This window comes from Rhinoraja longicauda, chromosome 1 (assembly GCF_053455715.1).
Source record: "Rhinoraja longicauda isolate Sanriku21f chromosome 1, sRhiLon1.1, whole genome shotgun sequence".
NCBI classification, from domain to species: domain Eukaryota; kingdom Metazoa; phylum Chordata; class Chondrichthyes; order Rajiformes; family Arhynchobatidae; genus Rhinoraja; species Rhinoraja longicauda.
This window is the reverse complement of record NC_135953.1, coordinates 50,620,114-50,908,471: the sequence shown is the minus strand read 5'-3', so window position 1 is coordinate 50,908,471 and position 288,358 is coordinate 50,620,114. Positions and strand designations below refer to the sequence as shown.

Here is a 288,358-nt window from a genome sequence, read left to right as displayed (position 1 = left end):
ATCTTGCAAGCCCTGCAATATTTTCTCTTTGAGTACTTATCCAATCCCCTTTTACTAGTTACCACAGAATCAGCTTCCACTACCCTTTCAGGATTATCAGATCGCCACTGTGTGTAAAAAATATATTTGACAATTATATTGAATCTCCACTCTGATGATTGAACTGCCATGTAAAGCAGGTGTTATTCAAAGCAAATTCTGGAGGAACTCAATGGGTCAGGCAGCAACTGTGGAGGAAAGAGGAATAGACAATCGACATTTCAGGCGGAGACACTGCATCAGGACTGAGAGTGCGGAGGGGAGAGAGCCAGGAAAATGAGATGAGGCGAGGGAACGAGGCAGGAGTGGGCAAACTAGAGGTGGATCCAGGAGAATCGATAAGCAGATGGAGCCAGCTGGGGGAGAGATGGATGCAAATGCCGACAGAGGCTAGGAGGTGATATGTGGAGACAACAAAGGTTTGCAGATTTGGGAATCTGATAAGAAAGTTGATGTGAGCAATATCAGACAGGAGAAGAACGGTGAGCAGATGCGAACAATAAGGAGGGGCCCTTTCCTCACCTACTTTAGTCAAAGGATGGTGAACCTGTGGAATTCTTTGCCATAGAAGGCTGCGGAGGCCAAGTCAGTGGATATTTTTAAGGCAGAGATGATAGATTCTTGATTAATACAGATGTCAGAGGTTATGGGGAGAAGGCAGGAGAATGGGGTTAGGAGGGAGAGATAGATCAGCTATGATCCAATGGCGGAGTAGACTTGATGGGCCGAATGGCCTAATTCTTACTATCGCTTATGACCTACCTATGCAGGTTATCTCCCCTCTATACTCTCGGTCCTGATGCAGGGTCTCAACCTGAACATCAACTAGCCCTTGGCCTCCACAGATGCTGCTGAACCTGCAATGCTCTTCCAGCAGCTGTTTTGTCACTCCAGATTCCAGCATATGCCGTCTCTTGCGCCTCTTGGTGTTATTAAAAGCCACAAATCATTTGATAGGTAAGGTTTGATAGGCACTTTCCTCATTTAATCTTCCCAGATCCAGCAGAAACAAATCCATGCACCGCATATGAAATCGCTCATGCATGATAACATTCCTGTAAATTTAATCTGAGTCCTTCACCCGCTATCTACAATGTGGCATCCAGAACTGGTCACTGAACTCCAGATGAGGCCAAGACAGCGGAGCAGGAATCCTTCATCCACCATTATCCTCAGTGTCTGGCTCTCTTGTCAGTCAGCTGGCTGAAGCTGTCCTCTGCTGATCCAGTGGAGGTGGGCAGTCGATCTTCCCCAAGCTCTCTCGCACAGCACTCCTCATTCCAATAAATGGGAGAAATTAGATGCCAAGAATAACCTATCCAGTTGCTTCTTTAATATGGTTAATTTGTTTCTATAGGTTTTAGAGTGGCAATGTGTTTTTAATGCTATAAGTGTGATTTTTAAAGCATTTTAATGCCCCTCTGTGTGTGCCAATTATAACATAACAATAACAACTACAGCATGGAAACAGGCCTGTCCGGCCCTACCAGTCCACGCCGACCATTCTCCCTGACCTAGTCTCATCTACCTGCACTCAGACCATAACCCTCCAATCCCCTCCTATCCATATACCTATCCAATTTACTCTTAAATAATAAAATCGAGCCAGCCTCCACCACTTCCACCGGAAGCCCATTCCATACAGCCACAACCCTCTGAGTAAAGAAGTTCCCCCTCATGTTACCCCTAAACCTTTGTCCCTCAATTCTGAAGCTATGTCCCCTTGTTGGAATCTTCCCCACTCTCAAAGGGAAAAGCCTACCCACGTCAACTCTGTCCGTCCCTCTCAAAATTTTAAAAACCTCTATCAAGTCCCCCCTCAACCTTCTACGCTCCAAAGAATAAAGACCCAACCTGTTCAACCTCTCTCTGTAGCCTAAGTGCTGAAACCCAGGCAACATTCTAGTAAATCTCCTCTGTACCCTCTCCATTTTGTCGACATCCTTCCTATAATTTGGCGACCAGAACTGCACACCATACTCCAGATTTGGCCTCACCAATGCCCTGTACAATTTCAACATTACATCCCAACTTCTATACTCGATGCTCTGATTTATAAAGGCAAGCATACCAAACGCCTTCTTCACCACCCTATCCACATGAGATTCCACTTTCAGGGAACAATGCACAGTTATTCCCAGATCCCTCTGTTCCACTGCATTCCTCAATTCCCTACCATTTACCCTGTACGTCCTATTTTGATTTGTCCTACCAAAATGCAGCACCTCACACTTATCAGCATTAAACTCCATCTGTCATCTTTCAGCCCACCCTTCCAAAAGGCCCAAGTCTCTCTGTAGACTTTGAAAATCTACCTCACTATCAACTACTCCACCTATCTTAGTATCATCTGCATATTTACTAATCCAATTTGCCACACCATCATCCAGATCATTAATGTAAATGACAAACAACAGTGGACCCAACACAGATCCTTGGGGCACTCCACTAGACACTGGCCTCCAACCTGACATACAATTGTCAACCATTACCCTCTGGTATCTCCCATTCAGCCATTGTTGAATCCATCTTGCAACCTCACTATTAATACCCAACGATTTAACCTTCTTAATCAACCTTCCATGTGGAACCTTGTCAAATGCCTTACTGAAGTCCATATAGACAACATCCACAGCCTTGCCCTTATCAATTTCCCTGGTAACCTCTTCAAAAAATTCAAGAAGATTAGTCAAACATGACCTTCCAGGCACAAATCCATGTTGACTTTTTCTAATCAGGCCTTGATTATCCAAATAATTATATATATTGTCCCTAAGTATCTTTTCCATTAATTTTCCCACCACAGACGTCAAACTAATAGGTCTATAATTGCTAGGTTTACTTTTAGAACCTTTTTTAAACAAAGGCACAACATGCGCAATGCGCCAATCTTCCGGCACCATCCCTGTTTCTAATGACGTTTGAAATATTTCCGTCATAGCCCCTGCTATTTCTGCACTAACTTCCCTCAATGTCCTAGGGAATATCCTATCATGACCTGGAGACTTATCCACTTTTATATTCTTCAAAAGTGTCCGTACCTCCTCTTCTTTAATCCTCCTAATTTCCATCACTACTCTACTTGTTTCGCTTACCTCACATAATTCAATATCCTTCTCCTCGGTAAATACCGAAGAAAAGAAATTGTTTAATATCTCCCCCATTTCTTCCGGCTCAGCACATAGCTGTCCACTCTGACTCTCTAATGGACCAATTTTATCCCACTATCCTTTATCTCACTATCCTTTTGCTATTGACATATCTGTAGAACCCCTTGGGGTTTACTTTTACATTACTTGCCAAAGCAGCCTCATATCTTTTTTTCGCTTTTCTAATTTCCTTTTTAAGATTCCTTTTACATTCTTTATATTCCTCAAGAACCTCATTTACTCCCTGCCGCTTATATTTATTGTATATCTCCCTCTTTTTCCGAACCAAGTGTCCAATTTCCCTGGAAAACCACGGCTCTTTCAAATTATTATTCTTTCCTTTCCACCGAACAGGGACATAAAGACTCTGTACTCTCAAAATTTCACCTTTAAATATCCTCCATTTCTCTATTATATCCTTTTCATAAAACAACAATTTCCATTTCACTCCTTTTAAATCCTTTCTCATCTCCTCAAAATTAGCCTTTCTCCAATCCAAAATCTCAACCCTTGGTCCAGATTTGACCTTCTCCATAATGATATTGAAACTAATGGCATTATGATCACTAGACCCAAAGTGCTCCTCAACACATACCTCCGTCACCTGACCCATCTCATTTCCTAACAGGAGGTCCAACACTGCCCCTTCTCTGGTAGGCACCTCTACGTATTGCTGCAAAAAACTATCCTGCACACATTTTACAAACTCCAAACCATCCAGCCCTTTAACAGAATGTGATTCCCAGTCTATATACGGAAAATTGAAATCACCCACAATCACCACTCTGTGCTTACTACTAATATCTGCTATCTCCTTACATATTTGCTCTTCCAATTCTCGTTCCCTATTTGGCGGTCTATAATACACCCCTATAAGTGTTGCTAAACCTTTCTCATTTCTGAGTTCCACCCAAACAGCCTCCTTAATCGAGCCTTCTAGTCTGTCCTGCCAAAGCACTGCTGTGATATCCTCCCTGACAAGCAATGCAACACCCCCACCTCTTGCCCCTCCGATTCTATCACATCTGAAACAATGAAATCCTGGAATATTTAATTGCCAATCGCAACCCTCCTGCAACCATGTTTCACTGATCGCCACAACATCATACTTCCAGATGTCAATCCAGGCTCTAAGCTCATCCACCTTTCTTACAATGCTCCTAGCATTAAAATATACACATTTAAGGGACCCATCATTTCTTATTCTCAGTTTATTTCTTTTCCCTTCTTTCTCTCCTACATATTGGGTCTGAGTGTTTCCCTTTTCTGCCTCCTGCCTCACACACTGCCTATTAGCTATCTGTGTATTGCTGAACGTTTGTGAACGTCAGACTTTCAGAAGCATTCCACTGCCTCCCATCGCACTGACAGCTTTGAAGGCCTCTGAGCCTGGAGACAGGGACCCTTGGCATTACAAGTTGATTGTGTGAGTGCAGGCGGCCATCACTGTTGAGACAGCCAGGTGAAGCTCTCAGCCATGCTAGGGTGTGGGAGTCAGGCTGCCCGAAGAAGACTATTCAAGGGGCCACTCTGCAACAAACAGCACATCCTGGCAATCAGCCAGCAATTAATTCTAGGGCAGTGGAAGATCAGTTCCACTAATTTCTAAATGTTTTGCATAATTTTTTATTGGACTTTATCGAACTTTAATGTTATATCTTGCACTAAATGTTGTATCCTTGATCCACTGTGGATGGCTTGATTGTAATCATATTTTGTTTTCTCTTTGACTGGATAGCATGCAAACAAAAACATTTCACTGTGTACCTTGGTACACATGACAGTAATAATCTAAACTAAATGTCCTTGTATACTCATGATCACATCATTAATACCTAGTATTCCTTAAGTTTGTTTAACCCTTGCCTCGATTTGGCCACAATGTCAAGGATCCATGCACATAGATCACTTGGTTTCTGTTCCTGCACCCCCTTTAAAATTGTATTATTTAATTTGTTTTCTGTGTCAGCTATTGGTCAGTAGTAGCACTCCCTCTCCTCCTCTCTATGGACTTCAACTTGCATCCCAGAAACTAGACTAGAAATCAAAAAATAAGTGGTGCCTTCCATTGAATGGAATGTTAAACTGAGTTATTAGACGGACATAAAGGATCCATTTCAGTCGGGGAATTATTCCTGTTGTCCGAGCCGATAATTATTCACAATTAATAATACCACAATAAAATACCGTTATTATCATAGGAAAAAAACTGCAGGTGCTGGTTAAAATTCCAGCATTTTATGTCTACCGTTATTATCATGTTGTTGTATGCGATTGCTTCTGCACAAATATGCTGCCATATTTCCCACATGACATCAATAACTACACCCAAAAATAATTAACTGGATATTGAAGACGTAACATTTCAAAAATGGATTTGCAAGGTCCAATGAAAATATAAATCTTTATTTTTACCTCTCTTCATTCTTCTTACCACTATATTTCATTGGAGTCATTGAGTCTTACAACTTAGAATCAGGTTTTTTGGCCCAACTTTCCCACACCGTCCAACATGTCCCATCTATACTAGTCCCACCTACCTGCTTTTCGCCCATATCCCTCCAAACTTGTCCTATCCATGTACCTGTCTATATGTTTCTTAAACGTTGCGATAGCACCTGCCTCAACTACCCCCTCTGGCAGCGTGTTCCATACATCCACCACCCTTTGCATGAAAAAGTTACCCCTCAGATTCTTATTAAATTTTTCCCCCCCTCTCACCTTAAACCATTGTCCTCTGGTTTTCAATTCACCTACTCTGGGCAAAAGGCATGTGAAATTTCCGCATTTCCGCGGATTTCTGCTTTTTTTAAATCCATTTTCCGCGCTTTTTGCATGATTTCCGCGTTTTTCACTTTGCCAAATAAACAGAGAAATCGGATCAAGAAAAAGAAAGAAAATGAAACGAAATGGTGTATAGACTTGTAATGAACACTAGGGTTCCATTAGAGGTCGCTAGGGGTTCCGCGAGAAATCCCCCGCGCCCTGGAGGTCTCCCCGAAAATGTGGCACCTAGGCTGGGCAAGGCAGCCAATCTCGTCCTCATCGGGACTTCCATGGCCGATCGGTGGGTTGAATTTGCAACCTCTGCCGGGGCTCTGGAACTCCAGCCCAGTTGGAGCCAGCACATCTATTCTCAATAGCCGACTTCCTTGGCCGACTGGATAAACCAGCAAAGCTCTGGAACCGAGAAAGCCAGAAGATCAGTGGTGGAACTGTAATGAGTAAATATTAAATTTAAGTGCAAGATTACATAACTAAATTAATTAAAATAATTAAAATGTTATTAGTATACAGTGACATATTTACATTAATTTGTAATGTTCGTTTTTACTTTGAAATGCACTAAAAGAGACTTGAAACTGGTGATTTTGTGTGTAAATTTTCAAACAAAATTCCAAATTTTTGACCGCCGCTGTACGCCTCGCGCAAGTTCTCGACTCTTTTACTCTTTTTTTTACCTCACTGTCATGCCTGGGGCAAGAGACTCTGTGCATCTACCCGTTCTATTCCTCTCACGATTTTGTATACCTCTATACCTACTGCTGAAATTGTTTTTTTAATGTATGTGTTGCTGTACTCTGCAACCTATCCTTCCCATTGATTCCAACATTGCTACCTGCAAACATTGAACAGGCCCTTTTCATCCCCAGCCTTGCAGAACATCACCATTGTCCTAATACTAGCCCACTGCATTCTACTCTCCAATTTCAACAACAGTTACTCATCGCTATACTCTGCTTTCTATCCCTCAGCAACTGTTGTGACCAGGTGGCTAATATCCCTTTAGATACGGAGCCTTCAATTTTGCTAACAGGTCTATTTTGGAATATTTTTTGAGACATTTTAAAAGACCCTGTGCACGTCATCAACCACACAATGCTCATTAATTCTGCTTTTGAAAAAGTTAATTTTTTTAACAAAGGTGCCTACATTCCCTTCCATGGTCCTTTGTTGAAATTTAATTTCTAATTAACAATCTGAATTGCTATAATCAGCAGCAATATAAAAGCTTGATAAAGCAATCTGTGGTTCTGGCTGAGCAAAAGGTGCTGGATAAGATATCTTGTTTCAGCATTGCCACAATTATCTACTGATTTTTCTACATAGATGTTGAGGCAAGATTATTCTGCTTTAAAATGTTCTGTTACTTAAAATCACCTAAACATGAAATATTACATGGTGAAAAACATCTACAGCTATAACTGAAAATGTTATTTTCTCTTTTTCTCAAATAGGTGGGTTTCATTGACTTCATTGTCCATCCTCTATGGGAGACATGGGCTGATCTAGTCCATCCTGATGCACAAGACATGTTAGATACGCTAGAAGACAACAGAGAATGGTATCAGAGCACAATTCCACAGAGTCCTTCACCGGCCCCTGACGATGGTGTTGAGGGACGATCAGGACAAGTGGACAAGTTCCAGTTTGAGTTAACACTAGAGGAAGATGGTGAATCAGAAACTGAAAAGGACAGTGTTGGTAGCCAGGGTGAAGATGACAACAGCTGTAGTGACTCCAAGACTCTTTGCACCCAAGACTCGGAGTCAACAGAAATCCCACTGGATGAGCAAGTAGATGAGGAGGAGGACCCAACCGATGGCTCTCAGAAAGAGAAGGCAGAGGAGGAAGAAGAAGAGAAGGCTGTAGATACATAATAACATTGACGGAGAAGGTATCTTGGAAGGATCTTCCAAGCACACGTGTAGCTACAGCTGATGCCAATTCCTCATTCTCATCGACCAGTACTTTGTATCTTTGTATCTCACAAAGCCAGGAATCATCTAGATGACTCTGTACTCAGGAATAACATGTCAGAATTTCAGCTCCACGTCATTATCACAGCATGGGAAATCTATTTAAAAACTGATCATTACTACTATCAGATTTATGAATCTGAAATAGGAATGGATTGCTTTTGTGGGGAGAATAATATTAAACCAAATATGGGTTTTGTTTTCACAAAGCTGTCGTAGCTGTTTGAGCTTTATCCATGTGCAGATGAAGAAGTATGGACATCCATTCATGAGATAATGCTGCGGAAACTGGTTTCATCAAATCTTTTCAGCAATGAAGTTTGAAATGCACAGTATTGTATGAGACTGCAGTTAGAGAAGATCTGTCACCAATGGGAAGTTTGATCATTTATGAAATCATGAGACGTTTTATAATTTCAAGTCTTCCTTGAAACCTGACTGTAAAAACTGTACTGCTATAAGCGGTACTGACCTCTTTTTGTATCATATGTAATACAGAGAACTTTTTTAGATTTTACTTTTGTTAATACAGATTTATGGAGGTATTATATTTAAAATAATTTTCATCTGTTATTATTAGATATACACGTAACTCGCAAGTTCTCTGTTCCGTTCCGAATGCTGAGTACAAGCAGTTCTTTACCATCTTACACATTATGATTTTATGGATCTAATAGAGTTCAGTTATACTCTGGGAATGAAAAATGCCACAAGTCCCCAGTTGCTGCATTTTCCTTTGCTAATAATTGCATTAAAAGGCATTGCATTCAAATTAAACCCTTGAATTATACACTGCCCAGACAGCTACTGGAAACTCCTTGAAAGTAGACAAACAACCTTGAGAGGATGTTTCCAATGTTGGGCTTAAAATGCACTGAATTTCACAACATTCAAATTTTCTTGCCAAAATATACTCAAGCTGTAGACAGCTTGTGAAAGGAATACAATGTTACATTGCATTATTACTAAGATTCCAATGAAATATTTCCAAATTATGTAAAGCCGTGTAGACTACTGTATCACAGCATGTTGTCTACAAAATAGTACACTTTACCTTGCAAGTTACTGTTCAATGAAAAAAATTATCTTCCCCTCCCACCCTACCCCACCAATATGTCCTTGCCTGTCCCCAACCATCTGCATCAGGATCTCTTGGGGAGAATTTATAGATGGAACAAACTGTAAAACTTGAATAGGTCTGGCTGTTAAAGAGCACCTATTGAATGAGCTTATTTTACTCCATTATTTAATTTTGTTGCCATACCATTTTTCCTCACCAGATGACCTTACTTGTAATCCAGTCTTGTTTGTCTCTGTTTACAACCATGTATTTATTGAACTGTACATACTGTAATGTTCATTGTAAATTATTGATTCTTATTATAACACAATTCATAATGGAGTGGTGTTAATACATTGGAATCTCCTTGTGAAAAAATGAATATACTTATATCTGTAAATTTTCTTCTATTTATATTATGCCATCTATAGCTTGGCTAAGGAGAACCTTGAGGAAATCAACACTTGATGTAAACAGTTGCTGACCTTTGGCCCCAGGGTTGTGCCTTAACTTTCTCCAATATATTGTAACTGTCTGCTGCATTTCAAAGCTTACTAGTCAAGTGACAATTCGATGAAAGGGGAGATTCTTTCCTATTAAAAACAGAGCCTCCTTTGACACGTAAACTGTAGATTTCAGCAGCCCTGGCCCAAAGGAATTGGACATATTTTTCTTTTTGAATTAAATCATAATAAAAGGGATTACAGGCAATTGTTCTCTTCACAGACTCCTGAACAATTTATTTTGTTTTGAATATGTCTTTAGAGTAGCAGCTTGTCTGGAGGTTGTAAAAGAAGAATCTTTCAATGTTTTTCCTAATCTCTTACAGTCTATGGTATAGCACTGTATGTATATCATGCTGAGAAACTTCATAAAATGTTTTTATATGCAACGTTAAAAATAAAAGCATGAGTTGATTCTACTTAAAGCAATACTGATTACTCATTAATATAGAAAGTAGATTGAAGATGTAATTTTTTTTTTCTGGGTCGTGTCTCCGTTCCCGCTGCGGCCTACCATCGGCCAAACACCTGGAGCTGGCGGCCTCCACCTGGGACCACCTGGGCTCTGGTTCGCAGAGTCCGCGGACCAGACTTACCATCTGCGGAGCTGGCTGTCTTCGGAGGCTATGGTGGCGCTGCGAGAACGGCTGCGACTCGCCTCCGGAGGCTTCGGCCGCGGGCCGCGTGGATATCGGAAGCTCGCTGGCCCCTGAGTGGGGGCCGACATCGGGAGCTCCGGCAGCGGCAGCGTCTTCACCCGCCCCAAATAGCGGGGCTTGGGTCGGCCCACTGCGGACCTTTCACCGTCCAGCGCGGCCTGGACTAGACCGCGGGATTTTCTCCGCCCGGCGGGGGCTTCAATGTCAGGAGCCCCGACCGCCCCGACGTGGCAACTTCAACAGCCTGACCGTGGGAGAAGATGGCAGGGGAAGAGAAAAGACATTCTGGCCTTCCATCACAGTGAGGAGGAGACTCACTGTGATGGATGTTTTTCTTTTTTTGTTGTTTTGTGTTGGTTTGTGATTGTGTGTGTTATTGCTTATTTTTATTGCTCTTATTGTTGGACTGTGGGTAACGGAATTTTGTCCAAAAGACGTTTTTTGGATGACAATAAAGGTTATTCTGATTCTGATTCTGAAGATGTAAAATTCTTCTTCTGGGGTTAAGATAGATATTAGATATCTTCTGTCAATGATTAAAAAAAAACATATAGAAGTACATAGGGTGGTGAATCTGTAGAATTCATTGCCTCAGAAGGCTATGGAGGCCAAGAATGAATATTTGTAAGGCAGAGATAGATGGATTCTTGATTGTCGGGGGTTGTGGGGAGAAGGCAGGAGAATGGGGTTGAGAGAGGAAGATAGGTGGCCTTGCTCTCATCACACTTTCTGTTACTTCTTCAAAATACTTCATCAGATTCGTAAGACATGATCTCCCATGTACAAAACCATGCTGACTGTCCTGAATCAACCCCTGTCTATCCAAATGCATATGTATCTTATCCATCAGAATACTCCCCAGTAACATACCTGCCAGAGATGTTAAGCTCACTGTCTTTAGTCCCCAGGCTTTCCCTTGCAGCCCTTCTTAAATTGAGACACAACATTAGCCACCCTCCAGTCTTCCGACACCTCACCCGTGTCTAATGATGATTCATTTATCTCAGCTGGGACGCCTGTAATTTCTTCTCTGGCTTCCCGCAGTGTCCTCGGATATGTCTGATCAATCTGATCACGCCCGGGAGATTTATTTACCTTCATACGTCTAAGGATGTTCAGCACATCCTCGACTAATATGGACTGTTTTCAAGACATTTCCAGTAAATGACCCAAGTTCACTAGTTCATGTCTATCACCACGGTAAAAACAAAGGGGGAATCCTCATTAGGACCTTGCCTATCTCCTGCGGCTCCATACCCTCTTTCCCTTAATATATATTACATCTCCCACTAGCTAATCCTCACTTATACTTTGGGAACTGTATCAAAGCTAAAAGAACTGTTCCAAAACCTTGCTTTGTTCCAAATCCGTGCTTAATACTCACACAACTAAACCAGGTCTCTAAAGATCCTCCATTGCCATCCCCTCATTCTACCCCAATGTCAGAAGTCCAGGATTTTGATGGCATAGATTTATAAAATTGGGTCTAGGTAAAGGAATGTGCCCTCTTCATATCAAATTCTCATGATTTTGGTATCCATCTCTCAAAGTCAGCTTGTGGCAAATGTGGATTGCCATTTCTGCCACACAAAGATAAAATGCATTTAAAGAGCTACAATACTGTTTCACTAAAAAAGGAGCAACTAATGTCAATAAATGTCAATAATTGCTACATTCATTGCACTTGAACTGCAATGAAAATATTTGAATTGATATTTTTCCAAAATATATATTTAATAAATTACAAATCTCTATGCTGTTTGCGTAACTCTACAGAACAGAAACAGTTCATTGCAACTGTTGTTGGCATTGCACAAATTCAGGGTCAAAGTCAGAAAATATAATGGTATGTGCTTAGAAATTCAGCATTTTAGACGACAGCTTTGTTCTCTGATGCAGACGGGCTGTACTGTGCTGTAGCCATGTGACATTTATTGACGTCAGTGCAGAGGTGGGCTAGTTGTTGCACACACAAGCTGAATATAATGATTAGAAGCGATGCATCTTTATCCATTCCAGCTGGTTTTCACTGGAGCAGGAAAGCAGTGCAGTCTCTAATGTGATTTCTGAAGAGAATGTTAAAGGTCTGTGACACATTGAAGTAATATTAAAATACTAGACAGAGCCACAAGGCCACAAAATGTAACAAATGATACAAGAGCTGCAGTACAATGTTATCAAGCATTACCCAGGTGCAAAATGTTTACAAAGATAATAGCAAGGGAGAGGTTTAACTCCATGCATCCAATAGAGCAAAAGCTAACATCAAAATGTACTTGAAACCTTTTTAATAGGTCGCTCTTCCTGGATAACTATAGAATTTATTGGATACATAGATTTGTTGGATATTTTTAAGGCAGAGGTTGACGGATTTTTGATTGGGAAGGGTGTCAAGGGTTATGGGGAGAAGGCAGAAAATGGGGTTAGAGGGAAAGATAGATCAGCCATGATGGAATGGCAAAGTAGACTCAATGGGCTGAATGGCTTATGACTTAAGAATTTATAAATTCCCAACGAACTAGGGTGTGAATGGTTGGGATCCTATAAATATCCACTAAAGCCATTGTTTGTGGTTTATCAAGCGTAGCATCCACTCAAGCCCAAGCAATCAGATGTTTCTTTGTCACAGGACTCTGTAAAACCTATCCTTGGGTAGCCAGGAAGAACAGGACTGTGACATTGGGCTCACAAAGCTTGGACTCCTCAATAAGGATGGTGGTATAGTGGTTTATTTAGTATATTTGTTTGACTTGTATTATGGTGCTGGGTTTTGTTTTGAATTATTTTGTCCTGTACATATTGTAAATAATTGATTAAATTATTTTTGGTTAAAAAAATAAAAATAAAGCTTGGACTGTGGCCTGACTGGTCAAGACTCCTTAATGTTCATCCATAAAATCTTTCCAAGTCCTCAGCAGCCCATGTAGTCACATGTTAATAGTCACAGGTTAATTGGCTGGGTAAAATGTTTAAAAAAATTGTCCCTAGTGGGTGTAGGATAGTGTTAATGTGTGCGAGGATCACTGGGCGGCACGGACTTGGAGGGCCGAAAAGGCCTGTTTCCGGCTGTATATATATGATGATATGATGATGTTCATTTTTGCTCGGTGCCTGACTCCTTGGCTGTCAACCATGGAGGTTGTCAACCAATCAGGCTATTAATCTTTACCTGAAGGATGTTAGATAGAGCTGGCAGTCAAAGTTACTACACAGCTGTGGTATATCTAATGAAATGTTAACTGTTGAACTGAAAACAGTTCACATTAAACAGCACAACAATTTTGAATGGACACCGTTCATAAGGGCCTGAGGTACTTTTGAACGATGATGCCAAAAGTGATAAATATAGCTCTCCTTAGAATATAAATTAGCTTTAATGTAAAATATTGCACGCATTTTATTTTCTGCTGCCAGCTTGTTTCTCCGTTGTGCAAAATGGCACATAATCTTCTAATGTGAGAATTCAAATTATCCTGAACTAAAATTTAAATTCTACATTGAAATGTATCCATTTTACACCATTTCCACAATTAAGTAATTTTTGCAATATATTATTGATGTGTTCTACATAAATATTCTGTGTTATGCAGCCATGTGATAGTGTTTAATCTTAAATGTAAACAATGAAAAGCAAGAGAACATGACCTTATCCATGAAAGTGTCTTTCTGGACAGCTGCCTCTCGCTCATTATGATATGTATATTTTTTGTGAATTTTCTGTTTTTCAGTTCAACTAATTTATAGACTGCTATGCGAAAAGATAATATTTTTATGCTTATTTTGACGTTCATATTGGGACTTCTACACCATCTGTCACATCATCAGTGTAGTGGGCACTGAGATTACATCCCTTGTGAATAACTGATACTTCCAAAGTTATTTGATACTCAAAATGGCAACATGCTATACTAGATGCTTCTAATCTTGGGACATTTGCAGATACGGCAATTGGACTAAGAATGCTTTTTTTCTCTCTCTCTGAGGAACTCTTAAAATGATGCTGAGATTATAATGATTTTTGTGGTTCTCATAAGCAACCTTTGTGCTACATATGTTAACCATTGCAGGGTGCTTTCTTCAATTCGAGAATGGATCCTTCTTTGAATGTATCTATCTCATCTGTGATTATTCTGTAGCACATTTGCAGTTGGGGAAGAAAAATGGGATTATCTTTTTGGTGCCCTGTGCAGGAGCTTTATGATATATTTTCCATGAAAAAGGTCTAAAGCCAATCATTTTTACTTATTAACAGTGTGAAAGTAAATATGAAATAAAAGGCTTTGCCAATCCAAGCTCACAGCAATCCATGCGCGGAAACTAAACTCTTTGCAGATCAGGACATATCAATATTTGCAATTCAGTTGCACTGCAGTTGCACATTCAGTTGTTCGTGACTCTGGAAATTACTTCAAATGGAATGATGAAAAATATCACGGAGAGAACAGGAACAAGAAAGCAAGACATAGTATCATAACACAGTATCTATGCTTTCAGTTATCATTGGAAATTGATTTGCTTTATCGTTATAACATTTAAAGTTTAGTATAGTTTTGTTTAGAGATACAGCGTGGAAACAGGCCCTTCTGCCCACCGAGTCCACAACGAAACCCGCAAATTAATACTATCCTACACACATTAAGGGCAATTTACATTTATACCAAGCCAATCAACCTACAAACCTCTACGTCTTTGGAGTGTCGGAGAAAATCGAAGATCTCATAGAAAACCCCTGCAGGTCAAGGGGAGAACGTACAAACTCTGTGCAGACAGCACCCATATTCAGGATCGAACCCAGGTCTCTGGCGCTGCAAGCACTGTAAGGCAACAACTCTACCGCTGCGCCACCTTGCCGTTCTTCTGTTATTATTGTCCTGACTGCTGAAAACAGGATTTACTCATCATCTGGCCAATGTGGCCAATAAAATATTTTGAAACATTTTTTCATTTTCTTCATTTCCTCTATCCCTAACAATGGCATGTATTATTAATAAGAATTTCATGGCTACTTTCTGGTGCCTTAGGAATATAATTATTAATATACCAGCCTAGTCGGGGAGCCTGTGCTGACCATTCTCAACACAGTCTCTGAACCTTCAGGGGCGAGTTTGGGGAGGAACCAGCTCATTTTACTCTTGACTACTTGTAATTTAGATTACTTTTGTTTAGTTTAGTGATACAGTGCGGAAACAGGCCCTTCATTCCACCGAGTCTGCGCTGACCAACAATGCCCGTTACACCAGCACACATCACATACAAGGGACAATTTACAATTTTTACCGAAGCCAAGTAACCTACAAACTTGTACATCTTTGGAGTGTGGGAGTGAACCGGAGCACCCGGAGAAAACCCACATGGTCACGGGGAGAAAGTACAAACTCCGTACAGACAGCACCCGTAGTCAGGATCAAACCCGGGTCTCTGGCGCTATAAGGCAGCAGCTCTACCGGTGTGCCACCCTGAACACTCTGTCAATCGTGGCACCAGTGCTGAAGTCCCTATCGCACACTCAGCACAGACTGGGAATAAAAGCTGCGACCTACTGCTTAGTTATACCTTGCCTTCAGCATCTGAAAACCACCAGCAGGGAAAACATCAGCAGTTCTCTGTAAATAACATCTGTGGTCTACTACTTGTGAATGAATTCCTCTGCAGATGATTTATAAAGTTGACTGCTGGACTGGGATAATGCATAATAATGATAATGGGATAGTGTAGGAAATGGGTAACAACATCTGAAGGAATGCCCGATCAATAAAATTGCTGATTTTTCCACGCCCAACAAAATTATTTTCATGCACCCCCTTAATGAAATTATAATGTCACTTAGTTTCAGAGAAGAAATAGTTTAAATGTTTTAATTTTTTTTAGTGAAAAGATTAGTCAGTTCTATTCAAACTTGCCCTGACTGTTAAATGGTGCAAGTCTATACATCTTTCCTAATCAGTAGTGATGGTATTTCCTGAGGGAGCCATAATTCAAGAGGCAAGCAGACTATATGGGGTTCCCAGCTGGAAAGGGCGTTGTGTAAATGTAAATCTTTCCATGTGGTGTGTTTTATAATCACAGAGGTGTTGGAGCTGCACTCATCCAGGTAAGTGCCGAATATTCCATGATCTTCCTGACTTGTGCCTTGTGGATGGTAGAAAGGGCTTGGTGTCAGGAACTGAGTCACTCACCAGAGTGTTAGGTGTATGGGTGTCATGGGTTATGGGGAGAAGGCTGGAGAATGGGGTTAGGAGGGATGATTGAATGGCGTCGTAGACTTGATGGGCTGAATGGCCTAATTCTACTCCTATCACTTATGGCCTTATGACCAGAGGATAACCAGCATCTGTCCTGCACTTGCAACAGTAATAATGTTCAAACTATATCAGTGAGTGCAAAGAGTAATGGTGTTAGGAGATCTTCCATGCTCTGTCACGAGAGGAAATTACCCAGCAGACAGCAGAAAAGATTCGGCGGGATTTCAATGTGTCCTTGAAAAATGGCAATGAACCTACTTGTAGGTGGTACAGTGGAGTGGCAGAATGACCTGATGTCTCACAGCTCTAGTAATTTGGGTTAATTCTTAATGTCCATTGCTCTCTGTGTGGAGTTTTTGCATTTTCCTGGAGCCAAAGGTTCTCAGTTTCCTCCCTCATCCCAAAGACGTGCTAGTTGATAGATTAATTGGTTACTCCGAATTAGCCCCAGAGAAGGCGGATGGAAAGTTGATGCCAAGTTAGAGAGAGTAGGTTACAGTAAAGTAGCAGGAAGTTTAGGATTTAGACAATTAGACTGAGAACTGGAATTGACTCAGTGGGCTGAATAATTTCTTCCATGTTATAAGTAAATAAGACACTCCTAGGAATCCCTGGCCCTTGAAGCTCGAAGTGGAGAAAGAGTATTTGGAATGGATTGACAAATCTTGAGAACATGAGCTCGGAATCACAAAGAAGCTCTACGTAAGTAATTCTAAGGAATAGCGCACTTTATAAGTTACATCTCTCCCCATCCTCACCCCCACCCACCCATCCTATCCATCATATCAGGCACCAACTGCCTCCACTATGGAAGTGACTGCAGTTCCAACATTAGCCTCAAGTGCCTGACCCAAGTGCCTAAACAATAAATGGCAGCATTGCCTCTGATACTGAAGAATGAATGATAAAAAGTGAAGCTCAGTGGATTTTTCAATTAATATCAGCAATCAAAGAATTTGCACAAGTTAAATGTTTGCAAAATATTTTTTAATATTAATTTAGTTATTTATTAGATATTTCCTAATGTCTCTGATCACAATGAAACCAAGCCTGCTTTACTAGGAATAGTGGCTGGAGATAAACTTTGCTCAATACTTCAGAGAGAACATTTCCCTCTCAAAAGATTAATGTCACCGATTCTTTTACATTCACCCAAGAGCCTGGATTATACAACGCGAGACCCTCAACCTATTTCTGGGAATTAAATCCCGATCTTTCTGATGCCAGGATAAACTTGTTGTCATTGACCATTACCAGGGCATGTTAGTGATAGAAAAATGGATTTGTATCAGAAACATTAATATGATCCTTTGAAAAATACTCAAAAACATTTGAATGAAAGAGAGACTGAGACATGGAGAGGACTCAGAGCCAGCTAGTTTCTGTTCATTTTGCTCAGTGACCTAGATTACAGTCCAGGGGGAAATGAGCATCCTCAGCACTGCTGAGTTCTTGCACCCAGAATATCAGGTTACTGCAGGTTATCTCAGGCCTGGGTGGTGGGGCAAAACATGGGATGCCAGTAAGCATAGGCAGCTTTGACAGAGGGCAGAGCAAGAATGGGACTGGTGCCACAGTGATAATTTGTTAATACCACAATTTGCAAAATCCTGGCACCAGGGTCAGGTGGGCACCATGGGTGGTCAAAAGGAAGCCCAGTAATAAGAAAAGGTAGACACAAAATGCTGGAGTAACTCAGCGGGACAGGCAGCATCTCTGGATAGATGGAATGGGTGAAGTTTCGGGTCGAGACCCTTCTTTAGACTGAGCGTCAGGGGAGAGGGAGTTACAGAGATAAGGAAGTGTAAGAGATCAAAAGAGATGCAGATCAAGGAAAATGTAGAATAGAGCAATGTTAGCCCGAAGAAGGTGACAACAAAGCAGACAGAGATACAATGTAATCGGAAGGCATCATAGATGAAGCCCTCACTAGGGCCTCCTCGATATCCTGCAGCTCCGCTCTTGCTCCCCCTCCCCCAGTCACAACAGGGACAGAGTCCCCTTAGTCCTCACCGTTCACCCTATCAGCTGTCGCATACAGCACATAATCCTCCGACATTCTCGCCACCTCCAATGGGATCCCACCACTAACCACATCTTCTCATTTCCACCCCTTTCCACAGAGACCGTTTCTTCCGCAACTCCCTGGTTAACTCGTCCCTTCCTACCCAAGCCACCCTCTCCCCAGGTACTTTCCCCTGCAACTGCAGGAGATGCAACACCTGTCCTATACCCCTCTTCCCTAGACTCCGTCCAAAGACCCCAACAGCCTTTTCAAGTGAGGCAGAGGTTCATTTGCACCTCCTACCTCATCTACTGTATCCGCTGTTCCAGGTATAGACTCCTATATACCGGTGAGACCAAGTGCAGGCTCAGCGATCGTTTCGCTGACCACCTCAGCTTAGTCCACCTAAACCTACCTGATCTCCCGGTTGCTAAACAGTTTAACTCCCCCTCCCATTCCCACACTGACTTTTCTGTCCTGGGCCTCCTCCATTGTCAGAGTGAAACCTCATTGAAACCTAATGAAAGACCTATATAAAATGGAGGATGTTTCCAGTCGTGGGAGAGTCTAGGACCAGAGGTCACAGGTTCAGAATAAAAAGATGTACCTTTAGAATGGTGATGAGGAGGAATTTCTATAGTCATAGTGTAGTGAATGTTGGATTTATTGGCACGGTTGGCGGTACTGGCCAGATCATTGGGTATTTTTGAAGCAGCGATCGATTACGTACATGATTAGTGAGGGTGTCAAAGGTTATGGGGAGAAGGCAGGAGGATGGGGTTGAGAAGGAAAAATAGATCAGCCATGATTGAATGGCGAGGCTGACTCAATGGGATGAATGGCCTAATTCGTTTCTTATGTGTTATGAACTTATGAAAAGATAGAGCAACTTCAAGTGACCAAAACATTTCCTCCTACTTTTATATACGTTTCTGTTCCTGCAGATTTTAAGGTTTATAAATACTCACATTTGTCTAGTGTATATTTCATATCTCATGTCAAAAAAAATACAGTTAATGATTTTTTCCACACTTTATGCTCCATACACCAATGTTCTCCAATCTCAGCCGCAGCATGAACTGACTTCCAATCAATATTTCATGCCTGCTGTTACTTTTTATAGCTAAATGTAACACCTCATGCTTACTGTCGCTGAATTCCATCTGTCATTTCTCAGCTCGGCTTGCTATTTATGATTGTTTCGAAGCAGCTTTACTCGATCTTGCGATGGTCTAAACAATGCCTTTGATTTTGACATTACCTGCAAATTCCGACATGATTGTGATCAGATTACTGTTCTGTCACCAGCATGATTAGGGGCACCCTATCGGATTATGCATGCCGATTCTTTACAAAACCCAATCATGAGAGATGGATACAGCACAGGAATCAGCATACTGTATCCTGAATAAGAACTAAAAAGCTGAGGATACTCAGCAGGCCACAAAGCACATGGGGAGTTAACCTTTCTGGTTGATTACCCCACACCAGAATGGGAAAAATGAGAAAACCAATGAATCTAGAGGAGTGCAAGTAAAATAGAATGAATGGGGAAAGTAAAACATGCAGGAGCTATGAGAAACAGAACACAGTAGCTGCTGGAAATCTAAAATAAAATAGCAGGTTATATAGAATATAGAGTGGTACAGTATTTAGAATTTAGTATTTAGTGGTACAGTATTTAGAATTACAGTATTTAGTATCGCTGGAATTTAGAAGATTGAGGGGGGATCTTATAGAAACTTACAAAGTTCTTAAGGGGTTGGACAGGCTAGATGCAGGAAGATTGTTCCCGATGTTGGGGAAGTCCAGAACAAGGGGTCACAGTTTAAGGATAAGGGGGAAGTCTTTTAGGACCGAGATGAGAAAGTTTTTTTTCACACAGAGAGTGGTGAATTTGTGGAATTCTCTGCCACAGAGGGTAGTTGAGGCCAGTTCATTGGCTATATTTAAGAGGGAGTTAGATGTGGCCCTTGTGGCTAAAGAGATCAGGGGGTTGGAGAGAAGGCAGGTACGGGATACTGAGTTGGATGATCAGCCATGATCATATTGAATGGCGGTGCAGGTTCGAAGGGTCGAATGGCCTACTCCTGCACCTATTTTCTATGTTTCTATGTTTCTAGTACAGGAACATAATGTCTGTCTGAACATGATGCCACGTAACATTAATGTCTGTTTGCACGTGACCTATATCCTTCCATTCTCTGCATATCCATGTACAGTGCATTCAGAAAGTATTCAGACCCCTTCTCTTTTTCCACATTTTGCTACATTACAGCCGTATTTTAAAATGGATTAAATTCATTTTTTTAATCGTCAATCTACACACAATACCCCATAATAAAGTGAAAATAGGTGTTTAGAAATTTTTGTAAAGTAATTAAAAAGAAATAACTGAAATATCACATTTACATAAGTATTCAGACCCTTTACTCAGTACTTTGTTGAGGCACCTTTGGCAGCGATTACAGCCTCAAGTCTTCTTGGGTATGACGCTACAAGCTTGGCACACCTGTATTTGGGTAATTTCTCCCATTCTTCTCTGCAGATCCTCTCATGCTCTGTCAGGTTGGATGGGGAGTGCCAATGCACGGCTATTTTCAGGTCCCTCCAGAGATGTTCGATCGGGTTCAAGTCCGGGCTCTGGCTGGGCCACTCAAGGACATTCACAGACTTGTCATGAAGCCACTCATGCGTTGTCTTGGCTGTGTGTTTAGGGTCATTGTCCTGTTGGAAGGTGAACCTCTGCCCCAGTCTGAGGTCCAGAACACTCTGAAGCAGGTTTTCATCAAGGATCTCTCTGTACTTTGCTCCGTTCATCTTTCCCTGGATCCTGACTAGTTTCCCAGTTCCTGCCGCTGAAAAACATCCCCATGATGCTGCCACCACCATGCTTCACCGTAGGTGTGGTATTGGCCAGGTGATGAGCAGTGCCGCTTGGTATTCAGGCCAAAGAGTTCAATCTTGGTTTCATCAGACCAGAGAATCTTGTTTCTCATGGTCTGAGAGTCCTTTAGGTGCCTTTTGGTAAACTCCAAGCGGGCTGTCGTGTGCCTTTTACCGAGGAGTGGCTTCCGTCTGACCACTCGACCATAAAGGTCTGATTGGTGGAGTGCTGCAGATATAGTTGTCCTTCTGAGAGGTTCTCCCATCTTCACAGAGGAACTCTGGAACTCTGTCAGAGTGACCATCGGGTTCTTGGTCACCTCCCTGACCAAGGGCCTTCTCCCCCGATTGCTCAGCTTGGCCGGGCAGCCAGCTCTATGAAGAGTTCTGGTGGTTCCAAAGTTCTTCCATTTAAGAATGACGGAGGCCACTGTGCTCTTCAGGACCTGCAATGCTGCAGAAATTGTTTTATTCCCTTCCCCAGATCTGTGTCTCGGAGGTCTACAGACAATATCTTCATGGCTTGGTTTTTGCTCTGACATGCACTGTCAACTGTGGGACCTTGCATAGATAGGTGTGTGCCTTTCCAAATCATGTCCAATCAATTTAATTTACCACTGGTGGACTTCAATCAAGTTGTAGAAACATCTCAAGGATAATCAATGGAAACAGGATGAACATAAGCTCAATTTTGAGTGTCATAGCATAGGGTCTGAATACTTATGTAAATGTGATATTTCAGTTATTTCTTTTTAATTACTTTGCAAAAATTTCTAAACACCTATTTTCGCTTTTTTATTATGGGGTATTGTGTATAGATTGATGATTTAAAAAAAAAAGAATTTAATCCATTTTAAAATAAGGCTGTAAAGTAGCAAAATGTGGAAAAAGTAAGGGGTCTGAATATTTTCTGAATGCGCTGTACCTATCCAAAGGGCTCTTAAACACCAATATCATACTATCCTTCATCATCACCCCTGGCAACACACTCCAGCCACTCACCATTCTCTGAGTAAAATAACTCACCCCAAGCATCATCTTTAAACTTTCCCCCTCTCATCTTAAAGTTATGTTTTTTTGATTTTGACATTTCCACCATTGGAAAAGAATGTTTACCCTAAGCCCCTCGTAATTTTATATACTTCTAACAGGTCTTCCCTCAACCTCCGAAGTTCCATAAAAAACAATCCAAGTTTTTCCAACCTCGCCTTTAAGATAATACTCTCTGATCCAGGCAACATTCCGGTAAACGCCATCTGCAGCCTCTCCGAAGCCTTCACATCCTTCCTGTAATAGGATGATCAGAACAACACACAATACTCTAAATGTGGCACAATACTCTAAATGTGAGCTGCATTATGGCCTCCTGACTCTTACACAGCCAATGAAGGCAAGCATGCCATATGCCTTCTTTACCACTATTTTTATTTATGTTGTCATTTTCAGGGATGGATGGACATAGACCTCTCTATGTTGTTAAGGATCTTGCCGTTAACCGCATACTTTACACTTATGTTCAACCTCCCAAAGTGCAATATGTCACACTGGCTCAGCTTAACCTCCATCCGCCACTTTGTCGCCCATTTCTGTACCTGGACTATATCCACATAGTGGAGTGGGAAGATAAACACAAAATGCTGGAGTAACTCAGTGGGACAGGCAGCATTTCTGGATAGGTGATGTTTCGAGTAGAGACCCTTCTTCAGTGGAGTGGGAAACACTGCTAATATTACAATGGATGACCATACATCAGAAAGAGGTAATTTGGACACTTTAGACATCAGAGATACAATGAGGAAACAGGCCTTTCGGCCCACTAAGACCAGCGATCACAAACACTATCCTACACACTAGGGACAATTTTACAACTCACCAAAGCTAATTAACCTACAAATCTGTACATATTTGGAGTATGAGAGGAAACTGGAGCATCCGGAAAAAAAACACACGGTCACAGGGAAGAACGTACAATCTCCATACAGACAACGCCCGTAGTCAGGATCGAACCTGGGTCTCCGGCGCTATAAGGCAGCAGGTTCACCGCTGTGCCACCGTGCCACGCTAAACAGAAAACATAGGCCACAAGCAGAAAAGTTGCTTTCTTGAAAATGTTGAGTCAATATTCAGTCTTAAAAGCTGCAAATGGTTCCTAAGAAGGATAATGTGCTGTTCGTCAGATTGACAGCGTAGAAAGGCCAAAAGACAGAGAGGTCAGATGGGAGTGGAATTAAGAATTCAAGTTACAGACAACTGGAAGCTGTCACTAAAAATTAGGTGACTAAGAATGAGACCACAAAAACATAGAAAATAGGTGCAGGAGGAGGCCATTCGGTCCTTTGAGCCAGAACAACCGTTCAATATGATTATGGCTGATCATCCAAAATCAGGAATCTCCCTCACCTCTCTCTCTTTCCCTCGCCGCTGCTCTCTCTCCCTCGCCTCTCTCTCTCCCTCACTGCTCTCTCTCCCTCGCCACTCTCTCCCTCACCGCTCTCTCTCCCTCGCCTCTCTCTCTCCCTCTCCGCTCTCTCTCCCTCGCCTCTCTCCCTCCCTCGCCTCTCTCCCTCCCTCGCCTCTCTCTCTCTCCCTCACCTCTCTCTCTCCCTCGCCTCTCTCCCTCTCCCTCGCCTCTCTCTCTCTCCCTCACTGCTCTCTCTCCCTCACCGCTCTCTCTCCCTCGCCGCTGCTCTCTCTCCCTTGCCACTCTCTCTCTCCCTCGCTGCTCTCTCTCTCACCTCTCCCTCGTCGCTCTCTCTCCCTCGCTGCTCTCTCTCTCACCTCTCGCTCGTCGCTCTCTCTCCCTCGCTGCTCGCCTCTCTCTCTCTCTCTCCCTCGCCTCTCTCTCTCCCTCACTGCTCTCTCTCTCCCTCGCCTCTCTCTCTCTCCCTTGCCTCTCTCTCCCCCTCGCCGCTCTCTCTCTCCCTCGCCGCTCTCCCTCTCTCTCTTGCCTCTCACTCACATAGGTGAGGGGAGAGGACGGGAGGGGAAGAAAGACATAAGGAGAAGGATGGGGAGCTGGGCCTTCAGGTGAGATGATGGACAGACCATCTTTCACCATGCCAGGTAGCTGATGTTTGGCTGTTCACCACCCAGCCAGCCCAATGTGGGCAAAACATAAACACTGTAGGAAGACTATAAGACAGGGGAAAGAATTAGACCATTTAGCCCATCAAGTCTATTTTGCCATTCAACCATGGCTGATCTATTTTCTCTCTCGACCACATTCTATTGTCTTCTTTCTCCCTGTAACCTAATCAAGACCTATCAATCTCTGCCTCAAAAATAACCAATGTCTTGGCCTCCACCGCTGTCTGTAGCAATGAATGCCACAGATTCACCATCCATTCCTCCTCATCTCCATTTTCAATGTATGACCTTTTATTCTGATGCTGTGACCTCTGGTCCTAGACTCTCCTATTACTGGAAAGATTATTTCCACATCCACTCTAGGGCCTAGATACCAATCATAAAAGTAATGCTTGCCAGGTAACCTCTTCATAAGAAACGAAATTCGTAAAGTGAAATACTTTATCGTTATAGCAGAGACTGAGACACATGAGAGCAGGTTGAAAAAACGAAGGCAACGAAAGCTGTGGGAGCACGCGTGCGTGCGTTTGCGCGTGCACAACTGATCCGGCCCGCATCAAGTCACATTTTGCCCATTCCGGCCCATTACCTAAAATGAGTTTGATGTGTTTATGTGACTGAGCTCATCATTAGTTCCTCTCCTAGATATCCTTGTAGTTAGGAACATCTACCATGAAGAGCCCTGATACCTCCGGATTACTCACTGGAGTTTAGAAGGATGAGAGGAGGGAATCTCATTGAAACCTACCGGATAATGAAAGGCCTAGATAGTGTGGATGTGGAGATGATATTTCCAGTAATGGGAGAGTCTAGAACCAGAGGGCACAACCTCAGAATAAAAGGACGTACCTCCAAAGTGGAGCTGAGGAATTTCTTTAGCCAGAGGATGGTGAATCTGTGAAATTCATGGCTACAGGTGACTGTGGAGCCAAGACATTGAGTATTTTAATGCAGAGATTGACAGGTTCTTGATTAGGAAGGGCAGCAAAGCAAATTGAGAGAAGGCAGGAGAATGGGGTTGAGAGGGAAGAATTGATCAAATTGAATGGTGGAGGAGATTCGATGGGCTGAATGGCATAATTCTTATGTCTTATGGTATTGTGGCTTTAGCCAGGACTTGAAATTTTCTAACCAAGACTTGCATGTTCCTTTTTCACTTGTCTTTTTGATCGATAGTTATTTGAGAGACTGCTCTCAAAATTATGATTTGTTTATTATAAAAAATAATGATTGCTGTTTTCTCTTTCTGATGGTGCCAAGAAGAGTCACTCTTTCCCAGATGAACCATCACCACCCACACAGCTCCTGGAAAACACATCCTCCGATTATCATTTCTTCCAGATCACTGTTCATCACAAACCTTCACCACTTCTTCACTGTCTCTGAGAATGTTGTCAACCACAGTCATTTCATTTGCATCACAGCTCCTTTTTCAAATCAGGTTTATGATGCTCTAACAGGACAAACACACTCATGTCCAATGTCACAACTTATTTGTGAATTGGTTCTTGGTACATTTTCCCACCTCAGTGCTATCAAACACTCCACATCCATCCACAGTCAACCATGGCACCCTTCTTCCTCAGTTCATAAGTTCTAGGAGCAGAATTAGGCCATTCGGCCCATCGAGTCTACTCCACCATTCATTCATGGCTGTTTTATTTTTCCCTCTGAACCCCATTCACCTGCTTTCACCTCCTAACCCCCTGACACCCTTCCTAATCAAGAATCTGCCAATCTCCGTCTTAAGTATATTTCTTGAATATTTCCCCATTGTGATTTGCATTTATCTGTATGAGGCTCCAGTTTTCCTTACGCAATTATAAACAGGAGATTTCTACCTATGGATTCACTTCCTGTCTCCGCAGCATTATTTATGGTGTGTCCATGAAGATGTGCTTAGCTCTACTCTCCATCATCACACTAGCAACATCAGGCAGGTGTGGGGGGGCAGATTCCATACATATTCAAGCTGCAAATTCTACCATCAATGGGAACTTGCATGATGCCAAGCAATGTGTGTTTCTGGGATACTGAGACACGTTTCAGTCACTGAAAGGAAGCATGCAGGTACCAGTCAATGAAAGGAAGCATGTAGGTACAGTCACTGAAAGGAAGCATGCAGGTACAGCAGGCAGTGAAGAAAGCCAATGGAATGTTGGCCTTCATAACAAGAGGAGTTGAGTATAGGAGCAAAGAGGTCCTTCTGCAGTTGTACAGGGCCCTAGTGAGACCGCACCTGGAGTAATGTGTGCAGTTTTGAACTCCAAATTTGAGGAAGGATATTCTTGCTATTGAGGGCGTGCAGCGTAGGTTTACTAGATTAATTCCCGGAATGGCGGGACTGTCATATGTTGAAAGATTGGAGCGACTAGGCTTGTATACACTAGAATTTAGAAGGATGAGAGGAGATCTTATCGAAACGTATAAGATTATTAAGGGGTTGGACACGTTAGAGGCAGGAAACATGTTCCCAATGTTGGGGGAGTCCAGAACAAGGGGCCACAGTTTAAGAATAAGGGGTAGGCCATTTAGAACTGAGATGAGGAAAAACTTTTTCAGTCAGAGAGTTGTGAATCTGTGGAATTTTCTGCCTCAGAAGGCAGTGGAGGCCAATTCTCTGAATGCATTCAAGAGAAAGCTAGATAGAGCTCTTAAGGATAGCGGAGTCAGGGGGTATGGGGAGAAGGCAGGAACGGGGTACTGATTGAGAATGATCAGCCATGATCACATTGAATGGCGGTGCTGGCTCGAAGGGCCGAATGGCCTCCTCCTGCACCTATTGTCTATTGTCTATATGTCAAACATTCTTTATTCATTCCCAGTCAGGCCCATCCCTCAACTGTTGTTCTGATACATTGAAGCCTGCTACTTCCTGTCATTTTCTCACTGTCACATGGTTCATATCAGATCTTTTCCTCCATTCTGAATTTCTCTGTACCCTTCATTGGGAATAAGAAACCACTATCTACCTTTTTGGTGTCCCTCGGATTATCTTTGATCGGACTTTACGAGCTTTACATTGCACTGAATGTTATTCCCTCATCATGTATCTATGCACTGTAAATGGCACAATAAATTATGTATTGTCTTTCTGCTGACTGGATAGCATACAACAAACGTTTTTCACTGTACCTCGATACATGTGACGATAAACTAAAATGAACTGAACTGAACTGTTAGTGAGCAATAGTCGTTACAAATGAAAATGAATAATGAAAGGCCTAGATAGAGTGGATGTGGTGAGGATGTTTCCAGTAGTGGAAGAGTCTAGGACCAGAGGGCATAGCCTCTGAATAAAAAGATGTACCTTTAGAAAGAAATTGAGGAGGAATTTCTTTGGCCAGGGGGTGGTAAATTTGTGGGATTCATTGCCACGTGCGGCTGTGGAGGCCAAGGCATCGGGTAGTTTTAAAACAGAGATTGATAAGTTGACATTCTCTTTTTTCACCCCTCCATATATATTCTCTTTTGGTTCATCATCTATTTTTATGATGTGATTATTCTTCATTAAATATGCTTTCGTTGAAGTTTGTAATGAGTTTGTAATGCAATTCCTCAAGGATGCTGTGACATTTCATTACACAAGCTGATTTTCTTTGTGACCAGAGAATAAAATCCACTAAAGCTTATGTCAAGAGAGATGGAACTGAGAAAAAAAGTTATACTAACAGTGTATTAAAACCTTTGTTGAACCATACTTAGGTGATTCATTACAGCCCTAGTCGGAATGAGAATGCAGAGAATAGGTTCAAGATTGATGCCACATAGTAAACAGCCAGGTACTTCTTAATTTATGAAAGCAATATTTTCAGGAAGATATCTTGGTAAGCAAAGTTTTATGAATCAATCAAGCTGGTAAAATGCATCATCAATATTCCAAAGTATTCCAATGGGCAGATGTTATTTGTTGCAAAATATAGATCCAAAAATCATGAGTAAGTATTAAAGAGCTAATGGTGCTACAGAATTTATAACGCGATCTTTTATTAATCATGGTATATGGGTGTACATATCAGGACAAGATTAGCAGACTTGTGAATTGTGAATCCAGTGAATTGTACATATAAGGAGAGGCTTGAGCAGCATGAGAGGGAAGGAATAAAGAAAGGAGGGAATTGGTTGAAGAACATTGGAAGGATATTTTTGTCAATGCCAACATGCACTGGTTGTGTTGAATAGCCTTCTCTCTACCCGATACCCTATATTTTGTGATGGTTTTCTGTCATGTTCATGTTCATGTCCCAGGATGACTTTACACAATTTTATTTCCTCTCAAACTCTTTTTCAGTTCAAATTTGCCTTAATCCTTAATGCCATGAAATCCCAATCTTTTCATTTCCCTTTCAATTATACCAATTCCTGTTTAAGTGATTTCCAATGGTCATTTACTGCTGTCTTACACATTTTTTTGTTCTGTTTAACCTTTGCATGCACTTTGCACACAAAGTGATCCTCGCGTGGAATACATTTCAAGGGCAGTAGTCGAGAATAAAAAGCTAGAACCATTTAGAAATAATTGAATGCTGAGATGAGGAACTGCCGGATGATTTGCAATGGAGAAGCAGTGGGAATGACTTTTCTTGTCTGTATCTATCTGATGATTTAATTGTTGCTGAGAACCAACAATTCTCCAATCTATGTATTAAGACTGTGTGCCTTTGATCAATGTTACCTTGTCTTCCAGGACATAGAATTCTGTTTCTCGAGTGCTTGCAATTTGCCCATGTGTAGTTAGTGCCTCGGGAACCAATTAAAGTACAGAAAAGCAGCTAATCATACCTACAGGGGACAGCTTTAAAGTGCTGGATTAAAAACAAAGTTTGTAGTTTCATGAAGATAAATGACTGAAGAATAAAGGGTTTTTCAAGTGGGAATTGTAATATTTGCAAAATGTGTGAAATAATTTTTTAAAAATTAAATTTAAAATTAAAAAATTTGAATTTAACAATATTTTGGCAAACAAGACAGATGTCCTGATATTTCAGTTGCCAATTGCATCAACGGTGTGTTGAAATGAGTCAAATCAAAAAAATAGATATCTATGTTAAATCCCTGATATGATGGGCTCAAAGATCCTTAGTTCTGGGGTTGTGAAATATCCTCAACAGATATTCATAATAAAACATTGCATTTACCAGACCAATATTTTTAACCAGTTAAGGTTTAGGATTAGGGTTAGGTTTAGGTGGATTATTGTCACGCATACATCCAGCGAGACCTGGGTGTCCTTGTACAGCAGTCACTGAAAGTTGGCGTGCAGGCACAGCAGGCAGTGAAGAAAGCTAATGGAATGTTGGCCTTCATAACAAGAGGATTTCAGTATAGGAGTAAAGAGGTTCTTCTGCAGTTGTATAGGGCCCTGGTAAGACCACATCTGGAGTATTGTGTACAGTTTTGGTCTCCTAATTTGAGGAAGGACATCCTTGTAATTGAGGCAGTGCAGCGTAGGTTCACGAGATTGATCCCTGGGACTGACATATGAGGAAAGATTGAAAAGACTAGGCTTGTATTCACTGGAGTTTAGAAGGATGAGAGGGGATCTTATAGAAACATATAAAATTATAAAAGGACTGGACAAGCTAGATGCAGGAAAAATGTTCCCAATGTTGGGGGAGTCCAGAACCAGGGGCCACAGTCTTAGAATAAAGGGGAGGTCATTTAAAACTGAGGTGAGAAAAAACCTTTTTCACCCAGAGAGTTGTGCATTTATGGCATTCTCTGCCACAGAGGGCAGTGGAAGCCAAATCACTGGATGGATTTAAGAGAGAGTTAGATAGAGCTCTAGGGGCTAGTGGAATCAAGGGATATGGGGAGAAGGCAGGCACGGGGTATTGATTGGGGACGATCAGCCATGATCACAATGAATGGCGGTGCTGGCTCGAAGGGCCGAATGGCCTCCTCCTGCACCTATTTTTAATGTTTTTATGTTTCTATGTTTCTATACCAAGGTACAGTGAAAAGCTTTGTTTAGCATGTAAACCAAGCAAATCAGATGTACAATACATAAATACAATCAAGTCAAACTCAAATACAATTTATTAAGCAAAGGGGAAAATACAGAGGGTGGAATATAGTTCTCAGCATTGTAGCACAAAGATTCTATAGACAAAGTCCAATGTCCATAATGGAGTAGAGGTGTAGAGTAGAGTAGACGTAGTACCCTACTTTCTGATAGGACAATTCAGAAGCCTAATAACAGAGGAGAAGAAACTGTTTCTGAGACTGGTGCTGCATGATTTCAAGCTTCTTCACCTTCTGCCGGACAGAACCTGAGAGAAGAAGGACCTGAGACTGCAGTGTGTGGTCTTTAATTATGTTGAAAAAGATATACAAAGTTCGGAGGGGGGTGGGAGGGGTGGAGGCTAGGGACGAGGGAGGGGGGCGGGGAAGAAGATTTGAAGAGAGTAGGGCAGAACTAAGCATGGTAGGCATGCCAGGTAGTAGGTGAACACAGGTGAGGTGGGTTTTTGACAGGCAGATGGTAGGACAAAAGGCAGAGATGAGAAAAAAAGTGAAACATAGGATTGAAGAGTTGCAAATTGTGAAGCCTGAGGAAGGATTGTAGGTGGGAAAAGCGGGGAGGGGAGAAATAGGTGCAAGTCTAGGTGTGCCACAGGGGAGGTGGGGTGGATGTGGTAGTCATAGGAAAAGGTACCATTAATTATCCATCCCTTACTGTCTTTATAATGAGTGACAGTCGGGGTCAACTGTAGATCTGTTATGGCTATGGCGGCACGGGCACATCGCGATGCCCTGTGTCTCATCAGAATCTGCGATTTTATAGTAATTTGCTTATTTGTCTCATGTCTGTTCACACGGAATAGTCTTGCACACCTATCATACAACCGACAGGAGCTTTTAAACATCGGTTCCTGCATCGGTTCCTGCAACTATGACAACTTTTTAGGCGAACTCCATTTCGCTCCTGAACTGGCCAGGTCAGCAGAGCGTACCAAGCCAGCTCGGCCGACCGGAAGCGCCCATAGACGGCGCAGCGAACGTAAACACCGCCGTGGATGCCGAGGTGGCTCAAAGGCTAGGCTAGAGCTAACTCCACACAGGCCATCAATTCCTAGCCTTTTCCTTGCCAATGTACGATCATTGGCGAACAAAATGGACGAACTCCGGCTGCGGATTACCTCCCACAGTTGGATTGAGGACTGCAACATCATGATTTTCACGGAAACATGGCTTAACAACGACGTTCCTGATAGCGCTATTGAGCTAACGGGGTGTCATATACTCTGAGCGGACAGAACAACTGACTCCGGTAAGACCAGAGGTGGGGGTCTGTGCATCTATGTAAACAAAACTTGGTGCACAGACACTACCATCATCGAGAGCCACTGCTCAGTTAACCTAGAGTTTCTCATGGTCAAATGCAGACCGTTTTATCTGCCCAGAGAGTTTACATCTACTGTTGTGACTGCAGCCTATATTCCTCAGATGCTAATACTAAGCTTGCAATGAAAGACCTGCATACTGCCATAAGTAAACAACAGACTCACAATCCTGAGGCAGCCTTCATTGCTGCGGGTGACTTTAATCACTCCAACTTGAAGACTGTTCTCCCCAAATTCCATCAACATGTCTCCTGCGCCACTAGAGTAGATAAGATACTGGACAAAGTTTAAACAAACATGGCTGAGGCCTACAAAGCTGTCCCCCTCCCCCACCTTGGTCTGTCTGATCACCTCTCACTGTTCCTGCTCCCTAAGTACTCCCCACTCATCAGACGGGTGAAACCCACAGTGGGGACAGTTAAAGTTTGGTCAGACGAAGCGGACTTCTCACTTCAGCAGCGTTTTGGAAACGCTGACTGGAGTGTGTTTGCAGCTCAGGCCACCCTTGACTCCCACACGGACATTGACTCTTATACCTCCTCCGTTCTGGATTTGATCAATTCCACCATTAACAGTGTCACCACCCTCAAATGGATTACCATATTCCCGAATCAGAAGCCATGGATGAATAGTGAGGTCAGACTACTGCTGAAAGCACGTGACACCGCTTTCAGGTCAGGTGAGGCTCGGGCCTACAGTTCTTCCAGGGATAACCTGAAGAGGGGCATCAAGAAGGCCAAGCACAGCTACAAGCTAAAGATCGAGGAGCACTTCAAGAACAACTCCGACTCCCGACGCGTGTGGCAAGGCATCCAGGCCATCATGGATTACAAACCCACCAACTCGATCCCCACATCCAGCGACGCCTCCTTCCTTGAGGAGCTTAATCACTTTTATGGCCGCTTTGACAGGGACAATCAAGAGGTGGCCATCAAGGCTGTGCTCCCTGCTGATCATCAGCACCTCACACTCACCCCCACCGATGTGTGTACGGCATTGAGCAGGATTAATGCATGGAAGGCTGCTGGCCCTGATGGTATCCCCGGGCGCGTCCTCAGGGTCTGTGCTGCGCAGCTGACAGATGTTTGGACTGACATCTTCAACTTGTCACTTGCACAAGCAGCTGTCCCTACGAGTCTTCAAACCACCTCCATCGTGCCGGTGCCAAAACACTCCACTGCAGCCTCAACGACTTCCGCCCAGTTGCACTTACTCCCATCATCACTATGTGCTTCGAGAGGCTGGTCTTGGCACACCTCAAAGGCTGCCTACCTCCCACACTGGACCCCTATCAGTTCGCCTACCGCCAGAACAGGAGTACGGAGGATGCCATCTCCACGGCACTTCACTCCGCCCTCTCCCACCTTGACAACAGAGACACCTACGTGAGAATGCTGTTTATCGATTTCAGCTCAGCATTCAACACCATCATCCCTTCCAAACTGATTGTCAAACTCAACGACCTGAGCATCAACCCCTCCCTCTGCAATTGGATATTGGACTTTCTAACCAACAGACCCCAGTCTGTTAGATTAGACAACGACACCTCCTCAACCATCACCCTGAACACCGGCGTTCCACAGGGCTGTGTGCTGAGCCCTCTCCTCTACTCCCTTTTCACCTACAACTGCACACCTGTACATGGTTCTAACACCATTATTAAGTTTGCAGATGATACAACGGTGATTGGCCTCATCAGCGACAACGATGAGTCGGCCTATAGGGAGGAGGTCCAACTACTTGCAACGTGGTGCACTGACAACAACCTGGTCCTTAACACCAAGAAGACCAAGGAGCTCATTGTGGACTACAGAAGGACTAGGGGTGGTACGCAAACCCCCATCCATATTAACGGGACGGAGGTGGAGCGTGTTTCCAGTTTCAGGTTCTTGGGTGTCAACATTTCTGATGACCTCTCTTGGACCCACAATACCTCAACACTGATCAAGAAGGCTCACCAGCGTCTCTTCTTCCTGAGGAGACTAAAGAAGGTCCATCTGTCTCCTCAGATTCTGGTGAACTTCTACCGCTGCACTATCGAGAGCATCCTTACTAACTGTATCACAGTATGGTCTGGCAACTGCTCTGACTCCGACCGGAAAGCACTGCAGAGGGTGGTGAAAACTGCCCAACGCATCACCGGTTCCTCACTCCCCTCCATTGAGTCTATCCAGAGTAGGCGATGTCTGCGAAGGGCGCGCTGCATCGTCAAGGACAGCTCTCACCCCAACCACAGATTGTTTACCCTCCTCCCATCTGGGAGGCGCTACAGGTCTCTCCGTTCCCAGACCTGCAGGTTCAGGAACAGCTTCTTTCTTGCGGTCGTTACCTTACTTAACTCTGCGCTTCGGTAATTGCTGCCATCCCCCTCCCCCCCCCCCCCCCACCCCCCCTCGGGAACTCCTCCCATCAGTGACTGATCTCGCTCACCAGAATTTCCACTACCGCTACTGAATTACTGTATATATTATATATTTTACTATTCCATCACATGCACTCTGGTTAAGATGCTAACTGCATTTCGTTGTCTCTGTACTTGTACACTGCACAATGACAATAAAGTTTGTATTGTATTGTATCTGGAGCAACAGAGATCAGAACTAGGCGAAATCTCTTCCCGAAAGGACATTTTATCATTAATTGCATGTAAAGGACAGGTGAACAGCACATGCGCTAGAGTCAAAGGATAAAGCTGGAGGAGATAGAATAAGATTCCATATTTATCCAATGTTTGGAATATGGAAGCTGTAAGGATAGTGTGGGACACATGGTGCAATAGGTGACAATGATCTGGTTAAGGTTATTTATTATTCAGTAAAGGGATGTGGATTTTGCAGGCTGAGTGTTTGATTGACCTTGCGAAGGTGGTGCTTAACTGCCATGTTGAATCACTGCGGTCCTTAAGGTGTGGGTATTCCCAAAATGTGGTTAGGGAAGGACTTCCAGGATTTTGACAGCGATGATGAAGGAATGGCAATACATCTCCAAGTCAGGATGGTGTTTAGCTTGGAAGGGCAACTTCCAAGTGGTGCTGTTCTCATGTTTTAGCTGTTTGAGGTCATGGTTTTGGAAGGTGCTGTCGAAAGAATCTTGGTGTTTTGCTGCAGTGCATCCTGAAGATAATACAGACTGGTGCTCCTGTACATCAGTGGTGGAGCAAACGATTGGTTGCAGATAGAGTAGTTATCAAGCAGGTGAAGGGCAGAGTGTGGTGTGTGGTGTATGGTGTTGAGCTTCCTGGGTGTATGCGAAGCTCATCCAGGCAAGTGGAAAGTATTTAATCACAAATTAGACGTGAGCCTTGTAGATGGTGGACAGGGTCAGGGGAGTTGGGAGATGGATGGGGTCTTGCTGTGGGATTCCTACACAGGATCCTTGTGTAGTTGTAGGTTCCTACCGACCTCCAACCTTGCAAAAGACGAGCTAAAAAAGAGCTGGAGGCAAAGTCATGTTGTAAAAATGGAAACAAGTAACCGTGAAGAATAATCGTAAAGCTCAGTTGAAAGATCAACAACATGGCAAGATTTTGCAAGGTTTTGTTCAGCTTCAAGAAAGTTGTGGACTTGTGATAATTTTTGGGGTGTCATACTGAGATTGTGACAGTGACAAATGAAGGCAACAGTGGGGCAAAAATATTGGATTTGGTGTTGATGTTGTGCATTTGGAAGAAATTGCAACTCATTTCAATCACCACATTGAACAGTCACTTTCTTAATAACAAAGAGGAAAGTCTTCAACTTGGAAGAAGAAAGGTGAGCACTTTAGACAGAGGGCATTGAGTCAAGTGCCAAGGAAGTCAGCTGGAACTGAAAATGTCAGCAAAAATATTTAAAGGTAGATTAAGTAACTGCAAAAATAAATGATGGCTTGAATGGTTAATATATAAGATGTTGGAGACAAAACTTTGAGTTTTGTTGGAAGCTTAAAATATGTGTGGTGAATGGTGGACTGGACACTCATCTCCTGTTGAGAAAGGTCAGAAGCATACACAACAAATGATGTTTCCAGGTTCTCGGCAGACCAATGTTGCTAGGCTGTTGGACAAGCAAGAAAAGCAGGAATCCAACATGGTGAACCTACAGTGAGTACTGATATACAGTATTTAGATAACGTATCTCAAGCAACTGGGTCAACCTTGATGGATGGAAACATCACAGGTGGTCCCTCCGCAATCTTCCAAGAAATATTCATTGTCATGATCACCAGAAAATAAGAAAATAATGCGAACTAAAAAACTTAATGGAAGAGCTGATAAACTTGTTTTCACAGCAATGAAATGATAATCAATTTCAGCAAAGTAAAACTTTTCTTTGACACTTGCAGTCAAAGTGAAGGATGATTGTAGACGTTACCCATGACATTTTGGGTATAACAAGTAGTTTTCTAAATTACCAAATATGTAGTGGGCCAAGTAGGCCAAAATAACGACAAGTAGGCAAGGTTAACGAAAGCGTGTTTACTGTATCTCTGGAACTCCAAAAAGGGAATGAGAGTCATGCGGTCCTTGACCTTTATACTCCCGGCCGAAGTCCGCCTCCTTGGCTCGACCCATTCCCGTGCCGAGGGGTCGTGAGTGGTATGGCCCGACCCTCGGGAGCCGCCACAGGACCCCCCCCCCAGAACCAGAGGCACGAAGCGCACCGGTGGTCGCACTAGTCGACCGAACCGTGTACGGTACCCGTCCGACGGGGGGTCTGGCGGGGGCTCAGCTGAAGGGACAACCGGGGGGGCTGGCGGGGGCACTGCTGGAGGGACAAACGGGGGCGGAGAAGGGGGTACAAATACCGGTCGAGATGAGGGGATCGGCGGGTGCGGTGTTGGAGGCACTTGTATAGGGGGGCGCCCGCGCGGCCGAGGCTGTGCAACCCGCACCGGCTGGTCAATGTCCAAGTGCGCTGGCTTGAGGCGATTAATTGACACGGCCTCCGGTCGGCCCCCCAAGGAGGACCTCGCAACGTCATCAGCCGAGCTCGTCTACGGGTCGCCGCTCACCGTGCCCGGGGAGTTCGTGCCCTCATCGCCGGGGCAGATAAGCATCGTTGATGCAATAAGATTGTTATCTTACAAAGAGGGTTTTCAGCATTACGTAGCAGAACTGTCTGAAATGTCACTGAGGTTTTCCTGTGTCATATACGATAAATGGTGTGAAATGGTAAGACATTTAGAATGAGCAAGAAGTTCAAAATTCAGCTTTCAAAATGGGCTTTGCATTTGATTTAGCATTTATCCACTGAATACACTGAATTTTGAACTTCTCACTCATTCTAAATGTCTTACACCATTTATCCTATATGACACAGGAAAACCTCAGTGACGTTTCTGACAGCTCTGCTGCGTAATGCTGAAAAACCTCTGAAAGATAACAATCTTACTGATCAGCCATGATCATATTGAGTGGCGGTGCTGGCTAAAAGGGCCGAATGGCCTCCTTCTGCACCTACTTTCTATGTTTCTATGATTCTGCACAATCCACTGCAAAGTGAGCTCAACATGACGATTAAGCAGTGGACAACTACAAAGATGAGATGGACTGGAAAGCTCACAGATCAAAAGCTTTCAAGTTAGTTGTAGTAAGTTGTGGTGAGTGAGACACTGCAGGTCCAATGTGTCATTTCTCGATTTTTGTGAAATTTTTAATCAGCTCATGGTTGGTAAAATATTCTGACTCTGTCCTGGATTTTAGAAAATCAGAAAATAATGAATATAAATCCATTTTACTTTAATTCTAATTCATGCCATAAATAAGGATAGCAAATGTTATCCCACTTTTTAAGAAGGGAGGGAGAGAGAAAACGGGTAATTATAGACCAGTTAGTCTGACATCAGTGGTGGGGAAGATGCTGGAGTCAATTATAAAAGACGAAATTGCTGAGCATTTGGATAGCAGTAACAGGATCATTTCGAGTCAGCATGGATTTACGAAGGGGAAATCATGCTTGACAAATCTACTGGAATTTTTTGAGGATGTAACTAGGAAAATTGACAGGGGAGAGTCAGTGGATGTGGTGTACCTCGACTTTCAGAAAGTCTTCGACAAGGTCCCACATAGGAGATTAGTGGGCAAAATTAGGGCACATGGTATTGGGGGTAGGGTACTGACATGGATAGAAAATTGGTTGACAGACAGAAAGAAAAGAGTGGGGATAAATGGGTCCCTTTCGGAATGGGAGGCAGTGACCAGTGGGGTACCGCAGGGTTCGGTGCTGGGACCCCAGCTATTTACGATATACATTAATGACTTAGACGAAGGGATTAAAAGTACCATTAGCAAATTTGCAGATGATACTAAGCTGGGGGGTAGTGTGAATTGTGAAGAAGATGCAATAAGATTCAAGATTCAAGATTCAAGATTCAAGATTCAAGATTCAAGATTCAAGATTCAAGATTCAAGATTCAAGATTCAAGATAGCTTTATTTGTCATCCAATATTGGACGAAATTCAGTCACCCACAGTCCAACAATAAAAACATTAAATAGGCATTAAAATTACACAACCCCAAAAACACACAAAAAAAGAATCATCCATCAAAGAAACATCCATCACAATGAGTCTCCTCCAGTCCTCTCTCTCCTCACTGTGATGGAAGGCCACAATGTCTTTCCCTTCTCCTGCTGTCCTCTCCCGCGGTCAGGTTGTTGTGGTTGCAGGCCGCGCCGGACGGTCCGCAGCGGCCGGAGCCTAAGGCGAGTCCCAGCCGCTCCCGCAGCCTGAAGACTAAGGCTGCAGGGTGACTTGGACAGGTTGTGTGAGTGGGCGGATACATGGCAGATGCAGTTTAATGTAGATAAGTGTGAGGTTATTCACTTTGGAAGTAAGAATAGAAAGGCAGATTATTATCTGAATGGTGTCAAGTTAGGAAGAGGGGATGTTCAACGAGATCTGGGTGTCCTAGTGCATCAGTCACTGAAAGGAAGCATGCAGGTACAGCAGGCAATGAAGAAAGCCAATGGAATGTTGGCCTTCATAACAAGAGGAGTTGAGTATAGGAGCAAAGAGGTCCTTCTACAGTTGTACCGGGCCCTGGTGAGACCGCACCTGGAGTACTGTGTACAGTTTTGGTCTCCAAATTTGAGGAAGGATATTCTTGCTATGGAGGGCGTGCAGCGTAGGTTCACTAGGTTAATTCCCGGAATGGCGGGACTATCGTATGTTGAAAGGCTGGAGCGATTGGGCTTGTATACACTGGAATTTAGAAAGATGAGGGGGGATCTTATTGAAACATATAAGATAATTAGGGGATTGGACACATCAGAGGCAGGAAACATGTTCCCAATGTTGGGGGAGTCCAGAACAAGGGGCCACAGTTTAAGAATAAGGGGTAGGCCATTTAGAACTGAGATGAGGAAGAACTTTTTCAGTCAGAGAGTGGTGAAGGTGTGGAATTCTCTGCCTCAGAAGGCAGTGGAGGCCAGTTCGTTGGATGCTTTCAAGAGAGAGCTGGATAGAGCTCTTAAGGATAGCGGAGTGAGGGGGTATGGGGAGAAGGCAGGAACGGGGTACTGATTGAGAGTGATCAGCCATGATCGCATTGAATGGCGGTGCTGGCTCGAAGGGCTGAATGGCCTACTCCTGCACCTATTGTCTATTGTCTATTGTTAGCACGCACAAAAGCTTTTCACTGTACCTCAGTACACATGACAATAAACTAAACTACAAGATGAGAAATGTTCTTTAGATCTCTATTTTTCTCAGGAAATTGAAAATTAAAATAAAGTGATAAATTATATTCATCGAGTGTTAGACAATTGCCACATCTTTTTTATTCATTTTTCTCTATGGATATGAATGTTAATAGACATTAGACAATAGACAATAGGTGCAGGAGTAGGTCATTCAGCCCTTCGAGCCAGCACCGCCATTCAATGCGATCATGGCTGATCATCCTCTGGACTGTCATCATACTCATCACTGGAACTTTCCACTTCCACCACTGCATGCACAGGTTTTTTCCCTTTCTTTTCTTTCTTCTGTTGCTCCTGCTTTTCCGTGCATTGTGAGGCGAAATGATCTCTCTGATGGCATTTGAAGCACTCCCTGCCATATGCCGGACATTTCTCTTTCTTTCTCTCATGTTTGTATCCACAGTATTTGCACTGTATGGTTGGCTGGTATCTTTTCCCCTCATGTCTCACTGCACAGACATCTTGTCGCTGGTCCCCTAACAGGACATCAACTCTGGCCTTGGCCAGCACCGAAGCCTGGCATGCCTTCACACACTTTTCTAAGTCGTGAGGTTTCTCGGAGGTCTTTTCCGCAGCATGTCATCCCTTATGCTGCATATTATTCTATCACGTATCAGTGAATCCTTCAACTCTCTGAAACCGCAATGAGCTGCCAAGAGCTTCAGTTCTATTAAAAACGAATCAAAAGTCTGCCCTCTCTCTTGGCTCCTCGTAAAGAATCTATACCTGTCGATGGTCTCGTTCCTCACAGGTTGACAATGCTGTTTGAAAGCATCGAGAGCCTGTGCCAGCGTAACCTCTTGTATGTTGCCCTCCGGCGTCCGTGTCTCTAGTGTTTGGTAGAGCTCTCTCCGTTGCGGTCCAACTAGGTACATGAGCAGTTTCCTCATTGTCTTGTCATCCTTCCCTTCCATGCACAAATCAACATAGAGCTCAAACTCTTCCCTCCATTGTCTCCACTCCATTGGCAGGTCCCTTGCCTCAAAATTCATTTGCCTAGGGGCTTCAACTGCTCCATTTTCCTGATAAATCCGCCCCTCTATCGATGGAAACAATGTAGGCCGAACAATCGTCTCTCGGTAGTACTTACTCACAAACGTCGTCCGCTGTCGCCGTGCACCCAATCAACTCTCAACTCTGACACCATGTTTTGTTATTGTGTTTCCTTTCTGTAATCTGCTCCATTACAGCTACACAACTAATTAACAGAGGCTCTACACTCGAGCCTTGGGTTCAGCCATTTTAATTCAGGATCCTCTTGGCTACTGCCTCATGGGTATTATATCCTAGGTACTCCCATAACATAGAAGTTTGGGCACACAGTAAACTCATAATCTTACTGTATATCCACTTTGGAAATATTGATCATGGCTTATGGGAACATAATGTATCAACCGCTCCCACTGGTGGTGCTAACCTTGTTTTTCATTTAAAATTTTACGGTACTATAAAAAGGTCCGATTCTATTAAAGAAAGCACATTTAAAAAAAAGGAAATTAGAAAATGGAATATAATCTTAGAACGCTAAAATAAAGATATGAAGTACCAACAGGAACATTCAGTCTTCGGTAATTAACAGTGTAAAAATGGTTCAGCAAATGCTCTGGCAAGAGCAATAAAATCTGAAAGATGTCAACAGCTGAGTGTTCATCCCATCACAGGGTAACATGTAGCCACACCAGTTCTATGATCATCAGTGGACTGTGACTGCAAGGCGACCGAGAGACAAGTATCTGCCGGAAGCAGTGCTTGGGCTTTAGATTTTACACTTTGCAGATACAGCGCGGAAACAGGCCCTTCAGCCCACCAAGTCCCTGCCGACCACCGATCACCCCGTACACTAACATTGTCCTGCTCACTATGCGCTAGGGACTATTTATTTTTACAATTTCACCAAAGCCAATTAACATTGGTGAGGTCAGACCAGATAAGGAAGGCATACTTCTTTATTTATGGACAATGGTGAACCAGATGGTGAATCACAATCCAGGAGTTTAGACTTTATTTTAGACTTTAGATAGAAAGTGTGAAAACAGACCCTTCGGTCCCCGAGTCCACACTGATGAGCGATCACCTCATGCACTAGCACTATCCTACACACCAGGGACAATTTACATTTTTTCCAAATCCAATTAACCTACAAACCTGTATGTCTTTGGAGTGTGGGAGGAAACTGGAGCACTCTGAGAAAACACAGTCACAGGGAGAATGTAGAAACTCCCTACTGTATAGACAGCACCCACAGTTAGGATCAAACCATAGTTAGGATCAAACCCAGGTCTCTAGTGCTGCAAGGCAGCAATTCTAGTGCTGCGCCACTGTGCCGCCCTAATCTAGGGTCTGTGCCATGAACTACCTAGGAGCTCCGTGGCATTATTTTTTATCATAGTTTCTTTAAAAAAATCAGAATTATTTAATTCCTTTAATTTAAAATCTCCGGCTAGCATATCAATAATTCAGTCCTCTGGATACTAGTCAAATATTCAGACCACTATGCTACCCTACCCTAATAAGGATTGCTCTAAGTACACTGTGCATAAACAATCTATTTGCCAACCAACAGCTTGGGATCCTTGCTCTTCCATCATCTGTTAACCCAAATCTTTTAACTGGCCTCATATACCATGAGCTTTGGCCCTGTTAGTTACCTCATTCTCTAAAGTTTCCAATTGAAGTTAACTTCTGCCTCAACATACACACTGCTTTCTTCACCCTCAGATTTGTACCGTAACAATCACAACTAGAGAACAGTCCTGAGCTACTATCTACCTCATTTTAGACCCTCAAACTATCTTTTATTGGATTTCACTGGACTTTATCGTGCACTAAACGTTATTCCCTTTACACTGTGGATGGGTCAATTGTAATCATGTATTGTTTTTCTGCTGACCAGTTAGCACGCAACAAAAGCTTTTCACTGTACCTCGGTACACGTGACAATAAACTAAACTAAATATCACCCACTACTGGCTTCCCCTGATCGAGCATCAATTTTGACTTCATGGATAGCCTTCTCCAATCTCTTCCCCATTATGTTGCATATTTCTTTTTAAAAAATCATTATCAAACTTCATATTGAAAGATGCAATGCGTCAGTTTCTACCCTTCTTTGGCACAGCAGTCGAAGTAATGTTTAAACCATCTGCTATGATGGTTTTTAATTTAAATTAATACTGACTAGCTAATTAATTTATTGCATCGTATGGGAGGCGCATTCCCAATCTCATTGTACCCCTGTACAATGACAATAAAGATATATTGTATTGTATTGTATTGTATTGTATTGTATTGTATTGTATTGTATTGTATTGTATTGTATGACAATGAAACAAATTTTGGGAACGGAGTATAATACATTTTAGTTTATATCACTCCAATGCAGCACCAAAAGACTGAGACTGTCGCCTCGATGAAATTGTAAACTGAAGACATGTTTATTCTCTCAGATGGATGTAAAAATTAACATGACGCACCTTTAAAGGAAATCCTTTACTCCACACAACTAAAAGAGATGATCTGATCTTTACGCCAGATAATTCAGCCAAACATCTGTCGATTACTTACTGGTAAATCACACGCTCAACATGTGTTCTTCAGTAGAGGACAAGAAACATCAGATGGTGGAATCTTGAGCGAAAAACAAAAAGCTGGGGTAACCCACATGTCAGGCTGCATCTAGAGAAGGAAACGGGCAGAAGACGTTTTGGGCTGGGACTCTTCTTCAGACTCGGGTTTCTGAAGAAAGGTCCCAATCTGAAATGTTGTGTATCCATTTCCATCCACAGATGTTGCCTGATGTTGAATCCCTCCAACTTTTCATTTTTTTACTTATCTATTCATGTTCATAAGTGATAGAAGCAGAATTAGGCCATTCGGCCCATCATCTACTCAGCCATTCAATTTATCTCTCCCTCCTAACCCCATTCTCCTGCCTTCTCCACATAACCCCTGACCTCTTACATGCCAGTAAGTAATAGACACTGAAGGTTCTTCAGGGTTCAACAACAAGCCTGGCAAACTGAGTTGGGAAGGACAACCGAGGAATGCATTCTGCATTTACTGTCATATCAGACTGTGGGGATACCAGATAACTGGCTCTTTCATACACTGATGACATAATTTCCTCTGTTCACAGGAATTTAACATGGACAGCCTTGATAACGTTTCTTGCCTGTATCTGATTTTGAAGTAGTGCCTGGTCCCATACTGACTTATCTCCCAACTCTAAAAAAGGACTAGGCTGAAATATTGTCACAATGTTGATATTTTAATCATCTGGGGTAGATTGGGGTGTATTGTTATTTCAAGTGTAAAAGCCTCCCACATGACAGAAAACAAACTCAATGCTAGCATTTTTTACAAGAGGGTTTGTATACATTAACAGGGATGTAATGCTGAGGCTCTATAAGGAGCTGGTCAGGCCGCATTTGGAATATTATGAGCAATTTTGTGCACCATATCTGAGGAAGGATATGCTGGCTTTGGAGAGGGTCCAGATGAGGTTTACAAGAATGATCCCAGGAATGAGTAGGTTCATCATCCCTATGATGAGCGTTTGTCGGTACTGGGCCTGTACTCGCCGGAGTTTAGAAGAAGAGGGAGGACCTCATTGAAACATACAGTCAGTACCTTTTACCCATGATGGAAAAATCAAATACTAGCAGACATAACTTTAGAGTGAGAAGGCCAAATTGAAAAGGAAAGAGGTGCACAAAGGGTGGCGTGTGCCTGCAACATGCTACTGGGTGTGGTGGCAGATACAATAGTGGCATTTAAAAGACCTTTGGATAGGCACATGGGTTGGACGGATATGTATTAGGTTCAGGCAGATAAGAGTTGGTGCTGGCATGATGTTCAGCACTGACATCGTGGGCTGAAGGGCCTGTTCTTGTGCCGTACTCTTCTATGTTCTGTGTTCTACTGGGCTCATTGTTCGTTATCCATATCAATGATATGGTTGGAAATGTACATCATATAGTTAGTAACTCTGCAGCTGACACTAACTCGGTAGTACTGTAGATAGTGAAGAAGATTGTCAAGAATTACAGCTGGATCTTTATCAACTGAGTAAGTGGGCCAAGCAATGGGAAATTAATTCAGATGAACCTAGTTCAGATAATTGCTAGGTGTTACCCCTTAGGAAGTCAAACCTGAGTCACTTTCACAGTGAACGATAGGACTCTGGGGAATGTTGTCGAAGAGAGGGACCTAAGAGTACTAGTACATAGTTCCATGAAAGGGGTGTCACAGATAAACGGGATGGCGAAGAGTGGAGCCCCAAGGGAATTCTCATTGTAGAGAGATTTTGGATTTTATTGGCTTGAATACCAGCCCTTCAATAGGCCACCCACTGAATGTCAATCTGATCTTGGTATCTGTGCTTGGTATCACTCTCAGCTGCCAGCTAGTTACCAGCAGTGTTGAGCAACTTTTCAAAGAGTTCAGGCACTTGACCAATGTTTGGATTTGCAGAATGGAGATGATATGAAAGACCAGTCTTTTCCACATACATCGGAGTTCATTAAGCAATGTGAAATTCTTCGAGAAAGAAATACATCCTATTATAAAATTCTTATTATAGGGTATGTGAATCATTAATTGAAGTATTATATATCACACAGGCGAACTAGAAGACGGGACATGAAGGGATTTTGAATAGACAATAGACAATAGACAATAGGTGCCTTCGAGCCAGCACCACCATTCAATGTAATCATGGCTGATCATTCTCAATCAATACCCCGTTCCTGCCTTCTCCCCATACCCCCTGACTCCGCTATCCTTAAGAGCTCTATCTAGCTCTCTCTTTAAAGCATTCAGAGAATTGGCTTCCATTGCCTTCTGAGGCAGAGAATTCCACAGATTTACAACTCTCTGACTGAAAAAGTTTTCCTCATCATTCTAAATGGCCTACCCCTTATTCTTAAACTGTGGCCCCTGGTTCTGGACTCCCCCAACATTGGGAACATGTTTCCTGCCTCTAACGTGTCCAACCCCTTAATAATCTTATATGTTTCAATAAGATCCCCTCTCATCCTTCTAAATTCCAGTGTATACAAGCCTAGTCGCTCCAGTCTTTCAACATATGACAGTCCCGCCATTCCGGGAATTAACCTAGTAAACCTACGCTTCACGCCCTCAATAGCAAGAATATCCTTCCTCAAATTTGGAGACCAAAACTGCACACAGTACTCCAGGTGCGGTCTCACTAGGGTCCTTTTGGTTTTTGGTTTGGTTTTTCTGAGTTTGTGTTAAGGATTGGAGATTATCACTTGAATTGTATTGATTCAATGATTTAACAGGGTCTTTGTGCAGTCAATGCTGCCCTCCTCTGCTCTGCTGAAAGATGAAGGTGTTGTTGTCGTTGTCGTCTTTCTCATCCTCCTTCTCCTTTTCCCCAGAGGATATCCAAGCTCTGCCTTCTGACACCTGGTTCCCCCTGAAACCCAACAAACGGTCAAATTTAAACAGCCTCTTACACTGCCTTGAGGACATAAAATGTTGGATGGCACAGAACTTCCTCCAATTAAACGAGAGCAAGTCTGAGGTCATCCTATTCGCCCCCCCCCCCCCCCCCCCCGACTCCATCAAATCGATAACAGGCAGTCTTGGAAGCCTATCCTGCCTAGTCAAACCGCATGTCAAAAACCTCGGCGTGATATTTGACTCTGCATTAAAGTTTGACAAGCAAGTCAACGCTGTGGTAAAAGCCAGCTTCTTCCAACTTCGTACCATAGCTAAAATCAAACCTTTCCTCCAATTCGACGACACTGAAAAAATCATTCCCGCTTTCATTTCCTCCCGCCTAGCCTACTGCAACTCCCTATACACTGGGATCAGCCAATCATCCCTGTCCCACCTGCAACTGGTCCAAAACGCCGCAGCGAGACTCCTGACAGGTACCCGTAAAAGGGACCACATCACCCCGATTCTGGCCTCTCTCCACTGGCTCCCTGCACGGTACAGAATCAACTTCAAGCTCCTCCTATTCACATATAAAGCCCTAAATGGACATTCCCCCCCCACATCAAAAATCTTCTAACCCACCTCTCTAACTCCAGGTCCCTCAGGTCGGCTGACTTGGGGCTACTCACTATCCCGCGGTCTAGGCTTAAGCTCAGGGGTGACCGCGCTTTTGCGGTTGCAGCTCCTAGACTGTGGAACAGCATCCCTCTCCCCATCAGAACTGGCCCCTCCATCGACTCCTTTAAGTCCAGGCTCAAAACCTATTTCTACTCCCTAGCGTTTGAGGCCCATTGAGGAGGCGCTGTGAACTGTTTTGTATGTGCTGATATGTTTGTGTGCTACTGTATGTTTCATTTTTTCCTTAGTACCTAAACAGATGTACAGCACTTTGGTCAACGTGGGTTGTTTTTAAATGTGCTATACAAATAAAATTGACTTGACTTGACTTGGTTCCGCCTTCCATGGCCACTTATCCTTTGGCACCAAACTGTCTCTATGGTTGGTTGTGGTTGTGCATCAGTAGCAGTGTACAATGGGGAAGTGTCCTCATCTGCTGGGCATATACTGCAGGAAACTCCCAAGTGACAGACGAATGGGACCATTAGGATACCAGCAGAATTTCCTACTACTATCCTCTTGTTACTTATTCACTCAGTTACTGTGGTCAGAGAGTGCTTTGAGCCAGGGATGTTTTCTTTATTTTCCAGGATCCATTACTTCAACCACACTGGCCAGAGAAAATGTCTGACAATTCAGTTGGGGGAGAGGGGATGAAGAAGAACCATCTACATCTTAGGAAATTCTTCTCATGGACCTGTGCAATGTGAAACCCAGCAGTCAAACACTGGAGAAGGCACCCCGTGGACTTTGGAAGCTCGCTTAGCAGCCTGCAGTTATGTTTAATGCGAGGCTTTCCGATGTCAACAGAGTGCCCCCTTAAACAACAAGGAAAGCAATGAAATAGCACACTGAGCTTCTGCTGCTATTGGTCATTTGTCATTTGTCCCAGGTCATTTGTCGTGTGGAGCTTTGAGCTTGAACTTACATTGGGAATGGTGGAGACATTTGCTTTCTAAAGTGGAACGTGCACAGAAATGTCAATTTCAATTTGCTGGTACTATCGCAATGTTTAAGAAACATTTAGACATGTACATGGATAGGATAGGTTTAGAGGGATATGGGCCAATTCCAGGCAGGTGCAACTAGTGTTGGTCGGTGTGGGCAGGTTGGGCCGAAGGGCCTGTTTCCACGTTGTCTGGCTCTATGACTAATTTTTTCATTGATGTGATTGACTGCTGGGCAATTGAATTTTTCATGGCAAGCATCTAAAAATGTCTATGCGATCCAAGTTATTGGTTCAATTATTGTAATTCCTTGTATCATCTGAAATTAACTGAATCCATGAACATGATGTGCTTTGTTATTTTGCCTGTTATGTCATACGTTATGAGCAATGTTAAATTCCCTCAAACTAATTCAGTTTGCTCAGTAAGTTGGATTAGTGTTTTCCGGTATTGCCTGGTTTTGAACAATTAGGACCTGGAGACTAAAAGTTCTCAAGATCTGTTTGTAGATCAACTCACAGGTTTTGAATTAGCACAGTGGCACAGCTGCTAGAGCTGCTGCCTCACAGCTCTGGTGACGTTAGTTCAATCCTGTCAACGGCTGTGTGCAGTTCCCATCTCCCTGTAACTGTGTCATTTTTTTAACACAAAAGACTTATCTGAGCGGTAGAATCAGGGGTTGTTGATAGAAATGTGGGGAGAATAAAGTGGGATCACTATAAGATTAATGTAAAAAAGACAAAACACTGGACAAAATCAGCAGGACAGATAGTACCTGACCCGTTGAGTTACTCTGGCACTTTGCGTCTTTTTTTGTAAATCAGCATCAGCAGATTCTTGTTTCTCTATAAGATTCATGTAAATGGGCACTTGGAGATCCAGCGTAGACTGTTTGGGCAAAAGGCCCTGTTATTGTGCGGCACGATTTCATCAGGAAAGCATGTGTAGGACGTGAAGAAGAACACACAAGGTGTCAGCATTGTTCACATTGTTATCGTTCTGCGCCCCAGGCTGCTGTGATGAGACTTTCGGTTAATGGGAAGGGGTCAGTGATGCTGAACAAAATCGAACACATTTTGCAGACCCCAGCATCGTTTTATTAATTCACTTGTCACCCTGGCGAATACTTTTAACCAAGAACATGTCAATGCGGTGTTTGTGTTTGATTATCTTGCTATTGATATATCACATCTCCGTCCCGGGGCCATTAGTGTTTCTGTGGGCCAGTGCTCGCTTGCAACTTCACCGTGATGAGGCATCTCTGTGATTTGACCTGCAGTTCCTCAGTTTCCAGGTCAATTGCACCCTCTAGTGTTAAGTCTGCTGAATATAACACTTGCAATGTTGCAAAAGAACCAGGCATCGAGGCTTCTATTAATACTAATGCAGAACCCACAGTATACAGTGAGTCTGTTTGTGTTCAATCTGCTTTGCTTGTATACGTTCAACTACTTAACCAGTAGACTAAATTTCCGATGCCACTCTGTTTCCTTGCCATGGCCACATTGTACTTTGATCTCTGGGCCATGAATTTGTCACCAAGGCAACAGGATGATCCTCTCAGTACCAGGATGCATTGCAGTAGCCTGATCCCTGAGGGAAAATTGCTGGATAACGTCAAATCTATAGAAACCCGTGGCTCCAGCTAGAAAGTCACAGCATAAGAAATGGGAGCAGGTTACAGTATCCCTTGAATCTGTTCTGTGATTCAATGTTTATTGCTGTTCTTGTACATTAAGTCCACTCACCAGGGTCGTCGATTCAACTGGGTTCCAGGCCCAGTTCCGGGCTGTGGGCCTCTATACTGCTGGCTCTAATAATGTCACATGACTGACTACTGCTCTCCCCCAGTCCCCCCCCCCCCCCCCCCCTTCCAACGGGGAACCTCGGTAATGACACCACTGGGTCCTGCTGTCCTTCCCATTGTTCCAATCATGCTATTTCTCCTACCCCCAACTCCTACACATGTCACATCCTGCCCTCTGAGCCCACAAAGCCGCTGTAGTACCTTCCCCAAGTCTCTCTCCACCCCTCTGCCCCCAGCCCTTATCCATCCCACCTGACCTCCCTCGTTCTAACGCAGATCGATCAGTCTTCAGCAGAGGCCTTACCTTTTTATCTCAACTAGTTTCGGGCCTGCCATGATGTTGAGGTCTTCTTCTGTCGCCTCCACCTCCAGGCCTTTTTCTCTGGTAAGGAGCCTCCCTCTAGCTTCACAATTCACAGCTCTTCAATCCTTCTGTCTTACATCTTCTATTTTTTCATCTCTGGCCTTTGTCGAACTAGCTATCTTGAGGAAGGACATTCTTGCTATTGAGGGAGTGCAGTGTAGGTTCACGAGGTTAATTCCGGGATGGCTGGACTGTCATATGATGAAAAAATGGAGCGACTGGCCTTGTATTCTGGAATTTAGAAGGATGGGAGGGATCTTATAGAAATATAAAAATTATTAAGGGATTGGACAGGATAAATGCAGGAAACCTGTTCCTGATGTTGGGGGAGTCCCGAACCAGGGACCACAGTTTAAGAATAAGGGGTAGGCCATTTAGAACTGAGATAGGAAAAACCTTTTCACACAGCGAGTTGTGAATTTGTGGAATTCTCTGCCTCAGAAGGTAGTGGAGGCTGATTCACTGGATGAGTTCAAAAGAGAGTTAGAGCTCTTAGGGCTAGCGGAATCAAGGGGTAATGGGGAGAAGGCAGGAACGGGGTTCTTATTGTGGATGATCAGCCATGGCCACATTGAATGGCGGTGCTGGCTCAAAGGGCCGAATGGCCTACTCCTGCACCTATTGTCAACCCCCCTCCCTTTCCCTCACCGATATTCACCTATTACTAGCCAGACTTTGTCCTAACCCTTCTCTCTTCCAAGTTTCTTACCTTCCCCTGCTCTCCCACCCCTTCAAAGAGACTGAAGAAGGGTCCTAACCTGAAAACTCACCTATCCATGTTCTCTAGAGATGTTGCCTGACCCACTGAGTTACTCCAGCACTTTGCGCCTTTTTTCTCACTCCACTCACATGCCTGATTCACAAATCTCTTGATGCTCTTATTGTCCACAAAACTGACAATCAATGGCTGAGTAGAAGTGTCAGAATATTTATATCCCTCTGAGTGCATAAATTTATCCTGGCCTTGATTGATGACTCCTCATCCTGAGACAATGTCCATGTTTCCAGACATTCAGGCTCGTGGAAACAAACTCAGCATCTTCCCTGTCAACCCCATCCATAACTTTATTTAGTTAATGTAGTTCTTCCTAATTCCAGAGTGCAACTTTGTGAATAGTCCACAGTATCTCAGGGGTATCCAACTATGATCTATTCTGAATCAGTGTCGCCTAATGTAGTGTTTCACATGATGAAAGGACTCTTCGATGTGACTTCATGATCGCAAAGAATGTGTGACTGTCACTCTTGTACCACAGTAGAATTGCCATAGAACTCGAGGAATGTTAACATTGTACCACAGTTAACCAAGGGATGTTGGGATAAACCAAGTTCTTTGACTGGCCTGCTAATTTAACTTTGGTGATGGAGAAATTATTGGAATTGAATTTTTTGCATCTCAAAGAAGTGCTGACTGGAAGATTAATTGGCCACTGCATATTGCCCCCAATGTGCAGGTGAATGACAAGTATCCAGCTGAAGCTGATGGAAATGTAGGGAAAATTAAATAGGATTAGTGTGAATTGATGCTTAATGTTTGGCATGGACTTGGTGGCTCAAAGGGCCTGATTTTATAAATCAAAATAACTGCAGACACCTGGAAATTTGGAATAAAAAACACGGTAGCGCAGCGGTAGAGTTGCTGCTTTACAGCGAATGCAGCGCCGGAGACTCAGGTTCGATCCTGACTACGGGTGCTGCACTGTAAGGAGTTTGTACGTTCTCCCCGTGACCTGCGTGGGTTTTCTCCGAGATCTTCGGTTTCCTCCCACACTCCAAAGACGTACAGGTATGTAGGTTAATTGGCTGGGTAAATGTAAAAAATTGTCCCTAGTGGGTGTAGGATAGTGTTAATGTACGGGGATCACTGGGCGGCACGGACTTGGTGGGCCGAAAAGGCCTGTTTCCGGCTGTATATATATGATATGATATGATATGATAATATGTTGGAGAAAGGATCTCAAATCTATTTAATGGCCTCATTTGTGCAACCTATCATAGAAAATCCCTTTGTTACACAACACTGTCCTCCCCCACCTTCTCTGCCACCATGAGGAGTTCCTCAAGAAGGTGGTATCTATCATCAAGGATCCACACCGTCTGGACCATGTTTTCTTCTCACTGCTACCAACGTACAGGGGGTCCAGAAGCACAGAGTCCCACACAACCAGGTTCAGGAACAACTGCTTTCTTGCAACCGTCAGGTTTTTACACAGACCTGCGCAACCCTAATCCTACCTCAACAATGGAACTCCGCATCATTTCCTGCAGTTCTATGAACTTGTTTTTCTTTAATCTATTTGTGTTTTGTACTGATGTCTTTTTTGTTGAAGTCTTCTTTCTTTTTGAAATTTTCTGTGTAATTTCTGTGTAAATTATGTATAATTTAAGTGTGTTTGAGTGTGTGTGGCTGCAGTGATGTAACAAGCAAGATTTTTAATTGTACCTGCACCTCACCACATTTGTTCATATGACAATAAACTCAACTTGACTTGACTAAACTTTTCTTTCCTTCTCACTTCTGTTGAACGGATACAGATCTGAAAAATTAATTATTTCTCTTTCTACTGATGCTGGCTGCTCTGCTGGGTTTTTCCATCATTTTCTGGTTTTAAATAGGGATGATCTGTTATGTATGATCATGCTTGTTAGGCTTGCTGCTTTATATGGCAACATTTTAAGCCTTTTCCTTTGTTCCAATACTAAACCCCCTTGGGTTTTTTTAGGCTTAATTTTATATTATTTATAACATTTGTGTATATACTGTTGCTTATTTACTGTCACATGTTTCAATGTTATTCCCCAATTTATTAGAGCCCAATTATGCCTTGTGCCTGTGTCTGCTTCAAAAGATCCATCATTGTACCGGTGCCAAAGAATGCCTCTCCAGCGTGTTTAAATGACTACCGACCGGTGACCCTCACCTCGGTTGTCATGAAATGCTTTGAGAGGCTAGTCAAGAAGCACATCTGCGCCCTCCTTCCTCGCAACATGGACCCACTACAGTTCGCATACCGTCCGAACAGGTCCACGGATGATGCGGTCTCCCAGGTTCTACACACCGCTCTCTCTCATCTGGACAGCCAGGGGGGCTATGTGAGGATGCTGTTCATTGACTTTAGTTCAGCATTCAACACAATAGTCCCCAGCAGACTGGTTGAGAAGCTGCTGGAACTGGGGCTTAGCACCCCTCTGTGTGCCTGGGTCCTGGACTTTCTCACTGCCAGGCCCCAAGTGGTCAGGATGGGGGAACACACATCTAGCTCCCTCACCCTGAACATAGGATCCCCCCAGGGCTGCGTCCTTAGCCCCCTACTGCACTCCCTGTACACACATGACTGTGGGGCCAGGTTCAGCTCAAACTCCATCATCAAGTTTGCTGATGTCACTGTGGTGGTGGGCCGGATCTCCAACAACGATGAGAAGGCCTACCGGGAGGAGGTGGCTGATCTGGCACTCTGGTGTGAGGACAATAGCCTCCTCTTGAATGTCACTAAAACAAAGGAGCTGATTGTGGACTTCAGAAGGGCTAAACATCCAAGGACGTACACGCCACTGGAGATAAATGGGTCGATTGTGGATAGGGTGAGCAGTTTTAAATACTTGGGAGTCCGCATCGCAGAGGATCTGACGTGGGCAACGCACATTGCCGCACTGGTGGGTAAGGCTAAGCAGCGCCTTTACCACCTTAGACAACTGAGGAAATTCAGAGTGTCTCTGAAGATCCTTCATTGCTTCTACTCTGGGGCTGTAGAGAGCATCCTGTCCGGCAACATTACAGTCTGGTTTGGGAACAGCTCTGCCCAGGACAGGATGGCCCTGCAGAGAGTAGTGCGTTCGGCAGAATGCACCATGGGAACTACACTCATCCCCCTGCAGGACCTATACATCAGGAGGTGCAGATCCAGAGCAAGTAAGATCATGAGGGACCCCTGCCACCCCAGTAACGGACTGTTCCAGATGCTATGATCAGGCAAATGCCTCCGCTGTCACGCTGTGAAAACGGAGAGGATGAGACGGAGCTTCTTCCCACAGGCCATCAGGACTGTCAACTTTTATAACCCCAGAGACTAAATTTTTGTCGACACTAATAGTAACTTATTAACTTTATTTATATGCTGTAACTGTAATTCTTTTTGTGCACAACCCGCAGGCATTGCCACTTTCATTTCACTGCACATCGTGTATGTGTATGTGACAAATAAATTTGACTTGACTTGACTTTCCTGGATTGCATTATTTAGATTTAAATCCCTGGTTTCAGATTGGATCACTTTTAGATACAATTGAATATCATTGAAGACAACAGGACATTTGAACTCAGGACAATTAGGCTGTTACTTTAGTACAATAACCATCAGAGTAACAGACTCCCATTACCTGCATTAAGTGCTATATGCTTCCTTTTAAACTAACGCCAATTGTTTCTTTGGTCAAAGTATGAAGTAATGTTTTATGTTAGCATTGAGCCTCCTTGCTAATGCTATTTACCTTTGTACGATCATCTCTCCTTTGTGGAATATAAAATCCAAAGATCTCATCGTCTAATGCATGTGGAATTCCTCCTCTAGAATTTGACTATATTTACAGGAAATGTAAACACTTACGTGATACTAACTGTATACGTTCAGTGCATTTTGTGTTAAATTTTCACTCGGTTCCTAGACTTTCCTTGCAACTTTTAAATGATGTGTCAATTTCATGGCCTTCCTTTGCATGGTCTCGTCTTTGAGTTTTGCTTGTTTTTCGATTGAAAAACCTTATGACATTATTGAAGATGCAATCAAATTGGACAACCACGGTATAAAATCATTATCCCTTAATTTAATTGTATAATTTTGGTTATATAATTAAATGTCTTAGTTGTTTTGCTGACCAGTGCTTTGCATTTTATTGTCAATGTTAGGCAAAGACTCCAAAGTCTCTTCCAATTTCAATTTTGGCTATCTTAATACCGTTTGATGTTATTGACAAGCTTTGGCACATAAAGCAGACATAAAAGATCAAGCCTTTTCACTGCAGCATAGGAGATATGAAGCGAACATAAAAGATCAAGCCCTTTTCACTGTGGCATGACATAGAATCCATGCCTGCAACATTTGTGGGACGTGCAAACTAAATGTAGAACTTTGATCACTTGTATAAACTGTTGATGATATTCAGGGAGAAGAATGCTGATTGTTCGTGTTTACTAGTTCAGTACAGCCACTGGCTACCTTAAGCCTGAATGTACTGAATAAAAATAAACAGAAAAACGTCAATGTATTTGTCTTTTGATATCATTCACAGTAATATCTCCCGTGCACATGGCCACAGTGCATCATGTACCCACACCAGATGTCATAATCTGGCTCTGAACCCACAAGCTCAATATGTAAGCTGCTTCCCTGACCATAGGTAACAGTGATTACAAACTTGCACATCAAAAGACATAGGGAGCAACATTAGAATATCGACGGAACTGATATTGTCTCCACAAGTTTATTTTCTTTTTCAAACATACACATTAATTTACATATTTCACAGACAAACACAAAATAGCCGGTCTACTGTACAGTCTAAATTCCAACAAGAGAGGTAAAATATATTGTGCACATACATAACTTTCAGATTTAGGTAACAAGGTAATTTTAATGTTTTATAAAGGAATACGACATTGATCAAATAGCTGTTTTCAATAGTTCTATATGGCACCACCTCACAAAGCTTTCACAGGCAGTATTTCTCTGGTCGAACAGGTGTTGCTGGGAGCAGGGGAATCAGAGAATTTTAATTATTTAACGGTAATCATGGTAACTACATTTCTAATAACACCTGCAAGCTTGAAATAATATTTTGAAGAAAGGCATTAGTAGATTTTGTAGAATATACAGAAATAAGTCAGTTGTACTTCATTTCAAGTTTATTATCTATCAGAAAGGCCTCAGTAAAAAAATTGCCGGTTTTCCTTCAGTCTGCACAATATCTGTTATCCTTTGACATGGACATAAGAGACGGCAGGTGCTGGAATCTGGAACAAAAAAACCAAACTGTTGGGAGAACTCAGTGGGTCAAGCAGCATCTGTGGAGGCAAAGCTAAGGTCCATGTCACAGGTCGAGACCAGTATTAGGGCTGATGCAGATTTTCGACCCAAAATAAGGTATTCCCATTTGTCTTCACCAATGCTGCTTGACCTGCAGAGTTCCTTCAGCAGTTTGTTGTTTGATCTGTTAACCTTAATTTTGTAAAACCACATTGAAATGCACCTTGATCACTACCTGCACCATATTGTCTTATTTCAACCTCAGGGTCAGTTCAATCATAAAGTGTAGAATGTGATAAATTGAGAGATATTCTCAAACAGAAACAATTTTGTGCAAAATCAGGTGAATAATATTCATGATTGCAGATTTTCCATTTATTTTGGATACCCAATGTCTAGTGAAAGCATCAAGTACTCACATGCCAAATGCAGTAAAAACAGGCACAAAACAATTCTCACCCTACTCTATCGTCTGATGTGGCTGAGCTCCAACCTCAGAATAATCATTGGATTTTGTCTATTATATTTTATCGAGCTTTCACTTTAAAGTTGCCAATTGGGGTCAGAATTAAAACTAGTTTAATATGGCCCAGATTTATTTCATTGGGATGCTTAAAGTCAGGAAGTAAGAATGTTATTAGTATCTCATTACTATTGGCTGGATTAAATTTGAGATCCTAGCAATGAATTTCAATATTTTTCCCATTCCTGGAAAATAAACAAATGAATTACTACTGTACAACATACTCATTCTTTACTGTTAGTCAACAACACAATTAGCTCTAAGACTTAAGGAACAATGACGAGAGTTCCAACAATGAAAACATTCTCACACAATCAAACATTCATGCAATAGTCTGGTGACAGAGTTTTACATTTACGTACAAATGAACTTCCCCAGTCATTCCAACAAAACATAGTTACTGAATATGTCACAGAAATTCAGTAACTTCAGTACAAATAGCCTTTTCAAACACTGATTTACATTATGCCCACATACAATTACATAAGTCCCACATTGTCACTGATAATTCCCAAATCACACACCATGCTTGCAGATAAGGCGACAGTGTATCATTACCAGGGCTTGAAATGGCATCTACTTCAAGACACAAGGAGATTATTCAATTTCTGATGGTATGAAATGAAACCCCAGGATAAGGGCAGTGAGTTATGAGGAAAAACTATTCAACCCTGAAAGAAAATGTGTGAGGATGATCTTGTACAAGTTTCAAGGTGAATATACACCTACAAAATGTCAAAATACACTACATCAAGGTGTACTATAACATTTGGGAAGACGTTCTAACTGATGTTAGGAATTTCCTTTTCAATAGTGTTCAATGTATGAGATGGATATTGGAGACAAATCTTTGTAATCATTTGAGAGACAATTGGGCATAATGGTGGGTGAGATTTAAAAAAATCTCTAGATTAATCATCTAAGGCTGACACACTGTTACACTGTCAAATATTATTATTAACAAAATATTTAGCCATTTTAAAAACAGCTCAATTTGAAGCAAGTTCATGGTTACTTTTCACAGTAGACATCAGGAGTGAATTTTGCAAGGTTTTTCGTTTTTATCAGTTCTAACGGTAGAATTATGAAAACAAGAAAAATTTATCCTGTAGTCTACGGAGAAAATTCTGCACAATATTTTGGAAATAAAGGTATAAAGGTAAAATTTAATGCCCAATGTTTCCTGACTAGTACTATCAAAGCTTGCAAATAACTAGAGAACTGACAGGGGAAGTTAAAATCAAAAATCATCATTAAAATGTGTTAACTTCAAGCCCTGTTGTATACAACTTTGCACAGTTATCTGCATTGAATTAGAAATGCACTATATATTCTGAAATATTGCACTTAGTGGCCTATTGTCCCTCAATACAGAGGCTACACAAAAGTATAAAACACAGATCACTCCCACCAATGCATCATTTTACATTTGCTCCATTTAGGTAAAAAAAGTCAGACATCAGAAAGATAACTCGAACTACACTTAATATTACACAATCACGATACATTGTTTATTTGCACAAAAATACTTACCTTCTTGATTTACTTTATTGATATGGTTTAAATACTGGCAAAACCTCTGAGGTTTCTGAGCAACAACAAAAATTGTCAAACTAGCATTAAAATTACATGAAAGATGATGTAAATTCTCAGTGGATAATAATTTTTCTTTAAGATTGCGGTAGGGTGTGGCATTTTAAACAGATTTACATTCATGCTTTTCTCTACATTAATACTTGACAAACGAATTGCCCTAGATTGGAAAGTGCAGCCAGCAAAGCCAAGATTACATTGCAATCTTCAGCTCCAGAGTTAGGGGGAGAATAGTTGATTGCCAATTGACTACTTTCTATTTGTGCAGTGGTGCATACTTACTCTGCCCATGCACTCACTGTTGATTTCTAGGATGCCCTGTAAGTTGTTGAACTGAAGGATTACCTGGACTCGGTTACATACCAGCCACGGTTGGTGCATCTGATACTTACACAGTCACAGCTGTTTCCAAATATCTCTGATGATCTAAGGCATTGTCTGGGATAAGTAAGATTACGCTAAATCCCCTGCATCCTATGGCCAAATCATACGCTCATAAGTGATAGAATCAGAATTAGCCCATTCAGCCCATCAAATCTACTCTGCCATTCAATCATGACTGATCTCTTTCCCTCTCAACCCCATTCTCCTGTCTTCTCCCCATAATCCCTGATGCCCATACTAATCAAGAATCTCTCAATCCCTGCCTTAAAAATATCATCACAACCTATGGCCAAAACTTGCACATATTTAATACTAACGGTTGTAGAATAATTATTCCCATTACCTCCCCAAGGGCCATAAACGACACACACAAAAGAAAAAGAAAAACTGCTGACAATTTTCACTCTATCTTACAGGATAGGTCATTGGAGATGCTCCACGATAGGTTCTGTTTAATGACAGGCCTAGGCTCTGCTTTCTAGTAACATTTGAAGAAGTCAATTTCAATCTGCAAGCTGTCCCAGTGAATCAACAGTTAAGGGCCTGTCCCACTTTAGGTGATTTTAAGGCGACTGTCAAAGTTGTAGCAGATCACCAAACTTTTCTTTTACCCGACGACAATGACCACGATAATGCCGAGTCAGGTCGAGATTTCAGCCTCCTCGGAAACATCGCAAAATTCCCACGCTGTCGATGCTTCTCCGGCGTCCTAATTTTTGCTGAAATCACTGACAAGTACTTGAGAGTTTTGAACTATAATATCTTGTATGGGTTACTTAAAAACCAAGCTTCATTGTAACAAGGCATAAACTGCATTTACTTCCAGTTTACTAATAGCTGTATTAAAAAAAAAAATGTTTTAAGTGGTTAAGTGGATTTTTGTGAAAAGTGTGTGGGCATTCTTTGAAAATGTACAGGAGATGCATATCTGGTTTCTGGGTTACATATCTGGGTTGGAAGCCCGCATTAAATGTAATGGCTGATGGCCATAAACATTGCGAAAATTCCCACCCTTACCTGACCGTCAAACTGTCGCCTCCACTACCTGTCAAATGTCCTGACGGTAAATAAATGGGTTTAAACACAAGCATTTTATGGTATTTTGAAATGACTTTACTTATTTTAATATAATGTGCTTCTAAATGCATCTAAGGGAACCTAGCAAACCTGGGGTCAGCAGGCGACAGCGCCCACAATAAGCAACAATACCTGCCGACAAACCAGCTGTCGCCGAGAAATTTCACTCCGGATGATTTCTCAGCGACGCGCTGAGATCCACCATGATTCTTGGAAGATTCTTCACGATCATGCCCGCGATACCCGGCGAACTGTCGGCGACAGCCTATTCGCCGGCAGTCGCCTTAAAATGGCCTAAAGTGGGACAGGCCCTTTAGTCTGAACAAATAGAATTGTAGCTCCCTCCCGGTATAATACAAGTGGTGTGAGGTGAAATGTTTCCACACCACCTAGCTTTCGTGAATTGGAGTATCAGATCATGGCCTCACTCCAGTGTTGAACTGGCATTATTTTTTGAACTGGAATTATTTTTTTTGACAGCACACATTCATAATTTCTTCACAACAACATTAACATTTGTCAAGTAATGTGAGATCACAGACTGCTGGTAAATACATTGAAAACACTTTTACAAATACATATTATTCATCAAGGCAAACTGTTAATTGGAATTGCTATCTTTTAAATGGCATATGAATACTTACGACTAGACAAGGGATACAAACTTTCAAGCAATCAAACCATGTTTACTCAGTAATTTAGATGCAAACATTTCCAGTGTTGAATTTTGTGCAGACTGAGGATAGGCTTTTTATCATCAATTCATCATCCAGAGAATACTTGAAAGGCCACATAAGTTTAGTAAACAGGGAGATCTTAAGTAATTTATAGATGTAGTACGCTGAGTCTAGGAAGCTTTTGTTCCTAGGAACCCACTGTTCCTGTAACAGTCACACAAACCTTGAGTCTACAGATAAAATGCAGAATCAATACAATATTTGTAAAGGCTGACTAAGTGTCAGTATTAATGGAAGAGGTCTTAGGAAAGAGTACTGAGCACAGACTAGCAAAAAATAAATATAGATTGGTTTGTTTAATATTATATAGAGGCCAAACAGTTACATTTTCATGGACTAATAACTAAGGACTAATTTTTGCGATATAGACACAATTTGATTGCCTCCACATGTTTATGGACGTCACTAACAGCCGCAGTTTTGTTGCTGTGGGGGTGGGTTCTCTGTGAGTTTTGTGTTTTGTTTTCCTGCAGCAACAGTAGGATCTGTATCCAAACTCTCCAACATCTTCTCACAGATGATGTCAACAAGCCGCTCAAATGTTTGCTTGACGTTGATGTTATCCTTGGCACTGGTTTCAAAAAATTCAAAGCCTTGCAGAAAGAAACAGAAAATATTAGTTCCTTAATGGATTGATTTTAAGCACAAACACAGAAATAACTGGTTATGCTCAGCATCTCAGCTGCTTTTTACTCTGTAATTGATGAATTCTGGTGGAACAATTTATTAGGAAGCATTCAAATGTTATCTGGAATAACTGGGGAAAAATATTTTGTAAATATGACGGACCCTGACACAAATGAGCCACATTTACAAATTATTTCCCATTGTATTAGAACTACAGGTACAACCTGTTTTCTATTCCTGGCCAGGAGTTTAGTTCCCACTGCCTGCAGCCTAGTTACCGCCCATGGATCACTCTCGATTCATGGGGGTGGCCACAGTGATTCTGGCAGTGCACGGGCTGGTGAGGTGGGAGAGAGTGCAAGATCGCAGGGCTACTGCATGTAGGTGACTGTGATGACCAGGGAGTATCTGACATGAAATAACCTCTTACATGTCACACTCTACCTGTAACGCAATTTAAGTCAGTTGAAGTCAATTGAAAAAAATCCAAGGCTTTTTTTTAAGTAACACTGGTAAGATATTTTCTACCTTTCCTCTCAAGTGCCAGTTTAAATTTAACAAGTCCCCTTTGTCAAATGAAGAATGATACTGTACCAATTTCTGAACAGTCACTCAATGCTATTTTTGCTCACTTAGCTAGTACAACTACTGCCTCAGAGCGCCAGAGACCCAGGTTTGAACCTGACCTCGGGTGCTTTCTATGTGGAGTTTGTTGCATATTCCCCCTGTGACTGCATGGGTTTCATCCAGGTTCTCAGGATGCCTCCCACATCCCAAAGATGTGTGGGTTTGTGGATTAATTGGCATCTGCAGATTGCCCTGAATGCGTTAGGAGTGGATGGGATAATATATAACTATTGAGAATGGGTGATTGATGGTCGGCATAAATTCAGTGAGCTGAAAGGCCTGTTTCCATGCTGTATATTTCAATCAAAAACCTTACACAGCTTTTTTCTGCAGTCTGCCTTTTGAATTGTGCAGCTATTTTCACAAGATAGTAGATCACAACATATTTATGAACCGCACCAGCATTTTACATCATTTTTTATTCTGAACTTGGGAATTCCTTTTGGTGAGTTAGCCCATTGTACTAAAATCTCTTCAAGTTGCCTGGTGCTACCTGAGGCAAACATTTCCAGAGGATTCAAGCAATAGTCATAGAATATGGGCACCTTGTGAAAATTGGAAAGGACACAAAGTGCTGGAATAACTCAGCGGGTCAAGCAGTATCTCTGGAGAACGTGGTCAGGTGTCGTTTTGAGTCGGGACCATTCTTCAGATAATTTGAATCTTGGAGCTTCTGAAAACTGTTCTGCCACTGCTGGTGCCTGGGTAGCTTCGCTTTATCTCCTTTCAGCTTCAAGAGCAGTGCTTACTGGGGACCCCATCAATCGCAAATTGTGTTTTCTAACTGGGACTGATGGCCACTGAGTCTCTTATGATCCACTTTCACTCTTGATTCCTCTGCATGGTATTTTACTCGAAAACACATGTTCCCTTTTTGCCAGTAGTTGTATCTTTCTAAATGCTGAAGGGAGAGAGTGAAAGAAACACAGTTTGATGTGGTAGGTGAGAGAGAGGGTGGTGTGCTTTGCAGTAATGGAAGGGTCTTCTGCTCCCCCCCTTGCACTTCCATTACCTCTGATGGCTTTTCATCTAAAAAGAAAGGAAATTCGGATTATCAGGTAGAAAACTTGAGCTATTCTGTGTAACACTTAAAAGCCACACCATAACCTTTGTTGCAACTGTGTCTTAGCTGCTGAGAAGTGGCTTCTGATCCAACCGCTTGCCCTAATACTTGTCCATCCCCAGCAGCACTGTCAGCAGGTTACTGTCAGCACCTTCAGTCCTCCTTCCTCAGGTCGGAGTAGAGGTCTTGCATTGAGGTTGAGTAGTTATGGGCAAAAAAAAAATCTGTAAAAGAAGAAAGAAGATATAATTAAAGCACTTCAAAAAATTTACCTATTGAATGAATTAAGTTTAAGATAATGACAGTGGCAGCAGGCACACATGAGGAATGGCGTCTCATACATGCAGAGTGTGGGAGAGGTGCACTAGCAGGTTGCATATAGTTATGGGAGCAAGGATCATTGGTGCAGGTTACAGCCCAAGAAGCGGGGTTAAGGTAAGGATGATGGAGTGCGGTAAACAGCAAGTGCACCAAAGGATCACAGGAAGGGAAATGCTTACCTTAGCTGCCTTCCTGAGGAATTCCAGCTACCAAGAAGGTAGTGCACATCACCAATGCCACTTTCCTCCAATAAGTGCACATCACAGATCAGAGGAGCTTCCTGCCACGACCTCAAGGAGAGTGTTCACTCCTCTCTGTGTTTCAGTTAACAGACCATCCAGGTTTAGTTCAGAAACGTGTGCTCCCACCCATCCACTCCCTCAACAAGGTCTGACTCCTGCTTTTGTGCTGTCAATGTCCCTTAAAGCAGACGGAGGTTTGGTTATCCGTGGTACCAAATCTCTGCATAGGGACCTTCTCAAATAGCTCTCCTAGCTGCCATGGTTACTTGTATCCCATCTGTGGGCACTTTTGCTCCCCAGCAGAATTGGTTTGAATTGCTGTCCTGGCTCGAATAACCTGAGGTATGTGATCTTTGCAGAGGTCATTACGAAACCTGTAATTCCTCAAAAGATTGTTAGTTAAAGATATTCATTTAATATTACTCTAGTACCTTCCGCATCTGCTCAGCATTTGCTTTAATAAGAAATATTGATCATTTGCATTAAAAATGGATGCCCAAATGAATAATTACAATTGAAGCATTTTCAATGTGTAAAGTTCTCAATTTTCAAATTCACTCTACATAATTTAAATTTTAAAACCTTTTGAAGAACGTGGTGATTGGTGCTTAGTATTCTGTTCCTGGCACATTGCTTTTTTCAACCAGGGAACAGGAGCATTGCAAATCAGAAAAGTGAAAAACTGCTGATGCTGGAAATATATATATTTTTTAAATTGAAACACTTAGTGGGTCAGGTAGCATCTGCGGAAGGGCAGCAAAGTTAACTTTTCAGGTCAATGACCTTTCCCAGAAAGGTCATAATTAAAAGTGCAGTGTTCGTAAATGATAACTCTGTTCCCTTTTACACTACATGCTGTCTGACCAGCTGAACATGTTCATATTTTCTATTTTCAATTTATTGCAGTATTAAGTGGTGTGCACCACAGGGCAACTTCAAATGGAAATTATAGGATGCTAAGTGGCTTTCTATCATAGAAACAGGATGAACTAAAACAATGCCAAATTCCTCTTGAAGGTGGACCTCAATTTCTAATGGCATTTTCCAGCTGTACAAACCAAGTAAGTCCAGAATTGTGACCATGTGACAAAGGTGGATAAATGTACAAACCAACATAAGCATTCTTCTACTACAAAGCAGGCACCAAAGCCACCTTGCTGCTTATGGTATTGTAGTGATCAGGTCCGTTAAAGAAGACCAAATATGATTTTATTGACAGAAGCCATAATATAGTACCAGACAACGTGAGAAATGAAAGATAAAATTTCACTTCCTGTGGTTTGCTAAATTACCATCCAATGTGTGGTATTTACGATTATCAAAACTTAGGACGTTTCATATTTATTTTATCATTTTACACCTTCATTTGGAAGATAGGCCTCACTAGACAGTTCTCTGAGTGGTACTTTCTTTGAGGTAGAGCTGACATACAAAATAAGTGACCATTTCGACAGGGACTCAACAATAAGTGTTTGGGGAGCCATAGAATGATAGAAATACAGCGTGGAAACAATCTTCTAAACCCACAAAGTCCATAACAACCATCAACCACTCATTGACACTAATCCCATTTTCAAAATCCCCACATTTTCTTCAACTTTATATCAAAATTCTACCCCTACACAGCAAGGAAAAATTATAATAGCCAATTATATGCAGCCAACCTGCACATCTACAGAATGGAGCAGTCAATGGGAGAATATGCAAATTCCACACAGACACTGCCCGAGGTCGGGATTGAACCTGATAGAACAATATCAATTTATGAGAGGGATAGATAGGATAGGCAGGAAAAACCTGTCTCCCAGTGTGGAAATGTCAAATAGGATAGAACAAGGGTTTAAGACCAGAGGGGCAATGTTTAAAGGAGATGTGTGGGGCAGGATTTTTATTTACACAGAGAATGGTGAGTGCCTGAAGTGCGATGTCAGGGGTGGTGGTGGAAGCAGATGCATAAAAACATAGAAACCTAGAAAATAGGTGCAGGAGGAGGCCATTCGGCCCTTCGAGCCAGCACTGCCATTAATTGTAATCATGGCTGATCATCCACAATCAGTAACCCGTGCCTGCCTTCTCCCCATATCCCTTGATTCCACTAGTCCCTAGAGCTCTATCTAACTCTCTCTTAAATCCATCCAATTTGGCCTCCACTGCCCTCTGTGGCAGAGAATTCCACAAATTCACAACTGTCTGGGTGAAAACGTTACTTCTCACCTCAGTTTTAAATGGCCTCCCCTTTATTCTAAGACAGTGGCCCCTGGTTCTGGACACCCCCAACATTGGGAACATTTTTCCTGCATCTAGCTTGTCCAGTCCTTTTATAACTTTATATATCTTTAGAAGATCCCCTCTCTTCCTTCTAAACTCCAGAGAATACAAGCCTAGTCTTTTTAATCTTTCCTCATATGACAGTCCCGCCACCCCAGGGATCAATCTCGTGAACCTACGCTGCATTGCCTCAATTACAAGGATGTCCTTCCTCAAATTAGGAGACCAAAACTGCTCACAGTACTCCAGGTGCGGTCTCACTAGGGCCCTGTACAACTGCAGAAGGACCTCTTTGCTCCTAAACTCAACTCCTCTCATAATGAAGGCCAACATTCCATTGGCTTTCATCACTGCCTGCTGTACCTGCATGCTTCCTTTCAGTGACTGGTGTACAAGGACACCCAGGTCTCGCTGCACTTCCCCCTTACCTAACCTGACACCATTGAGATAATAATCTGCCTCCTTGTTTTTGCCGCCAAAGTGGATAACCTCACATTTATCTACATTATACTGCATCTGCCATGCACCTTCTCACTCACTCACTCAACCTCAACCATGCCATAGTGGGATTTTAAATGGTTTTAGATTTGCACGCGATTATGCAGGGAATGAAGGGATAGGGTTCAAGTGCAGGCAGAAGGGATTAGTTTAACTTGGCATTGTGTTCCGCACAAACATTGTGGGCCTCTGGGGCCTATTCGTGGGCTGCATTGTTCTAGTTTCTAATATTTAGAAGAGTTTAAAAATATTTCTCATAAGGTTTATTTTCATGGCTAGTTTTATGTGAAATGTTATAAATTGAATAGATCAAATCAAGGTCTGATATAATGGCTATCCTCCAAAGGTGCCTTATTGTAAAACATATCATATTTTGCCTTACTTCACCAAGTGCTTGTTCTGCCTCTCCCAAGCAAGAGTGAAATACTACAAATGTGAAAGGCAAGTTCAGATCACCTGATATTTCAATGCCACACAAATAGATAAAGAACGCTGGGAATCAATTTTGATTAAAGATAGTCAAAACACTTAGAGGATGACTGTAACAAGAGGGTATCTCGATAAGAGGTAAGTGTATGTTATCAGCAAGATCTATTGACTCGCCAAAATTACTGCAAAACAAAACCATTCACTTTTGCTCAAGCATACCAAGTTGGTCTGCCAGTTGTTTTCCTCTCTCCATCGATACAATTCTTTCATCCTCCATGTCACATTTATTGCCAACCAGTATAACTTGTGCATTGTCCCAGGAGTATGTCTTGATTTGGGTTGACCTGAAAGAAAATTGAGAAATATTATCTGTCAATCTTTACATATAATCTTTACAAGTAACACGCATAACTCCACTTGCCTTCAATTTCTCCATGATTGTAAATGGTGGAAGTTTCATGAGTGAACTATAACCATTTGAGGGTTGTTTCATGTCATTCGGGAAATTTGACCAGTTACTTCAAGGAGTGAGCTAAACGTGCATGATTTCTGCATCAGAGTACACAAGAAAACATCACTATGCCATCATTGGATCAATACTGGGCCAAATGGTCTTCTTAGTACACTACAAAGTACTGGAGGAACTCAGTGGGTCAGGTAGCATCTGTGGAGGGAATGGACAGGTGGCGTTTAATGTCTGGACCCTTCTTTAGATTGATTGGAGTTGGAGGGAAAGAGCTGGTACAGGGAGGTGGTGACGGGAAAACTTCTGACAAGTGATAGGTGCAAAAAGGATAGAGGTGCATCCTATCACATCAGGCTTTGTCCCTCTTTTCCAGCTTCCCCCCCCCCCCCCCACTACAATTTAGGTCAGGTTAATGGGGCAAGGCAGCCACCACAGATGACGAGATAAGGCAATGGGTTGTATCCAGTGTAATCCACCCAGCGGTAATGTTTATACAAATGGTGTGATGAGAAATGAAACCCATTAGGTGGCTTGCTCGTCATTCGTAAGCGTGAAGAGGAAGAAATCAAATTTATGACAAATACAGATTGCATAGGATTGGCTCACTAGAAATCAGTCTGTGTCATAATTCTACCATACTTGGAATAATACAGCTCCTTCGACCCACAATGTCTATGCTGAACACAATGCCAAAAAAATCTTTTTTGACTGCACATAATCCATATCTCTCCATTCCCTGCGTCTTCATTTGCCTATCTAAATGCTTCTTAAACACCATTCATATGTACCTTAGGAAACGAGAGTTGTGAAAAATACATTTTGAATTTATTTATTACATATCTACTTTTGTCACATAAATTTATATGAATAGATCTTTATTCCAAACCCAGATTTTTTTGGAGTGATTTGCGAATTATGTAAGAGTGAATTTCCATGACTTGAACTGATGTTTTGCTGGGGTCGCCCATGGAAGGAACAGAGCTAAACACACGTCTTAACATTGCTGAGTAAAAGATCAGTATGATACTTGTGCATAATAAAGTACACCATAAAATTTTGTCTTTTAAGTGACAAATTTAAGACCATCAAAAATCCTCTAAATCTTTTCCAACCAAGCAAATCCACTTAAAATTTGCTACCATATTACTACACAATACATCTTTTATTTAATTTTCCATCAGATAGGGCTATGGAATATAGTTGCTAGGAGACTTCATGGAATATTTTCCTTAATAAAATATTTAGCACAACTATTGATATGCTTTATACGCTCATACTGCAAATAATATAAAATAATGACTAATAAAGAAGCACATAATCTTGAAAGATCAATTACTTTTGAAGTAATAATGTGATCTTTAAGAGGACAAAAATCAACAAATCAACTATCTATGATATACTTTGGGACTGATGTGACAAGGAATTATTTTGAGAAAATACTACTTCATTTTCATCACTTCTGAAACTTTGCATCCACAAAATTTCTGGGTAAGATAAAGCTGGAAGAAGAGCAAGAAAATGGGATTTTAATGTATTTTAAAGGCTTAAGAATCGTTTTTACACATGAGAAACACTTCATTATTGACATGAAAGTGAATGTCAATTCACTCCTCACAGTGAAACATATCACAGACCAGTATTTGTGCTCATGATGTTCTATCAGTAATCTTCAAGGCCTTATTATCGTGCTACCTTTGATCTGGTTTTCCATAATCCTTCATATTTCTTGGTCCTAAATTTCTTTAATTATTTTTGCCGCCTCTGCAAAGCAGCTTACTTAGTACTTTAAAGTTGCTACATAAATGTCAAGTAACTTTCCTCTTGGCTATGCTAGATTATCTAAATAAATATTTAAAAAGCAGCAGTGTGAAAACGATTTTTGCGCATACTATTGTGAACTTTTCTGCTCAGAATGTTCTTGATTAACCATTCACACTTTGCAAAGATGAGAAATTAAAAGCTGTGGTGAAAATTAAAAAATAGAGTTCTGTCACCCTTTGTGTTTATAACCTTTTTTAAAACTATCAGTAATTACATTGCGCTGAGTTTCTATGTGGAGATGAGGAACGCAGAGCCAGATCTATCTTATTTGTTTGCTTGGGCCACTGGACTCTGCATGGCCTCACCCCAACATCTATATTGAAATTAAAATTGCCTGTATCTTACAGACATTATTTCAGTATTATTACAATGATATGCTTCATAGGAACAGCTGAACAAATGAACATTGATATTAATGCATTTATTTCCAGTGTCTGCTTTTCATACATTTGCTTTCAATGCTTCCGTTGTGACTCACACTGCAGAATGTTAGGCAGTGAATGAAGGAAAGGGTTGAGGTTTGCATGGGTGGATTTACTCAGAGATGACAAAGGTTGCCCTGGAAACAAGAGGTATTGTAGGTTCAATCACTTCAGCTTAGGCACAAGTCCTTTTTTAAAAAAATGCTTAAACCGGCAGTGTTGATATTTTGTTAAGTGACCACATAGAGTTAATACAATGATATGACAGGCTGCTCATTTAAAACTGATGTGTGTGGAAATTTCATGCCTGAGAGTGCGATGGAGACTATTTCATTCTATATATCTATGGTGGAGATAAATATTTTAATGTTATGGGGAACGGATGCAGAAGAGTTGATCAACTATGATCATATTGAATGGAGGGGAAGGCTTGAGGGACCTGGTTGCCCACTCCTGCTCCTATTTCCTTGTGTTCTTGTACAACAGTCTGATGAGAGCAATGTGCTCCCAATTCTATTTGGTTGCAAAAATGCTTTATTAATTTGGATAATCATGGAAATAATAGCTCAGCCATTCTCAAATGTTGTTCCTGCAGCAACTGTAGATCATCAGCTGTGTGGAGTAAACATAACCTTGTTATTCGTGTAGGAAAATAACTGCAGATGCTGGTACAAATCGAAGGTATCACAAAATGCTGGAGTAACTCAGCAAGTTAGGCAGCATCCAGGAGAGAGAGAATGGGTGATGTTTCGGGTCGAGACCTTCTTCAGACTGAAGAAGGGTCTCGACCCGAAACGTCACCCATTCCCTCTCTCCTAAATGCTGTCTGACCTGCTGAGTTACTCCAGCATTTTGTGATATCCTTGCTATTCCATGACTTGGTTTCACAGCTGATTTCTGGAATAAAGTCTGTCTGATAATTCAAGCACATGGCAAATTTTGAAAATGAAGGAGACCAGCATTCCTGAACTAGAAAAATCACTGGTAGACACAAAATGCCGGAGGAAGAGTCTGAAGAAGGGTCTCGACCCGAAACGTCACCCATTCCTTCTCTCCTGAGATGCTGCCTGTCCTGCTGAATTACTCCAGCATTTTGTGTCTACCTGAGATTTTCACCAGCATCTGCAGTTTTTTTCCTATAGAAAAATCACTGATTAGTTCTTTAAGATTATGAGAATGGAGGTTATTCTAATAATCTTGGAGGATAATGGAGGATGATCTAGCAAGACATTTTAAATTAATGTATCAGCTTTGCACTGCAATGGACAATGCGTTAAAAGTAGCAGGTAGTTTATCCATTTAAAAATATAATAAACGCCTCAAAGCTTTTTGTACCTGTATAATACCAAATAAATCCATGCATACAAAAAATCTCGTGGGTTTTCTCCGGATGCTTCGTTTTTTTCCCCACACTCCAACCTGCAGGTTTGTAGGTTAATTGGTTTTGGTAAAATTGTAAATTGTTCCTAGTGTATAGGTTAGTGTTAATGTATGGGGTGATCACTGGTCGGTGAGCCGAAGGGCTTCTTTCCGCACTGTATCTCTAAAGTCAAAGGAAGTAGTAAAAGCTATTTAAAGGCCCCTATGTCAAGTTGAAATTGTGGACATAACATTACAGATGTATGTAGCTTGGTGTTGAGGGGACACAGGGAACAATTTTCATGTGGGTATAACCCTGTTAAAATTGATAAATATGCATACAAAGAAAGAAAACAATTATAAACTGTGGAGGAAATGATTTATGATTCACCACAGGTTTTGAGAACTAGTTTGATTTTATTTATGTGGATCTTTAATAAATGAGGCAAAAGTCTCATGGTACAGGATCAATGTCACTCATTTATAGGCAACAAGAAATAGATACAAAGATAGACAGAAAATGTTGGAGTAGCGCAGCGGGACAGGCAGCATCTCAGGACAGAAAGTGTAAGAAAATAACTGCAGATGCTGGTACAAATCGAAGGTATTTATTCACAAAATGCTGAAGTAACTCAGCAGGTCAGGCAGCATCTCAGGACAGAAAGGTCAGTGTGGGAATGGGAGGTGGAGTTAAAGTGTTAGAAACACATACATCTTCTTCCTGGTCAAAAGTAAATCCTTCCATCCATAATTTATTGCAAAGGAGTCCAGTATCTTTGAGTGGTACCACTGGATCTGTAAAGGTTTGTTGGGTGTTTGCAGCACACCAAATAGATTTTAATAAAGATAGAAAACAGTTGCACTTTCAAGGTGGCTGGCCATGTGATCATTCCAATCATGGCTCGTCTCGGTCTAACCACCCCCGGAAGGCAATGTTGTGCCCTTCAATTTTAAAGCAGACCCATGAGTAGTTGTATGAAAGACAGTTATCTATTGATGAACGCTATTAACATCTTTGCTGAGATTATGCTGTTTGATTTTTATTTTCGTTAAGAGCAGATCAAAGAATGGATTTCAAGACATTATCATTGAATCATGTCACATAGAAACAGACCCTTTAGCCCACAGAGTCTGCGTGGACCATCAATGACTCACAATAATCCCATTTTATTCACCCTATAATCTCACCAATGTTGCCCAGATTCTACCTCTCTCAAGAGACTATTTACAGTTACCAATTCACCTACCAACAGCAGACCTTTGAGAAAACCAGAACACCAGATAGAAAGAAAGACAAAACATGCTGTTCTTCAGCATGTTATTAGAAACCCAGCGCAGATTAATTGATGGGATTAGTATTTGGTGACATCCTTTGTAGTTTACATTATTTCTTCAACCATTGTCCTTTCAAATGTTTTCCATGCCCACAGTTAGAGAATACACCATTTCAGAAGAAACACTGCATTAAAACATGCAAAGTGCATTGACTGATATGATGTAGAAATAGCTCTGTCAAGAAACATTGAAAAAAAACTAAAACCATACCTATTGGAAAAGAGAATTTACAAAAATAGTGTGAACCTCACCAAAAACTCAGTCAAAAAGCTGGCATTTGATCATTTTTTTAAATAGCTGAAGTGCAGAAGAAATGGAAGCTTCTGCTTGGTGGGGCATACCTTTCACATTTATAGCTGATCCACATTGAGACTATACATATAATTTGTCTGCATTGTTAAGGTAACCTGGCTGAACAAAATCATCCTGGAATCAAGTGACATGAATCTGATCAGTGGCTGCTTCTTGCATGACCGAAACATGTGGACAGGCCAGAACAAGGCCCCTGACTCTCAGTCTGAAGAAGGGACTGAGCCGAAACGTCACCTATTCCTTTTCTCCAGAGATGCTGCCTGACCTGCTGAATTACTTCAGCATTTTGTGACTGCCCACAATCTAGCCCTGAGAAACTTTCAATGACCGCCAAGTGCTGGCCCAGTATCACTATTTGTAGGGCAATCAAGGTTTTCTTGTGTTCTTGAATATCCCTGACACGTAGGAGATTTTGAACAATTTAGAACAAAATAAAGCTGCTGTGCTCTGGCATTGGAATTCCCATGGAACACCTGCTCAGGAAAAATAAAACTGCTTCTGATGAACAGAATAGGTTAGGTTTAGAAGCATATGGGCCAAACGCAGATGGGTGGCACCAGTGTTGATGGGCCATGTTGGTCGGTGTGGGCAAGTGGTGCCGAAGGGCCTGTTGCTACACTGTGTGACTCCATGACTCTCGTTCACTCTGTGACTGTGAGTCAGTAGCTAGGAATAGATTTTATGAATATTGTTAAAAGGGCAAAGATGGTGATTAAGAAAAGATTATTAGGCAACTAGTTGTTCAGGCACTGAACGCCATATAAAAAAACAATATTTGAAAAAGATGAAATTAAAATGGTAATTTCAAGCTTCAAGGTTCAGATTCCTTAGGGTTAAATCATTAACGAGCTTCATTAATGGTTAATACAATTATATTTTCATAAGGAAGAATGCATGGTTATAAGCAAAATTGATTTGGATGAATTATTTACCGCAGAACTGTTCACACAGACTTTGGTTTATATGAAGTGGAACAAGTTGCTTCCTTGTACAGTGTCATTTTCAATCAATGGAACCAAATTCACGAGTGTAACGTCACTTTAAGGTTATAAATGAATCCTAAAGTGCAGATTAAACTTTGATATCATTAAAGTTACATTAACTTCTAAGAAACCTTATTTTAATCAGTTCTAATTTGGGTTTTTTCTTGTTATGGCAAATAAGGTAATTATTATGCTTTCTATTTCTTTTTAAAGATACATGCAGCTTTGAACATCTTGTATCCTGGGTGACCACCCTTCAGTGTGCTTTGTTCATGGGCAAAAACTGTCAAACTGTAAGGTTTTCGCCTTACTGGGATATTTTGCATTGGTGTGAGGACAGGTTGCCCTGTGCGCATTCAAGCAGTTGTTTATTCTAAAACGGTGTCAATTTCTATCATTTAGGCTGAAGCCAATAACTACATAGAATCAAAGCAGGAAAAAATAAATTGCAATAATATTTTCCAGTTATTAAAAATGATGAATGATACAGAACCTGTCTGAATTTAACTGCCATTGCTTTACGCACACATGGCAAACAGGTAATCTACCTTATTCATAAGTTCTAAGAAGAGAATAAGGCCATTTGGCCCACAAGCCTACTCTGCCATTCAATCATGGCTGATCTGTTTTTCCCTCTCAACCCCATTCTCCTGCTTTCACCCCATGACAACTGACAGTCTTAATAATCAAGAATCTACCAATCGCCACCATAAAAATATACATTGACTTGGCCTCCACAACTGTCTGTGGCAATGAACTCCACAAATTCACCACCCTCAAAAGAAATTCCTTCTCATCGCCTTTCTAGAGGTACGTCCTTTTATTCTGAGGCTATGGCTCTGGTTCTAGACGCCTCCACTAGTGGAAACATCCACTCCACATTTATTCTATACCGGCCTTTGACTATTCATTAAGTTTCAATGAGGTCCCCCCTCATCCTTCTAAATTCCAGCGAGTACAGGCACAGTGCCTTCAAATGCTTATCATATGTTAATCCAATCATTCCTGGGATCATTCTCATAAACCTCCTCTGGACCCTCTCCAATGCCAGCACATCTTTCCTCAGATATGACGCCCAAAACTGCTTACAATACTCCAAATGGGGTCTGACCAGCACCTTATAAAGCCTCAGCATTACAACCCTGTTTTTGAATTGTAGCCCTCTCAAAATAAATGCTAGTATTGCATTCACCTTTCTTGGTAGCGATTCAACTTGCAAATTAACTTTCTGGGAATCCTGCACCAACACTCCCAAGTACCTTTGTACCTCCGATTTCTGAGTTCTCTCCCCATTTACAAAACCACCTATGCCTACTACCAAAATACATGACTCCACACTTTGCTACACTATATTCCATCTGCCACTTCTCAGCCCACTCTCCCAAACTGTCCAAGTCCTTCTACAGAGTCCCTGCTTGTCCTTCTACCATTATGTCTCGGAAACATTTGTTTTAGGAATTTTTACTTGGGTTCTTGAAGGTCATAAAAAATGGATACTTCCGTTCTATTAAACCCTTTTTGGCCAAACAACATACACAATAATAGGAGTGATGTCTAAATGGAGGCAAGCATGTTATTAATCAATTTTACCAGTTACATTAAAAAGCTAGAGGACAAGGTTTCAATCCATTCTGCTGGGTTTTGATTTTTTAATGACATATCAGGTCACTTTGTATCATGTTGAGATTGTAAGGTCGTCATTTCCTGAGCACATATTGTATTGGCATAATTTTGGATATGATTATTTTTTTGGAGATGACCAGAGCATTGTGTGAACCAGTTCACAATGTTCTGGAAAAAATCCCAATAACTGTCTTCAGTTAGAAGTCTATATCAACTCCCCCTTTTCCTCCTTTAACCCACAGCAACTAATAGAAACTAACAGTAATTCATGTTTAAAAAATGTTATGTTCTATGCACTGATTTTTATTGGTTGCAATTTCAAAATGAATGGCTTTTGTCCAGTTGCACTTTGATAGGTTTAGATGATCTTCTCTGTGTAGAACATGCTTGTAGACAGGCCTCTGGGCACGAAACAGTGACATAATTTCCTGTGCATCATGTACTTCAATGTCATAATTCAGTAGTATTTTACATCAGAAATGGTGTGGGCTTCAAAAGCAAGAGCAGGCCTTCACAGGGCCTTGCTCAGTCACACTGAAACAATCACTTGAATCACCACCAATGTTCTCAATCCATATGTCAGTTACCTCCTTTCTTTCATTATGGGGAAAGGATGTCTGGCCCAGATTGAATCATCAGTGTCCATAAAGCACATCACCTATGGCAGATTGTATTATCAGTAATCAAAGTTGCATGGATCCTGATCCCATCATCTGCCCAGTCACTGCAGCTACACAGAAGGCCAAGACCAATCAACCCAAGCGGACCCACTACTTTAATAGGATCGCTGCTTCAAGAGTTGTACGTTTTGCGTTACCTGTGCAACTTGCAGCTGATGCATAAATAATGATATAGAAAACCACATTTTTGCATGCATATGATTCTGCAAATAACATACCTACATAACATGGAGTTTACCAACAATCCCCCCCATCCCCCACCAACACCCATAGTCCCACACATAACTGGCTTGGATCCCATACAGGTATTTTGAATCAGACAGCATCAAATATTCGATCAGGTTCAATCAATTTATAATTTAACAAATGATCTAAATGTTGACCCTGAGGAAGGCTGCCAATTGTACAACTAAAGCAACCCACAGCTAACGTATTAATAATATGCCATACGCCGTTAATGATGGCTAAAGTTTTGCCAGAGCTGATATTTCCCAAAAGCAAATATGTTTCATAGGTCAATAACATCCCAGACTGATTAATGAAGAGATATTCCATGCAGCAGGTTTTGTTCAATTTCACTAAACTCCTTTATATACAAAACAAAAGGGGAACATTTTGAATCATTGTAAAATCTAGACAGTTGGAAAGGCACACACAGATGAAAACTTACTTTCATCTATTGCTCTGCCACGCTAATACATCCATTGCCACTTAATTTGCATTCCAGCCTCCTGACGCTGGTTCTAATTGACCACATCCACCTCTGCAACGTAGAGTCCCAGGTGTTGATATGCCACAACCTGGCCAATGATTCTGTCGATCCTAATCCAGTTATTCATGCTGCTCCCATCTCTCACCACCGCCAATACCCTTCCCATCCATGTGTCTGTCAATCCTGCCCCCCACAACCACATTACAAAAGGTAGCTCCCAATTGCCTCCCTGCTTCTAAAATATTAGGCTCCAAATTCAGCTGGCAACGGTCAAGGCCCAATTCAGCTTGTGGCCAATGTCTCTCTGAACCTGACCTCACGGAAAAGCATCTGATGGCATATTTAAGGTTGCAAAATGTGCAATTTGCAGTTCCTTGTGCCCAATGACTTATCAAATGTTCATTGCAGGATCAACAACTAAATAGCTGTGTCCACCTTCAGCACCTTTGGGGGCACTCAAATCCCCATGCACTAGAACACCAGAAAATAGGAGGAGTAGACCTTTCAAGCCTGCCCCACATTTAATATGATCATAGTTGGTCTTTCTTGGCTTTAACTCTACTACCCAGTCATTTTCCTTCGAGCCTTCTATGCCTTGATCTATCATATATTTATCTGAAGAAGGGTCTCGACCCGAAACGTCACCCATTCCTTCTCTCCAGAGATGCTGCCTGTCCTGCTGAATTACTCCAGCATTTTGTGTCTACCTTCGAATTAAATCAGCATCTGCAGTTCTTTCCTACACATATATATTATCCACCTCTGTTTTAAATACTTCTAATGATTCACCATCTTCCACCGCTAGTTTAGATAAACTTTGGACTGATGTAAAGAAATAGCTGGGGAAGTGGAAACACAAATAAAAAACAGCAATATAGTATTTTTCTCTTTTTAAATAGGCAATTGAATTAACAATGTTATAGATTTGATCATTCTCTCCCACCCCATCATAAACAAAATATTAAATTAGCAACCAAAGTAATATATGGCACATTTATGAACAGGGAAAACCTGCTGACTGCAACCTTCATACAGCTGGCAAATTGTTTGATATATGCTATTATTAAACTGTCAGGGAACTATTCAATTAAATGTCAGTGAACTGAAGAAGTTGACATTTCTAAGCCTTCAAAATTAATAACCACACTTTATGAAACAATGACAGAAATTATTTTTTTACATCTTAAGAAAGGAACTTGAGAAAGCTCAAAACATCATCGATATTCAGTAAGATTAGCTCTCATTCTTCTAAACCCAATTAATATAGACCTAACCTGTTAAATCATCTCTCACAGGTTGCATTCTCCACATCTTGAATATTTTCAGTGAACTTTCCCTGAACCATCTCCAATATATCTTCCCAGAATTGTCTATTTTGAGGATGTGACAAGTAAAATGGACAAGGGAGAGCCAGTGGATGTAGTGTACCTGCACTTTCAGAAAGCCTTTGATAAGGTCCCACACAGGAGATTAGTGGACAAAATTAGAGCACATGGTATTGGGGGTAGGGTATTGACATGGATAGAAAATTGGTTGGCAGACAGGAAACAAAGAGTAGGGATTAACGGGTCCCTTTCAGAATGGCGGGCAGTGACTAGTATGCTGCCGCAAGGCTCGGTGCTGGGACCTCAGCTATTTACAACATACATAAATGATTTAGATGAAAAAATTAAAAGTAACATTAGCAAATTTGCAGATGACACAAACCTGGGTGGCAGTGTGAACTGTGAGGAGGATGCTATGATACAGGGTGACTTGGACAGGTTGGGTGAGAGGGCAGATGCATGGCAGATGCAGTATAATGTGGATAAATGTGAAGTTATCCACTTTGGTGGCAAGAACAGGAAGGCAGATTATTACCTGAATGGTGTCAGGTTAGGAAAAGGGGAAGTACAATGAGACCTGGGTGTCCTAGTACATCAATCACTGAAAGTAAGCATGCAGGTACAACAGGCAGTGAAGAATACTAATGGCATGTTGGCCTTCATAACGAGGGGTGTTAAGTATAGGAGCAAAGAGGTCCATCAGCACCTATACAGAGCCCTGGTAAGACCACACATGGCGTATTATCTGCAGTTTTGGTCTCCTAATTTGAGAAAGGACATTCTTGCTATTGAGGGAGTGCAGTGAAGGTTCATGAGGTTAATTCCCGGGATGGCGGGACTGTCATATGATGAAAGAATGGAGCGACTGGGCTTGTATTCACTGTAATTTAGAAGGATGAGAGGTGATCTTATAGAAACATAAAATTATTAAGGGATTTGACACGCTAGATGCAGGAAACATGTTCCTGATGTTGGGGGGGGGGGGGGGGGGTCCAGAACCAGGGGGCACAGTTTAAGAAAAAGGGATAGGTCATTTAGAGGAAAAACTTTTTAAGACAGAGAGTTGTGAATTTGTGGAATTCTCTGCCTTAGAAAGCAGTGGAGGTCGATTCACTGGATATATTCAAAATAAAGCTAGATAGAGCTCTTAGGGTTAGCGGAATCAAGGGGTATGGGTAGAAGGCAGGAACGGGGTACTGATTGTGGATGATCAACCATGATCACATTGAATGGCAGTGCTGGCTCGAAGGGCCGAATGGCCTACTCCTGCACCTATTGTCTATGTATCTATGTAACCTATCTTAGCCTCATCATATATTTTGAATAGTCCCATAAGATTGTGTTATTTTATTTAAGCAGCCAAAAGAGGGGCATCTCATCTGCACTACAATGGAGGAGTACAAGGAAAAGAGCAAGCTGTACATGGTAGGAGTGTAGAGAAAATAGTAACTCAGGACATTGTAGTGGTGATAGGTCCAACTGTTCAATTTTCTGCACCCTCTATTTCTGCCACTATCCTACATGATTTGGTACAGGATAGTGAAAAATGTATACCCAATTCAACAGATTCAGAAAAGTAATGGGGGGAAATAAATCAGTTAAAATAGAAAAGTAAGTGTATCTTATATTTTATATTGTGTATCTTGAAAATGCATTTTGTTTACAATATATGTCAGACAAAAGTTGGGAATAATTTATTGACTGCTTTTTTCCCCTTTTGCACCTATGAATTCTGTATTGTTTCTATTATTTCTTGATTTCTGGAAAAAAACAAAAGAGCTGTAACACTTTTACATTTATTTTATGACAGTAAAATTGGGAAATTTCAGAATCCACTATCTGGAGACAATGATCTATTCACATCAAACTGGTAAAACGGAAATGACATTAACAATGTGTCTTTATAACTGCATCCAGCCATGGCAACATTGGGAAATAAACATTTTTGTAATACGCTGGGATTAGGTTTGAACTTTCTGTCTCCAAGATTTGTTGTACGATGTAGTGCATTGCAGAGAAGATAATGAAAGGAGCTAATAATAAATTCATTTAAAACTGGATGATAATCCTTTCTGCTGACTGCATGTCATAAACAACCACAAAGGGCTATCCTTGAGGCAATGTTAAGCCAACTGGATATCTATTTAATTGCCAACAGAGCCAGAGGGATTACGAAGGGAACATATTCTTTATGGGAAGTTATTAAGATCTGAAATGTGCTTGCTTGGATGGTGAAAACAAATCCTAATGTAATTTCCCAGTAGGAATTAAGCATATACTTGTGAAGCAAAAACGGTGCAGAACTGCAATGGGAAATGGGGTGGGGAATGAATGGCACTCTTAAAGAGTAGTGCAGGATCTTAGTCTGAATGGCATTAACCTGTGCTCTACACTGAATAATTTTCTCATGCAGAAGAGGAACAATATTGCCAATGGTGGTGGTGGAGCCAGTTATGATGTAAGTCATATGATTTAAGTCACTATTAAATGGGCACATGGATATATAGAGAATGGAGGGATATGGATCATGTGGAACCAGAGGAAATTATTTAACTTGGCATCTTGTTCGGCACCAAAATTGTGTGCCTTAGGGACTGTACCTATGCAGTTGGATTGTGCAAGTTATATCTAAACTATTCAACAAATATACCTCTCCATGAAAATAGACCATAATTACTTTCATTAACATTTATATATTCTTCTCTCCACCTCCATTGAAATCGTAATCTTGACTTTTCTTTGAGTATTTGAAAATGTTCTTGGGGCATTCTCCTTCTATGGTTTGCATTTCATTTTTTTCTTGTAAATCATTTAGGCTTGGGATTGCAGAAATATCTACCATTCATGCAGAAAACTCTGAAGAATATAAAATCATGGATGGAATGAGTATGCCGAATGACTATAAGGAAAAGTTTAACTGGCAAATTGTGTTACTCTCTTCCTCCAAAGAGGGGCAGTAGTAGACTCTCAATATTATTAAGCAAATGGTAAATAGACCCTAAAAAGGAAAGGGGTGGAAGGTTACCAAGGGTAGGTGGGAATAAGGAGCTGAGTTTACAATTAGATCAGCCATAATCTTGTTGATGAATGTAGCAGGTGTAAGAGGCTAAGTGGGGTTTATCTTGCTCTTAATTCATTATTTTTGGGTGTTGTGTGTAGCCATATTTTAATGACACGTCGTAGCTTTATTTACTGTATTTACCAATTGATGACTAATTTACTACGAAATGGCCCTTTGTAAATCTACGATCGCACCTAACTGCTGTTAAAACTGTTTTTTTTCTCGTTTAATTCACCACAGAAACAGGCTCTTCAGGTAGAAAGTCAGAACCTTTTACTTAGGATTTAAATATCAAATACTAGTGGGCATAGCTTTAAGTTGAGAGGGGCAAAGTTGAAAGGAGATGTGAGGGGCAAGTTTTTGCAGTGGACAGTGGGTGCCTGGAATGCGGTGCCAGGGGTAAAGCTGGAGGTAGTATTGGCCATTTCACTTTTTGAGCCGTTACTTCAAATGGTGCTGAATGCTTGATTCACCATACTAACAAAAGTGATTTGCATTAAGCTTACACAAGGAAACAGCTTCACTATGGCCCTGCAATAAATAGGTACGGCACATGTTTATTTCCACATTTGATCTTCAAACCAGTGGAATGTTTCATGTACCTAACAAACAGGTGTCCTGCCATCAAATCCTTGATTCGAAACACGGTTTGGTTTGATAAATGCAGGGTGGATAATCTATGCTTACATTAAGAATTGAATTGTCCCTGATGTCTCAGCATTGTTTAATAGCTGCATTGCTGCAATATTTAGCTTAGCTTTCTCATAGTTTCCATTCCATTTCATTTCAAAATCATTTGTTAAAGGACAAACACAATTGACATTTACATTATATAATGATTACTTTACTACTGAAGATTTAAGCCTGCGGTGAACAAATGTAGAATGAAGAGGGTGGAGAAAGAGGAGCTGAACACATGTTTGAGAGGGCAGAGCAGAGCCAATGATTGTATTATGCAATGTTCGCAATGGGATAAACAGGTGTGATGACAAGGAATAGGTAGTCATAAAGAAAGAGAGAAGTGAAGCAATCAAAGTGTTTGGGTCAGCAGAGGTCAGAAGAGAACCGCTCAACACTTCAGTCAGGCTTAACTCTTCACCTATTTTCCATTTAACCTCATAATGATAGTTCTTTTAACATGTTTTCATACAAAAAAAAATAGCAAGGCTCAGAATATGAGGGAGAGAGAAAATATTATTTCAAAGTGAATGGAGACAAGAGAGAGAAAGCACAAGATCACACTTACCATCGACAATGTTATGGGGATCTACTGGTCATTGTTAAATAAAGAAAACTGACATCAACAATTGTCTGATCAAGCTGAAATGCAGTTCCTGACATGCAGTTGCTAAAATGAAAATCTTCACACTCACCAGTCCTGCACTGCATTGAAAGATTCTTCATTTGTGATGTCGTACATTAGGATAAAGCCCATAGCACCACGATAATAGGCTGTGGTGATGGTTCTGTAGCGTTCCTGCCCTGCTGTGTCCTACAAAAAAACAAAGCTCAATCAATGAGGCTCTGAAGCTTACTTCAAATCATTTTTTTTTTTGTGATTCAAACATAACTGCTGTAAAACCACAGGGATCTGTATGATTTAAAATGTATCCAAAATATGTTGAAATGTATTGCTGTGCTGACATAGCTTGCAAATTGGATGTTCTTTTTTTCATAAAAACCTCAGTAAAAAACATTAATGCAAATAAGCCAAAGCGAGTTATACATGGTTACTTAGTGCCGGAGTAACTCTGCGGGCCAGGCAGCATCTTTGAAGAACATGGATAGGTGACATTTTGGGTTGGGACCCTTCTTCACACTGATTGTGGTAGGTGGTGGGGGAGAAAGCTCGAAGAGATGGAGGGGCAGGACAAATCCTGGCAAGTGATATGTGGATATAGGTGAGGGAGAGTTTCGATACGCAAATGGTTGAACAAAGACCAGAGATGAAAAGACAAAAAGTGTGAGATAGAGTACGAATTGTGAAGCCAGAGGCAGGAATATAGGCGAAAGTACAGGAGGAGGTGATTTGATCACCTAGAAGAAAGTCTTGACCCAAAACATCACCTATCAATGTTCTCCAGAGATTTAGTTTAGTTTAAAGATACAGTGCGGTAGCAGGCTCTTCGGCCCACCGAGACCGCACCGACCAGAGCGATCTTCGCAAATGAACACTATCCTACACACAATTTACATTTATATCAAACCAATTAACCTATAAACCTGTCGTCTTTGGAGTATGGGAGGAAACCGAAGATCTCGGAAAAAACCCACACGGTCATGGGGAAAACGTACAAACTCCGCACAGACAGCACCTGTAGTCAGGATCGAACCCGGGTCTCCGGCGCTGCAAGCGCTGTAAAAGGCAGCAACTCTACCACTGTGCCCACCATGCCGCCTTGATGCCACCGTGTTGCCTGATGCAACATTCTTGCACTTTCTGTTCTATCGAAAACTACCAATTGATTAGAATGGGTTATTGCCCAAGTTTGTAATTTTCTGTAATAAGTTGTGATTTATGTTATTGTATTTGATATGTTGCTGCAGAAGGAGGAATTATGATTTTGTCTGAAAACAACTTGGAGCATGAGCACTCTACAATTCGAATATGTAGCATTGGTCAATCAGAAACAATGATCAAATTCAATCCTATCTGCAGTGGATTCCTTGGTGGATGGGATTCTGGCTTAGTAAGATTTAATCTGGAAATGGTTCTTTCAAACTCATTGATTCGATTTTAGTGCTTGGCACCCATCAATCATAGATTGCAAAAGAACATAAACAAATAGCTCCATATTATTAAAAAAAACTAAAATTGTTCAGTTCCATTATTTAACAAACTGCAATTTTTAAAAATATTTTCACCACACTTTGCCCAGTAGATTTTTCTAAAGGAAGATTTACCTCTATAATCTTTGCTGCACTCCGTGGCTTGGCTTAGTTTTAAGCCATTCACTGCAAAACTGAAAAGTCAGCCAAAAAGATATACTTGAGATCATAAAGCTACAATGTTCTCATTGATAACATAATGATAATATAATGATAAAGGGATAATCATGATAAAGGGCTAATGATAACGGGCTAATGTAACCCCACTTTTCAGCTAATGTAACCCCACTTTTCAAAAAGGGAGGGAGAGAGAAAACGGGGAATTACAGACCAGTTAGTCTAACATCGGTAGTGGGGAAAATGCTAGAGTCAGTTATTAAAGATGGGAAAGTGGTGAAATCATTGGACAAAGTCAGCATGGATTTATGAAAGGTAAATCATGTCTGACAAATCTTATAGAATTTTTCGAGGATGTAACTAGTAGAGTGGATAAGGGAGAACCAGTGGATGTGTTATATCTGGACTTCCAGTCTTTCTTCATATGAAAGTCGACAAGGTCCAACATTAGAGATTAGTATGCAAACTTAAAGCACACGGTATTGTGGGTTCAGTATTGATGTGGATAGAGAACTGGCTGGCAGACAGGAAGCAAAGAGTAGGAATAAACGGGTCCTTTTCAGAATGGCAGGCAGTGGCTAGTGGGGTACCGCAAGGCTCAGTGCTGGGACCCCAGCTATTTACAATATATATTAATGATTTGGACGAGGGAATTGAATGCAACATCTCCAAGTTTGCGGATGACACGAAGCTGGGGGGCAGTGTTAGCTGTGAGGAGGATGCTAGGAGGCTGCAAGGTGACTTGGATAGGTTAGGTGAGTGGGCAAATGCATGGCAGATGCAGTATAATGTGGATAAATGTGAGGTTATCCACTTTGGTGGCAAGAACAGGAAAGCAGACTATTATCTGAATGGTGGCCGATTAGGAAAAGGGGAGATGCAACGAGACCTGGGAGTCGTGGTACACCAGTCATTGAAAGTAGGCATGCAGGTGCAGCAGGCAGTGAAGAAAGCGAATGGTATGTTGGCATTCATAGCGAGGGGATTTGAGTATAGGAGCAGGGAGGTTCTGCTGCAGTTGTACAGGGCATTGGTGAGACCACACCTGGAGTATTGTGCACAGTTTTGGTCTCCTAATCTGAGAAAAGACATTCTTGCCATAGAGGGAGTACAGAGAAGGTTCACCAGATTGATTCCTGGGGTGGCAGGACTTTCATATGAAGAAAGACTGGATAGACTTGGCTTGTACTCGCTGGAATTTAGAAGATTGAGGGGGGATCTTATAGAAACTTACAACATTCTTAAGGGGTTGGACAGGCTAGATGCAGAAAGATTGTTCCCGATGTTGGGGAAGTCCAGAACAAGGGGTCACAGTTTAAGGATAAGGGGGAAGTCTTTTAGGGCCGAGATGAGAAAGTTTTTTTTCACACAGAGTAGTGAATCTGTGGAATCTGTGGAATTCTCTGCCACAGAAGGTAGTTGAGGCCAGTTCATTGGCTATATTTAAGAGGGAGTTAGATGTAGCCCTTGTGGCTAAAGGGATCAGGGGGTACGGAGAGAAGGCAGGTACAGGATACTGAGTTGGATGATCAGCCATGATCATATTGAATGGCGGTGAAGGCTCGAAGGGCCAAATGGCCTACTCCTGCATCTATTTTCTATGTTTCTATGTAATCAAATTTATTTTCATTAATCAAGTATAGTTCACTCTACTCCATTATTTGCAGGTCTTTACAATTTCACACTGACCTGATCCTCCCATAATCCTCAATTATTTTAGCTCAAAATGGTATTAATCCCTGCCATGCCACATACTTTAAAATCCAGTCAATTTATGAATTGACATTTTTCACACTGTACTTAATATCTGTATGCACTTGCTTGTATAGCCCTCAATTAAGTTCCCAACTGGATATTTGAGAAACCACAGCAGGCATATCCTTCATGTCGAATCTAGGACAAGTCATGATGAATTATTGTGCATAATAAAGTACCACATTGACAAAACTGTGTCGAGGGCCACTGGGATTAAACAATCACAATAATGAAGAATAAGTGCAACAAAATCAGACTATTTTTCCTGAATACATAAATATTCAGCAAAAAAATAGGCATTAATTTTTGCTGCACTGAGCTGTTCTTGGTTTTAAAAGATGAAACCTCGAATCATCCTAATGGATACATAAACTTGCACGACTGAAGCATCACTTGTGACTCTGACACCTTGTAAAATGTTGTACCATCAATAAAATATAACATGTTAGAGCCCAGGTCTGAGTAATGGCATAATTTCACATTCCAGCGACAATCCTCTGTGGGGCTTTAATGCAACAACTACTGCCTCTCAATATCTAAACCTGTAAATGGAATATGGGTGTTTTGAGGCACTATCAGAACATTCACATTACTCCACCAAAGAAGGCCGACATCATCTTCTTTGATTATTCTAATTTATAAAGAGCAGGAAAAATTTGTCTTTAGACACCATTGTTAAACAGATGAACATAGTAATTTCCCACACATTTACAGAAACATTGAACGAGTGCAGGACTGATCGAGGTCACACTGGAATCATGCACGGCTAACCCGATCACTCCTGTTTCTCAGCCGTTTCCCAACGCCGTTATAATTTTCGCCCTCAATTACCAATTGAATTTCTCTTTTGAAAGTATCAAATGAACTTGCTTCCACAACCATTTCAGATAATTAGTTCAAGAACACAATGGGTGGATGCCGCTAAAATATTCTTTGTGTCACCTCAGAGCCTTGTACCGATTGCCTTAAATTGGTGTCCACAAATTTGTGGATATTCCTCCAATCGGAGGATGGCTTCTCTTTTAGCACAGTTGAGATTCAAGATGTTTCTGAAAAGATTCATCAAATTATCTCTCATCTTCCCTCCTTGAAGGAAAATAATCTCAAATTTTCTATTCCATTCTCAAAGCCAAAATGGTTAATACCTGGGAGCATTCTGTGACAATTTCTCTGCACCCTCTGAAGGATCTTCGCAAAACCTGATGCAAGACCGCTGATACAGCAGTTTGTAATTCTGATAGGTTCAATATTATCTCCAGCTTTCTTACCATCTAGCTCAATTTTTAAAAACAAGAATCCTGCATTTTTAAATCACATTCTCATCTTTAAAGATCTGGGTATACACATCTCAAAAAAGACACAAATTCTGGAGTAACTCACCAGGTTTATGCTTGTGTTTTGGTAAACCAGCATCTGCAGTTTGTTGTGTCTTCATACATCCTAAGTTCCTCTTATTCACAAAATGCTGGAGTAACTCAGCAGGTCAGGCAGCATCTCGGGAGAGAAGGAATGGGTGAAGGGTCTCGACCCGATACGTCACCCATTCCTTCTCTCCCGAGATGCTGCCTGACCTGCTGAGTTACTCCAGCATTTTGTGAATAAATCGATCTGTACAAGCATCTGCAGTTATTTTGTTCCTGTATTCCTATCATAATTTGATTCCTTGATTTTATTGTCTTTTTGTGTTCAGTCAGTAAGTATAACTTTACCTTCTTCTATGTCCAATTTTATCTACCATCTTTCTGCCCATTTCACCAGTTTCTGTCTCTTGAAGTCCATCACTATTACACCACCAAAGCTAGGATTCTCTCTTAGTGGTTACATGAAAGCTCCAGTAATTAACTCAGTTTAGTACATATTTAGTCTCATGTTAACCAAATTTTCTTTAAAAGCTACAATTGCTGTAAATTGCAAAACATCTAATTACAATGCAAGCAATACCTTCAACAACACATTATCTGAAGTCTAACAAAGGTATAAATAAATAATTTTAGCAGATAACTTGCAAAATGACAGTCATGTTTTGTAACCAATTATATATTATGTACTTAGCTTTTCAGGTTCTGGCTTTTTAATTGTACATTGCATTATCAGAAAGGCCAATTATAACATAAATATGACAATTTATTAATATTAATAACAGATGATTAACAATATATATTTGAGAAAATTGGTTCCAAAAGTAAAATACCACAAATTACTGGAACTCCGAGATGAAATAATGGTATTTTCTATTCTTATTTGGACTTGTTGATATTCCTCAGCTCACTTTTAGATTAAATTCACTTTTTTGTTCCAATTCGAATCTCCACTCAAATAATTGTATGGATCAGGAGGACATTAGACCCTTGCCAAATCCTTCCACAACAATTTGTTCATTTCTTTTCCATTGCTCTTTTACCATATCTCCACTTATATGTTCCTGCATGCTAATTGAATTCCCTTTTGAATCCCTGATTGTTTCCACTGCTTCTACAATCAGGAGATTCCAGATCATCATCCTTTTGCATATGAAAGTCAGTGGTTGGTAAGTAATTTCCAGTCATATGTAATGTCACTTAGTTATCAAGAGTGAGAAAACGGCCAGATTGACCTCTTGTGATATTCTAACCTTCAGAAAAAGTACCAGGGGGAAAAATTTGTCTCTGAATGTTTTCACTAAATATAATTGAATTTCTGAAAGAGGGTACAATAAACTACAGGGACTATACTATCTCAAACTCTGCTCATTAATGGTGTTTTTCTAAGTGCTATTCTTAGATCAAACCACTTAATAAGATGGGACCAGTAACTCACTAAGTGGGCTCCGTAAATATGACCTGATACATTCCTATGCTACCTCATCATCCAAATGTCTTCCAATCCCAATTTATCTTGAAAGTATTAGTTCATTGTAAGTTAATGACAATTTTTGGTGACCGATTTAGTCTATTAACGCCACCTTCAGAATACAGTTTTGAAAATTAATTTGTAGAATGTAGTCCACTGTTAATTGCCATTGCGAAGGTGCTAGCAGGCTGCCTTCATGAACTGCTGTGGTCCTTCTGGCATTGATACCCCCACCAAACTCTTTGGTAGAGGGGTGATTCCAGGATTTTGATCCAGCTACAGAACAGTTGTAAATGCCTCGACTTCTGCCACTCACAAGCTGAGCTCAGCCAACTCGAAGGACGAGGAGCAACTTAACACCAGCATTCACGACCAGATATTATAGGACTGCATAGATCCAACTCCATTGGATTACTTAACTTTCTCTACTGAATTCCGCATTTACCAATCAACATGCATGCAATCCTGAGCTGCACCAGTTTAGCTCCACATTTTTAGATATGCTTGGTGCTGCTCCATTAAGGGCCTGTCCCACTTAGGCAATTTTAAGGCGACTGCCGGCGACTAGGCTGTTGCCGACAGTTCGCCGGGTGTCGCGGGCATGATCGTGAGGAGTCTTCCAAAAATCGTAGTGGATCTCAGCGCGTCGCTGAGAAATCATCTGGTTTGAAATTTCTCGGCGACAGCTGGCTTGTCGCCAGGTATCGATGCTTATTGTGGGCCCTGTCACATGCAGTCCCCAGGTTTGATAGGTTCTCTTAGATGCATTTAGAAGCACATAATATCAAAATAAGTAAAGTCATTTCAAAATACCATAAAATGCTTGTGTTTAACCAATTTATTTACCGTCAGGACATTAGATTGGAGGCAACAGTTTGACGGTCAGGTAAGCGTGGGAATTATCGCAATGTTTATGGCCATCAGCCATTGCATTTAAAGTGGGCTCCATACCCAGATATGCAACCCAGAAACCAGATATGCATCTCCCGTACATTTTCAAAGAATGCCCACACACTTTTCACAAAAATCCACTTAACCACTTTAAAAATTACAACAACAAAAATACAGCTATTAGTAAACTGCAAGTAAATCCAGTTTATTCCTTGTTACAGTGAAGCTTGATTTTCAAGTAACCCGGGCAAGATGTTATATTTCAAAACTCTCAAGTAATTACCGACTTGTCAGTGATTTCAGCGAAAATCAGGATGCCGGAGAAGCAATGACAGCGTGGGAATTTTTGCGATGTCTCCGAAGACGGTGTAATCTCGACCTGACTCAGCATTGTCGTGGTCATTGTCGTCGGGTAAAAGAAAATTTTGGTGATCTGCTACGACTTTGACAGTCGCCGACAGCCGCCAAAAAAATCGCCTAAGTGGGACAGGCCCTTTAGTACTGAAGGTTTTCTTTTAATAAAGATTCATAAGCCTCCATTATATAAAAATACATTAAAGCACAGAGAGCAAAGGTTTCCAAAATAATTGTTAATCTGTGGATATTGAACCTTCCCTACAGTCTGACTATGTGATGGAACGGAAGAAAGAAAAATGGAATAATACAATGCCTGGCTCTTAACCAGGAAACAGAAGGCTTTTCAACACAAGTAATTAGATACCAGGAGAGTTGCATTAAATGCTGTTACATTTAAAGAAATGGAGTAAGCTGTGCACAGCTATCATGTGCACCCTGCCCCCTTCCAGCTCCATTGCCATGTAAAATAGGAGCTTCATTGATCCAATAATACATTAAAATCCATAAATACTCTAATGTTTCATAACAACTATTTGCTTTCTTTCTTATTTATTCATGATCTATCTCAACTCCAGGTAACAAATGAAGACTGATCCTCTTAGAAGTTTTTTTGCTGACTGAATTGATAATAGACAATAGACAATAGGTGCAGGAGTAGGCCATTCGGCCCTTCGAGCCAGCACCGCCATTCAATATGATCATGGCTGAACATTCTCAATCAGTACCCCGTTCCTGCCTTCTCCCCATACCCCCTCACTCCGCTATCCTTAAGAGCTCTATCTAGCTCTCTCTTGAATGCATTCAGAGAATTGGCCTCCACTGCCTTCTGAGGCAGGGAATTCCAGATTCACAACTCTCTGATTGAAAAAGTTTTTCCTCACCTCCATTCTAAATGGCCTACCCCTTATTCTTAAACTGTGGCCCCTTGTTCTGGACTCCCCCAACATTGGGAACATGTTTCCTGCCTCTAACGTGTCCAACCCCTTAATAATCTTATACGTTTCGATAAGATACCCTCTCATCCTTCTAAATTCCAGTGTATACAAGCCTGGTCACTCCAGTCTTTCAACATGTGACAGTCCCGCCATTCCGGGAATTAACCTAGTAAACCTACGCTGCACGCCCTCAATAGCAAGAATATCCTTCCTCAAATTTGGAGACCAAAACTGCACACAGTACTCCAGGTGCGGTCTCACAAGGGCCCTGTACAACTGCAGTAGGACCTCTTTGCTCCTATACGCAACTCCTCTTGTTATGAAGGCCAACATTCCATTGGCTTTCTTCACTGCCTGCTGTACCTGCATGCTTACTTTCAGTGACTGATGCACTAGGACACCCAGATTTCGTTGTACGTCCCCTTTTCCTAACTTGACACCATTCAGATAATACTCTGCCTTCCTATTCTTACCACCAAAGTGGATAACCTCACACTTATCCACATTAAACTGCAGCTGCCATGCATCCGCCCACTTACACAACTTGTCCAAGTCACCCTGCAACCTCATAGCATCTTCCTCACAGTTCACACTACCACCCAGCTTTGTATCATCTGCAAATTTGCTAATGGTACTTTTAATCCCTTCAGCCAAGTCATTAATGTATATTGTAAATAGCTGCGGTCCCATCACCGAGCTTTGCAGTACCCCACTAGTTATTGCCTGCCATTCTGAAAGGGACCCATTTATCCCCACTCTTTGCTTTCTGTCTGTCAACCAATTTTCTATCCATGTCAGTACCCTCTAATACCATGTGCTCTAATTTTGCTCACTAATCTCCTATGTGGGACCTTGTCGAGGTACACCACATTCACCGGCTCTCCCCTGTCAATTTTCCTAGTTACATCCTCAAAGAATTCCACTCTTCACAACTGTACTCTTGGCATGCTATGGCACTAAAGTAGAGCCTTTAATGACACTGAAGCACAAATTATTTGATAATTAACATTCTGCTCCTTGGGGTATCATGCTATGCATTAATCAGTTGCTGTGTTTCCTACATTGCAACAAAGGGTACACTTCAGAAAGTTGTAAAGCAAATTGGGATGCCCTGCAATTGTGCAGAATGCTATAAAAAGACTTTGATATACTTATTTATTTATTTTTTTTATTTTTTTATTTATTAGAGGTTAAATACATCAATGTACTTCACATATATCTTGTTACAATCATTGTACCCCATAATTTTATGGCTTTAAAAGAAAAATAGTAGAAAGAAAGAGAGAAAGAGAGAGAAAAAAAAAAAAAAAAAAAAAAAAAAAAAAACTTTTATCACGCAAAAGGAATCCACCAACTCGATAGTTTTCCGTCCCCCCCCTACCAAGGCCCGAGGTACTCCTCCACCCTATCTTTGTAATAATTCTATAAATGCAGACCACGTCTGATAGAAGCGTTCTGATTTTCCTTCCAGGCGGAGTCTCATATCTTCCAGATGTAGTGTTTCAAACATAGTTGAAATCCACATATTTAATGTTGGTATAGGAGCATTTTTCCAGAATTTTAAGATTAATTTTTTTCCTATTATTAAACCGTAATCAAATACATTCTTTTGATACGCATTTAATTCCGAACTACCTTCTGTCATTCCGAAAATAATCCATTCTGGCTTTGGTGTCATTTTTATTTTAAACACTTTTGTGAAAATTTCAAAAATTTCAGTCCAAAACTTTTGAATTTTTGTACAAAAGATGAATGAGTGCGCTATAGTAGCTTCTTGACAATGGCATTTATCACAAATTGGTGAAACGTTAGGGAAAAATTTATTTAATTTAGTTTTTGAGTAGTATAATCTATGTATGATTTTAAATTGTATTAAAGTATGTCTTACGTTAATTGAGCATTTGTGCACATTTAATAAGTATTGTTTCCACCTTTCAGTGGAAATTTTTATGCTTAGTTCATTTTCCCACTCACCTCTAATACCTTCCGTTGTTGGTATTACTGCATTTAGTATAATATTATATATATGTGAAATTAAATTTGGTGATTCCGCCTTTGTATTCATTACTTCATCTAGTAAGTCTGATGGGACGTTGTGAAATTCATGCGCATGTTTTTTCAAATAATCACATATTTGGAAATATTTAAAATACTGATTGCTACCCAGATTGTATTTTAGTTGTAATTGTTTAAATGATAATAGTTTTCCCGTATCATACAAATCTCCCAAAGTTTTAATTCCTACTCTTTCCCAATGTATGAATGCTTTGTCTATAATCAAGGGTTTAAACAAAGGGTTTTTAGCAATAGGAGATAGGAGAGATAAGTTTCTTAATTTTAAATTGTGTTTTATTTGTTTCCAAATTCTGATTGTACTATGTATAATTGGGTTTTTGTTGTAGTTTGTGTTATTCACCGTCATTGGTGAAAGAAGGATTGCACCAATATTAAATGGGGAGCAATCCTCTTTTTCCATAATGATCCATTCCGGTTGATGAAGAGCGTTATCCAACAATTGAATCATGTTTCTAATATTTACCGACCAATAATAATACATAAAATTAGGGAGTGCTAATCCCCCTACTACTTTGGGTTTATTCAGGTGTGATCTTTGTATTCTATGGGTCTTATAATCCCAAATAAAATTTGTAATATCTGAGTCCAATTTTTTAAAAAACTTTTTGGGTAAATATAGTGGGATTGATTGGAACAAGTATAGAATTTGAGGTAAAAAAATCATTTTTATGGCATTTATTCGACCTATTAAAGACATCGGGAGGGTTTTCCAGAATTTAATTAAATTATGTAATTTCTTAAGTATAGGGTTATAGTTTGCTTTAAACATGTCTTGGTATCTTCTAGTAATTTCAATGCCCAAGTATTTAAATTTTCCCCCCGCTATTTTAAAAGGAAATTGTACTAGATGTATAGAATCTTTCGGTTTTATTGACATGATTTCACTTTTACTCCAGTTTATTCTGTAACCTGAAAATGAACCGAAATCCTCAATTAAATTTAAAATATTGGGTATAGTGATATGAGGCTTTGTGATGTACAAAAGTACATCATCAGCGTATAATGATATTTTATTGTCTGAATATTTTGTCTTATATCCGTGGATATTCGGATGAGTTCTAATACTTTCCGCTAATGGTTCAATTATGAGGGCAAATAACAATGGTGATAATGAACAACCTTGTCTATTACCCCTTGACAGTTGAAATTTCGTGGATAAAATATTATTAGTTAATATTCTTGCCGTTGGCTTATTATATATTAATTTAATCCATTGAATGAAATTCTCTCCCAGTTGAAATTTTTGCAATACCTTAACCATATACTTCCATTCAACCTGATCGAATGCTTTCTCTGCATCCAGCAAAATAATTGCGAGATTTGGATCATTAGTTTGGTGTGAGTGCATTATATTAAGCAATCGTCTCAAATTATTAAATGAATGTCTCTTAGGGATAAACCCCGTTTGATCTGGATGTATTAGTTTAGTGGCGTACTTATTTAATCTTCTTGCTAATATTTTTGCTAATATTTTTTGATCTGTATTTAACAACGCGATAGCTCTATAAGATCCAGGTTCTTCCTCATCTTTATCTTTCTTAAGTATTAATGTGATCGTAGATTCAGCTAATGTATCAGGTAATATTTGTTCTCTGAAAGCGTGTGTGTACATTTTCTGTAGACAAGGACTAAATATATCGTAAAAACTTTTATAGAATTCATTACTAAATCCATCGGGACCTGGTGTTTTTCCATTTTTTAATAAGAATATTGTTTCTTCTATTTCCTTATTTGAGATTTGTGCTCCCAATTCCTCTTGTTCCTGCAATTCTAATTTGGGAAGATTGCAATTATCCAGAAACTCATTGATTGCATTGGTGTCCGTTGTCGTTTTGGATGTATACAAATTCTCATAAAATTGCACAAATCTTTTATTAATTTCATTCGGTAATGTTAATACTTCCCCTTTGTCTGATTTAATCTTTGAAATCGAGTGTTCCTTTTCTCGTTTTTTTAATTGGCGTGCGAGAAGTTTGTGAGGCTTCTCCCCAAATTCAAACTGTTCCTGTCTTGTAATTTGGAGTAATCTTATAACTTTCTCTGATAGTAATTTATTTAATTTGAATTTTAGTATTAATATTTTATTGTGTTTATCCATCGACGGGTCTTTAGCATTATCTATATCCAATTGTCTAATTTGTTCCTGTAGCTGCCGTTGTTCACTCTTATTTTTTTTATTCTGAAAAGCTTGGTATGAGATTATAACACCTCTAATAAAAGCTTTGAAAGATTCCCATAATAATGTAGGTGGTGTATCTGGCGTATCATTTATTTCGAAAAAAAGATCCATTTGCTGTCTTAGATATATACTCCCTTGCGGGTCTTTTAAAATTTGGGGGTTATACCTCCAGAACGATGTATTCTTAGACATGCCTTCTATTTTTTTAAAAAAAGTTAAGGGGGAATGATCTGAAATCGTATTTGTGTGGTAGTTTGGGTTAAGAGTATACGGAATTAATTTTGTGTCTACCAGGAAATAATCTATACGTGAATAAGTCTTGTGTACCGGTGAATAAAACGAATATTCTTTGCCTGTCGGATTTGCAATCCTCCAAACATCGGTTATATTTGTATTTTTTATATATGTGTTTAAAAGTTCACTAGTTTTAGATTTCGTATTACCTCGTTGTTTTTGACTGGATTTATCTAAATAAGGATCTAAGACACAATTAAAGTCTCCCCCAATTATAACATTCTGGTAATTATATTCTGCAATTATATTCAAAATTTTATTAAAAAAATGCGGATTATCAAAGTTAGGCGCATATATATTTACCAATGTGATTGGAATTGCATGAATCTCACCGGTAACTATCAAATATCTCCCATCCTTATCTGTTAAGGTATTTTTCTGTTTAAATGGTATATCTTTGTGAATCATGATGGACGTGCCTCTGGATTTTGACGTGTATGACGAATGAAAAGTTTGACCTATCCAGGTTGCCCTCAATCTAACTTGATCTTGAACTTTAAGATGCGTTTCTTGGAGGAAGATAACATCTGACTTTAATGCTTTCAGCTGTGCTAAAATCTTACCCCTTTTAATACGTTCGTTAGCCCCCCTAATATTCCAACTGCAAAATGAGATTCCTCCCGATGTATTTTGTTTAGTGTCTTGCATTTTGACTAGGTTTAGTACCTATGTATCTAGTGGTGCATCCATACCTCAGGTCCTTTAGCAATGGGGGAACAGTCAACCTACCCAGTTCAGTGTGTGGATTCCTTTTGCGATTATCTTTGCATAAAAAAAAAAACACACATGTGATTAATTGTGATAGTAAAAAAAAAAAAGAAGAAAAAAGAAAAAAAAATAATAATAAAAGTGAAAATACAGTGACCGAGCTTGGCGGCACTGTAATAAGTGGCCCACCTGTTGATGGGAGAGAACATTGAGTCGACTTCCGTTGTCGGTGTTAATAAACAAATAGCTCCGTTCCCTCAATAAGTCATAACATGTCCCTACTAGAACCGAGCCGATTCCAAATCAACTATATAATCCCTAATTGCAGTAAATATATCCATTTCACATGTATTCCAAATATATCTAATTGTTTTATCTACAGAGTATTAAGCCTCAGTTTTTACCTCAATAATTATCAGCTATTGGTTGCAGGGGCTACCTAGGGCAGGCTTCTGGATCTGAGCCAGGAGCCCGTCATCCCCCTCACAACCCGGTTATAAATCTGCTTAAAACTTATTAAGATATTAAGTTATAATTGTTAGCTTGTAAATCAGCCTCTTACTACCGATCTGATTAATGTTCCTTACAATTTCTATGATAGTATTCTATGTTTTAAATGTTAAAAGTATTATTTCTATAACATTAGGTTATTCAGTTAAATTTTTAAACCACGGTAATTGCACTGTTCCAATTATATTATAAAGCTCTGTATTCAATGTTTATCTTTTTCCACTTCTCGTGGAACCCAGTATGTCCTTGAATTAACATTCCTCGATAAGCCGTCGAGTCTAAACACAGGGAGAGTTCCCACTTCTGTTGAACACATTTCTTGTTGAGATAGTAAAGAGAGATAGTAACCATACAATACAGCTTTTCAAGTTACTTATTCTCTTCCACGATGGTTAAGGCATATTTATATGCGCTCTCCGGATTTATAAATGATTTTTGCTGATCATTGTAAGAAATGCGCATTCTCGCGGGAAAGTAGACTCCATATCTGACACCTTTCACTCCTTGGAGCGCTTTCTTTACCTTGTAGAACAGCTTTCTTTTTTGAACCACCTCATAGGGGTAATCTCTGAATATTTTGAAGGTTGTCTGCTCATATTTCAATGGTACTCCATATATGATATTACTCATAACCTCTTCCACGCCAGAAATGTCCCGAAATTTCACAATGATGTGACGTGTGTATTCTGAGCCTGTTTGGGATTTATGTTTGAATCTTGGAATTCGATGTGTCGCTTCAATTTTCGGAAGGTTAGGAAAATTGAGAGCTTCTTTAATTAGATCTGCAGCAAACTCCCGAGGGTTATCTCCCTCGGCTTCTTCGGGTATTCCTACAAGCCTTAGATTAAAGCGTCTCGAACGAGTTTCCAATTCTAGGCACTTGTCCGAACATTTTGCCAGTTGTTTTGCCGTGAGGTCATGCTGTGTCTTCATTTTCTTCATATCCTCGGCCGTTCGTCCCATCTCTTCCTCCATCTCTTTCATTGTTTTCACATATGAGGCGACAGTCTCATACACTGCGACAAACTTCTTATTAGTGTCTTCTTCCCCCTTGTCCATTCGCTCCAATAGTTCAACTCTCACATCTTCAATTCTTTTATTTACGGTGTTGATCGAATCCTGCACAGACTCAATTACTTTCAAATTACCCGTATTCGTATTCAGCATTAGCTTATCTGTCATATCTATCATCATTTTTTCCATATGCGTTCCGTCCACCTTTTCGTCTTTCAGTTCTCTTACCGTTTGCTTTAAGTCCTCCAAGTCTTTATCTGCCTTAGCTCTTGTAGACATTTTAGAAGGCAGTTTTCCTTCAAGAGCACCTTCAAAAGTCGATTCTCCAAGCACTTCAGGCTCGTCCTCAGTGCTGCAGTAAATTTTTGAAATGCTTCTCTGAGGACTCTGAGCAGAAATCGGATTCTGCATTTAAAGGGTTAAATCCAGAGTTTAATGCTCAGCATTTATTGTTGACGCCATCAACAGAGCGTTCAAAGCCTCCGATAACCTTTTTAATCGGTCCCGATCTCTAGATCCAGTTTTAATGCGAAAAATCGCAAATTATCGGGAGCGGAGCCGTGTGTGGCGACTGTTACCAAAACATGGCCACCGGAAATCTCTGATATACTTTGATATACTTAGGTTGAAAAATATTGCTACCAGTTACTGCAGCATCGGACAAACAAATTGAACCAAATGGTTAAATATATGCTGTGTGTTTGAGATTCAAAATTGTGCTACAATGTCATCAGTTCAGCAGAAATCCACCTATCAAAGGGCAGCTACAATGCTTTGATTAAATACCTTTGAATGCAAACTCAGGAAATAATCAGCACAAGATCCATTTATTGCTGAGCTAATTTGGAAGTTTGTTTTACATAAAGCTGTATCGGCCCAATTTGTACTTCACAGTTCTCCCTGGCACTGCAGCATTTTCTTCAGATACAGTGATCAATTTGTCCAGATGGCAGGCTGCTCTGGACAAAACATTCATTTAAATCACTTTTATTGCATCCTGAAAATAATTAGAATAATATTTTTATTCCTGTACAAGAGGGATTAAGTGGTAGGTGTGAATTCATATTAAAATCCATGTCCACAGTGCCTGTGCCACCCAGCATTTTGGCATCAGGGGATATGAATTATTGGCAGGGTCCCTACCTTACTTGAAGGCAGATTATTATCTGAATGGTGTCAGATTAGGAAAAGGGGAGGTGCAACGAATCCTGGGTGTCCTTGTACATTAGTCACTGAAAGTAAGCATGTAGGTACGGCAGGCAGTGAAGAAAGCAAACGGCATGTTGGCCTTCAAAGTGAGAGGATTTGAGTATAGGAACAAAGAGGTCCTACTGCAGTTGTAAAGGGCTCTGGTGAGACCAACCCTCACACTTGTGTAGTTCTGGTCTCCTAATTTGAGAAAGGACATTCTTGCTATTGAGTGAGTGCAGCATTGGTTCACCAGGTTAATTCCCAGGATGGCAGGAATGTACAGAAAAGTGTGAGGTGTTCCATTTTGGGATGTCGAACAAGGGCAGGACCTACACAGTAAATGGTAGGCCTCTGGGTAGTGTTGTAGAGCAGAGGGATCTCGGAGTACAAGTGCATGGTTCCTTAAAGGTCGAGTCGCAGGTAGATAAGGTGGTCAAAAAGGCTTTTGGCACTTTGGCCTTCATCAGTCAGAGTATTGAGTATAGAAGTTGAGAGGTCATGATGCAGTTATATAAGACGTTGGTGAGACCGCATTTAGAATATTGTGTTCAGTTCTGCGCACCATGTTAGAGGAAAGATATTGTCAAGCTTGAAAGGGTTCAGAAAAGATTTACGAGGATGTTGTTAGGACTAGACGGTGTGAGCTATAGGGCGAGGTTGAGTAGGCTGGGTCTCTATTCCATGGAAGGCAGGAGGATGAGGGGAGATCTTACAGAGGTATACAAAATCATGAGAGGAATAGATCGGGTAGATGCACAGAGTCTTTTACCCAGAGTTTGGGAATCGAGGACCAGAGGACAGGTTCAAGGTGAAGGGGAGAAGATTTAAAGGAATCCAAGGGGTAGCTTTTTCACACAAAGGGTGGTGGGTGTATAGAACTAGCTGCCAGAGGAGGTAGTTGAGGCTGGGTCTATCCCATCATTTAAGAAACAATTAGATAGGTACATGGATAGGACAGGTTTGGAGGGATATGGATCAAGCGCAGGCAAGTGGGACTAGTGTAGCTGGGATACTGTTGGCCGGTGTGGGGAGTTGGGCCCAAGGGCATGTTTCCACACTGTATCACTCTATGACTCCATGACTCTATGACTGACATATGATGAAAGAATGGATTGACTGGGCTAATATTCCCTGGAATTTAGAAGGATGAGAAGGGATCTTATAGAAACATATAAAATTCTTAAGGGATTGGACAGGCTAGATGCAGGAAAAATGTTGCCGATGTTGGTGGAGTTCAGAACCAGGGGGGTCACAGTTTAAGAATAAGGAGTAGGCCATTTAGAAAGGATATAAGGAAAAACCTTTTCACCCAGAGAGTTGTGAATCTGTGGAATTCTCTGCCACAGAAGGCAGTGGAGGCCAATTCACTGGATAATTTCAAGAGAGTTAGATATAGCTCTTAGGGCTAATGGAATCAAGGGATATGGGGAGAAAGCAGGTACGAGGTACTGATTTTGGATGATCAGCCATGATCATATTAAATGGCGGTGCTGGTTCGAAGGGTTGAATGGCCTACTCCTGCACCTATTTTCTATGATTCTATGAATATCATCAACATAGTTAAATATCATCCCTTGAGGTTCAACCTTTGTTGATGAACTTCAAATCATGTGGCTCAGCCTAACTTGATATAAAAAATTACTAGGTATTTTTGAATGGTCTCTTTCAGAATTGCACGACCAAAGGAGAAAAATGTAGGGACCACATGCTCTATTTCCCTGTGCATAGTAATTTACATAGTGTCCCACACCCAGCAGGAACTACAGTCACTGATGGACCGCTTCTATCGGGCTTGCAAGGACTTCAGGCTGACCATCAGCCTGAAGAAGACGAAAGTCCTGGGGACAGGATATAGAGGCACCACCTGTCATCACCATCGACGACTACGAACTCGATGCCGTCCATCAGTTCACGTACCTCGGCTCCACCATCACCGACAACCTCTCCTTGGACACAGAGATTGACAAGAGGATCGGGAAGGCAGCTACAGCTCTCGCTCGCCTCACAACTCGAGTGTGGACCAACCCAAAGCTGACAGTGAAGACAAAGATAGCAGTCTACAACGCCTGTGTCAACAGCACGCTGCTGTACGGCAGTGAGACATGGACTACATATGCCAGACTGGAGAGAAGACACAACACCTTCCACCTTAGAAGCATCCGCCGTATCCTGGGTGTATCCTGGCAAGACAGTGTCCAACGCCGAGATTTTGTCTCGCACTGGCCTTCCCAGTATGTACATTCTACTCAGGCAGCGCAGGCTGCGATGGCTGGGCCATGTCCACCGCATGGAGGATGGCCGTATTCCAAAAGACATTCTCTATGGAGAGCTGACATCTGGGAGGAGAACCATCGGCCGCCTCCAGCTACAGTTACAAGGATGTCTGCAAGAGAGATATGAAGGCGCTCGACATCGATGTGGAGTCCTGGGAGAGCCTTGCAGCTAACCGTACGAGGTGGAGAGGTACCCTGAACCAACATCTCAAAACAGGGGAAGAGAAACTGATGAACGCAGCGGCAGACAAGCGGGCACGCAGAAAGGAGCGCAGCAACTTCAACATACCAGAGACCACACACAAATGTGACCTTTGCGACAGAGACTGTCACTCCCGCATTGGTCTCTTCAGCCACAAGCGACGCTGCTCTAGTCGAGGTTTGGAGCAAGCAGCCAACTAGGATGCATCACCCATGGTCAGCCATGACCGAGGGAAGGGCTATTACCTACTACCAGGAATTTCCATCAGGGGTTCTACAATGAGCCGAGAACTACACTTTTTACAATTTTAAGTAAGCTTGCACTGCAAACAGAGGGGCATTATCGTTTATTTGCAGACCTATTAAAAGTTGCATTGAGTAGGTCATGGATAATTGGGCACATTTAATTGTATATTCCCTCTTTTTTTATTGTTTCCTATATGGAAACTTGCTTTACCTCAGTTCGCTATAACAGTCTGATCAAGGGTTTGGATTCTTTTTGAACTGCACTCAGTTTGTTCCCAAATGTGCATTTTAACATTATTTTCCTGACAATATTTTTGCTCTCAATCTGTATAAAAGACAGCAACAGACAAAATGACCTTTTTAAAATTCATAATGATAGGGAGGTTCATGTCGTCTCAATATAGCTTTAAAAAATTTTGAGTTTCAATTTATTTTCCAAAAGCAATAAATAGATGAAACTAATTTACTGGGGCCATTATTTATCAAAAATATAACTGTTGAAATAGAGTATTAAAGGATGGGTTTTAAAAACTCACATTCTCTAAAGCAAACCAATTATGCAACCATTGTAATTTGCATATTGAAGATATGACATTTTATGAAGGCAGATATTTCATTATAACATTAAAATGAATCTTCTGCAGTGCACGGAAATACCGTTTTGCTGTTCAATTCATGAGGAGCGGAAGCAGAAGAAGAGGCAAACTGGCCCCTGAATCAGCTCCGCACCCAATACAATCATGGCTGATCCCGTCTCATCCGGTCTCCCACCTGATCCCGAACTCCTGAACCTCCTTAGTTCTATTGATCTTGGCCTTGAATGTCCGTGTCCACCAGGCCTACACAGCTCCTTGAGATAAAGATATTTACATAATTGCATAATATTTACAACTCTCTCCAACAAGAAAAATCTACTGATCTCAGTCCTAAATAGTTGCCCCCTCCTTATCAGGTGACTATGACTCCTACGTAGACAGAACTGCCTCTTGGCATTTACAAATGTAGGTAACATGGTGGTTAAGTTGCTAGTTCAATTCCCCAACATTTGAGCCGTTGATTCAGAAACACGAGTTTGAATCCAGCAATGGAGTTTAAGTAATTAAAAAATAAATCTGGAATATGTGTCATTGGGATCATCTTTCATTCTTCTATATGCCAGTCAGTAAAATAAATCTCTCTTCTTAGAACAATCTACAAAGTAGAATTAATCTGGTGAATCTATGCTGCACTGACTGCTCCACCAAAACGAAGAAGGGTCTCGACCCATAAAGTCACCTGTTTCTTTTCTCCAGAGATGCTGCCTTACCCGCTGAGTTACTTCAGTTTTTTGTGTCTACCACAACGAAGAACTAGATGTTCAATACACACACATTTTTTGAGTTTCTATGATTAATTTAGAGTGCTGGGAGCAACATACCAAAGCAGATGAGATGAATTAATTTTATAAATTAGCCATGAGGGAACACATGCCACTGTCTTAGGAGCAATTATCCACCTTGCAAGCATCATCAATTTCCATTGTTTCCATAGTTTGACAGTAGAAATTATATCATCTCTAACATTTCTGTCAATGCTTTATTGATGTGCAGGTTTGATTTGATTGTCACCAGTGCACTCATTCTGATTCCTTTTTGCAGCACATCTAGGCTAATGACAGCTAACAATAATAAATAGACCAATAATTTACTGGTACAGTTGTTCTAGATGAAATTGATATTTTGTTTCAAATGATTCACCCATCAACTATATTTTCATCTATATTTTCTGTATCTATATTTGCTAGTCTTGCCGTTAGTTCTCACGGCATTTGTAAACTATGTCCTTGGAAATCATTGCCTTTTGGGGACATAAACGTAACTTTCATCCGTTGAATTATTTTGCCTTACAGAATAGGGGAACATATTAAATTTCTGAGAATTAGATAGAAAGAAGTTTGAAATGGTGTGATGAATGAATAACGTAAGAACATGGAAAAATAAGTCCATTTATTGCAATATTCTAGATTTCCTCTTCATGATAGTATTTGAATTACTGGAGATTTTTCCAACTGCATGCAGCTTGTTTATCTGTATACTAAAACGCTCGTTTGTTGGTTTGTTTGTTCCTGAGCTACAGCCAAAACGGTACACGATAGCATGCCAATATTAGGCCCACCTCACTCACCATCGTCCCTTTGGTGCTAATGGGAGATGTTTCATTGAAACTGGTGTTATATTTTTAAAGCTATTCACATTTTAAAAAGTTTAAATCTATCTCCTGGGGAGGGAAGGGGAGGGAGGAGGGAGGGGGGAATAAGGGGGGTTGAGGAGGTGGAGTGGGGGACAAGGGAGAGGGAGGGGTGGGGGGGGAGAGGTGGTATAAGGTAGGTTGGGGGGAGGGGAGGGGGTGGGGAGGAGGGAAGGGGGGTGGGGGAGGGGAGAGGGGAGAGGTGGAGGGCGGGGGGAAGGGGAGGGAGGGGAGGGAGGAGGGAGGGAGGAGTGAGAGGGGAGGGGGTAGTGGGGGAGGGGGTAGTGGGGGAGGAGAGGGTGCTGCACCAATGCATGAGAGGTTTGGGTCCAATAGGTCCACTTGGTCTAGTTGCTATTAAAAATGGGCAGCTAGTAAATGAATGAAGGGACAAAGAGAGAGAAGTACTTCAGCTGTTTTGCATTTGTTCACTTGGGAGTAAAGGAAACCAAATAAATCATGTTTTGACACCAGTAAACCCCAGTAAAATTAGTTGTACTCATCATTAATTGCAATTTTACAAACAATATCAAAAATGCCAACGAAAGGCAGCAATTCATCATTTTCTCATTTTATGAGTGATGCACTTTTATGTAAAAGAATAAGAAACATTTCATTAAAATTTGAGTGTAATTTGGAGAGTTTACAGACAGAAAAAGGAATGAGAAGCGATAGACTGAAAAGTGGGAATAAGGTGACATTGAGCGTAGGTTTTATAAGCTACAACTTTTAGTGCAGAATGGATGGAAAGAAGGAATTAATTTTATTTCAAAATTATTGATAATAAAGGAGAGAAAATGTGATGCAGAAAGAGGGAATGTTTACTTGCTAGAACACATACAAACAGCCAGAAAGACCTCATGGGTGAAGAAAATGGAGAGGAAATTGAAAGAGGGTGAAGCAACCCACTTCCTTCAACAATGAATGTTAAAGATTATAGTTAAAGAAATATAAAAGTAATTAGTAAACTAAAAATACAGCACAGGGTTTCAATAGAACTGTCCTTGAGAATTTATATTTAGCGGGAGGAAAATACGTATTACCTGCTGACAGACTGCTACATTATTGCAAGCAAAACAAATTAACAACTAATTTTCAACTTGAAATAAATTAGAGGGCCATGATTGAAAAACAAGATATATAAAGCAATTATATTTCCAGTAAAAACCACAGAAGGACAAATAAACAGGCAAGAATCAATTAAAGCAGAAAATGTATGAAAAATACCTTCAACAGTTCCGCTGTGATACCACCACCAGTCATATATTCACATTCCAACCCCTTTCCGTTTACCACAGAGAGCACTCTCCATAACGCCTTGGTTTCCCCATCCCTTTCCACCCTTCTCTGCCCCCTCCCTTGGCACTTTTCCATGAAACCAAAAGAGATATAATGCCAGTCACTACACCTCCTCCCACATATCCATCCAGGGACCCCAACAGCCCTTCCAAGGATACTTGTAAACTGAAGGAACAACACCTTATGTTCCACTTGGGTAGCTTACAACAACAATATGAATATTGAATTCTCCAATTTCAAACAATACCATCGTCCCTTTCCACGGCTCCCATTCCTACTAGGTGTATACACATCTCTCCCACCACCCTGATCACTTACTCATTTCCCCTCCTTCAATTGCTCATCTCCCAGCCCCAAGTCCCTTTTATTCCCGCCTCTTTCTGTTCCCCTGTCCCCTTCCACCCATATCTCTCCCTACGATTTATTTTTCACACCTCCTTTTTTTTCCTTATCTGACACCTTTCTGTCTCCTTTTCAACTCCAGCCTTTGCCACTATTTCCACCTATCTATCAATTATACCACTCTCACCTGTATTCATTTATTAGAACCAAAGACTGCAGATGCTGATTAATATACAAAAGGACACATAGTATTGGAGTAACTCAGCAGGTCGAGCAGCATCATCCCTGGAGAAAACGGATAGGTGACCTTTCGGGTTGAGATCTGAAATATCACCTATCCATGTTCTCCAGGGATGTTGCCTGCCCATTTATTACTTGCCAGGCTTTCACCGCCCCAACCTCTCTTTTCCAGGTTTCTTCCTCCTAATTCACCACTCTGAATGAGGATCCTGACCTGAAATGTTATGAGCCTATTCCTTCCACAGATGCCACCTGATGTTAAGCTCCTCCAGCAATTTGTTTTTAGCTCAAGGTTCCACCATCTGCAGTTTCTTGTGTCTCCAGAAGATTTAGTTAACCCTCTCATTTTCTTGTACCAACAAGAATACAGATAAGATTACATTCTGGAGAGTTGAATAAGAATATTGTTTGTCTACTAAAAATGGTTGTGTTAGAACATGTGGTTTGCCTGCATGCAACAAGGAGGGATGAATTAGATTACAATTTTACAACCACAATAATATGACTGCTTACAATCAAATTCACCCGGAGTGAATTTCTTCTTGGGCTGTGGTGCAAAATGGATGATAGTGAATGCTTAGGCAGAGAATCAGGCAGATTGAAAAATGCATGTTAACAGTTCAATACTTAGCGTTTACAGACATAAAAATACAGAATAGCAAAAAATATTTGACTGAATAAAACCACTCTTTTCAAATAAACATTTCTAACATTCTGCACTAAAAAATATTATTTGGTATTGAATAAGCGGCAGATGTTTATAATTTCTTTCCAACCCAGTTGGGCTCATCTTCAAAATATTCAGCCAGAAGAAGAATTTGCATATTCAACAATGCCCATTTAATTTATACCAAAACATCCAAGGTCCTGTGGGTGCAGTAAATGTGATTTTCTATGGAGTATGCTGTAACCTAATTTTCAGCTGTGTGCTCATGTTTACTTACATAAGGAGGCTCATACTGTTGTGGACAGCAGAGCACCATTGAAAACAACCCCTTTTACAAAGTCCCAGCTAGCAAGAGTATGTTACATTAGCAAATAAATCAGTCGATTGAAGAGCAGAGCATATTTGTCATTTCCATATTAACTCTTTATGCTAATTCAAATAATTAATTAAATATATATCTTCATTGTGTTGAGAGGGTTAGATGTGTCCATTGCTTGCTTGTTTGAATAATGTCATTTCAGTTGAATTTGAAAATGGAGAATAGTGTGTGTTTGGAGTAAGGCCCTCTCACATGACCTGACACAACAGGTCTTATTAGCATTGAAAAAGCCTATTGGACAGCTAAGGTTGAATCTGGAAATAATTTGGAAGGAGGATGGAAAAAAAGGACCTCAACGAAAGCAGAAGATTGGAGAAGACAAATAAACCATCCACAGAAAGGGATTCTAAATATTTTATTTATCAAGTCCAGGATCCGTAACACTTTTTAAAATCCAGTTTCTCAACTTGTCCCGCCACGTTCAATGAGCTACGAAGGTATTTATTCACAAAATGCTGGAGTAACCCAGCAGGTCAGGCAGCATCTCAGGAGAGAAGGAATGGGTGATGTTTCGGGTCGAGACCCTTCTTCAGACTGAAGAATGAGCTACGCATATATATCGTCAGAGTTCTGCTCTTGTCAGTGCTGTGACGACTGAGTGATAGTGAAGTCTGAGGCCGTTTGGGTCACTGATGGGTTTTCTAGAAAATTCAATGATGGGGCCTTGCCATGTTGGGGGCATTCACCAGGATCTGAAACCTTAGTGATTTCAGTGAGAACTCTAGGGCAAAGATTTAGGAAAAAAAAGGAAGGTAAGTAACTTTATTAAAATCATGTTGCCATAAAGGAGCGTGTACAACACAGAAACAAGCCGTTTGATCTGTCTTATCCATCTGACTAAGTTGGTACATCGAGCTCATCCCATTTTCCTGCATTTGGCCTGTGGTCCTCTCAACCCTTCCTATCCATGTATCTGTCCAAATGACTTTTTATCTGCTTTGAAAGCTTCCTCGGCAGTTCATCCCAGATACGAACTACCCACTGAGTGAAAACGTTGTTTCTGAGGTCACTCTGAAATCTCTCCTCTCTCACCTTAAGCCAATGCCATCTAGTTTTAGAATCCTCTACCCTAAGAATAAGACTGTGAGTGTTCACTTTATCTATAACTCAAGCTGGCAACATCCTCGTGAATCACCTTTGATATCCTTAATATCCATATATCATATTTTCATTAACTTTATTCTTTTATTTTAAGGTTTCTTTATAGTCATAGTTATACCATGGAAACAGACCCTTCGGCCCAAAACATCCATGCTGACCAAGATGCCCCATCTAAGCTGGACGCATTTGGACCATATCTATCTAAACCTTTTCTATCCATGTAATGTCAGAGTGTCTCCTAAATGTTATTATAGTACTTGCCCCAACCATCTCCCCTGGCAGCTCATTCTGCATACCCACCACCTTCTTAGTGAAAAGGTTGCCCCTCGGGTTCATATTAAATTTTGCCTCTCTCATCTTAAACATATGTTTGAATGCTTTTGATTCCTCTACTCTGCGTAAAAGAGTCTGTGCATTCAAATACTCAACGCCCTGACTGATGAAGGCCAATGTACCAAAAGCCTTCTTGCCCACTCTATCTACCAATGAATGCACCTGTAATCTCTAAATCATTTACCTCATTTTTAATAGTGTTTAATTGTTTTTGGATGCCAGAGACATTCAAAAACTCTTAAAATCACTGAGCTTACAGACTTAGCAAAGTTCCATCCTTAAATTTGCTGGCTATCAAATTTTACATGACTGTTTCAGGGGCAGGGTCTTGGTACTGCAACACTCAGAGTCCACCATCATTCCCAATACTGTTGCTGGCTCCATGGCATGAAGGCCACTGACAATAACTTTATTATCTGGACTGAGTGCTGCTGTAGACAGACTGAAGGATATGATCCTGGGCCAGAGATTGAGATGCGATCATAAGATCATAAATTCAAAAGTGATAGGATCAGAATTAGGCCATTCAGCCCATCAAGTCTAATCCACCATTCAATCATGGCTGATCTATCTCTCCCTCCTAACCCCATTCTCCTGCCTTCTCCCCAAAACCTCTGACACCTGTACTAATTAAGAATCTATCTATCTCTATCTTAAATATATCTGCTGACTTGGCCTCCACAGCCTTCTGTAGCTAAGAATTCCACAGATTCACTATCCTCTGACTAAAGAAATTCCTCCTCATCTCCATACTAAAAGAACGTCCTTTAATTCTGAGGCTGTGACCGCTAGTCCTAGACTCTCCGACTAGTGGAAACATCCTCTCCACATCTACTGTATCCAAACCTTTCACTATTCTGTACATTTCAATGAAGTCCCCCCTCATTCTTCTAAACTCCAGCGAGTACAGGCCCAGTGCCGTCAAACGCTGATCACATGTTAACCTACTCATTCCGGGGGAGCAATAAATTGCGAGTATAACCAGAAAGGTATTGACAGTCCAAACCTGAATTAAATGTAAATCTTACATTGGTCATATTAATTCATGTTGCAGTTTTCTTTAGCCAAGGTTGAGGAACCTCACTGAGTATACTTGTGCCTGTGGACCAATGGTGGTGTTTCCTCCATTAAACGCTAGGTTTACACATAATTTTGAATTTTATTCTGTTGCATTGCGCATTCATTTTCAAGCTAATTAGCTACTCGGAGCCAGGCTTTAGAATCAAAGCAGAGGGTATCTGGAAGAATATGATTGGAGTAATTCCAAGACATTAGTGGTTAATGCAATGCTGAGATCTGCAGACCAGCAAGGGGGCAATTTGATCCCTGTCCTCTGTGTGCAGTGAGTTATTATATAACTATTAAAGGTTTCTGCAGGCAAAGCTTCAAATTGGAACGTTTGAACCTGTTACAAGTAGATTTCATGTATATAAAAGTCTGGGGTTAAAATTATGCACTTGGCTGTGCTTAATAACGCAGCACAAATGCAGTTTGCAATGCAGTTTTTCTTTGCCTGTTGTCGATAGAAAGAGCTTATTATAAACCCCAGACTAATTCACTCAGGCAATTGCTGTCAGGGAAGCAACATTTATATAATTCAGAAGGTAATGGCTGGAAATTTATTTCTGACATGCTCTCCCTATGGGAAAGTTTCCCACCACCAGTGTGCTATCACAAAACAGTCACAGGGACATTTACTTTAGTAGGTTTTTAAGGAATCTGAAATTGACAATATATATTTTTTAAATCAGGGCCAATCTGGAGTTATTTGTTTGGAGCTGCTGAAACTTCAGTAAATCACAGAGGTCCATGTGTGCACTGCCAAATGCGGTAGTCCAACTCTTAATATATAACAGATGGAGCCTCATGTATGACTACTGTCGACTGCTGGACTTGATAGGCCCTGACATTACACAGCGTTTGCTGGAGAATTGCTGCACTGATCCTATGCCAAGCCAAGCCTGATACCATTGCTCAAATTTTATTGAATTCAAGAGGGATTCTAGGCCTGTTATGAAGTGGTTTAGAATATTGAAGACATACAAACCCTATTGAAATGCCTCACAGCTTCGACAGGAGAAAAAGCGGTGTCCTTCTTTGCCTTCCATCACAGCCTATCTATCAGGGGTGCTCTAGGGGCAGGTCCTAAACAATATATACTGCCCAAGGACGAGTGGACATGTGGACTTCATGTGGGCTGGCCCAACCAGGGCCAACAAAATTAGCAATTCACATCTGGACCAGATGCGTCTGAGTACAAGGGGGTCACAGGCAGTATCTGTTGGGCAGAGTCTGCCAACATCTGTCCCATCATGTCTCTACTGATTCAATGTAAGTATTTCTGATGTCACTGGAAGATTAATACACAGGTCTAAAATTAAAAGCATTCTCAATAAATTTAGAAAATATCCATTCGTCATACATAGCTGCCATCTCACCACAGAGGTCTGCTTTGTTGAGACTGCCTGTTCCCACATGTGGTGAAAGAAGACATACTTTCACCTAGAAAAGAACAATGAATGCAAAAGCAGAATGCAAATTGCCAACATGAAACATATTCCTCGATTCTGTCTTCCTCCGATAGCTAGGGTGACATAAGGAAGAGGAAATTCTCCTTGTGTGTGACTCTGACCCCAAGGCATGATTTTCTCCTATTAAAGCAGCTTGGACTGAAGTTCATGGAACTCCTTCCTTTGGAAGATAGGGAGAATCTTCAGTTTATCCAAATTGTACTCCAAGATCATTCCCATTGTGGAGAAAATATCACTTTTACATAGACAGAGCGTAATCAAGGACAAAACATTCATGAAATAATTCATTTCTTCATTGTATGCATTCCCTTTATCTAAATCTATTAAATTATTTATGACAGTAATATGCACACTTTTAAGATCATGATATGAGCGTGTGCAGTGTGTGATATCTGGATTAAGACAAAAAATATTTCACTTGGGTCTTCTTCAAATGGAAGGTATGTTCAAAATTTCCCTTTACAATATTGTGGTGTTACTTCTGGAACTTTCCAGACTCAGCACCGCATAAAACTTCAGAGTAGAAGCCCAGCTCCTGCTTTCGCACAAAACAGTACCTCTGCACTGCCCTCAATATCAATAAGACAGGGCAATAAATACTGCCTTTACCACTTATGTCAAGATCCTTAAAAAATAATAAATAGGAAAATTCTCTTGAGCTTCATCTTATCAAGGACTTCACCTTATCAAGGACTTCACAATTTCTTCCTTCCTCCTTCCCTCTCTTCCTCCCACACACTTCTTTTCCTCAACAATATACGTGTGTACATGATTAAATCCCTAACTGCATCTTTGATGAACAGCAATGGTAAAGAGTTAAAACATTAACTCTTTTACTCTCTCTTCTAAATTGCCTGAGCCGCATAATATTTCCAGTTCATATTTTTCCTTTCTGTTTATCTATCTCTATTTTACTAAAACTCTCATCTTGTTTGTTCCCCACTTCAGGGGTGCTCCAGGGCCAGGTACTAAACAATATAAACTGCCCAAGGACGAGCGGACATGTGGACTTCAAGTGGACTTGCCCAACCAGAGCCAACAAAATTAGCAATTCACATCTGGACCAGGTGTATGTTTGTCCCCCGTCTCTCGTATGTTTATCCCATATTTTTTGTGCAGCTTTCATCCGGAGAAAAACAGTACACGATAGCGCGACAATTTTAGGCCCAGCCTACTCACCATTCCCCGCCGACTGACTACACCAACTTTTGTTACTTTTTAAAAACAATTTACTTCATAAACTTTAACAAATGCGCTCCCCTGCCCCCCGGGAACAACCAGAGGAAGGTCCGCCTTCCTCCTGTGATGCAGCGCGGCGGCAGAGAATCCAAAAAGGTAGTCGTCGACCCGTCCGCCGCCCTTGCCCGACGCTCGCCGCAGATCGCAGTGCACTGGACACACGGGCCGAGCTCAGTGGCTTTTCCCTGTCCCCTCTCTCCCACCCCGGGGGACATTACCAGCCCGGCAACGGGTCCACGGTTTGCTGGGCCCACAGGGTCGTCAGTTGCTTGGATGAAGGGATTAAAAGTACCATTAGCAAATTTGCAGATGACACAAAGTTGGGTGGTAGTGTGAACTGTGAGGAAGATGCTATGAGGTTGCAGGGTGACTTGGACAGGTTGTGTGAGTGGGCGGATGCATGGCAGATGCAGTTTAATGTGGATAAGTGTGAGGTTATCCACATTGGTGGTGAGAATAGGAGGGCAGATTATTACTCAATGGTGTCAAGTTAGGAAAACAGGATGTACAACGAGATCTGGGTGTCCTAGTGCATCAGTCACTGAAAGGAAGCATGCAGGTACAGCAGGCAGTGAAGAAAGCCAATGGAATGTTGGCCTTCATAACAAGAGGAGTTGAGTATAGGAGCAAAGAGGTCCTTCTGCAGTTGTAGAGGGTCCTAGTGAGACCGCACCTGGAGTACTGTGTGCAGTTTTGGTCTCCAAATTTGAGGAAGGATATTCCTGCTATTTAGGGCATGCAGCGTAGGTTCACTAGGTTAATTCCCAGAATGGCGGGACTATCCTATGTTGAAAGACTGGAGTGACTAGGCTTGTATACACTGGAATTTAGAAGGACGAGAGGGGATCTTATTGAAACATATAAGATTATTAAGGGGTTGGACACGTTAGAGGCAGTTAACATGTTCCCAATGTTGCGGGAATCCAGAACCAGGGGCCACAGTTTAAGAATAAGGGGTAGGCCATTTAGAACTGAGATGAGGAAAAACCTTTTCAGTCAGAGAGTTGTAAATCTGTGGAATTCTCTGCCTCAGAAGGCAGTGGAGGCCAATTCTCTGAATGCTTTCAAGAGAGAGCTAGATAGAGCTCTTAAGGATAGTGGAGTCAGGGGGTTTGGGGAGAAGGCAGGGACGGGGTACTGATTGAGAATGATCAGCCATGATCATATTAAATGGTGGTGCTGGCTCGCGGGGCCGAATGGCCTCCTCCTGCACCCTGTTGTCTATTGTCTATTGTCTATTACGCCACTCCCCGACGCACGCCACCGATCACAGCACGCTGGACACAGGGGGGCCGAGCTCAGTGGCTTTTCCCTGTCCTCCCTCTCTCCCCCACGGCCCCGGGGCACACTCCCCGCCCGGCAACGGGTCCACGGTTTGCCGGGCCCGTAGGATCGTCAGTTGCGGGACAGTTGCCCGGCCCGCAGGAGACATGGGGCCGAGGTCAGTGCCTTTTCCCTGTCCCCCCTTGCCCGCACAGGGCCCCGGGGGACACTCGCCAGACCCGTTAGGCTCAACACCCTCTCCTCTCCTCCCCCAGTCCCCCCTTCCCCCTCCCACTCCCCCCTTCCCTTCCCCACACTCACCCACTCGATCCCCACAGAACCCCCCTTATTCCTCCCTTCCTCCCCCCCCACTCACCCACTCCATCCTCCCTCAACCCCCCTCCTCCCTTTCCCCCCCCTCAACCACTCACTCACTCCATCCCTCCTCAAATCCCCCTCCTCCCCTCACACCCCCTCCCTCAGCCATGCCCGCAGGACCACCCGCAGCAGAGATTTGCACCCAAAGGGTGCACACCCATCTAGTCTTATTTAATGCTTGCTTTCTAGGCTCTTTTGTATGCTGCACATTTGAAAAACATAAACATTGATTAGTTTGGTGCCCTGCTTATCTGCAGGAAACCATTTACACATGAGCAATTAGTGAATATTTTATTACAAATCATTTACTTTGTAAAACAGGTACATTTTTGTAACAAATGTATATTTAGTCTTATGTCACCTCAAACACCTGGGATAAATTCCTTAGTTAGCAAAAGCATAAAGAGAAAGCTAAGGATGCAGTTTCCAGTTTTCATGTTGAATATCACAAAAGGCTTTGAAAGCCTGCAGATTAATGTGACCTTCTCATCTTACATGTATGCTCACCTAAGCGTGTAGTCAGGTGGTCAAGCCCACTTCGATGTAAATCTCAACAGCACACAAATGATTTATTTTCAAATGGAAATGAATAAATCTCACAAGTGCAAATATAAATGAATCCCAGCGTTATAGATTCTGTGCTGCACTCTGTATTAGGAAAAATGACAGCACCACTAATTTATGCTCCATTTCTTCAAGGCAAATAACATCAGTCTGCTGCTATGTCATACGTGTTCATGAGATTATAACAAAGAAGACCAATTGGCTTATTTTAACCCCCTGCGTAGGAAGAATCCCCAACAATGTAGCATCCAACTGGTTCTAAATAGGAAGTCTATTTCAAATATTATTTGCTTTGTGTATGAATGAATTCTTCCTGATATTAATATTGCTTTTAGCCAAATATGATTAACCAGAATCATCGTTTTGGGGAGAGAGGAGGGGGGTTTAATATTTTTCCTGTTTTAAAAGATGCATTCACTTGATTTATTTCAAAGTAAAGTGTTTCTTCTCAGTGTTGATGCAACAGAGCAGTCTCATAATCTCATTGCACCATGCCTAAAGGACATCAATGGTTTTCATGAGAAAATTGGATATGGTACTATGATTATGGTCTGGATTGAAGAATGTTAGCATGATAGCCTCTGACTTAAACATTGCCTATTTGATAACATCATTCAGCATTCTTTTCAGTTCTACGGAACTCCAAATTACCCAGTGTGGAAGGATGCATCTTTGAGTCACAGTTTAGGAAATTAGGTCCGTGCATTCAATTTATTGTGCAAACGGTTTGGATCAAGCAGACTAACCTTTCTATCGAACACTTCAATCTATATTATACAGTCTTCCTTTTAAGTGAAATAATGAGGGAAAGAAATGCCCCAAAATGAATGACTAATTCATTGGAATGTTTCAAAGGATTATCTGGTGCACATTATGCATGTTTTTCAATTAGTATCCTAATCTATTTTCTGTATTAGTTTTTATAATAATTTGAATTTTTTATCCTTTGAATAGGTCTTTGTTTTTGTTTTCTTCATGTCAATTATTGGCTCAAATTTGGGATCTTCATGAATGAATAGTTTTAGTTTCTAAATGCAACTCATTGATATAAATTTATAGCAGCATGGGCCATTAGGACATTTCTGTGAGCTGTTGTGCTTGTCCTAGTTCTTCTACCGTTACAAAGGGACATTCAGTGCTGGAGTAATTCAGCAGGTAAGGCAACATTTCTGGAGAAATGGGGTTGAGAAGGAAAGATAGATCAGCCATGATTAAATGGCAGAGTACACTTGGTGGGCTGAAAGGCCTAATTCTGTGCCTATCACATGAACTTATGAGAACATGAATAGGTAACATTTCAGGTTGGAACCCGTCATCAGATTGCCACTAATTTCACTGCACTTTGTTTCCTTAAGCCAATTAAATCTAATCAATTTACTTTTTGAAAGCAGTCTAGAACGAGGACATGAATACAAGGTGAGAGGGAATAAATTTAAAGGAGATTTGAGGGGTAGGTTTTTCACAGGGAGAGTGGTGAATATCTGGAATGTGGTTCCCTGGAAGGTGGTGAAGGCAGATACAATTACGATCTTTATAGGACATTTAGATGGTTGGGGCCATGTCTAGTCTATAAGCCAACCTTCTATTTGAAATTCTTCCCAATATATGGGTTATTATCTTGCTTAATTATAAAAGTTTCACACTTATGTGAGACTAAAAATACTGACTACACCTTTGTAATTTTATGTAACTATATTCTTCTCTTGTCTGTGGGAAAGTGTCTGAGCTAGCATACTCTGCCAAATAAAAACACCCTGTAAGTTTCTGCACAAATAATGCAGCAAGAATAGATTGGCCATCTCTTAATTCAATGGATTAGCATCTTGCTAGTTAAGGAGGGAGTTTCATCAATGTTATTTCTTATTAAGGGGGGCTCCAAATTTCAGCTCAACTAAAAAGTTTAATAAAAGTGTAAACTGCCAATTTAAAAATCATTGGGTCTATGATTGGAAAAGAGTTCAAATCTTGAAAGGGGAATTGGACTGCTTGGCTTTTTTTCAACTGACAGGGAATAGATTACACTGAATAACCTCTCGAGAAGTACTGGTGGGTAGGCTTCTATATATTTATGTTTATGTCAAAGGCAAGGAAATAGATTCAAATGGAAGGTATGTTCAAAGTTTCCCTTTACAATATTGTGACATTGCATCTGATTTATTCTTTCTTTGAAAGCAGCTCTTGTTTGGAATCTATGAATATATTTTCAATTGATTTAAATTTGACTAGCTGTTTGCTCCTGTCTATGGATATCAAGCCTTGCACTTAGAAGTCTTCAAAGGCATGTGATGTTGCAATATTCATTCTTTCAAATTATTTTTCTCGTTCAAGAAAAGTTGCAATGTAGGATGCAACATAAAAATAATAGATGCAATGTCTCTGGTACATTAACTAGTGCACCATCTCTCAAAGGATTTCTGCTATTATCATCTAATGCATTGTTGTACGAACTATTCTCATCCTTTTACAGAGCTCAGAAGCACATAACATATTGAAGAGCATTAGAAGAAGTGGTTTTCCATGTGATTGATTAAACAACAGTTTCTACTTCACTGACACACAGTGCATTAAATTATTTTTGTAGGATGGCACAGTGGCACAGCTGGTAGAGCTACTGCCTCACAGCGCCAGAGATCCAGGTTCGATCCTGACCTCAGGTGCTGTCTGTGTGGAGTTGGCACATTCTCCCTGTCACCACAAATGTTTGCTCCCAGTGCTCCGGTTTCCTCCACTTTCTAAGGACCTGTGGGTTTGTAGATTAATTGCCCTCTGTAAATTGGCTCTGGTGTGTAGGGAATGGATGCGAAAATGGGATAACTTAGGACTAGCATGAAGAAGTGATTGATGTTTGGCGTGATCTCGCTGGGTCGAAGGGCCTGTTTCCATACTGTACCTTGCAATCAATCAATTAATTTGGTTGTGAGATTCCAGTAGCTCTTGTGGAAGTGAGTATTACCAACAAATTGCTTTCATTTTCGTAATGAAGCAGCCAGCACTGCAAATTACAGACATGGATTTTTTTTTGCTGGCCCTCCTGGTGGGGCCCTGTGGTAGTGGAGCTTCTGCTTACCTACAGCATCTAGGGGGTTGTGCATTATAGTTTTTGCATGTCCTTGACGTTTCTAGAGTTGGTCTCCGCAGGTTATCAGCAAAGCGAGAGAGTTGTGTCTCCATAGTGTAACCTTATCAAATTCTTCCTATGTTACTGTGACTTAGAAATCTCAGCACTCATTTTAATTTAGTCTAGTTTAGAGATACTGTGTGGAAACCAGCCCTTCAGCCAACTGAGTCCACGCCGACCAACAATCATCCATACACTAGATCTATCATACACACGGGACAATTTATAGAGAAGCCAATTAACCTGCAAACCTGCATGTCTTTGGAATGTGGGAGGAAACCGGTGTACCGGTGAAAACCCACAAATTGCCTGTCTATTTGGTCTCCAGCTTCCATTGAATTAGGCTAAAATATAAATTTCCATTCCACTGATTGCTGACACCTAGTCAAAATCTTTTCATTGTACTCATTTGAATTTTATTTACAAAATACACCCATTAAATATTAGTAACCATTTTATTTATCCATCAATCTCAAATCTTTCATGCCTCTGAATTGTTTGCAGTAAAGCAGAAATTCTAGGAATAAGCTAAATGCCAGATAAAATTGCAATTGGTTATGTTCTCTAAAGCCCAATAATTGTGTAGCTGCTGCTCCGTATTTCTTGTTTTAACATACTCATGTTAAGAGATTACCCTGTCTTTGGAAACATCGCGAAATTCCCACGCTTACCTGACCGTCAAACTGTCACCTCCAATCTACCTGTCAAATGTCCTGACGGTGAATAAATTGGTTAAACAAAACCATCTTCTGGTATCTTCAAATGCCTTTTCTTAATTTAATATTACGTGCTTCTAAATGCATCTGCGACAACGTAGCTAACCTGGGGACAGCATGCGACAGCGCTCGCAATAAGCTACAATACCTGGCGACAAGCCAGCTGTCGCCGAGAAATTTCTATCTGGAATTTTTTTCCACGATGCGCCGAGGTCCGCTACAATTCATTGAAGACTCCTCACGATCGTGCCCGCGATACCCCGGCGAACATTCCGCGACAGCCTAGTCGCCGACAGTCGCCTTAAAATCGCCTAAGTGGGACAGGCCCTATAGTCTTCTCGCTTCAATATCAATCATAAGCAAAATATTGTCAATGCTGAAAGGTGTAATAAAGATTAGTTTGATCAATACACATCTGTTCACATAGTTTAGTTCATTGATCGTTGGTATTATTGTAGTGAATTTGCAAATCTACCTATCCAAAGATGATACATTTTTTCTGAAGCACTGTGGTGAGGAGTGAATCTATTACTTATTATCCGACTTAATCAGTGCTATTAGAGTGATCAATAAACTGAAGTGAATTCATGTGATTAATGGGAAGGTAAGTGAGTATGCTTATTTAATAACGTGCAAATCTTGCACTTCAAGAAAATTAAATGTAAAAACGTGTCTGCCTTTCCTGGTCAGTGGTAAGCCACCCTTGTCCACTGCAGTCTGCATATAGATCCCTTGGTCGGAACTAATGCATCATGGTGGAGGTGGGGGTGGGGGTTGGGGTTGTGATGGGGATTGGAAGACAGAACAAGCCCTGCATGTAAAGCAGTTTATGTTCATCATAATTGCAGTTATTTCCTAGTATGTCAGATGGATCACGATAAGGTTGTCAAATGGAAGCAGTTTTATAGGAGACAGAACAGAAGAAAGAAAAACTTGGTCGTCAAGTCAAAACGCATTATAATTCCATGTGTCTTCATAACACAATAAGTAGCAGATGCTAGAAATAAAAACAGAGATTGCTGGAAATAATCAACATGGCAGCATCTGTAGACAGAGAAACTGAGATAGTGATTTAGATTGACGATCTTTTTTCAGTAGCAAGTAGACTGATTGGTTATTTCCCCTCCCTAACCATAAGACCACCGACATAGGAACAGGATTAGGTCTTCCAGTCCATCAAGTCTGCACTGCCATTCAATCATGGCTGATTTATTTTTCCCTCTCAACCCCATTCTCCTGCCTTCTCCCTGCAACCTTTGACACTCTTCCTAATCAAGAATCTATCACTCTCTGCTTTAAGAATACCCCAATGTCTTCACTTCCACAGCCATCTGTGGCAATGAATACCACAGATTCACCAACCATTTGCTACCTTAAATGGAGATAAAATTATTTGGAATGTGTTTTAAATGACCCGTCATTGAATAGAAAAGTGCAAACTTTTACTTGATTGATCATATGCTGAGACTGAATTTATTTTTCCTATTAACTAAATTAAGAACAAGATGCTGATGCACCACATTCAGAGTATAGGCAAGTCAGCTTCACTAAACCTGAACATAAATTGCTCTGTGAATTACATTGATTTCCTGTCATTATGGGCTGGGAAGTTCATCTACTTTAGCTTCCAGTGTATTAGTTTCAGGATCATTCCATTAAAGATTAAGTGAATAAATTGATAGTTTCCAAGATTTTTTTATTTTTTTTAAATGTCCAAAGGTCCTCCGTGATTTTATCTCGAAACGAGTTGATGGAAAATGAATGTATTTTGCTTGTGATTTTTGCTGTCGAACCAAATCTAAGCATATTTTATGATGTGTCTGGTGCCTGTTTGGGAGAATTTGAACATAACCTTCTAAAAGGAAAGTAATCAAGTGGAAATATTTTGTGAGCAAATTAACACAAGGGTGAATCATCAGGAAAATAATTGGAAGACAGCATCTATTCAGCATTAATATTTTTCTGTCACAGCTGGAATAAATACAAACTAGTTCAAGCAAACTGGGCATTAAATAGGTTACTCATAGAAAATGTATTTTTCTAAATATATACACACAAGGAACCACAGTTGCTGGAATCTTGAGCAAAACATGATGTGTTGGAGTAACTCAGTGGATCAGGCAGCATATGTGGAGGCTGCTGATGGGGTCTGCAGAAGGGTTCCAACCCCAAATCTCACCTATCCATTCACTCCACAGATGCTGCCTGATCCGCTGAGTTACTCCAAACCTTTGTGGGTATAAAAAAAAATTATGTGCTCATTTATATGAAGGGAGCATCACTGACAAAGCCAGCATTTATCGCCCACCTCCAACACTTGAGAAAGAGCTGCATAATGCAATTGCTGCAGTCCATCTGTTGAAGCGGCTCTCATAATATTACCAGTTCTCTATGTCTCCAAGCTTTAGATATAGTGGATTCAGAAAAAAGTGCTTCCACTTGGAGACTAGAGTTCGTTATTGTAAGATGTAAGTTTTGTGCAATTATGATTGATCTGCATACTTTGGTTTTTCACTGATATGGTTTTGTTTAGAATTACTGATAATTTACCGTATAGTTATTGTTGCAGTGCCTAATGTGTCTATAAAGCTGGAGCAATTAAGAATTGTTCTGGTTCATATCTGGTGCATGTGACAAATAAACACTCCTGACTCTTGAGTCTGTTAATTTGATCTCTAAATATATAATGCAATTGTGGGTTCACAAAGAGGGAGAACAGCTAAGTGTGATGGTTGGCTTTTAGCATGTAGTTGAATAAATGTCAGTAGCTTGCCTTAATATTTAATAAGGTACTGGAATCAGGAAAAAGGAAGAAACTCAAAAAGTAAAATATATAATTATATAAGTAATAGAAGCTGAAAAAGAAACTATAAATAAATTGAGAATGCATTCGTTTCAACACATCGAATGAACATTAAATAATTAACTATTTAACATTATTTATTGCTGGCTCAGGATTTTAAAACTAAACAATGACAATAGCAATGTCAGATATTTCTTCAAAAATGATTAACAGGGAAACAAAGTACAATTAAAAATTGTATTTTTCTGGTAAGTACATATAATTTCATAGGAGAGGGAGATCTCCAACAGAGTAACAGGTTAAACCTCTGTAACAGTCAGTTTTAAGCGACATTTTCGCAACATGGCACACAGCATATGCATCATTTGGCACTGTTGGAAGTAGAATTACTAATTTTATGATTCCACCATGAACACTGCCAATTAGAACCACAGAACTTCCATTTAAGAAAAATATACATATGCAATTAACGTCAAGCAGAGCAGTACGTCAGCTTCCCTGCTAACACTGCAATGTTGAGTAAGACTGGGCAGTCAGATTGCAGCTGTAATTGGTTGCCCATCTGCAGCCTCACTAAACTTGCGCGGCAGAACTGAAGATGTGGCAGCTTGTTTATCCTGTCTCGCAGGATTAATCGCATTCATCATTTCAGGAGAATGAAATGCGTCAGGTACACCAGACATATAAACATTGGTGAGGAGGACCGATTTACTGGGATCAGTATATACAAAAAGGGCGAGAAATAGCACAAATTTCCATGTTAGTTTAAGACAGGGATAAGTTGGAATTTCCCCTCTTCAAGGATCGTGTCTTCAGAATACACTTCTTGAAGGGGCAGTGGAAGCTGATTATTTGAATATTTTTAAGGGAGAGGTACATAAGCTAGGGGATGAAATGGGCAGATGGGAATGCAGAGTTGAGGTTATAAACAGAACACCAATGATCTTATTAAACTGTTCAGTGCCACCCCAATAATGAAAAAAAAACTTGGCAGTGAACAGGTTAAATGGCAGAGCTGACTTAAGTCGCCCACTCCTGCTCCTAATCCATGTTTGTGTGTCCTGCTACACATAATCTGTCAACCATTTAGCTGAGGGAACCTAATGTGATATATTCAAGTTGACAGATGGAACAAACTAGGCATGAGTCAGGAGCTCCCTGGTCAACTCGTCCTTTCCCACCCACATCACCCCATCCCAGGTACTTTCCCCTGCAACCACAGGAGACGCAACACCTGTCTTATACCTCCGCCCTACACTCCGTTCCAAGGGCCCCGACAGTCCTTTCCGGTGAGGCAGAGGTTCACTTGCACCTCCTCCAACCTCATCTATTGTATCCGCTGTACGACACTGGTCTGTATACTGTGCGGACTCCTATATATCGGCGAGACCAAACATACACTGGACAATTGTTTCGTTGAACACCTCTGCGCAGTCCGCCTAAACCTCCATGAGCTTCCGGTTGCTCAACACTTTAATTCCCCCTTCCTTTCTGTCCTGGGCCTCCTCAACTGTCAGAGTGAGGCTCAATGCAAATTGGAGGAACATCACATCATATTTCGCTTGGGCTGCTTACAACCCAGTAGTATGAATATTGACCTCTCTAGCTTCAATTAACCCTTGTTTTCCCTCTCTCTCCATCCCTCCCCCATCCTAGTTCTCCGACCAGTCATACTGTCCTCCTGATTAAATTTTACACTGTATGCCTCGTTGACAGCTTCCCCTAGCTAACAATGATCTATTCTACATTTTCCTTGAACTTCATCCCCTTTGATCTCTCATTTCTCGCACCTTACCCTTCCTTGTCTCTCGTTTCCCTCTCCCCTGACTCTCAGTCTGAAGAAGGGTCTCGACCCAAAACGTCACCCATTCCTTCTATCCAGAGATGCTGCCTGACCCGCTGAGTTACTCCAGCATTTTGTGTCTATCTTTGGTGTAAACCAGCATCTGCAGTCCTTTCCTACACAAATGAAATGTTGGCCTTCATTACAGTGTTCTCAGATGTAAAGATTGATATAGAGTCTTAGTGAGACTGCATCTGAGATACTGTGTACAATATAAGCTGACATGAAAAGAATGGTCCCACTTTAGCAACAGTGGATTCCGGGGGGATGTTTCCCCTAGAGGAAGAGTCTAGATCCAGATGGTCAAGTCTCAGAGGATAGCCAATTAAGATTGATGAGGCGGAATTCATCTCAAAGTGAACTGATAGCCCCTGGAACTTTGTACTCCCAAACGCTGTAAAGTTGATGCAAATCAGAGATTGATAAATTACTAGATATTGTAACACAATATCTATGGTAAACAAGCATTTCAGCTAAGATGGAGTTGTCTGCTAACAGCACCACATGTCAAGCAAGCAGGCTTGCTTAGAAAAACAATTAGGTGCTTGGGAAAATGCTTGGGCTTACTGAGAATAACCAATAAACCATAGAACCACCTGTAAAGACATTTAGCAAAAGGAAATAAAAACTATTTTTTGTCTCAGAGACAGCTGAGAGTAGCTTGTTGCCTGGTGTAATAAAGTAAGTAATGTTTCAGCGCAGAGAAGGAAAGCTAGTTTTAAAAACATAGTCAACTTTTGTTTGAAGGTTAGGGAAGAAGCGGGAACTTAATAGTTGAGTAAGTGCATGTTGTGAGTGATCTAACAGGACTTTACCTTCAGGGACAAGAGAAGCACACCATCAGATTCAGGGACAGTTTATTCCCAGCTGTTATCAGGCAACTGAACCATCCTACCACAACCAGAGAGCAGTGCTGAACTACTACCTACCTCTTTGGTGACCCTCGGACTATTCATGATCGGGCTTTGCTGGCTTTACCTTGCACTAAATGTTATTCCCTTATCATGTATCTATACACTGTAAATGGATCGATTGTAATCATGTATTGCCTTTCTGCTGACTGGTTAGCACGCAACAAAAGCTTTTCACTGTACCTCGGTACACGTGACAATAAACTAAACTGAACTGAGAGAATGCATCTTGGACCATTATGCACAATGGTGCCAGTATCTTCATTCTCCAGACACAGCCATCGCAAATACAAGAGCAATAGGCCGTGAGACTCGTTGCTCGAATCAGTGAAGACACAATGTGCTGAAGAGAGATGGAGTTGCTACTTTATTAATGCTTTTGCTGTATTTCACTATAATAAAGACAGTTGTTTGTGGCTCTGAAATGTCCTTTCTTCATTCATTGACCTGAATCCTCATCTGGTCATATTTCATTACAGACATTCAGGGGATCAACTAATATGAGAACAGTGCAGGAAAATGACACAGGGATAGAAGATTACCCATGCCCTTGATGGATGGCAGAATGGGCTTAAATTAAATGTCAACTCCTGCTCCTAATTCTACTGTATTTTAGTGAATATACAAGATTAACATTCATAGATTCAGTCTGACAAAGCCTCATGTCTTAGCAAGTTTGACGAAGATTGCAAATGTTACACGATTTAAAGAAAATAAATGGCACAATAAGTTATTATAAATGAATGAACTTCATTTGAATAATATTAAACTATTGACCTGTGTCTTAAATCAATTGAGCCACAGCCTGCAGGGTCCAAAACTCCAAAGATTAATTTCTCCCTCGAGTTCTTTACCATTTAAAAATCCATTCATCTGAATAGTAATAATCCATCATCAAGGTGAGAGCAAAATATGCACTAGGGAAAGTAGAAACTGATTACAGAGTCTGTGTGGTTTTAAAAGGATAGGTCATGAATGCTTCACCTCAGGGTATTTCTCTTCATATGACTACTGGAGTGTTGGGGGGAGAGGGGGAAGATCAATTAAATCAATATTCATAAATTTTCAGGATGTAAGATTCCCAAAAGATATTACCAGTAAGAAGGTAAAGCGGGTGAGACTGGATGAAAGTTCCAATTGATTTGTAGCCTGATGGCCTTGAGCAAAGATGAAAGGAATGGTCTCATTTTGGCAAGTGTAGTACATCCTAAACTGGACTTTGTATATGGCTGAAATTCTAGTATGCTCTATGTACTGTAATAATGGATTTTCTTTCAACAAAGATATCTGATCTTACTCTGAAAACAAACAACTCTCTGGATATGGTGCTTCCTATATGTGGGCATGTGTAAACAAATATACCACACTGCTTTCCAGCTTTGAACAAAACATGTGTAATCACTTTGCACAAATCTGAATGGTTTTGTAGAGTCCGCCTGTTGATTCGCTTCCTCATTTACTTTGACCTTCTCAGTTGTGAACCCATCTCTGTTGTATTTGTTCCTGGGACTGAGCAACATACCATTTCTCCACTTACTGCTATCCTAGGAAAGTTAAACAGTGTATCAATAATAGATTTATCGTCACAAATTATTTCAGTCTACAGATGTGTTTCATACTGCAACCATCTGACACAATATTTTGCCTTGTGCATTAATGTACTGCCATTTCATAATGCAGATATGGACATCTTCACCATAGTCCTATTGCTGAGATCATACATGGTCACTAGTCTAATAATTCTATCTCTCAGAAACAGTCAATATGGCTTTTTCTTTCTTGAATCATTGTCTTTTGTTTATTTTGTTGCTGCTCTATTTTTCCCTCTAAGTTAGGCTGAACAAAGCTCAATCACAAATATAGAAACTATGCATTGACCTCTCTCCCTCAGCTGTACTGTATTTCAATATGAAGTCAACCTTTTAGGTTTAGGCTTATTATTGTAACATGTACTGAGGTACAGTGAAATGCTTTGTTTTACATGCTATGCAATCAATCGGATAATACAGTACAAAGATTCCATCAGGCTAAACTCAAGTACAATAGGTAGAGCAAAGCAAAAGACACAGAGTGCAGAATATACTTCTCAGCATTGTAGCTAAACAGTTCCATAGACAAAGCCCAATGTCTGCAATGGGATAGAGATGAATTGGACAGTGCCCCATGTTTTAATCATGAAACTAGAATAATCTTTGAAAATGTTGTTCTTTAAGGCTTCCTTGAGCTTTTAAGCGGATCTCTCTGACGCTCTATTGAAAGCAGGATTCCACAGAAAAATGAATTAATTGAGATCAATTAACCTGTGAAATTAACATGAATTCAACTGCTATCTATTCTCAGACACTAATTATGCCAGCATTCCATCTTAATAAGCAATGATCGATCTCAACTCTTCAGTGACTGTCCAAGAACACACACGTCTGATTATATCATGACTCAGTGTCAATGTGCTGGAGGAAATGACTCTTCCCCTTCTGATAAAAACAAGCACAGATTAACTGTAAAGATTAAATTACTCATTTCCATCACCTAATGATGTCTTAAGTGATATTGCTCCATTGTGCAGGAAGATTGTACAACTTTCTTAACTCTTTAACAACGTTTCATCAGTGAACAAAATATATGGCAGTGACCTTCACATTGATGACATCAATAGAATCACCTACAATTCTTGTCTAGAGAACACTTTGAATGACTACTTGCATGACAATATCCTTGATATTTCAAAGCTGCTGTCAGAGATTAGTTGTAAAGCTTCATTTGGACACTTGGAATTTAGAAGGTTAGGTAATAGGATCTCCAGGTTTGTGATCTCGGGATTACTAGGGTTACAAGGGTAAGGTTTACAGGAAAAGACTGGGCCATGTTTTTTTCACATAGAGAGGGGTAGTTGCCTCAGACATGCTGCTAGGGAAGGGTTGGAAGTAGATACAATAATGGCATTTAAGAGGCTTTTGGTAGGCACATGGATGGTCACGGAATGGATAGATATGGATCAAGTGCAAGCACAGGAGATTAATATAACAGCCTCATGTTCAGCGGAGACATTGCAGGCCAAAGGAGATATTCCTGTGCTATATTGTTTTCAAGAAAACATCACATTTTGGTCTTTGAATGCACATTACGTTATTATGCTATTTATTCTTTTCAAAAGGCAATTTTCTTCACTTTTGATCGCTAGTCTCAAATTTAATACATTTTTTCCTTTTATATCCTTAATATTATTACTGTTCCTTCTGATGAACTTTGTTGTTATTTTTCAGATATTTCCTCTGTGCACTTGATCGAGCTTTGGCTTGTTCAAGTTCCTTCTGTTTACTCTATCTTCATAGTTATTGTTTTAGTAACCCACTTAAAATTATACAGTACATTCTATGTGAGGGTTTCATCATGATAATTTAGTGGGCTGCATCAACTTTGATTCCTCAAAAATTGTGTCAGGAGATGAAATGTTCTGCAATAAAATGTATCCTCCAAAGCAGATTCACCGTGGCTGCAAAGTCCAATCAAGTTAAATGCTTGCTGATTTACTGCAGCAACCACAATGCAAATTGGTGAGAGCAACTTGCAAAACACTTGTATTTTTATTTGCATTGTAATCTATTTGCACAAATATGTTTTGTTAGTGCTTCTTGGAAACTAATAATATTTATCAAATCCATTGGTCAAAAAGCATGAACAACCTTCACAATCTATCATCCATGAATCTATTGGTCTCTTTTTGCTGTGTATACCACTCATCACAAAATGGAAGCAGATCAAAAATATATAATTTCCACACTCAGTTTTCACTTGAAAATGAATCCAATTTTATCATATCACAAAAATGCTAACTTTATCAAGGTATCTCCAACAATGACACACCCTGAGCTGGATAAATCAATTCAACCAAATATCTACAGTACTGTCAACTCAACAAATTCATAACAAATAAATGAAGAGAATTTTGTAGGAAAGAAACAAAGAAGCTCATGGTGGTGTTCATCTTGGCACACCCTCCTTCTGACATGCTTCAACTCACCTTCCCTTTTTTGTTCCCTAGGAAGAAACAGCGGATGCTGGTTTAAACCGAAGAAAGACACAAAATGCTGGAGTAACTCAGCGGGACATGCAGCATCTCTGGAGAGAAGGAATGGGTGACGTTTTGGGGTTGAGACTCTTCTTTAGACTGATCTGACAGCATTCAGACGAGTCTGAAGAAGGATCTCGACCCCAAAACATCACCCATTCCTTCTCTCCAGAGATGCTGCCTGTACCGCTGAGTTACTCCAGCATTTTGTGTCTATCTTCCCTTTTTCTCTCAAGTATGGTGGGTATCTGGAATGCGTTGCCAGAGGAGGTAGTTGAGGCAGGCTATAAAAACATTTAAAAGACATTTGGACAGGGACTTGGAGGGGAAAGGTTTAGAGGGATATGGGCCAAATGTGGGCTGATGAGACTGGTGAGACTGAGGCATCGTGGTGGTAGGGGCAAGTTGGGCTGAAACACCTGTTTCTGTGCTGTATTTTATGTGCCTTATTTGTGCTGCGATCTTATCTTGTTTTTAAATGGAATCTTAATAGTGACTCAGATAATGGCAGAGCTTAATACAATTAAAGAATAAATTATAGCAAAAATACTTCATTCAAGAAAATCCATGAAATTTAATGCACTCTCATGTTACATTTATTTCCAAATTCCCAACCACTACCATCATTTAAATGTTAATAAGAGCTTACTATTACTATTAGTATTGTTAAGTTTGTACATGATTTCGTTAGGCCTCTGTAAGTAATAAATGGGCAGTGTGCCTAAAGAAGCTTTCTGCCGCTCACTATGCAGCAGTGGGGAAGCAGAAAGCCTATAGACTACTGTTGCCAAAACCTCTATTCAAATACCAATTGTCTGTGCAGGCCTGAAGACCAAATCATTAATTTATTTATTTGAGAGTGATTTGAGAGATGATTGCTTGTGACTCCTTCCCAGATCTGCCAATGCTTGGGCTGTTAGCATCAGCAGCCGACTCCCTCCAGAAATCTGCTTCAGACTCCCCCAATCATTACCCCATCTGCCACTCCCACCCACCAGCCGACTGCCAGGAGCAAGGCTGTGACAGCCAGTGTGCATCTACTGTAATTTCTAGTTTGTACCCACTGGCTCTGTAACTAATCTGCCCATCTACTCAGTGGGAATCAGCAGAGAATTAAATGAATGAGGTCCTATCATTAAGTTCAGGATATTAAAACAGTTAAACAATCATTTGAAGTCTTCAGTGTGACTGCTTTTAATACAGAATATGCAGCAAGGTTAGCTGTCAATACCCATTTCTATTTACCGTTGAGAAAGTGGTGGTGGACTGCTGCAGTTCTAGTGTTGGTGCTACAAAGCTGCTCCTGGTGATAGACAATGAAGTCTCTCATTGGAATATATGCTGTCCCTGCTACACGATGTTTCTTCCAAATCATTAACTGCAGCAATATCGAGCAGTCAGTTGTGAGATTGAACGTGTTTTCCCTGCCAATGTTGGACCCAAGGGCGTGAGAACTTGCATTGTCCAGACTGAATGTTAAGGATTCCTGGGGCCACTCCGTAAGAACTGTATGAAACTGTGTCACCGCTGCTGATGGGGTGTCCTATCTGTCAGATCTGAAAAGCTGTGCATGGTTGGCAGCCAAACAAAATGTTTCAGTAGCAAGAATATACCAGGCCGTTGTTTATCCAGTCTGGGAGACAGCTCTCCCACTCTAAGTTGATGTCATCAGATGTTTTTGAGGAAGATTGACTTGATCACCTAAGTGTCTCTTTGCCTAGTCAGAAATGTGCAGATAGGTCAATGCAGGTGATCTCTGTTATCAGTTATACAGTCATAAAGATATACAGCACGGAAACATGCTGACCAAGATGCCCCATCTAAGATAGTCCTATTTGCCCGCGTTTGGCCTATATCCTCTTTCCTTTCCTATCTATGCACCGTCTAAGTATCTTTTAAATGCAGTTATAGTACCTGCCTCAACTACTTCCTCTGGCAGCTTATTCCATCTACCCACTAACCTCTGAGTGAAAAATTTGCTCGTCAGGTTCCTATTAAATCTTTCCCTTCTCACCTTAAACCTAAGTCCTCCGTTCTTGATTCCCTTACGTTGGGTAAAATGTTCTCTACATTTACCTTATCTATTCCCCGCATGATTTTATACACTTCTATAAGAAAATAACTGCAGACGCTGGTACAAATCGAAGGTATTTATTCACAAAATGCTGGAGTAACTCAGCAGGTCAGACGGCATCTCAGGAGAGAAGGAATGGGTGACGTTTCGGGTCGAGACCCTTCTTCAGACTGATGTCAGGGGGGCGGGACAAAGGAAGGATATAGGTAGAGACAGGAAGACAGTGGGAGATCTGGGAAGGGGAGGGGAAGAGAGGGACAGAGGAACTATCTAAAGTTGGAGAAGTCACCCATTCCTTCTCTCCTGAGATGCTGTCTGACCTGCTGAGTTACTCCAGCATTTTATACACTTCTATAAGATCATCCAAGTAATAAAATCCTAGATTGTCCAACCCCTGCCCATAGCTCAGGGCCTAGGGTCCTGCCGACATCCTCATAAATCTTCTCTGCACTCTTTCCAGCTTAATGACATCCTTCTTATAGCAGGGTGACCAAAACTGAACCCAATACTTCAAATGCAGGTATTTAAACCAGCATCTGCAGTTCTTTGTTTCTACTCCAATGGCCGCTTCACCCACGTCCTGTACAACTGTACTGTCTGTCCTTGCTACATGGAGCTTATTCTCAGTCAGGTTCATACTGCAGAAATACTGATTCGTCAACACTGCAATAAGGATCAGTGAAAAATCATAAATACTTTCATTGCCAGTGTTGGACCGAAGGGCATGAGAACTTGCATGGTCCAGATTGAATGTTCATGACTCCTGGGGCCACTCCATGAGAACTACATAAAACTGTGTCACTGTTGCCGATGGCAGTGTCCTATTAGTTAGATATGAAAGTCAGTGCATGGCTAACAGCTGAAAGAAATGTTTCAGTAGCACGATTATGCCAGGCCTTTGTTTATTCAGTCTGCGAGCCACCACTCTCCCTTTAGTTTAGTTTAGTTTAGAGATAAAGCGCGGAAACAGGCCCTTCGGCACACCTAGATCGCACCAACCGGTGATCCCCGCACATTAAAACTATCCTACACACACTAAGGACAATTTGCATTTATACCAAGCCAATTTAACCTACATACCTGTATGTCTTTAGAGTGTGGGAGGAAACCAAAAATCTCGGAGAAAACCCACGCAGGTCAGGGGAGAACGTACAAACTTCATACAGACAGCACCCGTAGTCGGGATCAAACCCGGGTCTCTGGCACTGTACGGCAGCAAGGCTAAAGCTGCGCCACTGTGCCGCCCTAAGTTGATGGCATCAGATACTTTTGTGGCACATTGACATCATCACCTAGGCGTGTCTTTGCCGCGGCAAAAATGTGCATTTGGGTCAATGCAGATGAACTCTGCTATCATAGAAACATAGAAAATAGGTGCAGGAGTAGGCCATTCGGCCTTTCGAGCCTGCACCGCCATTCAATATGATCATGGCTGATCATCCAGCTCAGTAACCTGTACCTGCCTTCTCTCTATACCCCCTGGTCCCTTTAGCCACAAGTGCCACATCTAACTCCCTCTTAAATATAGCCAATGAACTGGCCTCAACTACCTTCTGTGGCAGAGAATTCCACAGATTCACCACTCTCTGTGTGAAGAAATGTTTTCTCATCTCGGTCCTAAAAGACTTCCCCCTTATCCTTTAATGTAGAGGTTTTCGGTTCTATCGGTTATGTAGAGGAGACCTATCCTAAATGGATCAGATGAACTTTTATAACAGTCCAGTAGTTTCATTGCCATCAGCTTATTTTTCATCAATTATATTTTGTTACCGGAATTTTAATTTACCGATTTCATTCATAGGATTTCAACTTGTGTACGTAGGGTCCATCATATTTATATGTTAGATTTATATTTTGTACCAGAAATCCTGAAACACGTAGGCATTTATCATTGCAGCATGTCAATAAAGTCATCTATATTCTAAAACTCTTTTTTGTTTGTTTGTTTCTAAACTACAGCCAAAACGGTACACGATAGCACAACAATTTTAGGCCCACCTTACTCGCAGTCGTTCCTTTGGTGCTAATGGAATAAGTTTCATTGAAATCGGTGTTATATTTTTTAAGTTATTTACTTTTTAAATCTATGTCCTAGGGAGGCTGGGGGGAGGGAGGGGGGTGGAGGGTGGGAGGGGGGAGGAGAGGGTGCTGCACCAATGCAGCAGAGGTTTGGGCCCAATGGGTCCACTTGGTCTGGTTTTTAGTTAAAAGCATCCTTCAACTATTTTTAATTCCTGCATTCCATTGAAATCGAATGACATTGGACAACAGTGACTGCAGGCTTTTTTGTTAACATTACAAATTAATCCCAAGGTAGTTCGCTAAATCAGATTTCATCTCAATTGGTTGGCAGCCATTTATAAAGACTTTACAGTAAGAAGCTCATGTTGACTATGAAGTCCAAGAGTTCCACAGAGAGTCTATCATCATAACCATAAAACGGCTATTAACAAAGCTTTTAGAGTCTGAATCTTTCATGAAACTTATTAGTAATTGGAGGAACTCAGCAGGACATGCATCATCTAGCACAGCTTCAGCTTAGTTCATTGTTACGTGTTCCGAGGTACAGTGATAAGCTTTTGCTGCGTGCTAACCAGTCTGCAGAAAGACAATACCTGATAACAATCAAGCCATTTACAGTTTATAGATACGTGATAAGGGAATAAAGTTTAGTGCAAGGTAAAGCCAGTAAAGTCCAATCAAAAATAGTCCAAGGGTCAGCAATGAGGTAGATAGTGGTTCAGGACTACTCTCTAGTTGTGGTAGGAAGATTCAGTTGCCTGATAACAGCTGGGAAGAAATTATTCCTGAATCTGGAGGTGTGCGATTTCACACTTCTATACCGTTTGCCAGATGGGAGAGGGAGTGGCCAGGGTGCAATTCAGCCTTGATTATGCTACTGGCCTTACCGAGACAGCGTGAGGTATAAATGGAGTCAATGGAAGGGAGGTTCGTTTGTGCAATGGTCTGGGCTGTGTCCACAATTCGCTGGAATTTCTTGCGGTCCTGGATGGAACTGTTCCCACACCAAGCTGTGATGCATCCCAATAAAATGCTTTATATGGCGCATCACATAGAACATAGCACAAGAGCAGGCCCTTCAGCCCGCAATGTCTATGCTGAACATGATGCCAAGACTAACTCTTATCTGCCTGCACATAATCTATATCTCTTCATTCCATGCATATCCTAAAATCTCTTACAAGTCACTATCGTGACCTGCACCATAACACTATGGCAGCACATTCCAGGCACTCACCACCCCCTATATAAAAAAACATCTTCCTCATATCCCTTTTAAACTTTACCCCTCTCACCGTAAAGCTATGCCCTCTAGTATTTCATATTTCCATATGGGAAAAGGGTTCTGTCTGTCAACCCTATCTATCTCTCTCATAATTTTATATTGTTCTATCAGGTTTCGCTGCAATCTCTGGTGTTCCAGAGAAAACAATTCAATTCTGTTCAAACTCTCCCTGTAGTTAATACCCTATAATCCAGGCATAATTCCAGTAAATCTCCTCTGCACTCTTTCCAAAGCCTCCACATTTTTCTTGTAATGGGGCAACCAGAACAGCATGCAATATTCCCTATGTGCCCCATAAAGCTGCATCATTCCTTCCTGACTCTTCTGTTCAATGTCCTGAGGCAATGAAGGCAAGCATACCATATGCCTTTACCATTCTAGTTACTTATATTGCCGCTGCCAGGGAGTTATGGATTTGGACCCCAAGATCCCACTGTACATTAATGCCGTTAAGGGTCATGCCATTAATTGTATATTTTTCCCTAACTTTCAACCTCCCAAATTACAACACCACACTCAGATTACACCACAATCTCTGGAGAGAAATGGACAGGGATTGTTTTTGGTCAGAACCCTTCTTCAGAGTAGGGGGGAGAAAGCTGGAAAAGTGAGGTGGAGATGGTTCAAAAGCTGTCAAGTGATAGGTGGATACAAGTGAGGAGGGGAGGATCGACAGATGCGTGAAGTAAGTGACAAGGTGAAAGAAAGACAAAAGGGTGTCAGATAAGGAAAGAAGAGGTATGAAATGTAAAACAGTTGGAGGCGCATTGGTGGAAGACCACGGGGAAGGGGAAAGAGGGGAATAAAAGCGAAATATGGGAGTCAGTAATCGGAGATGAATATACAGAGGGGACTGGGTAGAAGAATATCCCACATTTCCTATTTATACTCCCCCTCATTGCTCTCTCCCTTGTTCCCTCCCACCCATATTCCTCCCCCTGGTTTTATGTCTCACTCCTCCTCTTTCCTTATCTGATTACACATTTCCTTTTTTCCTTCCTCTTTCCCCACTCTTTGTAATTGCGGATTGATATCACATGGTTTAATTTTGCATTGCTAATCATGCCAGCATTTTACTGAGATTCAAGGCTGCGGATAGGTTTTAAATTTTAAATAGCATCCCCCCCTTGTGAATGTAATAGATCAAACGTATAGACCAATGTACCACACCAGAAATGTTACTGACTGCTTGGGTGGCTGTATGAATTTAAATCTGCTATGGACAGCACAACCTAACAGAGGAAATAATGTTTATGTCCCAATTCTGTCACACAATGCTGGCTTCCCAAGCGCATGAAAAAAACATTGTGAGCCAAGTACTAAAAAGCTGATTACAAATTGCTGAGAACATCTCTTTTGGGAGTTTGGTTGAGCAAAAATTCAACCTTCACCCATATTCAGCAGCATAACCCCATAGGCAGAAGAACATTAGCATTATTTTATTAATGGAAATTTTTTAATATGTATCAGGAAAGATTTGTTTAGCATATTCATTTATTTATTTGAGGATTTAGATAGTTAGAATTGCATTCAATTTCTTCGATAATTTAGTTATTTTGATGCTAGCAAAATGATGCCAAAAGGTCAAAGGTTTTCAAAATTCCTTTGCATAGTGAAATGTATTTTGCACTACATGAAGAAATTAATTTTAAAAACTTATTTCTAAATGTAATCAAGTACCCACAGTTCTTGTATAGGAAAGAACAGCAGATGCTGGTTTAAACCAAAGATAGACACAAAAAGCTAGAGTAACTCAGCGGGATAGGCAGAATCTCTGGAGAGAAGGAATGGGTGATGTTTTGAGTTGAGACCTTTCATCTTCAGACTGAAGAAGAGTCTCGACCCGAAATGTCACCCATTCCTACTCTCCAGAGATGCTGTCTGTCCCACTGAGTTACTCCAACTTTTTGTGTCTATCAGAGGCATCTATTCTGGATCAGCACACATCTGAATGTCACTCACTTTAACGTTCTTTCTCACACATGTAGCTTGTGACTGGAACATGAAAGGCCACTCGTGCAGAAGCAGTTTGTTACTTCTTTCTGCATAAGTTAAAGAAGAGCTGTGAAGGAGTTTGAAACATGAATTCTCTTGCAGATTATTGGAAAATAAAAACAAAAATCAACAGATGCTGAAAATCTGAAATAAAACCAGAAAATGCTCAGCAGGTCATTCAGCATCTATGAAGAGAGAATCAAAGTTAATGTTTGATTTGATGACACTTCAGATAAATGTAGGCAAGGCCTTTTTAAGTTATTAAATTATTCCTTGTAACTAGGTCCACTCCCCACAAAATTTATTTTGGACTTCCTTTGCACCTTCCACTCTATGAACCTGGCATGATAACACCTCTGACTCAAATCAAAACTTATAGTTTAAGGTAATTGCAACTAATCCGCCAATATGCCCTGACCCAAAATCAACATATAGCAGTACAGCAGAGGAACAGGCCGTTTGGCCCACAATACCCACGCCCAACATGATGCCAAATTAATCTAATCTCCGCTGCCTATACATCTAACCCAAACTGTTGTTCAAAATTTCCTCCACCCCCAAATGAAGCTCTGAACCTCTCTCTCCCACAACCCACGACCCTGTGGTTACACTCTGAAACACTGCAGAGGTAAACGGTATGGCTAACTATATTGAAGACAACCCTCAAGGTATTTCTAGTGAGCAATGGATTATTACTGCAGATAGGCAGACACAAAGAAATATATTAACCCCTCTCCTCTTAGCCAAACATGTCACTCATCTAACATAACTTTAGAAGCGCAGGATAAATTTTACCTAATGAATTTATCTGGAAATAGATGAAATGATCCTATTAATTATTCTCAAGCTGTGATTATTTTACCAGTTTTTAAGCTTGATCAGAAAACCTAAAGATTTCAGTCCCACAAGCTTCCTAACGGAACACTTTTCATTAAAAAAAGTTATATTAGTCTGGGGATAAAAAAATAGTCCCCACATATACCGGTACTTTGCTGTCATGAAACTTTGCAATAAAATTATAATATACTTCACTCCCTTCCATGAGCACAGGTAAAGACCATGAGTCATTTCCCTGGAAAATTAAGGATGGGATACAAATCTTGTTCAAAACTTTGAATAATCTTCAATCAGAAGTATCTTCTATAATTCGGTTATTATACAACAGGAAATAAGAGAGGGTTATGTGTAAGAAAGAATTACAGATGCTGGTTTAAATCGAAGGTTGACACAAAATGCTGGATTAACTCAGTGGGACAGGCAGCATCTCTGGAGAGAAGGAATGGGTGACATTTCGGGACGAGACCCTTCCTCAGGCTGGTGTCAGGGGAGTGGGTTGTTTGAAGTTAGAGAAGTCAATGTTCATACCGCTGGGGTGTAAGCTACCCAAGCAAAACATGATGTGTACTGTTCCTCCAATTTGCGGTGGGCCTCACTCTGACAATAGAGGAGGCCCAGGACAGAAAGGTCAGATTGGGAATAGGAAGGGTATTGAAGTGCTGAGCAACCGGGAGATCAGGTAAGTTAAGACGGACTGAGCAGAGGTGTTCAGCAAAATGATTGCCGAATCTGCGCTTGTTCTCGCCGATGTAGAGAAATTGACACCTGGAACAGCAGATACAGCAGATGAGGTTGGAGGAGGTGCAGGTGAACCATTTCCACACCTGGAAAGACTGTCGGGCTCCTTGGATGGAGTCGAGGGGGGAGGCAAAGGGACAGGTGTTGCATCTCCTGCGGTTGCAGGAGAAAGTACCTGGGGAGGGGGTGGATTGGGTATGAAGGGACGAGTTGACCAGGGAGTTTCGGAGGGAACGGTCTCTGCGGAAAGCAGAAAAGGGTGGAAATGGGAAAATGTGGCCAGTAGTGAGATCACGTTGGAAGTGGCGAAAATGTTGGAGGATAATATGCTGCATGCAACGGCTGATGGGGTGGAATGCGAGGACAAGGGGGACTCTGTCCTTGTTACGAAAGGGGGGGGGGGAGAGCAAGAGCGGAACTGTGGGATATCGAGGAGACTTTAGTGAGAGCCTCATCTATAATGGAAGAGGGGAATCCCCGTTTCCTAAAGAATGAGGATATCTCCGATGCTCTGGTATGGAAAACCTCATCCTGGCCGCAGATGCTTGTTGACAGAGGAATTGGGCGTAGGGGATACAGTCTTTACAGGAAGCAGGGTGGGAAGAAGTGTAGTCTAGATAGCTATGGGAGTCAGTAGGTTTGTAGTAGATGTCGGCCAACAGTAACAGTGGGTTGATCAGTTATAATTATTTTGCCAAGGATTCAAACGAGATTATTAGAAATTTCACAATGTAGTTGCAGGAGCTTATTGTGTGTGGCAGCAGAGCGATTATATTACAGCACCAGTGTTCAAAGGCTGCAGTATTGATCCAGAGACATCAATTTGAATTCCACCACAAAAGATGGGAAATTTCCATTCAAGTAATTCAATGAATCTGGAATAAAATGCCACCATTCGTGATGGTGACCATCAATCTACCATTTAATTAATGTTCTTCAAGGGAAGAAATTTGTTCATCATGTACAGCGATTCAAGACTCACCTATATAGTTGACTCTGAAATGGGTTGGAGAGTAATTGGACTTGGGCAATAAGTAATGAGTTCCACATTGTGTAAATAAATTAAACTTAGGTGAGTTCAGTCAAAGGACATTTACTGATATTAATTTTGAAGGCAGTCTGACTCTAATGGAATTTGTGCTCCTGTCTCTCTGAACATTCCATAGTCCTATGTGGATCAAAATCAAAGATTGATAATGAAACTATGCTGTCTGACCCGCTGAGTTACTCAAGCTTTTTGTGTCTATCTTTGGTTTAAACCAGCATCTGCAGTTCCTTCCCACACAACCATCTAGTAATGGGACTGGAAATTGCAACAGAGTAAAACAGAGGGGAAATATGTGTAGGAAGGAACTGCAAATGCTGGTTTAAACTGAAGATAGACACAAAATGCTGGAGTAACTCAGCGGGGCAGGCAGCATCACCGGAGAGAAGGAATGGGTGATGTTTCGGGTCAAGACACTTCTTCAGACTGATGTGTGAAATTCCCAAAAGCTGTTGGAGGTGCACAATTCATTAATACATTAAAACAAGCTGCCAGTTAGTATCTGTCATTTAACATATTAATTTTCCCTTCCTTTGAACTCCACACAGACTTTGTCATTATACTTCCAATACACACAGACTTGCCATTAACACATTTGTTGTCACTACCTTTGAACTCTACTATTTGCAAAGTTCAGAGGACGCCATCTGGTATCAATACACGAGTTCGGTATCTCGACTGCACATGCCCAGGTGATAGGAAAAAAAACTGCAGATGCTAGTTTAAATTGAAGGTAGACACAAAATGCTGGAATAGCTCAGCGGGTCAGGCAGCATCTCGGGAGAGAAGGAATGGGTGACGTTTCTCGTCGAGACCCTTCTTCAGACTGATGTCAGGGGAGGAGGTGGGGCAAAGATCTAAACTCTCGTCGAAGAGAGGAGGAGAACTTCTTCAAAGTAGACATACCTTGAGGAGAATTTGCAGTGGAGCGGCAAGATGTGTAGGAAAATATGCCCAGGTCATAGGTCATTCACGATAAACATTCTCGCTGGCTGAGCTGCTACGTGTATACAGACCTGCGTTTCATCCATATTTTCCAGTTTTGCTTCTTCGAGGTAAGAAAATACTGCTTTCAAAGTATTTATGGTTAATTTGTACAAAACTACGATGATTTTGTTGGTTTTATTGCTTTATGCTTCGGTGAGTGAGCAAGATCGTGACGATGAATAACAAGCATTTTTTATTGTTTTTTGTTTTGGAGGGGGAGAGAATGAAATGAAATGTATGATTTCTATAGTTACTCCAGCATTTTGTGATACCTGTGTAAGTAAAGTTGTGTAGTACAAAACTTACTCACAAGTCTCCTGGCCAATCATGTCTCTTCTGATTCCCGTAGCACTGGATAATTTTAATCAGTATTTGACATTCTAATTTTCTGTTATAATCTTGTGATTCTATAAATTAGTTCAATATACTTGCAGGACCCTACTTGAATTAACATATGATTGACTTTGTTACTTATTTTGTTTTATATGTTACTGGGCAAAGCCATGTGCATTTATGCAATTTTGGGCTGTGGGAGTATCATGTATCACCTGAATAAGTGGATGCAGAATATGTGTGACAGCCACAACTGTAAATTTGCAACGGGAAACTGTTTCTGCCCACCTCCCTTCAAAGTCTCGGAAAAAAAATTGCAGATGCTGGTTTAAATGGAAGGTAGATACAAAATGCTGAAGTAACTCAGCGGGACAGGCAGCATCTCGGGAGAGAAGAATGGGTGACGTTTCGGGTCGAGACCCTGCTTCAGAAGTCTGAAGAACAAGCGAGATACCAAACTCAAGTTCAAGGTTCAAGTGTCAAGAGTGTTTACTTGTCATATGCACTGGGAATGGAACAATGAAATACTTACTTGCTGCAGCATTACAGGACCATTAACACAAATGTACAACAAATAAATATAAAATAAGCAATAACAATAAATGATCAGTTATACTAAATAACCAGATCTTAATGGTACAAGCCAAAGTACAAAGCAAAACCAATAGAAAGACTCCAGTAGTTCGTTGCTGAGGTAGAATTGTGGTTAGAATCATGCAATGTTTATGAGTCTGATGGATAATCTGAAGAAGTTTTTCTTGAACCTGGAGGTAATGCTTCTCAGGCTCATGCAGAGGGGAGGTTACTAACTGTGATAGACCAAGCAATGCCCAACACTTTCTGCAGCCTCCTTCATTCTTGGACATTCAAGTTACCAAACCAGGCCATGATGCAGCCAGTCAGAATGCTTTACTCCTGTAGAAGTATAAAGTACTCGGCAACATACCAAATAATCTATCGAAGAAAACATTGAGGCAACTAAGGAATTAGTGCTTTCTGCAAAACTATGAGTTGGAGTGGAATTGTCTTAAGAACAAAAGATGTAGAAGCAGGAGTAGGCCAATCAGCCACATGCTTGTTCCACCATTAAATCAGATTACATTTTACCTTTTTCCTCGGTGCCACTTTCCCACACCAAACACATATTGCTTGACTCAGTTAACATCTAAAACTCCTTTTGCCCATGTCTTGAATCAATTCAGCAACTCGGTGTCACAACCCTTTAGGGTGCAATCATCCAAAGATTCGCCATTCCCACTCCCTTAATTTGATTCTCTGGCCCGTGATTATAGACACCCGAGCCAAGGTAAATATTAATTCTGCATCGGTTCTATCAAGTTCTTTTAACAATTTTGCATGCCCCATTTCTCTAGGTTCTTGAGAGTATAAGCCTAGTCTGCTTAATCTCTCCCCATTTGACAGATTCATCACCCCAGCAATAATTCTGGTGAATTTATGCTGCACTCTCTTTCTTGCACCTTTGTTTAGGTCATGGGACCAGATCTATGCAGAATATTTTTAATGTGGTTTCACCAGGTTTCTGTACAATTGGGTGGGGCCAGCAATGGCTGCCTCGCCAATAGTCTGTTTGTCCCTTCCTTCTTTTGTTGTTTATTTGTATATGTTAAATGTATGTTTTTAGTGTTCTTCAGCTTGTTTTATGTGGGGAGTGAGGAGGGAAAAAATTTCTAATCTCTTACCTCGACGGAGATTAAATTGTTTTCGGTATCGTATCTCCGTCCGCACTACGGCCCAATATCAAGGAGTTGGCGGCCTTTGCGGGAGACCCATTTCGAGAGCTCCACCGTAGGTGCCTGCGGACTTTAACATCACAGAGCTTGCGATCCCTTTGCCAGGGATCGACCTCTGAGCTCCACGTCGAGAGTCTGCGGGACTTTAACATTACAGAGCCCGCAGTCTCTGATCAGAGACCGACTTCGGGAACTCCAAGCCACAGATGCTTCGACCGCCCCGACGTGGTGGCTTCGACCGCTGGCTGCGGGAGCTTCGATCGCCCTGACTGTGGATGGTTCGACTGCCCCGACCTCGGGAGAATAAAAGAGGAAGAAGTTGGACTTTATTGCCTTCCATCACAGTGAGGAACGTGGGGAATCCGCTGTGGTGGATGTTTATGTTAACTTTTATGTAGTTGTGTGTCTTGTTGTTTTTTTTTAGTATGGATGTATGGTAATTTAAATTTCACTGTACCTTAAGTGGCGGCGCCTAACGGCAGCGGCTCACTAGCAGTCTGTTCGTCTTTTTTCCTTTTTTTTTTTTTGTTGTGTGTCGGTGTTGGGATGGTTTTTATATATTTTTTTGGTTGTGTATGTGTGGGAGGGGGTGGTGGTATGGGGGGGGGGGGGGACTTTTCTCTTCCTCACGGCGCGGGGTGCGGCTCAGCTGCGGGGCCTAACATCGCCCGGTGCGGCTTGGCCGCTGGACTTAACAGTGCCAGGTGCAGCTCGGCCGCGGGACTTAACATCGCCCGGTGCGGCTCGACCACGGGACTTAACATCGCCCGGTGCGGCTCGACCACGGGACTTAACATCGCCCGGTGCGGCTCGACCACGGGACTTAACATCGCCCGGTGCGGCTCGACCACGGGACTTAACATCGCTGGTGCGGCTCGACCACTGGACTTAGCTGCGCAAGGCTTGGTCGCGGGCCTTTCATCGCCCGGTTCGGCCGCGGGACGTTTCAGCGCCCGGTGCGGGGACTGTGCGGGTTGGTCGGGGACGAGCTGTCTGTCCATGGGCGTGGGGAAGAGAGTGGAAGTTTTGTTGCCTCCATCACAGTGAGGGGGTGTTTGGAGTCACTGTGATGGACGTTTGTGTTGGGGTTATGTGTCTTGTGTTCTTTTTTTCTATGACTGCTATGTAGTTTCGTTCGGTACTTCGGTGCCGAACGACAAATAAAGCTCTGTTACACTGTTATACTGTTATTATAAACTGACCTTGAAACCTTGAAATAAGAATAAGATATTTCCACTCTTATACAAATCAACTTACAATAATGGTTGATATAACATTTGCCATCCTAAATGTTTGCTGTACCCACGTGCAAACGCTCAGTCATTCATATATAAAAGCACACAGATCCCTCTGAACGCAAACTCCTTTTAATCACTCAATATTTAGAAATGGTGGATTGTCTTCCATATTTTCACATTAAATTCCATCTCCCATGTCGTTGCTCAGCCTGTCTAGATCCTTCTGAGATCTTTCTGTATACCTCCCACACTGCCAGCCTTTTTGTATCATCAGCAGACTTGGATATATTACACATAAGCTCTTCATCCAAATCAACTTTTATAAATTGTGCACATATGGGATCCCAGCAATAATCCCTGCAGTAACTCCATAAACATAAACTAGCAATCTGAAAAGAGCCCATTAATTCTTCCTCTTCACTTTCTGCCTGGTCTAATTGTCAGGCAGTTCCATGGAATCAAAGATGCCTAACTTCCAATTTTGTCAATTATGAGGTGATTGATGTAGCCTTAAATGTGAGAACTGCAGTTTCCTCCACAGATAAGGCATGGGATGTTTGAGGAACTGGGTGGGTGGGTGGTCTATAAGACGGTATGGACGCAATACCACACCAAATACGTTCTCCACTTTGTGTGGCTGTGGAGTCGGAATTCCCTCGAGGCAGTGAGGACGTTAAATTTTCTCAAAGAGGCTTTGTGAACATACACTTTTCTGTCCTGGGGCTCCTCCATTGTCATAGTGAGGCCCAGCGCAAATTGGAGGAACAGCATTTCATATTTCGCTTGGGCAGTTTACACCCCAGCGGTATGAACATTGACTTCTCTAACTTCAGATAGTTCCTCTGACCTTCTCTTTCCCCTCCCCCTTCCCAGTTCTCTCACTAGTCTTCCTGTCTCCTACTACATCCCATCTTAGTCCCACCCCCTCCCCTGACATCAGTCGCAACTCGAAACGTCACCCATTCCTTCTCTCCTGAGATGCTGCCTGACCCACTGAGTTACTCCAGCGTTTTGTGTCTACCTTACTTGAAATTTATCATCTGTTCTCTTGTTGATCTCTTCCCAAACATTGTTTGGAGTTGAGTATCTACTCGGGAACTCCGGTTTCGGGCAAGTGAATGATGTGCCGGTCCAAAAATGTGCCAGTCCAAATGACCTGAAAGAGTGTAATTAGGGCCTCATTGCTTCAAATAATGGCATGAGAAATTAAGTTAAAGCTCTTCAATTATCCAATGAATTCAGAGGATTTTGCAGAAATGGAATTGGTGGTGCCTTACGTTGCCTGTAGAAGAGAAAACAAGTCTCAGAAGCATGTAGAAGGCCAGGGATCACTGAAGTCTAGTAGACCAAGAATTTTGTGATGTCTTGATTTTCAAATAACTTTTTCTCAATAGACGAAAGGCTGTGCTGGTGTACTTAAAACAGTGACAAAATCCATTATTGACATCTGCCTTCAATGACAGGTGGATCCAGAGTTCAGAGAGGTGGTCCATATTTTCTAGGATTGCACCTTGAATCTTTGTCATGGATATTTGTGTGGAAGGCCCAACCTATCGTATGCTTAGTGAAAGGATTCACCATGATGTGGAGCACAGACTACAAGAGCATGGTAAAAACTGTCCTCAACCCAAGATATGGAATTAATCTTACTATTAATACAGTTCAGAAGAGTTGTAGATTTTCTGTGTATCTGAAACCTTGGATAAGCAAAATACAGTTCCTGTGCAATGGCCATAATAGACATCAGCCAATATTGTGGTGAAAAAATAAGTTGAAATTGTAGATTCCTAGCCAGGAAGGAACATGGGGTTCATTTTTACTGCATAAGAGCTCTGGTGAAACAATCTTTAGACCTTACAGATACAATGCAGAAACAGGACCTTCGGCCCACCGAATCCACGCCGACCAGTGATCACCCCGTACACTAACACCGTTCTACACATTAGGGACAATTTACAATGTTACCCAAGCCAATTAACCTACAGATCTGTATGTTTTTGGAGTGTGAGAGGAAACCAGAGCACCCGTAGAAAATTTGCATGGTCACTGGGAGAATGGCGAAGTAGACATGATGGGCCGAAACGCCTAATTCTGTTCCTGGAACTTATAAGAATGCACAAACTCTGTACAAACAGCACCCATAATCAGGAACGAACCCGGGTCTCTGATGCTGTAAAGCAGCAGTTTTACCGCTACCTCTTAATCTTTTTGCCCAGAATTTCCCACAAGCCCTTTAGAATTAGGGGTCACAGCTTAAGGATAAGGGGAAGTCTTTTAGGACCAAGATGAGAAAACATTTCTTCACACAGAGAGTGGTGAGTCTGTGGAATTCTCTGCCACAGAAGGTAGTTGAGGCCAGTTCATTGGCTATATTTAAGAGGGAGTTAGATGTGGCCCTTGTGGCTAAAGGGATCAGGGGGTATGGAGAGAAGGCAGGTACAGGATACTGAGCTGGATGATCAGCCATGATCATATTGAATGGCGGTGCAGGCTCGAAGGGCCGAATGGCCTACTCCTGCACCTATTTTCTATGTTTCTATGTTTCTAAAAGAGTTCATTTTCCATGACTAACATTTTGAGACGGGAAAGCTAGCATTTAGTCAATCCTAGGTTTATAAAGGGTTTTACTATAACACTAATAAGTGTCCTCGATTCACAAATGGATTTTTAGGGATAAAATACAAATCTATTTTTTGCTGGAATGAATAATTCCCACCTTCTGCAACTACGAGGGATTGTCTTTGGTTGCACTAGTATTACGGCTATTATTTTTTTGAATTTTTATATAAAATATTAGATATTATCTGTGTGTATTGTGTTTACGGGCCTTTAAGCTGCAGCAAGTAAGAATTTAATTGTTCTGTTGTGGGTACATGTGACAATAAAACACTCACTGTCTCTTGAAAATGAAGAGAGACAAATAATTGATGTGAATCCAGGACGGAAACTGGGAATCATTGGCCACAGATAACAAGGGTCATATCTGAATAATAATGAAAAGTGAGGGATGATGATGCTGAACTAAAAGGAAAATATCAATGAATGAAAAAAGTTAGAATGCCAAGCCGGCATATGTTGCATTTATGACATTTGTGATAAATAATGGGAAGAAATGCCTTTTGGTAGATTCTAAAAACATTTTCATCAAGCCTCAATGGTAATGAAATATATTTCTGGTAAACTACCAGTTCCTAAACCTTCCATGTTCCTCGCTAACTGATTGTTTATCATGGATGATATTTCCATAACTACAGCAGGACAGAAGCTATTATGTTCCATGCCATATTTGATTATCTCTAACCATACATAGACCTGTGATCTTTAATCTAATTTGTAATCCAAAATGTATGCAGTTGTCTTTTTGTAAGTTAATCAACAATGCATTAACTGCCTTCTGCTGCAGTCCTGATTCATATTTCATTTCTACGGCTTTCCTGAGAATGCAGAGGTGGGGGCAGGACAAAAGGAGCATTATAGGGGGAATGGTGCTGGGGGAATGATGAATGGAGCTAATCTTGGTCATACATCATCTAATTGTTAGAGATTTGATTAAATATCATGCTACAGACAATGCAAATTTACATTTACCTCACCTATAACTGTCTTATGAAATAGTCAAAATTTATAATATTTTCAAGAAAATAAGCCCTGAAGAAGCAGATGTAGGGAAATACACTCGCTGGAATTTATCGCCTCTGACTTGCTGGGATGTGAGAACTTTTCTCACAGCGAAAGGCCTGTCACCAAATGCACATTTTGGGACCCATTTCTTTTATATGCGAAATTTTGGTGAAGAATGGATGGGAAAAGTCCCTTGTTCGGCAGCGACCTTCATTCAAGTGGTGTATTAGTGGTGTATTAGTAAGGAACTGTTCACCTGGAAATCTCTCCCTTCTAACCAGGTATAGCCATGGAGATCAGAATGCTATGTACACTGTATCAACTTATTTTTCAGTTCACTGTATCCCAAGGACATTTGTAAAGTTTATTTCAACCCATATTTAATTAAAACTTAGAGGTTAATTATGGTCACCACAATATGGATGTGAATATTGTCCATATCTACTGCCTATTTATGTCGTTCTTTGTATTGGTGGGGTATAATGGCTCTTATCAGTAAACACATTTTCCAGCCATTTTTATTTTTTAAATTAACTGTTATTATTAACTTTCATTAACCGTCACAACGTTGAACAGATCAGATTGTACAGAGTATAGAAACAGAACTGGGCTTAGAAGTCACAATATGCTCAAAATTCTAAACAGTGGAACACTTGAAATGTAGGTCATGTTTGTTACAGCTGTCCGACCAGATAATGTTGGGTAACCTTGAACGAAGCCTCAGAGAGCTAAAATTTTATCCGGTTCAAAAGCATTCAGCTTTGGTAGTGGCAGAAAGAAAATTGTTTTCTTCGCTTGATTTTGCTTACAAACACATTTTTCATTTAATTTCTAGATGAAAATCATGTAACAATAAATAAAATAAGCAAATTCGATTGTTAGTCAGCTACACAATTATCACTACTCTCACCAATAATTAGGACTTTTTCTCAGTATTGTGTAATTCCAACATAGGCAACGCAGGTTAAAATTAATGAGCCAGATCATGCTTCACTGAAAGCTATCATTCCATTGGGAACTGATGCCCATCTGCCCTCTTCCTTCATCGGTTGTTACGGTCGTACTGGGGAATGGGGGCCTTAGGCTCTTCTGCTTGAGACCTGGTCGCCAGTGCGGCCTGCAATGCTTTGTGGAAGAGACAGAATTTTGGAGGTCTCCAACACGGCCCATCCGGCAGTACCCCAATAGATCAGTCTGGCCTCAGGGATCATTGTTGGTGTTGGGGTGTGGGCTGTCTTGAGCATGATCTGAAACAATCTGGCAATTTATTTACAATGGTGACACAGTCAAAAAACTGCGGATGCTGGTTTACAAAAAAAAACCCAAAGTGTTAGAGGAACACAGCAGGTCAAGCCGCATCTTTGGAGGGAATGGATGGATGACACATTGGGTTGAACTTTCTTCAGATTGATTGTAGGTGGATATATCCCTCCCTCTGGCTTTACATTTTGCTCCTCTTGTCTCCTGATCTGACACCCTTTAATCTCTTTTGTCACTATTTCTATCCAGCTGCCAATTCAAATATCCTCACCTATATCCTCACCTATATCCTCACCTATATCCTCACCTATATCCTCACCTATATCCACCTATCATTTGCCAGGCTTTGTGCAACCCCCCACTTCTTTTCTTGACCGGCTTATATTCACTGGAATTTAAAAGGATGAGAGGGGATCTTATAGAAACATATAAAATTCTTAAGGGATTGGACAGGCTAGACGCTGGAAAAATATTCCAGATGTTGGGGGAGTTCAGAACCAAGGGTCATAGTTTAAGAATAAGGGATAGGCCATTTAGGATTGAGATGAGGAAAAGCATTTTCACCCAGAGAGTTGTGAATCTGTGGAATTCTCTGCCACAGAAGGTAGTGGAGGCCAATTCATTGGATGTTTTCAAGAGGGAGTTAGATATAGCTCTTAGGGCTAACGCAATCAAGGGATATGGGGAGAAAGCAGGAACGGGATACTGATTGTGGATGATCAGCCATGATCATAATGAATGGCGGAGCTGGCTCAAAGGGCATAATGGCCTACGCCTGCACCTATTTTCTATGTTTCTATGTTTCTCAAACTTTGTACACCCGCGATCCCCCCCACCCCCCGACTCCACTACAATCAGTTTGAACAAGGCTTTCGACCCGAAACTATGCCTGTCCATGTCCTCTAGAGATGTTGTCTGACCCGTTTTGTTACTTCAGCAGTTAAAAAAATTATTTACATTTAAATTCATGTTTATATTCAGACCAAAAGATATATATCGTTAATTTGCATGGATATCCAGTGCACTGCTCACCAGAATTGATGCAATATGGTTTTGGTTGTTGGTGTATTGTTAAAATGTTGTTGTAACTTGGACCTTCACAGACCAAGCATTGCACCTTTTCATGGTCAAAATTGTGGCAACAGGATTTCCTATCCCAAGGCCAGGAGGTCATTATTGATAGAGTCCATAGGTTCAGAGGTTGAAGATCAGGACACTTCAGCTGAAAATTAGAAGCCTGAAAGGTGACAGGCGAGTTGTTGAAGGAGCTGGGGTGATTTCATCAGATTGTTGGATGCAGTGGGAAGACCGTGCGGTTAGAGATGGGACAGAACAGGAGGTTGGATGAGGACATAATTGTGAATCACTATGGCCACTTGTAATAATTGGAACTTGGGAGCAATCACATCCAGTTTCACTCCATTTTAAGATAATAAGTGCATAATTCATAATTTTTCAATATATCTATCTACATCTATATAGTAAAACTCTTGTTTGTTTGTTTGTTTGTTTGTTCCTGAACTATAGCCAAAATGGTACATGATAGCGGGACAATTTTAGGCCCACCTTAGTCACCGTCATCCCTTTGGTGCTAATGGAAGAAGTTTCATTGAAATTGGTGTTATATTTTTAAAGTTATTCACATTTTAAAGTTTAAATCTATCTCCTAGGGAGGGAGGGGGGGGAGAGGGGAGGGAGGGAGGTGGTGGAGGGAGGATAAGTGGGGTTGAGGGGGATGGTTGGGGGGGAAGGGGGAGGGGAAAGGGGGGAGGGAGGGGGTGGAGGAGGAGGGGAGGAGGAGGACGGGAGGAGGGAGGAGGGAGGAGGAGGAGCAGGAGGAGGAGGGGACAATAGACAATAGACAGTAGGCCATTCGGCCCTTCGAGCCAGCACCGCCATTCAATGTGATCATGGCTGATCATTCTCAATCAGTACCCCGTTCCTGCCTTCTCCCCATACCCCCTGACTCCGCTATCCTTAAGAGCTCTATCCAGCTCTCTCTAGAATGCATTCAGAGAACTGGCCTCCACTGCCTTCTGAGGCAGAGAATTCCACAGATTTACAACTCTGACTGAAAAAGGATGGGAGGGGGAGGGAGGGGGGAGGAGGAAGGAAGGAGGGGGAGGGAGGAGGGGAAGGGGAGGGAAGGGGAGGGGGGAGGAGGGAGGAGGGGGTGGGGGAGGAGGGAGGAGGGGGTGGGGGAGAGGGTGCTGCACCAATGCAGGAGAGGTTTGAGCCCAATGGGTCCACTTGGTCGCCAATGGGTGCGCGGATCGGTTGGGTTGCAAGGCTCGGCATGGCCCCGGGCGAAACTCCCCGCCCACCACTGCGTCCCGCCCATGGCCCCGGGGATACTCCCCGCCCACCAACGGGTGCACGGATCGATAGGATTGCTAGGCCGGGAACGGCCCGGGAGACCGTTGATCGGATACGTAAGATGGGCGACAGTTCCCCAACGAGTCCGTGCCTCCGCAGTTGGGTCCCGTTGATGTTGAGAGTGGGTGAGTGGGATGGGAGGGGGAGGGGGGCCATGGAGGGGGGCCGTGGAGGGGGGCCGTGGAGGGGGGCCGTGGAGGGGGGCCGTGGAGGGGGGCCGTGGAGGGGGGCCGTGGAGGGGGGCAGTGGAGGGGGCAGTGGAGGGGGAGGGGGCAGTGGAGGGGGAGGGGGAGAGGGAGGGAGGGGGTGGAGGGAGGATGGGGGAAGGGGAGTGGGGGTGGGGGGGGAGGAGGGGAAGGGGAGGCGGGAGTGGGTGTGGGGTGGGAGGGAGGGGGAGGGGGGAGTGGCGGGGAGGGAGAGTGGAGGGGTAGTGTAAGAAAATAACTGCAGATGCTGGTACAAATCAAAGGTATTTATTTCACAAAATGCTGGAGTAACTCAGCAGGTCAGGCAGCATCTCAGGAGTGAACGAATGGGTGACGTTTCGGGTCGAGACCCTTCTTCAGACTGATGTCAGGGGGGAGGGACAAAGGAAGGATATAGGTGGAGACAGGAAGATAGAGGGAGAACTGGGAAGGGGAGGGGAAGAGAGGGACAGAGGAACTATCTAAAGTTGAGGGGGGCGAGTGGGGGCGGGGGAGGGGAATGGAGGACTGGGTGTGGGGGAGGGGAATGGGGGGGTGTAGGGATTGGGGAGTGAGGGGAGGAGGGGGTGGAGGTGAGGGTAGAGGGATAGTGTGGGGGGAGGGGGAGAGGGTGTGGGGGTGGGGGGAGAAGGCGAATAGGGGTGGGGGGAATGGAGGGGAGTAGGGGTGGAGGGGAGTGGGGGAGGGGAGTGTGTTACACCAATGCAAGAGAGGCTTTGGGTCCACAGCTCGCTCTGGCTGCAGCGCTGGCGGCATGGGACCAAGATGAGTGGCTCCCTCTCCCCTTCCCTGTCCCCCTCGCCCGCCCACCGCCCCGGGAGATACCCCCCGCCCGGCAACGGGCTTTGTCAGTTGGAGAGGGTGAGGCAGGATGGTCATTTGGGGGGGGTGGGGGTTGCCACAGGAGAGGCCCGCAGGAGAGATTTGAGCCCAACGGGTCCACCTCAGTCTAGTAGTAAGTAAAAATGTAGATACTATGCATTCCCTCGCTTAGGCAGATGTTCAGTGCACCCAGAGGTTGTTTCTCAAATTCAGATAAACCATCTGTCCTCCTTTTTCCTGCAAATCTCATTTCAAATTATTTATTTCCTTGCACATTGTCTAGTAACAAGCTGCTATTGCGAATGTTGAATGTTTTAAAATTACAGGCCTGCTTGTTATTCAGAAATCCTTGCATAGTGTGCTTTCCTAACATTTCAATTTGACTGGGGTTTGCACACTGTCCATTCTATCATATGGGTTTATCCGGGTGCTTCAGTTTCCTCTCACGTCCCAAAAGTGTGCTGGGCGGCAAGTTAATGGTTTTTATTTGTAAACTGTCGCCAGTGTGTGTCGGAGGTAGGAGATTTATGGTGAGGTTGATGAACATGTGAGAAAGTAAATGGGCGAATAGGATTGATGGCAATGCTCTGAGAGCTGGCATGGACTTGAGCAGTTGAATGGCAACCTTCGACATCAAGCATATGACCATTACAAAACCATAAAGCACTAAGTGAAAATGCATCCTTTTTAAGTAAAGAGAAGAACTTTATACAATTTTCCAAGTCCAGAGTCACCAAGGACCTTTACAATTGCAGTAAGCCATACATAATTATACCAAACTAGACCAAGAGGACCTGTTGGACCCAAACCTCTCCTGCATTGGTGCAGCACCCTCTCCCCCCCACTCCCCCTCCCCCTCCCCCCCCCCCCCCCACTCCCCCTCCCCTCTCTCCCCCCCCCCCCTCCCCTCTCTTCCCCCCCCCCCCCATTGTGATATTGCAGGGACTACTTTGTTGTATCACAAGGACTACTTTGTTTGCCTGTGTAGTAACATGATATAGGAGAATGAGGTGATTAGGTGTTCACTCTGGTTCCAGGTGGCCACAGAATAAACAGCCTGGATTTAAGCTCCAGCATTCTAACCTTTTAAACACGTGTACTTGTGGTCCGTCCAGAGTCATAATAAAGGAATAACAGATACCGGACCACGAAGTACAACCACATCTGTGCCGAACATGATGCCAAAATAAATTAATCTCATCTGCTGCACATGATCTATGCCTCCATTCCCAGCATATTAATGTGCCTTTTTAAAAACCTCTTAAATCCATTATTGCATCTACATCACTTCCCCAGGCTACCCATTCCAGATACTCACTTGTCTGTGTCACTAAACGGCTTCCTCCTGGTTTAGTCCAATATCATCCTAGGCTCCTGCAGATCTCACAATAGTACTGACACTGCACTGCCAACTACTGAATAAGGATTTCAATGGCAGTGCAGTAAACAAACAGCAGACTATGTAACAGCTTTGTAAGAGAAATCATTCCATCCTGGCGTACCATAATACTCTAAAGCTCGCTTGTAACGCCCCAGTGATGGAGTTGGTGCTGTCAAAAGCAATATTATCAGTGATGTCCTCAAAAATCTCATAGTCCCTGCATCATGCACACGAACAAAAAGCAAGGCAGTCTACGCTGAGAATGAAAAGGAGGCCTAAGCAATCAAATTCATGATAATTAATTACCAACAGTAGTTGAGCATATTTAATCAAGAATACATTGTGAGGCATAGGTTGAGAATGTCAAATAAACTGGACACATCATTTAGAGATCTCAACATTCCCAGTGCAAATTACTGAACCAGTTTAACAGATTACTTCTCCCGTTTGTTAATCATGAAATACATTATATTTACTGTAATCCCTTGCATTTTCTTTGGAGCACGCTGCAAACACTATTTTTGGTTGCTTAATCTACTCCTTTGTCAAATGCATCAAGTGATAGGCATATGGAACACTGTCAGAGTTGTTATAATTGACAAATGGCATAATTACTTGTCAGTAAATCTCTGTTCAGCTATCACTTACAGTGTTATGGTGAGAGAGCAGGGAGCAGACAACAGGGATATGTCTTTGGGCATGATAGACTTATCAGGTTCCGTCTGCACAATGTGATTCCATGCAGATCATTTTACCCATGGATGAAAGATTACTGAATTTTTACCATGATGACAAAACTTTCAATGTTCAAAGTTAACCTCACTTTGGTTCTGTAATGTAGTATAGTGGTCAGCATAAAATATTGCTAATGGGTCCAGGTTAACCATATAACTTATGATGTTACATAGATAACATGGGTCAACCACAAAATATTCTAACATAGATGCTAAAGATGTAAATCATTGTGAAAGCATTTTGTGATTTTGTACTTAAACTAATTTTATCTTGATTTATTCCCGTCCACATTAATCGTGCGTTTCCTATATCTTCACTTTTCTTTAAAAACTGAACAATCCTCCCGCATTGACAGTCTTGGTTTAGTTGAAAAAAATATACATCTACAAAACTAAAATCCTAATACTGCTGAATTTGCTGCCCATTTGGTCAATATTTTATTCAATTATTTAACTTTAGTAAACCATGACTGGTTTGCACTTATCATTAGAAAAGTGTTCCCTTGGAAAGTCATCGACATGACACAATTCCACTGTTTCCCTGTCTCTAGGGTGGTGATTATATCCAACATCTTCCATTTTAATTTCAATTTTCAAATTCCAGTTGCCATTGTATTTCCTTTCGAGAACTTCAAAAATTAGACTAATTTGCATAATCGATTTTCATTATGTGTTATTGAGGACATTGTGATATATTTCTCACCATATTCCTTATTAATGAAAATGTTAAACGTAGATATTAACAATTACAAATGTAAAAGCACCGACGCACAAACAGACAAGCATTGGCCTCAAGCATTAGTGAACATTGAGAATTATAGTAATATAGAACATAGAACAGCACAGGAACATGTCCTTCAGCCCACAATGTCCGCACTGAGCATTATGCCAAGTTAAACTAATGTCTGTCTGCATGTGATCCATATCCCTCCATTTCCTACATATCCATGTGCCCATCTAAAAACCTCAAATGCCACTCTCTTATCTGCCTCTGCCACCATCTCTGGGAGTGCATTCCAGGCATCTACCACTCTATGTAAAGACCTTGTCCCATACATTTCCTTTAGATTTTGCCATTTTATGTTAAAGTTATGACCTTTAACATTTCCACCCTGAGAAAAAAAGGTTTGATTCTGTTGTGCACTGTTTCAGTATTTCAATAGATTGTTTCAACGATACTGTAATCACAGCAGTGTAAAGTCTAACAAATTCATTGATTGCGTCTTTTAAAGACTTCACTTATTAGCTGTCATTTTACTGGCAAGCACCTGGTCCTTCTCTATATTCACCAGGACCACTATTGAAATAGGTCTTCCCCCATTTCAAGACCTTAACTTTAGGACCAACCAATTACCCTTTAAATACTAGCTTGAAAGTTACAGAATTATGGTCACTGAGACCAAAGTGCTCTCCCTAATGTGTATATTTGTTTTAATTCAATATTTCTGATAAAGGTTTATTTTTCAGTTTCTGCACAGTAAAAGTCAATGTAATACTGTGAAGGAAGAAGAGGCTGCAGGATGAGATTGATACAAAGGAGGTACTAGAAAGGCCAGCTGCACCTTATGTGCACAAATCGTCTTCTTCAGATGGGATGTATCCGAGTTTCGTGATGGAAGATGCCCGGGTAGTGACCTATTTGAAAATTCAGGGATAGTGTCTAAATACTGGAAGAGTCCACATACTCACCCTTGCTCAAAGAAGGGTGAAAGGATGTTTGGGTTAAACCCAGTAACTACAGACTTTGATGATCAGGAAATTTCTAGAAATAATAATCATGGGCAGAATTAACAATAACTGGGCAAGTGGGGGGTTGATGAAAAAAAATCAGCGTGGATTTGTCATAGGCAAATTGATAGAATTTTGATGAAGTAACAGAGTAAATGAGGGAAAGACAGTTGATGAGATAAGAGTGGGTTTTCAATGAGTTTTTGATGAAGTCAACAAATCAAACCTGATGTAGAATAGGTTCTGTGATAGCATGGATGGACAAGTGTCCAATTAAGAGGAAGTAGGAAGTAATAGTGATAGGTTATTTATTGGACCCATGGGCAGTTCACCAGAAGTCAACTCTGGACCAACTGCTCCTTTTTATATTTATTAATGATTTGGTCTTGGGTTTCCAAATCTGAAAACGTCACAAATTTGGAAGAGTAGTTAAATGTGAGAATGACAAAGGATTTCTAGCAATAGAGACATGCTAGTGAAATGATGGATAGGTGATTGATGCAAATTTAAATTAAAAAATGCAGTGTTACTTTTTGGAAAGAGACATTATAAATTAGGGGGCATATTTCTAAAAGGGGTGTAATAACAGAGTCGCTTGGGATAATATGAGTACACTTCACTGAAAGTGGTTAGCCAGGTTGAAAAAATGGTTTCAAACATATTTTGGAGTACAAAGACCAAGGAAATCATGCTGAACCTTTATTGAACACAACTGAAGTATTGATTGTGGAGAAACATGGAACTGCAGATTTACAAAAAAGAGATGCAAGGTAATGTAGTAACTCAGCAGGTCAGGCAGCATTTCTAGAAGGCATGAATAAATAGCATTTTGGAGGTGGAGGTTAGTTCACCAATGTTATGTAGCTAACTTAACCCCCCCCCCTCTCTTCCCTGTGCCCCACATGCATAATTAAATCATGAAGGGTTTGGACAGAGTAGTTGGGGAGAAACTATTTCCCTTGGGAGATGGGAATCGCAAAGGGATTAGCAGGCCAAGGAAGACCTCCACAGCTGATGACAGAAGAATTCTCTCTATAATAAAGCAAAATCCCCAAACAGCTGTCCGACAGATCAGAAACACTCTTCAGGAGTCAGATGTGGATTTGTCAATGACCACTGTTTGCAGAAGACTTCATGACCATAAATACAGAGGTTACACTGCAAGATGCAAACCACTGATTAGCTGCAAAAATAGGATGGCCAGGTTACAGTTTGCCAAGAAGTACTTAAAAAAGCAACCACAGTTCTGGAAAAAGGTCTTGTGGACAGATGAGACGAAGATTAACTTATATCAGAGTGATGGCAAGAGCAAAGTATTGGGGAGGGAAGGAACTGCCCAAAGCATACCACCTCATCTGTGAAACACAGTGGTGGAGGTGTTGTGGCCTGGGCATGTATGGCTGCTGAAGGTACTGGTTCACTTATCTTAATTGATGATACAACTGCTGATGGTAGTAGCATAATGAATTCTGAAGTGTATAGACACATCCTATCTGCTCAAGTTGAAACAAATGCCTCAAAACTCATTGGCCGGCGGTTCATTCTACAGCAAAACAATGATTTCAAACATACTGCTAAAGCAACAAAGGAGTTTTTCAAAGCTAAAAAATGGTCAATTCTTGAGTCAATCACCCGATCTGAATCCAATTGAGCATGCCTTTAAATGCTGAAGAACAACTGAAGGGGACTAGCCCCCAAAACAAGTACAAGCTAAAGATGGCAGAAATACAGGCCTGGCAGAACATCACCAGAGAAGACACCCAGCAACTGGTGATGTCCATGAATCGCAGACTTCAAGCAGTCATTGCATGCAAAGGATATGCAACAAAATACTAAACATGACTACTTTCATTTACATGACATTGCTGTGTCCCAAACATAATGGTGCCCTGAAATGGGGAACGATGTATAAACACTGCTGTAATTTCTACATAGTGAAACCAAAATGTATAAAAATGGCCTTTATTAAAATCTGACAATGTGTACTTTAACCATATGTGATTTTTTCTATAACAAATCTCAAATTGTGGAGTACAGAGGCAAATAAATAAATGATGGGTCTTTGTCCCAAACATTATGGAGGGCACTGTATGTAGCAAGTGAGTAAGAATGGGTTTGTTTCATCTGCCAACATTTTAGCTGGCAGGACCTACAGGGCAGCAATGTGCTAAATGTCTAACTCCATAGGTAGTCCTCACACAACATCCAGACCTTGAAGCAGTCATTCAGCAACCCAGAATAATGCATTGTAACAGGCTAGTAATAGAGGCAAAAAAACACTAAGTACCACAGATAGATTACAATACATGTTTAACATCATTCTGCTACCTAATGCAGACATTGTGTCGCAGGATTTAAAATATCCATACTCACCTGTAGAAAATACTTCAAATTAATTACTATTGTTTTTAGCAAATGAGTGACTATTTTCATTCGGTTGCACATGTGAAGTTCTCTATCCATAATATAAAATTTCCTTCCAATTCTCCACCCCAATGCAGTGAATATTAATTTCTTGTTCTGAATGACTGATTGGGATGGAGTGGGTGTGTGGGTGGGGGGGAGGGGAGGAGAGGGGGATGTGGAGGGATGGAGTGGGTGAGTGGGGGGGGGAGGGAGTGGGGGTTGGGGAGGAGTGCTAGACCAATGCAGGAGAGGCGTTGGGTCCACGGCTCGCTCTGGCTGCAGCATTGGCGGCACGGGGCCGAGGTGAGTTGCACCCTTTCCCCTTCCCTGTCCCCCCCTCGCCCGCCTACGACCCCGAGGGACACTGCCCACCCGGCAATGGGCTTCGTCATTGGAGAGGGTTGCCGGGCCCGCAGTATCGTCAGTTGGGGGAGGGTTGCCCCAGGATAAGCCCACAGGAGAGATTTGGACCCAACGGGTGCATCTCAGTCTAGTATTATGCTAAAATGCTCAAACAAACTCTGCATGTCAACAAAATTGATAATGGAATGATCACTTGGACAAGTATCAACGAGTGCTCCAAGCATTTTGCACCATATTCCAATGAAAATTCATGTATTAGGAGAGAATGGATTACAACTAATGGAGAAATTTGCTTCTGAATGTCACATAGCAATACAGAACACACATTTATTATTCATTTCACTCCATTTCAGTTCCTTTTCAGTCACACTGAAACATTCCAATCTGCTGTGTAATGTAAAAGGATCATGCTTTATGTTTTATTTCTTTCTCCCATGCATTATATTTGTCACTTGTCAAAACTGTCCATGCACCAATCATACAATAAGAACTTCTCTGCAGGTAGCATTTCATTTAACGTCACAGGGGAGGCAACTGAAATTACAGCAATACTGAACGGATCGTTTGTCTCAATTTTCTTCCAGAAAGTTTAAAAAATAACCTACTGAAAGAAATAACGACTGTAAAATAAGTCAATTCCATTAAAAAGCATGGGACACAATCATCAGTCCTTGATCTATACCATTGCTTATGCTGCTTTTGAACCTCTTCCTATCTTATCAATGTGTATTACAATTTATTTTTCCATCATAACACTTATTAAACTTTGTGTTAAATATCCCAACCTCTCCCTGGTGCTAAAAAATATTTTACTAGACCTACTATAGTCTACTCTTTTCACAGCTAAAGGCCATGAGGTCTGACATTGTGAAATACAATGGAAATTGGGGAAACTGTTCTGCAGGTCAATTGAGATCTGTCTCCACAGATACCACATTGATTGTGGACTATTTTACAAGTTCACAAGTTATAGTAGAATTAGACCATTCAACCCATCGAGCCTACTCCACCATTCAATCACGGCTGATCTTTGCCTCCTAATCCCATTTTCCAGCCTTCTCCCCATAACCCGACACCTTTTCTAAGCAAGAATTTGTCTATCTCTGTCTTAAAAATATCCACTGACTTGGCCTTCCACAGCCCTCTGTGGCAACGAGTTCCACAGATTAACTACCCTCTGATGAAAGAAGTCCCTCCTCACCTCCTTTCTAAAAGAACGCCTTTTAATTATGAGGCTGTGACCTCTGGTCTTAGACTCGCCCACCAGTGGAAACATCCACTCTATCTATGCCTTTCATTATTCTGTAGGTTTCAATGAGGTCCCCTCTCAACCTTCTAAACTTCAGCGAGTAGCAACCCTAGTGTTGTCAAACGCTCATCATACGCTAACTAACCAATATGTTTACCTTGCTGACATGTGGAGATATCTATCACATTATACGGTTTCACAATCCTAAATTTCTCTGATAGATCATCACTCTGACTTCTTTCAGAAGTACAATGAAATATAATTTCAAGTATGTGACTAGAACTTAAATAATGTAACTTCTGAGGAAAGGCTGAGCAGTTTGGGAGATATTTTAGTTGGAAAAGGAATACCCAAGTGGCAAAATTGATGGAGGTCTTTAAATTTGTAGAAGGGTTTATTTGGACGTGGAGAACGCATTTCAAGTTGTGAAAGATTTCAGAATTTTAATCTAACGACTTTTGACCCAAGCTAGCTCCTAACAGCTTATATGCCATTCCTGGGTAACAAGCAAGTTCTGTCTTTGCTGATGCCCATGCATGAGATGGGACCTGCGAGCAACCACCAAGGTGGGCCATCGGTGAGCAAGGTGGGCCTTCAGTGAGCAAGGTGGGCCATCGGTGAGTAAGGTGGGCCATCGGTGAGCAAGGTGGGCCATCGGTGAGTAAGGTGGGCCATCGGTGAGGAAGGTGGGCCATCGGTGAGCAAGGTGGGCCATCGGTGAGCACAGGCGGTAGTCGAAAAGTGAGGTGGGCCGAGAGCAAGGGAATCATCATAGAGAGCGATAAGGCCCATCGAAGAACAAAGGGGGTATCTGGTGAGCGGGGGGTGCTGATAATGAAGGAGGGTCCCGGCGGGGCTGCTGCTACCACATGCGGCGACAGGCAGTAGTTAAGAGTGTTCGGTAACTTTGTCGGAGCCAAAATGTGGCAACACTTGTGTACTGCCTAGGTGAGGTCTGCCACATGATTTTACCGTGTTATATGCAAAACCAAACAGTTCACTGTACATGTGACAATAAAGTGGCATTGAATATGTTGATTATGACATTAAGTTAAAAAGGACAGAAAATGACGATATGGGAACCATACCTCCACAGTATCATAATGAATGGCATCTAAAGCAAGGAGGGAGGGAGAGAGAGGGGGAGAGGAGGGGAGGGGGAGGGGGAGGGGGAGGGGGAGGGGGAGGGGGAGGGGGAGGGGGGAGGGGGAGGGGGAGGGAGAGGGGGAGGGAGAGGGAGAGGGAGAGGGAGAGGGAGAGGGAGAGGGAGAGGGAGAGGGAGAGGGAGAGGGAGAGGGAGAGGGAGAGGGAGAAAAAAAAAACTAATTCTATCATTCTTGGAAATCAACATGTGTGCATTGGACTTTTGAATTGAATAATATTATGGAGTTTGTTCATATGTAGTGGGGGGTCCATAAGTCAAGTATTCACAACCCAAAGACAGCCTGTAGATAAAGAATTGAAGAAAAACCTATTTAAACAATAATGAAAATGAAAAGAGTGATGAAGAGTGCGACATTAGAGCAATTGAACCAGATATTACTGATGTGTTTATGGTGATGCTTAATATGAGAGAAAATGGAATAGACTAATCGAGACAAAAAGGAGAGGTAATTAGATTGCGAGAGCAGACACCATCACAGATCAGTTAAACCATCAGTGCTTTCGGTCCGATATAATTATCGATCTCAAATGTAAAAAGAAAAACATAAATCTTTTCTCCTTCGTCACTGGTTTCATTGTGTGGAGAACAAAAAAACAGTTGCTCCACTGCCTATTAAGTGGCAGAAAGACAATGGATAATTATCTTAAAATTAGAATCAATATAACTTTAAGGCAGTAATATGATTAATTGGATTACACTCGCACAAATATATCCATTGCATATTAAGCAGTATTCACCAAAATATATATAGGCGCTCCCCGGCTTACGATGCTTCGACTTGCGATATTTCGGCTTTGCGATGGTGCAACGGCAGCGACGCGCAACGAGCCGCAGCGATGTGCAGCGAGCCACAGCGATGTGCAGCGACGCGCAGCGAGCCACAGCGATGGGCAGCGAGCCACAGCGATGGGCAGCGAGCCACAGCGATGCGCAGCGAGCCACAGCGATGCGCAGCGAGCCACAGCGATGCACAGCGAGCCACAGCGATGTGCAGCGACGTGCAGCGAGCCACAGCGATGTGCAGCGACGTGCAGCGAGCCACAGCGATGTGCAGCGACGCGCAGCGAGCCACAGCGATGCGCAGCGAGCCACAGCGACATGTAGCGAGCCACAGCTCGCTTCCGGCCACGTGATCAGGTGTATTAAATGCATTTCGACTTACAATATTTTCGGTTTGCGATAGGTTTCTCGGAATGGAACCCCATCGTAAGCTGAGGAGCATCTGTACTGTGGATATTTCACAATTTGGTCTCCATCTTAATAAAATATTGCCCAGCCATGCCAGTTTTGTAAAAGTGGTGGACTGGGCCTCTTATGTTTATTTGTCATGCTCATGATATTACACCAAGATTATAAAATTGTCCTTTCTGATGTATGCCTTTTTTGTTTAAAGACAACAAGCTTATTCAGTGCTCGCACCTCCAGACTTAGGAACAGCTTCATCCCCAGAGCTATAGCTGCTCTGAACCGGTCCTGCTGAGTGCCCCCCCCCCCCCCCCCCCCCCCCATGAACTGCCTCCTTCGGATGGTCACGTCGCACATCGACCCGGCACAGACCTATTTGCACTTTATACTGTTTTAACTGTTTCTAATTTTGTTCTCTGAGTTGTCTAAATTTCTGTTGATTAGCTAATTAATTTATTGCATCGAATGGAAGTCGCATTCCCAATCTTGTTGAGGAAGAACTTTTTTCAGTCAGAGAGTGGTGAAGGTGTGGAATTCTCTGCCTCAGAAGGCAGTGGAGGCCAGTTTATTGGATGCTTTCAAGAGAGAGCTGGATAGAGCTCTTAAGGATAGCGGAGTGAGGGGGTATGGGGAGAAGGCAGGAACGGGGTACTGATTGAGAGTGATCAGCCATGGTCGCATTGAATGGCGGTGCTGGCTCGAAGGGCTGAATGGCCTACTCCTGCACCTATTGTCTATTGTCTATTGTCTACCCCTGTACAATGACAATAAAGATATATTGTATTGTATTGTTAGATAAACATTTGATGATTAAAACCCAGAATGAAACACTCAGCATGAGGAAATAATTTATCAACACTCAGGAGTTTTCCTGACCATTATCTAAAAAATGTTAACAATTTGAGCCACTATTACTGATCAGTTCTATATGTTTATAATACATTCTTATTAAATCTAATATATACAACACACAGCAGAATATGTAATAGCAAAACATGCGTCTCTTTACATAATACCTCGACCCAGCAATTTACTCATCTAATATGAGGAGGTACAATGCACTGAAGCAATGAAAATCCGTTCCATCAAATTAGGCAATCAAGCTGTCAATTTAATGACATCCAATTTGACCCATTGCAGGAGACTACGGATTTACAGTTTTGAATTTTGAGTGTCATAACTGCCATAACAGCCCATATTGCCTTCCCCAGCATACCATTTCAATGTCCTGACCTGAATACTGTGATTACAGACTGAACTGACACCAGCGATTCAGTATTCTGTTCCAATTTACCATGATTTATTCCTAATAATTAACAGTTGTTTCACTGAACATCAATTCAATGGGAAGAAGAAACTGAAATGAATCCAAGACACTATTCCATCCATATCCACTGTATAACTAACCCAATAATTTTTACTGGGCAAGAAAATGTTACATTAAAAGGGATATACAGATCATTTCATTGTATGCAACCTAAATTACATAGGAGATTGAATGGGGCTCAGGAGTACTTTTAGCAAACACAGTGAGATTGATGGCCTGAACTGTGTTTACTTAAATGCAGGGAGTAGAGCAGGTAAAGTAGATGAACATAGAGCCTGGATCAGTGCATAGAATTATGGTGTTGTGGTCATTACAGAGACTAGGTGGTGAGAGTGTCAAAATTGCAAGGTTTCAATTTACAGATATGATAGGGAGGTAAAAAGAGTCTAGGAATTATGTAAGAAAGTTGTAATCACTCGGATGGGATTGTATTACAGCCCCTCCCACGCCCCCCAATAGCAAGCCAAGCAGTAGATAGAGGAACAGATATGTAAACAGATTGTAGATGTAAAGGTAACCGGGTTGTCAAAGAGGGTGACTTTAACTACCCTGATATTGACTAAGGCATTCTTGGTGCAAGAGACGCAGATAGTAGAGAGGACAGAATTTGTTAGGTGCATCCATGAGCGTTTATTAAACCAGTATGTAGATAGTTCAACTAGAGAAGGTACCATGCTGGACTTTGTAATGGGAAATGAGCCTGGCCAGGTGACTGGCATTTCAGTGGGGGAACATTTTGTGAACAGTGATCACAACTCCTTAGGTTTTAAGATAGTTATGAATAAGAAAAAGTATGGACTTTGGAGATAAATACCAAATTAAGGAAGGGCAAGTTACTAATTTTTTAGAAAGGAGCTAGAGAGTAAATTGGAAGCAGATGTTATTGGGCACATCCACGTCTGACATGTAGGAAATTGTTTAAAGACCAGCTGATCAGGATTCAGGAAAGTCATGGTCCAAAAGGAGGGATAATGTAATTACAACTTCTAGACTTTTCCAATAAATTCTTTTCTAATTGCCATTACTACACAGGGAGTCAGAGTGATCATACGCAAACCCCAACAGAACAGATCTTCCAGTCATTTTTCCAGTCATGTTGGCCTTCATAAAGAGAGGATTTGAGTATAGGAGCAAAGAGGTTCTTCTGCAGCTGTATAGGGCCCTGGTGAGACCACATCTGGAGTATTGTGTGCAGTTTTAGTCTCCTAATTTGAGGAAGGACGTCCTTGCTTTTGAGGCAGTGCAGTGTAGGTTCATGAGGTTAATCCCTGGGATGGAAAGATTGTCATATGAGGAAAGATTGCAAAGACTGGGCTTGTATTCACTTGAGTTTAGATGGATGAGAGGGGATCTTATAGAGATGTATAAAATTATAAATGGACTGGACAAGCTAGATGCAAGAATTTTTTTTCCCAATGTTGGGGGAGTCCAGAACCAGGGGCCACAGTGCAAGAATAAGTCAAGTCAAGTCAAGTCAATTTTATTTGTATAGCACATTTAAAAACAACCCACGTTGACCAAAGTGCTGTACATTTGATTAGGTTCCAATAGAAAAAAAAATGAAAACATACAGTAGCACGCAAACAGTTCACAGCGCCTCCTCAATGAGCCTCAAACGCTAGGGAGTAGAAATATGTTTTGAGCCTGGACTTAAAGGAGTCGATGGAGGGGGCAGTTCTGATCGGGAGAGGGATGCTGTTCCACAGTCTAGGAGCTGCAACCGCAAAAGCGCGGTCACCCCTGAGTTTAAGCCTAGACCGCGGGATAGTGAATAGCCCCAAGTCGGCCAATCTGAGGGACCTGGAGTTAGAGAGGGGGGGTTAGAAGATTTTTGATGTGGGGGGGGGAGTGTCCATTTAGGGCTTTATACGTGAATAGGAGGAGCTTGAAGTTGATTCTGTACCGTACAGGGAGCCAGTGGAGAGAGGCCAGAATCGGGGTGATGTGGTCCCTTTTACGGGTACCCGTCAGGAGTCTCGCTGCGGCGTTTTGGACCAGTTGCAGGCGGGACAGGGAAGATTGGCTGATCCCAGTGTATAGGGAGTTGCAGTAGTCTAGGCGGGAGGAAATGAAAGCGTGAATGATTTTTTCTGTGTCGTCGAATTTGAGGAAAGGTTTGATTTTAGCTATGGTTCGAAGTTGGAAGAAGCTGGCTTTTACCACAGCGTTGACTTGCTTATCAAATTTTAATGCAGAGTCAAATATCATGCCGAGGTTTTTGACATGCGGTTTGACTAGGCAGGATAGGCTTCCAAGACTGCCTGTTATCAATTTGATGGAGTCGGGGGGGCCGAATAGGATGACCTCAGACTTGCTCTCATTTAATTGGAGGAAGTTCTGTGCCATCCAACATTTTATGTCCTCAAGGCAGTGTGAGAGGCTGTTTAAATTTGACTGGTTGTTGGGTTTCAGGGGGAGGTAAAGCTGAGTGTCATCGGCATAGCAGTGGAAAGAAATGCCGTGCCTTTGAATGATTTGGCCAAGGGGGAGCATGTATAGAGAGGAGCATGTATAAAGGGGAGGCCATTTAAAACTGAGGTGAGAAGAAATTTTTTCACCCAGAGAATTGTGAATTTGTGGAATTCTCTGCCACAGAAGGCAGTGGAGGCCAATTCACTGGATGAATTTAAGAGAGTTAGATAGAACTCTAGGAGCTCGTGGAATCAAGGGATATGGGGGGAAGGTAGGCACTGGTTGCTGATTGTGGATGATCATCCATGATCACAATGAACGGCGGTGCTGGCTCGAAGGGCCAAATGGCCTCCGCCTGCACCTATTTTCTATGTTTCTATGCGTATGTTTGCAACACTGTGCTCCCATAGTGGCTCTTCACTTGCACTGTTACAATGGAGAAGATGCAGGTTTCATCACCGGCCTCAATATGCCCACACATTTGAGGTGAGAGAACTGCATTACTCACAATTGGTTTTTCATTCTGTTCCGTATGTTCTGGTTTCTTTTATTTATCCTTTTGTTCAATGTGAAGTATTTCAGGATGATTTTGGTTGCACACATCACAAGCCAAATGACTCTCACAGTCTTTGCTCATGTGACCTATTTTCAAACATTAAAAACAGACTCCCTTTTCCTTTAAGAAGTCTATTTTTTCTTTGTGCCCCTTCTTCTTGATCTGTGGACACCGCCCAAATGTGTGACCACTTTTGTTACAGAACAAACAAGAACCTTGTGGCTTGGTGGTAGATACATCTCTTTTCATTCCCTTTGTTGTCAGATTTTCTTGCACCTGTGCTTCTACAGGTTTTGCAGTTGCTGCAAAACTGCTTCCTCTTAGTTGCTGCCTTTCTCTTACCTTAGCAAAAGTAGACCTTTTAACAGTTGTAACTGGCTTAGCATCCTGGATATTTCCAAAAAGTGGATCTGATAGTATCCTCACTTGTTTCTCTATGAAGTCTACCAGGTCAGAAAATCTAGCTCGATGTCCAAGCTCCCCCTGTAGCTCACATGCCTTATCCCTCCATTTGTCTCTGAGCTTGTAAGGCAGTTTTAGAAGGATAATCTTCATATTGGAAACAACATTCATTTCCGCCATATAGGTGACATGTTCCATTGCATTGCAAAACCCTCTAAGGAACAGTGAGAACGTTTGCAATGCTTTCACATCTTCTGATCTGATCACTGACCAGGCCAATGCCTTGACCATATATGCAGTGGCAATCTTATGTTCATTACCAAAATGCTCTTTAAGCAGATTTTTTGCCTTTGGATAGCCCTGGGCTGGAGATAAGTGTTGACAGTCTGTGGACTAAGTCTTGACCTCTTGGATATTGCTCTAGAAAATGTAAGCGGTCACTGTTATTGTTAGTCCTTCTTTCCACTCATCTCTCAAATGCCACGATGAAAATTTCATACTGCAAAGGATCACCATCATAAACAGGAATGCCTCTTGGTGGTAGAGTAGAAGAAAGCTTTTGTTGAGCCAGAAGAACAGTGATATCATTTTGTTTCTGAATTAGGTTATAGATATCAACTTGGTTTCCATCATTCGGTACAGGGGGGGGTAGTGTGAACATGCCCCTGCACACCGTTTTGCTCATGAGTCTTTAACTTTTGCCTTTGAAGAGAGTATTGTTAGATTGGTCCTACCATGAGCTCTAACAGATGGTCCCCGAGTTGTTTGTTTTGATCAGGCAAGTATTCAGCTGCATGTGGATATAATTTAGCTAATGTTTCCTTTTGAGCAGTCCCATTTTTCCAATAAGAGTTCATCCCATCAGATACTCTTCTTGAGCTGCTTCTTGATCTCATGGCCTCAAGTATATTGATTCTTGCATTGGTTGCTGCCAGTTCAGCATCTAGTTCCAATTGTTCTTTCCTTCTTCTCAGCTGTTCTTTTTGTCTCTTCAGTTCTTCCTCTACTTCCAATTGTCATCTCTTCTGTTCTTCCTCCATTTCCAATTGTCTTCTCTTCTGTTCTTCCTCCATTTGTTCTTCTTGTGCCTCAATCTTATGCTTGCCTTTCATGGTGGCAACCCGTTTTATGAGAACAGCCTTATCTGCCTGAGCTTGAAGATGCACATGATGAAGAACTAGATTTGTGGCTCAGTTTAGGTTTGAAGACATTTGAAACACTGTCATCAGGTCCAATGTCATCTGAGTTTACATCACTCTGTTGTGTGGCACTCCCAGCAATGGAGTGTGTAGTTTGCTGACCAACCATAGATAACCACACCTTTGTATCTTGTATAAACCCGATAAAAACTTCCATTGTTTGGTGAATCCACTGATTTTGCTTTTCAAGTTCATCTTCAGGCAGTGATAACTTCACCAATGCCTCGTAATTGTCTTTGATTTCATCACAGAGCTTGATTAATTGAATCAGGTTAGATAGTACTTTATTTACATTTTCCTTTGATTCCAGGAGCTCTTTCATCATTTCCATTAACTTGATAGCTTGTTTAAATCTTGAGTTTTTTCTCTTCTGGTGCTTCGCAATAAGCGATTCCAAGCCCTTGACATGGTGTTTAATAATCCTCTTTTCCTTTTCAGAATCCTTTCTGATAACGCCATCTTGTGACTGGCCATCATATCTAACTGCAGACATACTTGTACACTATCCCTTTAAGAGGCGTTGACGTAAAGTCGGAGCAGCACGTATTCAAAACAACTGATATCGTGCGATTCTCAAGGTCACTTCTTTGTTCTCAATTCCCCATTACATTTGCTGTTTTCCAATACAGCTAATCACATATAGCTTCTCCAATAAAGCTTAATGCTGTACGTACTCACTTTCCCTGCGCGTTGGCTTTCGAAGTTTCCAATCTCCGTAAGTCAGATTAGCACAGGTGACGACCTTGTCCAGTCCCTGGGATTCGGCGTCAGGCTTGTGAAATAAAACAATCCTTGTTCCATCCAGTTGATTCACAAGCTCCTGTCTCACTCATAGAGCTCGTTCTTACTTAAACTGTAATGGCAACTTCCAGACTTTTCCAATAAATTATTTTCTAATTGAAATTGCTACACAGGGAGTTGGAGTGATCGTACTCAAACCCCAACAGAACAGATCTTCCAGTCATTTTTCCAGTTTAATTAGTTGTTTATTGAGGTAGTTGTACAAACAAGGAGATGAACATACCAGGCTGTACTTATTTTGCATACAAGTCGTAGCTGGCTGCTCTGACCCTGGTCTGGTCCCAGGTCTCCAGGTCTTTTCCAGGTCGATGGTCTCTTCAGGTCTGTTCCGAACTGTATACTCTGTATCTGACCACTCCCAGTCCCTATGCCCATATATATATATATACAACTGTTCATCTAATGACCTCCCCCAAATGTCCAAAATAATACGGCAAGATATAGATACAAAATAATATAATATGCCAACAGTAGCTAGCCTAAACATAAATGGCTCCTACAGATAAGGATGGCAAGATAAAAGAAACCTGGATGACAAAAGGTTGTAAAATTGGTCAAAAACATAAAGCAAGAAAATCCAAGCAATGGAGGGCCAAAAAAGACCATGTAAAGTCCTGACGAGTAAAATGAAAGAAAATCCCAAGGGATTTTAAACATACATTTAAAAACAAGAGGGTAAGTCGAGGGGGAAGGACCGTACAATATATAAAATAAAACAATACAGTGCAGGAATGGACCCTTTGACCCACAATGCATGTGCTGAACAAGTTGCCCAGCTGAACTGATCTCATCTGCCTGCACATGATCCATATCCCTCTAATCCCTGCAGTTCCATGTGCCTTTCTAAAAGCCTCTTAAACACCACTACATATCTGTCTCCACCATCCCTAACAATGCGTTCCAGGCCCCCACCACAATCTGTGTAAAAAACCTGCCCCGCACATTTCAATTAAACTTTCCTCCTCTCACCTTATAGCAATACCTCTAGTGGTGCGCATTTTCACCCTGAGAAAACGAGTCTGTCTCTCCTATATATGCCTTTCATAATTTACGTACTTCTAGCAAGTCTCCCCTCAACATCCGATGTTCCAGAGAAAACAATCCAAGTCTATCCAACCTCTCCCTGTAGTTGAAACCCTCTAATAGACAGCATTCTGTTAAACCTCTTCTGCACCCATTCTTTCACATATTTCCTGTAATTGGGTGACCAGAACTGCGTGTCATATTCCAAATGCGGCCTAACTAAAGTCCTATGTATCTTCACCTTGACTTCCTCACTATTGCATTCAATGCCCCCAGCAATGAAGGCAAGCAAGCATACCATACGCTTACTTTACCACCCTATTGACTTGTGCTGCCTCCTTTACTAAGCTATGAAGTTGATCTTCAAGATCCCTCTGCACATCAATGCTGTTACGGGTCCTGCCATTAGCTGTATACTCTCTCCGTACAGTCAATCTCTCAAAATGCAACACCTTACCTGGGTTAAACTCCATCTGCCATTTCGCCATCCACGTCTACAGCTGATCTATATCCTACTGTATTTTCTGACAACCTTTTTCACAGTCTGCAACGCCTCCAATTTTGGTCTCTTCAGAAACATACTTATCAACCCATCTATATTTACATTTAGATCATTTGTATGTATCGTAAATAGCAGAGGTCCCAGCACAAGATGCCTGTGGAACTCCACATACCTCCAGCCAGAATATCTACCTTCCATCACAACCCTCGGTCCTCTCTGAATAAGCTAGTTACAAATCCATATAATCAAGTCATCATGATTCCCACGCATCTTAATCTTCTGGATCAGCCATCCATGAGAGACCTTATCAAAAGCCTTACTAAAATTCATGTATTACATCAACCACCACTCGACTTTCATCAATCTCCTTTGTCACTTCCTCAGAAAACTCAATCGAGTTTGGGAGACACGACCTGCCACGTATCTACCACATCTATTACAAATCTATGGACTCTCACAGCTATCTGGACTACACTTCTTCTTACCCTGCCTCCTGCAAAGACTCTATCTCCTACTCCCAATTCCTCCATCTCCATTGCATCTGCACCCAAGATGCGGTGTTCCATATCAGGATATACGAGATGTCCTCATTCTTTAGGGAATGGGTTTTCCCAAATTCTATCATAGTTGAGTCCCTCACACGTGTCTCCGGGGTATCCCTTAGCTCCACACTTGGTCCTCCTCACTCCCAGTTGCAACAGGCACTGAGTCCCCCTAATCCTCACCTATCATTCCATCAGCTGTCTCATGCAGCACGTAATCCACCAAGATTTTCACCACCTCCAACGGGATCCCACCACTGTTCACATCTTCCCATGCTCAGCACAGACATTGTTGGTTGAAGGAGCTTTTCCAGTGCTGTGCTGTTTTACGTTTATAAACCGATTCTACATGTAGTTTTAATGCATTTGGAAGCCTCGTTACTCTAAATACACTTAGACCAAGTGAGAAGGTCTCATGCAACTCATTGAAAGCTACTGGATATCTGTTATGGCAACCAAAGTTAAAAGGGTATCAGTGTAAAACATGCAATTAAATGGGAGATAAAAGTGTGACTTTGAAATTCTGACAACCAATTATTATATGACCGAATACAATGCTGACTAAACTGGCTATTAAATCAAGCTGATTCAGTGTACGAATCTCTTACTCATGGCTTTGTTTCAAATACCAAACAAGTTTCAGTATAATGTTATATTTGAGCTTTTAGCATTGTTGAGGAAATATTCTGGGTCACTCACCGATGTTACAGGTATCTCAGTAGTAGTGTGACATGACACACCAGATATTGTCATAATCTGAATGTACTCAAAACCAGACAGCACATGTAATCAAAACTGAACAGAAAAGGGAAACAACTGTTCCAATAAGGAAATGATCTCATCTATTGGTCTTTGCACTTTTATAATGGAATTATCCACTGGCATCATCTCAACATTGATGCTGAGCAGATACAGACTATTTGAGCAGCTTTTGTTTTTAATCACTGTTACCAACATATTGTATCTGGTTCTTTTTGGTTCATTGAAAAATGCTCCTATAGCATATTCCTTCAAAAATCGTCTTTTTTTTAATATATTACCGCATTTTATACTAAAATAAATATATATTTTTAAATAACACAAACAATCCTATCAGTAAAGTCACTCACACAGTTAATGATTATTATAATTTTGCCATCATTTCACAAAATACAAGATGATTTCTGCATGACAGAGTCTATCTTTTACCTTCCCGTTTTTTTAATGAACAAATCACTTATTTCAATGCTGTCCACAAGAAGATGAGTGAAGGTCAATTTGGTCATGTTTCCAATGCAGACAATGGTCAATATACAAATAAATTCCTAAAATAAACCAGTAGAATCTTTGCACAGTACATTTTAATCATGTTATTCGAATACGATTCCCTAAAGTGTTTCTTTAAATAAAAGCTAGAAAAGAGAAGACAAGTAGGGAATCACAGAAGTACATCGGAAAATAATCAAAAATACTTTTTTCAGTCTTGAGAGCACCTGATGACAGTGAAACCTGAAAAAAGGGTGACTTATCCAAAATCAAGAGTGACTACAAATTTGAAAGAAAATAGCCTTTGAATTTCTGTTCCTAACTCCAATCTCCAGTCTTTCTACATGATCTCTTCAAACCGGTTTTAGTTAATGCCCTTCTGTACAGAATCACTATTTAGCCTTTATTATGCTAAATTATTCAGACTTGAGTTACAAATGTCTTAGCTGTTTGGTGAACTAAAACTACCAGAGATTTTATTCATTAGAGCAATGCAAAGATCGGGTGGGAGGAGAACACACAGTCGACATCACTCCTTTCAGCAACTAAATAAATGTACCCAATTTAATTATATTTCAGAGAAAACAGCATAACCTTTATGACTACCAAATTAACGCATCCATTGAATTTTTAAATGAAATAATTATAAACTGATTTATAGCAAATTTAAAAATTCTTCCAACTGGGTTGATCGATACCTGAAAAATTGAAGATGCCTAAAACAAAAATCATATGCATAAACTTACCCAAATTTGCAACTTAATCCTTTTCTCATTCCTGAAGACGGTCTTTACCTTGAAGTCAATACCAACGGTGCTTACAAAGGCAGATGTAAACGAATCATCAGCATAGCGGAAGAGAAAGGACGTTTTCCCAACACTGCTGTTGCCAATGATCAGCAGCTTAAACATGTAGTCAAAGTTCTGGTCAGCTGTGTCCTTCTGAACAAATCGAGAATCCTGTGTCGATGCCATCTGGAATACAGATTACAGAGTACCTTCAAATAATACATTTGCCGCAAACATACCCATCAAATAAATATTTTGAACAAGAATTATGTCAAAGATTCATAAATAATTAGAGGTCGCTAAATTAAATAATACAGCTTACTGATACATGTACATGGCGCAATCGTAATCATGTAGAGTCTTTCTGCTGACTGGTGAGCACGCAACAAAAAGCTTCCACATTATTCATGTCTCTCATGATACTATAAACCTCAATAAGATCACCGCACAGCCTCATTCAACCGCAATAAGACCACCCTTCTCCCTTCGACCTATCTAGTCTCTCCTCAAGAGGCAATTAACTCAAGCCATCCAATCCAGGCAACATATCTGTGAATTTTGTTGCACCATCTCTAGCTTTAACAGATCCTTCTCAGAGTAGTTGTACAAGTGTTGGTTAGCCCAACAATGTGAACTGCTCACAAAATTCCAAGTGTGGCCCAACCAACATTTTGCACACTGTAACATGATGTCCAACTCTTGTACTCAATGCCTCGGTCCATAAAGTGAAGCATGTCATTCACCTTCTTCACCATCCTGTTTGTTACCATTTTTACGAAACTATGTACTTGTACCCTGAGGTCTTTATGTTCAACAGCACTCACCAGAACCTTGCCATTTATTGTATGTCCTGAATTAAATTCCAAAAATGCATCACTTCATACTTGTCTGAGTTAAATCCCATCTGCCATTCCTTTGCCCATTTTCCCAGTTGGTTAGTTGACCTTTTTTGGTGTTATCTGCAAACTTACATTCTCCTCTAAATCATTAATATATGTGACAAACCACAGGGAACCCAGCACTATCCCTACAGAACATCATTGATCACAGGTGAAAACAACAATCCATGACTCCACTCATTGCCTTCCACCATCAAGGCAATTTGGTATCCAAGTGGCTAGCACACACTCCATAATCCTCTGGACCAATCCACCATTGTGACCTTGTCAAAGCACTTGCTAAAATCCATGTCACAGAGAAGACCATGTAGACAGTGTCTACCACCCTGCCCTCATCTATCCTCTTGCTCATCTCCAAAAAACTCAATAAAATTTCTCGAAAATGATTTGTCCACACATAAAGCCCTGTTGACTATCTCTAATCCATTCCTGCCTTTCCAGTAGCTTTCCCATCACTGATGTTAAACTCATCAGTCAGTAAAGGTTTGGAGAGCAGGAGCAAGGACGACTGTTGGCTGAAAGAAAGTAAGTGTTAATTGAAGGTAAAAGTCTGTTTAAAAAGAGCGCCAAAGGGATGCTAGCAGCCAGTCAGTAAAGGTCGGGAGAGCAGGAGCAAGGACGACCGTTGGCTGAAAGAAAGCAAGTGTTAACTGAATGTAAAAGTCCGTTTAAAAAGAGCGCTAAAAGGACGCTAGCAGGCAATCAGTGAAGCGCATACCTCCAAGCTCGTCAGAGGAAGGCAGGATAGGAGCGAGTACGTGGATTGGCTGATCAACTAAATTAGAAGTTTGGTAAATTGGCCAATTAGTCAATTTAGTGACTGATATAAACAAGTCTTGCACAAGGGGTGCGGCCCTGTCGAGAGAAGTGCCCTTTGAGAAAAGTGCGAGTCTTTGGCTGCGAGGCTGAGGTGAGGAGGTTACACTTGTTTTTGAGCCTGATTTGTTTTTAGACACTAAAATAATGGCAGATAAGTTGGCGCAGTGTGTTTCCTGCAGGATGTGGGAAGGTAGGGACACCGCTGGAGCTTCTGGGAGCTACACCTACAAGAGCTGTGTCCAGGTGCAGCTCCTGAATGAACATGTGATGGAGTTGGAAAAGCAGCTGGATGACCTCAGAACTTTCGACTTTCAGAAAGACTTCGACAAGGTCCCACATAGGAGATTAGTGGGCAAAATTAGAGCACATGGTATTGGGGGTAGGGTACTGACATGGATAGAAAATTGGTTGGCAGACAGAAAGCAAAGAGTGGGGATAAATGGGTCCCTTTCAGAATGGCAGGCAGTGACTAGTGGGGGTACTGAAAGGCTTTGTGCTGGGACCGCAGCTATTTACAATATACATTAATGACTTGGATGAAGGGATTAAAAGTACCATTAGCAAATTTGCAGATGAAAGCAGGGTGGTAGTGTGAACTGTGAGGAAGATGCTATGAGGTTGCAGGGTGACTTGGACAGGTTGTGTGAGTGGGCGGATGCATGGCAGATGCAGTTTAATGTGCATAAGTGTGAGGTTATCCACTTTGGTGGTAGGAATAGGAAGGCAGATTATTATCTCAATGGTGTCAAGTTAGGAAAAGAGGATGTACAACGAGATCTGGGTGTCCTAGTGCATCAGTCACTGAAAGGAAGCATGCAGGTACAGCAGGCAGTGAAGAAAGCCAATGGAATGTTGGCCTTCATAACAAGAGGAGTTGCGTATAGGAGCAAAGAGGTCCTTCTGCAGTTGTACAGGGCCCTAGTGAGACCGCACCTGGAGTACTGTGTGCAGTTTTGGTCTCCAAATTTGAGGAAGGATATTCTTGCTATTGAGGGCGTGCAGTGTAGGTTTACGCTGCACGCCGGGGGACAATAATTCCTGGAATGGTGGGACTATCATATGTTGAAAGACTGGAGCAACTCGGCTTGTACACACTGGAATTTAGAAGGATGAGGGGATCTTATCGAAACATATAAGATTATTAAGGGGTTGGTCACGTTAGAGGCAGGAAACATGTTCCCAATGTTGGGGGAGTCCAGAACCAGAGGCCACAGTTTAAGAATAAGGGGTAGGCTATTTAGAACGGAGATGAGGAGAAACTTTTTCAGTCAGAGAGTTGTGAATCTGTGGAATTCTCTGCCTCAGAGGGCAGTGGAGGCCAATTTTCTGAATGCATTCAAGAGAGAGTTAGATAGAGCTCTTAAGGATAGCGGAGTCGGGGGGTGTGGGGAGAAGGCAGGAACGGGGTACTGATTGAGAATGATCAGCCATGATCACATTAAATGGTGGTGCTGGCTCGAAGGGCCGAATGGCCTACTCCTGCACCTATTGTCTGTTGTATCCTGCTTTGTCCTTGCAGCCCTTTTTTAATAAGTCATCCTCCGGTCTTCCGGTAACTTACAAATGACTAATCACAGACAGTTTTCAATTTCAATAGTCTCAATAGTATTAGCAATGAATCATAGGATACTGTTAATTTTCTGAATTATTTGCACCTGCATTCTAACATTAAATGAATCATCTTCTAGAACAGCCAGATCCCTCTGTATTTTAATCTGCATTTGCTTTGCAATCTCTCAGAATTATTTATATTTGGTAAGATAACATGATCCTTTATTTTTCCTGACGTGGAAATTTTCAAATGTTCCCACATTATATTCCATTTGTCAGGCCTTTTTTGAGTGTCGGATTTTATTTGATTAGCAAAGCAACCAGGAGCTGAAGGCATCTTGTGGTGCATTTGGTGGGTAAGGTCTGGAATTCACCGTTCAAAGGACAGAGGAAATAGACTCAATACGAAAAAATAAATTCAAAATGGATGTGGATGTTTACTGGAGAAAAATAATTTATAGAGATAAGCAGCGGACTTGGTGTAATTTGAATAGCACTTTCAAAGCCAGCAAAAGTACAATGAGATGAATAACCTCCTTCTGCGCTGTTTGATTACAGATGCAGCATATTTATAAGATTCGATTTTAATCGTTTTTTTTCTACATGGAGTTACTCCAGCAACTGGCATCATTTTTTTAACCGTCCCCATCTACAATAGATGTTTTAAATAAAAAGTAATCTTTTGAGTAACTGGCAATTAATTCTATAATCCACTCTAATCCATTTTTAACTACAGTCCTCAGTCAATGCTGCCGTTCATAGGATCGAAAGCCATGAAGCTCAAGTGAAGAGTATGATGGAATACTGTCCATTTGCTTCTTCACCAGCCATGTGATCTTGGACACTCCACCACTCTCAACATCCACCACCTTCATCATTAGAACACTGTGGATGCAGTATCACCTGCAAAATTAAAGGAAAGCGGTAAAACCTCCTTCACCACAATGGAGAAATGCAAGAACCGCTTGGGGAAGCTTTGATCTGCAGGCTTCCTTCCATGTCACGCACCATCCTGGTTTGGAGATGTCCATTCTTTTATTATTATTGGGTAATAAAGCAAAGAGATGAGGAAGAGAAGAGGGGGGACAATAATTTTTCAGCATAAAGCAGGATGCGATAGGCTGAATGGGCATTAATTGATGAAATCACAAATGGGAAGGAACAAAGGGAGTGGAAAATAGAATGGAGAGCTAGGGGATGAAGAGACTAACATGTTGAAGCGTATGTACACAGCAGTGACATGGAAACGTACACATTCACTTTCTCATTATATCGGTGCCAACTACAGTCAGCAAATCCAATATATGCACAAAGAGCACTTTGAAAACTAAACAGTCACATTTCCACTTCAATGCTGAAAAAAGCAATAAACAGGCAGCAGGTTCGAGAGAAATACTGAATGGCAGCTGGAGTAGTCCACAGCTTCTTCGGTCTGTGATTCTGTGCTCAGATTTAAATGGTTTGTGTGCATTACAACGCACTACACCTGCCATTTCTTCATATTATACTTGCGTGGTAATCTTTCATTTCACTGCACATTTATGTGTATGTGACAAATAAAAATTGACTATAAAAATTGACTATTGCCTGGCTTACATTTCATTGATGGCATAGTCAGAAATATAGCAACATAGAAAATAGGTGCAGGAGTAGGCCTTCGAGCCAGCACCGCCATTAAATGATCATGGCTGATCATCCAAAATCAGTACCCCGTTCCTGCTTTCTCCCCATATCATAGCCCGAGTTGACCTAAAATTGATAAATTGCAAGGAATAGTTCCAAAATCCACTGGTTTTATGTAAAATAAAGCTATCTTAATTCAGTTAGACTGCAACTATAACATTCCCTTGGTGTAGATTCACACAGAGGAAGTAATTTCCCCACATTCAATCCAACTACAACATTCCCTTGTATAGATTCACGCAGAGGAAGTAATTTCTCCACATCCAATCCTATCAAATCACTTTATTTTAAAACACCTCAATTCATTTCCCTTCCAACCTGAATGAAATATGATCAACCAACACATCTCCGTCATTTAACCTGTTTAACCTTAGTATCATTCTTATATTTTCTGTATTGCACTCCTTTAACACAAATGTACCTTTTCCTTCATGCCCAAATTTGATTAATCATAGTCACAAACAAGCCCTTTGGCCCAACTTGCCTACACTGACCAACATGTCCCATCCACACTAGTGCCACTTGCCTGTGTTTGGCCCATCTCTCTCTAAACCTATCCTATCCATGTACCTGTCTAACCTTTTCTGAAACGCTGCGCTAGTACTTTCCTCAACTACCTCCTCTAGCAGCTTTGTGTAAACAAGTTATCCCCTCAGATTCCTAATAAATCTTTCCCCTCTCAGCTTAAACCTATGTTCTCTGGTTGTTGATTCCCCTACTCCAGGCAAGAGGCTCTGTGCCTTTACCCAATCTATTCCTCTCCTGATTTTGTACTACATCCCATATCCTCCTGCGCTCCAAGGAATAGTGTCCTCGCCTGCTCAACCTCTCCCTACAGCTCAGGCACTCAAGTCCTGGCAACATCTCGTAAATCTTCTCTGCACCCTTTCCAACTTGACATATTTCCGATAACATGGTGCTCAAAACTGAACACTATACTCTAAATGAGGCTTCACCAATGTCTTATGTAACTGCAACATGACCTCCCAACTTCTATTCTCAATATTCTGACTGATGAATGCCAATATTCCGAGAGCCCTTTTGACCACCCTATTTACCTGTGACACTACTTTCAAGGGCCTGCACTCCTAGACCCCTCTGCTATACAGCACTCCCCAGAGCCCTACCATTCACTGTATAGGCCATGCCCATGTTAGACTTCCCAAAATGCAACACCTCATTTTTCTCTGTATTAAATTTCACCAACCATTCCACAGCCAATCTACCCAATCGATCAAGATCCTGCTGCAATTTTTGATAACCATCTTCACTATCTACAATATCACCTACTTTTGTGCCATCCGAAAATATCGCGAATCGGGCCTTACACATTCCCATCCAAATCATTGACATAGATGACGAACAGCAATAGGCCCAGCAGAGAACACTGAGGCACACCACTAATCACAGGCCTCCAGTCCGAAAAGCAACCTTTCACCATCACCATCTTCCTTCCATGAAGCCAATTTTCTATCCATTCAACTATCTCTCCTTGTATCCCATGCAATCTAACCTTCCAGAGCAACATACCATGTGGAACCTTGTCGAATGCTTTCCTGAAATCTATATGAACAACATCTATAGCTGTGCCCTCATCAACCTTTTTGGTCACATCTTCAAAAAACGTAATTAGATTTGTGTCACACGAACTATCACGTATAAAACCATGCTGATTATTCCAAATCAGCCCCTGTCCATCTAAATGCATGTATATCATATCCCTCAGAATACTCTCTAGTAACCTTCCAACCACAGATGATAGGCTCACTGGGTTTTAGTTCCCAGGCTTTTCTCTACAGCCCTTCTTGAATAGAAGCACTTGAATTGAATATTAGCCACCCCCCAGTCTTACGGCACTTCACCTGTATTAAATAACAACTTGTACATCTCAGCCAGGGCACCTAAAATTTTCCCGCTAGCTTCCCACAGTGTCCTTGGATATATCTGATCAGTTCCTGGAGATTTGTCTATCTTCACACCCGTCAGGACCTTCAGCACCTCATCGACCTTAATACTGACTGCTGGCAAGACACTTCCATCGACTGGCCGCAAGTACCCTATTCCTCGTATCTTTCTTCACTGTAAAAACAGAGGAGATACACTCGTTGTAGACCTTGCCCATCTCCTGTGGCTCCATGCGGAATTGACCGCTTTGATTCCTGAGGGGTGCCACTCTCTCTCTCTCTCTCTCTGACCCAGATGAGGTTTGACCAAGGCCTGATACAATGATGCACGATTTTCTCAGTGGAAAAACAAGCAGAAAATGCTGGACTTTTTCAATAGGTTAAGCAGCAATCATGGAGTGAGAAACTGTCAACATTTCATTAAATCTGTTCTTTCTCACCATAGATTTTGCTTGATATAATGAACATTTCCAATATTTTTCCTTTTTATTACTGTACATTATCCACAGTGTTTTTCTTTAACATAATTAACCCTCTGTTGCATTCAATACAAAGATCTTGCAGATATAAGGGACTGAGGAGGAGATGGGCATTTCAGGGAAAACTATTGAAACTGTAAAGGAAAAGAGGAAACAGGAAATGGGATGGAATAAGTGATGAAAGGAGATTGAGAAGAAAAATAAATGGGATAGTGCAAATGATCATTCTCCACAGTACATTGTTCAGCAACAGAAAAATCAAAGCCTTCAGGGAAATAAAGCAGTAAGAATGAAATGCACAGAGACAGAAGTGCCAAAATTAAGAAAAAATGTTAAGACAGCGAAGCAATAAAATGAGGGCGAATGTCATGAAGTTCCAACAAAATATCCTGCTCTCCTATAATACTTGGGTATTTTTTCCAGATGATTTTCCCTATTTGAACTACCTAATAGATTTTCTGAGGAAGGCAGCAAAGCAAGTATAAAAGCTGTTGGCAGAAGACTGCAACTCACAGAGGCTCTAACATTTTACTCCCGCAGCAGAAGTAAACACTATGCTTTCCAATCATTTAAACAGGCAGTGCTTTTCTGACAATATTGCCATGGGTACCTCCGTCAACACCCTGTCCAAGCCTTCGTTATTCCCATCATCACAGAATTGCTTTACAACAAAGGATTAACCTACTGGCACCTGATATCCACAGCATCCATCTTCTATGAAGAGACATTGCACAGCAATAAAAAAGGGAGCAATGAAAATATTAAAGCACATGGATCTAAGGTGGTAAAATGGTGTTCATTTTGATAATGTAACTGAATGACAAATGGTATGAACTATTATTTTTATGACCAGATGATAATTTCCCCTTTACAGTGCAGGGTCAATGAGGATAAATATATCCAAATGCTCACCTAGCTAATTAAACATGGTCCAATTTCAATGTGGCACCATCTGGAATGTAATGTCAAATGTTGTTGTGGATGGTGCATTCATCATCTCAATCATTCTGGGGGGCAAGAAACTGACTCCGTCATTTCTTGATCTTTGACTTTTACAATTTACTAAAAGAATAACATTGTGATGTATCCTAGAATGGCTTAACTATAAGAGAGAAATAACATTAAATTGATGCTAGTCATTCTACCGGTGCTTAGCTGGAAGGTTTCCTGTGCAGAAACACCTTTTGTCTTGTAGGATGGACAGCGATGCATAGCTACACAACACATTGTTTATTATATAAGCTGCTTATAGGACAAGAATTAGAACATTTCTACAACTTGCAATAGCAGATAGTATCATTCAGGGTCCACTACTACCAATTCAATTAGTCCTGGCAATTTAACCAAATGTAATGCTAAACATAAACCTTCTTACAATTTAAAGTTTCCAAGAACCTATGTAAATTCCATTGTGGGCCAATTCAACAACACATTTTCCCAAACTGTGTAACAAATAAAAGTATATGTTTCAATTATTTAGTCAATGGCGCATAAAAATATTGAGAATGGTCCACAGAATAGTTTTCTAATATCAGAGCTATTTTGTTTTGAAATTGGATTTTAATACAGCAATTACATATGCTACAGTTCTGTAAAACTTTATTTCAGGACAAAAGATAGGCAAACATACATTTATTATTCCACTTGATAATGAGTCTCAGAATGTAGGCTGCTCAGATTGGAAATCATTTAAACAGAATAAATCTAGTGTATTTCAAAACGTGCAGAATATCCTTTCGTTGGAATCTGCGTCCCATGTCATTAACGATTACACCAATATACGAAAAAGTCGGTACATTCAAGTCAAATGGATGTGCTTCGTCCACTGCAGCTCAGACATCTTGGTAACTGACAGTACCGCCCAAATTAATTGCAAGAAAAATGCATACGATTATTATGAGAGACAATGTCCAAATAGTAACCAAATGGTACAAATTAATTAAGCAATCCCGATGCAGAAATTTCATCTGTCATCACAATTTCATCCACCTTCTGGTCATATTCCTTCGATCTAAACAGCCCCTAAACGCTATAAGATATTTAACACCCATCAACGGAGGAGCATAAACTGTGATAAATATTTCATCTCGGAGAAAAAGGTAGTTCATATTTCAAAAATAATATCTATCTCACCGCGCGTATGTGAAATCAACTCCAATTGACAAGAAGAACTGTGAAATGGACCGATTTATTTGGGAAAACATTGCAAATTGTGTAATCGCGCAAGTTATTGTCATTATGTTTAAAATGTTGCATTTGCGATCAGGATCGATGCGAGTGAGCTTCGTTGGCGTTTGTAAAGCAAGGAGGGAAGGGGTTTATCTGGTCGGCGTTTGCAGTTGCCATCTGGTGCGTGATGTGAGAGGTTGTACAGACCTGCATTGGTGCTTCGTGCCTCATGTTGCCGGAGCCTGTGCTGAAAGCCGAGCGAGAGAGCGAGAGAGCGAGCGCAACGAGCCGCTTCCCTCCCGCTGTCACCCACTTTTGTATTGGCACCGCGCCCGGGTTGCGCATGTGCGGCTGCTGCAGCGCAGTCTGGAACCTGTAGTCACCGTGGTCTCGCGGCCGTCTCTGGACAATGGGAGAGAAGAACCTGGCCCGGGAACGACTACAACTCCCGGCACACCTGCCCGTGCAACAGCCCTGGACAACAGGGCAGGGCAGGGCAAGGGGGCTTCGACTTCAACCACGGTGCTTGCAAGCGGCGATGCTTTCCTCGCTTCGTGTGGCATGGACCTGCCCAACCAATCTGACGGAAATGTTGCAAAGCGTTGCTATACCTAAAAATAATAATCTGGTGTGCATAAAGTCAGCTGCTATGTGTTTTATTTAAAATACTTACATCCTTGGGGAAATATGGTGTTGAAATAAACCATCCGAAATGTCATTAAGGAGTGCGTGCAGAAAATTGATTTTTTAAAACTTATTTAAAGACAGTTTAGTTAAGAGGAGAGCAAATAATCTGATTATTTATCGCGAAATTCCCAAGAATGAGAAAGACCACAGCCTTTTCTGATATTACGGAAACTCGGCCTTTAAAGAGGAAGCCCGTGAGTATAGTTACAAGCAATGTGCCTTACCTTCCCATACAGTTCCATTTAATCCCGTAATTTAAAAAAAAAAAAATGTGGATAAGAGGATAAACAGATCAGGAAAAGTAATTGGCAGTTGCTTTAGTTGTCAGTTCGCAGCGCGGTTTGTACATGGGTTCTCATTCCCCAGTCTCAGTGTGTCAGCTGTGAGTTGTTGGCACTGTGCGCTGTAAGTACAGGAGAAAGCAGGCGGCACATCAGGATCCGCGTGTCTTCCTGCTGCGATGCCTAACACAAGCCTGTCGACTAGTTTCTGCCGTGCTAGGTGCTCTTTGTCTACAGAGGGAATGTTTATTATAGCAGATTAACGGATAGCACAGAGCCCCAGAGGAATAATTTGCTGGGTGTAGCCAAAACTTCATGGGAAGGAACTGTTAAAAATAAACTTGGTTCCCATTTCTCTCCAGTTTCGCCTTACCTTTCTACTTTAATTAGCGCCAGCCGCAGTTTTTTTAAAAATTATGAACAGCAGCCGAGCTGTATCTATCATCGGTCATCAGTGGATCAAGGCAATGAAATACCAGGCGAATCAATGAACGGGCAATGAAATCAACAACGGCCCCAGCTGATTAATTGGACTCCCGGACAGATAAAACTCCTCGCAGATTGTAGCACTGCAGCTTTCACGTTTTTTTCTTATTTGTTAAAATAAATATTAAATCCGAGAAATTATTCGATTATGTTATTCGATTGTTTGGATGAACCGCAAGTCTATTTTTTTCATGATGCTTGTAAGCATTATTAAAACAAATGCATTGTTATGATTTGTGTTTTATTACTGTATTGCTACTAGGTTATAATTTATCAATGTGCCGGAAATTCTTAATAATCAGGAGACGGCGATGTGCGGCCGTCGGGCCGATCATATCTGGGCCTCGCGGTTCATAGCAGCGAGAAATTGTTCAACAGCGGACGAACCGCGGGCAGCGATTGATGTCAAACGTTGTCAAAAGATCAAACGCAGTTAACTGCGAGGTACAGGAGCAATGGTTATTAATTCGACACAAGAAGCAGGTTCATGTTTCCAATCGATCAGTTAATTATACATCGGGGAAATACATTTATTGTTTAGTATTGAACTTAGGAAAAGTAAATTCAGATGAAGACTATTTTAAAAAAGAATAAAGTTGTTTACATTTCGAAATCGTGGGGAAAAATTGCTTTGCTATGGCAACTAAATGCAAATATGCAAGCTGTCCAAACAGCCACAACACTCATATGGTGATCGTGTTTCTTCTGTATTCCCGCAATAAATAAAATGAGGACGGGATGGTTCCAACTGTGAAACGGTGGCGATCACTATCAATAGATGAATGGCAAAAAGGGTGCTTTTAACGGAGCACCAGTATTGGGCTCAGTGGATTTTGATGCGCCCAAGACAACATATAAAAATTATCCGAGCGTCCTGAACTAGTTACCATATTTACTGTTACTGAATTAAAAATCCTGGGTCAAATACTAGCAAAACAGTTTAAAGTATTTGCGTTTAGTTTAAAATCAAGTGCCGTCGTAATATCCAGCAGCTACACAAATATACACAAATATACAAATCCCCACTGTACAGGAGGAATACACATTGCTTGTCTGAATTGTCAGAAGGCAGTGGAGGCCAGTTCGTTGGATGCTTTCAAGAGAGAGCTGGATAGAGCTCTTAAGGATAGCGGAGTGAGGGGGTATGGGGAGAAGGCAGGAACGGGGTACTGATTGAGAGTGATCAGCCATGATCGCATTGAATGGCGGTGCTGGCTCGAAGGGCTGAATGGCCTACTCCTGCACCTATTGTCTATTGTCTATTGTCTATAAATGGCTGTGTATTTCCAATCAGCCATGGTGTATGGATGGGAGTGAAACTTGGAGAGGTGATGGTGTTTGCATTGTCTTGCTGCTCCTGACCTCCTTGTTGGTAAATGCTACTGGGTGGGCAGGCAGCAGTGGTTTGCAAAGGAGTGGAGGGGAGGTTGAAGGTTAATGGTAATAGTGGTTGAAGAAAGATTGGTGAGCTTGTCTAGTGCATTCTATAGAAAATGTGAGAAGTGCTACTACATTTAGAAGCTACTGTGAGAAGTGTCTATTGTCTATTGGCTCACAAGTGATCTCGGCCCTGTGCCAATTATAGAAAATTCAGAATGCAGAAGTGGGCCGTTTAGCCCACAAAGAAAGTTTACAATTAAAGTACACTTTCCAGTACTAGGTCCTGGGCCCAGCAGTCATCACTCCTCAATTACCACGAGGGTTACTGTCTCTACGACCCTTTAAGGTGACTGTTCCCGACATCTGGATGAAATAAATAATATTCTTATTTTCCCTCTAATTCTTCCATCTATTACTCTAAAATTATGTCTAATGGTCTTCTGGCCACTCTGCTATTGGAAATCCAGCCTTCCTATTTACTTTGGTTTGGCTCCCAATAATTACATTCACCTCAGTGAAGTATCTCTCGCCCTCCTGTGTTCAAAAGAGAGCAACTGTCCTCCAACCAATAACGCCACACTCTTCCCACATCATCTTCCCAAGTAACCCCAGGAGTTGCTACCCCTGCTCTTTAACTTCTTAACTTCCAACAATTCAGGCACTCAAACACTCCATCTAGTGATTCACTTGCATTTCTGCCAATTTAGTGGTACCCAAGGTGCCCAATGTCCATCTACACTGGAGAAACTGCATTGACAATGGGTGACAGGTTTGCAGAATGTATCCATTATGATCCAGTTACTGATCACCAATTCTCCAGTCCATTTCCACTCTGATCTCTCTGGGTTTGTCCTGCTTCAATCTTTGGGATTCAAAATTCATTTCAACTATTTCAGACAATGAACATTTATTATTTGTATCAGAATTGTTTGTATGAGCAGACAATGTTCAAAACAGTTCAGCTAGTTAGGCAGCATTAGTGGAGGTGGGACACATAGATAATGCTGACAGTGAAAGGTTCATCAGCTGGTATAATCGCTCTTTTTCTTTACCCATGACTGCTTCCTGATCTGCTTTCGTTTCCTATTTTCAGCACCTGCAATTTTTTTATTGTTTTTTTCCATCCCTAACTAGTTCCGATATGTCCTGGTCTACCTCTTCCCATAGATGTTGACTGACCTGCCAAGCTTTTGCAGCATTCCTCTTTGTTTCAGATGTCCAACAGTGACTGTGCTCTGTATCTCACAAATCCAGCAGGGATTGTTTCTCTTCTCCATGCATATCTCCCCAAAACAAATTAAATGCTTTTAACAAGCTTTCTGCACCTCTTAGTTAACACCAATCTTTTCTTCTGTTGATCTGCATTCTAATGCAAACATTCCCTTGGTTATCTTCTCCCCTTCTACTTTTCTGCAACTCTCCTACATTGTCCTAGTTCTGAAGGAAGGTTATTGACCTGAAACATTAACTCTGTTTTGCACTCCATAGATGTTGCCTGACCCTTTAAGTATTCCCATAGTCTGCTTTTATTTCACATTTACACCATTTGTAGTTCTTTGCTTCATGTCCCCTTGTTTATCTAATCTTTTTTCATATTCCAGTCCTGACAAAATCTTTGTACATCTTTGCATCATCATCATCAATGTAGTCACATCTTTCCATGAATATGGCGACCAGAACTGTGCACACTTCTCAAACTGTTGCCTGACTCGTGTTATATATATTTCTTGCATAATATTTTTTGTATCATGTGCAAACATCTTTCATCACATCTCCGAGTCATATTTCTAAATAATTTAATATAGAAACATAGAAATACAGATAATAGGAGCAGGACATGTTAGAGGCAGGAAACATGTTCCCAATGTTGGGGGAGTCCAGAACCAGGGGCCACAGTTTAAGAATAAGGGGTAGGCCATTTAGAACAGAGATGAGGAAAAACTTTTTTAGTCAGAGAGTTGTGAATCTGTGGAATTCTCTGCCTCAGAGGGCAGTGGAGGCCAATTCTCTGAATACATTCAAGAGAGAGCTAGATAGAGCTCTTAAGGATAGCAGAGTCAGGGGGTATGGGGAGAAAGCAGGAACGGGGTACTGATTGTGAATGATCAGCCATGATCACATTGAATGGTGGTGCTGGCTCGAAGGGCCGAATGGCCTACTCCTGCACCTATTGTCTATTGACCCGAATGCCCATTCTCAGCATCCAATCTGCCTAGCCTTGTCAGAATGATATAAGTTTCAATTGGATCCTACAAAGAATTAGTATTCTTTAAAACAGGTGAAAATAAACCTATTTGATCTAATCTGTCCTCTTGTAGAACCAGAGTCATATAGCAAGGAAACAGGCCCTTCGGCCCAACTTGCCCACACCGACCATTTTAGGAATCAATCTAGTGAATCTTTCTTGCTCTCTCTCAATGGTAAGTCTCCTTTCTCAGCTGAGAAACCACAAGGCACACAACACTTCCAATGCAATTTTACCATGCCCGACATAATTGTAAATAGATATTCTTCCTGCCTTCCTCAAATCCTCTTGCTGTGACAGTTAACACACCAATTGCCTTCTTAAATTAGTACGGGTGTCAATGGTTATGGGGAGAACGCAGGAGTATGGGGTTGAGAGTGAAAGATAGATCAGCCATGACTGAATGTGTAAGAAAATAACTGCAGATGCTGGTACAAATCGAAGGTATTTATTCACAAAATGCTGGAGTAACTCAGCAGGTCAGGCAGCATCTCAGGAGAGAAGGAATGGGTGACGTTTCGGGTCGAGACCCTTCTTCATGACTGAATGGTGTAGTAGACTTGATGGGGCAAATGACCTAATTCTGCTCTTAGAACTTCTGAACTTAAATTCTTGCCTCGTCTGCGGGTTTGCCGTATTTGCAGTGACTAGTATACAAGAACATCCCAGCGTTTTTGTACAAGAAGGCATCCTAATCTGATTATTTAAATAGTAGGCATTCTATCCATTTTCTGTCACACTTGCCACACCTCCAGACACTTGAGACTCTTTCCACACTCCTCCCCTGACCTATTAGGAGTTACACCTGCATTTAATCTGCTCCCCTAATCTATCACTTGGTATAAATACCTGAGATCATCACCAATTGGGTGCTGGCTAATCAGTTCACAGCATTCTGTTGGTTTGATAGCAGGTCTGAGTGCTGTCCAGGTCTACATCTTTCAGTTCCAATGGCATTTGGATTTTGGGTTCTCTTCAGTACATCTTGGTGAACCTGCATTTGAGTCCTTTCCATTTTGGAGCCTTCTGACAATTTTTGCTGCCAAAGGGGATAACAACTTTTATCCATATTATTGTGCACTTGCAATTATTTATTTTATGCACTCAATCCATTGAGTTAACTTGACCCCTCACAATTCACAATCCCACCCTTTTAGAGTAATTGAGAAACTTAGATATTACTTTCTATTTCGTTATCTAAATTTTTAATGTATGTCATGAACAGCTGATGCCCAAGGTTTGATACCTCTGGTCCCCTACCAGTTACCATCTCTCAACTTAAAATGGGCATATTTATATTTATTCCTACTCTCGATATTCTGTAGGTCAACCAATTTGCAATCAATGTCAATAATTTGTGTTTTAATTTACATACTAACCTTTTAAATGGTATCTTATCAACAAATTTCTGAATATGCTAGTACACCACACCCGCTGGTTTTAACCAGTGCTTTCTCACAGTTACACCATAAAAATCTCCAGTAGATATGTCAAGCATGATCTCTCTTCCAGATGTTCATATTGAATGTATCTGATACTGTTGATATTTTCAAAATGTCCTGTATTCAGCAGTAATTTCTCACCGATACAAATTGATTTTAGATTTCTTGACTTCTTTAAAATTTTGTTTCCCAAACTCTTTGGAAAGTTCCTTGTGTTCTGTGAAGGCAGAACCGGTATTTGTTTAACTTCTTGGTCATTTTACTCATTTCCTATTGTGAATAATCATTTCATCAACTGTTACTATCCATACTTGAATCATCTCTCTCTATTTATATTCTACTTTAAAGTTCCCAGCAAGTTTATTTTCAAACACTATTTTTGTTATTTTAATCATTTTCTTTGTCATTGATTGCTAAAAGCTAAACTGCTGTCAATCATCAGGTTTACTATTTTGCCTGAGATGAAGAAAAACTTTTTCACCCAGTGAGTTTTGAATCTCTGGAATTCTCTGCCACAGAAGGCAGAGGAGGCCAATTCACTGGATGTTTTCAAGAGAGTTAGTTATAACTCTTAGGTCTAAAGGAATCAAAGGATATGGGGAGAAAGTAGGAATGGGGGTACTGATTTTGGATGATCAGCCATGATAATATTGAATGGTGGTGCCGGCTTGAAGGGCCGAATGGCCTACTCTTGCACCTATTTTCTATGTTTCTATGTTTAGGAATCATGTATGGCTCCTCGTTGCACTTAATATCACCACTTTGTATATATTCTTTCATTTAGATTATGTAATATAAGGGTGCGAGGATTCAATTCTTTGGAATCCCACCTGGAACAGTTTTCAACAACAAAAACACTAATTGATACTCTTTGCTTCCCATCACCAAGCCAATTACTTTGGATCCATGGGCTTTCACCTTTTTGACCAGTTTGCCACATGGCACCTTATCAATAGCCTTGCTAATATAAATGTAAAGTACAAAAAATACACTGCCCTCATCAAACTCTCTCCTATTCAAGCTCCCTGCTCAAACAAATCCATTATCTGTTATTGAGATATGATTTTCTCTTCACAACTCCACACTGCCAGTACATGTTTAAATTGTGCATATAGGAGGTTGTAGTCAATATATAGAATTTGAGTTGTTGGAGAGGCGTTTTGCTAAAATTATATAGAACACTAGCTAAACCACACCTTGAGCACTTGTTCTAGTCTGGTCATTATATTATTGGAAAGATGTGATTATGCAGGAGAGGAGATTTAGGAAGATGATGCTAGGATAGCAAAAGGTTTATACTGTCTCTTGGAATCGATGTCACTAATTTGCCCAATACTGAAAATAAACTCACTGGCCTGTAATTACCTGGCTTATTGCTTCATCTCTTTTTAACAATACTACAACATTAGCAGTCCTCTGGATGCAATCTTGTGGCTGGAGAGGACTGGAAAATTATAGCCAGAGCCTACACAATTTCCTCTCTTGCTTCTGTCAACAGCCTGAGATATATTTCATATGTCTGACGATTTACCCATTTCCAAACGTGAAAAACACTTCTCTGATTCACTTTCAATCCTTAAATCTCATTTACTCTAGAAGTTAACCGCTGCACTTCCAGCGGTGCATTGCACCGCTCATGTAGTAATAAACTAAACTAAAGCATCTTAAATGGACAGTACATCAGGTTCTTAAATAATTTGTTCCCTTCATGTGCTCTTCCTCTTGCATTATCTGTAATTTCTGAGTGACACTTTTTTTTAACTGAATGGGGAGGTGAAAAGTCTAACTAATAAAGGACCCTTATGAGTCTCCAAAGAAAATTTGGATTTGCACATCGTTTTCAGCTTTTCCTGGGAAATTTTCCACAATTTATCTTAAATGCATTATTAATTATCAATCGTTAGAGGTTACAGATGATCCCAACCTGAATAAGAAATGTAGGGATGGCCATCTTTCTTAACATAGAAACATAGAAAATAGGTGCAGGAGGAGGCCACTTGGCCCTATGAGCCAGCACCACCATTCATTGTGATCATGGCTGATCATCCACAATCAGTAACCCGTACCTGCCTTCTCCCCATATCCCTTGATTCCGCTAGCCCCTAGAGCTCTATCTAACTCTCTTTTAAATTCATACCTTCCATATTCTCATGTTCCACAAATTCACAACTCTAGATGAAAAGGTTTTTTCTCATCTGTTTTAAATGGCCTCCCCTTTATTCTTCGACTGTGGCCCCAACATTGGGAACTTTTTTCCTGCATCTAGCTTGTCCAGTCCTTTTATAATTTTTATACGTTTCTATAAGATCCCCTCTCATCCTCCTAAATTCCAGTGAATACAAGCCCAGTCTTTCCAATCTTTCCTCATATGACAGTCCCGCCATCCCGGGGATTAACCTCGTGAACCTACACTGCACTGCCTCAATAGCAAGGATGTCCTTCCTCAAATTAGGAGACCAAAACTGCGCACAATACGCCAGATGTGGTCTCACCAGGGCCCTGTACAAATGTTTTTCATAACATCTTTTTGCTTTTCCAATCTCCTCCTTAATTTCACTCTTACATTTTCTGTATTCTTCCCCATTTTCTGCTATATTGTATTTTTAATGTCTGACAAAGTTTCCCCTTTGCCTCTCATCCAGTCCCCTCTGCATTATATTCCAGTGGTGTCAAAATTTGGCAGATGTCCCCTTGTCTTTGTGGGAACATGTTCATTCCAAACTTATTGAATCTCCTTTAAAGTCTCCCATTTGTACTGCAACGGCTTCCATTCAGTGCTATATCTAGTTTAATTTTGCTAAATCACTCTTGTAAAAACCTTGCCTTGTGTTTGAACCTTTATTATTTACATTTTCCATATCAATGCTAAATCAAACTGAATTATGATCACTACTACAAAAAATGCTCTCCCAGTAATATTCCTTCCACTTCCCCAATTCATATCTTGAACTAAACCAGATTTGTGTTTCCTTTCCCCCTTAACGCCACCGCTCCAGCCCCCAGTTTTTGGGCTTGCAATATACAGGTCAAAAAGGTCTCATGTTTAGTTTAGTGTAGAACTACTGCATGGAAACAGGCCATTGGGCCTACCGAGTCTGCACCGACCAGCGATCCCCGCACATTAATACTACTACTGGAGACACACGAGGGACAATTTACAATTATACCAAGTCAATTAACCTACAAACCTGTATGTCTTTGGTGTGTGGGAGGAAATTGGTGCTCCCGGGGAAAATCCATGCTAGTCACGGGTAAAAGTACAAACCCCGTACAGACAAGCACCCGTAGTCAGGATCAAACCCGGGTCGCTGGTGCTGTAAAGCAGCAATTTTATAATGCATGACAGTGTTATACTATGGCTCTGTAGTCTTTTATTACATACACTGCAATTAAAATATGTATTATGACAAAGTAGATATATGAAATTGTTGTTAAAAAAAGGATTCAGGAACGGAAGGTTTCTATTTAGTCCCACTGTCTGCCACTCATCTACACAATGACTATACATCACCATTTCATTATTGAAAATTTCAGTTGACCTGGCAACCTCGTTTTTTTAGGAAATTAGTTTGGTATTCAGGATTTTAAAAAATACAATTTCATTCCCAAATGCCCTGGTTCTAACTTTAAGATTGCATTCTTTTGGTCCTAATTCCCCTTGAAGAGGAGATAATTTATCTTTATCTACCCAATGTAATCATTTGATTATTTTGAACATGACTCTTATTATATTTCTTCTGTCCTCTAAACTTAAAGGGTGCATACCAAACGTACACAACCTTACCTCATAAATTGCCCCTTTACATCCTGATGGCTGGGCACTATTTCCCTTCCATTGCAAACATATCTATTATAAGCTTCAGTGACAAAGCAGAATTCCGTCCCTGGTTTCTAGCCAAGACTGTATAACCAAATAAGTGTTATATATAGGGATGTGTAAAAGTGGAGTCCTTTGCCCTTGCTCCTTTACACTGCTTCTGTCACTATTAAAAATAAAATTTCTCTTTCTCATATCCAAAGATGATGATAACACGTCTGTTTTAGTGTTGCCTCCGCACTTGCTTAGTATTTTTACATTTTTGTCACAGGATGTTGGCGAAACTTACAAGGCCAGTATTTATTGTCCATCTTTACTGCACTTGTGTGGGCCACTTTCTTAAATTGCTGTAGAGTGTGTGGTGAAGGTGCTCGTTGAGTGATGATTGATATGGGAAATCGGGTTGAAGGATGTGTCAAGTTCTGTGTAAACCAGTGAAGAAATTAGGAGTAGTGGCATTCCCGAGCACTTGCTGCCGATGTTATTCTATGCAGTAAAATTTATGACTTTAGGATTTGCTTTATAAGAAGCCTCAGTTAATCTGTCAAAGTATATTTTGTAGTTGGTGCATGATATGTGCTGGGAATGACAGGAAGGGGCCTAAGATCAATGAGAGTTAAATATGGTGATGGAAATTTGGGATTTGAGTCATGAGAGGCAGGCAAAGAACACAGATGAATGAAGAATAAAGAAATTCACATTTCATGGACATGTCAAGGATTAAAAATGATATGTTCCAAAAAACAGAGACGAGTAAAAAAAAAGCAATGTAGGAAAATCCAATGTTACATTTTTTTGTCTTAATTCGGGATACAGTTGATCGGGTGATAAAATCCGTTTCCCACATAAGAGGCATAATTGAATACATTAATACCACAATTAGTCCCTTTGTAGGAAACTTTCCTGATCAATTTGTTCCTGATTTGACATAATTACAGGACCCAGTAATGTATTTTGCTGTCTGGTGATCGCTACCATATTCATGAAAATAAATCCAAAACCTCAAGATTTCAAGATCAAGATCAATTGAGCGTCACATGTACCAATTAAGGTGCAGTGAAATTTGAGTTACCATAATATTGTGGCGGATCAGGCCACTCCTTGGGTCAGCCCCTCGTTACGTGACGGACAGGCGTAAGGGGTTAAAAGTGAGACCAAGGGGAGGCGTGGCTCATCCCCAGGAGAACTACGCTGTGGGCAGGAGCTCACAGCATAATAAAAGAATCTTACTAAAAACTGCCTGGCGTCTTGCCTTTTCTCTGGCCTCCGCCAGGCCACTACATTGGTGACCCCGACGTGATTTGAACACGCAGCCCCCCTTTTGGGGGGGGTCCTGTGGCGGATCAGGCCACTCCTTGGGTCAGCCCCTCGTTACGTGACGGACAGGCGTAAGGGGTTAAAAGTGAGACCAAGGGGAGGCGTGGCTCATCCCCAGGAGAACTACGCTGTGGGCAGGAGCTCACAGCATAATAAAAGAATCTTACTAAAAACTGCCTGGCGTCTTGCCTTTTCTCTGGCCTCCGCCAGGCCACTACAATATCATAATAATACCATAATAAAATTGAACACAAACAGGGTGTCATTCATGCAAAAGCACAAAATAACCAGAAAGCATGAAAAGATTGGAAAGTCTACCTTTTAATCTTGATAAGTGGGACAGAAGTAGGAATCAGTACAAATCATCCACCACACACGCAATGTTGTTCAGAAAATCCAAACCTACAAACGATCGCATGCAAAGCGAAGATAAGATCAGCCATTGATTCTTCTTATGGTTTTTTAATAAGATACATCTCTTGATGCTCCTGAACACATCGTCAGTGATGTAACCTGGGGTCATTGGGTGTTTCAGGTCTTTCAACAGACCCAGCCGTGGTTGATCAGACCACGACTTGTGTTCAGGTGGCATTCGCTCTTCCCCATGGACCTCCTCTCCTGATCCAGAGCTATCTCGAGGCTTTCTCCACTGCCTCTGTGGTGTTCTTCATGACTCTTCTCCTCTCCATTCCCATGATGCCCAGTGCACTCAAGGCTTAGTAGAGCGATTGCTCTGCAAAACCTCTGCAGCCAACCTCGATGGGCACACACCTTGCCTTCCAGCACTGCTTACAGCAGTCTATGACCAACTCTTCGTACTTGGCCTTCCTCTCGTGGGCCTCCTCCAGACGGTCCTCCCACGGCACTGTCAGTTCCAACAAGACTATGTTTTTGGTCGCCTCTGAGACCAGGAAGATGCCCGGCCTCAGGGTGGTCATGGCGATGTGCCGTGGGAACTTCAGCTGTTTCACCAGGTCTACAGGAAGCTGCCAGTCCTGCGCAGTCGCCAGGATTCCTGACGGATTTTTGGCTGCTGTGGTTCATGGCAGCTGCACTCCAGTGATCATCTGGGTGGTGGGGTGTGCTTGTCTGCAGCTGCTGATTCCCATGCTGATGGCTTCTGCAATGGGTTTCAGAACCTGGTCATGACGCCAGGTGTACCGGCCCTGCCCAAGATCCTTTGGGCAGCAGCTCAGGCTGTGTTCCAACGTCCCCTTGCCTGAGCATTACGGACAATCCGTAGATCCCGCCTTGCCCCAGATGAAGAGGTTTGGTGGGCTGGGCAGGATATCGTACACTGCCTGGACTAGGAAATTGATACGCTGTGGTTTAGCCTGCCAGAGCTCAGTCCATGTAACTTTTTGGTCCATGACCTGCTCCCACCTTGTCCAGGCCCCCTGCTGCCTCAAGTCAACTGCTCTGCCAGACCTCTCGTGCTCCACCGCTGCCCTCACTTCCTCCTGGACCAGCCTGTTCCTCTCCTTCCCCTTGGCCTTGTCAAACTGGGGAGTTGGGAAGGTTCCCAGACCAGCTCTTCCCCGAGTCACTGCTCCCACTGGTGTATCCGAGACTTCGCTTGCAGCACAGCTTAGCCGGCTCTCCATTTCCTCCCAGTTTTCACCTCCACCCCTGCCTGAGCCACCTTGGGGTCGCTGGAGTCCCTGCACAGCATCACCTCTCTGGCCGGAGTCACCTTAAACTCTTCCTCCAGAGACCAGGGGCAGCTGGAGCTTGGTGTTATTACCGTAAAGGGCGATGCTGCTAAGGCTCCTGGGCAGTCCCAGCCACCTCCTGAGGAAGCTGCTGACTTTCCTCTCCAAGCTCTCTACGATGGAGATTGGTACTTCATAGACTAGCAGTGGCCAGAGTAGCCTTGGCAGGATACCATGCCGGTAGATCCATGCCTTGTGCTTGCCGGGAAGCCCTGACCGGTTCACCGCTCTCAATCAGCTCTCCAGCTCCTGACAGGTTGCCTGGACTGATGCTGTATCCTTCAGGCTGCTGTTAAACACCTTCACTCTTCACTCTTCACTGGCCTTTTGGAGACAGTTGGGATTGGTGTCCCTTCGATGCTGAAGCGGAACCTGTCCATGACTTTGCCTTGATGGAGGCATCAAGGAGGCAAAAATATTTTGGGAATTTGAAGGTTGAACTTGGGCTGTATCACAGCTCTGGCAATTACAACTGGAAATGAGAATATGGTTAGTATGAAGTGCTGATCAATCATATGGCCCAACTTGGAGAAATCCCCCCAAACAGAATATTGAAGGTTGGACGCCAATTCTGGAAGGACGAGCCCAGTTTCAGATTATAGTAGTCATGCAGCCATTTTGGTTAGCATTGGTTTTTATCAGATATCTGAAGGCCGACCGTTAAAACCTGCAGTAATTTGCTTGGATTAATATTTCAGTTAACTAGTACCAACCAGAAGTTGGAAAAAAATCACCATATTTATGTAATGTATTACAAGCAATTGAAGTTTAACTTGATGAGCTGACAAATGAAGTAATTGCATTTAACAATAATGATCTTAAGTACATGGTGAGAATCTTAATGGCAGGGAGTATCTTCCAACAGCTGCATGTATAAATGCATATGTGTGTGATTGCGTGATCCTTGTGCGCATGTGTGTGTGTGTGTGAGACGTAGAGAGCTCCTGTTTTTAGCAAAAGTATAAATCAAATTGAAAGGCATGATGCTAAAATATCCCATCACTGCATTTTGTAGTTACTGTTTACTTCCTCTCAGGTGGCACTTGTTTGAACTGGTTTATAATTAGATCGTTTATTATAGCGTGCAATTTGTGGAGATGTGGCACTTGGGCATATCTCGGTGATGGTGAGTAATTTACACTGATCCAATTTCTGCAGCAAGATCTGCTTTAGACTATTCACCATTTAGTCTGATGCTCTGAAGCAGGAAATTTGTTCACTGTAATTTAAATAAATGCTGTAGACTTCCTGCAGATTTCAGTAGGAGATCAATACTCAATGTGTGTTCTGGATAGTTAATTTGATGCTCACTGTTTGAACGGACTCGGGACTGCCCTCAGTATTAACTTTCATAAACCCATTTAGTTAGGTCATCATGACCCAAACTAACTTAAATGAGATACTATTTGCGGAATGGAAATCATAAACATAATATAATGCAATCCCGAACTCACAGGTAGATGATTTAGTTGGTTGACACAAAATGACACAAAGTGCTGGAAGTGGGCGAGGGGTGTAGAGAAGTCACGACATTTGATGTCACATGAGCAGTTGGAAAGTAAAGGATCCAGAGAGGGTAGACTGAGGGGAGTGAAGAGGGGAGTCTGAAGAAGGACCCTGACCTGAAATGACACCTATCCATGTTCTCCAGATATACTTCCGGACCTGTTAAGTTATTCCTGCACTATGTCCTTTTAGACGATTTAACTGCTGTTTACAAGTTCCCTAACTACCAATTCATCTGTTAATAAGCCTTTTGATGGGCACTGAATATTTAACATGACTTAAACATTGCTCTGCTTGTCAATCTGTTACAGAAATCTGAATACCATTGGATTTTTATATCAGTAAACATTTTAACAGCAAGATGCCAAAGTGTTCAACATAAATGTGGGAGGCTAAAAAATCCTTTGAGATTTAGCTGCTTTAGTTAAAGAATGTATGGAACATGCAGCTAAGGAATGCAGTGAATATGAACTGTATGGGAAAGAATGATAGGTATCTGATAAAAGATTATGAGAAATGTCATGGTGTAGGATCCAGCCAGGTGAACACATTTGTCATTTCCAGAAGGTAGACACAAAATGGTGGAGTAACTCAGCAGGACAGGCAGCATCTCTGGAGAGAGGGAATGGGTGATGTTTCGGGTCCAGTCCTGTTTGCCTTTGTCATCAGCAGTTTTCTGTGGTAAAGATATAGTATGCTGCTGGTGACAGAGATGAAGTAAGTCTAAACCGCCAATATAACAGTTTTGTAAACCTTCAACAGGAAAGGAATTGTAATTTGCTTTGCTCAACAACTATTCTCCCAAAATCAAAATGTCTGAAATTTATTGAAATGGCACTGAGAGGGAAAAAAATGTAGTCCAAAACTATTATGTAAACCTTTGTCCAGAGAAAAATACCAGCAGTTCAGGCTTTAAAAGCACTCCAACATGACTGGAATTAAGTAAAATACATCATGTCATTTAATGCCACAGGAATGCTGCTGTAAAACATACAATATTTGGTTAGGTCTTATCAATACCTTCTGAAGTTAGTAGAGATAAACTGCTGAGAAGCAGAAAAGGGCCATAAGTGGTAGCAGCAGAGGTAGGCCATTCAGCCCATCAAGTCTACTCTGCCATTCAATCATGGTTGATCTATCTCTTCCTCCTAACCCCATTCTCCTGCCGTCTCCCCATAACCACTGACACCCATACTAATCAAGAATCTATCTATCTCTGCCTTAAAAATGGGAGAGTGACATGGTGGTGCAGCTGGCAGAGCTGCCACCTCACAGTGACCCAGGTTCGATCCAGACCTCGGCTGTTGTCTATATGGAGTAGTTTGCAAATTCTTGCTGTGGGTTTCCTCTGGGTGCTCCAGTTTCCTCCCACATCCCAAAAATGTGCAGGTTTGCAGGGTTTATTGGCCTCTGTAAATGGCCCCTCAGGTGCAGGGAGTGGATGCAAAAATGCATAGAAGCAGTGTGAACAGGTGATTGATGGTCGGCATGGAATTGGTGGGCTGAAGGCCTCGTTTCCATGCTGTATACTTAAATTCAAAAATGTGTATGTTTTTAACTGGGGTGCTATGTATTGCAATAGGAAGAATGCTTGCATGGTTACTCTCTTATGGTCTCTATACATGACTTCAACAAAAGGTTTAGTTTAGGTTAGAGATACAGCGTGGAAACAGGCCCTTTGGCCCACCGAGTCCGCACCGACCAGTGGTCTCTGCACATTAACATTATCCTGAACACTGGGGAATTTTTACATTTATCAAGCCAATTAACCTGTATGTCTTTGGAGTGTAGGGGGAAACCAAAGATCTCAGAGAAAACTCACGGAGAGAACGTATAAACTCCATACAGACAGCACCCGTAGTCGGGATCGAACCCAGGTCTCAAGTGCTGCAAGGCAGCAACTCTACTGCTGTGCCATCGTGCAGGTGCAATTAGAGGTGTGCTAACGTATTTTACTGTTACACCATTGTATTTTTGGCTTGCCTTGTTCCATTCTTTCGTTATTTTATAGCCCAATTCTACACTTGCCTTTATTTCCACTACTAAAGGAAAAAGGAGGCCAGACTGGGAACTTCCATCATCTGCGACGAGCTCTACTTTTTAAAACCAGTATCTGTGTGGACAATTTCCCACTAATTGGCTGCTCAGCAGCTTCTCTCAGGGTGAGCTTTGAGGTGAGTAATTGGATTCTTTTGGCATTGATTCCAGCAGGCATTAGGGGGCATGTCTAGATGAAAAATAATGACATAAAAAGAATGATTCCTTCTGCGGGAATCAGGTGGTCATGGAGCTTTTTGTCCAACCATGTTTTGTCTCGGTGTTTCTATTAATTTCTGAGTTTGTCAAAGTGAGGAAGTCATATCTCTCCTTGACTCTACCTAAAGTATATACTTTTGATGAAATCATACCAGTGGCAGATATTCCCATACCAACCATTTTTCATAGAATACTGCACCAATTCCCATTCCACCCTCTGCACAATGGCTACTACATTTAAAATGGTGAAGTTAGATACAGGGTGACAGAGTGTCCAGGGTTTTGGGGAGAAGGCAGGAGAATGCGGTTCAGAGGGAAAGATAAATCAGCCAAGATTGAATGGCGGAGTAGACTTGATGGCCGAATTCTGCTCCTATAACTTATGAACAGCCTTCTGGCCCTCTGGCCCTCTCGTCCCTGACGTCACAAAGGGAGTGGCGGCCAACGGGGGGGGGGAGGGGGGGGGATTCCGGGCCGACGAGCAGCTGCTAACTCACCCACTCCATCCCCCACTCTCCCCCTTATCCCTCACCCCTCCCTCCCTCACCCGCTCCACCCGCCCCCCCACCTTCCAACGGGAGGACGAGTTGCGTGTTCTACGTCAGTCTGCGAATGCACAGTTGGGGCGACCTATGATATTTCAACTTTGCGATGGTGCAAATGGCAGCGACCCGTAGCGAGCCACAGCTCGCTTCTGGCCACGTGAGGGGGATGGAGTGGTTAAGTGGGTGAGGGGGGGAGGGGGGAGATAAGGGAGGTTGAGGGAGGATAGAGTTGGGCGAGTGGGTGAGAAGAGGGGGAGATAAGGAGGGTTGAAGGGGATGGAGTGGGTGAGGAGGGTTGAGGGGGATGGAGTGGATGGTAGGGGAGGGGTGTTCAGGGGGGATTGAGTGCGTGAGTGGGTGAGAAGGGGGGTTGAGGGGGAGATAAGGGAGGGTGGGTGAGTGGGGGAGCGAGGGGAGGGGGGTAAGGGGGGTTGAGTAGGTGAGTGGGGAGGAGGAGAAGGGGGGAGTGGGGGAGGAGGAGAAGGGGAGAAGGGGAGAAGGGGAGAAGGGGGAGTGGGGGAGAAGGGGAGAAGGGGGAGTGGGGGAGGAGGAGAAGGTGGGATTGGGGGAGGAGGAGAAGGTGGGATTGGGGGGGAGGATGCTAGACCAATGCAGGGAAGGTTTGGGGGGTTGAGGGGGATGGAGTGGGTGAGTGGGGGAGCGAGGGGAGGGGGGGTAAGGGGGGTTGAGAAAGGAGAGGAGGGGGGGGTGGAATGGGTGAGTGGGTGAGAAATGGGGTTGAGGGGGAGCTAAGGGTGAGTAGTGGGTGAGAAGGGGAGTTGAGGGGGAGATGTGAGTGGGTGAGAAAGGGGCAGTGGGGAAGGGGAGGGTTTGAGACCAATGCAGGAGAGGTTTGGGGGGTTGAGGGGGGGTGGAATGGGTAAGTGGGTGAAGTGAGGGGGGGAGTGAGGGGACGTGGGGATAAGGAGGGTTGAGAAGGAATGAGGAGGGATGGAGTGGGTGAGTGAGTGTGTGTGGGGAGGGAAGTTGACGGGGGATCGAGTCTGTGAGTGGGGAGGGGAGGAGGGGGGATAAGGGGGATTGAGGGGTGAGTGGAGTGAGTGAGTGAGTGAGTGGAGTGGGTGAGTGGAGTGGGTGAGTGGAGTGGGTGGGGGGAGTGGGAGGGGGGGAATGGGATGGGGGAGTAAGGGTGTGGAAGCTAACTGTAATGAAAACAGGCTTTTGCAAGGTAGTCCTTCACAGTCCTGGAAACCTGCAGATAAGAAGTTGCTTCCCAAGGTTTAGAAGTTGTTTTTCTTGGTTTGTTGTTGTTCTGGACATTCCAATGTTCTGAACTAGATGCTATGGTGCCTCCTTATCGCCTAACGGTACCTCTCTAATCATCTCTAATCTATGTGACTCCCTTTACTCCCCTGTACTCCTTTTTTACTCCCTAACACAATTAAAGTAACTATACTATGGGAACTCTACTATGTTATTGTTAAGACTAGATGATGTCATGTAACACTGGAAAATTACTGAACTGTGGAAAATTACTGGATGTGCTTTTTGTGCTGCTTTGAGCTGTATAAACATTGCCCGTATTCGGGGTATTCTTTGAGAGGACAGAAGCAGGTGCTTGAGTGAACAATAGTGCACTCAGGTTTCTGTGTCTTCTCCCACCTTGGTGTTTCAGTAAAAGATTTAACTGTCTTGTGTTTTGCGTATTTATTTCACAATGGGGGGAAGTGGGAGGGCGGGGAGTGGGAGAGGGGGGGAGTAGAAGGGGAGGGGAGGGGGGGAGTAGAAGGGGAGGGGAGGGGGGGAGTAGAAGGGGAGGGGGAGAGGGGAAGGAGGGAGAGGGGTGGAGGAGGGGGAGGGGGGGAGGAGAGGGTGCTGGACCAATGCAGTACACAATGGGGGGAAGGGGGAGGGGGGGGGAGAGGGGGGGGGAGAGGGGTGGAGGAGGGGGAGGAGAGGGTGCTGGACCAATGCAGTAGAGGTTTGGGGCAAATGAGTGGTAGGGGGCAGCTGAGCCCATGATCTGCCGCTAACTTTAATAGATGTCCCTCCCCCCCGCTGGGAGGACTGGCGCCCGTCCCAGCATGCCCCGCGCCTGACCTTCCTCCCTTGGTGCAGCACGGTGGCAGAGGGTCCAACAAGATAGCCGTCGCCCCACTTCGCCGCCATTTGCCGACGATCGCCACCGTGCTGCAGGAGAGGCTTTGGGCCCACGGTTTGCTCTGGCTGCAGCGCTAGTAGCACGGGGACGAGGTGAGTGGCACTCCCCTTCCCTTTCCCCTCTCGCCCGCCCACGGCCCCGGGGGACACTCTCCGCCCGGCAACGGGCTTCATCAGTTGGAGAGGGTTGCTGGGCCTATAGGATATTCAGTCGGGGGAGGGTTGCCCCAGGAGAGGCCCGCAGGTGAGGTTTAGACCCAGTGGGTCCACCTCAGTCTAGTAGTTCATAGAATTGAGGGCAGTGGGGTGCTTGCAGAGAGGCGGAGTTGAGTCCTGGGTTAGAAGAGCTATAATCATACTGAATGACTAAGCAGGTCAGGCAGCATCTGCAAAGAAACAAAAATAGTTCATTTTTAATTCAATCATGTTTCGGTGGTGACGTCACAAGATTGCAAGGAAACATGAGCAGGAGTAAGTTACCTGAACCCTCAGTCCTGTCCTGCTGCTAAATATGTTTATGGCTGTTCTACCCCAAGCCTCAACAATTCTTCCCTGCAAAGTAAAATTATTCTGTCTTAAAAAGCTATTAGCAAATTTAAATTTGGTACAGCTAAGATTTTAATAATCATGCGACTATTACTAATAATAATGGTTCAAGTTATTTTTTAACTTTGCAATGGAAAAATATTACTGCTGAAACAACATTTCAATTCAAGCTGAATAAAGAATAGATGTGTATTTTTTTCATCCTACATAATTAACTCTATTCAATCCTCCAAGAGTCTGATTCAATAGCAGATCTGGGGATGAGCATGCTAAAAATAAAATAGTATTGTACGATCTGCTACATCGCGATGGTATGAACAGAAGGCATCAGCAGCAGTCATTTTTCACACATTTACACATTTGCTGGTTGTGCTTCAATGCGACTTCTTTCTGCTCTGGTGCTTTCAAATGTTTATAAATGGAACAAAAATGACTGTCTTTTCTTTCCTCCTTTACGTATGTTCTTTTTCCTTCAGATCATATATATTTTCTGAGGGAGCTGGATATCGCAAGGAAGAGGATGATATGAATACACATGGGAACATGAGAACGAGCAGTGGAAGTGGGTCAACCGACCCCTCAAGTCTGTCACTTAATGAGAACATGACTAATCTGACTATAACCTCAATTCAGCATATTCATGGTAACCTTCCACCTCTTTGTCTTCAAGAATCTATTCACCTCTACCTTAAAAATATTCAAAGACATGGGTATAAGAAAATAACTGCAGATGCTAGTACAAATCGAAGGTATTTATTCACAAAATGCTGGAGTAACTCAGCAGGTTGGGCAGCATCTCGGGAGAGAAGGAATGGGTGACGTTTTCGGGTCGAGACCCTTCTTCAGACATGGGTTCCATTACCATTTGAGGAAAAGTGTTACAAAGATTAATCTCCATCTTAAACGGGTGACAACTTATTTTTAAACAGTGGCTCTTAGAGAACACAACCCCCATATCTACCCTATGAAGACACATCAGCATCATATGTTTCAATCAAGTCTTGCTCTTACTTTTCCAAGCTTCAGCAAATGCAAGCCCAACCTGTCCAACTTTTCCTCCTAAGATACCCAATCATTCCTGGTATTAGTCCTGTAAACGTTCTCTGAACTGCTTCCAGATGTTTCCCTGCTGTACCTCTAAGCTAAACTGCAACAAAAGATGTATTCAAGAGAGAGTTAGATATAGTTCTTACGGCTAATGGAATCGAGGGATATGGGGAGAAAGCGGGAATGGGGTACTGATTTTGGATGTTCAGCCATGAGTATATTGAATGGCGATGCTGTCTCGAAGTTCCGAATGGCCTACTCCTGCCCTTTCTAGTTTCTATTTTTCTATGTTTCTCTGTTTGATTTGATACTGAAGCAAAAAATAAATTGCTGAATAAACTTAGAGGGTCAGGCAGCATCTATGGAGGGAAATGGACAGTCGATATTTTGTGTTGACTGATCAGATGCTGAACTGGAGGAGGCAGAGCCCCTTGTTCCACAGTATCCAAAATGCGCAGTTTTTTGTGCCACCTTATTGTTGAGGGTATTGTAACATGTTTTACAACAGATGACTCAGCGAAGCTCCGTTAAGATTTTGTGTATTGGAGGCGAGCTTTTATAACTTGGGTAAATTTTGCTGCACCACCACTTTTGGCTCTTGTTAACTCTTCTCCACAAATGAGGTTACAAAATGTGTAGGAAGGAACTACAGATGCTGGTTTAAACTGAAGATAGACACAAAAAGCTGGAGTAACTCAGCAGAACAGGCAGCATCTCTGGAGAGAAGGAATGGATGATGGTTCGGGTCGAGACCCTTCTTCAGACGTCTGAAACATCACCCATTCCTTCTCTCCAGAGATGCTGCCTGCCCTGCTGAGTTACTCCAGCTTTTTGCGTCTATCGTAAGGTTGCAAAATGTTTTGCTGCGGACTTTCAACTGTACAGCACAGAAACAGCCCCTTCGGCCCACAATGTCTGTGCCAACCATAATGCCAAATTAAATAATGAAAAGGGTTCAGTTTTTTTATAAAGGAAAAGAGAGATGAAATACTCAAGTTGTATTGTACCATTTAATGATTCTGGTCACGAAGGACTTCAGTCCCTTTTCTCTTGCAGGTAATGAGCAGATTTGTAATGCTGGTTATGTACTGCAATCACAGTTCACAGCAGGTGGCAGGAATTTAATATGCTCCCATGATGCAATGGAGGGTTAGTGTTAATTATGATACTCACACTCATTTTGAAGTAATCCAAATTAATCCAGAATACCTTCAGCATTTTTCACAAACTTGTACCTGCCTGCGCTGTTATCAGTAGAAACAAAAAACTTCAGATTTAGTTTTGTTTATTATTGTCACATGTACTAAGGTACAGTGAAAAGCTTTTTATTGCGTGTTATCCAATCAGTGAAAAGATTATATATGATTACAATTAAGCCGTCCACAGTGTACATATTTATGATAACAGGTATAACGTTTAGTGCAAGTTAAAGTCCAGTGAAGTCCAATTAAAGATAGTTTTAAGGTCTCCAATGTGGTAGATGGGAGATCAGGACTGCACGCTAGTTGGCAAGTGGACAGTTCAGTTGCCTGTTAACAGCCGAGAAGAAACTGTCCCTGAATCTGGCTGTATGTGTTTTCAAACTTCTGTACCTCTTGCCTGATGGGAGAGGGGAGAAGAGGGATCGACCGGGGTGAGACTGGTCCTTGATCATGCTGGTGGCCTTGCCGAGACAGCATGAAATGTAGCTGGAGTCCATGGGAGGAAAGTTAGTTTGCGTGATGGTCTAGGCTACGTCCAAAACTCTGGAAAAAAAAACACATACAAAGTGCTGGAGTAAGTCAACAGGTCAGGCTGCATCTCTGGAGGGCATGCGTATGTGTCGCTTCAGGTCTGAAGAAGGGTCCCGATCCGAAACACCACCCATTCATGTCCTCCAGAGATGCCGCCTGACCTGCTGAATTACTGAATGACTACTGAACATGACAATGTAATGCTGAGCTATACTCTCCATGTGCAGCATATACTGGGAAGCTGAGTACACACTGATCACCCAATGGTAACCCCAAAGACTCACTTCCATGGCCAAATCTTACTGATGTAAAATCTGACTAGCTGCCAGTGTTTATTGACCACAGACTGCTCACCAGTTGGAGGGGGAATAGAAAATGCAATCGCTTTTAATAGCTTTTCCTTCTGCAATGTCACTTTCTCTGATGATAAGTGCAGTGGAAACTGAACCCATTGGGATCTTTGTTCAAAGTGGGAAACAAATTCACTTTCTGATGCCGAAACAAATTCATTTTATGTTTTGACAATCTACCTTGAGATAAATATTTCAGAAATATAATTCGGATCAATTATATTTGAAATGCTTTTAACAATAGTAAATTATATAGTTGTATAATGCACATGTGCTCTGGAAACTATAATAACTTCCTGACTGAAATAACTGCTAATGGGTTTTGGTGCTTCTGTACTATTTGTAGTTTTCATTGAAACGTACAATGATGTTGGCCCTTCATTTCATTGTCTGATCAATTACTCCACAGAATAATCATGTGATGTACTTCAAAGCCCAACACTGAATAGCATGCAAATCAATAGCTGAAGCGACACTTCATATCACCACCATGCCAAATGTGTGCAAATATCAAGAATCAAATGTCTTAAATGGCCAAATCAATAGCATGTGTATTGCGAGAGCAAGCTTACAATGGCCATCAAGGTGGTGGTGGTGATTCTGATCTGCCTTTAAATAATATCATCAGGAAATTGGAGGACAGGGAGCAACCACTTCCCTGGAGAGTCGCATGGCACGTACTTGTATACTGAAACATGTAAAATGGGCACGTGTATCATAGAGCTAGTGGTCACACCCTTTCACTGTTCTGTATACCTAGCATTGACCAGATGGAAACTGATAACCCTGTATCTCTTGTTTGAACATAGAACATAGCACTGCACAGAAACAAGCACTTCAGTCCCCAATCACGATGCTAAACATAATGCCAAGATAAACAAATCTCATCTGCCTGCACATGATCCACATTGCTCCATTCCTAGCTCATCTATGTGCCTATCTAAAAACCTCGTGAACAACACTATTGTATCTACCTTCACCACCCTGACAGTGCATTCCAAGCACTCACCACCCTCAACGTTAAAAAAAAAGCCCCACACATCTCCTTTAAGCTTTATTCCTCCCACTTACACTTATGCTCTCTAGTCTTTTATATTGTCATCCTGGGAAAAAGGTTCTGACTGTCTACCCTATGTGGCTCTGATCATTTTATATTTTTCTATCAGGTCTCCCCACAAGTTCTGGTGTTCCAGAGAAAACAATACTAAGTTTGTCCAACCTCTACTTATAGCTCATTTGAAAATTAAAGACTGAAAAAATACACCAGAGAAAGGGACGAATAAGTTGTTGATAAAGTTAAACCTGGAAAGTGGCAGAATCTGATGCTTCTGCTGAGAATTTCCTCTGGACCTCACTCACACAAGGGAGATAAAATAGGGATGCAATGCCTTGTGGCATTGTTCATGAAACTATCTCACGAATCTGAGTTTTTAAAAGAAGGTTGATGAGGGGAAAGCTATATGGGCTTCGGCAAAGCATTTGATGACCTTCCACATGGCAGGCTGCTCTGGAAGATTAGGTCACATGGGATCCAGGGAGAGCTAGTTGATTGGTTAGAGAATTGGCTTCATGGAAGTTAATCAGATTGTGATGATGGAAGGTTGTTTTTCACACTGGAAAATGGTGACTAATGGTGTGCCTCAGGGATCAGTGCTGGGCCCATTGCAGTTTCTGGTTTATATCAACAAATTGGATGAGAATATGGAAGGTATGATTAGTCCGTTTCAGATGACATTAAAGTTGGTAGTATCACATATAGTGAAGTGTTATGGAAAAATTGCAGCAGGATCTTGATCAGTTGGTTATGTGGGCTGAGAAATGTTTAATGGAGTTTAATGCAGATAAGTGTGAGGTGTAACATTATGGGTAGCCAAGCGAGGGCAGGACCTTCACAGTGAGTGGCAGGGGCCTGCGGAATGTTGTGTAGCAGAGGAATCTAGGAGTGGAGGTACGTAGTTCCCTGAAAGCGGAGTCATGGGTAGATAGGGTGGTCAAGAAGGCTATTGGTACATTGGCCTTCATCAGTCAGAGTATTGTGCGTAGTAGTTGGAACTTTACTTAATAGTTGCTACACACTGGTGAGGCCACATTCTGATTATCGAGTTTAGTTATGGTCATCCTGCTACAGGGAGGATGTTATTAAGCTGGAAAGAGTGGAGAGAAGATTTGTGAGGATGTTGCCAGGATTCAAGGGCTTGAGCTATAGGGAGAGGTTGGGCAGGCTACTACTTTATTACTTAGAGTGCAGGAGGCTGAAGGGTGATCTTATTGAGGTGTATAAGATCATGAGGGGAATAGTGAGGGTCAACGTACAGGGTCATTTACCCAGAATAGGGGAATCAAGAACATGAGAATATGGAAGGTATGAATTTAAAAGAGAGTTAGATAGAGCTCTAGGGGCTAGCGGAATCAAGGAATATGGGGAGAAGGCAGGCACGGGTTACTAATTGTGGATGATCAGCCATGATCACAATGAATGGCGGTGCTGTCTCGAAGGGCCAAATGGCCTCCTCCTGCACCTATTTTCAATGTTTCTATGAGAACGTAAGTTTATGATGAGTGGAGAAAGATTCAATAGGAACCTGAGGGGCAACTTTTGCACACAGAGAGCAGTGGGCATATGAAACAAGCTGCCAGAGGAGGTAGTTGAGGCAGGTACTGTACCAAATATAAAAGTTATTTGGACTGGTACATGGATAGGAAAGGTTTAGAGGAATATGGACCAAACACGAGCAGGTGGGACTAGTGTAGATGCAACATCTTGGTTGGCATGGTCAAGTTAGCCTGAAAGGCCTATTTCCATGCTGCATGACCATATGACTCTATGAAACAGTCTTGGACTTGGAAGGAAGATTAGCATGTGGCCCTGGAATTCTACAACACTTTGCCTGTTCTCATTTGTTCTGGAGACTGGTGTAAGCCCTGGAATATTGTGGTTAAAAAGGAAGCCGCACCCTGGGATTTCCTGGGAATTGCAGTGGTGCATAGGAATTTGGCAGCATATGTTAAACAAACATCGTACACACACATGCAAATCTATCGGTCCTTATTATAATACGATGGCGAGAACTCCAGTAAATTCTTTAACTCTTTCCTGTTTTTAAACAATATATGTAAGATGGGAAACTTTTAGCTTTATGACACCAGCAACCAAATTGTGGCATGCACTACCATCCGATACAGCTGGAAGCTCAAAGGTTCAACAGCATACTTATCACAATGTTGTCATGTTTTCTTCCTATTCTTAATTTCCTACTAGTACTTAATGGTGACTATTAATTGTTATTTGAATCTAATAATGTAGTACTTCCTTCCTTTGACAGTGGTCGTTTGAGCATATTAATAATAATGCATTACATTTATATAGCGCTTTTCAAACACTCAAATACGCTTTACAGGGATTACTAGAACATAGGGAAGAAAATAAATAGATAAATAAGTAAACGAACAGAAAAAGGAGACAGAAGGTGAGGTGACGGTCAGTGGTTGAAGGCAGTACTGAACAGGTGAGACTTCAGTGTTGTTTTGAATGTGGTGAGTGAGGAGGAGTCTCTGACGGTTTGGGGTAGTGAGTTCCAGAGGGTGGGAGCAGCGATGGAGAAAGCCCTGTCCCCCCAGGATCTGAGTTTGGTCCGGATGGGGGGGGACAGGAGGTTGGCAGCAGCAGAGCGGAGGGTGGAGGTGGGAGTGTATCTGTGGAGGAGGTCAGTCAGGTAGGATGGGGCCAGGTTATGGAGGGCTTTGTAGGTCATGAGGAGGATTTTGTACTGGATTCTCTGGGGGATGGGGAGCCAGTGGAGCTTGTAAAGGACAGGGGTGATATGGTCAGTGTAGAGTGTGTGGTGGTGGAGATTGACTTGGTGGAGATGCGGAGCTGGATATCATGGGCGAAGCAGTGGAATTTGAGACCATGACGGCGGATTAATTGACCAAGGGGGAACAGGTAGAGGATGAAGAGGAGGGGGCCAAGGACTGAGCCTTGGGGGACACCTTGGGGGAGGGGAGCGGTGGGGGATTTACAGTTGTTAATGGAGATGAACTGGTGCCTGTCAGAGAGGTAAGATTTGATCCAGGATAGGGCTGTGCCGGTGATGTTAAGGGAGGTTTCAAGTCGGTTGAGGAGAATGGAGTGATTTATGGTGTCAAAGGCGGCGCTGAGGTCAAGTAGGATGAGGATGTTGAGGTTGCCAGCGTCAGAGGAGAGGAAAAGGTCGTTGGTGATTTTGAGGAGCGCAGTTTCAGTACTGTGGTTGGAGCGGAATCCGGATTGTAAAGTTTCATACAGGTTATTGGTAGAGAGGTGGTATTTGAGTTGAGAAGCTACAGCGCATTCCAAAACTTTGCACAGAAAGGGTAGATTGGAGATTGGTCTGAAGTTGTTTGGGGTGTCAGGGTTGAGTCCAGGTTTTTTCAGAATGGGGGTGACAGCAGCGATTTTGAGGGATGGCGGGACGATGCCAGTGGACAGGGAGGAGTTTATTGTTGCAGTGATAAGTGGAGAGAGAGCAGGAAGGCAGGCCTTGACAAAGCTGGAGAGTCTCAAACAGTTCAATAGACAATAGGTGCAGGAGGAGGCCATTCGGCCCTTCGAGCCAGCACCGCCATTCAATGTGATAATGGCTGATCATTCTCAATCAGTACCCCGTTCCTGCCTTCTCCCCATACCCCCTGACTCCACTATCCTTAAGAGCTCTATCCAGCTCTCTCTTGAATGCATTCAGAGAATTGGCCTCCACTGCCTTCTGAGGCAGAGAATTCCACAGATTCACAACTCTGACTGAAAAAGCTTTTCCTTATCTCCGTTCTAAATGGCCTACCCCTTATTCTTAAACTATGGCCCCTTGTTCTGGACTCCCCCAGCATTGGGAACATGTTTCCTGCCTCTAACGTGTCCAACCCCTTAATAATCTTATACGTTTCGATAAGATCTCCTCTCATCCTTCTAACTGTTCATACTGTTATCTTCTATGATTAGGGTCATTAGTTCTTTAACAAACTATTCCAAGCACATCACAAGCAAGGATGAAAGATTTAGCCACATTCTCACCTCTAGAAATTATCCTCTATCTGCAAGCAACGGGCAAATGTGTTCGAAAGAAAGCTGTTCAGTACCAGGCATGTCATCTGCTCTGTCAATACCTAATCATTGAATTTAATAAAACTTGTATATGTGCAACCTTTACAGAATAGGAGGGATATGGATTATGTGCAGGCGGTTGAGATTAGTTTATCTTGCATCATGTTCATCACAGACATTGTGGGCCGAAGGACCTATTCCTGTATTGTTCTACGTCCAATAAATATTAATTCCTCTGTTAAAAGGTCTCAAGTATTTTACACAATTCCTTTCCTCAAAAATTGTTGTTCATATGAATGCAAAAATGACAGACATTAGCAACATCGCACAAACTCTGAAAAGGTAACTAGTTAATTTATTTTTGTACTACGTGTTAATTGCGAGGCAAATATTATTTATAACATTGTGTGTCTCCTTGCCATTTGTGCTGAGATGTGAGACAGCACAAATAAAATTTCCTGGGAATCTAACAGGTGAAGCTCAGTGGTTTAGAGAAAGGGACCTGGTGTTATCGGGTTTCTGCCTGAAGAACTGGCACAGGGATTTCCTCCAGGGTACGGCTGATCAATAACGTTAACACTGTTTCTTTTTCCATGGATGCTGCTTGACTGCTGAGTGTCTGCAGTAATTTCTAATTTCATTTCAAATTCCAGTATTATCAGTACTAGGCTTGACCAATGAAAAGCAGGTGATTCACACCAATTACTACTCTCTCCTAAACAAGCTGGATCAACAATAGGCTAATAAATCCTGATGTGCAGAGTTGTACAAGTGGAGTCTATAGAAAAGTTTCAGCCCAAGCTGGACACAAAGTGCTGGAGTTACTCATCAGGTCAGGCAGCATCTCTGGAGAACAAGGGTATGTGACGTTTGGGGGCAGAGACCCATCTTCAGACTGAAGAAAGGTCATAACAGGTTAATTGGCTGGGTAAATGTAAAAATTGTCCCTAGTGGGTGTAGGATAGTGTTAATGTACGGGGATCGCTGGGCGGCACGGACTTGGTGGGCCGAAAAGGCCTGTTTCCGGCTGTATATATATGATATGATATGATATGATAACCTGAAATGTCACCCAACCATGTTCTCCAGTGATGCTGCTTGGCCTGCTGAGTTACTCCAGCACTTTGTGACCTTTTTGTGTATTATCCATCAGCAGGTCCTTGTTTCTACTTTCAGTTCAGGCTCATTGCTTTGTACATGAAAGCGAATTAAATGAAACCTTAAACCAATAAGTCTCTCACTCTCATTATCCTGGGTATCTACTACAACCACTTGCTCTGGCTGCAATTATCTGGATATTCATAAATCTGAAATGAAATTAAAACTTTTATATTCCTTTCTTATGCAGAGGAATAAATAAATTAAGTTACTGTTCGATTATTCTTTTTTTATGTACATGGTCCTATTTGTAACTTGAAGGGGAGTCTGCCCTGAGCTTTCAGATTGTGTAGATATTGGTAAGGTCACATTTAGAGTATGGTGTTCAGTTTTGGTCACCCTTTTGCAGGAAAGATGTTATAAAGGTGGAAGGAACGCAGAAAAGATCTACAAGGATATTGCTAGGACTCAAGAGCTTGAGCTATAGGAAGAGGTTGAGCAGAATAGGACTTTATTCCTTAGAGCGCAGGAGGATGAGGGGTGATCTTACAGAGGTGTACAAAATCATAAGAGGATTAGATAGGGTAAATGCACAGTCTTTTATCCAGAGTAGGGAAAAATGAGAACCAGAGGACCTAGGTTTAAGGGGATGGGGGCAAGATTTAATAGGAAACTGAGGGGCAATATTTTTACACAAAGGGTGGGAGGTATGAGCTGCCAGAGAGAAAGTTGTTGAGGCAGGTACTATCACAATGTTTAAGAAACATTGAGACAATTACATGGATAGGAAAGGTTTAGAGGGATATGGGCCAAATGCAGGCAGGTGGGGCTAGAATATATGGGGCATATTGGGCCTAAGAGCCTGTTTCCATGCTGTATGACTGATTCTTTATCACAGATTTTTTTTCAGTACTGATAGAAACATTAATCTAAAGAGGTCATGCTTGATATCGTTTTAACAGTGAGAGTCCCTCAAGATATCACAAACCCGCGGTCTGTGAATGAGGAATAACTTGCCAACAGTGTTGCGTGGTGTAATGCAGACTTGTGTAGATCCATTAGAGAATAAAAGCTGATTTATAACTTTCTCTGCTTGCCAATTGCATTTCAGTATAAGAAAAGTGTGAAGTGATGCATCTTTGTTGGATGTTCAATTCCGTTGGCAACTCTCAGCACATGAAGCACATGAAGTAGCCCGTGTTGTGGAAGGCAGTGATTTCAATTCAAGAAGCGCTGGCACCATTAATGAGAAAAGACAGATCTGTTCCATTGGCACTAACTCCTCTTAAACCAGGTTGGCACCAGTTGCCTGGCAAGTCGAATGACATTGGTGTGAGGCAAGGGTTTAAGCTGATAAATGAGATGGGAGATTCACTCTTATTTATAATTGGAAAGTAAACGTCCAATTATAAATAAAATTCACATTTGTTGAGCAGAGCACTGGTTCTGGTGAAATCAAGCATATTGTGTCAGGAAGATTCAAAGGTGGTTTCAGAATTACTGATTAAGTTGTTAGAAAAAAGAAAAAAGAACCAGAAAAAAATAGAAAAATGCTTACATTTAGTAAACAACTATATATAAATCCATTTATTCACAAAATGCTGGAGTAACTCAGCAGGTCAGGCAGCATCTCGGGAGAGAAGGAATGGGTGACGTTTCGGGTCGAGACCCTTCTTCAGACTGATGATGTTTCGGGTCAAGACCCTTCTTCAGACTGAAGGACTCCCATTCCTTCTCTCCCGAGATGCTGCCTGACCTGCTGAGTTACTCCAGCATTTTGTGAATAAATCGATTTGTACCAGCATCTGCAGTTATTTTCTTATATATAAATCCATACAGCTTCATAAATGGATAGATTACATTATTGTTACTAATAAAAATAAATATACTTAATGTGGTCTTCCAAATATTTAAATATTCAGCTTGAAACACAAGCACATGCTGTGCTGCAGTAACTTATTTTGTCCAGCAGAGGCCATCAGCAGTTTCCATAAATGTTATTGCTCCCTCTTGTGGAATTTGGAAGAGCTAACTTTATTCTCATATTAAAAGACTTAATCATGTTATGCCTAGTTCGCTGATACAAGAGTTGCGGATGCTGGGATCCAATGCAGAGTCATGATGCTGAGAACCACATTCTGCACTCTGTATCATCCTCTTTGATCTACCCCTTCCACTTGAGTTTGACCTGGTTGTATTTACGTATAGTATTATCTAATTGGATAGCATGCAAAGCAAAGCTTTTACACTGTACCTCACTACACATGACAATAACAAACCTAAACATGAAATATGAACCATTCCATTGCTGCTTGACCTGTTGCGTTCCTGCAGTTGGTTTTTTGGCTTACTATTAATCACTAAATGAGCCCTTCCCTCCTCAGCAGTTTCCCCAAGAACGACAATAGACAATAGACAATAGGTGCAGGAGTAGGCCATTCAGCCCTTCGAGCCAGCACCGCCATTCAATGCGATCATGGCTGATCACTCTCAATCAGTACCCCGTTCCTGCCTTCTCCCCATACCCCCTCACTCCGCTATCCTTAAGAGCTCTATCCAGCTCTCTCTTGAAAGCATCCAACGAACTGGCCTCCACTGCCTTCTGAGGCAGAGAATTCCACACCTTCACCACCCTCTGACTGAAAAAGTTCTTCCTCATCTCCGTTCTAAATGGCCTACCCCTTATTCTTAAACTGTGGCCCCTTGTTCTGGACTCCCCCAACATTGGGAACATGTTATCTGCCTCTAATGTGTCCAATCCCCTAATTATCTTATATGTTTCAATAAGATCCCCCCTCATCCTTCTAAATTCCAGTGTATACAAGCCCAATCGCTCCAGCCTTTCAACATACGACAGTCCCGCCATTCCGGGAATTAACCTAGTGAACCTACGCTGCACGCCCTCCATAGCAAGAATATCCTTCCTCAAATTTGGAGACCAAAACTGCACACAGTACTCCAGGTGCGGTCTCACCAGGGCCCGGTACAACTGTAGAAGGACCTCTTTGCTCCTATACTCAACTCCTCTTGTTACGAAGGCCAACATTCCATTGGCTTTCTTCACTGCCTGCTGTACCTGCATGCTTCCTTTCATTGACTGATGCACTAGGACACCCAGATCTCGTTGAACTCCCCCTCCTCCTAACTTGACACCATTCAGATAATAAACTGCCTTTCTATTCTTACTTCCAAAGTGAATAACCTCACACTTATCTACATTAAACTGCATCTGCCATGTATCCGCCCACTCACACAACCTGTCCAAGTCACCCTGCAGCCTTATTGCATCTTCCTCACAATTCACACTACCCCCCAACTTAGTATCATCTGCAAATTTGCTAATGGTACTTTTAATCCCTTCGTCTAAGTCATTAATGTATATCGTAAATAGCTGGGGTCCCAGCACCGAACCTTGCGGTACCCCACTGGTCACTGCCTGCCATTCCGAAAGGGACCCATTTATCCCCACTCTTTGCTTTCTGTCTGTCAACCAATTTTCTATCCATGTCAGTACCCTACCCCCAATACCATGTGCCCTAATTTTGCCCACTAATCTCCTATGTGGGACCTTGTCGAAGGCTTTCTGAAAGTCGAGGTACACCACATCCACTGACTCTCCCTTGTCAATTTTCCTAGTTACATCCTCAAAAAATTCCAGTAGATTTGTCAAGCATGATTTCCCCTTCGTAAATCCATGCTGACTCGGAATGATCCCGTTACTGCTATCCAAATGCTCAGCAATTTCGTCTTTTGTTTCTACATGAATACTGTTAACATTCGGCAGCCATTACATGCGATCTAGCACTTTGGTGCAAAGAGTGATGCCTATGGTAAGATGATCCGAAATGATTAGAGATCAGGCTGTGCTGCACAGGCTTAGTCGACTTGTGCGCACGCGGAAACAAACGCACGCACGCGCACACACCCACTCTCACAGTATTGCCCTAAGTTTTAGCCCCCATCCTTCACTCATCCACCCTGATCTTCTCCCTCCTTTGGTTCCCTCCACCTCTCAATCTCTCTACCTCTGTCCCTTTCCTCAAAGGCCTCCCTCCCTCTCTGATTTGGTCCTCCTGCTTCTCATCTTCATCTGTTTATTCATTGGGTAAGGATGTTCCTGGCAAGGCCATTCCTAATGGCTCGCGAGCTCATTTCAGAGGATCGCTTCGGCAACCACATGAACCCAGAGGCAAAGTGTCATAGAGTTGTACAGCTTGGAACCAGGCCTTTTGGCCAAACTTGCCTACGCCGACCAACATATCACAACACTAGTCCCACCTGCCTGCATTTTGCCCATATCACTCTAAACCTATCCTTTCCATATACCTGTATAAAAACTGTGATAGTACCAGTCTCAACTACCTCCTCCAGCAGCATGTTCCATAATACCTACCAACCTTTGTGTAAAAATGTTGCCCCTCAGGTTCCTATTAAATCTCCCCCCCCCTTCACAAACTTATGTCCTCAGGTTCTTGATTAGGCGAGAAATAGTATTGGGTAGACTAATGGGACTGAAGGATGATAAATCCCCTGGGCCTGATGGTCTGCATCCCAGGGTCCTCAGGGAGGTGGCTCTAGAAATAGTGGACGCATTGGTGATCATTTTCCAATGTTCAATAGATTCAGGAGCAGTTCCTGTGGATTGGAGGATAGCTAATGTTATCCCACTATTCAAGAAAGGAGCGAGAGAGAAAACGGGGAATTACAGACCAGTTAGCCTGACTTTGGTGGTGGGAAAGATGCTGGAGTCAATTATTAAAGAGGTAATAACGGTGCATTTGGATAGTAGTAAAAGGATAAGTCCAAGTCAGCATGGATTTATAAAAGGGAAATCATGCTTGACTAATCTTCTGGAATTTTTTGAGGATGTGACAAGTAAAATGGATGAAGGGGAGCCAGTGGATGTAGTGTATCTAGACTTTCAGAAAGCCTTTGATAAGGTCCCGCACGGGAGATTGGTGACTAAAATTAGAGCACATGGTATTGGGGGTACTGTGTTGACATGGATAGAAAATTGTTTGGCAGACAGGAAGCAAAGAGTAGGAGTAAACGGGTCCTTTTCAGAATGACAGGCAGTGGCGAGTGGAGTGCCGCAAGGTTCGGTGCTGGGGCCGCAACTGTTTACCATATATATTAATGATTTGGATGATGGAATTAGAAGTAACACTAGCAGGTTTGCGGATGACACAAAGCTGGGTGGCAGTGTAAACTGTGAAGAGGATGTTAGGAGATTGCAGGGTGACCTGGACAGGTTGAGTGAGTGGGCAGATGCATGGCAGATACAGTATAATATAGATAAATGTGAGGTTATCCACTTTGGCGGCAGAAACAAGGAAGCAGATTATTATCTCAATGGAGTTAGGTTAGGTAAGGGGGAAATGCAGCGAGACCTGGGTGTCCTTGTACACCTTGTCACGGGGAGAACGTACGAACTCCGTACAGACATCAGCCATGGTCAGGATCGAACCCGGGTCTCTGGTGCTGTAAGGCAGCATCCCTACCGCTGCGCCATCGTGCTCCAATGTCTGGAAATACAGCAAATACTGAAATCCAAAATTAAAGGGGAAAGTTCAGGAAAACCAGTGGATCAGCAGAGTCCATGCGGCGAACTGGACTGGATTAACTTTCCAGGTCCATGAGTCTCGCGACAACCAATCAGCATTGTACATGAAACGAGTACGAGGAGTAACAAAGTCACAGAAAATGTGGTGGTAGATGTCAAGGTAACTGACGTTGTATTTAAATGTATCATGTGTTAATATGAGTCAGAAAGGTCAGAGGGCACACGTTGCCAGGATGTAAATGAATGGCGGACGTATAAAACAATGCTTTTACGTTCAGTGCCCTTGAAGCGTGTTTATTACATTCGGACCCAGGAGAGGATCTGACAATGCACAACAGGAAAAGTCTGAAAATAATTAAAATAAGGAAGCAACATGAGTTTTAAGATCCTTGAGCTTAGTTGTACCACCTCTCCAGACTTTGTTGTTGCATGAGTTTTCTTGGCTGTCTCAGAGAAAATAGTTCCTGGAAACATATAATCATTAAAAAAAAATAGCTTAATTCAAAACATTATAAGATAAATGGCAAAGTTCGAGGGCAATAAGGGTGTGTTTCCGCTAATGCTTTCTTTTGCTTGCACTATTTGTTGCAATTGTAGATGGCACTGTGACCATCTTTAACAAAGGGAGAGGTCTTGACCTACAGCATAAAAAAGCGGCAGATGTCACTGTAATTTGAACTATTGTGGTGCTCCCAATTTGCAGTAAGGACACGGCACTTTCTCCAAATCCACATCAACACTAACTGCACTAATAAAGAAGAAGTAAGTGAGAATTTAAATTAGTACGATATTGTAAAGATATTTAGTTGTTTTGCTGCAGATTTGAATGTTCAATATCGCCACAATTACACTTCATGCAAGTCCATGAAGAGGTCACCAAGGGGGCTGATGAGGGCAGGGCAGGGCCAATCACAAGTTCCTGTAGTGGATAACAGCTTGCATTGTGGGAAAATGCGGCAGTTGTTCTTCGTCTTCTGCTTCTTAGGCATTCCCATGGGTTGGGGAAGGGTTGCTGTGATATCAGGCAGCTGATGAGGAAGTGTGGGACATGCAGATACTGTCACAGGGTGAGACAGGTGGTGCTTGACAGGATGGCTCCATGGGTCATTTTCAGAGGTGTGGGAAAAGAGTGAGAGGGAATAGGAAATAGGGAAGACATTCTTATAAAAAAGGGTGGCACAGCAGTGGAGCTGCTGCCTTACAGCACCAGAGACCCAGGTTCAATTCTGACTATGGGTGCGATCTGTATAGAGTTTGTACGTTCTCTCTGTGACTGCATGGGTTTTCTCGGGTTGCTCCGGTTTCCTTCCACACTCAGCCATGATCACAATGAATGGCGGTCGGTGCTGGCTCGAAGGGTCAAATGGCCTCCTCCTGCACCTATTCTCAATTCAATTCAATATGCAGGTAATGGAAGGATATGGATTATGTGCAGACAGATAAGAGTTAGTCTTGGCATCATTTTTGGCTTAGCATCGTGGACCAGAAGGCCTGTTCTTGTGTTATACTATTCCATGTTCTATTATTCTAGACTTGACAATTTCCTTCATTAGCTCTTCAACTATGAGTTAACATGGTTTATCCTACACCATTTAAGTTACTTCACAGGCAAGAAGCATGTTAAGATATTAAGTTTGCAGATGACACTAAAGTTTGTGGTATCGTGGACAACGCAGATGATCATCAAAAATTACAGTTCAATTTTAATCAATTAGACAAGTGGGCCGAGGAATGGCTAATGGAGTTTAATGCAGATAAGTGCAAGAGATGCTGCATTTTGGGAAGTCAACCAGGCAGGACCTTCTCAGTGAATGCAGGGCCCTGGGGAGTGTTGTAGAGCAGAGGGATCTAGGAGTGCATGCACATTGTTCCTTGACAGAGGCGTCATGGGTAGATAGGTGGTCAAGAAGGCATTTGGTATATTGACCTTCATCAGTCAGGGTATTGAGAATAGAAGTTATGATATTATGTTACAGTTGTACAAGACGTTGGTAAGATATGGACCAAAGGTGAACAGTTGGGACTAGTGTAGATGGGACATCTTGGTTGGCATGGGCAAATTGGGCCAAAGGGCCTCTTTCTGTGCTGTATGATGATGAATCTATTATTCTTACCAGCTCTTTATTTTCAGGTATTGCTCTTTATATTTAATTGTGCTTACAGTTACACGTTATGTCATAAATATAGCCCTTTTTCATTTAACAAGAACCTTCAGAATCATGAAGAAATTATAGTCGGTTACAGAGAAGACTTCGCTACCAACACAGTTTTTCCAGAGGAATTTGGTGGGTAGGCTTTGTCCTGGCCCACCCATGTGCTTTAATTTTACAAAATGGATGTCCTTGTTTCTCAGCTCTGTAATGTCTGCTGATCAACAGCATTGGTCAGTGAGTGTGAGTGGACAAGGCAAGTGCACAATATCGGTTCAGAAAACTACAGAAGAAACTCAGCAGGTCGGGCAGCATCAGTAGAGGCAAATAAATAGTAATTTCTTCAGTTCAAGATCCTGCCTCCACAGGTGCAGTCTGACCCACTGAGTTTTAGACTTTAGAGATACAGCACGGAAACAGGCCCTTCAGCCCACCGAGTCCATGCCGGCCAGTGATCCCCATGCACTAACACTATGCACTAGCACTAGCACTATGCACTATGCACCATGCACCATGCACTAGGGACAATTTACAATTTTACCAAAGTGAATTAACTGACAAACTTGTATGAACTTGGATCCTAGGAGGAAACCGGAGCACCTTGAGAAAACCCACTCAGTCACAGGGAGAATATACAAACTCCGTACAGACAGCACCCATAGTCAGGATCGAACTTGGGTCTCTGAAGCTGTAAAGTAGCAAATCTACCACTATGCCACCATACTGCCCTTCCTCCAGCAGTTTGTCATTTTGTTCCAAGTCTCAGCATCTGCAGCTTCAGAGTCTCCATTGGTGCAGTTCAGTTGTGAGTCTGAAAAGCTCAACCCGCTCTGTAAGGTCAGAGCCACTCTTGTGGCTTGGGCTGGTTTCCCACGTGCAGGGAGCTGTAACACCTTTGGACAGAGTTGTCTGGAGGAAATTGTGGGTTTAAATGCAAACACTGTCAGAAACCCAATGCAAACCAGCCAGCTTTTAGATTTAACCCATGCACATCGGGCTGCAATCAAAGCCCCCGTTTATGAAGGGTAGGTTATCAATGTCTTAATCACTCATCTTAATCATCAGCTATCTTAACAATGTTAAAACTTAACCCAGAAATGCTGTGTTTATTTTCTTCCAGGAACTCACCAATGAAACCTACAAATCAAACAAGGTACAGTCTCCCAGCTGTACCTTGCATGGTTATGTGAAAGCCTCCATTCCTTGGGCTCATCCCAGTTCTTTTCTGCAGAACTACTGTGCAAAATATTTGTGTGAATTTTGTCAATATTGTTGTTCGGTTTCAATACTGCAAACCTACCCCTCTTGACCGTTGCATTGTATGGCTCCTTCCACGGACACATGTCATGACATGAAGGAGGATCACAGTGGACCTCCACAAGAACCTCAGGACCAGCACAGTGGCGCAATGGTAGATTTGATGCCTTACAGTGCCAGAGACCTGGGTTTGATCCTGACTACGAATACTGTCTGTACAGAGTTTGTACGTTTTCTTTGCGACCCCATGGGTCTTCTCAGGGTGTTTCAGTTTCCTCCCACACTCCAAAGACATACAGGTTTGTAGGTTAATAGGTTAATTAGGTTTGTAAAAATTGTAAATTGCCCTAGTGTGTAGGATAGTGTTAGTGTACGGCGTGATCACTTGTCGGTGCGGACTCGGTGGGCCAAAAGACCTGTTTCCACGCTGTATCTCGAAAGTCTAAAGTGTACAAGACTAAATACCAATAGCAATCTTTTCATCACCAAGTTCCATCTGTCCAGACGAGGTGAGGAAAGGCGAGAGGAGGGGAAAGGAGAACTGAACGGAGTAGAGCCTGAAAGGTAGTAGGAAATGCACCCTGCACGGGGGCTTGAGAAACAAACGGAAGCTGCATTTCCTGAATATGTCTGTGTCTCAATGTCCAAGGAAGCAGGGTATTCTGACAAGTACTGACATATCTTTGCAGCTTTTTGAGCAAAGGTCACTGTCTGTTGGATACAAATTCCCAGTGGGTGTGAAAGTGAAAAATACACTTCTCCAATTTAAGATCTTTCCAGGACAATATTTTTTTAAATTCCCAATTCCTGGCATGCTCGGGGTACTCAGAGATCACCACTTCAAATGAATCTGAAAGGTGAGCATCAACAGGGCCCAGGTGAGTTTATAAAAAGCATGGGTACAAGGCCCAAGGACATTTACAAAGAATTTGGGAACATGGGACTGGTGTGTTTAAAGCAAACAAAGGACCAGGTCTTGGGGAGTCCAAAAGATTAGTGAGACCAGGGCTCTGGTGAGTTTATAATGAGAGCTGGAAACAAGCCCCCCCCTGGGAATTTATATGGAGTGTAGGCATTGGGCCCTGGTGGGTTTAAATTAATGCAGGAAACATCACCTAGTGATCCAGATGCCAAACCATCAGGAATTCTGAACAATGGTTTAGTGGTTTTATCTCAGTTGAGAAGAGGGCGCATTTTGATCAGGATCCCAAATGCCATGTCCTCTGCGTCCATTACCCCTCCCCTAGTCTTCCTGTGCTTCCCTGCCAACAATAAGCTGCGGAACACATTGATGCAGGTCAGTTAGTGCTCTGGCCAAGGCAAGTGTGTCTACAATCCTACCTACTCACAATCATGGTACTCATGTCAAAGGTAAGAAGGGTCCCAACCAGAAACGTTGCCTCTCCATATTGTCCAGAGATGCTGCCGGACCCGTTGAGTTACTCCAGCACTGTGTTTTAAAAATGTAAACCAGCATCTGCAATTTCTTTTGTTCACATACAAACTGTTTGCAGTTTGATGCCCCATTCAGGTGGCCTCTCGATATGTTCGGTAATATGGTTGGAAACATCTGTGACGTCATGTGTAGGAAAGAACTGCAGATGCTGGTTTAAATCGAAGGTCGACACAAAATGCTGGAGTAACTCAGCGGGTCAGGCAGCATCTCTGGAGAGAAGGAATGGGTGATGTTTTGGGTCTGAAGAAGGGTCTTGACCCGAAATGTCACTCATTCCTTCTCTCCAGAGATGCTGCCTGACCCACTGAGTTACTCCAGCATATTGTGCTAATCATGATGGAGGTGATCTCTTTAAGGCAGCCATTTTTTAATGTCTAACTGGCAGATAGCATTACAAGGATAATCCCACGGGATTTTATAAGTACATAAAGAGAAAAAGGGATAACTAGAGTGGGACTCCTCAGGAATCAAAATGGTCAACAGCAATGTGGAGCCACATGAGATGAGCAAGATGTTATTGGAAAGATGTTGTCAAGTTGGAAAGGATACAGAGAAAATTTACAAGGATGTTGCCAGGACTCGAGGGTCTAAGTTCTAGGGGGAGGTTGAGCAGGCTGGGACTCTATTCCTTGGAGTGCAGGAGGATGAGGGATGATCTTGCAGAGGTGTATAAGATCATGAGAGGAAAAGATCGGGTAAAGTATTTTGCTCAGAGTAAAGGAATCAAGAACCAGAGGACATAGGTTTGAGGTGAAGGGGGAAAGATTTAATAGGAATCGGAGGGGTATGTTTTTCCCACAAATGGTTGTGAGTGATTGGAACAAGCTGCCGCAGGAGGTAGTTGAGGCAGGGACTTTGCAAAGTTTAAGAAACAATTAGAAAGGTACATGGATAGGACAGGTTTAAAGGGATATGGGCCAAACGCAGGCAGGTGTGACTAGTGTCGATGGTGTGTGTAGGTTGGGCCGAAGGGCCTGTTTCCACGTTATATGACACCATGACTCAATACGTTTTTTGCTCCAATATGAACCTGCTGGTCAACAGTTACCTGTCAGTGCTTTCACAATCTGCCCTCTCTGGTGCAGACGTTCGATTGCAGCTCCATTAATATAATGATGCCTTAAATTTTATTGTTAGTTGCAAATTTTGCAACATACCTTCTTATTCCTTCCTGCATAACTTTATTATAAATTGTAATCAACCAGTGCCATGCCCTGTTGATTATTTGACACATCTTGCCCACCAGAAAAGTTCTCTCCCCTCACCCTGCTCTCCCCACACCGCCACCCACTAGTTTTGTCTTTAAACCACAACTAATTACCCACTGCTTGCAATTGTATATCCTGGCTGGTATCTGGCCTGCTCACTTGAGGTGTGATTCATTGACAAGCAAATTAGTTCTCTACGCCCGAGCTCTGAGCTGTTGCACAGTTGGCATGAGTTCGAGATGGCGCACACTCAGAATGAGAACTCCTGTGAGGCGAGTCATTGCTGATTTCCTGCTGACCTTTTCAATCCCATCTGGAGCTCTGTTGAAGTGACTGTGGATCTTGAGGCAAACATTGTCAGTCTTCAGATAGTTTTATCAATTGGCTCAGCTGTGTGACGAATACCAAGGAGCATCAATTGTCATGCCAGCGACATGCTTTTAAATACAGGAGGTGAAACTGCCTAGTGGATGCCAGTATCATGTGTGTTCAGCCTGAAAGTAAAGCATTACTGCTTTGGTTATGTTGAAGCAGCTGTGAGAAGCAGACCGCCAGAAACCCTGGATTTGCTGCCCATTCCCCCATTTCACTTTTGCCAACGTGTCAGGAAGTTAAATACTGTGCACACACTCGAGTACATGCTCTCTCCACTGCAAAGTTTACCACTTGAGGTGCTAACTCACAACGTTTCTACAACTAAATTGGGTTTTGAATCGGGACCAGAAAGAGAAATTGCTGGAAGTCTTCCAATATCTTTCAAGAGAGAAACAGGTCAAGGACCCTTCATCAACAAAAAAAATTAGGATCCAATGGTGTTTTAAAGTACAGAACGGAGGAGGTGTGGAGAGAACCAAGGGAATGTCATTGAAGGGGTGAAAAGTTGTCAAGATAAAGACTGAACAGGAAATAAGCCAAAGAGCAAATTGAAACTGAAGTATCCAGCAAAAGACAAAATGGTTACCAAAAGTTGTCAAATTCTATGTTGAATCTCAAGGGCTGCAATATGACCAGACAAGAGATGAGGTACTATCCTCAAGCTTGCATTTGCCACGGTTAGAACATTGTAGGAGACCAAAGTAGTCAAAGAATGAGATTAACTTGTGAGTGTAACCCTTCTAAAGTGAATGGAGGTGGCTGCAAACTGGTTAGCCAATTCACAATTGGTTTCTCCACCATGGAGGAGCCCATGTCATTAGCATTGAATACGGTACTTTATATCAAAGGAGGCACATGTGAATTACTGATTTACCTGGAAGATTAGTTTGTGTCCCTAATGGTGGGAAGGAATAAGGTAAAAAGCAAGTGTTGCATCTCCTGGAATCGCATGGGGAAGTGGTTGTGAGAAGGGGAGTGATTGATAGAGGTGGAAATGATTTAGATGCAGGTTTATTATTATAACGTGCGCTGAGGTACAGTGACAAGGAAGTCACAAAGGGAATTCAATTGGAGAGCCTATATGTATACCAATTGTTAAATTCAGATGCTAATCCTGCACCTTCAATCATGCCTCTGAATCAACTCAGACTAATGATTGAAAATTCCAAGCAAAATGTATTTTGCCTGTTTTGACAAAGTAAAGGCTTAAAGCACAAATTGAGATTTTTCTGTTCAACAATGATTCTGATTTGATTTTGGGATCTTTCGTCATTTGTGGTTGTGAGAAATGGAAAACTCAGATGTGTGCATAAGAAATGAGCTTCCAATGTTGCTGATTGTTGACTCAGAATGAGAGGGACTGTGCTGACATGGCTAACTGTGCTGTATCTAGCTTGGATATGCTTTAGGCTTTAGACTGTAGAGATTCAGCTTTGAAACAGGCTCTTTGGCCCACCGAGTCCATGCTGACCAGCGATCACCCAATAGACTAGCACGATCTACATACTAGGAATAATTTATAATTTTTACTGAAGCCAATTAGCTTACAAACCTGTACGTCTTTGGAGTGTGGAAGGAAATTGAGACACCTAGAGAAAATAAACGTGGTCACAGGGAGAACGTTCAAACTCCACACAGAGAGCACCCATAGTCAGGATCGAACCTGGGTCTTTGGCGCTGTGAGGAAGCAACTCTATTGCTCTGCCACTGTGCTGCCTGCTGGATGTGGACAGTGGCATGCTTTGCCACAAATTTACTCAAAGATTACATTGAATTCAGGAGGTGGTGGTGTTCTGTTACTTTATGATTGACCTCTGTGGATTAAAGTGCAAGAAAGCATACATTAATTAAGTGTGTAACATTGATACTTTAATGCATTGGTGCAGTGAAGAATGAATTCCTTATCTAGATTTTCATTGTAAACTAAAATGTTGTAATTATTCTCAATAACAAACCGCAGGATGTATGCACAACAAAGATAATGTGATGATCACTTGCATCATCCCCTGACTTTCTGTCAATGCAACAGCTGACTATATTTCAGCTCTCTTCATCATCTCCCCCTTCCTCAGCATCATATACATGCACACTTAGTTTTGTTATTCAGTTTAACCATTTATCTTTTATTCTCCTCCTATTTATCCCCAGTAATCCTCCACCATGCATTGAAAGGGATTATTTGATAAGCCTTTGATAATCTTGTAGTGTTTTGCTAAGTAAGGTGGTGACCTGCACAATTCAGCCTTGGATTTCCCTAAACCCCAGGAAATCCTGCCCAAAGATGTTTGGGAATCCACATCAGGATTGTATGTATGGTGGCTACATTTACTTTGTTCTTCCAATTAGTGTGATAGTGAAAAGGCTACATTAATAACCCAACCCAAAAATCTCTCAAAAGGACTCCAAGTGCTGGAGTAACTCAGCGGGTCATGCAGCTTCTCCAGAGAACATGGATAGATGACACTTCGAGACTATCGCTCAGGAGTTTCTTCCAGTCACTGTGGTCCTTTTGACAAAATAATGCTACTACGTGACGTTAAAAGAAGGATTCAGAGATTTGGCCATGCAATGTCAAAGAAATGGCGTGCAGCGTAGGTTCACTAGGTTAATTCCCGGAATGGCGGGACAGTCGTATGTTGAAAGGCTGGAGCAATTAGGCTTGTATACACTGGAATTTAGAAGGATGAGGGGGGATCTTATTGAAACATATAAGATAATTAGGGGATTGGACACATTAGAGGTAGGAAACATGTTCCCAATGTTGGGGGAGACCAGAACAAGGGGCCACAGTTTAAGAATAAGGGGTAGGCCATTTAGAATGGAGATGAGGAAGAACTTTTTCAGTCAGAGAGTGGTGAAGGTGTGGAATTCTCTGCCTCAGAAGGCAGTGGAGGCCAGTTTGTTGGATGCTTTCAAGAGAGAGCTGGATAGAGCTCTTAAGGATAGCGGAGTGAGGGGGTATGGGGAGAAGGCAGGAACGGGGTACTGATTGAGAGTGATTAGCCATGATCGCATTGAATGGCGGTGCTGGCTCGAAGGGCTGAATGGCCTACTCCTGCACCTATTGTCTATTGTCTATTGTCTATAAATGGCTGTGTATTTCCAATCAGCCATGGTGTATGGATGGGAGTGAAACTTGGAGAGGTGATGGTGTTTGCATTGTCTTGCTGCTCCTGACCTCCTTGTTGGTAAATGCTACTGGGTGGGCAGGCAGCAGTGGTTTGCAAAGGAGTGGAGGGGAGGTTGAAGGTTAATGGTAATAGTGGTTGAAGAAAGATTGGTAAGCTTGTCTAGCGCATTCTATAGAAAATGTGAGAAGTGCTACTACATTTAGAGACTAAGGTCCAAGTCATTTCACCATTTCACTCTGGATGGTGTTGAACACCTTACCTCACTGCAGGTATTCAAGTCAATGAAGAATATTTCATCATGCACCTCACAAACCCTTACAGATAGGGAAAGCATTAAAAGGCCAGGAAGTGAGTCAATAATTTTCTCTGTTCTAATATTACAGCCCGATACTGATGTATTGGTGATGCTTCATAATAACAGAAGAACAGAAGATATAGATAATCGGAGCAGAGTAAGTTACCAGGTGCTTTCCTTAAACACCCTCTGCCATTCAATATGATCATAGTAATCTCTACTGGCCTCAACTCTTCTGTGTCAGTTCCCCAAAATCCTCAATCTTTCAAATATTTATCTCACTCCACCTTAAATAGGTGACAGGCAGGCTTCCAGCACTCCACTACTCACCAATCTAAATCTCCCAAATGCATTTACAGTTCCCTTCAAACACGCCCCAGATATTTCACTATTTTTAATCTGCCGTTTCTCGAAGTCACATTTTGGAAGCCTATCGACAGCATCCACCCATTACTTCCTCTTACCATTCAGGGTGTCAATCCAAGCCAACTCTACATTACTATCCACTCATATCACGACCCGACTTCACATCTAGACCACGAGTCACCACCTTCAATTTCCATTGTGTGTGAGCTTCATGGCGGTGCTGCTTAATGATTAGAGGAGGTTGTAGAACAAACCCAAGTGTAACAGACATCTGACTCTGAGAAGCCATGGTTTCTGCTGTTATCAATCTTTCAGTGTTGTATGAAAATTAGAAACCCAGGAAACGAGTGATATTGCAAAATGTGCATTAATGTTAGACCACACCAAGGAAGACTGGATAACAAATAGCATTTGAAAACAACACAAAGAAATGTTGTGAAAAATGTTTTTATGCATACTATTTTCAATAAGATACGAGATAGATTGTCCAAAATAGGTTCCTTGAATTAGTAAACAGCCTGTGGTGGAAATGAATGTGTTGTTTAAGCAACATTGTGAAGTGACCAAATGCCTAATGTTGAAAAAGACTATGGGATGTGGTTTTCTGGGCTTGGTGGAAGTAAATTAAGAATTGACCAGCTGGAGATGCTAAGAACTGATTAAAAAAAAAAGACTTGTGAAGCTGCAAATTTCACAAGCATTGCAAACAATAAAAAAAAGTCATCTTACTGGAATAAAGTTAAGGAAGTTTATGGTTAAATACAGCTAAATAATGACCAAAGCTCACACTTATTAACTTGTTCTTTGAAGTATACAAATATAAACATAAATACTTATTTATATTTATGGCAGGAAGTGCACCACATTTACATGTGCTAACAGCAAGTTATGATTTTAACTGCCTGCAAAACACAAAGTGCTGGAGAAATTCAGCAGGCCAGGCAGCATCTGCAGAGGGAGTGGACAGACGACATTTTGGGTTGGGACCTGATCCGTTTGAAGTAGGGTCCGGACCCAAAATGTGGACTGTCCATTCCCTCCACAGATGCTGCCTGGCCTACTGAGTTCCTCAAGCACTTGATGTTTTCCTCTAGATTTCAGCATCTGCAGTTTCTGATGTCTCAGTGTTAGCTGCCTGACAGGAATTAACCTTCTCAGCATATTCTTCAGTGGAACTCTTGCAGTATTTTCACCTTTACCTTATACATCTTTTCACATAGTTGTGATCCTGTTGCCTTCACTCCAAGGTTGAACATTTCATTATTCAGGAATGAGAGCTATGAGTAGCAGGACTGTCTTTGAAAATGCCTCCTGTTTCCTGAAGAAGTGATTTGTTACTTCATTACTTTGAGGGCCCTTCACAATAATTTTCGACTTTAGAGATAGAGTGGAAACCGGTCCTTCGACCGACACTGACCAGCGATCATCCCGTACACTAGCACCATTGTACACACTCGGGATCATTTAAAGATTTTTACTGAGGCCAATTAACCTACAAACCTGTACATCTTTGGAGTGTGGGAGGAAACCCACACGGTCACAGGGAGAATGTGCAAACTATCTGATTCATTTCTTTTCAAGTCAAATTCTCCTGAATTGTCAGATCATAGAGTCATAGAATCATATGGCATGGAAACAGGCCCTTTGGCCCAACTTGCCCACACTGACCAACATGTCACATCAACACTAGTCCTACCTGCCTGTGTTTGGCCCATATCCCTCCAGACCCATCCTATCCATGTACCTGTCTAAATGTTTCTTAAATGATGTGATGGCACCTGCCTCAACTACCTCATCTGGCAGCTTGATCCATTCACCCACCACCCTTTGTGTGGAAAAACTTACCCTCAGATTCCCATTCAATCTTTCCTCCCCCACCTCACCTTAAACCTACGTCCTCTGGTTCTCAATTCCCCAACTCTGGCCAAGAGTCTGAGTCTACTTGATCTATTCCTCTCACGACTTTGTACACCTCCAAGATCACCCATCATCCACCTGTGCACCAAGGAATCACGCACCTCAATCACGCACTATAGCCCAGGCCCTTGAGTCTAGGCAACATTCTTATAAATCATCTCTGCACCCTTTCCAGCTTGATAACATCTTTCCTCTAACACAGTGCCCAGAACTGAACATCATACTATAAATTTGGCCTCACTAATGTCATTAACTGCAACACAACCTCTCAAGTTCTATACTCAAAACATTGACTGATAAAGCCCAATGTGCCAAAAACCTTTTTGACCACCCTATTTACCTGTGATACTACTTTCAATGAACCATGTATCTGCACTCCTAGATCCTTCTGCTCTACAACACTCCCCAGAGTCCTACCATTCACTGTGTAGGTCCTGCCCATGTTAGTCTTCCCAAAGTGCAACACCTCACATTTCTCTGTATTCAATTCCAGCAACCATTCCTCAGCCCACCTGATCAAGATCCTGCTGCAATTTTTTGACAACCATCTTCACTACCTACAATACCACCCACTTTTTTGTCATCTACAAACCTGCTCATGTACATTCTTGTACAAATCATTGATATAGATGATAAACAACAATGGGCCTAGCACTGAACCCTGAGGCACACCCCCTAAGCACAGGCCTCCAGTCCAAAAAGCAACCTTCCACAGTCACGGCTTTCTTCCATGAAGCCAATTTTCTATCCATTCAGTTATCTCTTCTTGGATCCCATGGGATCTAATCTTCCATGCAGAACCTTGTTGAAATCCATGTTTAGATCTACTCCTCTGCCTTCATCAATCCTTTTTGTCACATCAAAAAACTCAGATTTATGAGACATGACCTCGCACGTACAAAACCACGCTGACTACCCCTAATCAGCCCTTGTCTGTCTAAGTGCATGTATATCGTATCCCTCAGAATACTCTCTGGTAACTTTCCAACCACAGATGTTAAGCTCACTGGCCTGTAGTTCCCATCTTTTTTTCCATGCAGCCCTTCTTGAATAGAGGCTCAACATTACCACCCTCCAGTCTTCCAGAACCTCACCTGTATTTAATGACAACTCATAAATCTCAGCCAGTTTCCTCTCGAGCATGTCCCTTATAGCCTCACGAGACAAACCATCCATAACGACACCTCTGACCACTGCCATGAAATCTTCCTTAATCCATAATGCAGCTGTCCCCCCCTCCCCCCGATAAATCCTGGACCCTGGTATCAGGGAGGCAGCACAACATTCTAGAGTCTCGACTGCTGCCACAGAATCTCCTGTCTGCACCTCTAACTAGAGTCACCTACCCCTATGCCTCTGTCAGATGTCCCCCTTCCCTGCTGAGCATCAGCACCAGGATCAGTGTCACAGAACTGTCTGTTACTGCTGCTCAACCTTGATGTGTCATCCTGCTCGACTGCACTCATAGAAACATAGAAAATAGGTGCAGGAGGAGGCCATTTGGCCCTTCGAGCCAGCACCACCATTCATTGTGATCATGGCTGATCATCTACAATCAGTAACATGTGCCTGCCTTCTCCCCATATCCCTTGATCCCACTAGCCTCTAGAGCTCTATTTCACTCTCTTTTAAATCCATCCATTGAACTGGCCGCCACTGCCTTCTGTGGCAGAGAATTCCACAAATTCACAACTCTGGGTGAAAAAGTTTCTTCTCACCTCAGTTTTAAATGGCCTCCCCTTTATTCTTCTGAGGGTGTACCTGTTTTGAAGAGGCATGGCCACTGAGGTCACTTGCACTCCATCTCCAATTCCCTTCCTTGTAGTCATCCACTTCTCTCTCCCTGGGCCTTCACTGTGGCAACCTTGTTATATGCCCTGTCCAAGCTATAATTTTTCCAGATGGTACCATGGTCATCCAGCTGCTGCTCCAATTCCCTAACACAGTCCTTCGGGAGCTGCACCTGGGCACAACTCCCACAGGTGTAGTCTTCAGAGGCGCCAGCAGTTTCCCAGACTTCCCACGTCCTGTAGGAGGAGCATTGTACCAATTTACCTGCCATCACCACTGTAACTAAACCTATAATTAAATTAAAAGATTCTCACAAAAGAGTAGATTGAATTTATCTGCCTCTGACATAGCCTCCTTGCCTCAGCCTCCTCACCAAAGACTCTTGAGCTAAAGACTCACACATGACCTCCACATAGCATTTAAGACTTCAGAGCAAAAGACTCACATGACCTCCACGCAGCACTTCACCAACACACGGCCTCTCTCCCAACTCAGCTATTGAAGCAGTGCACAGAGCAGTGCTGAACTACTATGTATCTCATTGATAACCCTCTGACTATCCTTGGGTGACGGTTCGGGTCGAGACCCTTCTTCAGACTGCTCTTTCAACAGTCTGAAGAAGGGTCTCAACCTGAAACGTCACCCATTCCCTCTCTCCTAGATGCTGCCTGACCTGCTGAGTTACGCCAGCATTTTGTGATACCTTCGATTTGTAGCAGCATCTGCAGTTATTTTCCTACTCAGACTGATTGAGGATGATCACCCATGATCACATTGAATGGCGGTGCTGGCTTGAAGGGTCGAATGGCCTACTCCTGCACCTATTGTCTATTGACTATCCTTAATCAGACTTTGCTGGTTTTACCTTGCACTAAACATTATTGCTTTAGCCACTGTAAATGGCTCAATTGTAATCATATATTGCCTTTCTGCTGACTGGGTAGCACACAACAAAAGCTTTTCATTGTACCTCAGCACACATGACACTAAACTGACCTGCTCTCAACAGGCTGTATAAGAAAATAACTGCAGATGCTGGCCTGAAGAAGGGTCTCGACCCAAAACGTCACACATTCCTTCTCTCCTGAGATGCTGCCTGACCTGCTGAGTTACTCCAGCATTTTGTGAATAAATGCTCTCAATAGGCTACTCTGCTACACCTTGCCTTATTTTTATTTGCTACTCAATTAACCAATTTGGATGCTGCAACCAGTCCAGCGGTTCCCTTTGAATTGCTCTGCCTCTTATGAACTGCCTTCGGCTGACTGGGCTAATTGCATTGTTTTTAATTATGCTCCTGCTCGTATCACACTGAAATACTCGTGTCACGAATGTGGCGGCTTCATCACTGTTTGCTGTATTCTGGTCAACCTTACGACCAAAGAAGGCAGCTGGTGTTGGAAAAGAAGCAACCAGACTTGGATCCTGGGAAGCACAGGTAGAGCCTGGAGAGCAGCAGGAACAAGAGAAGGAAAAGGAAATGGATAAATAGAAGGCATATTTCTTGCACAGCCTGGTGGAATGGAGGATTCTGGCACTGGCCATGCAAGAAATAAGAGTTCATTCAGGTGAAGCCGAGATTCACTTGCACTTCTTGCAGTCTAATGTTTTGCATTGTGTGTTCACAAGGTGGTCTCCTCTATATTAGAAAAAACAAAGCAAATTTAGTGATCACTTGTTCAGTCTGCCCAAGTAACCCCATGTATTTGGTTCTCTGTCACTTTAATTCTCCATCTCGCTTCCGAACTCCATATCAAATTCTCCAACTTCGGTCACTGATGAAACTGGCCATCTCTGCTTGCCATCATGCTGGCTCAGTTTGTCTTCTCCTTTTGTGTATGCTGAAAAATCAACATTTTTGAATTTAATTCTTTTGACTTACACTTTACAAACTATCATCAAAGTCTATCTTAAGCTCCATTGTTATGCTTGTTTCTATCTTCTGGATGCAATAGATTCACCCTTTACTCAGAAAATGTATGATAATAATAGGTTGCTCGTGGCTTTTATGCTCAAGTCCCAATAATAGGCCATTCATCTTTTTGATTTAGCAAATGCAGCCTAAGTTCAGAACTGTTAAATCTTCAACATAATTGACATCCAGACTTTAATAATATTGTGAAGCTGCTAGGCAAACTACTAGCTTAGCAGTAAAAGATGTAATATTCAAATTTTACTCCAGGTACTCTCAGTAACTGCATACGCTCTCAGTCTTTATATTAATTCATGACTATGGCCAAATTTGGCTCTAACTCCGAAAAGTATGCAGATGACACCACTGTGGTGGGCCGAATCACTAATGATGACGAGGCAGAATACAGGAAGGAGACAGAGAACGTGGCAACATAATGTCAGGATAATGACCGCTCCCTCGATGTCAGCAAGATGAAAGAGCTTGTTATTGACTTGGGTCATGTCATGTGATTGGAGCAGAATTTGGCCATTCTGCCCATCAATTCTACTCCGCCATTCAATCATGGCTGATCTAGCTCTCCCTCCTAACCCCAATTCTCCTGCCTTCTCCCCATAACCTCTAACACCTGAGCTAATCAAAAATCTATATATATCTGCCTTAGAAATATCCACTGATGGTCTCCACCACCTTCTGTGGCAAATAATACCACAGATTTGCCACCCTCTGACTAAAGAAATTTCTCCTCATCTCCTTCCTAAAAGAATGTCCTTTAATTCTAAGGCTATGATCTCTAATCCTAGACTCTCCCACTAGTGGAAACATCCTCTCCACATCCACTCTATACAAGCCTTTCACCATTCTGTGTGTTTCAATTCTTCTAATTGAAGAATTCTTCTAATTCTTCCCCTCATTGCCGTCAAACACTCATCATAGGTTAACCTACTAATTCCTGGGATCATTCCTGTAAACATCCTCTGGACCCTCTCCAGAGCCAGCACATCCTTCCTCAGATATTGCTTAAAATTGCTCAAAATATTCCAAATGCAGCCTTACCAGCATCTTATAGAATTTCAGCATTACATCCCTGTTTTTGTATACAAGCCCTCTTGAAATAAATGCTAGCATTATGTTTGCTTTCTTTACAACCGATTCAACTTGCAGTTTAACTTTTTGGGAATTCTGCGCCAGCACTCCCAAGTCCCTTTGTACCTCCAATTTCTGGATTCTCCCCCCATTTAGAAAACGGTCTACGCCTTTATTCATACTACCAAAATGCATGACTCTACACTTTTCTACACTGTATTCCATCTGCCACTTCTCTGTCCACTCTCGCAACCTGTCTAAGTCCTTCTGCAGAGCCCCTGCTTTCTCTACACTACCTGCCCCTTCACCTGTTTTTGTATCTTCCGACTTCAGGGAGTGTGGCAAAATGGTGCTGAAGTGGAAATGGTTCAGAGCTTCAAGTTTCTTGGCATTAATATTACCTATGATCTGTTGTGGACCAACCACATTGACTGCCTCTACTTCCTATGGAAACTGAGGAAATTTGTCATGTCTCCAATGACCCTTACAAGCCTTTACAGATGCACAATAAAAAGCATACTGTCAGTTGCATGAGAACTTGGTTTAGCAACAGCTCTGCTCAAGATCGCAAAAAATTGCATAAAGCAGTAAATGTAGCCCAGTCTATCACACAGACCAGAGTTTCCACCATTGACTCCATCTATACATTGTACAGCCTCAGAAAAGCAGCCAACATCATCAAAGACTTGTCCCATTCTTTCTTCTCCCCGCTCCTGTCGGTCAGAAGGGACAGAAGCTTGAAAGCACACATTACCAGAATCAAGAACAACTTCTTCCCCTATGTTATAAGGCTTCTGAATGGTCCTTCCATAAGCTAGGATACTGTCAGATTCACCTCTACCCCATTGCGGACTTTGTCCATGAAATTGATGCGCTATAATGCTGATATCTATATTCTGCACTTGTTATCTATCCCTTTGCTCTATATATTGTTCTTGCATTAGACTTGATTTCATTTATGTATAGTATTATCTGATCTGATTGTATAGCATGCAAAATAAAGCCTTTGGTACATGTGACAATAATAAACCTACACCTGAACCTCACTGGAGTTTCAGCTCGGGCGTCGAGGTCACCATCTTTCTCCCTGGTTGTGAGTGGTTTGGCTCTGTCCATGAACCCTCCTGGATCACAGAACTAAACAAACTTCCATTTGGTTTAAGATGCCAGAGTAAGGGATAGCTGTTCACATTGTAACCTGTAAGGCACTTAATTTGTCTGTGAAACATTTCATTACTGCGCCTTATTCTCAAGGGTAAAAATAAGAGATATATTAGCAAAACCCAAGGTGCTGCTTAATTTACCAACAATTCTACGATAATTACTTCGTTCATTTCCCGGATAGTGCTGGACAGGATGTTGAGCATTTAAGTGAAATATAATATAATTTGGTCCTGACCCACAGCCACAAATGAAACTGAACTACAGTGGAGGAAGTTAATTTAACTCATCTTCATGGCAGCATTCAGTCTGTTCCATATAATACCTAAGGTTCCACCACCACTGCTCCATCTGAGACACAATCCCACATAGTAACGTCTCTTTGTGAAGTAGTTCCTGTTCAATTTACAGCTTAAACCCGCTGCACTTTGGCCCATCCTCGCAAGATAATAAATCAAATTTCAGGTTTTAACTTTTCCTCTCCATTCACTTTCATCCATGCCTCTGTATGCAATCGCAAGTACTGACCTCCCCACAGTCAAAGGGATCTGTAAGAGTCACTGCTTCAAAAAGGCAGCCAGCATCGTCAGAGAACCCTACCACCCTGACCACACTCTCATTTCACTCCTGCCATCGGTTAGAAGGTATAGGAGTCTGAAAACTGTAACGTCCAGGTTCGGGAGCAATTTCTTCCCTGCAACCATCAGGCTATTAAGCATTATAACCTCCAAATAAGCTCCAACTGCACAGACTTGGAGTCATTATTATTGTTATATATATATAAGCATAGCACAAAAAGTAAGGAAATTTGTGTTTGGTAGATTATTTCTTTGTTGTAACAATGCTTCTTGGCAATAAATCTTATACCGTTGGAAAGCCTGTTTATTTCCCTTTTAAATGGTGCCACATTTGTAAGGAACATGCATTTGTGGGATGAGCAGCAGAGCTGAGTATATGGGTTGCGCCCATGAAATATTTGCCAAATCTTCTCTGCCAATGCCAAACAGCTTATTCTGCTGTTGCTATTGACTCTTGTTTTGAGCTTCTGGTACCCCCAGGTGCTGACAAGAATGGGATGCCATCCCACAACAGTGTGTGACCAGGCTGGTGACCAGCATGAGGAGGAGGTGCCAGGCTGTTGTGGCTGTGTATGGTTCTTCCACACGCTACTGTGGTTCCTGTTTATTAAATGAATAAATTGTTAAATTGCCAATATGTCTTGTTTCTTCAGACTTCAATCATCCAATCCACCAAACAACACCGAACAAGAGTCAATGGCAGAATAAGTTGTTTGGCATTGGCAGAGAAGATTTGGCAAATTTTTCATGGGCGCAACCCATATACTCAGCTCTGCTGCTCATCCCACAAATGCATGTTCCTTACAAATGTGGCACCATTTAAAAGGGAAATAAACAGGCTTTCCAACGGTATAAGATTTATTGCCAAGAAGCATTGTTACAACAAAGAAATAATCTACCAAACACAAATTTCCTTACTTTTTGTGCTATGTTTATATATATATATATATATCCACTGAACTTTTTTTGTTGTTTATAGATTGGCGGAGTAGACTTGATGGGCCGAATGGCCTAATTCTACTCCTATCACGTGATCTTATGATGATCTATTATGGTGTTTACAGAGTACTATGTTATGTATCTGTTGTGCTGCGGCAGGTAAGAATTTCATTGTTCCTTTTTGGGACATATGACAATAATGTCTCTTGATTCTTCCTTCGGCTTGATGGATAGAACAGAATGGTATTCAATGTATAACCAGGACTGAGCTGCAGTTTTAAGCATGATTTCCTCTGATTAGTACTATACATTGTAATTAAATGTCCTTTTCAGTTTATTAAGAATTACGTCTTTGTTTTGGTTTCAACATTGAGTGTTGATTTTACCAAGCCTTGTCATTTTATTTCTATTTCACTAGTGAAGCAGGTAATGAGGTTTCCAACCGTTATGATTTTACATTGAACACTACATTTCATTATTTTTCTGCCCTCACTCATATATTCTTTATCTGATTCTGAATTTTTGTTGGCACCACTATTCATAGGCACGGGATTAGGTTTCACATCTATGGTGCCAAGTCCTAGTTCTATCACTCCATCTTCTTTCTTGATGTTTCTACTGACCCTGTGTAATCAGGCCAATTTTTCAAAAATCTGGTATGAGATGAATTGCACTGTCTGGTGGACATTTTTCTCAATCTCGGTTACATAAGGATTTTGTTCTCCTTAACCAATGTTTCATGCTAAATCTACGGTTCTCAGCTTTGGTCTGTCAATTGCCAATCTGTTCAACTTCAGACCACGGAGTCTGAAGAAGGGTCTCGACCCGAAACGTCACCCATTCCTTCTCTCCCGAGATGCTGCCTGACCTGCTGAGTTACTCCAGCATTTTGTGAATAAATCGATTTGTACCAGCATCTGCAGTTATTTTCTTATACTACTGGTTGCTCCACTGCGATTTCTCTTCGAGGTATGTCCACTTTGAAGAAGTTCTCCTCCTCTCTTCGACGAGAGTTTAGCAACATGCTCTCTCGCTGCTCCCCCTCTGTGATTTCTCCTGCCCTCCTACTCTATGACCACATCTTGACCCAGACTCGCTACCACAGAGTCTGAAGAAGGGTCTCGACCCGAAACGTCACCCATTCCTTCTCTTCCGAGATGCTGCCTGACCTGCTGAGTTACTCCAGCATTTTGTGAATAAATCAAACTGCTCAACTTCCTTTTTGCTCCTCTTCCTCCATCCACAAAGTCTAAAATTTAAATTACACATCCTTATGCTTAAATCCCAGCTCGGTTGTCCTTACCCCTGCCTATCTCTCTAACCTCCCCCTACCAATTCTCAATTCTCCACCACTCTTTGGGCTCCTCAAAATATTCCTCCCTTTTCTGTCATTGCTGTCATCAGCAGTCTCGTCCTGTGACCATTTAAGCGTTAATGCATTCCAACCTTTGCAGTATTCATCGGGTTTGCATTTGATTTGTATTTATTGTTGGGTTTATCATCATGATGTATATTGTGCATTCCAATCTGAATATGAATTTTAATCAGAATTTACATTTCTGTCTCCTGTGCCCTTCAAGAATTCCTTTACACCCTTTCCCTTTTGCCTCAGCAACACCAGTTATTGCATTTCTAGAATGCCCATAAAACATTTACCTAGATTACATGTGGTGTACAACTGGGGTGGGTACAGTTTTGCTTGACCTAAATTCAAAGATGAACGGATCAAATTGCAATAGGTATACATACATTGAGCACCAGATGTCATGTTGAGGATTTTGTGTTCCCAAGTTCAATTTCAGATTTTTATTATTTTTTAGATTTAGAGATACAGTGCAGAAACAGGCCCTTCGGCCCACCGGGTCCGCGCCGCCCAGTGATCCCTGCACACTAACACTATCCTACACGAACTAGGAACAATTTTTACATTTGCCCAGCCAATTAACCTACATACCTGTACGTCTTTGGAGTGTGAGAGGAAACCGAAGATCTTGGAGAAAACCCACGCAGGTCACGGGGAGAACGTACAAACTCCGTACAGACGGCACCCGTAGTCAGGATCGAACCTGAGTCTCCGGCGCTGCATTCGCTGTAAGGCAGCAACTCTACCGCTGCGCCACCGTGCCGCCCAAGCGGAATTGATCATTTCATTATCAATGTATAACCTTAAACCTCAACCTTAAACTGAAAGTTTTGTTTAGAGGCAGGTTGCCTTTAAAGGCACTAAAACATTGGATTCCATCTTTCTATCGGTGATGATGTGTTTTGTAAATGTGTTCTAGTAAATTTCAATGATTGCAGCTGCATTGTTTTCAATCTGCGAGTTGCTGCTGAGCTGGCAATAAGACTTTAGACTTAAGAGATGCAGTGTGCAAACAGGCCTTTCGGCTCGCCAAGTCTGCACCGACCAACAATCACCCAGTGCACGAGCACTGTACTGAACATTGAGTACAATATACAATTCACTGAAGCCAATTAACCTACAAACCTGTACGTCCAAGTGTAGGAGTAAACTGGAGCACCCAGAGAAAATTCACTCGTTCACAGGGAGAAACTCTGTAGTCAGAATCGAACCCTGGTCTCTAGCACAGTAGGGCAGCAATTCAACCACTGTGCCGCCCCAAATAAGATTCTATTTGGTTTCTATTACTAATTCCCAAAACAATGAACAAGGACCTTGTTGGTCCATAAGTAGCTCACATCCAGCCATTTCTCAAGGTATAAATGAATTTCTAACAATATATTGATTATTATGTACTGCGATGGAACACACAATTAGAAGTTAGGCAATGTTTATCTGCATTTTTTAAATTGTAGCTCATCCACATAAATTGATACATTGTTATTAACAGGCAATGAGTATTGCAGATTCTTTCCACTGATACTTGAGCAGTTCCCTTATTATCCACTATGCCTTTTTGTTGTTACAAAATGTAGAAGCATTTTCGAGTATGAGAAACTCTATGTACAAAGATTAGTTCTTGGACTAGTTGTGGAGGCCAAGACATTGAGTATTTTTAAAGCAGTGATTGATAGGCTTTTGATTAGTAAGGGCATTAAACATTACTGGGAGAAGACAGGAGAATGGGGTTGAGAGGGTAAAATAGATCATCCATGATTGAACGGCGGAGTAGATTCGATTGGCCGAATGGCCTAATTCTACTCCTATGTCTTGTGATCTTATGGTCTACTTGCAGCAGCATAACAGATTGGTGGACAAAGGGAACAGTTGTCTCCAGGAACAGCTTGATCCTGATCAATGGCAGGGGCCAACTTAGTATTTAGTTAAATAAGAACAGGACCAGATTAGGTTTTAGTAGTTCACTAAGGTCTGTAGCAAATGGCTAAGCTTGGCATCTGCCCTCTGCTGTTTACCTGCACTTGAGGAAATAACATCAAGGAGCCATAGCTGAGAGGTTATTTGTAAGAATACGGAATAGGAAAAAATATTCACATAAAGAGTAGAGAGGTGGTGGAATTTATTTTAAGAGAGAATTGCAAGCCCCTTGCAACTGGGGTGGAATAAAAATAAAATTACAAAAAAACAGTAAGGCAGGTTGACACAGCAGGCTCCATAACCTCTTAATTCTGACCTCCGGTGCAGGCTGGGTGGAGGTTGAATGTTCTCTCCGTGACTGTGTGGGTTTCAACTGGGTGCTCTAATTTTTGCTCACTTCCCAAAGACCTGCTTAGCAGGTTAACCGAGCATTGAAATGACCTCTCGTGTAGATGAGCGGTAGGAGAATCAGTGTGGTGGGAGGGGAAATCCTCTGAGAACCAGCTTACATCAGATGGGCCAAATGGTCTCTTTTTATGTTGTGAGAAAAATAAGATAAAAAAGGGTGGGGGGAAGGAGAAACAACATCAGCATTTAATCTGTAGCAAGGAACTGCAAATGCTGGTTTAAACCAAGGATAGATATAAAACGCTGAAGTACCTCAGCAGATCAGGCAGCATCTCTGGAGTCTGAAGAAAGGTTCTGACCTGAAATGTCACCTATTCCTTTTCTCCAGAGATGCTGCCTGACCCGCTGAGTTACTGCAGCATTTTGTGTGTACTCTCAGTATTTAACCCGCATGAATGGAAATGAGAAGGAAGAATATGGAAACAGTAAAGTAAATGTGATATGTAATATTTACTGATATGTTTGGTTTGATAGGCCTGCTTTGTTATTGTAACATCTTTGTATTTTTATATAAACTTGAATTGTTATGTTAAAAGCTCTGTGAATGTCAATAGATACAGCTCCCTCCTGTCCTGGAGAATAGCCGTTCGAACCATAGACTGTAATCTTTGGCAGGAGCTGATAGTGCAGCTTGTGTCAGACTGATAGCTGCATTATAAAAGTAGCTTAACATTTATTTAGCTCAATTAAACCTAGCTGATCCAAATCAGTTAAGCTTTATTCTGCACTGTTGTTGTTTGGATGGGTTTTGCTGATATCATTAGACCACTGTTAGTGCAGGTCTAATCAGACACGTCATTCTAAGGTTTGCTGAATTGTATCCTTTACTGTATAAAGCCACATCGACCGTCCTTGCTATTCTGCAATGAAATACTAGCTCTAATTACTTGAGAGAGGAATTCAATACTTACTGGCATTCAGTCTGATTTACCACTGCCGTACAGTGCAACTTTTCACAAGACAATTAGCAAGCCTCACATAAACATTGTGTAGGAAGTAACTGCAGTTGCTAGTTTAAACCAAGAATAGACACAAAAAAATAGAGTAAGTCAGCGGAGTAAGTCCAGAGATGCTGCCTGACCCGCTGAGTTACTCCAGCTTTTTGTGTCTCACGTAAACATTGGCTGCTTGATCCTGTGTCCACCCATAGTACATCAGAAAGCTTCTTTTAAGCAGTGTCAGAGCCAGAAGTCATAACTGCAGAAAGGAGGTCAGAACTCTTCACTAACTACACAGTCCCTTGTCTAGTTGATCTATTATCAGAGCATTTACACTCTTTCTGCCAATACCTTTGTAAGTGTTCTCTGGTGAGTAGTAGCACCAGGTACACCAAATCTCATTGTGGCAAAAGGGGAACTTTGGTAAATCTGTAATAAACTGTTGCTCCCACCAATGCTCACCATGAAGTTCTTCGTATGTCATAAAAAGCAATCTGGTTTACTTTAAGGGAAGGCATCTGCCATCCTTTGCTGGTCTGGCCTCGATAAGGCTGTAGGCCTAAATTATGTAGTTGGTACTAAACTTACACTTGCATTAAACTAGATCAGGATTATTTAAGGACAGATGATCAATAATGACTTAGCCAGCAATTGCCACATCCTGGCACTAAAGTAAATAATACAAAATAGTAGTTACAGTACGTTGTTGCTTATCTTAGTGTTTTGGGATTAGAAAGCATTAAAATATTTGAGGTCCCCAATCAAAAGTGCTGGAAGTGATTGTCAACAGAAGACACAGTTGGCCTAACTATTTAATCTGCTATTGCCAAAATACCCTGCTCATCCTGCTGTAATAGATAGAAAAAGCTGGAGTAACTCAGCGGGTCAGACAGCATCTCTGGAGAAAAGGAAGAGGTGACGTTTTGGGTTGAGTCTGAAACTTCACCTATTTCTTTTCTCCAGAGATGCTTTCTGACCCGCTAAGTTACTCCAGCTTTTTGTGTCTGTCTTTGGTTTAAACCAGCATCTCCAGCTCCTTCCTGCACAGTCCTGCTGCATTGTTCTGTGTGTAAATTTCTCGATGGTGATAATGTGATCGTATACGATATAATTAATCTGTGCTATTAGGAAGGCAAAAAAGAAAATCAGCAACAAAAAAAATCCTAGAACCATTTGTTACTGTCTTCGGGGCAGCTCCTGTGTGAAAAAAAAAAAGATTCTTGTTATGTTGTGATTTGAGTTTTTAATTAATTTTCAGAACGGCTGATTATAATTCAGCTTGACATTTCCTCTGGGGTAGATCAATTTGTGCCCAGGAAATGATCTGGTTCCATAAACAGTTTGTAATCCACCTGCAGTGAAGGCACAAAACCTCCTTCCTGAGCAGAAGGCCTCCAGGAATCAACTGGATATCAAAAGTGAATTAATCCTCTGTTTGTAATTCTACAATTGAGGATAGCAGCTCCCTTTAACCATATAATTATCTTTCCAAGATATCATTGGAAACTATTCATTGGAACCTATTTAGTATGTTACAGAAGAAGGCCACTCAGCCTGTCGGGTCCCTGTTAGTTCCTTTCAAAGCAATCCCGTCAGTCCCATTCCCCTCTTCCATCTTCTATCATTTCAGCATCATGCTTTATGTCTGACACCCACCCCACAATATTCCAAAATACTAGTTTAACGGAAGTCAACATACATCCATCTTTATCCTGGAAAAAAGAACTGTCACTTGAAAATAGATTGATGCATTAAGTGTGTTTTAGTTAGTTTGATTAGTTAGTTAAATTAGTTAGTGAGTTAGTTTGAATATCAGATAAAATGTAACCAATGCAAAACACTCACAGGGAGTCAGTGTTGTAAGATTTTACAGTTTTAATGGAGCCTTATTCAGCTACTGTCTGTGGTCTGGATGGAAATGTGCTCTGTTTTGGGCAGCACGTGATCCCATGTAGAGTCTGATATGCACTTTGGAGCTGCAGATAGACAAAGTCTTTTAAAGCAACACTCAGCTTCAACAGATAATTGGAAGAAAGTTAACCTGACCTGACAGTATTGGCAGCTACATGACAAGTACCTGCCCAGGACATGCTGTCTGTTCCCCTGAACTAATGCCATCAATAGAGTTAACTGCACCAAATCCCCCTTCAGCAGCCAAAATGCTGCGGTCTATAGGCAAACTCTCAATGGATCAAAGACCCAGAAGCTGCATGCCAAAAAGTAGTTCAAGCATCCAGGAACAGCCAGCACAGATGAGCAAAAGACGACCCAACAAATATCAAGCTCAGATAGACACAAAATGCTGGAGTAACTCAGTGGGTCAGGCAGCATCTCTGGAGAAAAGGAATAGGTGACGTTTCGGGTCGAGAACCAAATATTGAGCTCCTCAAGTCATTCCTCAGGCTTTCCCTACACCAAACCCAATGTCTTTCAAACGCTCTGTTCTTTTGATGCATCATCCAGAGAGCAATATTACCAGCGAAGAGGTATAAAGACAGTATATGCAATGATAAAAGGAGCAGAGCAAGTTCTTGCACAAAGAAGCATTGCTGTCACGACTTTCATTTATATCGCAACCTGAATGTAAAAAGGAGTTCGAAATGTTTGTAAGTAAATTGAAGATTAAAAGTGGGCCTGAGAAGAAATGGCAGGAAGGGGATGATCAAATGTTCAGGCCATATTGTATTCTAAGAAAAGGTCTTTTAAATGGAGAAGGTGGCAGATAAAATATCTGGAAAAGGATTCAAACATAAAACAGGTACGATTTATTTTTGTTGTTACTGACTATTTTGACACCATTTCAATTGTTGGCTGAATTTCATCAGTTCAAAAATGCACAAATAACAAGCATTTACATTTACAAACAAATACAGGCTGCATTACGGTCGAGAGGTGCGGGACATCTTCGGGTGTATGAGAGTTGATAAATCTCCTGGGCCTGATCAGATATATCCAAGGACACTGAGAGGACCTAGAGAAGAAATTGCGGGAGCCCTGGCTGAGAAACATGAATCACCCGTTAGACACGGGTGAGGTGCTGGTTGACTGGAGGATTGTTAATATTGTGCCTCTATTTAACAAGAGCTGCAAGGAAAAGCCTGGGAACTATAGGCCAGCGAGCCTAACGTCTGTGGTAGGTATGTTACTGGAGAGGATTCTGAGGAATAAGATATATATGCATTTGGATAGATGAGCTGATTAGGGATTGTCATGGGAGAACATGTTTCATTCATTTATTTTTTGAGGAGGTATCCTTAAGGTTGACGAGGGCAGGGCCATAAACATTATCTGTATGGAATTCAGCAAGGCTTTTGATAAGGTTCCTCATGGTAGGCTTCTCTGCAAGGTTAGATCGCATGATCCAAGGAAAGCTAGCTCACGATCCAGATGGCCTCATGGAAGGTGGCAAAGGGTGTTAAGTTTTGGACTGGAGGCCTGTGACAATTGGTGTGCTCAGGGATCAGTGCTGGGCCTCTTGCTGTTTGTGAGTTATATTAACAATTTGGATAAGAATTTGGACAAGGCATGATTAGTAAGTTTGCAGGTGCCACTCAAGTAGGGGATGATTATCAAAAATTACAGCATGATCTGCTGGGCAAGTGAACTGAGGAGTGGCTCATGGAGTTTAATGCAGATAACTATATTATCCATCTACCATGGGCTTTCTACTGAGGGAGAAAGTGGTGCTTCCTTGGGAAATAGAACTGCATTGAGCCTTTTTAGACAATCAACGCATCATACATATTTTGAGATAATGCGCTGCACTATTCACTATTCACTATTCAGTACTCGTAGAGAAGAGAAAATACAGCACAGGCCCCACAGCCCACAACATCTGCACTGAACATAATGCCAAAATGAACTGACCTCATCTGTCTGTATGTAATCCATATCCCCCAACTCCCTGCATATCTATGTATCTATCTGGAAGATCTTAAGCGTCACTTTGATATCCGCCTCCACCATTACACTTGCAAGTGCGTTCCAGTCACCCACCACTCTTTGTGCAAATAACGTGTTCCCCTCATCTCCTTTAAACTTTGCCCTTCTGACCTTAAAGCTATGCCCTGTAGTCTTTAACATTTCGTCCTGGGGATAAGATTCTAACTGTCTACCCTTTCTATGTCTCTCATAATTGTATATACTTCCATCAGGTCTCTCCTCGACATCCGGCCTTGTAGAGAGGACAATCTAAGTTTGTTTAACCACTCCTTGTTGCTAATACCCCCTCATGCAGGTAACATTCTGGTAAACTCCCTGTTTTAGATTTGAGAAGCACATTCAGTATTAATGTTTTTATTCACATCACATAAATCATCACTTGAAGTTAACTTACTCGTATTTATGGCTATGTATAAAATCTCCTCTGCTATGTTTTGGTGATGTCGATGTATAATATGGTCAGTTATTAACTGCTGCTCACCACTTTATCACAGATTGTTCATCCTGTGTTACATTTGTTACAATTCTGGCCATTCTACTACTTCCTCCTCTCTTTCAATTTGCACTTGCTTGAAGACCATTTCACCTCTCGTGTCTTTCTATTTTGGCGAAAGTTCATCAACATAAAAAAAGAAAAATTATTATCTCTCTGACTAGTACCGATTGGTCTGCCGAATTGTTCCAATATTTTGAGATTCATTTTAGAAAGCCAACATTTATTCTTGGTATTCTTATTTTGTCTGTACGTTGTGGGTGTCACAGGCATTGTTGGTGCTAATTGTTCTTGCGTGGGTGCTGACCAGCTGCTTTCTTGAGCTGCAAAGTTCATGATGAAAGATCCCTGAGCAGCACGGTGGTGTAGAGCTGCTGCCTCACAGCTCCAGAGACCCAAGTTCGATCCTGTCCTTGGATGCTGTCTGTGGGGAGTTTGCACATTCTCGCTGTGACTGCCTGCGTTTCCTCGAAGTGCTCCGTTTTTCTCCCACATCCCAAAGATGCAGGGGCTCGGAGGTTAATTGACCTTTGTAACTTCCCCCTGGCATGTAGGGAGTGGATGATAAAGTGGGATACCATAACACTAGTGTGAATGGGTGATCGATGGTCAGTATGGACAGCATCCTGGAGTTAGGCACAAAGTGCTGGAGTAACTCAACGGGTCAGGCAGCAACTCTGGAGAAAAAGGATGGGTGTCGTTACAGATCCGGGCCCTTATCCAGACTCCTGGCAACCCAGAGTGACTGCTCTTTAGTGGATGTATAAAACAAAGATAGATACAAGAGGAGCAGCTGTGTTGGAAGCAACCGTGAGGAGGCTAAGTGCCGTGTGGAGGAGAATAAGTGCGAGGCTCTGGCTCGAGATCCTTCTGCAGAGTGTGATGGTGGGATAAGGTATAAGGTCATAAGTGATAGGAGCAGAATTAGGCCATTCAGCCCATCAGGTCTACTCTGCCATTCAATCATGGCTAATCTATCTCTCCCTCCTAACCCCATTCTCCTGCCTTCTCCCCATAACCCCTGACACCCGTACTAATCGAGAATCTCTATCTCTGCCTTAAAAATGCCCATGGATGGCCTCCACAGCCTTTTGTGGCAATGAATTCCACAGATTCACCCACCCTCTGTCTGGTCTGTGCTTTTTCTTCCCTTTCCTAAATTTTCTTTAGTTCACTGTGGTAAAGAGGGCGGTTAGGGCAGTTGTGTGCTCCTCCAGCAGGGTCTGGGAAGCGGGAGACATCCAGTGTCTCTGAGGACTACACCTGTGCAAGGTGTATCCAGCCACTGTTCCTTAGAGACGGCGCTCGCGGACTTGAGCAGTAACCGGATCACTTCAGGATCATCTGGGAGACTGGAGGTTGTAGGTAGGTGTTACAGTGAGCTGGTCACGCCCAGGGTACTGGCAGAAAGTAGATGGGTGGCCAGCAGGAAAAGGAGTGGACACCAAGGATCATATCATATCATATATATACAGCCGGAAACAGGCCTTTTCGGCCCTCCAAGTCCGTGCCGACCAATGATCCCCGTACATTAACACTATCCTACACCCACTAGGGACAATTTTTACATTTACCCAGCCAATTAACCTACATACCTGTATGTCTTTGGAGTGTGGGAGGAAACAGAAGATCTCGGAGAAAACCCACGCAGGTCACGGGGAGAACATACAAACTCCTTACAGTGCAGCACCCGTAGTCAGGATCGAACCTGAGTCTCCGGCGCTGCATTCGCTGTAAAGCAGCAACTCTACCGCTGCGCTACCGTGCCGCCCTTGTACTGGAATCCCCAGTGGCCATTCCCCTTAACAACAGGTATACCCCTTTGGATACTCTTACGGGAGGAATGTCCAGTCAAGAGAGAACAGCAGTAGTCAGGTGTGTGGTATCGAGCCCTGCTCTGAGGCACAGCAGGGAAGGGTGAAGTCAGGCAGACCATAGTGATAGGAGACCCATTAGTTAGGGGCACAGATAGGAGATTCCATGGTAACAAATGAGACTCCAGGATAGTGTGTTGCCACCCTGGTGCTAGGGTCCTGGATGTCTCTGAGCAGCTGCAGAACATTCTCAAGGGGGAGGACGAGCAGCCAGGGGTTATTGTGCACATTAGCACAAATGACATGAGTAGAAAAAGGGGATGAGGTCTTGCAAAGTGAAAATGAGAGTTAGGCAATAGATTAAAAACCTGGACCCCGAGGATAGTAATCTGCAGATTGTTGCCGTGTGCATGTGTGGGGAGACATAGGAAGATGGGGCAGATGAATGTGTGGGTCTGGAGTTGGTGCAGGGGGCATGGGTTCAATTTTTTAGACCATCAGGATCTCTTCTGGTGCAGAGGGATGGGTTGCATCTGAACAGGAGGGGGTCAATATTCTTGCAGGGAGGTTTCTAGTGCTCGTCGCAAGGGTTTTAAACCAGAGAGGCACGGGGGGAGGGAACCAGCGTAGTAGGTCAGAAATTGGAAGGAGTGATGGGAAGATAGTTAGAACCAGTAAGTCCCAAAGAAATATGGTAACGCTGATGGGCTGAAGTGTGTTTATTTCAATGCAAGGAGTATTGTGGAGAAAGCAGATGAACTTCTAGCCTGGAGCAGTGCCTGTGATGTTGTGGCCATTGCAGCAACATTGTTGAGAGAGGTATATGACTGGCAGATCAATGTTCTGCAGAGATCTGTGCTGGGACCTCTGCTCTCCCCGCGACCTGCGTGGGTTTTCTCCGAGATGTAGGTTAATTGGCTGGGTAAATGTAAAAATTGTCCCTAGTGGGTGTAGGACAGTGTTAGTGTACGGGGATCGCTGGGCGGCACGGACTTGGTGGGCCGAAAAGGCCTGTTTCCGGCTGTATATATATGATATGATGATGATACTTGTGATATATATGATGCGGTGGTTTACAGGAATGGTGTGGCGGTTTACAGGAACGATGAGACAGTTTACCTGAATGATGCCTGGATTATGCAGTATCAGCGACAGGGAGCAGTTAGACAAACTTGGATTGTTTCCTCTGGAATGCTGGAGGTTGCAGGGTGACCTGATAGAACTATATAAAATTATTAGAGGCATAGATAGGATAAGCAGTTGGAACCTTTTTCCCAGGATGGAAAAATCAAATGTTAGAGGACACAGCTTTAAGGTGAGAGGGGCAAAGTTTAAAGGAGATGTGCGGGGCAAGTTTATTACACAGATTGGTGAGAGCCTTTAACACTTTGCCGAGGGTGATGGTTGAGGTAGTCATGATGGTGGCATTTTATGCCAGGAAATGGAGGAATATAGATTATGTGCAGGCAGATTAGAGTTGGTATTGTCATCGTGTTCAGCACAGACATTGTGGGCTGAGGGACCTGTTATTGTGCTGTACTGTCCTATGTTCTATGTAATTATTGGAGTCACAAGGGACTCTAGATGCTGAAATCTGGAGCAACAAACAATATGCTGGAGGAACACAGTAAGTTGAGCAGCATCTGTGCAGGTAAATGGACAAAATACATTTTGGGCCCCTTTATTCAGGACCCTTCGTTCAGATTCTAGTCCAGATTTGTTTGTCTAGATAACAACAAATTGTTGCTGTTACTCATTTTTCCTACTTCAATCATGAAGAAGCCACTGAAACAGGTGTCAATTTTTTTTATATGGGATACAAACAATGCTAATAGAAGTACAGGCAAACATTAACTGAAGTAAAACTCTACTATGAAATTGAAAAACAAAATCAAGCATGAATGGGTATTGATTGTGCCTGCATGGTCTACAAAATCACTCGAAGTAGGAGCACTTCTGCATGTCTTGGCCTCTGTTGTTTTGGAGTCTCTTCCATTTGTCTTGTGGAGGGTTGCAAAGTATAGGCAGAATAGCTCAATATTTGTATATCTCCAGCATGCAAACTTCTTTATTAGCCAATGCACACAAATCTAATGCACCAAAAAGATACTAACAAACTGTTTCTCTGACTGTTGGTACTGAATGCTTATAACTTCACCCTGACTCACAATGACACTGAAAAGAATACATATAGAAGTTGATTACTGATTAACCTACACAAATCTCCTGTTTAAACAGAGCAGACTTTATTGTCTGTTGTTAAGCACCAATCCTGCACAATGTGTAAACATATCCAATTAATCGCCCCTCTTTGTATGAAAAGTACATTCATTATTCATTCAGACACTGTTTTCAGGATGGATATTATTCATTTTGTTTCTTTACCTATGATTCTAGATTTAATACGCAGCACAAACCACCCGCACCTGCTGCTGACTGGATCGAGTTTGAATTCACCTTATTGACAGCTCATGGAGGGAACTTGCTGGATAAAGTCGGTCAGCTGTGTAGCCGTGGGTGTCTAGGATCTTCTTGTAAATCCTAGCTGGATGTTTCACCTGGACATCTCAACTGGATGTCAAAGCTGTCAAAAACAATAAATGTTTCTACTTCAGAAATATTCAAAACTGTTCTAAATCTTTAAAAATGTATATTAACAGGTTGAAAAAGTATTGACAAAATGTAGGACAGATAACCAAAGCACTTGGGGTGGCACAGTGGCACGGTTGCTGTCGTAAAGTGCCAGAGACCCAGGTTTGATCCTGTCTACGGGTGCTGTCTGTATGAAGTTTATCCGTTCTTCCTGTGACCGTGTGGTTTTTTTCCCGGGTGTTCTAGTGTCCTCCCACATTCCAAAGATGTGTGGGGTTTTAGGTTAATTGGCTTCTAAAATGTATCCCTAGTGTGTAGGGTAGAAATAGTGTATGGGTGATTGCTAGTCGGCATGGACTCGGTGGGCCGAAGGACCTGTTTCCATGCTGTATCTCTAAAGTAAACTAAACACCTAGATATACTTAAAACATGCAAACAAGCTAAAACAGTCCTGGAATACTGAAAGCCTTTGTCATCCCTTACTTTGTCATCCCTCTCTGTCGAAATCAGTCGCTTCACTGGATCTAACGTGGAAAAGATTGATCAGGAGAGTTTGCTTAAGCAGTGGGGAATTGGTTTAGTACCAGAATCCAGGCAGAGACTTCTGGCTGCACACTGTGGCAATGTGCCTGGTGTAAAATGCACTTCAGCAGCTCGGCATGTTTCTCCAACCACCTCTCCCAAACCCATGACTTCCTCCACCTCGAAGGAAAATGGCAGCAGGAGCAGTGGAATCCCCCCCTTGCAGGTTTTCTTCCATCCCACCAGTCTTGCTTGGAAACCGCTGGCCTTTCCTTTATTCATTTTTAGAGGATTCACCAGTTATGTGTAATTTGTGTATTCTTGCAATATCTATGTATAATGAATGTATAATTGAAATATAATATGTTATGTGCGCTGTCTGTGTCTATGTGCCGCTAATGCTGCTGCAAGCAGGTTTTCCATTGTATCTGCACCTCGCCGTACTTTTGCATGTGACAATAAGCTCGACTTGACTTAATTGAAGGAAGCAGTGGTCTAAAAAGGAGTCTCTCTAACTGAATTAACATTTTGAAAGGTTAACCATCAGGGTGCATTCAACAATGGACATTTTTATGCCTTTGTTATGGAAATCCTCAGCTTTCTGGCACTTATTTGAGGAAAAGACACAAAGACGTCTTAAATGTGAGTCCTTCTCCCATGTTCAACAAACAGTTTCCAGGTGTTTTTATAGCCCATTTCTGAACTCTACAAGTTCTGAATTCAAGGTTTACATGAATGAAGCATACAGGTACAATGTGCTCTCAAAACTGTAAGAGGACCCAGGATGTCGTATGGCCCTTATTTTTATGTGTAGGAAGGAACTGCAGATATGTAGGAAAGAACTGCAGATGCTGGTTTAAATCGAATGTAGACACCAAATGCTGGAGTAACTCAACGGGACAGGCAGCATGTCTGGAGAAGGAATGGGTGACATTTCGGGTCGAGACTCTTCTTCAGACTGATGTCAGGGGATTGGGTGGAACATAGATAGAATGTAGTCAGAGACAGTAAGACTGGTGGGAGAACTGGGAAGGGGAGGGGAAGGAGAGAGAGGGAAAGCAGAGAGGGAAAGCATGGGTATTTGAAGTTAGAGAAGTCAATGTTCATACCGCTGAGGTGTAAGCTATCCAAGCGAAATATAAGGTGCTGTTCCTTCAATTTGCCCTGGGCCTCACTCTGGCAATGGAGGAGGCCCAGGACAGAAAGGTCAGATTGGGAATGGGAGGGGGAGATAAAGCGCTACCGGGAGATCAGGTAGGTTAAGGCAGACTTAGCAGAGGTGTACAGCAAAACGATCGCCGAGCCTGCGCTTGGTCTCGCTGAAGTTCGAAAGGATGTACAGACAACTGGAACAGCGGATACAGTAGATGAGGTTGGGGGAAGTGCAGGTGAACCTCTACCTCGCCTGAAAAGACTGTCGGGGTCCTTGGATGGAGTTGAGGGGGGATGTAAAGGGCAAGATGTTACATCTCCTGTGGTTGCAAGGGAAAGTACCTGGGGAGCGGGTGGTTTGGGTGGGAAGAGACGAGTTGACCAGGGAGTTGCGGAGGGAACGGTCTCTACGGAAAGCAGAAAGGGGTGGAGAAGCGAAGATGTGGCCAGTCTTGGGATCCCGTTGGAGGTGACGAAAGTGTTGGAGGATTGTATGCTATGCGACGGCTGATGGGGTGGAAGGTGAGGATAAGGGGGAACTCTGTCCTTGTTGCAAATGGGGTGAGGGGGAGCAAGAGTGGAGCTGCAGGATATCGAGGAGACCCTAGTGAGAGCCTCATCTCTAATGGATGAGGGGAACCCCCGTTTTCTAAAGAATGAAGACATCTCCAAAGAACTAATATGGAAAAACTCATCCTGGGCACAGATGCGGCGTAGATGGAGGAATTGGGAGTAGGGGATAAAGGGGATAGGGACAGAGAACTACAGATGCCGTTTTAAACCGAAGATGGACACAAAGCTGGAGTAACTCAGCGGGTCTGAAAAGAAACTAAATAGGGTCGAGACTCTTCTTCAGACTAGTTTAAACCAGCATCTGCAGTTCTTTCCTACCTATTTTAATGTGGTCAGTTTGGCTTTCACATTATTTGTGACAAATCTGAACCTCCATCATGTTGTCAATCTAGACTGAGTTCTCAGGTTACAATCTATATACTAAAACTCTCGTTTGTTTGTGACTGAACTAATGGTACACGATAGCGCAACAATTTTAGGCCCACCTTACTCACCGTCATCCCTTTGGTGCTAATGGAGGAAGTTTCATTGAAATCGGTGTTATATTTTAAAAGTTATTCACATTTTAAAGTTTAAATCTATCTCCTAGGGAGAGAGGGGGGAGGGAGAGGCGTGGAGGGAGGGGGTGGGGATGGGAGGGGGGATGGAGTGGAGGGGGGAGGGAGGGAGGAGGGAAAGGGAGGGGGAGAGGGGAGGGTGTTGCACCAATGCAGGAGAGGTTTGGACCCAACGGATCCACTTGTTCTAGTAATGTGGTAATTTTCTTGCCTTCAAATGTGCTGAAAGGGATGTAATGTTGAGGCTCTATTAGGCGCTGGTTAGGCTGCTTTTGGACTATTGTGAGCAGTTTTGGGCACCATATCTGAGGAAGGATTTGCTGGCTCTGGAGAGGGTCCAGAGGAGGTTCGCAATGATCCCAGGAACCTATGATGAGCATTTGTCGGCAATGGGCCTGTATTCGCTGCAGTTTAGAAGAATGAGGGGGGACCTCATTTAAACATACAGAATAGTGAAAGGCTTGGATAGAGTGGATGTGGAGAGGATGTTTCCACTAGTGCAAGAGTCTAGGACTAGAGGCCATAGCCTCAGAATGAAAGGACGTTCTTTTAGAAAGGAGATGAGGAGAAATTTATTTCGTCAGAGGGTGGTGAATCTGTGGACTTCTTTGCCACAGAAGGCTGTGGAGGCCAAGTCAGTGGATATTTTTAAGGCAGGGATAGATAGATTCTTGATTAGTACAGGTGTCAGGGGTTATGAGGAGAAGGCAGGAGAATGGGGTTAGGAGGGAGAGATAGAACAGCCATGATTGAATGGTGGAGTAGACTTGATGGACCAAATGGCCTAATTCTACTCCTATTCCTTATGATGTGCTAACTTATGGCTACTATTAAATAAACTCTACAATGTTCCAATTTTTATTTTAAAATGTTCAAAATGTCAGGAAGCTCTAAGGAATGACCACATTATGTGAGAGCTGTTTGTGTTTTTTCTGTGGCATGTTTGCTCAATCACAAATATCCTCCAGCAACTTTAATCCGCAGCAGCTGATTCTCTGCAAATCGACAATGTAAAAGCCTCCTACACATAGATAATAGACAATAGGTGCAGGAGTAGGCCATTCGGCCCTTCGAGCTAGCACCGCCATTCAATGTGATCATGGCTGATCATTCTCAATCAGTACCACGTTCCTGCCTTCTCCCCATACCCCCTGACTCTGCTATCCTTAAGAGCTCTATCTAGCTCTCTTTTGAATGCATTCAGAGAATTGGCCTCCACTGCCTTCTGAGGCAGAGAATTCCACAGATAAATCTGTAGGAAATAAATCTGCTCACCATTCTTTTCTACATTAGAGTAATTAGAATTTGAAAAGAGCTGGCACTTTAACGCTTTGGTGGATATATTGAATTTTAATTTATCTTATCTCAACAGAACTGTTGTATATTTACAGCATTTTATGGATTTGCTCACTGACAATGCTACAAGCCCACCAATCTTGGATCTTTTACATTCATCAGGTCAATGTGGTCTCTTACTGCAAAGATCTGCAAAGGTCACTTCATTTCCTGCTTCTTGTGTTATTAACTCTTCATTTATTGTTTACACAAAAGGAACCAAAGTGCCAGAGTAACAGCAGGTCAGGCAGCTTCTCAGGAGAAAATGGATAGGTGACGTTTAGGGTCACGACACTTCAGTCCAAAACATCTCCTATCCATGATGTGAGAACCAGAAGGAGATAGCGATGGAAGAGAAGGCAATGATTAGTACAGAAGAGAATCCAAAGCACCATCTGGAATGTGGAGCAGGGAGAATGCAGCAGAAAGTCCTTGCTCAAAAGGGAGAGAATTTTTAAAATAACGGGAGGAAAATTGGAACAAATTCATCTCTGGCTGGAAATAGCATATGTTATGATTTACAAACAATTTAAGATCAAATAGCCAAACGAAGTTTCAGTCTGAGTTCACAGGTGGGATGAATGATTCTTCCAGCCCGAGCGGCGGACAGGTCTGTGACTCGAATCCTGGCGCTGAGGCTCGACCAGCGAGACCAACGTCAGGCAGAGCCATGTTGGTGGATGACTCCATTGTCAGAAGTGCAGACAGGACATTCTGTGGTGACAGGCGAGACTCAAGGAAGGTGTGTTGCCTCCCTGGTCCCAGCGTTCAAGATGTCTTGGAAGACTTAAGAACATCCTCGAAAGGGAAGGTGAACAGCCGGAAGTAGTTGTGCATGTAGGCACAAATGACATGGGTAAGAAGAGGAGGGAGTCTCTGCAAGTGAGTTTGGAGAACTAGATCGGAGGCTGAAATGCAGGACTTCTAGGGTGGTTATCTCTGGGTTGCTTCCAGTACCTTGTGCTAGTGAGGGTAGGAACAGGGAGATAGGGAATCTGAATGTATGGCTGAGGTGTTGGTGCAGGGGGCAGGGATTTAGATTTCTAGATCACTGGGATCTCTTCTGGGGCAGGGGTGACCTGTACAAAAGAGACAGGTTGCACCTTAATTGGAGGGGTACCGACATTCTGGCAGGCAGGTTTGCTAGTGCTACACGGGTGGGTTTAAACCAAATAGTGCGGGGGTGGAGTCAACAACGTGGAAGCGTATGCGTGCAGTTAACGGGAAAGAGAGTGTAGGAAAGGTCACGTTCAAACTAACAGGGCAGGGGGATGGGAACCCATGCAAGGAGACACAGGGACATAAAAGGAGGACAGAAGCAAAAGGTAGAAGGGAGTTAAGAAAACCAAACCTGAAAGCTTTGTGCCTTAATGCGAGGAGGTGTATGAATTGAAATTGCAGTTATTAGCTGGGGATCTAGTTGGAATTACAAAGACATGGCTCCAAGGTGACCAAGTCTGGGAGCTAAGCATGCAGGGGTATTCGGATATTCAGGAAGGATAGACAGAAAGGAAGAGGAGGTGGGGTGGCATTGCTGGATAAAGAGGAGATTAATGCAATAGCAAGGAGAGACATTAGCTTGGGTGCTAGAGAATCGGTATGGGTAGGATTTCCTGGAATGTATACAGGATGGTTTTTTAAACCAATATGTAGAAGAACCAACTAGATAGAGGCCATCCGAGACTGGATATTGTGTAATGAGGAAGGATTAGTTAGCGATTTTGCTGTGCAAAGCCCATTGGGCAACAGTGACCATAACATGCTGGAATTCTGCATTAGGTTTCAAGTTTTCAAGGTCGGTTTATTGTCACGTGTACCAGTTAAGGTGCAGTGCAATTTGAGTTACCATACAGCCATACTAAGTGAAAAGCAACAAGACACACAACTATATAAAAGTTAACATAAACGTCCACCACAGTGGATTCCACATTCCTCACTCTGATGGAAGGCAATAAAGTTCAATCTTCTTCTTGTTCTCCCGCAGTCGGGGCAGTCAAACTATCCGCATTCGGGGCGATCAAAGCCCCCATGACCAACGATCGAAGCCCCCGTCGGGGTGATCGAAACTCCCACATTGGGGCGGCTGAAACTCTCTCTGCGGCTTGGAGCTCCCGAGTCGGCCTCTTCTTACCAGTGACTGCGAGTTTCATGATGTTAACGTCCACAGGCCCCGCGGTTGGAGCAAAGGGATCGCCAGCTCCGCGATGTTAAAGTCCCACAGACTCCATGCGGCTTGCAGCGCCCGTCGGTCTCCAGGAAAGGCTGCCAACTCCACGACGTTAGGCCGCAGTGCGGACGGAGATATGATACGGAAAAAAATCACATCTCTCTCAAGGTCGGAGATTGAAAAATGTTTCCCCCAACCCTCCCCACATATTAAAAATAACAAAAAAAGAAGAAAGGACAGACTGTTGGCGAGGCAGCCACTGCTGGTGGTGCCACCCGGTGCTGGGATGGAAAGCGACACGGTTAATTCAGAGACTGGGGTCCTGAACTTAAAGAAGGAGACTTTGAAGGCTAGGATAGACTTACAAATTATATTACTTATTGAAGGTTGATAGTGGAGATGCAATGGCAAAAATGTAAAGACCGCATGGATGAACTCCCAGAATTGTTCATCCCTGTCTGGCGGACAAACAAAAGCGGGGAAGGCAGCTCAACCGTGGCTAACGAGGGAAATCAAGGATAATGTTAAATCCAAGGAAAAGGCATATCAATTGGCCAGAGGAAGCACAAACCGTAGGACTGGGAGAAATTTAGAACTCCTCAGAGGAGGACAAAGGAGTTCATTAAGAGGGGGAGAAAAGAGCATGAAAGAAAAGCTTGTGTAGGAAAATAACTGCAGATGCTGGTACAAATCAACGGTATCACAAAATGATGGAGTAACTCAGCGGGTCAGGCAGCATCTCAGGAGAGAAGGAATGGGTGAAGTTTTGGGTTGAGATCCTTCTTCAGACTGATGTCAGGGGAGGGGGCGGGACAAAGATGGGATGTAGTTGGAGACAGGAAGACAGTGGGAGAACTAGGAGAGGGGAGGGGAAAGAGAGGGACAGAGGAACTATCTGAAGTTAGAGAAATCAATGTTCATACCGCTGGAGTATCCAAATCCAAGGCGTGGCTATGGGCATTCGCATGGGCCCTAGCTATGCCTGCCTCTACGTAGGGTACGTCGAACAATTCCCGTTCCAGGTGTACACTGGCCCCATCCCCGAACTCGACCTCCGCAACATTGATGACTGCATTGGTGCTACCTCTTGTACCCATGCAGAACTCACTGACTTCATAAATTTCACCACTAATTTCCATCCTGCTTTTTAATATACTTGGACCATCTCTGACATCTCCTTACTGTTTCTGGATCTCACCATCCCCATCACAGGAGACAGATTAGTGACTGACATCTACTACAAACCCACTGACTCCCACTGCTATCTTGACTACACTTCTTCCCACCCTCCCAGTGAGAGGGAGATACTGAAGGGAATCCACATTAGTCAGGAAATGGTGTTAGGTAAACTGGTGGGACTGAAGGCAGATAAATACCCAGGGCCTGATGGTCTGCATCCCAGAGTAATCAAGGAGGTGGCCATAGAAATCGTGGATGCATTGGTGATAACTTTCCAATGTTCTCTCGAATCTGGATCAGTTCCTGTGGACAGGAAGGTAGCCAATGTAACCCCACTTTTTCAGAAAGGAGGGAGAGAGAAAATGGGGACTTATAGACCATTTAACCTTACATTAGTAGTGGGGAAGATGCTTGAGTCGATTGTTAAAGATGTTATAGCAGCGCATTTGGAAAACAGTGACAGGATCGGTCAAAGTCAGCATGGATTTATGAAGGGGAAATCATGCTTGACTAATCTTTTAGAATTTTTTGAGGACGTAACAAGTAGAATGGATAAGGGAGAGCCAGTGGATGTGGTATATCTGGCCTTTCATAAAGCCTTTGACAAGGTCCTGTAAGGGGTTTCTGCGCCGAGCTTTCGCCCGACCTAAGGTCCCCGTGCCTTGCTCTGATCCCTTGACCAGGCCGCGCACACTGGTTCCCCGTGAGTGGTTCGACCCACTCACCCTCTACGGTTCTAGACACTGGACTTAGATGCAGGAGCGTTTATAGTGCAGAAAAATTCAACCAGACCAGATTTGAAGACCAGGGTTTAAATGGAAAAGGCTTTTATTGAGCGCTTGGGACTATTGTCCATGAATACTTATACAGTTCTATAAGACATATCTATAAGACACATACCGAATTACATGAATACTTTTGACTATGAATCATAAAACGCACAGTTCTACAAGACATATACATGAATACCTTTTACTCTGAATTCTAAAACGCACAGTTCTACAAGACATATGCATGACTGTAAGATGGGGAACGTACGACACATCGCAAACTTGACCAACACATATTCCTTTACACACCCACGTTTATTCAAACCACCCTCCCCTCTACACTAAACTATGTCCAGGATATGCAGGATCGGAGTGCATGCTCACCATGGGGCTATTACTGGGGTTGCTGGCTGTTCGTGCTGCTTCTCCGTTGCTTTCCGTGAGGGTCATGCTTGTCCCCTGAGTTTCTTCCTTCCGTTTCTTGCGTTCCTTGCAGGTTTTCTTGCAGTATTTCTTCTCGAGTTGCGTGCCGGTTCCTCTCTCTTGCACTTCGCTTCTTCTTGCCTGTCTTTTCTTCCTCCTGCATCCGTTTGACTTGAGTTGCATTGCATGAGTTTAAAACCCAAAAGTCGTGGCCAGTTATACTATTCCGACCCGTCCTATCTCCCGCCAGATCTCGGGATCTCTTTGTTTAAAAGATATGTATTGAGTTTTCTCTCTGATCTGCGCTTATGTCCGGGGGTACCGGGGATGGCCAGACGGTGTTAATTGGTATTTCGTTGTGAGGTGATGGGTTTAACTGGTTTCCCATCACCTACCAGGTATGTTTCTATGGGCTATTGTGCCCCCTTAACGAGATTAACTGTGTAGGTCGGCTTGGGGCATTGTGAGTATGCTGATGTCAGTGCCCCAGTGTCTGGACTTTGACCTGGTTTCGCAGGTTTCTGCATGGCCAATATCCATCCATTGTTCTGGCCATGGCTTTGCAGAAACCTAGAGGCTGGGCTGTAAGGTTTTTACTTTTGTGGCTGGTCACGAGGTCCTGCGGCCATCTTAGGACCCACAGATTGTGACATCCCTTGGTAAACTGACCGCAGCCTTTCTCCGCTATCACCCCCAGTCTCCCGTTTAAAATGTCCAAACTGCAGCTCTTTGGTTTGGTGTTGATTTCAGAATGAGGGAAAACTTCTCAAATCTTACAGTCCCAAGGGGAGGTGCAACGAGACTTGGGTGGACTTGTACATCAGTCACTGAAAGTAAGCCTGCAGGTACAGCAGGCAGTGAAGAAAGCTAATGGCATGTTGGCCTTTATTGCGAGAGGATTTGAGTTTTGGAGCAAGGATGTCCTGCTGCATTTGTACATACTCACCATACTCCTGGTAAGACTGCACCTGGAGTATTGTGTACAATTTTGGTCTACTTTGAGGGAAGATATTATTGCCATTGAGGGAATGCGGCGTAGGTTCACCAGGTTAATTCCCGGGATGGCGGGACTGGCATATGATAAAATAATGGGTCGATTGGGCTTGTATTCATGGGAATTTAGAAGGATGAGAGGGGATCTTATAGAAACATATAACATTCTTAAAGGATTGGACAGGTTAGATACAGGAAAAATGGTCTCGATGTTGGGGGAGTCCAGAATGAGGGGTCATAGTTTAAGATAAGGGGTAGGCCATTTAGGACTGAGATGAAGTAAAACTTCCTCACCCAGAGAGTTGTGAATCTGTGGAATTCTCTGCCACACAGAAGGCAGTGGAGGCCAATTCACTGGATGTTTTCAGGAGAGAGTTAGATTTAGCTCTTAGGGCTAAAGGAATCAAAGGACATGGGGAAAAAGCAGGAACACGGTACTGACTTTGGATGATCAGCCATGATCATATTGAATGGTGGTGCTGGCTCGAAGGGCCGAATAGCCTACTCCTGCACCTATGTTTCTATGAATGCTTAAAGTGTGGGCTCTGGGTTTGTCATCATTCAATTTGCAGCTTTGCATGAAAGTCTTAGAAAATAAAATGGATAGCATTGCAACACTCATACAGTTCAATCTATTGGTGAAGAGATAAATAATCTTATTATCACCATGAAGCCTGGTGGCAACCTCCATGTTGTGTAGGGACACCAGTTTGTTAATTAATATAGATTCTGAAGTGGTCTATCAGCTGAGGTTTGGGCATCATTCAGTACTAGAGGACACAGGACTATATTCCACCACAATGAGGAACCTTATGACCAGAAATGACCCGCACTCTAGCATTACCATCAAGCCATAGGAGCAACTTTAGCTCAATCAGTGTATGAGTGTATCTCTGAACCCACCAATTAAATTAATATGGGCCAAACTGGTTGCTCTCCAGATATTGGAGTCATTCGCATTAAATTTCTCACTGGAATGCTCCTGTTTCATTAAAAGATATTAATAAATTTTACTCGTTCAAAGTTTTCACATGAATAATTAAAAATAATAATGATAACGTCCAACAATATTATACTGTGAAGTTGTGCAGCATGCTGTTCACTCAGTATAGTGGCATCAGCCCCACTCCAGCAGGAAGCAATTCCGCAGCACAGCTTGCCACAGATGAAGGTTTTTGCATGGGACTGCAATATTGAATTAAAAAGGCGCAGGTGGACCATTCGGCCCATCCACAATTACTGGTAATTGTGCAGAAATGACTGGTAAATCCACTCCTTGGATTTGCTGACTACTCTTCAGGAGTCTGGAGTACTGTACCACCACATTTAGAGCTGTCACAAGTGGCCACCTGCTAGCGCCAATATGCTAATCAACATTCATCAGTTTGGTGATGTTTTGCTAATCAATGTCTTGTTAGTACAGTGAATACATTTTGTCATATAGAGTAAAAGCTCGAGAAAAAAAAAACAGGTGAGCTGCTATTTAAAGTCCACATGACTTCTTCTCGACTTCTTTCACTTTGGTCAAGAAAGAAAGACTCGGTAGCTCGGAACCTGCTCTGTGTTCTTTATGGACAACAGATGCGCTGAATTAGAAGAATTGAGAAGCAAACGGAAAGAGAGGCAGCAACAACCAAAGCCCGATCTGACATTTGGAATTACCTGTCCTGAATGCCAAAGAACTTTCAAAGCCAGGATTGGACTCATAAGCCACCTGAGAGTTCATAAACACAACGGAACGAAGTCCATCATCCTCGACCTCGAGGGATAGCCACTATGAGTTGCATTATGTATTCTTTAATAACAAATATTGCTTAGGCATTCTATTAACATTTGTTCAGTAAATATAACAGAGTCAGATGATCTTTATAGTCCATTAAATAATATTGCAGAATTTACAACTTTCCACTGGCTATTTATTCACTTGGTATAATGTAAGTATCATCTTCTTCACCACAGATCAGGTCTGTACAATTGCCGTACACAGGTGAGTCACTTGCTAATGGATTATTTTGATAAATGGGTTCATCGATATCCGTGGACTGAAAAACATCAAACTCCTCAGAAGCTTCAGCTGGTTCACAAGCTGATGTTGTTGTACAATTTTCATCTTGGCTGATGGAATCCATCACAATATTTTCATAATTTCGTTCAGCATATAGTACATTATTGACTTGGCAGCTTGGCAAGGCATCCGAATTACAAAACTGCTCAGCAGAAAAATTCACCATATCAGCATCATATTTGTTTTGTTGAATATCTGGTGTTGCATTCATTTTTCTGGTTCTCGCTCTGAATAAATTAATTCCATTCGACTGAGTACATAGATAGATCCAGATCACTAATCCAACTATACCAAACAGCCCCAAAAAGGGGATGACTGTTGATAAAACAATAACATTTGTTGAGGAGCTCATGATGAGTTTTGTAGTTGCTTCAGTAGCAGGATGGGGACATATGTTCTGTTTTGAATTAAATAAAGTCTCTTGAGATAGATACCTGAAATAAAAGATGATAAATATTTTATAGCGTATATGTCATTTAACATATTTTTGCAAAATCCAAAATGCTGGAAACACCCAACATCGGTTAACGTTTCATCAGCTCAGTTTCTCAGCTCATCTAAGACCCATCAGCTCAGTTTCTCGCCACAAATGCTGCCTGGCTGCCTACTTGGCCTGGATGGAGTGGATGTGGCGAGGATGTTCCCTTTCGTGGGAGAGCCTAGGCATGGAGGTCATAGCCTCAGAATAAAAGGACATTCCTTTAGGAAGGAAATGAGGAGGGATTTCTTTCGTCATAGGTTGGTGAATCTGTGAAATTAATTGCCACAGAAGGCTGTGGAGGCCAGGTCAATGGATATTTTTAAGACAGATATGATAGATTCTTGATTAGTACTGGTGTTCAGGGGTTATGGGGAGAAGGCAGGAGAATGGAGTTGAGAGGGAAAGATAGATCAGCCATGATTGAATGACGGTGTAGACTTGATGGGCCAATGGCCTAATTCTGCTCCTATCATTTATGAACTAAGTGTTTCCTGCATTTACTGTTTCCCACATTGAATGTGATGCAGTGATCTTTAATGGGAATACCTTTATATCCAGACTTCCCTCCAAGTCTCAAACTATATATAGCAGTGTCTTCAATATTGCTGGGGGAGTCTTGGATGTCCACGTATTGTGGGGACTTGGGAGTAACTTCATTACATGGGTTGAAGTCATTCAATTCCACAGCACTCCCCTCAACATTCCACCCCACTAATAAGGGCAACTATGGATGAGTGAGAAGGGAATAGGTGTGAGGAGATGTCCGAGAGCTGGTGCCTGGCCTCAGCACAGTAGACTTCCGCTATCCATTGTTCTTCTTTAGCTTTATTTATTGTATTCCCATTTTCAGAAAAACTCTCTTTCCTCTTCTTGCAAGATACATTCCCAGAATGTATTTTCTGTAAAAGTCAATTTCTGGGAATGTATCTTGCAAGAAGAGGAAAGAGAGTTTTTCTGAAAATGGGAATACAATAAATAAAGCTAAAGAAGAACAATGGATAGCGGAAGTCTACTGTGCTGAGGCCAGGCACCAGCTCTCGGACATCTCCTCACACCTATCCCTTGACCATGAGCCCACAGATGTACACCAGGCCACCATCTCCCAAACTGCTTCTGATCTCATCACCTCTGGCCATTTCCTCTACAGAGCCTCCAATCTTATCGTTTCCCAGCCCTGCACTGCCCACTTTTGTTTCCTCCCCAAAATCTATAAACAGGACTGCCCTGGCAGACCCGTTTTGTTTTTACCTGCTCCTGCTCCACTGAACTCATCTCCATATACCTCGATGCCATCCCATCTCCCCTTGTCCAGTCCCTTCCCACCATCATCCGAAACACCTCACATGCCTTTCAATTCTTCAAATAACAATAGATTTCTAGGCCGCCATTGCCTCATCTTCACTAAGGATGTCCAGCCCCTTTACACCTCCATCCCCCACCAGGACGGTCTGAAAGCCCTCCATTTCTTCGTCCACCAGAGACCCACGCAATTTCCCTCCACTAACACTCTTCTCCACTTGGCAGAACTTGTTCTCACCCTCAACAACTTCTCTTTTGATTAGAATTTGACCTTCCCAAGATACAATTCCCTATGTCACCCAATGCAGGTACAGTGTCGGTGCTGGACTGTGGAAAAATATAATGTAGTGGACAGTTTGCACTGAATGAGACAAATATTGCCTTTGGGGTTTCAGTCAGAATCTTTGGATCTGAGTCTATGGTCGGTGAGGTTTTGTCCAGAATCTTTGGTCTGCAGAGAACATTTCCTGCAATTTTTGCTCAAACTTTGCAGATGCTTGAATAGCTTTGCTATCTTATGCACGGATGTCTTTATGATTTTGCAGCTGCAAAATTATTTTCCTGGTTTTGAAAGTTTTCTAATCCGTGGTGATTCCCAAAACATCTTGATGGCAGATGGAACATGATGATGCTGTTGCATTTGAAAGGGAAATAGTGAGATCTCCATTTGGTGGAGATGGCCATTGTCAGTCACAAGGTTAATGACTCTAAGTTAGGGTTTATGAGAAGAATCGCCAAGGATAATCTGCTGCTTAATACTCCAAGTCCTACTATTTGTAAGGTCTTGCATCACTTTCCTGTTGTGCTTCAGACTGATGCAGTGGGATCCTCAAGTGAATTGCAGGGTTATCAGGTGAGTGGTGGCAGCTTGGCAGCCTGTTCCCATCACTGCTCATTGTCCTCCACTCACCCTTTTCCTTCTTTACATTTCCTCCTCTTGCAGCTGCCATGCGGAGCGTGAGAACTGAGCCTAAGCTTGACAAGAGTGTGGAGGATACAACAGGTGGCAGGGAAGCATGAGGTGCTCTGAGTCATCTGTGTAATATAATACGTAGAACAGTGCAGCACGGCAGCAGGCCCTTTGGCCCACAATGTACGTGCTGAACATGATGCTCAGTCATAATAATCACCTCTGACTAAATGTGATCCATATCCCTCATATCCATGTGCTATCTAAGATCCTCTTAAACGTCACTATCGTATCTACCTCCAGCACCAACTTCAGCAGCATGTTCCAGGTACACGCCAATCTCTGTGTAAAAAAAACTTGCCCTGCACATTTCCTTTGAACTATACCCCACTCTTAAAACTACACGCTTTGACATTTCCACCCAGCGGAAGAGGGTTCTGGCAGTTTACCCTATGTATGCCTTTCATAATTTTATTTACCTCTATCAGGTCACCTCTCGGCATCCGACACTCCAAGGAAAATAATCAAAATAATCCAAACTTTCCTTATAACTAATTATTTCTAGGATTGTGGGCATCTGCACTGAGCTCCCAGTGCCTTCCTGTCTGTAGTTGTGATTGCCTTGTCCAACATGACCAGGAGGTTGGTCTGGATCAAGGGGCCGGAGAGCTGGGAAAACCGGACCCCAAGAGGGAAGCCACCGAGCCCTGCCCTTCCTGTCCCCGAGGGCAAGAGAGGAGCGTAAAGAGATTCAAGCGGCAGCGACGGATGCAAGGACAAAGGGCTGGTAAGTAGACTGGTGGTGGGAGGCAGTGCAGTGCACATCTACAATGGGGCGGGTCGCTAGAGGCCCTGCAGCGACTTGGGTCTCCGCTGGATCAGGCGCTGCTCCATGAGGCCAAATGCATGGACTGGATGTGACCTGCAGTGGCATGGAGCAGTGGTGGAGGACAACAACACTGCCAGGACAACAGGCCTTTATGGCCAGGTTAAGAATTCTGTACTTCTACCATCTTGGACTTCAAAATGGTGACTCTTGTGTAATGTCTCAGTGTAGCATTCCTATACACTTGTACTGAATCTAAAATGTGCTTATGTAGAGAAATCTCATGTATTCACTCCACTTTACCTTCTGGTGCAAAGTTCATGCTTTACGCAGTTCTGACCATTGTGCCGTGCTCTTCCCAAGCATATGGGGAGACACAAGTACGGGCAGACACTTGATCCAAAGAATTCAAATTTGAATTCTGGGAAAGATGAAAGTGCAACTACAACTTCAGCATATTGGAGAAGAAAATGATATGTGGATGGACAGTAAATTGTAAAGACAAAGGGGCAAGGATTATGTGTTTTTATGAGATAGCTGATGAATGAGATTCTCATGAAGGCTAAGGAGATAGTACCTGAGCAGAGAGAACCATTAACAATAACAGCCAACAATGGGGCCGTGAAGGGAAGTTAGTTGGACAGTGTTTAAAAGGAAGGATTGAGTGGCATTGAGGAAAATATGCAGGGATATCAAATCAAAATTAGAGAAAGATGTGAATTTGTGGAAAACTCCAGAAACCTTCTAAGTTCGACCAAGTATTTTGGGGAAAAGAAGCGACTGAGGTATATGAATATATACTCTTGACGTTAGTGATTAGGAAGCTATAGGCCACTTGTCAAGTACTGGGGTTGTAGTAGACAGGGAAGAGGAATTCAAGAGGATGGTAGGGGCTTATGGTAGGGGAAGATTGTTATGGTCCAATGTGATCCAGGACCACCATAAACAAGAGCAGAGCCTTGATGTGTTCCTTGGGCTCCAACTGGACCTGGAACTGCCAATGAGTAGCTGGTTTTCTGTAATTGTCTTTTAAGCCTGAGTAAAGAGAGAGGAAACTGACGAAGTATCGAGGAAGTGGCCAAGAAGGGAAGGATGATGGAAGGCAGGAAACGGAAAGCTTCCCAACCACATCAGGATCAGCAAAGGCTACTTTGTATTGTTAGTGTGTTGGCTTGTCCATTGGTTCAAGAGCTATGATGATTCCAGGGGATGGACATACTCAAATTAAAGCCTTCCTGTACCTAAACATTGCTGTTTTCTGTTCATACCCACAGTTGGTAAACAGATTTATGAGCGACGTTGCCCTATTTAAACTGGTCTTGGGAGTCAAACATGATTGTGTGTGTTATTGCTTATTTATATTCTTTGGCACGTGGTTTGACTGATCCCATGTTCCCTTCATCGGCAGGCCCACTTAGGCAAAGATACTGGGAGTGTAGATCAGTGGAAAGCAGGGCATCGGGCAAGGTATGGGGGGAGAGTATCGTTAAGTTGAAACAGACATTGGGAATATGGAAACAGCATTCCTCTTGAGTATCGGGAGCCACGACCGCCCCAACGTGGCAAGTTTAACAGCCTGACCGCGGGAGAAGACGGCAGGGGAAGAAAAAAGACATTCTGGCCTTTCATCACAGTGAGAAGGTGACTCACTGTGATGGATGTTTCTTTTTGTTTGGTGTTGGTTTATGATTGTGTGTGTTATTGCTTATTTTTATTGCTTATTTTTATTGGTCTTATTGTTGGACTGTGGGTAATCTTTCATTTCACTGCACATTTATGTGTATGTGACAAATAAATTGACTATTGACTATATTGGAAAAGAACCCGGTTATCGGATGCGACCTACTTCTAGCATTGCACAGTTGTAACCCATATCCTGCTTCTTATTGCAACAGGCAGCTGAACCAACTTCACTGAACTTCGCACCCAGTAGGTTCTTTTACGCTTCTCCAATCTTCCAATCATATTTGAATCCTTGGGATCCATATCTTATCTCTGAGTGGACCCTTTTTACTCCTTCAACATAATCCTTTGGAAACTCTTTAGCAATGGCCGAGTCAGACAAGAGGAAAGTGTCATGTTGGTCTCGGTCAGGGTGCTGCTGAGGTTGGAAGACCGAGTCAAAGTTCCAAAACGAACTCTCAATGAAGTTATTGGTAGGTATTTCAGTGAAACGTGAAACTGAAAGTCCCTAGTTCAACCAAAGCAGTTCATAGTTCAAAGTTTAGTTCGAATTTAATAGTGTTCAATAGCCTGGTGGTTGTTGGGAATAAGCTGTTCCTGAATCGGGAAATTACAATTTCTAGACTCCCATACATTCTTCCTGATTGCAGGAGTGAAATGAGAGTGTGACCAGGGTGGTGTGGGTCCTTGATAATGCTGACTGCCTGTTCAAGACAGCACTTCCTTTAGATCCCTTCGATGGTGGTGAGGTCAGTACTCGTGATGGACTGGGCAGTGTCCAGCACTTTTTCTAACCTTCTCGGTTCCTGGGCATTCAATTTGCCAAACCAGGCCGTGATTCAACCAATAAATATGTTCTCTACCGAACAGTATAGACGCTTGAGAGAGTATTCATCGACAAACTGAATCTCTTCAACCTTCTGAGGAAGTAGATGGGTTTTCTTTATGATTGCATCAAAGGAAGTTGGTTCAGTTGCAACACACAAGTGCTTTGTTTTTTGCATGATATCTATTTTTTAATTTATTAAACTTTTTTACAAGTTCATAAGTTCTAAGAGCAGAATTAGGCTGTTTGACCAATCAAGTCTACTTCGCCAATCAATCAATCATTGCTGATCTATCTTTCCTTCTCAACCCCATTCTCCTGCCTTCTCTCCATTAATATAATATGATAATATATTCCTTTATTTGTCCCACACTGGGGAAATTTGCAGTGTTACAGCAGCAACGTGGATAGCAAGAGACATTCATTATAAATAAAAATAAAGATAAGGATAATTGTCATCATTTACTGTGGTTTTTTTTTTTTACTGTTACTGTTAACTGGTCAGTTGACTGGTCTGCTGGGAGTGCAGTCTCACAGCAGCGGGAAGAACGGACCTCCGATATCTCTCCTTCACACACTTGACGCAAAGGAATCTGTCACTGAAGGAGCTACTCAGTGCAGTATAACAGGTATAACAGAGCTTTATTTGTCGTTCGGTACCGAAGTACCGAACGAAACTACATAGCAGTCATAGAAAAAAAAAGAACACAAGACACATAACCCCAACACAAACGTCCATCACAGTGACTCCAAACACCCCCTCACTGTGATGGAGGCAACAAAACTTCCCCTCTCTTCCCCACGCCCACGGACAGACAGCTCGTCCCCGACCGACCCACACAGTCCCCGCACCGGGCGCTGAAACGTCTCGCGGCCGAACCGGGCGATGAAAGGCCCGCGACCAAGCCTGCATGGGGTGGGAGTCGTTGTCCAGCAATGATGTTATCTTTGCCATCATCCTCCTCTCTCCTACCACCTGCACTGAGTCAAGGGGGCAACCCAGGACAGAGCTGGCCTTCCTGACCAGCTTGTCAAGTCTCTTCCCCTCCGCTGCTGAGATGCTGCTGCTCCAGCAGACCACTCCATTGAAAATGGCTGATACTACCACAGTGTTGTAGAAGGTCCTTAGGAGTGCCCCCTGCACTCCAAAGGACCCGAGTCTCCTCAGCAGGTAAACTCTGCTCTGGCCCTTTTTGTACAGTGCATTGATATTTTCGGTCCAGTCTAGTTTATTGTTAAGGTAAACACCCAGGTACTTATAAGAGTACCTTATAAGAGTACTTATAAGAGTACCTTATAAGTACCTTATAAGAGTACTCTCCTGATGTCCATTCCCTGGATGTTCACCGGTGTCGGGCAGACGTGGCTGCGCCTTCGGAAATCCACCACCATCTCCCTGGTTTTCCCCACGTTGATCCGGAGGCGGTTCCACTGGCACCAGTCCACAAAGTCCCTGGTCAGTTCTCTGTACGCCCTGGCATCATCGTCTGTGATGAGGCCAACGATGGCAGAGTCGTCAGAGAACGTCTGTAGATAGCAGTTTGCTGAGCTGTGTCTGAAGTCCGCAGTGTACAGAGTGGACAGGAAAGGAGCTAGCACTGTTCCCTGTGGAACACCTGTGCTGCACCTGTCTACCCCAACAGCTGCTGACGACCTTCTACCGCTGCACCAAAGAGAGCATCCTAACACATGGCATCCCTGTGCGGTACCTCAGCTGCATGGAGGCAGAGAGGAAAGTTCTTCAGCGGGTAGTCCATAGAGCTCAGAGGACCATCGGAACACAGCTACCAGCCTTGGAGGGCATCAACAACACACAATGCCTCAGAAAAGCCACCAGCATCCACAAAGACTCTTCACACCCCTGCAACAGTCTGTTCGAACTTCTACCATCGGGCAGATGATACAAGGCCTTCTACGCCCGCACCTCCAGACTCAGGAACAACTTCATCCCCAGGGCCATAGCTGCTATGAACCGGTCCTGCTGAGCCGGATGGTCACATCGCACAGTGAACCGGCACAGATCTACTTGCACTTTATTCTGTTTAAAACTGTTCTAATTTGTTTCATTGGCTTGTTTAAATTAATACTGACTAGCTAATTAATTTATTGCATCGTATGGGATGCGCATTCCCAATCTCGTTGTACCCCTGTACAATGACAATAAAGATATATTGCATTGTATTGTACGTCTGAAACATAGTCCTTTGTCCTCACGTACTGTGGTCGGTTGGTGAGGTAGTCCAGAATCCAGGATGTGAGGTGGTGATCCACTCCTGTGCACTCCAGCATGCCCCCCAGAAGCCCAGGCTGGATGGTATTGAACGGACTGGAGAAATCAAAGAACATGATTCTCACAGAGCTACCAGACTTCTCCAGGTGCGAAAGAGCTCTGACACCCCTGACACCCTTACTAATCAAGAATCTGTCAATCTCCACCTTAAATTCTCCATTGATTTGGCCTCTTCAGCCATTTGTGGCAGTTTTGGTCTCCAAATTTGAGGAAGGATATTCTTGCTATTGAGGGCGTGCAGCGTAGGTTCACTAGGTTAATTCCCGGAATGGCGGGACTGTCGTATGTTGAAAGGCTGGAGCAATTAGGCTTGTATACACTGGAATTTAGAAGGATGAGGGGGGATCTTATTGAAACATATAAGATAATTAGGGGATTGGACACATTAGAGGCAGGAAACATGTTCCCAATGTTGGGGGAGTCCAGAACAAGGGGCCACAGTTTGAGAATAAGGGGTAGGCCATTTAGAACGGAGATGAGGAAGAACTTTTTCAGTCAGAGAGTGGTGAAGGTGTGGAATTCTCTGCCTCAGAAGGCAGTGGAGGCCAGTTCGTTGGATGCTTCCAAGAGAGAGCTGGATAGAGCTCTTAAGGATAGCGGAGTGAGGGGATATGGGGAGAAGGCAGGAACGGGGTACTGATTGAGAGTGATCAGCCATGATCACATTGAATGGTGGTGCTGGCTCGAAGGGCTGAATGGCCTACTCCTGCACCTATTGTCTATTGTCTATTGTCTATTGTCTAAATCCACCACCCTCTGACTAAAGAAATTCCTCCTCATCTCCTTTCTAAAGCTATGTCCTTTTATTCTGAGTTTATGGTCTTGGACACTCCCACTAATGGAAACATCCTCTCCACCTTCACAATTCGATAAGTTTTAATGAGGTGTTTTTATGTTTGTTTATTATATTATTTATGTACTGTGTTTGCAAATCTGTTGTGCTGATAGAAATAAGAATTTCATTGTTCTGTTTCAGAACATTTGATAATAAAACATTTAACTCTTGACTTTTTAAAATTGAGATGCAAAATAATACTATGTCCGAATCTCTAGAGAAAGGTGCAGGTATGTGGGAGGAAATGTTCACTGTCATCCCGACCAAGTGCCCCAATGTGCCAAGGTTCTACCTGTCCCTGGTGTGGAAAAAGATGAGTCCAGCCATATTGCCGGGAAATAGTTTTCTTACTATTGAGGGAGTTCACGAGGTTAATTCCCGGAATGGGGAGACTGTCGTATGTTGAAAGACTGGAGCGACTGGGCTTGTATACTCTGGAATTTAGAAGGATGAGAGGGGATCTTATTGGAAGATATAAGATTATTAAGGGATTGGACATTTAGAGGCAGGAAACATGTTCCGATATTGGGGGAGTCCCGAACCAGGGGCCACGGTTTAAGAATAAGGGGTAGGCCATTTAGAACGGAGATGAGGAAAAACTTTTTCACTCAGAGTTGTGAAGCTGTGGAACTCTCTGCCTCAGAAGGCAGTGGAGGCCAATTCCCTGGATGCTTTCAAGAGAGAGTTAGATAGAGCTCTTAATGATAGCGGAGTCAAGGGATATGGGGAGAAGGCAGGAACGGGATACTGATTGTAGATGATCAGCCATGATCACGGTGAATGGCGGTGCTGGCTTGAAGGGCCGAATGTCCTACTCCTGCACCTATTGTCTATTGTCTATTATCTATTGAAATGTTCCTCATAGAAAATTCTGTGTAGAAAAACACCTTTGATGCAAAGTCAATCAGCCTGTAGACTCTATCAACTGTCCTGGAGGCTGTCAAGGCAGCATCTGTGGAGGGAACAGATAGGTGTAATTTCGGGTTGGGACCTTTCTTTAGACTGCTCAAGTCTGAAGAAGGATCCTGACCCGATAAGTCACTAATCCATTCCCTCGGCAGATCCTGTCTGACCCGCTGAGTTACACCAGCATTTTGTGTTTTACTCATGATTTAATCAAGTTTTCAGCATCTGCCATTCTTTGTGTCACAATCTCTCTGTTAACCTTCTTGCGTTACGGTGTGACATTAAATAGTAGTATTAAAAGTTCTTTAAAAATACTCTGGGTTAAGCTGTCACTTTATTTCCCCAAATGCTCATCATTTACCAGATTATTGACTTCATTTAACCACTTAATAATAGATTTATCTGCAACATAAGTTTAAAAAAACACTTTCTAGATTATGCTTGTACATAACAATTTTACAAGCTTAAAATCTGGAGATTAACATTAGGCAGTTATTCTTCAATATTACGGTTAGATGGAAACCCTGGACAAAAGTATGTCTCTTTCCGAATCCATTGAAAGAAAAGCTGTGGACCGAAAAACCATTCAAATGAACAAATTTATAAATTAATAACTTGCCTTTGTATGAAAGGAAGGGACAGAAACTCTCCTCAGTTTGCTCGTGCTGGTTCTGTTGGCCTCAAACCGTTCACTTGTGTGCATGTTCTCGCTGTGGGGAACTATTGGCTGGTGCAGACGACTAAATAGATTTTCAACCACAAAGGAATTCATTCTTATTTCCTTGACTAGCGTTCACGAACTGCATTTCCTCATTTACCATATTTACCAAACCTTGCAATATTGAACCTCATTTAGGCTTAGTAATGAATTCAATGAGAATTAAACATTTAAAAAAATCCCTCCTTAATCAAATACACATATATAAAAGTATACAGATCAAAAGTAACAGCTAGCCTTTTCAAATACATTCATCATTAATCAAACTTCTCTCAAACATATTCGATGTTTCATTTTTATGGGGAATTTTATTCTTGAGTTTTATGCTTTTAAAGCATTGTAAGCACAGTCCTTGATAACTTAAAGAATTAATAAACTTTTTGATGTGGGTAACCTGAACAATAAATTTGCAGTTTAAATCTTTATGTGAGCTTAAATTAGTTGACTGCGGGGGCAGATTCTTTGTTTTGGGCTTCTTTACATGCACCAAATCCCTGTAATATTTGCAAATGAATACTTGGAGACAATTTCACTTTTGTCTGACGCTTGTCATTTGTTGCCAATAGCACTGAAGCCCATTTGGATCTTTAGGTAAAGCTGCTACCTCACAGCGCCAGAGACCTGGGTTCAATCCTGACCCTGGGTGCTGCCTGTACAAAGTTTGGACGTTCTCCCTGTGACTGCGTGGGTTTTCTCCAGGTGCTCCAGTTTCTTCCCACATCCCAAAGACATGCAGGTTTTTGTAGGTTAATTGGTTTCTGTAAATTGCCCCTAATGTTTAGGAAGAGGGATAACATAGAACTAGTGTACAGGTGATTGAGTCGGTGGGCTGCAGGGCCTATTTCCATGCTGTATCTCTAAACTAAACTAGTCTAAACTAAACAAACTATCTGCAAAATTGGGCAAAAAGCTATGTAAAATTTATTTGGACTCGCAAGAAAGCATTTGACCACGTACTGCTTAAAAGGCTTGTCGCACAAGTTTGGAACTCATGGTATTAGAAGATGTGTGCTCATTTGGAGTAAAAATTGATATCATAGAAAGCAGAGAATTGGAATAAATGGGTCTTTTGCACCTTGGAAGTTTATAACTACTGGAGTTTGTATACTCCTGGGCTCATTTCTTGGCTATTGGATACTCTATTCAATATTGCACTATCCTGAAATCAGAATTAAATATAAAGCTCACAGCTGCTATTTTAATGCCATGCTGAGCAATGGGAAGCAAGTCAGAGCTTAAAGAATTCGCTATGTGGCAACTATAGTAGAAAATAGCTGTCTTAACGACACAGGAAAACGTGGGGGAAGGGACAATATGCTATTCTGTTGAATTGGTTTTGACACTGTCATGGTCAAGTTTACTTAGAATAACTGATGCTTTATTGCATATATTTATTGTGCCTGTAAGGCTACAGCAATTAAGAATTTTATTGTTCCAATTAAAATATGACAAATAAACTCTCTTGATTCTCGAATGTCTGGGCAACTCCACGGTGGCACAGCGGGTTTGATCCTGACTACAGGTGCATCTGTACGGAGTTTGTACGTTCTCCCCGAGAACGTGGGTTTTCTCCGAGATATTCAGTTTCCTCCCACACTCCAAAGACATACAGGTATTTAGGTTAATTGGCTTGGTGTATATGTAAATTGTCCCTAGTGTGTGTAGGATAGCGTTAATGTGTGGGGATTGCTGGTCGGTGCGGACTCGGTGGGCCGAAGGGCCTGTTCCGCACTGTATCTCTAAACTAGCTAAACTAAACAGACAATAGACAATAGACAATAGGTGCAGGAGGAGGCCATTCGGCCCTTCGAGCCAGCACCGCCAATCAATGTAATCATGGCTGATCATTCTCAATCAGTACCCCGTTCCTGCCTTCTCCCCATACCCCCTGACTCCGCTATCCATAAGAGCTCTATCTAGCTCTCTCCTGAATGCATTCAGAGAATTGGCCTCCACTGCCTTCTGAGGCAGAGAATTCCACAGATTCACAACCCTCTGACTGAAAAAGTTTTTCCTCATCTCAGTTCTAAATGTTCTACCCCTTATTCTTAAACTGTGGCCCCTTGTTCTGGACTCCCCCAACATTTGGAACATGTTTCCTGCCTCTAACGTGTCCAACCCCTTAATAATCTTATACGTTTCGATAAGATCTCCTCTCATCCTTCTAAATTCCAGTGTATACAAGCCTAGTCGCTCCAGTCTTTCAACATATAACAGTCCCACCATTCCGGGAATTAACCTAGTAAACCTACGCTGCACGCCCTCGATAGCAAGAATATCCTTCCTCAAATTTGGAGACCAAAACTGCACACAGTGCTCCAGGTGCGGTCTCACTAGGGCCCTGTACAACTGTAGAAGGACCTCTTTGCTCCTATACTCAACTCCTCTTGTTATGAAGGCCAACATTCCATTGGCTTTCTTCACTGCCTGCTGTACCTGCATGCTTCCTTTCAGTGACTGATGCACTAGGACACCCAGATCCCGTTGTACGTCCCCTTTTCCTAACTTGACACCATTCAGATAATACTCTGCCTTCCTATTCTTACCACCAAAGTGGATAACCTCACACTTATCCACATTAAACTCAACAACTAAACTAAACTCAACAGGTGATAAACTGTCCCAATGTGCTCCTAATTCTCCAGAGAGAGATCAATGAAGGCCACAGGTTAAAATGCAGTTCACTACACATAGCAATTGTATAAATGCACAGGCAGGAAAAAAATTGGTCAGCTGTCTTTGTCAGTAGCATTTGTCAAAGGTTAGTTGTGCATCAAAATTGACATGCTCATTTCGGATGACATCCAGTGTAGCTACTTACATTTTTATCAAGGGCTCCCTTGACATTTATACAATTGCTTTGTGTAGTGATGCTAACTGTATTGTTTATTATTTATCACTTCAGCATCATACTCCCTTTTGTGAACGGTTAGCACCATTTAAGGCCAGCCTTTCTTGTTCTGAAGAAGGGTCCCAACCCCAAAAGTCGCCTGACCATTACTTCCCCATTAGATGCTGCCTGACCCACTGAAATCCTCCAGCTCTTTGTGTTTTGTTCAAGATTTCAGAATTTGCAATTTCTTGTTTAGTTTGGTTTAGTTTAGTTTATTGTCATTGTTAAGACATTTTGTTTCATGCGAAGCAGTCAGCAGTAAGACAGTACATAATTACAATGAAGCCATCCACAGTGTACAGATACATGATAAAGGGAATAATGTTTTAATGCTGAGGTGGCCTCCTGGCAGGCCATGTGGTGGGAAGTCGCCTCCCGGCGGGCTGCAGATTGTTGCCGTGGCAACGAGAATGAGCCCTGGGAAGTTGTCACTGAGCCTGGCTTCTGCCTTCCCCATGCACTGGAGGTGAGGTAGACGGGCCAGTAAGCAGACCGGCGGAGGGAAGCAGGGTAGGGCCTCAACAGTGGAGAGGGTAGCTGGAGGCCCGGCCACAGCCTGGGGCTTAGCCCCGGGACCCAGCGAGCTGCGGCAGTTTGCCAACCGCAGGTCTGGCTCAGGAGAGGAAAGGCCGCTGAGCCTGGCCCCTGCTCACCCCATGGATCAGGAGTCGGAGAGGGGGTGGAAGGAGACGGCAACAGCAGCGAACACACTGGACAAAGGGCCCGGTGAGAGGAACCGGGGGGAGGGGGGATCTTACCTTCCACGCCCTCGAAGTCGGCTGCAGGAGGCGCCCCACCTTCTGGGGAATGAAGGCTGACGAGCAACAGGCGTAGAGAGCGACACCGGATCGCAGGACGACCGGAATGCAGGAGGAGACGGCTGCAAAGAGCCTAGTAAAGCCCTTTATCCAATTAAAGATAGCCCAAGGTTCTCCAATGAGGTAGATAATAGCTCAGGACTGCTCTCTGGTTGTTGATAGGATGGTTCAGTTGCCTGATAACAACTGGGAAGAAACTGTCCCCGAATCTGGAGGTGTGCGTTTTTACACTTCTATACTTCTTGCTTAATGGGAGAGGGGAGAGGGGAGAAGAGGAAGTGACCGGGGTGTGATTCATTCTTGATTATTATGGTGGCCTTGCCGAGACAGTGTGAAGTGCAAATGGAGTCAATGGACGGGAGTTTGGAATTGCTTTGAAGCTCAGCTGCCCCTCTTACGGGAGAGGCACATTGTGGTTGAAACAAGTGACTACAGACATTTGAGCTGTCAATATGACTTGCGGGGACATTCAGAACTAACATAACATGGGAGAAAGGAGGCCCCATAGTTTTCCAACACAGCACAGGGGAACAAGATGCAGGGGGGTGAAGAGGAAAGAGAGATAGTCTCTGGCAAGGCACTGCAAAGGCACACCTAAAACTACTTTGGAAGTCAAGAGAGCAAAGTCAAGAGTGTTTAGTTATCATATGTACCAATAACAGAACAATTACTTTCTTATTTGCTGCAACTTAACAGGTCTGTAAACGGAATAATATACAGATAGTATATAATAATCAAAAATACAATAAATTAATAACTGTAACACTAAGTAACTTGGTCAGTAAGGTGGGTCACTAAGTAACTGCCTGTAGTCAAAGGATGAGGGCCTGGATGAAGTGTTTCATGACTTTTTGTGGCTTCACACATAACCAAGATCAGTATCGACCTTTTCAAAAGTAATTTCCTATCAAATATACCACCAAGCTCAAACACTATCACTCATTACACCCTCATCACACATCACTGGTAAACTTTACACTATAGATTTTTTTCCTGATACACAGACATACAGGTTTGTAGGTTAATGACTTGGTGTAAAATGTCCCTAGTGCATGTAGGATAGTGTTAATGTGCAAGGATCGTTGGTCGGTGTGGACATGATGGGCCGAAGGGCCTGTTTCTGCACTGTATCTCTAAACTAAACTAAGCATGGAAACAGGCCCTTTCGTCCAACTTCTCTATGCTGATCTAGATGTCCCATCTATACCAACCTGCCTGCATTTGGCCCATCTATATAATAAAACTCGGTTGTTTATTTGTTTGTTCCTGAACTACAGTCAAAACGGTACACGATAGCACAACAATTTTAGGCCCACCATACTCACCGTCGTCCCTTTGGTGCTAATGGAAGAAGTTTAATTGAAATTGGTGTTATTTTTTAAAGTTATTCATATTTTAAAGTTTAAATCTATCTCCTAGGGAGGATGGGGGGGGGGGGGGGGAGGGAGGGAGGGAGGATAAGGGGGGTTGAGGGGGATGGAGTGGGGGGAGGGGAAGGGGAGGGGGATGGGGATGGGGAAGGGAGGGGGAGGGGGGGAAGGGAGGGGGAGGGGGAGGGGGAGGAGAGGAGGGGAAGAGAAAGGGAGGGGAGGAGGGAGGGGGTGGAGGGGGAGAGGAGGGGGGAGAGAGGACGGGGAAAGGAGGTAGGAGAGGGTGATGCACCAATGCAGGAGAGGTTTAGGCCCAACGGGTCCACTTGGTCTATTTCTCTCTAAGCCTTCTGATGCATAGTCATGACCTGAACCATTGACAGCTCCTTTCCTAACACAGCTGGTGTACAACCTGCAGAGTTCCTCCAGCAGATTGTTTGATATTCCAGATTCCATCACCTGCAGTCTTTTGTGTCTCCATGTAACTCTGCTGTGAGAGTCAAACTATATTTTGGCACTCCCAATTTGCAATGTTTGAAGTGGCCATTACTCTAGTTACGTCCAATGGGGTGGGCTGTGACGATTGAAGATACTTATTTCCATTCTCTTGGAATGTTTTTGCCTCCGTGACTTCCTCAGCTTTTTCACTGGTTAATAGGTCTCTCATATCGTCTTACAAGATTGAAGGAGACAATTTGGCCCATGGGCTCTAAGCCAGCTTCCAAAACAATCCCACTCCTTCATTTATTTCCTCCAGAGTTCACTACGATCATATTGTTTGTACTTACCAACAACAATTGAGCAAAACCTTTATTTTTAAAATCTCACCTTCATCTGCATGTGCTTTCATGGCCTTGCTCCACTTTATTTCACCAATCTCCTTTACTCCATATTCTACCTGAGATAACAGCAATTCTGGGATCTTGAGCATTACTGTATTTTAATTGTCTGCTATTGGTGGCTATATGTTCAGCATGGTCTTATCTCAAATATTCTCGTTCAGAACTAGCCACATTGTTATCCTTCGTTAATACAGGCTTTTAAAATTAGCTCTTTGTTAAAACCACCACACACTCTACACTGACAAACTGCATCACTGAAATAAAATCTTGGCTTCAATCAAATTTCCTCAAACTCAATTGCAACAAATCTGAAATCATCATCATTGGTCCAAAAACGCTCACCAAATCCACCCAAAACTTCATCCTCAACATTGATGGTCTCCCAGTATCCACCTCACCTCACATCCGGAATCTTGGAATCATCTTTGATCAAGCCCTCTCCTTCGACAAACACATCAAACACATCACAAAGACAGCCTTCTTCCACCTCAAAAACATTGCCCGTCTCCGTCCATCCCTCTCCTCCACAGCTGCAGAAACCCTCATCCACGCCTTCATCACCTCCCGTCTGGACTACTGCAACAGCCTCCACTATGGCGCACCCTCAAAAATCATCAGTAAACTTCAATACATTCAAAACTCCGCTGCCCATCTACTCACCCACACCCCGATCCGTGACCATATCACCCCCGTCCTTTATAAACTCCACTGGCTCCCCATCCCCCAGAGAATCCAGTACAAAATCCTCCTCATAACCTACAAAGCCCTCCATAACCTGGCCCCATCCTACCTGACCGACCTCCTCCACAGGCACACTCCCACCTGCACCCTCCGCTCTGCTGCTGCCAATCTCCTATCCCCCCACATCCGGACCAAACTCAGATCCTGGGGGGACAGGGCTTTCTCCATCGCTGCTCCCACCCTATGGAACTCACTACCCCAAAACGTTAGAGACTCCTCCACACTCACCACATTCAAAACATCGCCGAAGTCTCACCTGTTCAGTACTGCCTTCAACCACTGAAGGTCACCTCACCTTCTGTCTCCTTTCTCTGTTCGTTTATTTATTTACTTATTTATCTATTTATTAATTTCCCTATGTTCTCTAAATCTCTGTAAAGCGTCTTTGAGTATATGAAAAGCGCTATATAAATAAAATACATTATTATTATTATTATTAGTGTCATATTTGTCTTGACAATAATGTATGAGATACCTGATGATTCAACCAATTGGGTATTATGTACCTATGTCCAGCTGTCGTTAAGGAGATGCAATTCACAGGATATTCCTTCTTTTGGTCTATTCTTCATCCTCTTCTATTAGTTTTCTGTGTCCCAAGTTCTCTCCTTTTATCCAAGAACAATTAGATTTGTGACAAAGTGGATAAGTTCGGTACCAATGAGTGACTCCAAAGCATTTTAGCCAATAACTGTAATATGATAGCATAGATTGTGAATAGACAAACATATATCAGGTATAGTACCGTAGTTCTGATGACAAAATCTTCAATTAATATATATCTTAATCTGTCTTAATATGTGCAGAGATTTAAAAGTATAAGTTGCTAAAAATATATTGTGATAATGTTACGTAACTAATAGATATGATTAACAAGAAAAATATTGCTCATAAGACAGTGTAGCTTACATACACAACATAAAACCTGGGAAATAGGCTACACCAAAGGTCAGTGGATGAGTAATGGCAGATACTTAAATAGGTATTTCTCAATTTTCAGCTAAAGCTTATCCCATTTAGAAAGATACATTTGGTGAGAAAGAGGAGCCATCCATGTTTAACAAAGGTCTAAGAAATTATTGAATCAAAAACTAGATCGACAAAGTGGAAAAAACCTGGTGGGAACCAATAGATTGGGAGTTTTTTCAAGAACCAACAGTGAAAGACTAAAACACGAATAAGGAGGGAGAAAATTGATCATGAGAGAAAACTGACAAACGACATTCACAAAAACAGCAACAGCTTCCATGCGTACATAAAAAGATTAGTTAGGGCAGGACCCGTAGAGGCAATTAATGATGGAAAAGATAACAGATAAGCTAGTTTCAAACAACATGGTAGAAATTGCTCCAATCCTTGTCATGAAGGACATGGCATTGAATAAATTAATTGATGAAATTCAGACAAACCCTGCATCTGAGAATTTTAAAGAAAGTGGTGGTGGAGATTGTGGAATCATTGGTTGAAGTTTTTCACAATGTAGTGAAGTCAGGGTGTAGACTAGTAAATTGGAAAAACCACACAGGAGACTCACAGGTAACTGAAGCAAATTAACATAGAGCTGCGTCCACAGGCCCTTTGATCACCTTGTCCATACCGACTAGGCAAACTGGGCTAGTCTGATTTGCTTGCATTTGGCCCATATCTCTCTGAACTCTCCCTGTCCATCTATGTCTGCAAATGTCTTTTGAAAATCATAATTTTATCTGCTTACATTGGTTCCTTGGCAGCTCGTTCCAGGTACAGACCACCCTCTGAGTGAAAGAGTTGGCCCTGAGGTCCCTCTTACATTTCCCCTTCTCACCTTAAACCTACAGCCGCTGGTTTTAAAGATCATCTACCCTTGGGCAGTGAGGATCAATTTATCCATGCCCCTCATACACTTGGTAAGTGGAATTAAAAGGGAGACTAGCAGGTGCAACTAGTACTAAGGAAAGAAATTGAGATAGTGGCCTTTATTACATGGGAGTTGGAAAACATGGATGAAAAAGTATTGTTATAATTATATGGTCCCAATGTAGGTGAGGGTACGCCTGCATAATATTTAAAGCTTTGTTGCCCTAACTGAAGAAAAAATATATTGCATTGGAGACTGCCTTGAAGAGATTAATCCAGGCTAATACCTGGGATTTAAGGGTGGTCCTGTCACAAATAGCTGGAGAGGTTGGACACATATCCTTCGGAAACCACAAAGTACTGGAGTAACTCAGTGGGTCAGGAAGCATCTCTGGAGGACAGTGATAGGCGAAGTTTCTGGTCAAGACCCTTCTTCAGTCCCGAAACATCATCCATCCATGTCCTCTAGAGATGCTGCCTCACCCGCTGAGTTACTCCACCACTTTATTTTGCTCAAGATTCCAGCATCTGCAGTTCCTTGTTTCTCCAGTTCTCCATTTCCACACATCCCTCGGAGCTTAGACAAATGATAGGTGATCTTATTGAAAAACCTAAGAAGAAGTATGACTATGTAGATATTGGAGCATGTCTACTGGTGAAAGAGTTTCCAGCAAGGGGACATAGTTACAAGATAAGGAGGTGATCATTTGGAAACTGAAGTGCATAAGACTTTTTCCACACAGAAGGTGATTCATCTCTGGAGTTTTCTACCCAAGTAGGTTGCAGGCTAGATCCCAGGGGATACTTAAGGAGGCCATAGAATCATAGAGTCATAGAGTGACGCAGTGTGGAAACAGGCCCTTTGGCCCAACTTGCCCACACTGGCCTACATGGCCCAGCTAAATTAATCCCACCTGCAGCGTTTGGCCCATATCCCTCCAAACCTGTCCTATCCATGTAAAACCTGTCCTATCCATGTATATTTAATTATTAAGGCAAGATTTAATTATTTTGGAAGATGGGGGAATTAATGACTCTGATAAACTAACAGAGAAAAGGAGTTGAGGCCTGAGGCAGACAGATCAGCCATGAATCATATTGAATGGAGGGACGGATGTGAGGGACATCTGTTCCTATTTCCTTATGTTCTTGTGTTCTCTGACACCATCCCCTCGCTTGCAATGATGATATCACTGAGCCAACAGACACAAATAGTGTAGCCTAAAAAAAACATAAGCGTTAAGGCCCCAAACATTAAAACCACAGATAACCATTTAACAGTAATCGCTGATGTTTATGTATGATTCAGTGAGCAGATGGATTCTCAGTGACTAATGGTCAGTGGTGTGAGATTTTGAAGTGAGAACTGCAACAAATTAGACGCTGTCATCATTCAGAACACCAAAAAAAAAGCATTCTGTTATTTTCGAAAGGAAATTGACTGAGTTCATGGTGAGAATAGCAATGTACTGCTACTCCTATACAGCAGTTTTATACATTTGGGATGGAAATTCAAAAAAATAGGTTGGCTTCATCAATGGGATGATGGAGGAGAGAGTCAACAGCTTTAAGTTCCTGGGCGTGAATATCTCTGAGGACCTGTGCTAAGCCCAGCACATTAAAGTTCATCAAACCTCTACTTCCTTAGGAGATTGAGATTTGGTATGTGGCCGAATACTCTATAGAACTTCTGTAGATGTATGATTGAGAGCCTTCTGACTGGTTGCATCGTGGACTGATTTAGTAACTCAAAAGTCCAGGAAAGAAGGAGGCTGCAGAAAATGGTCAACCTTTCCTGTTCCATCACGAGTGTTAACTCCCATATCATCGACGGGATCTACAAAAAGGCAGCCAGTATCATCAAAGACCCACTACACCCCCGCTTCGCTCTCATCTCGCTGCTACCCTCAGGAAGAATGTACAAGAGCTTGAGAACCATGACCTCCAAGTTCAAGAACAGCTTCTTCCCATCAAACATCAGGTTCTTAAACTACACTGTACACATTGCATTCATGTGCCTGTAAAGCTGCAGCAAGTAAGATTCTCATTGTTCCATTCCTGGTGCAGATGACAATTAAACACTCTTGAACTCTTGAATATTAATTTTACAACCTGCATCCATTCGAATGATCATATTGGGCTCCCGGCAAACAGTTAACAGTATCAAAATAATGAACAGGTCATTTCGAATTGAAATGAAAATAAATTTCCTCATTCAAAGAGAATCTTTTGGAACTCTCTATCTCAGAGTGCTCTGGAGGCTCAGTCATTTATAGCATTCGGGACAGTGATCAGTAGGTTTAGTGACATTAAATGAATGAAGAGATTTGGAGATAAGGAAGGAGAGTAGAATTAAGATAGAAGATCAGCTACGATGGAACATGTTGGAGCAACAGAATGGCCTTCTCATGCTTTTGTTCTTATGACAAATCATGAATCATTTTAAAGAGCAGATTTAAGGCAATGGTCTCTGAGAAACCCAGGAGATCTGATTAATCCAACAAATAATCACCAGTTACCATCTGGCAATACACTGGAATTTAGAAGGATGAGAGGGGATGTAAGATTTGAGAAATTTTCCCTCATTCTGCAAGCAACACCAAACCAAAGAGCTGCAGTTTGGACATTTTAAACGGGAGACTGGGGCTGATAGCGGAGAAATGCTGCGGTCAGTTTACCAAGGGATGTCACAATCTGTGGGTCCTAAGATGGCTGCAGGACCTCGTGACCAGCCACAAAAGTAAAAACCTTACAGCCCAGTCTCTAGGTTTCTGCAAAGCCACGGCCAGAACAATGGATGGGTTTTGGCCATGCAGAAACCTGCGAAACCAGGTCGAAGTCCAGACACTGGGGCGCTGACATCAGCATACTCACAATGCCCCAAGCCGACCTACACAGTTAATCTCGTTAAGGGGGCACAATAGCCCATAGAAACATACCTGGCAGGTTATGGGAAACCATTTACACCCATCACCTCGCAACGAAATACCAATTAACACCGTCTGGCCATCCCCGGTACCCCCCGGACATAAGCGCAGATCAGAGAGAAAACTCAATACATATCTTTTAAACAAAGAGATCCCAAGATCTGGCGGGAGATAGGACGGGCCAGAATTAGTATAACTGGCCACGACTTCTGGGTTTTAAACGGATGCAGGAGGAAGAAAAGACAGGGAAGTCAAACGGATGCAGGAGGAAGAAAAGACAGGCAAGAAGAAGCGAAGTGCAAGAGAGAGGAACCGGCACGCAACTCGAGAAGAAATACTGCAAGAAAACCTGCAAGGAACGCAAGAAACGGAAGGAAGAAACTCAGGGGACAAGCACGACCCTCATGGAAATCAGCGGAGAAGCAGCACGAACAGCCAGTAACCCCAGTAATAGCCCCATGGTGAGCATGTACTCCGATCCTGCACATCCTGGACATAGTTTAGTGTAGAGGGGAGGGTGGTTTGAATAAACGTGGGTGTGTAAATGTATATGTGTTGGTCAATTTTGCGATGTGTCGTACGTTCCCCATCTTACAGTCGTGTATATGTCTTGTAGAACTGTGCGTTTTATGATTCATAGTCAAAAGTATTCATGTAATTCAGTATGTGTCTTATAGATATGTCTTATAGAACTGTGAAGAGCATTCATGTACAATAGTCCCAAGCGCTCAATAAAAGCCTTTTCCATTTAAACCCTGGTCTTCAAATCTGGTCTGGTTGAGTTTTTCTGCACTATCAACGCTCCTGCATCTAAGTCCAGTTTCTAGAACCGTAAGGGGTGAGTGGGTCGAACCACTCACGGGGAACCAGTGTGCGCGGCCTGGTCAAGGGATCAGAGCAAGGCACGGGGACCTTAGGTCGGGCGAAAGCTCGGCGCAGAAACCCCTTACAGATAATGGCGACCACGAAGAGACACTGGCAGCAGGATGATAGTGTGCCGGAAAAAGATTTTAAAACTAGGGATGTAATGGACGAGCGCATTGCTGTTCTCCCTGGACAGCTCGATCCTCCAATGCCTCTCAGATGAGAGTAAAAGAGGGACCAGGACCCACGATCACCTACGGGACGAGGTCCTGGAAGTTTTGGGGGTAGGCGATGAGGGTCCATTTGCCCGATTGGAGAGGACCCTCCAGATGGAGGGAGAACCCCCAAAGGTTTTTGCGGCGCGACTGTGGTCAGTATACCAGAGCAGCTGCCCGCACGTCCCCGCGCGGGATGTCCTGGTCGGGAATGGGAGAGCCCAGTGGCTCCGATGTTTGGTATCAAACAGCCTGGTGGCCGTCAGGAAGCAGGCGAAAGCCTGGTTTGATCCCACAAATAGCACGGAGGAGGCGGTTTTGGACCATCTCACGGTCCGTATAGGAACACCCGGAGCACGTCTACCCGACTCGTAAAAGGGAAGGTGCACATGGCGGAGGCTACTGCACCGGTCCAAAAGGAGTGGCGACAGGAGGGTAACCCTACCGCACAGTCCAAGTGTTTCAGGTGCGGTAAGGTGGGACACTGGCGGAAGGATTGCAGGGTCCACACCAAGGAAGATAGGGTTGGCACCACCCTGCGCGCCGATGTCCCAGTTAAGCCCGAGATTATCGAAACGATGATCGAGGTGATGCGGTCCCTCATGACCGCACTGGGGAAGGTGGCAGTCTCTACCGGCTCCCCGGGTGCGGAGGGGACACTGGACATTCCCCAATGACATCAGCCCGCGCAGCCCACCTATCTGTGTCCTCTCCGCTACGATGCATGGAAGAGGCCACTTGTGGAGATGGTAGTGGAGAGGCAAAGGGGCAGTTACCTGTTGGACACGGGAGCTTCATGCACCGTGGTCCACACAGAGGAACCCTTTGACTCTCCCCTGTCCACAGGGGTCCCTTTCGCACTGGTGGGGTTCACAGGGAAGGAACAGGCTGGCGCACGTTCCATCCCGCTGTCCATTCATTTGGGAGCACTCCGCACCACATGGGAGTGTATCCTGATAAAATGGACAGCAGGGGGTGGGAAGGGGATTAGGGGAAAAGAGGGGAAAGGGACTCTGTGCACCATGAAGCCGCCCGAGGGTTACGACCTCGAGTGCATGGTGGCGGAGGTCCCGGCCGAACTGCAAGAGTGTGTGGGGAACAACCTGAACGCGTTTGCGACCCACAAACACGATTGTGGTAGGGTAGGTAGTTATAAGCCTGGAGCACAGGGGTCAAGCACAGGGGCCAGCCCTGTGAGTGGGGACTCACAGCCAAGGATGAGGCAGGTCACGCAGACAGGCAAGGCTGCCTGCGTGAGGGGGGAGGACATTCTCCAGGAATGGAGAGTCTCGCGTTTTGGGTGGGATTCAGACGAGGAAGAGCCTGATCAGCTCGACCAGGGGCTGGATCCCATTATGGAGGAGTCGGAGTCGGAGGGGGACGACAGTAACGTCCCCGACTCAAGCACCAGGAAGGCGGGGGTAGCGGGCGGAGGCTAACCACCTGTAGATACAGGCAGGGTGAGGCCGGATGCCGCGGGTACACCCAGCACCAAGGGGGCAGAGCTGGATGAGGAGGGGCCAGGGTCGGCAGCTGCGGGGGGTACCCGAGCTGCGGCACGGCAGGAACCGGTCCTCAGCCAGGCTGTCCAGGGGGCAGTGCCTAAGGTGACTCTCCGTAGGTCTAGCAGGGAACCCCAACCTAGAAAGTTTTGGCCAGAGGTCAATCACGCCCCGAGGTACGGGAGCCAAGTGAGGAGGAGCGAGCTAACGTTTCAGAGGAGGTTTAGCCCCCGCCAGGCAGCGACAGGCTGCGGAGGATCAAAGGTGGGAGACAGCGTGGTGCAGCCGCAGGAGACGACCCGCTGCAGCCCTGACAGGGATTAGCTGAGCCGCCCTGGGAAGGCGGCGCTGTATTATATTTTAGATAGATAAGGATTAGGTAATATAGATATGGATAAGTAATATAGATAAGTTTTGTGGGGATAGTTGTAAATAAAGTTGATGCGTCCAGGATGTGTGGGTGTGGGGTGCAGGCTGGGGGTCAAGAGACCCGCCCGCAGGGGCGTTAACAAAGCCAAGCGCTCCCCAAGAGGCTGGCTATACCATATTTTATCTGTTTATCTGGAGTGGAAGGAGGCACTCGTATGGTGGATCGTTGCCACGGCGATCGGATGTGGGTGGGCCTATCGGGGCCGCACCAAGGACATCATCGTCTATGGCTGCTCCGGGGACACGGCTCCCATCGCGACCGATGGGACTGGAAGGAGAGAAGCGGAGGAGACCGCAGTTCACTTCCATGAAGGCCGGTGGCCGGGGTGGCTGGGATCGAACTCTTCAGAGTATTCCAGCGCCTCAGGCTTTGCTTATCGGGACACTTCAGGATCTTATCGAAACATATAAGATTATTAAGGGGTTAGGCACGCTAGAGGCAGGAAACATGTTCCCAATGTTGGGGGAGTCCAGAACCAGGGGCCACAGTTTAAGAATAAGGGGTAGGCCATTTAGAACGGAGATGAGGAAAAACTTTTTCAGTCAGAGAGTTGTAATTCTGTGGAATTCTCCGCCTCAGAAGGCAGTGGAGGCCAATTCTCTGAATGCATTCAAGAGAGAGCTAGATAGAGCTCTTGAAGATAGCGGAGTCAGGGGGTATGGGGAGAAGGCAGGAACGGGGTACTGATTGAGAATGATCAGCCATGATCACATTGAATGGTGGTGCTGGCTCGAAGGGCCGAATTAGCCTACTCCTGCACCTATTGTCTATTGTCTATTGTCTAATACCCTAAACTAGGGAGTTGTAAATCATGCCGAGGTACTGAGCAGTTTAATTTAGTTTAATTTAGTTTAGTTTAGTTTAGTTTAGTTTAGTTTAGTTTAGTTTAGTTTAGTTTAGTTTAGAGATACAGTGCGGAAACAGGCCCTTCGGCCCACCGAGTCTGCACTGACCAGAGATCCTCGCACATTAACACTATCTTACACACACTAGGGACAATTTACATTTATACCAAACCAATTTACCTGTACATCTTAGGAGTGTGGGAGGAAACAAATGATCTCGGAGAAAACCCACCGTCCACGGGGAGTACGTACAAACTCTGTACAGAGTGCGTCCGTAGTTGGGATCGAACCCAAGTTGGGACTCTGCGCTCCAAGCGTTGTATGGCAACAACTCTACAGCTGTGCCACCATGGTTAAAGCAGCCACGTGCTGTATATGGGGGGGGGGGGGGGGGGGGACTGATTCTTTGTAATAATATTTGTACAGGGAAAGAAATCACTCACACAGGTCCATACTCAAGTCAAGCAAAAGTGTGTGTATTAATCCAATCTCTCTTCTGAGTGAGAGAGAAAGTCATAGAGTCATAGAGTCATAGAGCACTGAAACAGGCCCTTCGGCCCAACATCCATGTTGACTAAGATGCCCATCTAAGCTAGTCCTACCTGCCTGCATTTGGCCCATAACCCCAAACCTTCCTTACCCATGTACCTAATCAAATATCTTTTAAATGTTGTTATTGTACATGCTTCCACTACTTTCTCTGGCAGCTCGTTCCATATACCCAGTGCCTGTTGTGTGAAAAAGTAGTTCTTCAGTCTCCTACTAAATCTTTCTCGTCTCACATTAAATCTATGCCCTCCAGTTCTAGATTACAGAACCCTGCAAAAAAGGGTATGCATTTCCCTTATCTATGCTGTTCATCATTTTATGCACCTCTTTAAGGTCACCCCTCACTTATGCTCCAATGATTAAAGACATAGCTTACTTAACCTCTCTCTGTAAAAAAAAAGTCCCTTGAATCCTGGCAATATCCTCATAAATCTTTTCTGCACTCTTTCCAACCCACTAACATCTTTCCTAAAGGAGGGCACAAAGCGGGGCATTTTTACACACATTTATCATCTATTAACAAACCCGAATCAAAGGGTTGCATGATCAGCTTTTTCAGCATCACTTTCTCTGTATGACCATTGTGTATCTTGGAGACCCCAGGTGCAGGAAGGAACTGCAGATGCTGGTTTAAACCGAAGACCCCAGTCTCTGGTTAATATCCAATCATAACAAGACTTTCCTTTTATTTAATCAATCAATACTTGGTTGTTAACCATGTCTCTCCAAGGGCCAGTTACACGGAATAGGCTGGTGTTCATGCCACATTCCATCTTACTGACTATCTGCTTCTAGTAGATGTGTTACCTCTCCCTAGGTCTCGGCAGAGAATAGTTGCTGAGGGAACAAGCCCACGGACGTTCATTATCTCGGGAATGTCCCATTATCTCTTTTCCACGTTATTTTAAATGCTTTCAGATCTGTGAAAGGTCCTATTTCCTTAACCCTTGTGAATCGTGAGCAAATGTAGGACATGCTATGAACTAATGTATGTCAATCAAGCCTTCATCTATATTGCTGTGTGCCTTTGTGCTGACCCAAGCCCCTGGTTATAATGGAGCTGCTGCAAGCACTAATGTCATCCTGTGACATCCAGCACAGAGGTTATCTTTAACAGCCAATTTCAGTAAACTGTTTTATTCCTTATTTACTTCATCTATATTAAGACAATTTAACTTTGGTGCGTTGGAAATTTATTTTAGTTTACCTTATCACCATTTGCATGTTAATCTTACATGCTCCTGTCCCATGTCCAAATGTCTCACGACTCTCTCCTGCCCCTATTCACTCCTTTTGGCACTTATTTAACCTGCCCTGAACTACCTGGCCCAATTTTGTGGCCATTCGATGGGTTGGAGTGCCTCAGCGTGCAAATTATACCCTTTGTAATGTCTTCTGTAAGACCCTGTTGTGGCTAGCACAATGAATATACGCCCGACATCTTGTAAGAAGATTTTATTACTGATCCTTCACCAGGAAACTTCTAGAAGGTCACCTGACCTCAGTCACAAGGCACAAGCCCATTGGCTCTAGAAGGTCATCTGACCTCAGTCACAAGGCACAAGCCCATTGGCCAGCTTCTGCTCTTGGCCTCAAGGGGGCACTGGCATTTACATCACATATACATCACATCTCCCCCTTTACTTAAATTACATCACATCTCCCCCTTTACTTTAATTACATCACATCTCCCCCTTTACTTTAATTACATCACATCTCCCCCTTTACTTTAATTACATCACATCTCCCCTTTACTTTACTTACATCAATTTAATGTGGATGAAACACCACAAATAACACAATGCTCTTCAAACTACAAAACTATCAATTTTACATAACAAGCTGTGCCGGGGGTTTGGACAATCGGCCACTTCTCGTGCAAGTCGTATTTCCAACTCGTTCTGTGTCGTATTTATGTTGTATGCGTAGTGGGGCAGGCGCAGCGGGGAGTCCTCTCGCAGGTAGGCGCTGGGAGGCTTGAGGAAGAGTAGCGGCTCGCTGCCCGGCACCGGGTTCCCCAGCTCCTGGGCGTGCTCGGCGTAGTTCCTGCCCACGCACACGATC

General features: G+C 42.4%; 2 protein-coding genes across 10 annotated transcripts in view; one reads left to right on the top strand and one right to left on the bottom strand.

The window, feature by feature from the left end:
- Window positions 1–10,802, top strand: part of pde4d (phosphodiesterase 4D, cAMP-specific) — an 805,358-nt gene extending 794,556 nt beyond the window's left edge. For all 8 annotated transcript variants that reach the window (XM_078397174.1, XM_078397165.1, XM_078397202.1 and 5 more), the window contains one exon: window positions 7,427–10,802. In XM_078397174.1, coding sequence (XP_078253300.1) covers window positions 7,427–7,849 — 423 coding nt within the window. In that variant the 3' untranslated portion in view covers window positions 7,850–10,802. The remainder of the gene's footprint in view (window positions 1–7,426) is intronic.
- A 44,282-nt stretch (window positions 10,803–55,084) lies between these two features.
- On the bottom strand, window positions 55,085–180,797 carry rab3c (RAB3C, member RAS oncogene family). 2 transcript variants are annotated; one of them, XM_078397151.1, is made up of 5 exons: window positions 180,569–180,797; window positions 170,112–170,339; window positions 81,502–81,620; window positions 66,249–66,373; window positions 55,085–60,547 (listed from the first exon to the last, which is right to left on the bottom strand). In XM_078397151.1, the coding sequence occupies exons 1-5, from the start codon at window positions 180,584–180,586 to the stop codon at window positions 60,360–60,362; spliced, it is 678 nt and encodes a 225-aa protein (XP_078253277.1). In that variant the 5' UTR covers window positions 180,587–180,797; the 3' UTR covers window positions 55,085–60,359. The 2 variants fall into 2 exon arrangements, with proteins under 2 accessions (XP_078253277.1, XP_078253270.1); XM_078397144.1 differs by lacking the exon at window positions 180,569–180,797 and adding an exon at window positions 179,865–180,103.
- Between the last annotated feature and the right edge of the window lie 107,561 nt (window positions 180,798–288,358).

Excerpts from the sequence above, each read along its gene's own strand:
- rab3c (XM_078397144.1), bottom strand. The coding sequence starts at position 180,002 with ATGCGCAACCCGGGCGCGGTGCCAATACAAAAGTGGGTGACAGCGGGA. Across the intron at positions 170,340-179,864 it reads GGCACGAAGCACCAATGCAG|ATGGCATCGACACAGGATTC; the intron begins GTCTGTACAACC and ends TCTGTATTCCAG. Across the intron at positions 81,621-170,111 it reads GGATTAAGTTGCAAATTTGG|GACACAGCAGGGCAGGAACG; the intron begins GTAAGTTTATGC and ends GTTTTTTTGTAG.